Source organism: Chrysoperla carnea, chromosome 4, assembly GCF_905475395.1.
Source record: "Chrysoperla carnea chromosome 4, inChrCarn1.1, whole genome shotgun sequence".
Lineage (NCBI taxonomy): Eukaryota > Metazoa > Arthropoda > Insecta > Neuroptera > Chrysopidae > Chrysoperla > Chrysoperla carnea.
Window position 1 is genome coordinate 52,837,042 of NC_058340.1, and position 266,316 is coordinate 53,103,357.

The 266,316-nt window shown below is 28.8% G+C and overlaps 12 protein-coding genes and 2 non-coding genes across 17 annotated transcripts; 6 read left to right on the forward strand and 8 right to left on the reverse strand.

The window, feature by feature from the left end:
* Nucleotides 1-43,177: 43,177 nt before the first annotated feature.
* LOC123298396 (MIP18 family protein galla-1) lies at nt 43,178-44,026 on the reverse strand. The gene is made up of 4 exons (XM_044880386.1): nt 43,838-44,026; nt 43,691-43,770; nt 43,433-43,616; nt 43,178-43,360 (listed from the first exon to the last, which is right to left on the reverse strand). The coding sequence occupies exons 1-4, from the start codon at nt 43,944-43,946 to the stop codon at nt 43,263-43,265; spliced, it is 471 nt and encodes a 156-aa protein (XP_044736321.1). The 5' UTR covers nt 43,947-44,026; the 3' UTR covers nt 43,178-43,262.
* Nucleotides 44,027-44,932: 906 nt separating this feature from the next.
* Nucleotides 44,933-48,620, forward strand: LOC123297886 (protein misato). Its single transcript, XM_044879703.1, has 4 exons — nt 44,933-45,091; nt 45,932-46,687; nt 46,870-47,410; nt 48,389-48,620. The coding sequence occupies exons 1-4, from the start codon at nt 44,933-44,935 to the stop codon at nt 48,598-48,600; spliced, it is 1,668 nt and encodes a 555-aa protein (XP_044735638.1). The 3' UTR covers nt 48,601-48,620.
* Nucleotides 48,621-50,034: 1,414 nt separating this feature from the next.
* Nucleotides 50,035-50,552, reverse strand: LOC123298488 (cytochrome c oxidase assembly factor 1 homolog). Its single transcript, XM_044880503.1, has one exon. It carries the CDS (start codon nt 50,518-50,520, stop codon nt 50,113-50,115), a length of 408 nt encoding a protein of 135 aa, XP_044736438.1. The 5' UTR covers nt 50,521-50,552; the 3' UTR covers nt 50,035-50,112.
* Nucleotides 50,553-58,298: 7,746 nt separating this feature from the next.
* LOC123297844 (tyrosine-protein kinase hopscotch) lies at nt 58,299-67,511 on the reverse strand. Its single transcript, XM_044879648.1, has 17 exons — nt 66,721-67,511; nt 64,338-64,588; nt 64,109-64,228; nt 63,841-64,001; nt 63,446-63,574; nt 63,246-63,376; nt 62,800-63,030; nt 62,590-62,714; nt 62,343-62,493; nt 62,035-62,179; nt 61,750-61,970; nt 60,844-61,143; nt 60,177-60,344; nt 59,934-60,103; nt 59,681-59,863; nt 58,639-58,808; nt 58,299-58,437 (listed from the first exon to the last, which is right to left on the reverse strand). The coding sequence occupies exons 1-16, from the start codon at nt 67,441-67,443 to the stop codon at nt 58,667-58,669; spliced, it is 3,351 nt and encodes a 1,116-aa protein (XP_044735583.1). The 5' UTR covers nt 67,444-67,511; the 3' UTR covers nt 58,299-58,437; nt 58,639-58,666.
* A 1,763-nt stretch (nt 67,512-69,274) lies between these two features.
* LOC123298775 (venom acid phosphatase Acph-1-like) lies at nt 69,275-72,255 on the reverse strand. Its single transcript, XM_044880872.1, has 8 exons — nt 72,152-72,255; nt 71,816-72,012; nt 71,315-71,419; nt 70,976-71,215; nt 70,690-70,878; nt 70,447-70,570; nt 69,585-69,787; nt 69,275-69,391 (listed from the first exon to the last, which is right to left on the reverse strand). Exons 2-8 carry the CDS (start codon nt 71,852-71,854, stop codon nt 69,275-69,277), a joined length of 1,017 nt encoding a protein of 338 aa, XP_044736807.1. The 5' UTR covers nt 71,855-72,012; nt 72,152-72,255.
* An 800-nt stretch (nt 72,256-73,055) lies between these two features.
* LOC123298970 (ankyrin-3-like) lies at nt 73,056-157,397 on the reverse strand. 4 transcript variants are annotated; one of them, XM_044881075.1, is made up of 27 exons: nt 156,890-157,395; nt 99,050-99,157; nt 97,478-97,774; nt 95,273-95,599; nt 95,057-95,212; nt 94,699-94,975; nt 94,244-94,404; nt 93,683-93,886; nt 93,029-93,394; nt 92,578-92,733; nt 92,223-92,519; nt 91,376-91,562; nt 89,493-89,624; nt 88,765-88,882; nt 83,181-83,441; nt 82,949-83,109; nt 82,544-82,755; nt 82,272-82,482; nt 80,229-80,554; nt 79,934-80,071; nt 79,711-79,861; nt 79,429-79,632; nt 79,040-79,354; nt 78,399-78,761; nt 77,477-77,944; nt 73,760-73,823; nt 73,056-73,201 (listed from the first exon to the last, which is right to left on the reverse strand). In XM_044881075.1, the coding sequence occupies exons 1-27, from the start codon at nt 157,025-157,027 to the stop codon at nt 73,093-73,095; spliced, it is 5,907 nt and encodes a 1,968-aa protein (XP_044737010.1). In that variant the 5' UTR covers nt 157,028-157,395; the 3' UTR covers nt 73,056-73,092. The 4 variants fall into 4 exon arrangements, 3 of the variants coding, with proteins under 3 accessions (XP_044737010.1, XP_044737008.1, XP_044737007.1); XR_006535289.1 differs by adding an exon at nt 76,559-76,674 and having other exon boundaries at nt 73,132-73,201; nt 79,429-79,861; nt 156,890-157,397; XM_044881073.1 differs by having other exon boundaries at nt 79,429-79,861; nt 89,493-89,621; nt 156,890-157,396.
* A 6,155-nt stretch (nt 157,398-163,552) lies between these two features.
* Nucleotides 163,553-198,097, forward strand: LOC123297269 (glutamine--fructose-6-phosphate aminotransferase [isomerizing] 2-like). The gene is made up of 13 exons (XM_044878868.1): nt 163,553-163,633; nt 189,200-189,397; nt 189,464-189,657; nt 190,625-190,744; nt 190,822-190,963; nt 194,630-194,650; nt 194,885-195,039; nt 195,406-195,621; nt 195,695-195,917; nt 196,098-196,342; nt 196,729-196,884; nt 196,965-197,117; nt 197,404-198,097. Exons 1-13 carry the CDS (start codon nt 163,627-163,629, stop codon nt 197,623-197,625), a joined length of 2,052 nt encoding a protein of 683 aa, XP_044734803.1. The 5' UTR covers nt 163,553-163,626; the 3' UTR covers nt 197,626-198,097.
* Nucleotides 178,919-178,992, reverse strand: Trnai-aau. The gene has a single exon. It is a non-coding gene; the product is annotated as a tRNA-Ile (tRNA).
* Trnai-aau lies at nt 179,112-179,185 on the reverse strand. Its single transcript has one exon. It is a non-coding gene; the product is annotated as a tRNA-Ile (tRNA).
* Nucleotides 198,098-199,510: 1,413 nt separating the features above from the next.
* On the reverse strand, nt 199,511-209,780 carry LOC123298776 (GPI ethanolamine phosphate transferase 2). Its single transcript, XM_044880873.1, has 13 exons — nt 209,680-209,780; nt 209,444-209,618; nt 208,305-208,514; nt 207,701-207,889; nt 207,208-207,341; nt 206,355-206,548; nt 204,689-204,882; nt 203,212-203,226; nt 202,008-202,402; nt 201,076-201,352; nt 200,525-200,709; nt 199,797-199,901; nt 199,511-199,612 (listed from the first exon to the last, which is right to left on the reverse strand). Exons 1-13 carry the CDS (start codon nt 209,763-209,765, stop codon nt 199,588-199,590), a joined length of 2,184 nt encoding a protein of 727 aa, XP_044736808.1. The 5' UTR covers nt 209,766-209,780; the 3' UTR covers nt 199,511-199,587.
* Nucleotides 209,781-212,183: 2,403 nt separating this feature from the next.
* Nucleotides 212,184-216,166, forward strand: LOC123298777 (zinc finger protein 62 homolog). The gene is made up of 4 exons (XM_044880874.1): nt 212,184-212,502; nt 212,932-214,405; nt 214,562-214,944; nt 216,147-216,166. The coding sequence occupies exons 1-4, from the start codon at nt 212,184-212,186 to the stop codon at nt 216,164-216,166; spliced, it is 2,196 nt and encodes a 731-aa protein (XP_044736809.1).
* Nucleotides 216,167-218,320: 2,154 nt separating this feature from the next.
* On the forward strand, nt 218,321-219,118 carry LOC123297499 (Werner Syndrome-like exonuclease). The gene has a single exon (XM_044879173.1). It carries the CDS (start codon nt 218,366-218,368, stop codon nt 219,116-219,118), a length of 753 nt encoding a protein of 250 aa, XP_044735108.1. The 5' UTR covers nt 218,321-218,365.
* Nucleotide 219,119: 1 nt separating this feature from the next.
* Nucleotides 219,120-220,188, forward strand: LOC123297500 (putative lipoyltransferase 2, mitochondrial). The gene has a single exon (XM_044879174.1). It carries the CDS (start codon nt 219,120-219,122, stop codon nt 219,813-219,815), a length of 696 nt encoding a protein of 231 aa, XP_044735109.1. The 3' UTR covers nt 219,816-220,188.
* Nucleotides 220,189-221,168: 980 nt separating this feature from the next.
* On the forward strand, nt 221,169-235,148 carry LOC123298778 (endothelial lipase-like). Its single transcript, XM_044880875.1, has 7 exons — nt 221,169-221,370; nt 231,176-231,269; nt 232,049-232,212; nt 232,813-233,064; nt 233,420-233,608; nt 234,211-234,388; nt 235,076-235,148. The coding sequence occupies exons 1-7, from the start codon at nt 221,358-221,360 to the stop codon at nt 235,146-235,148; spliced, it is 963 nt and encodes a 320-aa protein (XP_044736810.1). The 5' UTR covers nt 221,169-221,357.
* Nucleotides 235,149-266,316: the final 31,168 nt, after the last annotated feature.

The window sequence follows — 266,316 nt, forward strand, 5'->3', positions numbered from 1 at the left end:
CGATTATTCATTTCCACTTTCTCGCCACACCTTTCCACCCCCCAAAGATTAAAAATATATCAAAACAAGCCTTGAAGCTGGTTGTATATCCTGTCAATATTTGAGCTTAATCAATGCACAACTTTTTAAGTTTTTGAAGCACATCCCTTTCAACCAATTAATCTACCGTATTATATCAAATATATGTTAGAAAAAACCGCATCAAAATCCATTGCGTAGTTTTAAAGATCTAAGCATACATAGGGAAATGATAGGTACAAGCAGCAGGAAGTGACTTTGTTTTATACTATGTATTGATGATATCAAAACAAATTCACAGAAGTCATCCGAATAGTTCAAGATAGAAAAAAATGGAAGCAAGTGGTCTCCAACGTCCTCTCGAGGATATGGAACTCATCATCATCATCATTGATGACATAGATTTTAATTGAATCGAATTTAGAAACGTGTTAGAAAAATCTATTTTAATTTAAGCGAATTAATTTCTTAGATAAAACTTATCAAAATGATATATTCAAAGAAATCAATGAACCAAATTATTTTCTAAATACAAACCATAAAATTCGATATTACATCATATTTGTCAAAACCATCAAAGACACTACCCGAATATAGTGCTGCCTGTATTGTACAATATTAATACATAGTAGATTATTATAAGATCTAATAGACGACATACCCAATCACAATAAATTTAGTGACAACACTAATAGTCCATTTATCAACAAAACTTTCAAAAATATTATATATTTTTATTGTTACTATTTTTATTAAACACTATATTCTATTTATATCAAGAGTATAAATAAAAATAGGTATATTCTATATACTTTAAATGATGATATCAAAAAATTATTTAAAAAATTGATCATATTATATAAGCGGTTTCACTGGACGATATCTATTTATGAGGTTTCCCATTTTAATGATAGAAATTGATGCGATTTATGATACCAAACAAATATAACTGGCTTCTGAAAGTACTTCTTTATAGTACTTTCAAAAATGTACAAAGTACTTTCTTCAAATAACATCCAATTTTTTAGTTATTTGACGTTAAATTATCCGAATTTCAATCGCCAATAACTCGGAAAGTATTAACTTCTCGAAATATAATTAAATGACGCTTTTTACTTAGATTTTATCGTTATTTCCACACCCTAGAAGAGATCAGCCAACTTCTGGGCAAAAACACCACTAGGTGCCATATAACTTTTGATCTAGAGGGTGAACAAAGCCTCTTCCCAAATTAGGTCAATCGGAGCTGTAGGACACATTTTGAGCTTTAACCCACGTTTACTGGAGTATAAATATTATACATACAAAAAGAAAATTATTCACACGATGTCTTACGAAAATATATTCTTTGGGAGTTTTCGTTTTTCATTGGAAAAGTTTTTTAAAACTATAAGTAACTTTCAAATTATTATGAAATAATAAAAAAATGAAAACAATTTTGTTATTAAACTTATATGCGATCTTTTCATTATTGACAAGAAAAAAATTTGTTAAACTCAATTACTATAGTAAAACAAGTGAAAACAAACAATTGACTGAGTTAATTCTTGAAATACCATGAATAGACAGTGTTGATTACACTGTCACATTACACATACATGTCACGCATAACTAATATTCCCATATAATACCTACATACTATACAATTTGCGCCCAATTTATGCCTTCACCGGTAAACAGTGATGTTTACGAAAAAATGTTTCAAAAAAAAGTTGTTAATTTTTTTATAAGGAACATTTTTTACATTTAAACTTTTGTTTTATCAATAACGGTTTACAATACGGACCCTAGACCCAATTGACCCTATGTTGCTTATTTACGAACTCGACCTCATTTTTTCATTTTTGAGATATCTTGTATCCAGACGGGCAGACGGACGGACAGACAACCGGAAATAGACTAATAAGTCTGATTTTATGAACACGTATATCAAAATTTTGTTCGTAACATCAATATTTTTAAGCGTTACAAACTTGGGACTAAACTTAGTATACCTTGATATTGTAGCGGACGCATCTTTCCGTTGACTATTAATTATTCAATTATAATTAATAGACGAGGAAGGCTGTGACGATGCATTTACCATAACGACATAAATTGTGTAAACATTATTCGATTAATAAATTCTTAACTTTGAGTTTGATTTATTATTTCTTGCGCGTCTTTCAGGAGAAGGTTCAAGTGAAGTCTTCATATTTTGGTTCCTGATACCGAAAGATACGTATCACTTCATTTATTATTCTTATTTGCTTTGCTATATTGATATTTCTACCTCAACACTTTTGAGAAAATTTTGACATTGAGTTTGATTTCATAATTAATTTTGCTTCAATAAGATTTATTTTCTGAAATTCGAATTCAATCAAAATGGATAGACGTAGAAATAACAATAACCGTAATTTGGAGTTACCACCGATGATAAGTAATTTTCCAAAATTACCAGAATTCGATACAAGAGATATTGAATTATGGTTAATCCAGGTGGATCGTATTTTTACGATTCATAATATCATCGATGATAACACCAAGTTTACCATAATGAGCTTAAGCATTCCACAAGAATGGGCCTCTTATGTAAGGGACATAATTGTTAATCCGCCACTAGAAAACAAATATTTGGCCTTAAAAAATTCACTTGAATTAAAATTCAGATTATCTTATCAAGATCGTCTGAATAAATTATTGACATTGAAACAATCTGATTTCGATTCGCCGGAATTACTACATAACACAATAATATCCCTTTCACATGGTCTCAATCTAGAAACAAAATTTCTTCGTGAAATTTTTGTAAGTAAGCTTGACAATCACATACAACGACAATTAATCACTCTCGGTGATAATGTCGAGTTGAAAGACATTGTCAAGATTGCTACAAGAATCCACGCATTAAAGCCTCCAGAATCTAATATTGCATTCTCAGTTTGAAACTGAATAATAACTCAAATGACAAATCAAGAAAGGATGATGGTACTGGGCTTTGTTGGTACCACCAGCGTAAATCGTGATCTACGTCATTTGAGTTATGTTTCACAATTCAACTGCACTATTAGATTCATAAAGGGTAATGAAAACATTTCGGCTGATTTCCTTTCCCGAATAAATTTAATATCATTACCCTCACAAATTGATGTCATTGACCTAGCAAAGATTGCGGATCATCAGAGGTCTAGTCTACAAATTCAAAATTTGATTAATAATAAGAAACTTCGTTTTGAACTTGTTACTGTTCCTGCTTGTAATTTGCAGGTTTTATGTGAATGTTCACGATTTCTTCCACGAATTGTCATTCCGGATGAAGACATCTCCGATGTTTGGAATGCCGTCCATGGTCTAGGTCATCCATCAGTGAAGTCAACTATTCAAAATGTATGCAAATATTTCTTTTCTCCAAAATTAAATTCAAAAATTAAAAATTTGACCCGGTCTTGTCGGATCTGTCAGTTAAATAAAATCACGCGCCACACCAAAAGTCAATTCATGCCGATAAAAGAACCAGATACCAAATTTTCCTTTTTACATTTGGATCTTGTGGGACCTCTTCCTTCCAGTGAGGGTTATCGATATATCCTCACTGTTGTCGATCGTTTTTCGCGTTGGGTTGAGGCGATTCCACTCAAAAATGCTACATCGGAAGAAATTATTGATACCTTGATCGCATCCTGGTTCTCGCGTTATGGTCTGCCTATGCGTATCACCACTGATCAAGGCTCACAATTTCGATCTCGTATGTGGAATGATTTTTTTTTTTTTTTTTTTTTCAATAATTAATAGTCAACGGAAAGATGCGTCCGCTACAATATATATTTTATATATACATAGTATAAAAAAGTATTCGAAAAGCTATATAAAGGTAAATAATTTCAAAATAATCGTAGGTGTATAATATTGCATATTGAAAACGTTTCAAAATTAATAATTTTTATCATTAATTTTCATAAGTTTTACCAATTATGTGAACTTTATTATATACAACAGACCTAATTTAAAGTTTTATAATCATGTATGAAACTAGTATTTAATAATAGCTTAGCTACTATTTATAATATCGCCTGCTGTGATATAAGCTAATAAAACTATTGGTTATTTGATCAAAGGTTTTCCCACACACCCTAAAAATATTAATGTTTTTGACAAGCCGTCATTAATCAATATAAATTGTTTTCATGTAAAATATTATTATTAAATAAAATACTATTATATAGTATGTCCCCGGATAGAGGTAACTATATTTGTAAATTTTCTTATTTTGCATTTTAAGAAAAAAAGTCATTCTTTATAAGAAATTTTGCTTACTATGAAAAGTATGTAGGTATAACTTAAAACTTCTAAATAATGTATAGGGTAGCCAAAAATTTGGTATTACTTTTTTTTTTGGGTCAACTACCCTTCGTTTTTAAAAGTTGACAAAATGTTACTAAAAAAAGTTACTCGAAATTCACAATTATGACTCTATACAAAATATCAAGAAGATCTTTCCAACTTTGACAATTCTTATTGAATGTTTATCCGAGAAAATAAATTTTATTTTTAATTTTCTAAACTAGTCCACAAAAAATTACACTCTCGGATAGTACATGTTAATTGATTTATTATTACATATATTCTTTCTTACGTTTTTTTATAATTAGAGCTTTTGTTCAAATAAAAACTGATGCTATAATTAAAGTACACGGATCTTCTTGATATTTTGTATAGAGTCATAATTTTTAATTGCGAGTAACTTTTCTTAGTAACATTTTGCCAACTAATAAAAAAAAGGGTAGTTTACCAAAAATAAAAATAATGATTCAAAATTTTTGGCTACCTTGTACATTATTTGGAAGTTTTAAATATACCTACATACTTTTCAGAATAAGCAAAACTTCTTATAAAGAATGACTTTTTTTCTAAAAATGCAAAATAAGAAAATTTACAAGTATAGTTACCTCTATCTGGGGACACACTGTATATATGTATAAAAACAATCTACAACTATATAATTCTATGTTGTCAAAAATATTATTTATTAATTAAACTTTAAGGGCGAGACTGTCCATTGGCACTTACTATGATTACTGATCAAATGAATATCGATCGCAGTTTGAATATAATCAACATATTGATTTTTATAAACAATTAAACAATCTTATAACTGAGGAAGTATTATTAACAATCTTTAAAAGATTGTAAACTTTCATTCACCTCTAATTATCGTGTCGATAAAATGAATTGCTTCAAATAGTTAGTCTATTGTTACTAATTTTTATACTAAACCCTCATCAGATAATTTTTTGGGGTAACATTTTTTTTATTTAAAAATTCGTTTCAAAGAAAAAATTGAAAAAAATCACTGCGAAATCGGTACAAGAGTACTTTGTGGAAATCAATTAACATACCCCTATTAGATTTCGTTATGAATGATTTGGGGCAAAGATTGTCTCCGGAGGTACTCGGCCAATTTCAATTGGGAGTTTTATTACCTGAATGAAATGTTGGTGTCAACGACTTGAATATCGATATCCAGGCAGTAAAAAAAGTGGTTCAGATGTACCGGTTATTCATTAATGATAGTGATTCAACTGTTATAAATGAATACCGACTCTGAAGGGCCAAATGGAAAACTTAACTTGAAAACAATTCCACCATACCAGAGTCGGTAGCTCATGTTATTGAACCATGCAAACAAGATTTTTATCCTAATATAAAAATGTTCTTAATGATACTGAAAACATCTGGATATCGATGACATTATCAATGCTTTCGCGAAAAAAAAATGAAAGCTTAAAGTAAGCACCTAAATAAAATTATTTAATATAAAATGTATATTAGCGTTTTATTTAATTTGAAGAAATTTCATCAAAATTTGTTCAGCAGTTTACAGTCAAGCTCTGACGACATTGTGTTGTGCAAGCATTCACTTTCGTTGTTTTTGTGGGCGAACAATATAACATCTAACAGGTTTTTTTAATTTACTAGTGTCTAGTCCACGCTTTGCCCACGAGAACAAATACACTGTACAAAATCTTGGTTAGAGTGTCACATATTTAGGGTGCCATATATCAGGACGCAGATTTCGATACAATTTTTCGCACGATCTTGTGAATATTTTACATTTTATTTGAAACGTCTTATCAAATATCCATTTAAACTTATCAAATATCCATTTTGTATTTATATTTTCGGTGTGAAAACAATATCTTTCAATCAGAAAATGAAAATAATATTTAAAAAAATGTTTTGCTAAGATTGATACTTGAACATAGAAATTATTCAAGGTAAATTTATTAGTAAAAAATCCATCCGTCAACCCTTATTTTGATATAAGGTCGAGGATTCAAAATAATATACTCATCGATCATTTTATTAAAATTATTTTTTCTTTATTAAGGTAACGTCACACAGGCTCAATATACCTTCGTATAACGCTTTCACTTAAATTTTTTTTAATCAAATTATTAAAAGAAATAATGTTAATCATTTTTCACTGAAGTTATTTTATTTACCAGTTGTAGTTTAGAATAGAGCACTACGACAGCCTTAAACTTGGTTTCAGAAGGCGTTGAATAAATGGATTGATATTAAAAAATCGTAGTAACTTCAAATTAATCTTTATTTATTTTCTACTTTTTAGGTCAGCTAACTGCCAAAGTAATTTTGTTTAGTTTTTGAAACTACTATTTATTAATATTATGAAATGTTATCTGCGCTTCCGCCATAAAAGATTTTTTAATTAATCGTTTATTCTCATTTTTCTTTTGAACCTTACTGAGAGGGTGCTCAGAACTATTTCAGGCAGATTAGCGGCTTCGTGGCTTCGTTTCACGACAAGAGGTGTCACAGTGGGAAGGAGCTCTTGTCATGAAAAGATGGACTCACTTGAGCCAACCTTTGTTTGACGACCTCACCGACCTAAAATTCATTACCGTCTAAGCACTCCTGCTGTTCCTTAACAGCTCCAAACTGTTCAGGGAGTAGTGGTCGGGAATAAGTTAACCGTTTTTCGTTGTCACAACGAACTCTGTGGTCCTACTCCAATACAGTCAATCTAACCTAGCATAACTTAACCTATCATATTACAAAGAAAACACTGATGCCGAACATCGAGTTAAGGAGACCATAATTCAAGGCAAGTGGGAGTATTGTGTAGTAATATTTATTTATAAATTTAAAATAGCACTGCAAAGCGAGTGAATAACGGCTACGGCTAGTATTGTATAAAAATCTTTCCTAAAATAGCAAACAGGCGACTAAACTGAACCTGAAATATAACAATTATTATGAACTCAGTGTAATGTTCATTTTCTATCTTATTTTAATATTAGATACGGTAGATAGAATACCTTCTTACAGTATAACTATAGAATGCTGATCAAGCTGAATATGTCATGATAACAAAGAACTAACTACTAGGATGAACAACGAACATTGATAATAGTAGGTCTAAGTATAGTTAGTTACTTTGGTTGGTTGGTATTGGTACATAGATGCCATACCAAGAAGTAAAATACATGGTTAGTAGTTTCTTCCTTCATATTCCAAATAAACCAACCGCATTTTCCTCAATTGTTAAAACCATATAAATGTTTATTGGATTTCGAATGAAAATGCAACTGCTTTCAATAATATGTTATTTGATTTTAACAGTTGGGGATCAAATATATCATTTTTATAAGATATAAAAGTATACAAAGTGAACCAACGAAAATATTACGCTCTATGCTTCGTTACCTCTGAACAAGGGTAATATTTTTCGAATGTGTGTCTGTTTATTTCATGTTAGGTGTCGGTGAATTCGTCTTATGGTAGTTTTTTACCCAAATCACATATCCTTAACCACATTTTTTTTATTCGGTATATTCTACTTAAGGTAGTACGACCGCCAAGGCAAGTTTAGATTTGTGGTTGAAATTATTTGCACCTTATTTTCAATTTTGATGATGAATTTTGTTATAACTTCATAAATGTAGACCAAAAATAAGAATTGGTTTTCTAAATATCGCAAAAATTAAACAAAATTTTCAAACAAATTTTTATACCCTGCATATATGTAATATGCAAGGTATACTAAGTTTAGTCCCAAGTTTGTAACGCTTAAAAATGTTGATGCTACCAACAAAATTTTGGTATAGGTGTTCATAGAATCACCTAATTAGTCCATTTCAGGCTGTCCGTCTGTGACAGCCTGATACACGATAACTCAAAAACGAAAAAAAGATATCGAGCTGAAATTTTCTCAGGACGTTTACTCAGGACATAAAAAGTGAGGTCGAGTTCGTAAATGAGCATCATAGGTCAATTGGGTCTTGGGTCCGTAGGACCCATCTTGTAAACCGTTAGAGATAGAACAAAAGTTCAGTGTGAAAATGTTCCTTATCAAAAAATAAACAACTTTTTTTTGAAACATTTTTTCGTAAACATCACTGTTTACCCGTGAGGGCGCCAATTAGGCGGAAATTTTATAATATGTACTATATCAGTTATATATGTATGTATGTGTTATGTGATAAAGAAATCAACACTGACTATGCATGGTATTTCAACAATTAACTGAGTCAATTGTTTGTTTTCACTTGTTTATTCTTATTTTTCATCTTATATTGTCAAGTTGCATACATAATTCACCATCAAAATTGAAAGTGCATATTTTTTAAACTTGTGTCCCTACTACTGTGCTCATACATCTTTAATTAGTCCGGGCACCACGTGCTTTTTTTCAATATTTTAATTTTAATTTAAATGAATTTTTTTAATTTGCACCGAGTTTTGGAGAAATCTATGAAAACATATGATCCATCTACCGTTTTCCTATAAGACCAATGTTAAATATGCCTACTTTTGAAATCATTTATATATTTAAATAATTGGGCCATCCCCCCTAAAATTTCCAGAATTGATTTAGATTTAGGCCAATTTCATATTCCATATTTCATTATCCAAAATTGCCCTAGCGCCCGTACATCCTTAAATGCATAGAAATATAATTGTATACCATTTGATTTTGAATATTATATTGACAAAATCGGCTGTGGCACCAAGTTAAAATTGATAAATATTTGCTTTTTTTCTTACTTTAATAGCTAGATTTCTCTTGAACCTTTTGTAAATTTCTAATGTCGTGTCGGAGGACAACTATAGCGCTTTGTTGAGTGTCAACCTAAAGTCCACAGTATCGGAGACTCAATCTGCTTAGTCAAATAAGAAAAAAAATTTAACTTTAAGTTGGCGGAATAGTTAAAATTTTGAGTGGCACGTAACTTAAAAAAGGTAACATATCTGACATAATTAACACTAAACTGTAACAAAATTTGGATATAAATAATTTTTGTCGTAATTTAAAACAGTTTTGGTAGACCACCTTGTATAGACTTCCCTTCTTTGTATAGAATTCCCTCTATTTTATCTATTTAATAGGGTTGTGATGTGTAAAAAAGTCACAAATCAAACTTCATAACTGAATTATCGAATATTAATAAGTTGATTTTCAGTGAATTTTATTAAAATCTCAAAAATCTCAACTTGTTAAGGAAGTGATATTTTTTAGAATATTCGCAATGTTAAGGATATATTCATACTGATGATGACTATTTGGTAGTCGAAATACATATTTATAAAATACAAAAAAATTGATCTTGGAAATTGGGGCAAAAATCGAAATTTATTTCGAAAAATCCTAGAGTTCTCATTTATTATCTTCGATAATATTTATAATATTATTAGTTGTCTATAGCAATCAGCCATGGAAATGCTTGAGAATTTGAATACTAGTAGCCTTGTTACACACTTTATTCCATGATATTTCTGCTCATATGCGGATGATTCAGATTAGTTGAGACACTATATATTAAAAAATATTTTCTGATTTCAAGACCTGATCCATACATTATTATTGTATGAAAGAAGTCTAGTTTTGGGACGGGCAGTAAGAAGTCTAACAGTTTAATGGTATTATTTTATAACTAATTTGTGTCTAGAGAATACTTTTATGTAAAAATGGAGTTTTATATTAAATTATGTCTGCAGCCGTTAACGTAGGTAGGCAACAAAAAATATCATAAGATAGGTTCATTTTTATTTCCAATTCTGATAGTATCATGATAAGTATTCAATAAAATGAACATAACATACAGTGTCTCTCTTTTTACTTTTACAAAATATATCGATAGAGTATAGTGATCGTGCAAAAAATAATTCTTGGAATTTTCTCAACATCATATTCATGTTTTAAGAACCCCAATATCCTTTTCATGTTTTCTGTTTTGTAATTCATTTTGTACAGACTAACTAATGTGATAATTAATGGTCAAGCCGATAACAACCGTATCGTAGCACCACTAAATTAAATAATTCGATCGATCGATGCTTTAATGGGATGAACTATTGTTAAAAAATACGCCACTATATATCCATTGGACCGGAACTATTTTTAAAAACTGTCAAAAACTCTTCTTTTTAATGCTTAGGAATTCAGTACTATGCTTTTTTAACATGGCAGTGCTAGTATAACGTTAAATTAAGCACCGCAAATTTTTTAAGTAGATTTCGGTGTCTTAATGGGCCTCTTACCTCTTTCTTTTCCCCTAAGAAACTGAAAACTCTCATCAAAGAACAACTTTAGTTCAACGTGGTTGATCCAATTTCACACACCCCTAAGACGTACGCAAATCAGCCTATCAGAGTTAGAATTTAATCTTCTCAATTGTCAAAACGTATGCTAGGTTAGGTTAGGTTATATTGGCTGCCCACAAGTGACACACAGGTTATAGGGCCCATTTTGATACCATATATATGTTTTACCACCTTTTCCGCTGATAATTTCATTTATCACCTCCTCAATTATTTTGAAAAGCAGAGTACACTTCCTTCATACATATACCATGCACTACTCAAGCCCATCAAAATTAATGATGAGCAAGACCAAGATCAAGAGCAAAACCAAGACTGTTTTTGACTATCTTTTTTTAACGAATTTAGTGTAAAAGGTTTATCACTTCGGTCTTACTCATTGGTTCTGGTCTTGCAAGCCTTGTTTCGTCTTACATATGGTCTTGTTGCTCATCAAAAATTACAACCATTAATTAAATTAATTTTTTGTTATGTCGGCGGGAATCGACGCCGCTACCCTGGGCATACCTCGTACTTATATGGTTACGCTTTAACCAACTGAGGTACTAAGATTAATGGTCAAAACGTAAGGATAAGACATATCAGTGACTTAATTTTCTTATGGCGCTCGCTTTACGTTTTTAACGTGTGATGACCATCAATATTGTGATAAAAATACCACATGAAAAGTTTACGCTTTAACCAACTGAGGTACTAAGATTAATGGTCAAAACGTAAGGATAAGACATATCAGTAACTCAATTTGTGTGATGACCATAGATATTGTGATAAAAATACCACATGAAAAGTCCCATGTCTCTCAGGAAAACATTATAATTATACACAACTAAAAATAGTGTATGTATGTATGTATATATTACACAGGTACGTAATAATAGTTGTTAATATTCTGTTGTCTACAGTCTACATTATCTACAATATATATATAGTGTAATTTTACCGTCTCACTGAATTTAAATGTTCAGGCAGACATGAATATTGTTGTATGGATTCTTTATTTTAATTACTCACAATCATTATTATTAGACTTACAATGCAATACACCACCTATAACTTACCTTTACTTGTACTTTATAATAAAATAATAACTATAAAATAAAAATAATTATAAATACATTTATATTGTAAAGTTGCATCGATCGACAATTAAAGAAAAAGCAATTAAAAAAAATCTGTTATACATGATACTCGTATATATACAAATACAAAATCAGGTCTAATCGATTCGTCTGTGGCATCGTAGTTCTTAACAGGATTAATCGATTTTGAATTTGTTTTTTGTTGAAAAGTAATTTGATCAAGATCATCGCCTCTTTTCTAGTTGTTTCTGGTATGGAAGCCTAAACTCGCACAACATTATCTGCCAAAGAAACAAAAATTCAAATCGGGTAATGAGAAATGAAAGATGCGCTACACTTGCTTACTCTAAAACTGGGGTGATATCATAGCAATCGGAAATCGTTCTTATCTTGACATTGGAAAAATCGTACGGCCATGAAATTCACATCAAATTTTAAGGGAAAATGACTTCTAGCTTGAATTTATTTTAACATTACCAGTAGTTTTAAGCTTAATAAAATCTTTAAAAAATAAATGACTGGCTGCTGGTAAAGTGTTGCTATAAGCTTTTTATAATAAAAATAGCTTAACTGAAATATTTTTTTTCCAACTAAGTACTTGAAATTCAGGTCGTTAACTTTTTTATGGTTATTCAATACTGCAATTCAAATTGGCTATTTAAATAAAAAGGGACCTTTTAATACATATTTATAGTCACAAAAATAATAGTTTTTTTGTAGTGCTTTTGTAACAAGCTGAACTATAAGGTAGAAAATAATTTCTTTATTTTTAAAAAAACCATTTTATCGTAAAAAAGCGTGGGTTGTTACATTTCATTTATTGTAAATATTTTATAGATTGGTAAAAGTAGTCATTTTAAAATATATTAAAAAGCTACCCACGTTTTTTTACGATTAAATCATTTTTTGTTATTATTGATATAAATTAATAAAATTTGAATCAAACAAAGTTCAAACTTAAATAACAAATCCTGACAAAAAGTTAAAGAAAAAAAAACAATTAAGAAAGCAATAATACTAGTAATCATAACAGAAATAATAATATAATAATCGTATAACTAAAAAGTTAGAAAAAATACAAAGATGCAAAGTAAACAGTTTACACAAGAAAATTTTTTCTTTTTTCCAAAAACCCACTTATAAATTTACAAACTTTCACACACATAGACGGATCTCTCACATTTAAAATATTGTCAACTGGTTTTAGGAAAGGATATGGAGTGCAGGACAATATTATTGTCCTTAAAGGCCTTATTGACAGAAGCATCCGTATGAAACGGAGTAAACTCTATTGTTGTTTTCTTGATTTTACCAAGGCTTTCGACTTGGTAAACAGAGACATGCTTTGGGAAAAATTATATAATATGGGCATACCAAACGATTTAATTGAAGCAGTTAAGTCGATTTACGTTAATGCATCATGGTGCATTAAATACGATAGTAATGCAGTAACTGAGACCTTAAGTAGTGATAGAGGTGTTCGTCAAGGATGCCAATTATCCGCTCTTCTTTTCATTCTATTTATAAATGATCTGCCCAAGTATTTGAATTCTTTGGACACTGTTGGACCTTGCTTTGGATCTCATGAGATAAAACTACTGATGTATGCAGATGACGTGGTTCTGCTTTCACAAAGTATAGGAGGAATGAGAAGAGCTTTGGCTAATGTAAATGAGTATTGCAATCGATGGCATTTAAATTTAAATACAGAAAAAACAAAAATGCTTATAATTAGTAAAGGCTCTAAGCATAGTATGAAGGAGCAGTGGTCTATTAGTGGAAAAATTATTGAGAATGTGAAAGTATTTAAATATTTGGGAACATACATCAACTATAATGGGCAGTGGAAGACACACCATGAAAATATGATAGTTAAAGCAAGGAGTGTGTGGATGTCCATTCGTAAACAAATGTATGGATACAATGAATTTCCTTTTAAGGTAATAATCCAAATGGTTAAAGCTTTGATAATTCCATTACTCACATTTGCTTGCCAAGTATGGGGTTTAGAGCATTCTGTGGAATTAACAAAATTCTTAAACTTAATCTATAAAGAAATTCTGGGCGTAGCTAAGTGTACGCCGAGCGATGCAGTATTGCTAGAAATTGGTGAATTTCCGCTGGAAGCATATTCAACTCTGCAATCTCTCTCTTACATGTTTAGAGTTTTGAACAATGAAGGTAGGCTGATACAAAAAGAAAGCGCTAAAAATTGTATTAATTACATACAAATGAATGACTGTGCTAGAAAGTTAGTGGATGAAGGCATACTTCACGTTGGGAGCAATGTGGATTATATCCAATGGAAAAAACGCGTAAAAGCTCGTGTGGAAGATTTTTATAGAGATAATATGCTGAAAAGTGTTGCAAGCAAAAGGTCTCTACAAACCTTTAATATAATAGGAAAATTTGATAATGGAGCCCCATATTTAAAAATGTTAGATGATAGGAGTTTGAGAAGAGTATTAACAAATTTTAGACTCGGAAGATTTGCTTGGGAAAACAAGGCGAAGAGAGATGGAGAACGTGTGTGTGTTTTGTGCAATGGGTGCGAGTCAGGTCATCATCTTCTCTTAGACTGTGCGGGAGTTGACTTAGTAATGCGAGACCATATTATACGTGTATTGGGTGATACAGTTGACAATATTTTAAATTTTTGTTATTAAAGAAAAATTTTTGTAAAATTAAGTTCAGCTTGTTACAAAAGCGTTTTTTAGTTTTTTTTAAACAATTATTTATTTTATTTTTTTAGACTATTATTTATTTATCAAAAATTCAGTATAAAATATGGTGGAAGCGCAAATAAATATATATATATTTTCAGATATGGAAGACGTTAATCTTGAAAATCCTGATCAGGATAATCAAATAAACTTATTAAATTATTGTATTGCCATCGGTTTAATAAGTTTCCAAAATTTCCAGTTAATCCATGAGTCAAAATCATGTTCAAAGTTTCGGTTACATACTAACATTAAAAACCTATATCAAGGCCTATAAATATACAAAGTAACTTTTAAGGACTAGTATAACATTCGACCAAATTGACTGCAACTATTATCCACTGTTCTTTGGCCCAACCCTCGTCGAATAGGGATTTTCACAATAATTATAGAGATAGAAAAGGGGTGATTGTTATTTTCATTTTGCGTAATTATAGTCCTTAATATGCCTTTTTTCTTGCTTAAATGATATGTTAAAAAGAGGCCATTTTTTAATTATAAAGTAAAGTTTCTCTCGTTTATACAGCCAAAAAATAGATTAATTTCAAGTGCTTGGAAAATTACAGGATCTATTTCAGTTGCCCTTTTCATAATTAGTGGCTACACTTTGCCATGCAGCCATTTTTTATTTAGATATTATATTAAAACATACTCTTAAAATACCTGCTCTTAAAAGTCGGAAAATAATAAAAATAAAAAAGGTGATTGTGTTTTGGTCCTTTCAAGGTATCAAAAGGCTACCATTTTATTATTCATATGAAAAATGAATACTATAATTCCAATACATAAAAATAACTGCAAGTTGGGATCCAATTTTTTTTCTAAGATTGACTCTTAGTCCATTTGTGATTGGTACAACAAATGATATGATTATCAAAAGGTGTTGTTAATATAATTAAAATAATTATTTAATTAATTTAATTAAATGTACCAAATAAATTTATATCAAAAGATGAGATCTGAATAAATAAATAATCTTTGTACTAAAATTAACTATCCAACCAACTACAAGAAGTTAGTCAGTATCAGTAGTTTAGTTGTCAGTCCTCAGTCCTCAGTCGTCTTAATACATTTTAAATAATGAAATAAAATAGGTTAAATGTTATTATATAGGTAGAGTATGTTTTAAAAGTCCTTACTCACTCTTAATGAAAAATACGTAGGTTGAGCTATATACAGTAAAATGTTTCAAACAAAAGTTTTTTGGTTTAAAGTGGGATATCTCAAAAAGACCTTAAGTTCGACTTTGACCTTCGTAATCATCTAAAAGTCAACTTGAGTTCGCAATGGATGAGAGATAGAAGGCCACAGTTCTGTTTTTTGCTTTGTAAGTTCATGTTAGACCTGCTACTTTTTTATTTCATCCTCCCATTCATAGTCTATCTACCTGAATAGAAATCTTGAGAGGAGGCTTTTGTTGGAAGACAAGCTGTAGAAGATGACCGTTTGCCGATATTTTACATTGGATATTTAAAAGTTTAAGACACATTTTAAATATTATAAGTTTTACTTGTATAATTAAGAAGGTCAATTAAGGCTTTATTTATAAACATTTACGAAGAAAATATATTATTTCGGTGCTTAAAATACTGAAAGCTAAAAATGTTACTAAAGAGGCATCATACTAAAGAATTTTTATGATCAAAAACAGTAACATTTTTTTTTCATTCATGGTACATTTTTTCATGGAATAACCCATCAATTTTTCACTTGATTGCGGACTTTCGGTTTATACAAAAATTTTAATAAAAATTACTTTTTAAGGGACAAGCTTTTATTGTACTAAAAAGTAGAAAATAATTTTATCTATGAGTCACTCATACCCGACTATTGTATAAGCTTGAGGCGCTCAATTTAAAATATCAAAAATGAGTCGGAACGCCTCATTTACTCTAATTGCCTAATTATTTTTCGATTCATTCTTTTTATTAAGCGCCTCAAGCTTTTACAAATAGTCGGGTATAAGTGACTCATAGATAAAATTATGTTCTACTTTTTAGTAGGTACAATAAAAGGTTGTCCCTTAAAAAGTATTTTTTATAAAAATTTTTAGTTAAAGACTAAAAAAATGTATATATATCAAATATGGTGGAAACGATGGGAAAATCAGGACGCCACAGCCTTACCATGCATTGTGGAAACCGGGAAGTGGATCAAATTTGACTTGCAAGATTTGATTACAGACAGACAACGGGACAGGTGAAACTAAATAAAAGTTTGTAAAAACACTTATTGATTATTACGTATGTCAATTATGGCCATTAAATATTGATCTTCTAAACATTTTTTAAATGATTTTTACTGTAATAACTAACCTTAGATATCTAATATAACAGAGATAAAAGATATATATTCTGTAATATAGGTAGTTACTATTCTGTATCAACTCAAGTCTCATGTCTTCCATGTCTATTAATTTTCTCATTTTCCACATGTTCACTATATAATGAAATATATGTTTAATAATATAATTAGTTAGAGAAGATAATTAAGAAATATGTTCTTAATAAGATATAGGTTTCAACGTCGGCTTTGACAATTAAGGATTTAATGGAAAAGCAATAATTCAATTTGTTAAATTGTGGTCGGAATATTTTAACTAACACATGCAAGTAGATATATTGTTGGTGTTAGAAATGGTAAATGTACCAGTATAGTATATGGAGTGGTCTTTGACACATCACAAGAAAATCTATTCAAAGTTGAAAATCTCTTATCCCATGATCCTAAAACACGCCAAAGTTTGTGTCGATATGATCTCTAAGTACCATAATAAGCATATTTTCCATCCCATCTGAGCGTCTGACACATTGAATCTCACAAAGAAAGATACAAAATAGTTCATATAAGTATTAGCTTCTTGGGCATTATATTTATCTGCATTTAAGTATTACGTAAATAAACTTTCAATAATTTTTGACCCCTTCAAAAAATAAGAAAATTATGAACTAGACCGCCGACAAATGATAATACGTTAGAATTTTTTCCAAACTTTTATTAAATATCAAAATTAACTATTTTCCGGGAATTGACTTTAGAAGGATCATTAACGATATATATAAAACATATTTATTTATAATTTTTGTATTGTTTTAAATAATCTAAAAATTACTTAAGATCTAAAAATACATAAGAATTTATCTATTTTTAGCTACTGACTTGGAGCTGAAATTTTGGCGAATGTACAAAGCTTATGAAAAAATATTTTATGCAAATTTTTTTAAAAGAAATATTTTGCTTTTAAGTCTTTTGTTCTTTTTCTTATAGTTTAAAAGATGGATTCATGAAAATTTATCGCAGTTTTGCTCGTACATGAACTCAAAGTCACTTTTAGGTCCCGAAAATATTGTAAATTAAGAGTCAGATCGAATCTTTGAAACAGAAATCACCATTTTGAATCCCAAAAAAGAAACTAGAGTGAAATTTTCCCATACTTTCCAATTACCCTGTATGTAAATAAAATTAAATAATATTAAATTGATTGTTAATTGTATTATCATTATTAAATAAGAATATCTAGGTAACTTGGTTCAATTATTTAGGTTGAAATAATTAATAATTTAATTATCAAATAATTTAGATAAATAGGTATTGGTATCTCGGATTGCACTTTGATGCAAGACAATTAAAAATATAAATGAATTCTTGAGATATATTAACTTCATTTACACATCACTGGGCTGTATAGTCCAGACGATAGTGTCTTATACTTAGCGTTAACGTCATACAAAATGAGTGGTAGTGTGTTATTTAAATTAGTTTACAGTGTTCATTTATTTATTTATTTATTTAAAAAACTACTTGCCCACAAAACAAGTATATATATAGAATTTCAATTCGAAAAAGCGTATGAATTTTTATTTGTAAACATTCAAGCGCAAGGTAATTTATTCATTCATTTTTTGCGTTAAAAGTACACAATATTTGCAAGCATATAACTTTGTTATCCTAAGCCATTGAAAATGATACCAAAAATTTGAAATTTTATTTATCTTTTATGAAAAATTCATATTGATTCCTCTGTACAGTTTATGAGAAATTAATTATCAAAGTCGGTGATTTTACCAAAAAAAGTTTTACATTTTTATGCACAATTCTTAATTTTAGTATGATTATAAAGCTTGAAGAATATTGATATAGGTTTTTATGTAAATGATATAACATTTCTAAAATCACTTATTGGCTAAAAAACTAACATTTATTACGACTTCTTCATATATCACCATGTACAGAGAATCGTCTTGAAATATATACAGATGGCGAGTTAAATACTCATTAATTGACACACCAAATTTCAGTTTTTGGTAACTTTGCTTGCAAAGTTGGTGCTTGCAAATATTGTGTAAAAAAGTTCCTTTTTATTTTTGCGCATTTATAATAGATATATTATTAAATACTTCATGCTTCTTCTTAGTAATTGTCTCAAAATAATTTATAATTATCAAAAGTAGCCAGTGTTTAAAGCATTTCTAGGCAAAATCATTTCCTTTTGTCACGTTTTTATTTTTAAGAAGTGTTTTTTTTTATTGTATAATTTAACTTCCTAACACTTCACTTTTCTTGAGTATGAAATTTAAATGTATGTAATTTCCTTTGCCTCCATTGATGAATTTCCTTCTAGAGCAATATCTATTAGTCTATCTAATGTAAAAACCTATTTATTTTTTCTTATTCTCTATAGTATAAAATCTAGCCATAAATGGATATATAATTTGCTCTACACATTTTAAGATGGCGGAAGATTCATCGCTCAGAGATAATAAAATACATAGAAAAAATATATACAAATGAGAAAAAAAACATGAGAAAATATTATAGAAAGAAAATAGAATTGACTGCAATAAAATGCACTAAATAGCAAAAAAATAAATTGTGTGTGTATACAGAAAAATTGAGTTGTATAAGATGTTAATCTTTAAAGAGGCTAAAATTTTTCTCTACACACAATTTCCATATTTACAAACAATTTTTTTAATATACAGCTTCGAAAAAGATTACGCAAAAGAATCTTTTAACATTTTTAACATGTTTCAAACAAGACTACTACGAAATAGTTCTATTAACTTGGCGTGAAACTACAGAAAAAAAACTACAATTTACATACAAAACACCAAAATAGCAAAAATATTAATTCTAGAAAAAAAAATACATTTAAGTATTTTTTTTAAATACTAAAATGCAAATCTTGCAAGTCAAATTTGATCCTCTTCCCAGTTTCCAATTGAGCTGAAATTTTGCATGCACATTTAGTTTGGATGACAATGCATGGTTGCAATGCAATGTTGTGGCATCCTGATTTTCCCATCGCTTCCACCATATTTGATATTTATATACATTTTTTTTTGTCTTAAATTAAGTAGAAAATAATTTTATCTATAAGTCACTCATACCCGACTATTTGTAAAAGCTTGAGGCGCATAATATCAGGAACTAACCGAAAAATAATTAGGCATGTGGAGTAGATAACTCATTCCGATTCATTTTTTATAAATAGTCCGGTATAAGTGACTCATAGATAAAATTATTCTCTACTTTTTAGTACAATAAAAGCTTGTTCCTTAAAAAGTAAGTAATTTTTATTTAATTTTTTAATAATTATTTTTTCAAAGTAACCAGTAATTAATTTGCTTTGAAAGATAGGCATTCTTTTTAACTTTGAAACACAGGCATTCTTTCATAGAGGACAAATTGAGAGCACCCATTTTTTGAAGTAGATTAAAAAATAAAATCAAGGAACATTTAGATAAATGCACAGATAGCATAATTATTTAAAAGCATAGACATTGCATCTAGAAAATTACCATTTACATTAAATTTATTTATACAGTATATGAAATCTGTCGATTGATCTAATGTCTGATATATAGCGGCTTGCAGATTGCGATGGAGTCAATTTGCGAATCAAGATTATTCTTATTAATTAACCTGACTTTGTAATACTCTTATTTGTCCACACAATCTTTAAACACAAATAAAAAATTTTCCAAATTTTCCAAATTATACTTCCATGGTCGGTAATTTTGCCGGTACATTCAAAATTATTATTCAAAATGCAAAAAAAGTTTGTCATACTATACATTTGATATTGTTTGCTGCTTCTAACGGAACTCAAACTGACGATTATAATTTACTGTTTTTTGGAATGTAGTACTGTAAAATTAAATGTAACTTGAAATAATTAATTAGTCTAGGATTAAGATTTTGAAACAAATAAATCATATGAAAATAATACTATATTCGCCTATGCATATTATAAAATGGAACGCGTACCTTGGTTGCTTATAATTAAGGTTCTAGATTGTAACAGAATTTACAGATTACAAACGTTATTTAGGAATAGTGTGCTATGTTCATGACGTAGAAATGATGTGCTACGAAAACTTTTTCTTTGGGTGTTTTCGTTTTGGAAAGTTTTTTAAAACTGTTTGTAACTTTCAAATTATTTTGAAAAATATTTAAAAAAATATATATTTTTTCTACCGTTTGGTTCAAAGAAATTTATTAATAACATAGGAAACACACAGAAAAATAGTTTTCTTGGTTCAATAATTTTAAAAAGAAAATAAAAAAAAAAAGCAATAAACAAATTTTTTTCTTAAAGAAAGTAAAAATTAACAATATTAATATTAACGCAAAGCTTTGTGCATTAAAACAACTTTTCCACACCAAAAGCATTTGAAAAAATCCAAATTTTGTGTATTTGAACTGATTTTGTTTTCTTATTTACTTATAAATTCGTGGAGATAGGGCTTTTTAAGTTATGAGGACAGAATATTTTGGCATTTTTTTTTCAATTCTTAGTTCAAGAGAAAATAATTTTGATAAAGAAATTTTTTTTAGGTGTTTTTTCATAAAATATAGTTTCAATCCTTTCAACACACAGTTTCCTTCAAAGTTTTTTCATATTATGTTGTCAATGATTTGCTTATTTCTGCTGTTAAACTACGTCTGCTTGCATAGGCATGATTATGAAATTTTTCTAAATAGCTTCCTTCAAATAGATTATTTTTATTGTACTAATAAAATTGCTACCATTATTTGTATACACAAACAAAAACGCTACAAATACAAAACGTAGTACAATAAGAAAATGAAAAAAAAAAAGAAAATCTTATGTCAATAAAATCTGACAAACTTCCGTAGATTTATATACGGAAGCAATATTAAATGATAACAAAAAAAAATAGAGAAAAATAAATATGTTACATTCAAAAAATAAATATGTTACATTTATCAATAAAATGACCAATTGTTATGTAATTACCAGTCCGTATTCAAGATATTTCGAGACAAAAATATGTCATCAAAAACTAAAATAACAAATCCAGATTAACTTATAATAATTTTGGGTCTTTTCTGGTTAAGTTTGGTCTTTCGTCTGGTTTCGTTTAGGCTTCTTTATTGCACCGTAGAGTGCAATCAATCAGATATTCATGCCAGCTTGCTCAACTTCCACAGATTTTTTTCCTCATTGAAAATAGGATTTTTGAAATTAACGAGTGATAACTTCCAAAATATTAATTTTAGAAAAAAAACAAGTGAAAACAAACAATTGACTGAGTAAATTGTTGAAATACCATGTTGATGACGCAATGGTTTGTTTTTTGACGTCACATAAATAAAAAAAATATATCCACTTTTAAATAGCCGCACACACATAACTGATATTCCTATATTAACACATACTACAAAATTTTCACCTAATTAGGGCCCCTCGTGAGTAAACAGTGATGTTTACAAACAAATGTTTTGAACAAAAGTTGTTTATTCTTTTATAAGGAACATTTTTTATATTTAAACTTTTGTCCTATCTCTAACGGTTTACAAGATGGGTCCTACGGAAAAACCCAATTGACCTATATTGCTTATTTACAAACTCGACCTCACTTTTTATGTCCTGAGTATGCTATAAAAATTTCATTTTGATACATCTTTTCGTTTTTGAGTTATCGTGTTGACAGACAGACGGAAATACAACCGAAAATGGACTAATTAGGTGATTCTATGAACACCAACACCAAATTTTTTTTCGTAGCATCAATATTTTTAAGCGTTACAAACTTGAGACTAAACTTAATATACCTACTATGTATATTTCATACATTGTATAAAAAGTAAAAAAATTGTATATTTAAAAATAAGGTTATTAGCATTTTATTGTTTAAACCAGGGCTTCTTAAACTATGGGTCGCGACCCCATTTGGGGTCGCGTAGCAAAATTCTGGGGTCGCGAGAGGTAAAAATACAATTTAACAGAAAATGTTTTTTAACTTGTAAAATTATTGTTATAAAGATAAAATAACAATTATCGTAGATAAATATATCATAAAATCTTCTAGTTCTGAAAGATTGTTTGTACCTGCATTTCTATTAAGAGTATTATAATAACTTGAATAACATTTACTATGAATTATGAAATGTTATTGGAATTAATAAAAAATATAAATTTATTTTTGTCAATCTCTAAAAGCCGAAATAATCCCGAGAAATAATTGTCAACAAAATTTCTAGGTATTAATATGCTGAAGAAACAGCTTTAACACACATTAAATCCCAATATCGTTCAGCGATAAAAAATGTTGAAGAAAAATGTTACGTCCAGCAGTTTCAAACATTGCACCAAGATTTGATTTGTTATGCAATAAAAAACAGGCACATCCATCTCATTAAATTTTTAACTTATACTTTAATTTAATACTTACCACGCAACTACCTGAATATATTCGAGAGAATTAAGACGGTCAGAATCCACTTTTATTTTTGAAACTATAATAAATACAATTTTATAATTTTTTGTGCAATTTTTAATTTTAGATTTTTGTATGTTTCAAAACGAATTCTAAACTTATATATTTTCATATGTATATGTATATTGTTCCTAATAAATAAATCATCAAAAAATATTAATTTATTTTTCTTTTATATTTGTATGGGGTCGTCAAGAAACTCGCAATCATAAATGGGGTCGTGACTTACAAAAGTTTAAGAAGCCCTGGTTTAAACAATTTATTTGAAGACAAATCGGTAAATAAATTTTGTAATATACTAGGGAAAAATTGTCTAGGTAAATCCGAGCCACTGCAAGTTTTTTGCTACTTTGCAGCTATATTTAGAGAAACTTTCGTTGAAATGTTAGGAATATGATGGAGTGCTTCTATTTATTTCATTTTTAGTAAATATTTGGTCAATTTTTAGCTATTCAAACGTATTAAAGACCTTGATAACCTTCTCATACTACATTTTCAATATTTTTAAATTTCGTTTTTAAACAAAATGCTTTTAATAAAAGTATTGATTGACAATTTAATAATTTTCAAAATGAAAACACCATCTTATCCTTTCCTACACTTTAGCATTATTATTTAAAATTGTTTTTCGTATTACTAATACTACCACCATGTCAATAGACAGCATAGTAAACTCTATACCAAAGGCAAGAAGAGGATTGCTGGTGCCTGTATATTCTATACAGTTATGGGAAAAAGTTCGACAATACTCAAATTACTTCCTAGCTGTTTAAGATAAAGGGCTCAAATTTTTATGAGTTTAAATTTATTAAGGTTTTAACTTTGATTAAAATAATTTTTTTTTTCTTTCCATCGGTTAGTTTTAGAGAAATCTATATGAAAACATATCATCCATCTACCGTTCTCCCATAACACCAATATTAAATATGCCTACTTTTGGAGTCATTTATTAATTTAAATAATGGACCGTTCCTAAAATTTTCAGAATTGATTCAGACTAAGTTCAAATTCATATAAAAAAAATAACTCCTTTTATCCAAAATTGTCTTGGCGCTCGTACATCCTTTACAACGGTAGTTCGAGCCGGAAAACTGTCCCGAAAAATCAACGCTATTTTACAGGTTCTAAGAAATAAAGAGCTTTAATCTAAAACCGCCTACGGACTCAAACTTATTTAATCCGCCTCTGCTTGAACCTTTTGGAAGCAATTTGAGGTTTGCCAAACTTTGTCCTAGAATATTCTCGTTATTTAGAAAATTTTTCTTTTGATGAAAGCATCTACGTTCTTATTTAACAACGATAGCTAGAGCTGGAAAACTGTCCCGAACAACCAACGCTATTTTACAGGTTCTAGGAAATAAAGAGCTTGAAACGAAAGAACTAAAATTCACTTACAGGCGCAAAATATGCTTAATCCGCCGGGGATCGGACTAAATTTTTTTATCACTTCAAATGGAGAATTCTCACTTCACGAATAGAAAAGTGAAGTTGGTTTTTAAAAATTTTTACTGGTATATATGAACATTTAAAATTACTAATTCCTAATAAAGATAAAGATACCCACTGGTGACGTCATACGTGGATATCGCCATAGAGAATACATATAAAACTTTGTTTTGCTAAAAAGAGATGGGCAACCTTTGACTTCAATCTTTGATTGTTTATAACTACTTCGTTTTTTAATCAATTTTAATTTCAATTTCAAATTTGATCATGGTATCAAGTCAAGTTTTACATTTTAATGGATAATATGGCTAATTCGACACCGGGATTATCGCCTATTTGAGGGTTGCAAAACTTTTTTCTAGAACTGTATATATGTAGGTAATATGTATGTATTATATTCACAAAATGTATTCGTATATTGTCATATTGAAAAAGACGCCACTCATTTCTGAACTGAAAGTCAATTCCGTTAATATCAATCATACAATACAATTCAAGCTATACATATACACACTACTACATATATATTATTCCCTTTCCGCATTTAAGAGTATCATAAAGAATCCCATTCATAGCTTGTTCACAAATCATACTTGAAATACTTAAAATAAATATTTATATCCTGCAGAATAAATGTATAATCGTTTTTTAACCTACAAACATGGAACCCGTTATACATATTCCTGTACGCGAGGGAGTTATGCCTTATATTGTAGATACGTCGGCCCGTAAAATTTTAGGTGTATGACCAGTGTTATTTTGCGGATTTGTTTTTATACCATGCATATATGAAATATACATAGTATATTAAGTTTAGTCCCAAGTTTGTAACGCTTAAAAATAATGATGCTAGGAAAAAAATTTTGTCATAGCTGTTCATAAAAACACCTAATTAGTCCATTTCCGGTTGTCCGTCCGTCCGTCCGGCCGTCCGTCCGTCTGTGGTCACGATAACTCAAAAACGAAAAAAGATATCGAGCTGAAATTTTTACAGCGTACTCAGGACGTAAAAAGTGAGGACAAGTTCGTAAATGAGCATCATAGGCCAATTGGGTCTTGGGTCCGTAGGACCCATCTTGTAAACCGTTAGAGATAGAACAAAAGTTTAAATGTAAAAAATGTTCCTTATAAAAAAATAAAAAACTTTTGTTTGAAACATTTTTTTGTAAACATCACTGTTTACCCACGAGGGCGTTAATTAGGTGCAAATTTTATAGTATTTGTATGTTGTATGTGTGTTTATTTAAAAGTGAGTATCTTTTGTTATTTACGTGACGTCAAAAAAACAAATGATTGCGCATCAACACTGTCTATACATTTTATACATACTGTCTATACATGTGTTATGTGATAAAGAAATCAACACTGTCTATGCATGGTATTTCAACAATTAACTCAGTCAATTGTTTGTTTTCACTTGTTATAGCTAAATATTTCGGTATGGATACGAAAAATAAACTCCTGTCAATCTGCCAACGAGACATGTCCGGGAGACATATATTCGAATATATGACAGTTTTCATAGTGATTTGATGAGACGAGTATCGCTGGAACTTTGCAGAATTGTTATTTAAGGTTGTTGAGGTGCTACAGAAAAAAAAGCATTAAAAACTAGATTTTAATAACGAATTTAAAATTTTGAGAAATTGTTCTTAAGCTTTTCAGAAACTATGTTAGCGTAAATTAATATTAGTTCTTATGGGAAAGTCGTTAAGTTTTAAAGATTTAGTATAGTTTTTCCTAAATATTAGTTGTAATTTTCAGTAAACATTTTTTTTAAATATAAAATTAAAGCTAAAATTTTTTATATAAATTCAAAAAAATATATATATATATTTTAAATTACTTTTTTCCCTGATCATAATACTTAACTAAAATAATACGAACAAATAATAAAGGCAATTTTAGATTTAGGATTGAAATTATTTGTACCTTATTTTTAACTTTAATGCTGAATTTTGTTATAACTTCATGAATGCAAACGAAAAATAATAATAAAATTTTTCGATATTTGCCTTGGTTTTCGAAATATCGAATGTTTTTATTTTAAATTGTCTTGATGCTCGTACATCCTTAATTACAAAAGTTAACTTTAGGGGTAGGAGCAATGACTAAATATATACATTCCTGAAATAGACATTAAGACTCCATTGTTCCGCTGATAAGGTACCAAACACAAAATTTTAATTAACGATACGCCCTTGATAAGAATCTTACAACGTTACAGCGATGTAACATAACTGTATGTATTTATATCTCCCCAAGATATAAATCCCGCTGGCAGTCCCGCTGGCAGGTCGGTAGAAATTTTCTTTCTCCCGCCATATATCTAAAATTTCACCGGCCGATGTACTATATATAAGATGTTTAGATGTTATAATATATAAGAACCTTACTATATATAAGAACCCAACAAGTTTGTAGCTTCCATATAATATAATACCTAATTATTATTATTAAATTCCCAATTATAACTAATTTATTTAATTATTCGTAGAATTATAAACACATAAATTTCTTAGAAGTTTGAGAATGGATTACCAACAGAATTATAATTTTTCACAACGCTGCTCCAAGATAAAAGAAGAAACATACAAAAACTTTTTATACCATATATATATATGAATTATACATAGTATATTAAGTTTAGTCCCAAGTTTTTATACCATGTGTATGAAATATACATAGTATATTAAGTTTAGTCCCAAGTTAGTATCGCTAAAAAATATTGATGCTATGAACAAAATTTTGGTAAAGGTGTTCATAAAATCACCTAATTAGTCCATTTTCGGTTGTCTGTCTGTCTGTCTGTCGTCTGTATGTCCGTCTGTCATCACGATTACTCAAAAACGAAAAGAAAAAACAAGCTGAAATTTTTATAGCGTGATGAGGACTTAAAAAGTGAGGTCAAGTTCGTAATTGAGCAATATAGATCAATTGGGTCTTGCGTCCGTAGGACCCATCTTGTAAACCGTTAGAGATAGATCAAAAGTTAAAATGTAAAAAATATTCCTTATAAAAAAATAAACAACTTTTGTTTGAAATGTTTTTTCGTAAACATCACTGTTTAACCGTGAGAGCTCATATTATGCGCAAATTGTAGTATTATGTGGGTATATCAGTTATATGTGTGTGACATGTATGTTTGTGTAATGTAAGAGTAATCTAAGAGTAATGAACACTGTCTATACATGGTATTTCAACAATTAACTCAGTCAATTGTTTGTTTTCACTTGTTTATATTAATATTCACCAAAAAAACTCACATCAATAATATAAAAGAATATGAGTTTAAACAAAGAATATTCAGGCTAAATTTTGAACAATTATATTATGTTTCTGAAGCTCATTTGAAAATTTATGCTGTCTAGTTTTAACAAAGCTAACAAATTTTACGACAAAAATTTTTTAAATCATGTTAAGAGGTCATGCCTCTATTACACACAAGTTAAGAAAGACAATCATAAGCATATATATAATAACTGCATAAAGTTATTAAAAATTGGTGGAAGTGGCGAGAAATGATGATTATGACCCGTAAGCTACGAATAAGTGAAAATTACGAAGGTTATTTTTCCCGTTGTCACTCCTATTCATTTTTTTGTCTTTGAAACATGAATTTTTCAACAAACCAAGTCAAGTCAAAGGGATTTCAAGAGGGAAATCAAAATGTTTTCCATGGAACAGTTTTGCAGTTAAAGAATATATCGTTCCAAAAGCATAATAAATATCAAATTCATCATAATTGGACTAAAATTGTAGCATCAACTTCAAAAAATTTGTTCAAAATTCAAATAAACTGTCAGGAAATTCAATGCTATAAAGATAAACAATTGTGTAGCAGTGTTTTGTGGGATCGTACTCAGCTAAAGACACTCGCGTACGTGATATCAGATATCATTATTCATATCATATAATATAAAATATTTAATACATGATGGTCTCAAGTATCTATTTTCAAACAACAGAAATATAATTTTTATAATATATTCAATGAGTGTAACAGATTTTTGCTTTTATGAATTAATTGAAATGATTCTTATCACTCTGTATTCATTATACATAGAAAATGTTTGAAAATTATTAACTTTCTGATAGAAAGTTATATTTTTATTGAAAAAATAAGTGAACTGGAAAAAATAAGACAATTCTCTAAATAAGACAACTTTATTCTCTATTCAGTTCTCGGAATTTTTTATTATATTTACAGATGTGTGTAGTTTATCTTAAACGGCACTTGCCGAATGGAAGATTTTTTTTCTTTTTAAATCAATTTTTAAAATACTTTTTTCTACGTACCAACACTATTAAACCTTGAACCATTAGCTTCAAAAACAATTAATAAGTTTACTTTCTTAAGTTTACTTACTTGCGCCTACACCAACAACAGAGATAATTCTAAAAGCCATGTAAGAAAGTTGTTTCTGAGTATTAAATTATTGGTCCGATTATTAAGGTGTAATATTAAGGTATGAGTACAAGGTGTTAAGGATATAAAGGATTGATAATTTTAATCTATAATGGATAATAGCTCATTTTGTAGTTAATCAATCAAAAAATAGCTTAGATAAAAGTTGCAGAGTTTGATGGAGGACATCATGTTCTGACATCAGATTGGACCTAGTTCTTCGGATTTCTTTAATTTAGATCTAAATGATAAAAAATAGAATAACACTTTAAATTAGAAAATTGATTCTCATTAAAACACTGGCATTTTTTGCTTAGAACATATTTTCGATAATCGTTAGCTTTTGGAAAAATATGTCATTATTACATTTAATCGAAAATAAACAATGTGGCTAAAGAAAAACGCTTTAACCAAAATATATCAAAGGCAACTTTAGAGAACATTCGCCTGTGTTCATGACTTAGTTCTGAAATTCTAGTTTCAAGTTCATTTGATCTTCAAATGATCTTGAAAATTTACCTGTGCTTCAAAGTAATTAAATAAATATAAATACAATAATATTTTTAAGGCGCATTTCCTTCGAAAGGTGACAATTGAATACAATAGTTTACTTAATTATAAAAAGATATTGGTCTGACTTTAAAAGTGTTATAACAAATAACTTATATAGAAAAGTTGTCGACAAAATTGAAAATATGAATATTTCTAATCTTTGATTTGCATCAAATTTTTAAACAATACATAATAATATGTTCACACACACACACACACACACACACAGCTTGAGTTTGAGTTTTTTTGTAGATAATAATGACGATGAAACGTACGGTGGTGCGTACAGTGATTATTATTAACATTCATCCCCTATATTTTATCACAGTTTTGTTTACTTCAAAAAGTTCATACATACTTAAGTAGAAGTTCGTGCTAGAACAGCAATATTGTATACTACTGGGTATAGAGATATGTACGTACGATATACGTACACTACTATATATAGTTTAGTATACTTATTATATACAACGTCTATCAAATTCTATACTACTTATACATATAAATTCAAAAAAATACAAATAAAATGTTGCTTGGAAATTACTCCCAATATAATAGATGATAAGACTAGTAGCCTATAATAGTTATTTACCATACTAGTGGGACCAGGGTTCGAGGATATATATCAATGGATATATATCATGATATATATCCGATATATATCACGTGAATTTTTATGATATATATCAATACAAGAATGATTTTAAAAAATTTAATATTATTTAGTAATTTTTGGCGTTTGTTACCGTTTTTCTACTTCCCAAATTTTGATGGCATTGGAGTAGAGATAAAACCTACTAATACTAAGCTCAAATCGTGCCGTATCAGAAAAAGTTCGTTACTAAAGAGTAAGTTTAAGTAAGATTCAGAATCGGAAAATGATCTAGCTTTATCTTCCTTGCAGTCAAACCAAGCACAATTATGAAACGACATTTTTTTTTTAATTTGATAATTAACAGTTTAATACGAATGACTGATGACTGATTTGATAATTAAAAGACTGATTATACTCTAGAGTTATTATTTGTAATGTTTATTGTTTTGTTGCCTAAATGTAGGTATGACCATTGACAGGTAACAATTTATAAAGTTGTTTTTTGTTTTAAAATTGATTTTTATTTATAAAAATTTAATTATTTTTAATTGATTTTGCCTGATCTAGAAGAATATTTTATGTTTTGGTTTCATTTGTCTCATTTGAAGTGCCTAAGTAAATAAAACCTCTAAAACATTTTAGTTGTTTTTTAAATATCAAAATTTTGATATATATCGGATATATATAAAAAATATCCGATATTTTGATATTTATAATAAATATCGGATATTTTCGAACCGTGAGTGGGACAACAGCATTATTAACGTACGTCTGCGAAATTTGTAAAAGGAGTGCTCGGTACAAGTTGGACAATCACAGAAGTACATTAATAATGCATTATCACACGTATATCGTACAAAACTTTTATCTACGCCTCTAAAATATGAAACTAAACGATAATTATTATTTAAAATTTTCGTGGCTTATTGGAGAAAAATAGAAAATTATAAAAGTTACTATGGTAGTGCAGGAATAAATTCATTATCACAATAGGGCGGTAATTTGTAACTATTTTTCCCACGCAAACTGAGTGAGAAAAGTACTTCTAATAGTATCACATTTTTGAACGCAAGGGCTAAAAACTTCAGAACCCAACCAACCTCCTCTCTAGTTGACAAACTCAACCCCACCAACCCGTAATTACAACAATACTCCGGATTTATAAAATGTTTGGTTTATTTTTTCAGTCTTTTTTTTCCGGGTCTATTTTTTCCGATTACCAGTATAATATTTTTGTTATTATTGTTAGTTTAAATTTCCCGTTCCCTCCACCATATAAATTTATTTAACACTGTCTCAAGATTGAAATGCCCTAATTTAAAAAACGTTTATTAACCATAATAAATAATCCAGACAATTATATCAGGTGTCAAATAAGTCTATCATGACCTATGAAAATTTATATTTAAAATAACATAAGTATGTAGATCAGTTTTATTGCATGCTGGAAAATGGAATGAAACCCAAAGAAATAAGAAATTTAAATAAAAATGCAAAATACGAAGGATAAAAAACATTCCTTCGTATTTTGCTAGCTGTATTGCTAAGATGTAGTATTAAACTCTTTAAAACTGCAGACACTCTCATAATTTGTTCGTTTTCAGCATTATTTTCAGCATTTTGAACATAATACAATCTAATACTTAACAAGTGAAAACAAACAATTAACTGAGTTAATTATTGAAATACCATGCATAGTCAGTGTTGATTTCTTTATCACATTACACATACAAACATGTGACACATACATAACTGATAATCAAGTATAGTACATATTATAAAATTTCCGCCTAATTGGCGCCCTCACGGGTAAACAGTGATGTTTACGAAAAAATGTTTCAAACAAAAGTTGTTTAATTTTTAATAAGAAACATTTTTTACATTTATACTTTTGTTCTATCTCTAACGGTTTACAAGATGGGTCCTACGGGCCCAAGACCCAATTGACCTATGATGCTCATTTACGAACTTGACCTTACTTTTTACGTCCTGAGTACGCTGTAAAAATTTCAGCTCGATATCTTTTTTCGTTTTTGAGTTATCGTGTCCACAGACGGACGGACGGACGGACAACCGGAAATGGGCTAATAAGTGTTTTATGAACACCTATGACAAAAATTTTTTCCTAGCATCATTATTTTTAAGCGTTACAAACTTGGGACTAAACTTAATATACTATGTATATTTCATATATACATGGTATAAAAGCTTGAATATTTATTATGTCCAGTATATGTGTTTTAAATAATCCTTTCAAACAAACAAACAGTTTCACTGATGAACTTCAGAAAATTTGTTCAATATGTTATTTGGATAGCATACTTCATTTAAGTTATATTCTATTTTTTTAATAAGAAACTTTTGAGTAGTTTTTGTTTAATCACTCTAAATAAAAATGTTTCCCAGAATGGCAAATCTACTCGGAAAAATTTTTGCTTACCCAGTCTTTCTTAAAGGCTTTTGTTTTTTAATCAGTCTATGTTCAAGGGTTTTCAGATTGATCAAACGGTTTGCCTGAACAAATTTTTGGTTAATTTACCTGCGTTCAATCTAAACTTGAAGGGTAGAGGCATTACACTCCAGCATACTAAGCAATATCTTTAATACCGTATATTGGAGGTAGATATGGTGGGTGATTTTCTGTCTTCTCTACTTCACATCTTTGCCCTCACTATATTTCACTCACTATACGTGTAGTATATGCGCGTCACTAACTTTGTTTCTATATTTTTTTTTTTTTTACTCTTTTTTCCAAAAGCCCTATTTATACTGTTGTGTCTCCTCTGCTTTTACATAAGAATATTATTGAAGTAGGTATGCTAATATTAATACGTCTGGTAATTTACATTCCACTTTGATTGCTAATGCTTATAAAATTAAATGTTTTTTAGAAAATTCATGATTTGTATGACAACAAATTTACAATAAATATTCCTTTTGTACTTTTATCTATTTAACATCTAAATCGAACAACCCTTTATGTAAATAAGATTTAATTGTTTGAAGAATAAATTTTTTATTTGTAATAGCGTATTCCACTATTTTTGAAAAAGTACTTCAAAATGTTGATTTTGCTAATAAAAAGCCACCAAAAATTTATTTCGGAAAAATACACACTTGGCTTTCTTGCCAAAAACTTAAATTAAATTTTAAACCTTTTTTAAACTGTCAAAAACGCGGGCATCCAATTTGATGTATATATTATACCCAACTGTCTACACTGAACTAACTGATGGTCTATGACTTATACCGCTATGACATCACAACAGGGCTTAACCGCGTTTTAGGTCACGTGATATACAGTTTAAAAATTACGATTTTTTATTTTAAAAGTTTAAAAGAAAAATATGTTTTTATGACTCGAAATCAGAATATTTAAGTATATTTTTACATAAATTTTAACTTTTTTCAAATTTCATGATTTATTTTTTACTAACGATAATAATATTGCAATTAGGCCAAAAATTTTTGCGGACTGTTGTTGGGTAAGCTTTATACTATAAATAATATTTTTTCATAGAGTTTTTAAGGGATGGAAATCGTAAAAATCGCGTTTTTAAAATTTTACGAATTTTGTACTCGAAAACTGAAGGGTTTAGAGAAAAATGTATAAGAATATTATTTGTTAATTTGACCTCAATTTTATGATCAAATTTTTTCCGAAGCGATTCGGTTAACATTACTTAGTACCTGGATTACCAAACTTTGCTCGATATTTTTTTAGCTAAAAAGACACAAATTTTATCACTAATATAAGAACCGTTTAAAATTTCTCCAAACAAATAGCAATTTGAATGTCCCGGTAATGTACTTTATTTCGTTAACTACGATAAACACCAATAGATGTCAGGAAGAGTCATATTTTGCAGTTTATTTCAGTTTTTCCTGAAAACATGGATAAAACGAAATTTTCTAAAAATGAAACCTATAAGCTAGATCCATTTTTCGTCCCAAAAAAAAAATGCATTTCCGATTGCTGATCCACCTGAAACCTACACTTTTACGTTCAGGAGCATGTTTTAAACGGGATCATGCAAAAATTTTCCTTGCGAAAATTAAGCATGCTCAGTGACAGATTTTGCCGGGTCGTTACACAAATAAATTAGTATGAATTTTTCATGATGTTTTAGAGAACCTACATTATTGAATAGATTTATGATAACAAATCGATCAAAAAAAGGCAGTCAGAAACATAATATTTCATCAAGGTAGATTATATCCGGGTAATTCTATTTCTAGATTCCGTGTTCCATATTATGATTTTTTTTTTAAATCACATCAATATAATAGGATTATTAGATTGAATGGACAGGACATATAGGTGGTAGGTACTACAATATTTATAATACTATTATCAAAATAATCCTAGAAATGCACTAAAATTATTCATACATATTTAAGTATACTAAATATCGTCATGTTTATCCACAAACAAGAGAGACACAGGTGGTCTGAAAGTTTAATATGCTTTAAGAACGATCATTGTTATATTATTTACGTTTATAATACCATATATAGTACCCAGTTATTATTATTCTACAATATAAACTTTGAACAACTTTTTTTTTACATATATAACATTAACCTAAATAATATCGGAAAAAAAATATTATATCAACTCTGAATATGTTTTATTAGTTTTATTTAAATTATTCCCAATAGCAACTGAGGAAATATATTATAAATTTAGAAAACCTCCAATGCAAAACAGACACAGTATTTGCAGGCATTTAGCTTAGAAAAAAACAAAATGTTTTAAGTTTTCATAAAAAAACAATATTGTACATTTTCATAAAACAAATTAACAGAGACATTTCACATGTATAATAGTTTTCGATTATTTGTCAAACACTTAACATTTACGTCATACAAGTTGCCTATACTATTTATTTAAGTGAACTTTAACATTGATCGTTTTATTGAATTAAAAATTTATTGTTTATTAACAAATAGAAACATTTGCAACATTAACTAATGCCTTAATTATGATATTTGACATCTTAGAAACACATTCTTTTAGATTTTCGCAAAATGAATTATTATTCATGGTTCTTTTGGACTAAGGTAAAACTTTTAGCTTGTAGATGCGCTACTAAAACTGTTAGTACAATAAAAGATGTTAAAAAAATCAGCTAATAAAGAAAAATGAAAAAAACCGCTTGCATTTTGCGAATTAGTTAATGTTGTAAATGTTTCTATTTGTTAATAAACAATAAATTTTTAATTCAATAAAACGATCAATGTTTTTTTTTTTTTTTTTATTAAAATTGGCTTCAGCTAATTTGCTATACAGCCATTATCCAAATAAAGTATACAATTATATTACAATAAATAATTAAATAATAAATAGATCAGAAAAACAAAAATTTAACATTCAGGAGAAAAAAAAAGTGTAATTTAGAAATTAAAAAATAAAAGTAAATTGTTTTCTAGTATCCAAAAATAAAAAGATGAATCTCAAACAAACAAAAAATCATATAAATACAATATGTAAATTGCAAATAAAGAAAAAATAAATAAATTCAGTTAAAAAAAAAGAGTAGGAGAAGACAGAGAAAAAAAAAATAAATAAATAAATAAATAAATAAAAATACAAATATATGAAACGTACTTTCTATTTTACGAACACAAGGACACATGGAATTAGACAGGAAGTTCGTCGTCGGGACCCGTCGAGACTGTATACAAAGGAAATATCACGAAAAAACACATAGGTTGGGGGCCGCGGAAGGGTTGACAGTAGAGGGGGCTACACACAAATTTTTTTTTTTTTTTTTTTTTTTTTTTTTTTATTATAAAACAAAAAATAGATAAGAAGGGGGGGGGGGGTTATATTTATATTTGAAATTTGGATTTGTTGAGGAAATTGCAAATTGCAGAGAGGATTTCAAGCTTATTTAGAGATAGGAGATGGGGAATATAATACGGACCAAAAACGCCCATACGGGCTAGGGAACTTAGAAGAATATTTCTATGCTGATTAAGGAGTGGGCAGGCGAACGTTATGTGATTTATGTCACAATAATAATATCCACATCTACATCTGGTGTCTGGAACAATATGTATTCGATGTAGATGGGCAGGTAACGAATTGTGGCCTGTTCTCAAGCGACCAATCATTGTTATGTTTTTCCTGCCCACTTCCCATTTGTGGAACCATGTTTTAAGTGATGGAGTTGGTTGTATGTCATGTAGCTTACGCCCTTTAGGCGATGTATTCCACATTTGAGTCCAATCACTCAGCATAGAACTTTTGCAGATAGCCCACAGATCTTGTGCGGGTGGAGGTGAATTATCTTCTGGTCCAATATGAACTGCGTCCCTAGCCAACATATCAACAAATTCGTTCCCACGTATACCAATGTGTGATGGACACCACACAAAAGCAACGCAGAAACGTTTTTTAATTAGTTTCAGTACGGTGTTTTTGATTAGTACTATGAGGGAGGGAGTTTTAGAGGTGATGCAATTTTGTTTTATAAGCGAGAGAGAACTCAGCGAGTCGGATATTATAGCTGTTTTTCTAATACTGTTTGAGTCCACGTATGCTAGTGCCTCCAAAATGGCAACGCATTCCGCAGAGAAAATTGAAAAATGTTCTGATATACTAAGTGTGGCAGAATGCGCACCACAATGAAAAGCAACGCCCACTCGTGAATCTACACTCAACTTAGAAGCATCTGTATAGATGTGGGTATAGTTGGGGAGAATTGAGGAAAGGTAATCATTGAAAGTGGAATTGACGAAGGGCGAGCCATAGTTTGCATGTCCGCTGTCAAGTCCACAATCAATAAATACCGGGATTTCCGTATATCGGGATGGAAAGTCAAAGGTGAAGAAGGGAGATAAAAGAGATTGATAAATGGGGATTACTGCAAATACACGATAAGCCACCAAGAGAAGAGGGAGATTTTTATTTCTCCAGTAGGCCGAATTTGTACAAAGCTGGTTGAGTTGGGCAAGTTTTGGAATTAACGGGTGGGATAAAGAGGAATATTGGTTGAGGAAAAATTTTTTTGCCAAATACAGACGACGGACTATCAATGGAGGATCCGCTGCTTCAATCAATAGGGCGTTAGTAGGACAGGAGCGCATTTGTCCTAGGGCAATACGCAAGGATTGAAACTGGATTTTATCTAACTTTGAGGATCGTTGGTTTGATATTGGGCATAGGAGGAATGAGCCATAATCGATGAAACTTCGAATGATTTGTCTGTATATCATAAGTAAAGTACTTTGATCAGCTCCCCACCAAACTTTGGTGAGGCCACGGAGGATGTTAATTCGAGGAGTACACTTACTTACGATATATTCGACATGGGAGTTCCATTGCAACTTTCCATCAAAAAGGACTCCTAAGAATTTTGCGGATGGGTGGCAAGGGATGGATGTGTTGAGAAACGGAATTGATTCGATATTGTATCTGTGCCTAGTGAAAACAAGAGCTGAGCTTTTTGTAGCAGAAATTTCCAGATTGATAGATCTTAAATGGTTATGTAGTAAAACTAGAGCGTTTGAAACATTATCTATAGCCGTTTGTAAGGATTTGGACGACGAGTATAGGACAAGATCATCTGCGTATTGCAGGAGTTGAGAGGGAGGCTGAATTACATTCTGTAAGCCAGAGGTATAGATATTGAAGAGAAGGGGACTCAAGACTGCACCTTGGGGTAAGCCCATTGATGCAGTTCTAGGACCGGATAAATGATTTTGGTAGTTGACGGTGAGATGACGAATTTTTAAAAATTCGTAGATGAAAGAAGTTAGTCCAGGGGGAGCCGACAGAGACGTGAGAATGTTAATGAGAATATTAATGTCAACATTATCGAAGGCTCCTTTCACGTCAATCAAGCAGCAAACCAGGTATCCATTCTCGGAGAGAGAAATCTGGATATCAGTCAAGAGTACAGAAAGGTTATCTAGGGTAGAGGCATTTTTACGGAAGCCTCGTGAGTATGGTGGAACGATGTTATTGTATTCACACCACCATTCCAACCTGTTTTTTACTAGATGTTCCATAACCTTTGATACGCACGAGGCTAGCGCAATGGGACGGTAAGATTGGTGTATATTAGGGTCTTTATTGGGTTTAAGGATTGGAATGATCATCGTATGTCTCCATTCGTCGGGGATAGATGAGCTACTAAGTAGTTGATTTAATATTGACAGAAAAGATGATATTGTACTGTCCGACAAGTTTTTCAACATACTATAGGATATGTTATCCGGGCCAGGAGACGAATCCACTAGACCGGACAACACACCCCTTAGCTCACATATTCCGAACGGACGATCCATAGGATGATCATTTTGGGCGGGCAGGGTTTGAATAGGTATAAGGGCAAAGTCTGGAGTCAGATTTTGTAAGAAATCTAAGATCCAACCCTGGTTTGATGGAAAAGGAGGATATGGGTTGATAGCCCCCCTATACATCTTAACCTTATTCCAGATCTCTTTAATAGGCGTACTCCTGGAAAGACCTTCGCAAAAAATCTTCCAGGAATTCCGCTTTTTTTCCTTAAATAGACGCCTGGTTTGTGCCTGGGTTCTTCTAAAATTACAAAAATTATCCTGTGTAAAATTGGCCTTGAGAGACCTCAAGGCCTCCTTCCTGGTTTGAATTTGCAATTTACATTCGTCATCCCACCAAGGTGTTGGGGAAAACGGTTTTTTAGGACATTTGGAATTTGGAATGGCTATATCCCCAGCAGAGACCAAACTTTGATGAAAACTGGAATACCATTCCAAGGGATTATTATCGGATGTGGGGGGTGGAAGAAAGTCGTCTACAGTACGAGAAAACAGAGGCCAATCTGCTCTCTCGAACTGTCTACGGGGGGTATGTCTGGGGAGGAATAAATTATGACGATGATTTAAAGTTATTAAAATGGGAAAATGATCGCTACCATAGCTATCATTTAATGTATGCCAGAACGAAATTAAGCTTAGGTGAGGAGAACAAAAAGAGATATCGATAGCAGATGATCTTTGTTGAGGTGAAGGAATAGTTGTCGGTGATCCGTCATTCATGCAAACCAAGTTATTGGAATCCATGAATTCCATTAGAATATCACCTCCTCTATCGGACGCAGTGCAACCCCATAGAGGATGATGATAATTTAAGTCACCGGCAATTATTACAGGTTCGGGAACATTCTGAAACATTAGGTTAAGTTCTTCGGAAGATAAAATATTTTGAGAAGAATTGTTGTAGATGGAAACTATAGATATGCCAGCAACTCTCACCGCGATTACCTGGAAAAAAGGGTTATTCGACTCAATCGGAATAAGTTGAGCCGAAACACCCCTCCTTACAAGAATCGCAGTGCCACCATAGCCATCATATCTATCATTCCGGAAAATTTGATATCCGCGAATTTTTGATGTTGAGGTTGGTTTTAGCCAAGTTTCACTAAGCAATACAACATCAATGGGATAGGTAAATAAAATGAGAGCCAGGTTGGATTTATTTTGATTGATGCTTCGGATGTTCCATTGAAGCAGTTTGAGTTCTTGGGACACCTGATCCATTAGTGATTTTATTTATAATAGTTTGTACAATGTTTGTTTTAATAGTCGGGTCTAATTCAAAAGAGTTCAAAACTGAGATTAGTGTAGAAAAAAATGGGTCGTTGGGGGAGGGTAAGGTAGTAGAAGTAGATGGAAAACTATAAAATATGGGAGAATTCGACCTACCGTTGGGGTTAATCAACAAATTATCAATTTGGGCCGCAATAGGGTTTGTAAGGGGAGTGGAGTCTTTTCGTTTCTTAGGAACAGGGGCGGTAGTTGGTGAAGTAGTAGCCTTAGAGTACGTCCGTCGAATTGTTTGTCTAGTCGTTGTGGCGATTGGAGAAGAATTATACGACAGCAAAGGAAATTGTTGCGGGGTAGACGACACATTAATAGGATTAGGAAGGGTTACATTGCTTAAGATTTTAGGTACTTTACCACTGGCTTCAAAATATGTTAAGCCATCTGAGGCCATAATTTTTTTGATGGCAACTTGCCTTTTATACTCTGGGCAGTTCTTATAGGTAGCAGAGTGGTCACCATTGCAACTAATGCATATTTTAGGTAAGCTGTCATCTTTAGTGCAATTCAATGATTGGTGGTCTTCGGAACATTTGGCACATCGTGGAGAGCTTTTACAATTTTTGGTAATGTGCCCAAATCTACAGCAATTGTAACATTGGGTCACGGGAAATGTGTACATTTCTACGGGACGGGAACAATAAAATAGGGTAATATAATCGGGAAGATTTCTTCCTTCAAAGGTTACTTGTATGGTAGAGGAAGGTTTATAGGATGGTGTGCCATCGGGGGATGTTGTTCTTCTTGACATTCGATGAACTTTTAGGATGTTTATGTTTTTGTTGTTTTTCATATTATCAAGAATAATTTGTTCATCAATATTTTCATCGATGTCTTTAACAACACCCACTCGAGTGACACAGTGGGTAGGAACATAGGCGCGAAGGTTTTCAGTTTTTAGTACGGGATTGTCCAAGAAAGAGTTAGCGGCAGTACGGGAGTTAAATTGGATACAAATCCTATTGCGTCCCAAGTTTTCTATTTTCACAATGTTGGGTACATTATTATTAAACAATATGCGCCCAATTGCCAACGGATGCAATCTTCCTATATTTTTTTCGTTTGACTCTACAAATACTTTGAAAGGTCCAAGTGAGTTTATCGAATATTTGTAGACAGGTTTTTCTTTTGTAGAGATATTGGGTAGATCGGGTTTATTATTAACATTTACTGGAGTATCAGGATTGGGAGGAGGGTCATCCAGACCCCTCCGAGAAGGGTCTGGCGGAGGATCATCCTCAGCCACCTCTAAGAAGTTGGTTTTATTTTTAAATATACGCAATAAAAATTTTAATTTAATTTAAATGTACTAAAAGACACGAGTTTTTAGAAAAAATATAGTAAAAACCAGTGGCGGATTTACCAGCAGGCTGAGTAGGCTGGAGCCTAGGGCGGCAAATTTTAAGGAGCGGCAAATTTAGTTCATAAATTTTTTATTTCGATTGACAAAATTTAGAAAAAATTATAATACACACACAAAATACGAATTTCAAAAATTATAGAGGAATTAAAATATTCAACAAAAACCGAAATATAGTCCTGTAACCATACGGGAAAAGTTGATGTAATGAGGATAATGGAGCACAAATCATACAGTTGCAATTTTATTGATAGATAATTGATATGATTGTGAACTAAGATATCAAAATTTAGAGGCGGCAAAAATTGAATAGCCTACGGGCGGCAAATCTCTAAATCCGCCACTGGTAAAAACAAATTTAGTATTACAAAAACAGATATATGTATATAAAGTATCCGACTCACCTCAGTTAGTTGTAAACAAAATGGTATATCACAAACAAACAAACAAAAAATTTTAACTATTATGCAATAATATTAATATTGGATTAATCAATTTATTTTATTTTTAATAAAAATATTAATTCTTGTTATTGTTGGCGACAATTAAATATTTATGTCTTCTCTCTATAAGAGTTGTAACAAGAATCCGATCAATGTTGAAGTTCACTTAAAAAAAATTGTATAGGCAACTTGTATGGCGTAAATGTTAAGTGTTTGTCAAATAATCGAAAACTATTATACATGTGAAATGTCTCTGTTAATTTGTTTTATGAAAATGTAATATATTGTTTTTTTTATGAAAACTTAAAACATTTTTTTTTTTTTTTTTCGTTATAAATAAATAAAAATTGTTATATATATTTTAAATCTTGTTTTATTTTTTAAATTTTCTATCCTATTTTTTCTTTCAGAACAAAACTATCAATTAATTCATTATTTAGTAAAGGTAAGTATTAAGATAATTATATTGTTATAAATAAGCCACTTGGCAGAATGGATATAGCACTGGACTATGAAACCAAGGTACGCTAGTTCGTATCCTGGTGTGGATAATATTTTTACTTTTAAAATAAATTAATTTTTACTTCTTTAAATTTTCCACTCTTTTTAGAATTAAAATTATAACCCACCCTCTTGCCATAATTAATGTCAATTATACATATGTCATAAATCACTATTCTGTCAGGGGGTGGGAATTTAAATAATCATAAATATATCTTTAATTCATCCTCCCCCCCCCCCTGAGAGAAGAATGATTTATGACAAAAGCAGGAAAGCGGGATAAGTAATTTTTTGTTTGTTTTGAAATAACATGTTCTCCTATTACAAAATCTTATAAAATTTCATTTAACAAGAATAAATTTTAGCATGTACAGCAAAAAAGCAAGCAAAATAAGTAATTTTTAATATTTTGTAATAGGCGAATATGTAATGAAAAAGTGGGATAAAGTTATAACATGTTCTTCTGTTACAAAATTTCAAATTTTAGTCTTAATGAGCGATTTTTTAATTTTATTAATACAAATTTTAATATTTTGTAATAGGAGAATATGAGTGAAATAAACTAAATGACATGTTCTCCTACTAAAAAGTTTCTTATTTTAGTATAACCAAGCCATTTTTGTACATATTTTTAATATTTTGTAACAGAAGAACATGCTTTTAAAGAGTGAGATATAATTATGATTATTTAAATTCCCACCCCCTGACAGAATAGTGATTTATGACCTATGTATAACCAACATTATTTATGGCAAGAGGGCGGGTTATATAGATAATCTTAACTATAAAAAGAGTAGGTAATTTAAACAACAGTAAAAATTCATTTATTTTAAAAGTAAAAATATTATCCACACTAAGATACGAACCAGCATACCTTGCTTTCAAAGTCAAGTGCTATATCCACCCTGCCACCCAGCTTTTTAATAACAATATAATTAACTTAATACTTTCTCTAATAACTTTATCATTTATGCTTGTTTAATAGATCCTCAAACGCCTCAAAGTAATCGTGCTTTAATAATTGATGCTACCTCATAAACATTTTCGGTACATTTCCATATTAATAAACGAAATCATATAATTGTAATAACATTTTTATTGCCAAATTTATCTACAATAACAATAATTAAAATTTATGTCACATTTACAAAAGGACGCATATCAAATCCTTATTCGGATATGGATATTTAATTAGTCTTCTTCTTTTATACAATTTGCCACTAATTCTTTCAAATTAGGGTTTTCCATAGCTGCCGCTATTCTTTCTTTATCATTTATTTGTTTATTAACTGAAAAAAATAAAATTTTATAAAAATATACATTTAAATTTTAAATTATTCATTTTTAAACTTTGTACTTACTTTCATCTTCCGTATCATGAGTTCCTTTTTTTATATAAATATCTAATTTTAAGTATTGTGGAATATTTTTCTCTAATTTTACTCGAATACAAAGTCCTATTAAAGTTGCTAATGAACAATGTGGAACAGTTGGATTAAATTCAACACGTACTACACTAACATTTCCCGTTGTTGGAGGCTGAATCTTTATCGAAAAAGGCTTAACATTAATTTCAAAAAACATAGGTACAAAATCGCGTTTCAAAAATTTAAACTTACGGTGATACCATCTTCATAAACAACATTTAAATCTTCTAACGTTTGTGGTTTTTCCGGATCTTTAATTGTTCTTATAAAATCTGAAAGCAAACCGTGAAATTAAAATTACAAATACATAATAAATATTATATTAATATTAATATGTACCATAAACACTATTTTTTAAATCTATTTCATTTTCGAAGTAATTTTCATTTGGCACAATAGGATTACTCTTCAGTTCATCCGATTTTCTTCTTTGAAAAAATTGCAACATTATTTCTAAGTTACTAATTAAAATTACAATTAACCTTTCTAAAAATTCATTTGCATATCAAAATTATTTTATTTGACAAGAAAATTGGAATGACAGATAAAAATAAATAAAAACATTGCAACACTGTTTTATTTACCGATAATGTACGGAAGCCTGAATGTCTCAATATTTTTTTTTGAAAGTGTCTACACTGTCTACCCGCAAATATAAAACCAACTGATTCATTTTCAACAAGTGCACTTGTGACTTGTGGAACATTATGGAAACAAACCTTTTTGAAAATGTCAGTCGGTAATGACTATTCTTTAATTAGCTACTACCGAAACTGTCTGGAATTATTAATAATTGTATGTCCGGATTTAATGATAATAATTAAATTTAATGATAATGTTTATAATTTGTCTTACGTAGTTAATTAAAAAATTTTTTTAATAGTATTTAAAAAATATAATGCTTTAATTAGCCTTTTTCCTCAGAAGATCCAATAGATGACAGAACTAGGGTAGGTAAGAATATTTTGATTTCCTATATTTTTATTTCCTGCCATCTATCGGATCTTTTTTTAATCTTCTGAGGAAAAAGGCTTTTTTTAAATAATATTAATAAAAATTTTTAACTAACTACGTAAGACAAATTATAAACATTACCATTAAATTTAATTATAATCATTAAATCCAGACATACAATAATTAACAATTCCAGACAATTTCGGTAGTGGCTAATTAAAGAATAGTCATTACCGACTGACATTTTCAAAAAGGTTTATTTTCATAATGTCCCACAAGTCACAAGTGCACTTGTTGAAAGTGAACTATATTTGTGGGTAGACACTTTAAAAAAAAACACTATTGAGACATTCAGGCTTCCGTAATAATGGTGCCATCTGTGCTTTAAATGAAGATTCTAGAAGTTCTATACGTTTAAATGTAAAAGGGGTCACTAGCATCGCACGGACTGAGTGATTAAAAAGTTTTAAAAATATCAAAATGTCAAATACACGTGAGATTATCAGTCTCCAGTTTGGACATTATTCGAATTTCGTTGGGACCCATTTTTGGAATTTACAAGAAAAAAGTTTTAGTTATACAACTCCTGAATTAGAAATTAATCACGATGTACTCTATCGAGAAGGGCTTAATCATCGGGTAAGTACCTTCATTTGGCTTTGTTTTACTATTGTTTTATATTATAAAAATATAAATACACCTGCTACTGTCGTCTGAAATTTTGTTAAAAACAAAAATTTTAAACTGTTTTTTTAGATAGAGTATAATTCCAATTATTCGGATTTGATGTTAGAATAAAAATGTTTCGCACCCGTGGAACAAATCGCTCCAGTTGCGAGAAAGAATTTTTGTAAGGGAGAAAGTTGTTAGGCTAAGAATCGTTAGAATTGATACCTGGGGACAGATGTCTATTCATTCATTTACGTTTAAACTATTCTAAATCCATATTTCAATTCAAAACACGGTAGGGCTATTCGGACTGTGATTGCGTTCATTCATTGTTCCGCGGGTTGGTCAAGCCTTTGTTTGGGGCCGAGTTAACATGAGCCTGTGGGTTTTTTGAATTTTTTTGTTAACCCTGTGATTGTATTCATTCGATGATTCTCAGAAAATCTGAGAAAAGCTCAAAAACCTTAGATAATATTCTGTTCACGCCAATCATCTATTCCAAATTATCTTAACGTGAAACTCACGCTAAACACACGATAGTGTCCAAATAGCCTCGTCCTTTAAAATATTATTAAAGTTCTCGTTTAATAATATCTCGTTTTATCCTCACATTTCATTGTTAAGCAAAAGTGATCATTTTTCTAAATCTTTTTAATACCTGATCTTAAATATCTGAAATGGGTCAATAAAAACATCCAAACTTGTCCACCACAATCGGGATCCAGGATAAAAAGTTCAACGAACGCCGCTATACACGAAGAAAATAAAATTTTAAAATATACTTATCCTCAACTAAACTTTTACTTACAGAATGAAGTTACTTATACTCCACGTCTTTTATTGGTCGATTTGAAAGGAAGTTTAAAACATTTATCACAATTAGGTGGTTTATATAACGATGATGTAGAAGATAACCCAGAATCAATTGTCACGTGGGATTCTTCAAAAACAGAAGTGAAAAAAGAAGAAAAAATACCTAAAAATAAATTCCAAGAATCGTTGGATAAAAATACAGACTCTGAATCTTCACATATACTTACTGACGAAGAAGTTGATGTATGGTCCGATTACTTGTATGGTAGATTCCACCAGTCCACAATTAATTTGATAGAAGAATACCAGCATAAAAATGAACATGCCTCTCAATTTGATACATTCACATGTGGTTCAGAGCTCTGGAAAACTGACCGTTATTCAGAAGATTTTACAGATAAAATTCGATTATATGCTGAGGATTGTGATAATATGCAAGGATTTCAAATATTTTTAGATTCCACTGATGGTTTTAGTGGATTTGGATCAAATTGCATTGATTATTTACGTGATGAATATGAAAATAAATCGATTTTAACAATACCATTAATTGGTTCGTTTGAAAAAGAAGATGATTTTTTGGATTTTAAAGAAAAGAATACAGTTAATCAAAAAAATTTAACAAGACAAATTAATACAGCATTAACAATTAGTAGTATATGTGAGCCAAGCTCATTAGTCATACCGATGTCAATGTGTAAAAATGGTTGGCGCACCAAATTACCTCGTTCATTCTCATATCTAAATTACAATGTGAGTATAATTAGTCCTATCTACTGTCGACTCTCGATAATTTTAATCCCAATAACTCGAATTTATTGGTAACTAGAATTTTTTTCAAAATAAGAAATTTGGCTGGACAATTTTACCTTGTTTTAAGAATCCAATTATTAAACATTAGGCGGAGTAAGCAACTTATTTGTTTTGTTTTTCAGATTGACTCAAATTATCATACCAGTGCAATCATAGCTTCATGTATAGATACTTTTTCTTTACGATACCGTACACGTAATACAAGTAATCCATCATATTTATATCATTTATGTAATGATTTAAACGGTGTAGGACGTAAAGTAGCTGCAGCCAGTATTAATTTTCCATTTGGTATTAAAGAAAATGAACATTTTATCGATTGCTTAGATACTTGGGAAGGACCATTATGGAATTCATTAACACCACGATATGAGATAGATGTAGATCGTTGTTTACAAAGTATTAGTTTACGAGGCATTCCAGAATCTAGATTAAAAGGGCCACGAATTGAGAGTAATAAACAAGTTATTATGCCTAGTTATAGATGTAGTGATATACGTGAAATGTTACTATTTTATTTGTCGTGTACATCATATGCGACGGCTAGTACTGTTACGAATATATTGAAACCTGTCAATGTAAAACAACCGTATCCTGATATATTCACAGAGAATGTTTCTATATATGGAGATATATCGGAACAAAAACGAGAAAAAAATCAGCGTAAGTGTTTTTATTCTGTAAATAATTAAATCTACCAAATAAAGAAAAACAAAATTACTCAAAAATTACATGTTAACTTAAGATAGCTGAATTATTAGAAGGCATGTTCAGCTTGTTAGAGCTCATGGATTCGATTTCCCTTCGGGAATATATTAATATTTATTTAAAAAAATTTTAAGTCTCAGATATACAGATTGGGCCATTTTAATCTATAAATAACTTGGGACATCATGTTCTGACATCAGATTGGACCTAGTTCTTCGAATTTCTTTAATAACCAATTTAGATCCTAAATGTTAAGAGATATAAAAACACTTTCAATTAGAAAGTTGATCCTCATAAAAAACTAACATTTTTCATCAATTCCATTTTAACGAAAATCGTCAAATTTTGAAGGAAATGCGACTTAAAAATATGTCATTATTGCATTTAATCGAAAGAAAACACGCTAACTACGGAAAAATGGCTTAGCCAGAAGTTGTCAAGGGCAATAGAGGACATTCCGCCTTTGTCCATGACATTGGCCTAGAATTATCAATAAACTTAAAGCGTATTTTCTTTCGATTTAATGCATTTCCTCCGAAAGCTAACGTTTTTGGAAAATATTTAAACAAAAATTGTTTGTTTTTTTATGTGCATCAAATTTTCAATTTAAAATGTTATTATCTCTTACCGTTTAGAATCTAAATTGGCTATTAAAGCAATCCGAAGAACTAGATCCAATCTGATTTCAGAACCTCCACCAAACTACAATTTTTTCTAAAATGGCTCACTCTGTATAACTTAATGTTAAAGTAAACGCTAATCACTTTCCGTTTATGGGTAAAAATAAAAGCTTGTAGGAACCTGTAATCAACAATAAATGAAAAGGCGTAAGATAGACAATAGCTCAGCTGACCAGGGTACTGCTCCAAAATGTGTATATTTTGTCTAACGCATACATGATAAAATTTCTAAATTTGATATTTAATTTTATAGATGTTGAAAGTGCTCCTGTAATAGCAGGTGTCCATTCCAGCACTAACTTAGGCACTATGTTGGAAACATTACATCGAGAAACTGATCGATTGAAAATATCACGCATTGATAAATTCTTCTCATCTGGAGGTTTAGAAATTGATGAATACAAAGAAAAAATTAATGGAATTATGGACTTGCGAGAAAACTATGTCGATGAACATTTTTTATAATTATAATTCTTTAAAATATATTTTTAATTTTGTTTTAATTATTTATTTAAAAACATTTCAAAAAATCCTACTCTATATAAAATATTTTCGGAAATTATGGCTCACAGTATTCTCTACGACTCCAAATAAGAATTTCGTATAATATCGTTCTCAGGTATTAACTATATAAACAATTAACCTAATATAAATAATTTTTACAATTATTAACTATTTATTTATAACACAGGTCTGCAAAAAAAAATTGTTTGTCCGCTGCATGATGTATTTTTACTAAATTATATGTTTTAGAATGCGCTGATTTCAGAAGTGATGGCCATTTTTTTCTATCACGTAAGATTTTTTTGCAAATTCAAACACAAAAAATAGCTAAAAGCACTCGTTTATTAAAAGTTATACAGTAGCCTGCAAGCATAGTGAAATCCCATCTTCCTTGGTACCGTCTCTCGATATCGCTGACATCCTGGTGAAACCGCTCCCCCTGTTCTTCACTGTACGCTCCCAGGTTTTCAGGAAAATATTCTATGTGGGAGTGTAAAATATGGACCTTTAAGCTTATCTTGCAGCCTTGAGCTTCGTATGCTGCTAGTTGAACTATGGTTTTGTAGTCAGGATTCTTAGTATTTCCCAAAAACTTTCGCACTACATCCTTGAACGATACCCAAGCTTCTTTTTCCTTCTTATTCATACTTTCCACAAAGAGGGTGTCGATTGAAAGCCTTCTTATGTCGGGGCCAGTGAAAACTCCCTCTTTCAACTTTGCTTCTGACAGCTTCGGGAATTTTGTACATAGATATTTAAAACTACTCTCCACCCTTTTGCAGTGATTTTACAAATTGTTTCATCAACCCCAATTTGATATGGAGAGATGGCATCAAAACTTTTTCTGGCGGCACCAAAGTAGTATTGATAACATTTTTCTCCTCAGGTTTTAAAGTTTCTCGGGGTGGCCCATCACTTTTAGTCCAGTGCTGTTTTCTGGCCTTACTATCCCATAAGCATAAGCATGGATATTTAGTATAGCCTGCCTGCTCACCCAAAAGCATCGTGAGTATTTTGAAGTCCACACAAACCATCCATTGAGAGTCCTGATACTTGATTCTTTCCAGGGTAATGACCAAATTGTTATAGTTAGTTTTCTTCCATATGCAGAGAATAACCTATTGGAAGCGAAGCTAATTTATTTTTATTGTGCAATAATAATACTTTAAGACTAGTTTATGTTGTTACTTATTTCTATGAAAACCTATGTAAAAAAATCTTATGCAGTTTTTTAGTCGCAGACCTGTGTAATTATTGAACATTGTTTTCAAAAATCTGAAGCTGAAGAATTTTGTATGTGGTAGGTATGAATATTTGAAGCTGTTTCAGAAAGCGAGCGTGGGGAAACGAACCAGTTTCCTCACGCTCTTTTAAGAAAAAATAAATACAGTTATATTAAAAGCTCCAAGCGAATTTATTTTTATAAATTAGTACAAAATAGGGACTACAGAATTATTTTGTTACTATAATTATTCATTCAACAATCTCATCTTTTATTAATAATCTTTTAGTAGAATCACTTTTCAATTCTAATTCCATTCGATGTACATTCCATTTTTCATACGTAGATGGTTTTTGTGCCCAAAAATAAAGAGTTCCCCTTTCTTTGGGACCTTTTACGGGTATTTGAAATTGTGCTTTTTTATCACTATATGCATTAATTCTTGAATCTAATTTGAAATTTCCATCACGAATAGGTTCTCCTAATAATATTTTAGCTTGTTCTGAATTTCTTAAAATGTTTAAGGCTTCTTGATAGAATTCAGATTTTTTAATGTTCTCTTTTGTTTTCCATTGTAAAACCATACCAGTTGTAGACAAACCGATAGCTCCATAAACAGCTATTTTTGCTAAAGTTTTTGTGCTAACATTTTTCAACATAATTAATAAAATGTATATTTAATTTATTTATTGAAAAAATTGAGGTTAAATAAAATTTGACAAATAAACTCTAGAATTTCATTTATAAAATAAAATTAATTATACAATAACTTAATTATTGTATATGTTATTTATATTATTTAAATATTTATCAAAATCTCAGTAGTTGAAAACAATACAGGGATCTGTCAGTAATTATTAAGATGTTCAATGCAACAATTACATATTTACATTTGTAATCAATGGTCAAAATTTAAAATCAGAACGAAATCGATATTTATAAAGGACTCTGAAGCTCCCAATCCAAAATATATCACTTTAAAAAAAACAAGTTTGATAAAATCTTCAATCTAACATAGACTTAAAAATTTTCAAAACAAATCGCATCTCGTTTAAGAGCTCAAGTCGATGAACACAATGGTTTATGGAAATTCGAGGAAAATAAAAAAAACTGATTTAGATCATGGATGATTTTTATTTGGATTGGTCTAGGAATTCAAAAATAAGGACTAGATTTTTATTCTACATCTTCAATTTATTTATATTGTTACATTTTTTTTTTAATTATAAATTATCCATCATAAACAATGTTGCTTCGATATTTCTACATTTGTTGATAAGCGGACAAATAAAATGACTAGCCATCATCATGGAAGTTGATTTAGGGGTTCCCATCAATCGGTCTCCGTGGTTATTGACATTAATCTGATTTTGATTGACATATTGGTTAAATTAGTAAAAAAGACTAATTTGTAACCAAAAATTGTGTCCTTGAGTGAAGATCCTTATCATTATTTCAATTTATATACAAATGCATTTTTATATCAAAATAAATTACTTCTTTTAAGATCTGGAACATCAAATAACAGCGATTTTATTTTATTTAGAAATTTGTTTCTGCTTTTTATCGACTGTGAATACCCGATTAAATGTTTTATTACAAATATCGGATGAAAATGGTTTTTCTCTAGTGTGAATACGTTTATGTACAACTAAACTATATCCATTAGTATATCTTTTATTACAAATATCACATACAAATGGTTTTTCTCCAGTATGAATACGTTTGTGTGCAACTAAATGACCTCGTTGAGTAAATGTTTTATTGCAAATATCACATGAAAATGGTTTCTCTCCACTATGAATTAGTTTATGTTTAACTACATAATTTTGTCTAGTAAATGTTTTATTACAAATTTCACATGAAAATGGTTTCTCTCCTGTGTGAATTCGTTTATGTGAAACTAAATCACCTTTCCGAATACATCTTTTATTACAAACATCACATGAAAATGGTTTTTCTCCGATGTGAATACGTTTATGTACAACTAAATTATATCGATTAGTAAATCTTTTATTACAAATATCACATACAAATGGTTTTTCTTCTAAAACAGTTTCATCTAATATTTCACTTTTAATAATTAGTTCTGTATGTAATTCTTTTTCAAGTTTAATATTTTCATAATTAATTGTGTACAATTTTTTATCATTTTCATCACTCACAGGTTCGTGTTTTATACTCACAACACTATCACTATCATTGCTGCCTTCTTCTTCATTTGTAATTTGTTCACCTTCCATTAAAATAGTTTCATCTAATATTTCATTTTTAATAATTAGTTCAGTATGTAATTCTTTTTCAACTGAATTATTTGCCATTGTCTTTTAATATTTAATATTATTTCTATCAATTTATTTATCCAACATTTAAGTATCAATTCACGCTGGTGAACAAATTCAGAACAAAGATGTTGTAATAGTAATCTATGATATAGAGAATATATCGGTTTGATGATTATAGTCTCTGAATATATCTTAGATCATAGATATATAAAATATAATGTGTTATATTTTATACATCTATGATATATCATCGATATGTTATATATATCTATGATCTATCATCGATATGTTATATGTATCTATGATCTTAGATTAGATTCTAATAATAATAATCTATTACTAGATATAAAAATTTAACGATAAAATTGTTGAAAGTTTAGAAAAAATGAAAACGTTATCCCGAAAAATAATTTTATACTCCATTATTATTCATTTATATTTATTTTAATTGAAATATGTACAAATATATATGATAAAATATCGTTTTTATCAATTTTCATGGTTTAATTATTATTCAATATTATACCTACCTTTATATTTTATTCTTTACATCGAAATAAGGAATGGGTATGTTTAATAAAAAAAGTCATTAAAAGTAAAATAAATACTAAGTTTATTGAAAAAAGACAAGTACAAAGATTTATTATAAATAAAGTTTATTATCAATTTTCGGGATAACGTTTTCACTTTTTCAAAATTAATAAAAATCGTTATATATTTTAAATTTTGTTTTATTTTTTTCTATCCAATTTTTCGTTTCAGAATAAAATTATTAACTAGTTAATTATTTAGTGAAGGTAAGTATTAACATAATTTAAAGGTTATTAACAATCCGAATAGCTGTGTGGTTACAGCACTTGCCTGTGAAACCCATGTACGATGGTTCGTATCCTGAGGTTGGGGATAACATTTTTATTTTTAGATTAACTGAATTTTTCAGATTTTCAAAATTTACCACTCTTTTTGTAGTTTAAATTATCTACATACCCCGCCCTCTTATTATAAATCATGTCAGTTATGCATATGTCATAAATCACTATTCTTTCAGGGGGTAGCAGTTTAAATTATCATAAATACATCCCACTCTTTAAAATCATGACCTCATGATAATTTAAATTCCCACCCCCCTGACAGGAGAGTGATTTATGACATAAGTAGGAAAGTGGGACTAATTCAAAATTTAGCATAACAAGCTATTTTATACAAATTTTTTAACATTTTGTAATAGGAGAATATGAGGGAGGTTACCTATATGACATGTTCTCCTATTAAAATGATTCAAATTGTAGCATCATAACAAGCTATTTTATAAAAATTTTTTAACATTTTGTAATAGGAGAATATGAAGGAGGTTAGCTATATGACATGTTCTCCTATTAAAAAGTTACAAATTTTAACGCAACCAAGCTATTTTTTAATTTAAGAACATCAAAATTTAATATTTTGTAATAGGGGAATATGAGTGAGATCAACTATAGGACATGTTCTCCTATTAAAAAGTTTCAAATTTTAGCGTAAGCAAGCTATTTTTTAATTTTAGTACTACAATTTTAATATTTTGTAATAGGAGAATATGAGTGAGATAAATAAACCTTATTACATGTTTTCCTATTCAAAAATGATTTATGATTTTAAAGAATATTTATGATTCCCACCTCCTGAAAGAATAGTGATTTATGACATATGTATAATTGACATGATTTATGACAAGAGGGTGGGTTTAACTATAAAAAGAGCGGCAAATTTTTAACATCAAGAAAAATTCATTTAATCTAAAAGTAAAAATGTTAACCACACCAGGATACGAACCTGCGTATCTTAGTTTCAGACGTAAGTGATATAACCACACAGCCACACAGCTTATATGATAAGTTAATTAACTTAATGCTTACTAACCTTTACTAAATAATTAATTAATTGATAATTTTTTTCTGAAATAATAAATAGGATAGAAAATTTTAAAAATAAAACAAAATTTAAAATATATAACGATTTTCAGGAATAATTCATTTAATCTAAAAGTAAAAAAGTTAAAACCACCAGGGTACGAACCAGCATACCTCATAGACAAGTGCTATACCCACTCAGCTACCCGGCTTATTGATACCAATACTTACCTTCATGAATAATTAATTAGTTAATAATTTTGTTCTGAAAGGAAAACTGGTATAGAAAAAAAAAACTAAATTTAAAATATAAAACGTTTTTTATTTATTTATATTAATTATTATTAATTAAAAAAAATTGAAAAAATTGTTATCGCGAAAGTTGATATGGATATAAAATGAATATATTTATTTTGTTAATAATAATAAATGAAATTACAAATATTATAAATCAATAAATCAATATACAATGCTTTAAATGTTTATTGCATTTGTTTATTAATTTCATCCCCAAAACTATTTCACTGAACTCAAGTACACAAAAAGCAATTATTTAAACATATAATAATGTAATATATTGTTTTGAATAGAAACTTTTAAAATTTTTAACTTAAAAAAAATCGAGGAAAAATGTTAGTTTAAGTAATTAACGACAGGTGGTACCCCCATCGAAATTAATGTTAGTTCAACAGGTTTACCATAGATGGCACCATCGTCGAAATTAACAGTTAGTTCAACAGGTTTACTATAGATGGCATTACAGGCTAAATTAATAATTAGTTCAACAGTTTTGCCATAGATGACACCACTGTAGAAATTGATGTTAGTTCAACAGGTTTGCCATAGATGGCAACACCGTCGAAATTAATAGCTCAGCAGGTTTACAATAGATGACACGAACGTCGAAATTGATGTTAGTTCAACGAGTTTCTCATAGATGGCAACACCGTCTAAATTAATTGGGACTAAACTCAGTATACCTTGCATATTACATATATACATGGTTTAAAAATGGTATTAAAAATAAAAAACAAAAGCATTTCATTATATTTTTATATTTATTGCACATTAATGACATAACATTAATAATATGGCACAGATTAAAAAAAAAATTAATTAATAAAACAAAAAATAAAGTATATAGTAAGTAACAAATATAGATATTTTTCTTAATATTTATATACATCTGATTTTAATTACAAACTACATAATAAATTTTATAATATTCAAAAAATAAAATTTGTATTTTATAAGTACATGAAAAATGTATTTTAAAAAGAATCTTAACTTCAAAAGATTGCAACTATTAGGTAATTTTTTTAAATTATGGCTTATTGCAAATAAATGAACCGATTTTATTTAGGATAGTTGCCTACTTTTAAAAGTTATATACACATACATATTTAAAAAAACTAGAGATAAATTTATTTATTTTTGATCAGATCATAACTTTTGATTTTATGGAAAATTACAGATTTTTCTTTATACACCCTAAAGATAATAACAATTTAACAAACAAATTACAACTGGATTATTAATTAATTATTTTGAGCAGTGTATTTAGAATAAAAAGTTACATTAGGCCGTGTTTCAAATATTATTTTATATCACTTTCTTTATAAATTGAAATTTCAGTTGGTGTATATTTGAAGATATTAAAGAATTACTCCCATTTTATATAAAATAAAAATTAGCAACTACCCTATTAATAACGGAATATTTTTTAAATACGAGCAAAGATTCATTAGAAAAAGACATTCTTAAAACGCACCCATAGATTTCCTTTCATTTTCACTACTAGGTGTCGTAAGTGATAACTTATATTGATGAATAATTTAAATGTAAAACTTCAAAAGCAATTTTCTCTAAATACTTGGTTTGAGAATGAAAGACAAAGTTGAATTGTCTTTGTAAAAGTCTACAAATATAAGTTGATCACTTACTATATTTAGTACTAAAATAAAACTAAATCTATGGGTGCATTTTAAGAATAATAGTAACTTGGATTATTGACTTAATTCAGAATAGATCATTAAAACATATCTAGTATAAAGTAAACTAAAAATAGAATTATGAAAGCCCCGATAAGATAAATTTGTAGCATATCATTACGTTTGATTAATTTCATTCATATAAAATTTCAAGCAAAAGTTATTTTCTCAAAGTTAAAAATCAATAAAAAATATTTATTTGTTAATTATGAATTAATAATTGTACTCTCAAAAAATATTTACATAAGAAATATTATTTAAAAAAAATCTTTTAACAACAAAAACAATATTAAAAATGATTAGAAATTAACATCATTTGACATAAAAGTAAAGTAACATTCAACAATGATGCCATCATAGACTTATAAAAACAAATGATCTCAAAATACCTGTTACAAATTGCAAAAGAAAAGGATAGAAGACTGTGTATCAAAATGTGGACCTTAAATAGACGTTTTCATTTTAAAAAGTGATTACCTTTTGTTTCGGACAGTTTGTTAAAAAACTAATGTGATAAAATGAATAACAAATATCTTGTATCTTTGTCGAATTTATTACTGTCTGTACCGAAACAATAATGAATCGTAATTGAAATGGAAAGGTCTATAGATCCACATGGAATCAAGACCTACTTCTCTATCTCAATATAACATTTTTTAAGCTTCTAAATCATTTTCGAACATTTTAAATAATGTAAATCATGGTGAACGTTCTAGAACATTCGCTAATCTTTATGAATATTTTAGATGATTCTCGAAAAATCTAGAACCAATGTAAGGGCTTTTGATTTGCTTGTGAACTTACGATCATGTAAAAAGCGTAAAAATAACGTATTAGTATAAAACATGGAACATAATACGAGTTTCCATTGCTCGCCTGTCGCTCAGCGTCTATTCCATTCTACATTAGTTATAGATACGAAAAGCGACAAAATGTCAGATCGTGTTAGACATGCTGAATACTCCTACTCAATCCTACGAGACAAGTCTATAAAAGTAAATACGCTGATTTTGTTTTCTTTTAAATCGATAGAAATAGGTATTCATATTACGGGGTTAAGTTGATCTCCCGGGTGCAGAACTGCCCTGTAGAACCAGACCCTCCCCTAACGCAGGCAACGTATATTAATTCTATATAAGATATTAGATATAATACAATTTCTATTGTAAATTAAAAAAACTGCAAAGTACTATGTATATATAATTTTTGTTCTTTGAAATTTCTCAAAATCAACTTGTGCTACCCTCCTTCAAAATCAATGTTATTATAGGTCTATGGATGCCATTGACAAACACCTTTCAAGTAAATAGAATAAAAGATTATAAAATAAATTCGTTATAAAATATTGATTGTTCAATTTTTATTATAGAAATAAGGGAGACCAAGAGAGGATTTGTGTAGTAACTCGAGCGCGACAGATTAACATATGAGGAAATCCTTAGAATTCTTTCGAACCTCCTCCAAATATTTGCCCTAAATATGGTGGGACGTGCGTAGTGCAGATGATCAGATTAGTAAAAAAAAAAAATTGCAATAGGTGAATTAACTTGAGCGCGTCAGATTAAGATATGGGTTAATTACATGCTAAAAAATGATCATTTCAATAATCTTATGTTTTAAGCGAGACGCAAAGAAATGGGAAGCTTGCAAAGTTGCGTTATCCGTAGTAACTCGGGCGCGATCTAAATCTTTTTAGATTATTGAAATTACATTTTTTAGCATGTAGTTAAAGCATGTAGTTAACCCACCATATCTTACACCTATCGAAATTTCTTTTTTTCTAATCTGATCGATCGCCTGCTCTACGCGCGCCCCCCCCTATTTAAAAATAATATTTAGTCGAGGTCCTAAGTATGGTCCAAGGAACCCCTAAGTTACTACACAAATCTCCTCTTGGACTCCCTTATTATAGTCACAGTATTCAATAATCTTTTTCATATTGTAATTCACGTAAATTACTCTTTTAGCGACGTAAATTGTCTTCTACAAGATTGTACACAATCGTGACCATAATTAAAATTTATTAACCTTGATTTAATAAGATTTATCTATAGCAAATGCCATCGTCTTTAGTTAATTGAGATCAAAGCCAAATCAGCATACATTTATCTAAACAAAAACTTGTGAAACAACACTGAAAAGGTTTTTCCCACATCATATTAAATTGAAAAACATGAAATACATTTATAAATATAAAAAGCATATCATTTTAATTCAATTAATCTTGTTGAACATTTCTGATTTCCTGGATTATTTCTCAAATTTCATCAATATAATCCGTCTCTTTACCGCTTCCAAAAGTGAGTTACATTCAATTAATTGATAGTTTAGATACAACAAACATTCAAAAGTGACTGTAAATACGAAGTCGCGATTCGATGTCCATGAAATTTAGTGTGCGTTCATTTTTTACTCTGTTTAAAAAAAAATTAAAAATTTGAAATTTCATATTATATTAATTATAAAAATATTAAAGACTTAAATGTCTTTAATTCCAGGAAATAGTTGAAATAGTTTTTTTCATAAAAAATTCGAGGTCAATTTGTCTTTTTCATTAAGCATGTCTATTTTAGAGTGATCAAAATAAAGTTTTTTAATAAAATTTAATTACAAACCCAAAACATCTTCAAATTCTTCAAATATTTATTCACCCATTGTATTTAATAAATCTTGTATACCAGCCGATAATTCAGAAAAAGTAGGCCTTTCATTGGGTACAATATTCCAACATGAATACATTATTCTAGCATACACTGATTGAGGACAATTTGCAGGACACGGCAATCTAAAATTGAAAAATTTATTACATTTTTTGTTTTTGAGCAAAATATTGTGTTCAATGAAGCTTTTCACACCGCAGGCGGCAATTTTAACACATTACACGTTAAAATTCCATTTAACGTGTGTTAAAATTGAAAATGATAAAAAAATTCCATTTAACGTGTTTTGTAATCCTAACTAACGTTCATTTAAATTGTTATCGTTAATTCGTTAAAAAAATGCGTTAAAATCGATGCTCGTGTAACATTAATCTTAATTGTTGGTTTTCAATAGTGGCTGCCCATAAAGTACGACAAGAGAAATAAGGTATCTAAGAGCTATAGCCTAGCATGACAAAAACAGAGGAAATTTTGGATAAATGTGACGTAAAATTGATTTAAAGAATGCATTTAATTTTTTCTGTTTCGAGATATAAGAAACAGAACAGAAATAAAAGATGCGACCTTACAAATTAAAAAGTTGAAGTGGCAGTAGGCCGAACATGAATCGAGAAAGGGAGGAGGATTTCAAGACCACAGTATGGGCACCGTATAATTGTAAAAGAAGAAGAGGGTTGCCAGGTTAAACGATGAAGGGATGAGATTGTGGAATTCGAATTCGGACGCCTTTGCTCAACCACTGGGCTGATTACAACTCTTATTATTATTTTATTTTTTTAAACACCCGTAATTTGATTTATAAGTATGTGAACATCGATACTAAAACTGAATATACTTTCATAACTCTCGAAACTTTGCAATATTGCTTAATTTCAATACTCCTTATAATTACTGAATTTATTTTATTTTTATTGCTGTAGAAAGGGCAAATCCGTAAAAACTGACAAAATGTGAAAAAAGTGCTATATCAAGTTAATTAATATTAAAATAATTTTACCTTAATCCTCTTTCTAAAGCATCCAAAATATTCTGTTGCAACTGCTGTCCTTGTTCATCTTCTTTTAAATTACGTAAATTAGGTTCTTCTCCAAATGAAAACATTTCAAATAACGTAACACCATACGACCAAACATCCGAACGGATAGAAAATTTACCATCACGTAAACTTTCTGGAGCATACCTAAAAAACATACACCAAACACAACGGGTGAAATTAAATTACGTACACAAATTTATTTTAAATAAATTACCATTTAATAGGTAAATCACGATTGGTTCTTAAAATGTAATATTCATTTTTTCCAACAAATTGAGCTAATCCAAAATCTGATATTTTAACATGATTTTCATCAACTACTAAAACATTTCTTGCTGCTAAATCTCTATGTACAATATGTTGTTGAGCTAAATATGCCATTCCCTATAATTATTACAAATAAATTTTAATAAAAGTCATATTTTTAATTATAAAACAAAACAAAAATGAAACAAACCCTAGCTATTCCTAATGCATAATGCATCAATTGTTTATTTGTTATACTTTCACGGTAAATTTTCAAATATGATTGTAAAGATCCGTGTGGTAGATACTCCATAATAATTAAGTAATTCTCTGCTTCCAAAGATGTTAATATTTGCACGATATTAGGGTGTTGTAATTTCTATAAAAAAGAAGGATTTTTTAGGAAAAGTTACTAGCGTATTTTTCTTAGGACATAAAGGACATATGAGTCCAAAAGTAATAGATACTTTAACCATAAAAACAAGGATGATTTTTGGATATTATTTTGTGTTTGAAATTAGATAGGAATCAGTGACGTATTTTTAACATAGAGCAATTGCTCAAGATTGTCGGAATATGCTTTCAAGAATAATAAATACTTTAACAATCGAAACAAATTATGCTATGGGCCCTGATGTAGTGAATACAAAAAAATTGTAAAAATGAAGCCACGCATATCCACATTTTTCAATTATCTTAGTCTAAAGGTTAATTATGCTAAATCACACAATATTACAGAATTATCATTTTTTTAATAATAGGAATATAAATTGATAATTAAATAGAAGAAATTAAAATTAAAAGAAGAACAATTCGCTTATGAATTAAAATTTGATTCTGATAATGATTGAAAGATTTTAGTTTTCTTAATAAATTACCTTCATAATTGATATCTCCCGTTCAAAATCTGCTATTGTACTTAGTGACAGATGCTCTGCTTTTAATTGTTTAACAGCTACTGGTCGTAATTCACCACCATTTGTACCTAAATCACCTAAAAATACTTCTCCGTAAAAGCCACTACCAATTTTTCGTTGTTTAATCAATTGTAAATTAGAATCTAATTCAAAAATTGTTTGAATTGTGCCAATACCATCATTTGACGCTGAATTTGTGCATACCAAATTTGAAAATAATGTTTCACAAGAACTACTCACTAATTCATTATTTCCCAAATCCTAAAATTTAAAATTAGCTAAATAAGTTACTGGTTATTTTGTATTTTTTTTACTGAATTATAAAAAAAAAAACATGTACAACGAAGTACGCAAATAAAAAGTGAAACTTCTTTGATTATATAATTTATAACTTCCAATAATTGAGTGGCTTTTCAACATCGCTTCTATAACCCAATCAGTTACGTGGTAGATCGTAATCCAGAAAGTTATAGTTCAATGCTGCCTCTTGGGTAATATATATAAATTCATTTTTTTAAAGTGTAAATTATACATTGAACTGTCACCAATTGAACGATCACGTACTTATACGTCATCAACAGAGAGCGCCAAAAAACTGCGTTTAAATGTCTCAAAATTATAATATATTTTAAATATTTTTTTACACTTAAATACAACATTTATAAGCAGTATTTATATTTTTTACTTTGTTATAACGGTGTAAACAATGAATTAAAAATATAAAAAAATACATGAATATTCCATATTGAACACACTTGCGTTACATTTGGTGACTTCGTGTTCTAGGAATTTTACCCACGATGAAAGAAGTTTCACTTCAAAAATTTTAAAATTGTTATATATACATATAAAATAAAAAATAATTACTTGTAAATTAGACCACTGTGACGACGATGCAAAACTACTATCACTCAATTCAGAACCAATCGATAATTTATTCTCCATGTCACTAACTTCATCGAAACTCAAAAGTTCATCACGTTGACTTAACACAGTATTCTCTGTATATACGCTTGCCAAACTTGATGTTTCTGAGAAATTTTTCGTAAATAAGGTTGCGTATGGACGTTTACGGCGTGAATTAAATACTAAAAAAATTTTGAAAAATTTGTAAATAATCATTTTCTATCACTAATCATATTAAATATTTACCAAGCAATAATTGATTTATATCTCGCATGATAGCTTGTGGTTTCTTTCTATGATGTGGATCTTTATGCCAGCATTCTAATAATATTTTAAAAATAAAATCTGGACATTTTGTTGGCTGTCGTAAGCGAACTCCTGATACATATAACTGCAAATGTATAAGAATAAATTTAATTTTTTTAAATATTTAATTTCAAGAATCTTAAAAATATGATTTGTTTCGATATGAGGTAGTTTTTGACAGTATAGAAGTTTGTGTTAAAAATTTTGTAGGAAGATTTTTATTTAACTTTAAAATTGGGAATGCTTACTTCCATAGCATCGACGTTATCATTGAAGAATTTTTGTTCACCTAACATATATATTTCCCAAACAGTTGTTGCAAAAGCCCAAACATCCGCCATATGTGATTTACATGCTAATTCAAAATTTGAATAACATTCAATAGGTAACCAATGAATACTAAAAAATAAAATTATTTCGATTATAGAATAACTATCGACTTTGTTTATAAAAATTGAATTCGATGAAAATAATAACTAAATTTATAATACGTACTCTTCACGGACGTAAGGTGTATGTATTCCAGAATCTGCTAATTTAACAACAAATGAATTTTCATCATGAGAAAATACTAATAATTTACTGCAACGAATTTTTCCATGTACTAAATGATGTTCCTCCTGCAAAAAAAATTTTTTTATCAATTCATGTACTCAGTTATTGATTTATTCAATATGTTTTTAAAAAATATTAAGTTTTTCTTACCAAATGATAAAGCGCAGATGCTAAATGCGAAGCAGCTTCCAATAAATCTCCTGGATCTAATGGTTCACGATCACCATTTCGACATTCAGTTAAATATTGTGATAACGGTCCTAATTTTGCATATTCTAAAACTAAAGCTGTTGGTAAACTTAGCGATATACCCCATAAACGTACAATCCCTTTTGCACCTTCTCGTAAACCAGCCCACTGTCCAGCACGTTGCATAAACTCCTAAAAAAAAAAAAATTAATTAATAATAATTCAGTGATTGTATTCAATTTAGGCGTATATCACTGGAGAAGTTTTTTTCTACGTATTGAATAGCGATTATAAACTTCCACGCACGTTACAATTATATTTAACACCATGTTTTTCTAATAAACGTTCGTAAAACGTACGTTTAAATTGACGCTCGCAGAATCGAAGACATTGAATATAGCTTTTACCTTCAGATAACTGCCTTCATTTTCTTTTGCCCTTAAAACTTTTAAAGCAACTTCGATTTTTTTCCCTTTAGCTAGCCGCCACATACTACGATAAACAACTATTACTCCATTAGCACTCTCCTTCATTTGACCTGATAAAATATAAAAAAAAGACAGCATGAGTGAATAACTTAGATTGTTAAAGTCTAAAGAAAATTTACCTTTATATATTTGTAAATTTGAAGGTTGAATTACAATTGGATAAGCACTTATTGCTGTAACTGCATCGCTATCAGTTAACGCTTCAGTATACATATTTTCAGGTAAACATAGTAAAAGTGGTGACTTATCTAAAAATATATTAATCATTATGAGTTTACGCTTGAAAAGTATTGGTGTTATACTTATTTATGCGACAATTAAATGAATATCATCTCAAAAAAATTTAACTAAGCAAAATCATGAAATAAAATAACATGAATCGTGTCTTAGCTAATAATTTCCCAGTTATAACACGGCTGATTTCGAAGAGGCAGGTAGTAAATTCTTCTGGATTCAAACTCTTTCCGTAGCCTAGTGTAAAAAAGTATCAGACAAATGTAAATTGAAATCTTACCATATTCTGATGGAGGTAAACATTCATTTAAATAAATGGGTGAATCTGGTTTATTGTAGGCCTTTCGTAACTCTGATATACTTTTGTATCTTGTTACATCGTCATTGAAAATATATTCTTCATCATTCATTTTTTCCAATTTGTACGTTTTTGGTTTGACTCTAAATCAATTTTAAGAATAATGAATTAATTGCTTAGGGTTCGTATATGTATCTAAATCTAAATATCCTCAAATAAATTTAGTTAAATAATTTGTTTGTATATTTACCCAGTTTTTGTGCAGACATCAATATAGTATACATTATATTTAATTTCACTTTCTCTTAAAATATAGCATCCACGTCGATTTTGTTTCTTTTCTTCCAATTTTGCATAAGAAAATTCACCCCTAAAACAAATTTTAAGATAATCTTTTAATCTTAAATTATTTTAAATTATGATTCGTTTTTAATTTCTAATTTAAAATGAAAAGATCTACTTGTAGAATTTTAACATACCCAACAGGTCCATGACATTTTAATTCATGTAATCGTTTTAATGTTGGCGTTAGCATTTCCTTGCATAAATTAAATGTCCATTTAACCATCAGTCTATAGTAACCATCCAACAGACTAATAAACGATTGCATTATTTGAAACGATTCAAATTTTAAATATGTTGGAATTCCATTTTTACGTGATATTTGTACAGTACCATCTTGACTTATTGAAATAAAACATAAATCTTCAATAGCGGATATTTGTTCCCACTGAAAAGAGTAATTCGAAAATATTACAAGATGATCGATCATCTCAAGAAATAAGAGCGCTGAGTCAGAAAATGTGTTCATGAGCATTTTCTGAGTAAAAGATTTTACTTTTTATGTTCACGGAAAGCAGCATCATTTGGCAGATGGCGCTACAAGTTTTGAATAATAAATTTGGGAAAATCTTAGAAATTCTATTTCAATTGTCAAATGGATTGATTAAATTTTTTTTTTAAACAAAATTACTCTATTATGTTAAGGGAGTAAGAAGTACTTTTTCTGATTACTCTAAATAATTCATAGACGCGAAAAGCTGGCAGATTTTGTAATTGTAACAAAAGAAGTTGGCCCGGAAACTGATTCTCAGAAATTACTCTTCCAATCGTTACAGACACCAGATTTTTTTCTGGGCTCTCTGAGATTTCTTTCAAAATTGAATATTATGCAAATCGGCATTGCCCTTTTCTCGTTAATGGTAAAATAGAATGCAAAAACTGCAAACGAAGTTTCTGTTTAAAATTTCATATTCTATGTTGCCCTGCTCTTCTGATACAATAGTTTTGGGACATTTGAACCGTTTGCAGGAAAAAAAACGTTATGTACTTCATATAGAGTTTAGAGTAGCGTTCATAATTTTTTCCCTATTACACTTTTAATTATTTAAAGTTTGATCCTAATTTGATATTAATTAATTTTTATCTACTAATTAATTTCGAGAATTTTATTTTGCGGTTTATATTATGTAACTGGTTTGATAACTATGAGGTTTTATAGTTCTTCCAAGTAAAATGAAACAAATTATACATTAATTTATTAAAAAAAAATGTACCTAATTATAATCATTAAATTCTTAAGGTTCTCGCCTTCAGTGGTCAGAAATACCTTTATTTTAAATAATTGGATCTTGTAAATTTTTACGACACTGTCTTGTGAAGTTTTCTTATTTCTCTTACGGTTTAAAGTAAATTTGATTGAATTTCGGCGTCTTATAAAACGAATTATATCATTATGTTACATAGCTTGAAATATAGCGAAAAACAGTTTTTTTCGCTTTAATGATAAAATATCTCGAGAGTCTCGCCTGAAAAACCAATTCTGAGGAAAATGCGAATTCAATGCATCAGCGTCTAAGTTATTTCATATGTAGGGAGGGATTTTCTTATAATAGGACTAATTTCAGTCTGAAAAGATTATCTCCAAACTAAAGCGTTATATAATGTAATTGAGTCTCAGTTATACGCATCGTGTGTGAGTTTTATTGGAGGCGTTTCCATGGTAACGATACACTAATTTAATTATAGAATTGTATGGATGCTTATATAATTGTATGGTTTGCATTAATGACTTAAATTGAAAATTTAATATTATTGTCTCACAAATTTAAATAAATAATTATGATAATTTACATTTAAAAAATAAAATTTATGCAATTTGATTTCTTATTTTCACAATTTTTAATGCATTAAGTTTAATTAATTAGTGTTTTTCATTAATTTTAATTTAACATTTTCTATAACATTAACATGTAAACAATTGCAGACTAGTCATAACAGCCTCCTTTAACGCCAAAATCACTGGAAGCGCTGGCATCGATTTTATTGTCCCTACCATGACTACGCACACAACGAATATAATAATTCATAGTTTCACAGGCGAAAGATCGCCTGAATGGAAAAAATTAAAAAAGATGTGTAAAATAAATTACCTCTAATGCCGGTTTTCTACAAAACGGGCAGTTGAGTTTTAATTAAAAAACAAAACTGAATAATGGCCATTACATTGCCAGTCTTCAAAAAGTTTGTAAAAGGTTGTTTTTTTCGAAACGAGTTTCTGTTTTTGTTTGTAACTGTCCGTTTAGTGGAAAATCGGCTTTATAGAGGTTTCTGTTACTTACAGAGGATTTTAAGGGTTCAAATGACGAAATTTGGCAATTATTTTTTAGTTTTCTCGCTAGCTCATTTTCGTTTTAATATAAGTAGTATATAAGTAGTTAAAATTTAGGATGAGAATATTCGTATACAAGCGATTACATCCAGATTAATTCGAGCCAACTAACTTAATCTGAGACACGCTAAACGATATACGAATATTATTGTTGTAAAATTTATTTACAATTAAAATGAAAAAAATATTACCTCTTTCCTATGCGAATCATAGCAAACACGTATACCAGAAAAATCTTTGTTGTACGGTGATACGCGTAAAATAACTCGACATGGAGCTCCATCTCGATCCATTAACGCACTATATTCTTCAGTTAAATATTCGGGTGCCATCAAATCAAATTGTTTCAGATATTCACCCTTAACAAACCAAGCATCATGTCCCCGCTTAATAATTTCGGTCAAAGAATCACGTACAGGCTTCTTGATGAAAAACTTATGATGTTTAATCACTTCTTTTGATATAAACTTTTTATAATCATTTAAAACAGCATCAACTGATAAATCCTTTTCAATCATCACCCTATACATATCAGCCACTCCCAAACCAAGTAATTCCCGTTTAACATTATCGTAAATAATATCCTCAATCATGTAATTACGTACATCGTAACGAGCTTGTTGAAAATAATAATCGTAAGCTTTTATATCATTTTTCTTCAATCGCTGTAAACTGGCTACCTTATATCGTATACGAAATTCATATTTTGCGTCTGTTATTATTTCACCATTTAATGGCAGCCAAATTTTTGTATTAAATATTCGTAATGAAAATAAATGACGTGCCAATGGACCAATTCCTAATTGTTTACATACATGAAGAACAATTTGCTCACAATTTATTTTGTCTGTGTATGGTATATTTGCAGTTTTTGAGTCGATACATAAAAATATAGTCACTTGTTTACTTTCCATAATTTTTTATTTATGTGTTATTGAAATTGTATATTAATTAAGTAATTTGCATACATTTAATATGCATTAACATTGATACTAGTGATAATTGTTTACTTTTGAGTTATACATTTTATTAAAATAATTGTTATTTAAATTGGAGATATACTTTTTATCCAATTTTTTTTATATTTATGTCCTATAATGACATTATTTAAATAAAATTTTATTTAATTTTATAGATTTAGTATGATTTATTTAGATTATCACATAATTTATTATGATTTTTTAACACAACATCACTTCAATACTGAATGAAGCTGGTTACAAATTAATCTGAATAAAAAAATTTAGTTAGAAATAATGAAATTCCCTAGAATTGTACGCAAATGACATCCATATTTGACATTTCAATTCAAAAATATTAAAAAAAGAAGAAAGTTCTTTATCATTCATTTTTTTTTAAATTTATCATCATTTATTTATATGTTCTTCTTTATATAGAAAGACCTTGGTGAGAATTCAATAGACTAATTTTTCTATTATTTATGTATGTAAACAAAATTAATATGATATAAGGTGTCCTCTAATGACCACATAATTCCGACTGCAAAACTAAAGCTTAAAATTCTAAACAGAAAAGTCCTTAAAAGTTTTTTCGAACCTCTCTATATAGTTAGATAAGACGTAATATGTGCCCCTTTTCCGTTAAAAAATTTTCCGGTTTAAAACCTGACCACATCATCCAAGTTAACTTATTAGAGCAACTAGCTGTGAAGGCAAACTTCGCCTGACCTAACAATCTATGAATGTCGGGTTCGCTGAGCAATTTCAACTTTGAAAACAAAAATTATCGCGTTGTAATCTTCACTTCGCATGCCATCACTTGTCTCGCCTTTTGTTTCATGAGTTTTAATTTTTTGATGCGGAATCCTAAGAATTTTCAAAGATATCGTTTTCAAGCATTGATAATATAAAAAACGAAAATTTGGAATATTCAAATTATATAAATTATATAGGGCGTTAGATAATTAAAGGGCCAGATTCCGTATTCATAAGTGACAGAAGTAATAGGATCCATCAAGACAATCATTTTCATGTAATAAATATATGTCTGAAAACATATTTCTAACAAAAATTGTTAGTATTTTATGAGAAACATTTTTTGTAATTTAAAGTTTTGTTACTGTTTTTGTAGGCCCAAACGGTATCCGCCGTATTAGTCAAATCCAAATTTTAACACTTTTATCACTCTTATGCATATTGTTTTCCCATTTTGTCATAGAATTCATTTAGTAAACGTGGAAAAGCCGACTGAGTGGCGCGATGTTTTAGCCACTCGATAACGTCAGTAATTTATTCCCAATCTTTCGAAAATTGATTTTTACGAGATGAGTATGAAAACGGGACTGTTAACCTGTCTAATTTTATATATAATAGTCTACAATGTAAACGGAATGAACGATGAGCTCGTAAAATTGCACTAATTATGTCTTAGATTATTAATTCTAACCGTTACAAATTCAAAACTTGAATGTTACTTGGACAAAAAGGAGAATGTTTAGAAAATGGACTTATAAATTGGACTTTGAAAATGGACTTATAAATTGTTATTTTTTCCAAGGAATTCAGTACTCTAATCAGAACTTTTCATGAGGTGCAAACGTAACACGCTCATCAGTCTGGTCTCTCTAGGAGATACACGGTTTATAAGTAGCTCAGTTTTTTCTTAATTAAAGAAGCTCAGACTTTTGGAGTATTAAAAAAAACGAACATTTTATAAGAAGTTTCAAAATTAATTTATTATAAATATCACATCAAGTTATATTTTCAGTAGCCAAAATATTTTTGACTAGTCAATAATAATTTTCCACGTTGGAATATATGGTTTCATTTTACTTAAAAAATCTTCATACGGCATATTTAAACATTGTACTGGATCATCTTCATAAAAATTTTGATAAAAAATCTACGGTTATAAAATATAAAACTGAATATATATTGTTTTCAATGTTGTTGTTAAGCTTATAATATGTAAAACAGGTGTGTGCGAGATTTTAATGGAATTTTTTTGAGGAAACTTTAATGGGACGTTTTATGGTTACATGAGAGCATACTAAGGCACCTATTCTTAGTCAAAATCAAAGCAAAGCAGAACTCACCTTAACTTCATAGTTATTTTCTGTTTTATGTAATTCCCATATAAGATGTGATGAAAATTTAGGCACGCGACGATCTTCAATACCTAAAAGTCTTAATTGAAATCCAATTGTGCATTCATGACCAGATATTATTAAACATTTTAGTTGTGTTTTGTTATTAATTTTGTCTGTAAATAGATCTGTTACAACTTTTGCTAATCCACCTACGAAAATTACAGTCTTAAATAAATCAAATTTTTAACATTACAGTTTTATCTTTTATTCTTATTTTTAACCGACTTCCAATTTATTGCAAAAATGATAGAATAGAAGCGGCCTCAAACATTGATTTGATAGATAGGAAACGTAGCAATTGCATAATTATTAATTTAATTATTATGTTATTATTTTTAAAAATGATTTCCGTGACTTTTGGGGTTGAATATCTTAAGACACTTCCAATTCATTAGATAGGTATTATAAACAAATTTTTTTTATCACTTCAAGTGAAGAATTCTCACTGCACAGACAGAAAAGTAGTTTTTGAAAATCTTTAGAAGTACCCAAAATATGAACGTTTAATACTCCTTACTAAACAAAGAGGAAGATATAGGTTAGTGACGTCATTGTTGGGTATAGCCATAAAGATTGCATATAAAACTCTGTTTTGCAAAAAATAGGTGGGCAAAATCTGTGAATGCTTATAACAATTCTTCCGCGGTTTTTAATAAATTTTAATTTAACTTTCAAATTTTGTTATGGTATCAAAAATATAGTTTTACATTTTTATGGGTTATGTGGAGGAAGGAAGGTTGCCTCTTAGAGGCAAGGAAGGTTGCCTCTTATTAAGAGGTTGAATCCGTATTTGATTGCATTGTTTTACCTGCCGCATATTGTTTCAATGGTGTTGTTAATGTTGACAAATCGTATTCAAACACCGCTATTTCTTCCAGTTTCTCTGGAAATATATCCTTTGCCCAATCAGGTAGTGGCAAACCCATATTTCTCTACAAAAAATTAACCTTTGGGGTCAACAGTTTTAAGATTTTTAAGAACATCTTCATTTGTCTGCTAATATATCATTTTGAATCGTTTATAAATAGAATATAAATCCAATAAAACAAACCTCAGCTTCTAGTGAAAAATACAAAAAATATGCATCTCGTATTGTTGGGTTTTCGTAGCCTGCATGTTTTTTAATAAAATCCAATTCTTTCCTGTAACGTTTTAATAACTGTTGATTAAAGTCTGATTCTAAAATTTCATCATACAGCTTGACAAAAATTGGAAACGCACCCCCAGGATTTCGAATTACCTGAGAACAAGTAAGTTTTATACAAAAGTAGCGGATTATATATGTTTGCTTGTCAAACATTTATTATAAAACTTAAGTAATTGTTTATAAAACTTACACAATCATTTCTTTCTTTAATTTCCGTGTACGGTATAGGTTGCCACATTAAATCTTTATTCCAAATTTGTTTATCACATGGTGGAAATAATCCTGCACACAATGTTAAGGCACTAGTTTGCGTTCTTTCCAATGTACTTGTAAGGACTTTAAGTTCGTTTCCAATAAAATAAGGACCCAGTAATGAATCATATCTTTGCCGTAATTTTTTACCAACTTCATACAGTTGCTTTTTTCCAACCTCGATTAATTAAATATTATAATATCTATTGTAATAAGAGGAAAGAAAGGGGAATCTTTCCAGGACACTCTAATTTATTATAATCAACATAAAACTTACATTTGTTAAATTACTTTCTCCAACGGGATAGAAATCGTTGCCTTTACTTGGGCTGTTTGGATATAGATATTTGTTAATTGGTGCTCGATCTCCATGCCTATGTAGCTGTTTGCATACAAAATTTTATTCTCAATAAATTATTTCGTTAGATTGAAATTACTAAATTAAATTAATAGAAAAAATTTATTTTAAGTAGTTCGCAAAAAATAAATAATAAAAAAGTTTGGGTACATTTAAGGAGTACTCACACTCAAACTTTGATTCTATTATTGTTCACAAATTTGTAAATAAAATATTGTTCAATCTGAACTATAAATATTATTTATTCGTACACTATCTTCAGCAAAATTAAGACCCAAGGCACTTAATCTTTGAGGCCTCTTATAAAAACCAAAATTATGTAGTTTTTTGTTTATTTAAATCTAGTTTATCGTGTATGAACATAAAGAAGAGAAAATTTTTGTGAACTTTTAATTTTGAACAGGAAGTATGTATACTTACAATAGCTACCATTACTAACTCAGTACTGTCTTTTTCCATAGTTTTTGTCTTTTTGGCTAGCCGTCTTTTTACATTTTCTTTTGAGTTACTATTTTTGGTAAATAAATTAGTTACTAAAATTTAATTTAAAAAACTAGAACATTGATAAATTATCTTGATAAACTTTGCTGAATGTCATGATTCTTGACCCATTCTTGCTGAAAATAAAATTAGAGTGGTCAGTGACAGATTTTTATCAATAACAAACTTGCGTGTTGTCATTTTGAGCTGTCATGTAAACCAGTATCAAAAGCATATATTAACGCTCAACCTAATTTAATTATGCTTTATACTGACCGAGAACAATACAGCATTCATACTTTTCGAATCGATTGAAAAAAGTAAACAATTTTTGTAAATGTAATCTTTAGGAACAATATAAGCTTTAAACTGATATCGACAACAGCCTTAGATAGACTAATTTAGATATATTGGAATTGATTGCAACAAGTTTAAACTTGGAAGTATGATAATACTTAGCTCTATCCGTGCGGAATTCTCCAGTGCGGTACCCGTGGCTAAAAGCAGGCTAGATAAGTGATACAAAATATCAATAATAATTTACTTTCTTTTATTTATAGGCAATTTTAATACAGATATAATATACAAATTGCATAATGAACACTACGCGGTAAATTTTTAGTACAAGAGTCTATTTTTCGTCATTATGCAGCACGATAAGCTTTAAAACGAGTATTAAATCTTGGAATTTGATAAAGGAATAAGGAAGCTGGTGCAGACAGGAAAAAACAGGCTAGAGATATAATATATAAGACACTTAATATATTCCCTCTAGGCAACTTTTCACCTGTATTTTTTAACTTTAACTTTATTTTACAAGCAGGTAAAGTTACATTTAATTTCACATTGACCCTTAGGGAATGGAAGTGGAAAGTTGTTTCTTTTGTAAAAGGTATCATTTTTTGTTAGAAACTTTTTTCCAAAATATGAATAATAATAGACTCTGCTACGAGCCTTGGTATTTCACCTTTTTTTAGTGCCCATGTTAAAAAAAAAAATTTTTTTTAATATGGAAATAAAACCAATTGAAATATTTGGAATAATTAAATTATTTATTAAATTAAAATTTTCGTTCAATATAACAATTTTTAAATTTAATCTTTAAGTGCAAAGCATGCAATTAGAAAATAAATCTATTTTAATATTAACCATAACCATGCAAATAATAATAATAAATTTATATATATTTTTTAAAATTAAATATTAAAATAGCATTTTTAATATTTCCTTTCTTCAGCTAAAAACGATTCAATACTGCCACCTTTTAAACCATCCGATGACCCAGGTGATGTAATTAAATCCGAACTGCCTTGATTACTTCTCGACCTGTTTAATACAAATGTTTTATTTTTATTTTTGCGGACTATTATTGTGATAGATTTTTTATTAGTTCGTATCAATTTACACGTGAATGTATGCATGATCTGTATTATTGCCGTAGTAAATAGAAAATACCTTATAATATTTTTGATTCGACGTAAACTAAATCAACCCGAAAAAAAAAAAAACTACAAAAACGCTCACGCATAAATAGACACTTAAATTTTTATTAACATGATTGATATATTTCTACTCAAACTCATTAACTCTTTTTTTCTGATTTTAATTAAAAAGATAAGTTAGAAAAAATTTCTATTGTTAAATTTATTCTATTATTTCTATAATAAAACTTCTATTCTAAGATAATAACCACCAATTTAACAAATTTTTCTTAAAAATATAAAAATATTGTTGCTTAACTATGTAAATTTGTCTCAAATTACAATTTTTCCAATCTATCTAAAAACAAGAATATTAAACCAAACTTGCAAGCTAGATTGGAGTTGAAGAAACAACAATATTTTTATTTTAAAAGATATTCCAAAACCAATAACAATCACTTACTTTTTATCACCAGATATATGGATTTCTTCATAGCTTTCTGCAAATGTTTGTTGATCTACTTGATCTAAAATAACAGTTTTGAAAATTAAAAACTAAATCTAATTTAAAACACTAAGTGTATAAACATGAAAAATGATTAATCGTGTTAACATTAAAGGATTACAATATACAGGGTACTCTTTAGCCACATAAATTAAGAAGGCACGAATCGGTAGCGAACTAGTGACACTTTTTTACATCGTGTAAAAAAGTTCAATCATTTTTTTTTTTGTATTTGAAGCCTGTACCAGCAATCATCATAAATCGTTTGACTATTAACTAAGAGGTTGCGGGTTCGAATCCAGGCAGTGGCAATCTTAACAATTATAATTAATGGAGCAGTAAATTGATCACACTGTCATCGCTTGGATAAGAACGAAGAAACCTACTCCACTCACATTATATATTCGAATGTAGTTAAAATAAATAGAGATTAAAAATAATGGTGTGGGTAGCTTCTGTTATAGACGTGTATATCAAGAAAACGGAGGTTAAATCCCATTATTATTTATTATTTGAAGCCTATCATTTTAAAAAAAAGCTCACTAAAACTTTTTTTATTATTTAAATACAAAATCAAAGGTCTATTGTTCACCTGAAGGTGTAAAACAAATAATTTGAATTCGAAATATTTTATGAATACACATTTTAAGAAATGAAGGCTGTTTTCTTCTTATTTGTAATATTAGGCAGATCGAGTTTGAAAAATTGTGTTTACGGTCAGTCATATCCTCGGAATAATTTGCGTGGATAAAATAAAGTACCATGTGTAAAAAAAAAATTGTAAAAATATTTGTTTATCCTTAATTCCCTCTAACACATAGAATTTTCGGGTTATAAATACGTAATCATTATGAATTAACTATAATCATAAAATTATTATCCAGAGAGATATCTTACTCGTCGCTAATCTGGCGACATTTTTATCAATTTTGAAAGTGAAAGTGTCCGCAAATAGATGACTAGTAATATATATCTCCGAAAAATAATTACGATTGGCCAATCCATACTGATGATGCCTACGTTGTAATCGAAATTGCTTTAGTCATTGAAATGGAAAATTTGAGAGATCCTATTTTTAAGAAAATAAATAAAAAGTACAATTTTCTTTAATTTTACGTAATCCCTTAATTGATTTACTAAGTACTTGTTTTTTGTTAAAAATAGAAACAACTAATAGCAATTAATAAAATCACCTCTAATAGTTTAATCAATTAATTTAATTATGTTAATGACTATATTTTTTAGACATTGTTCTTAATTAACAGCCTAAAATTTAAACAATGCCATTTTTATTATTAAACTCTACTGTTAATAAAACTAATAACAAATCTAAATCTAAACGCATACTGTACAAATGAAATATATAAAAAAGCTAGAAATAAAATTAGATAAATCAGAAGTATAATAAAATTTGAGAAAATAAATTTTATTATTTAGAATATTAATACTGAATGAGGTTTGTACACGATAATTAAATGATGATAATTTTGAATTTCCAAATATTAAAAACATGGTTTTCATATTAATTAAAATACATGGTTGCCAAAACTTTTCTGAATACCTTTATATCACTAAATAAATCTTAGACTTGCAATTTTTTAAAAGAACTACGTGGTAGGCATTTATCTTGCAAAATCCAAGTTTTTAACTGAGGAGTTTCTTTAATTTTATAGCTTTCTTTTTCTTTTTTACGTATAAATAGTAGGCCTATTTGCTTCAATGGTTGTCGTTTGAGTACCCAATTTGTAAGGCTCCAAGTTTTTTGTTGTTTATGTGTATTCGTCGAGTTTTTGTTGCATATGATTCAGCGGATAGCGTTTTTGATCGATTTTATCAAATTTTTCCTTTTTTTTTTCTTCAAATTTTGTTATTTACTTTTTCTAATTATAAGTTTTATTTGTTAATTAATCATTAGTTTTATTTGTTAGTTTATTATTAGTTCCATTTTTAGTTTATTTATTAAAATGGTTACATAATGATCGCAATAATTTTGAACATTTATTCGTTTTTGTCTTGTGGCAAAAAAAAGTTGCGCTGTAAATTTTTTTTAATCTTACATTAATTTCTTTTGTCCTTTTCTTTGTTCTAATATGTAAATTTTTAAAATTATAGAAGAGTTAAGAGAAGGTTTACAATGCCAAACTTATTAAACCAAAGTTATCTCTTTACCCTCAAAATGTTGGCGCCAGCTATATACATAAATTTATATAAAAAATAGCTGTGAACTACCTGTTTCGCTGGGTAACTTCAATTTTAAATACAAAGATTATTGTGTTATAACCTTCACTTCATATGCCGTCACTTACCCTCCTTTTGTTCGCAATTTCGTTTAACCTCTAAAATTATCAGTGTTTCTCTACTATATTATGAATGTATTATATATAAAAACCTTCCTTCTGAATCACTCTATCTATTAGATAAAACCACATCAAAATCCGTTTCGCAGTTTTTTAGATCTAAGCGTACATATAGGCATAGGGACAGACAGCGGGAAGCGACTTTGTTTTATACTATGTCATTGATAAAAATTGTAAGTCTAAGATTTCTTGAGTGATATTTTACAAATTTTTTAAGCGATTTAACTTGATAAAACGACATATTTAACAATCAAGCTGCTAATTTCGGAACAATATCCATTGTGTATAACGTTTATGCTTGAGTGTGCCACAAAAAAAATTTAATTGAAATAAATTGCTGATCAACAAATTTTTTAAATGAAAAAAATGGTGATATTTTCTAGAATTTTTTTTAGCATACCCTTGTTTGGGTGTTTCATATAATAAGTGAACGTAGAACGGGAAAAAGAGCGAACATCAGCACACACAGTGAGATGGCCAACCATGCTGTATAGGGCCCATGCTTCTGCACAATCACTGTTTACAACAATAACAAAAGGCAAAATAAAGTGCACAAAACATGCGTTAAAATGAAAATTATTTCAATATTTTTAATGCATACTGCAAACTAAATAACATCTTTCGAAAAAAAAAAATATAAAGCAAACATTTCTCTAGCATTTGAATCAATAATAATTATCAAGAATACTTTTTAGGAAATTATTTTGTCATTAAATTTTACTTTCTTTGTTATTTTAATAATGTCTGTTATTGAGATGGACAAAAATCATATAATTATAAATAAAGCATTAAATAAAATTTAAAAAATAAAGAAAAATTATACGTATTTAGAAAAATAGTAATATTACAAATAAAATCAGTAGATCTTAATTTTAATAAGTGTTTTAAAAAACAGGTCCAATATTATTGAAAAAACTATTTAATTAATATTGTTAATTAGCTCCTTAATTCCTCATTTTGTTCGAAATTTCTAATAGATATTTATTTCGAAACTTCAGGCTACCGAGTGAGTGTCAATACTGCTGTTGGCTTACATGTAAAATTTTGAATAATAAATAAAATTAAGGGGTAAAGTTAGTTAATATTTCCTTATTTATAACAATAATGATTTATTTATAATTATTTTATTTATGATTTTTGTTGTTAAAAATTTGATATTATAAGAGATAAATATATAATTAGTACAATAATTGTGTATTAAATGAGAAAATAGACATTTGTTTAAAAAAAATAAAATAAATAAAATAGCACATGCACGACTATATTAAATAAAATTTGTTGGATAAAACTAATTAAAAATCGTCAATTTCATACAAACCATCATCATCACTTTGACCTTCATGTAAAGCAACATCAGATTCACTAGATGATCCTAACATTTGTTGTTCATTTTGATCTTGATACCTCAACGGTGATTGTTGACTGTCCGTATCAGAGTTATATTCCACAACTACTTCTTTTTCCGTTGTCGTTTTTATTGTATTTATAGAAACTGGTATTTTACTATTTTGTTTTTTTGATTCTTTTTTATCAACTGTCTTTTTATTTACAATTACTTTTACATTATTTGCATCTCTTTTTAAAGCTTCTTCTAAATTTGGATCGATTTCTTTTGCATTCGAAAATATTTCTTCAACAGTTGGTCGTGCACCAGCAGTTTTTTGGAATTCTTTTGATAATTTTGTGTGTTTTTTAATTGTTTTTATTTTGTGAGGTGATGCTGGATGACTAGTAGATGATGTTTTTGAAGATATTTTTTCTGCGTCTATTAAATTCGATGATAAATCTACAAAAATTAATATAAATTCGTATTTTGTACAATTGAAAATGATTTTTACTATTTAAAAAGGATTAAACATTTGAAAAACTTTTAATTTTTTTCTTGTTGCAATGAGTAGAGAATATAGACCCCCACAAATTTTAAAGAGTACAAATTTCGCAACTTTATTACATATTTAAACGACAGCCAATTTTATTTTATTTATTTCTTTAATACTGTATTTGGTCTGAGGTTCCCGTAGGTTGTTTCTGATAAGAAAAAGTGGAAGAAAACAGAGGAAATACTCATTGATATAGAAATATTGTCTTAATATTGTCCAAAATACATTGGATTATAAAGCAAAAGACAAGATGAAACTGAGAAAGAGCTGAGCTCCTTGTCAAATAATTGAGTTCGCAGGCGAATGTTCATGAATAACTTTTTCTTTGAAATTTTGGTTAAATAAAACAATCATATATACCTCCTAATGTTGTTTCACCCATGTCCCACGTAATATCATAACTTTGATTTTCTAAATTATTTTCACTTTCTTTATTATCGGCAGCAGGACTAGGTGGCGGGGTTTGTAAATTCATTGAATTTGAAGTATCTAAATTATTAAACTGTTCAGCTAAAAAATCTAAGGCTTCTTTATGAGTAATATTGTCTTTAATAATAATTTTAGTTGTATCTTTTACGTTATCGCTATTTTTTAATATTGATTTTAATGGTTTTTCGTTATTATTCGTTACATCTAACACAGTATTACTACTGTTACTGATATCTAGTTGAGCATCATCTTTTTCAGAATGATCTTTATCGGTATTGGAAATTTTCGAAGAAACTAAAACAAAAATTAAAATATAACTCATATAAACAATTTTATCAATATTATTTGATTTATTTAACGAGTAATGCCACTCTAGAGGTCCAATTTTCGGATTGAATAGAATAAGTTCCTATCAGGAAAGTTGTCTGCTAAAAAATCGATCAAACCAAATGTTATTTTTTCTGACATTATTGTTATTATACAGAATTATTTAAGCAGAACCAAAAAAAATTCGTTTGTTTGGAAATTTCTAGAGTAGTTTTAGGTCTCAATTAATAAAAATAATATAATACCTGTATCTACATCTAGAATATTTTTTTCGTCGTCTTTTATTGCTAAACTACCTGAAGAACCTATATCATCTTTTAATGCATCAAAACCTGATTTGTCTAATGTATGGTCCCATATTTTGCTATCGTGAGTATTTGTATGTTCAGATATTGATTGATCTTTATCAGTTGTTAAAGATTCATCTAAATTTGTTTTTTCCAAAACATTTTGTGCGGCAACAATTTCTTTGTTATCGGTCACAAGTTCTACTTTATCGATACACTGTTCCACAATATCGGATCTACCAATTTTATGTAGAGCTGATGCCAAAACATTTCCTGAAACAATAATCATTTGGATAAATCGAATAATAATTTATGAATTTCTTTTCTAAATATATTTTAATTTTTACCTGTTCCTAATGGTCCAACTTGCTTAAGCCATAATTTCAACATGATTAAAGCTTGCTGCACTGAATCTGAATATTCGGATTTGATTAATTCAATATCGACAGGAGAAATTGGATGATCTATTTCAGTAGCTAACTTAGGCCAATCTGCCTGTAATAATCGGCTCATTGATTCCAAATTTATGTAACCACGATGAATCATATCACCTAATAAATAATTTAAAGAATTAAAGTTTTTTAGAAATAGAAAATTAAAAAATTTTTTTTTAGAATTAACGAAATTACCTATTTCTCCTTTCTGGCTACCATAATCACTACCATCCTCGTATGTATTTGGCAGCGTAACATTTAAAGTGCATAATGGAGGTTGTGGTTGTTCCCCTTTTGGCACTTTTGGATTGTTCATAAAAATAATACGACCAACAGGATCTTCATCCTAAATATATACGAAAATTATCATACAATATTAATTTAAAAAAATTTCATTAAATACATCGAGAATACTTACTGGATTACGAATTCTCATTTCGAAAGCCAGTCGATTTTCTTGGAAACCATTAAAGTTCATACATAATTGTTCGCCGGATTTAATAATTGGAATTAAATTTCCAGCACATTCAATATAAATGGCTTTACCTTCTAAAACCTAAAACAAATTCGTTGAAATAAATTATCATAATACTTAAACAAAAATTTCAAACCTAATAAAAAATTAATCAAATCAATTGGACAGGCTTGAGGTCTATCCGACTCGAGTTGAATTTAAAATATTTCAAATATAACTAACTGCGAACAATACTTACTTCCACATCTTTACTTTTCGCTACTTCAATAAAATGCTCTTGAGATTCTAAAGTTTTATCTTCTTTATCATCTGTCATACAAAAGACCCTTAAACTTGCTTCAAGTAATCCCGTTCGTTTAGCAAATACAACAAATTTCGCCATAAATGGTGGTCTACAAACTTCATTATATAATTCAGTTGCTAGTTGTGTTGTTTCAGATGCATTTCTACAATCCATTAACCAAAATCGTGCCGACACTGTTGTTGTAAATGTAACACAATCTTTTACGAATGATAAAGGTGTGGAACCAGTTACGTCTTCCCAAACAGCCCGACTTTGTCCTCCTAATTAAATAAATTTATAGTTTTGATTTAAATAGAAATTAAACGTTTTCAAAGGATAAAATTTGTAATTTTTTGGACTCTTGAAAAATTCTTGTGACAAAAGCATTGGCAACTTTAATAATAAGCTTGCTGAATTTTTATTAATTGAATTGATAAGCAATATTAAAATATTTTAGAAGATAATTCTAAAACTATCTAAATCCTTAAGAGGACAAACATTTTGAGCAAATATATTTTATCGAATGTTACTTATCGAATTGTTAATTTTTTTGTAAATTATTCAAAATAAAAATAATTTATAGCTTTAAATAATATTGAGACTGCCGAATAAAGTTTTTTAAACTCTTTTAAATTTTTCTTTAATCATATTAAAGCTTTACGAAGTTATAAATAATGATAAACGAATAATTAATTCACTTTTTTGCAATCCATCATGGAATTTCAAAATTTAAAAGAATACTAACTATTTAGTCAATCAGTTGTTGAATTACGAGAGTGATTAATTCTTTGTCCACAAAATAACATATACAACCAAAATATTAAACGAACAAAATTTTACCTAAATTTCAAACAGCTGCATCTCTGCTAAAAATAATCGCATTTGGAATCTTACTTTCTAGCTTTGGAATCTATCGCTCAAAATTTTGTATCGCCCTTTGCCGCTTGCACGGAGGGTTGAAAAGGTGAGAAATGTCAACTTTTTCCAAGTACAAAGTGTAACATAATCAAACAAAAGAGCTCGTTATGAGATTGGTTTGAAATTTATAATTTGAAAGATATTAAGGAAAAGTAAATGATTCTATAATTACCACGCTGGTATCATCTTGTTGCTATTTTAATAAAGTTATATAAGATCTTTATCCTTGATCAAATGAATTAAAAGACATATTCCGACACATGGCGAACTGAATAAAATTCCCCACTTACATTGAGGATAATATCATTTTGCTGTCAATATCAAATTTTATCTTTGATAAAGTGAATTCGAACTTGAGAGATATTCAATAAGTTCTACATTGCAGACTGGCTAAACTGTCTCAATTGAAGACAATTTCAAATCTAAAAATAATTGTACAGTTGAGGACACGATCATAAGAACAACCTCCCAAATTTTCCGTCCTCGATAAAATGAGTTACCAAAATACACGCTGGTCGTAAACGTAATTTTTATTTACTTTGATTCCAAGATATTTACATGCCAAATATAAAATAATTAGAAAGCTACTATAAATTACAAAAAAAATCATTGGCAAGTCATTGGTTATTTGTGAATGGTCTATAAAATGTGAAATAAACTAAATTAAGCTTAAGAAAATTAAGGTGTATATTTTTTGAGTTCTATTTCGAATCTAATTTGGAATACAAATTTATAGAAAAATTTGAACTATTAAAAAAATAATTATTAAGATTTAAAAACTTTTTTTTTGAATTTTAAAAACTCATGCATATTAATTATTTATGCATATAGTAAACGATTCTACATGGATTATTATGAAAAATTCACGCTTAAATATGGGAAAAATCACATTTGTCCGACATATTAAAATAACAATTTGTTCATAAATAAAATATAATCGATAATGAGTATAATATCGTCAAAATTACCTGTCTTTTTCCCTAAGTGATGCGAATAATTACATAAAACATCAATAATTATAAGAATTACCCACAGACAACATAATTACTTACAAAAAATATATACACAATTATTGCATACCTGTAATTGAACATAAAAGCCTTAGTGTAGGGGCACCGCTAGATTGATATTGATTAATCATGCCCATTGATTGTGCTTTAGGTGCAGGTAAACCGAGTGTAATAGCACGATGGAATTTTCTACGCCTTGGTTCAATTGTTAAAATGGGTGAAACTGCAATACCACTACGTCCTAATACTTTATGAACTAATGTAGGATCCATTGGTTGTGCCTATTAAAAAAAAGCATGCATATAATTTTTATGTATTAATAGTTTTTTTGTTTAATCTTACCTGAAGCGCAACACGAATACGTTTTGTTAAAGCATTTGGTGGGAATACTGCTTGCGCTTGTGGTACAGCTCTACAGGATAAAATACCACCTTCAGGACCAATAATACCCCCGTCTTGTCGACAACGTTGAACTACAGCTAAGTATCGTGGTAATTCGTTTGTTAATATTCGTACTATTCGTGATGTGTGTAAATCTTCAATTTGTAATAATTCTGTAAATTTCATTTTCTAATTAATAACTGAATTTCATGGAATAAAAAACTAATCTCTATTCGTAAAATAATTTTTTTGTATACTAAATAAAATTAATTCTGTTTTTAATGACTAAATGGATTTGTTATTGGAACATAAAAGTTAATTTGTTGGGGATAGTGAATACTAAACAAATTTAAATAAAATACCTACCTTCTCCTTGGAAACTATCTTGTAAAACATCTTGTACTGCTTCATTACTTGCATCAAGAGAATGTTCACGCCAAGATTCTCCAGTATCCGATCTCCAAACTACTATTTCTCGTTCATCACCACGTAATGAGGCGAAATGGGGCACTTCTAATATAACAGGCCTGAATAAAAAGAAATTAAATAAAAATAATGTATAATATTATTCAATATCTACTATAAATTGAATGCTTACCCGAGGAATTTAACACCAACTGGTCCCAATTCTAAAATTCTGCTAGCTAATGCTTCTCCCTCTCCTAATGGTAAAGTAGGTGGCGCAGAATTAGTAATAGTATTTGAACTTAGAACATTTGGCCTATGTATACGAACATATCTACAAGTAATTCGAATTGGACTTGATGCAGCTCTAGGAGGAACTATTACACGTACTCCACTATGTCTACATCCACGCATAGCTCCGCCTCGTGCATCAACAAGAAATGATACGAGAAAACTGTAAATTAAATTATAATATTAACATTTAATATTAGCAATATCAATTACAATATATTCAAATTGTGTAGTTATTTTACAGTGCAATTGAGCAATATTATTAAAATATTGCGCATGTTACAATATTGTGATATCTGCCTTCTAAGTAAAATAGCTTTATGCTGAAAAAATTTTATAAGAAAAAACTACATCGACCGTTTTTGTAATAAAAAACTGAATGATAATATTTAAAGGTCAAATATGGTGGCCAATTATTTTTTACGTAAATTAGTTTATAAATCCAAATTTTATGTCTAAAAATAGGTACTAATTATTACACGAAAAGTATTAGTCGTTTCTAAACACGATAACCTAAATAAATTAGTCTCTTTAACAGATCGTGCGTAACGATCCAAAAAATGCGGTATCAAAATTTCAATCATTTCATTTCCAGATTTTTCCTCAAAGTGACCACCATATAAAGCTATATTATGTTATGAATTAAATAAAACCATTGCTTTTAGTAATATTAAAAAACCATTATTCTTTAGAAGCCAGATTTATTGTAAAAGAAAAACAACAGAAGCGCCTGTAAAATATGTTTACAATTTCTTTAAATAAATTAATAAATGCGATATCAGTATTTACATTACAGATTTTGTACCGGATGTTTATAAAATACTTGAATAAATTTTGTGGTCGTATGTTTCGTAGCAAAAAAAGAAAAATAAGATAGGAATCGGTGTCGAAAGTATGAAACGAAATAAGAAAAAAATTTCTAGAGTTAAGTAGGGAGAGATAATTTTATTTTCTTACAAATAATGCTAGATTAAAAAGCGAGTACAAGAAATTGTTCAATTCCTTGTAAAATGTTGTGTAGAATTTAAAAAATTGGAACGGTTAAAATTAAATTGGATCCGAAAGGTGACGCTGCGATCGGGTTCCAGAAAATTTGGGAATAATTCAAATATTGAAGAAAAGTTTGTTGAATCTGCTAAAACCAGTTAAACTAACGATCGGACAGGGCATTTTTAATCGAGCCCGATTGTTTCATATATTTTATTCTAATAAATACTATCGAATTGAGCGCCTAATGCACTATGATTTACAAAAAGATAAATTTTCCGTTCCCAATTCCAGAACTTTTCCTGTTTTAGTACAATGAATTCGTTTTCTTAGTTTCGAAAAGTATTATAAACATCCTTGTATATCATTACATTATTTTTAAAATTTCATATTTAGTAAATATTAGTTTTCGTTTCGATTAGGATTCATTAAATTTTTTATTTTAGTTTTTAATAACGAATATGTTATAGATTTAGATGCGATTTAATTGTAAAATTAACATTTCTTATTTGTAAATTATAGTTTATTAGTAATAAATAATTAATTCGGCTTTTAATAATAGTATTGTAAGTTTTAACCCTTTATTACTGTAACTCGATAAACATGTTATCCCAATGTTACTTTTAAAAACAAATTAGACAAATATTTTAATTTATGTAAATAATATCCAAAAATATAATAAATAAAGATAAAAAATATATAGAGTTAATGAATTGCCGAAAAGACAACTGTCTTCAAATTATATATTTTAGTTGAATGCAATTATTTTAGCTCTCCCGAAAACAATAATCATAATCTGTGTGAATTTAGAAGTTAGTTATTTGGCATTTTAACCACATAACAAACAAATCTGAGAATTACTAGAACAATTTAAACCAAACAAAGCAAAAATATATATAGCTATAGGAATTCGAACAAATTATCTAGATGTAAAAAGCTTAAACATTGAAATTTGATATTTTAATTTTATACTAATACAGAATATAAAATTAAGTTGATTAAAATCTTATCATTAATACAGACACATTTAAAAATTTGATATTTGTGAAACAATTAAGAAATTTCGAAAAATTACTGAATGTCTCAACTTCAATGAAGCGATTTGAGCCAAAATAATATAGTCTCATAAAATATCCATAAAGATTTTTATTTAAAAAATATATTGTTTTTGCATAACTTTAATTATTATAACTCAAATGATGGATTTCCACCAGAGCGATGGGCATCAAGCGATGAAGGGATGAAAGAATCACAGAGTTAATTCATTAGAATAGTGTTCTTCCATCGCGTTGTCGCTCTGATGTGAATTCAGCATTTCGAATCATTATTTCTAACAATTAATGCTTTAAATAATTTAAATTAATGCAAAATTAAATAATTCATTGTTGAAATTTTAGATTTATTTTTTAAAAGCTGAAAAGTTTAATAAAATTAAATAATGATAATTGAAGTAGGTATATGCTATAATAATCATAGTCAGTCGATGAATAATGTAGAAGCATTATGCTTCTCCATATTTTGAAATTCTTGCAACTCTCAAAATAAATGCATATTACCATATGACACCTCCACCTTTAGAGCCTCATAGCTTCGAAAAGTTTAAAACGTATCTAATTTAGTATTTTAAGAGAACACGCTGATACGTAGTGTGAAAAATTGGAAATTAGAAATTTTAGAATATTGACTCAAAACATTTAAATGGTTGCATGGAGACTTTGATGAGTGCGAATTGTTGATTACGATTGCGAAGAATATTGAAGTTGTTTGTAGAGTTGAACTGAATGTATTTTATTCCAATTGCTAATTAGATTGTTAATGTTCTTCAGGACCTTAAATAACTTGAGTTTGTAAATTTATTCACCGATATCTATTTTTATTATTTATAGATTTACTATTTTAGTTTTTTATAGTTTTTTAATGAGATACAATAAATTACAAATAAAATATTTCATAGAAACCATAGAATAGTCTTTAATTTCCACAATATCAATCATTTGTATCTCAAAAACGGTAAGATTGTACCGGGGCCCGTAAACAATCATATTGTTCCATAGAATTGCAACCTTTTGGCCTTTATCCGTAACGTATGTACCTCATAGAAAATAGTTATTTAACATCGTGAATAATTTGATATATTTACATTGACAAATAACACAATATATGTACAAGTTATTATGACAACATTATTATATACATTATATGCAATTTTTATATATCACAATGGAGTACTATAAAATTAAAGTCATTCCTTAGAAAATGCAAGTTAGTATAGTAATATATAAATATAATTAAAACAATAAATAAATGTTATTTATAATACAATAAATAAATTTTAATTAATTAATTAATTGAACCATTAATTTATAAATGTGCCACTTGATAATATTTGATTACAAAATACCTCTCACGGGTTAAGCCATGTCCTTTGAGTTGTGGCCATTGATGCATCAAATACTCGACAATGCTGCAGAAAATTAATTAATCAATTTTAACATTTTTCTAAGCAGATAATTAATAAACCTATCACAACATAATATTATTGTGGTTATTATTGAATTCAGCCTGAAGCACGGTCTTAAGCAGTTTTAATCACTTATAAATAGCTTGAAATTTATGATATCTTTTTATGCGATTGATGCTTGAACAGAACACAAAATCATTCATTTAAAGTACATTTTTATTGAATTGTAGCTTTTTATTTACATTATCCTATAAGATTTTCTTTTAATTAAGAAAAAAAATCAATTATTTGATGAATATTTTAGCAGCTTTCTCGTAGTCGAAAACTTAGTTAATTTCTGTCGGCATGATAAAATCTTAAAGAAGGATCAAAGGAAGCATTTAAGACGGTAGTACATCGGAAATAATTGAAGAAATTTGTGTGCTTTCTTCCTGAGAGTTTTTTTCTCTCAATATCAAAGGGTTAATAATAAGTTAGGAGATTGGAAAAAAATCAAATCTATGTGTCTAATGACTTTTGTGCGCTCATATGCAGAGTATTGTTTATTGGAAAGTACTGAATTAACTCGTAATACATAAATTAAATATTAATCCGGAAGGTAAAAACTTCTTTACATTATTCTAAGTATCGTGTATATCAGCAAAATATTTCGTCAGGGAAAATGATGAGTCTTGGCTTCTTGAACGTGGGTGTTGTTTATCGTAACCCAGTGTATGGAGAAGTTACGATAAGCAATCAACACAATGTTGTACATGAAAATTCATTTATAATATACAGATTTGATTTTTTTCGAATATTGACTTCGTGATTTCTCCAACTCAAATGAAGTCGGATATAGGTCTATTGTCACTTGAAGAGCTGCTATTTTTACTCGAATACACGAATCGAAATATTTATTCCATTCGTAGCTCATAATTTCGGTGTATACAATATATTTTGATAGTATATTTATGAAAAAATATTAATTAATGAATTTTCAATACATAAAGTATCATTTTTTATTTATTATCATTTATTTATTTCATTAAAAAACTTATTATATTGACCGAAATTGTGTGTTAATATGAGTTGACTCTCGATCAAGTAAATATTCTATGTAAAATTTATTTCTAAACTCACGATTGGTCGAAGATGAAATGTTAGTAGATCAATATTTGTACAGACTATCACAAAATTAAAAAATTTCATTTAGAAAGAATGAAGGAATATTTTATTCTTTTCGAATTTTACAGTAAAATTAAATCATAATCCCCTTATTTTAAAAACGACAGCAAAGAATACAGGCATAAACATCTGTATTCTTTGACAACAGTCTATGAGATTTTAACACTATGATATCAGTGCTATGAGTAAAAAAATGTAAACCATACCTGTTAGATTCAGCTGATTTTTTCATTGAATGAAAATACAAAAGATCCTACTTTATTCTACATTTTAATGTGCTGTGCCATATTTACCCACCTAGTCTTTTATAATCTATAAATTTCGTAGTTTGTATTCTTATATAAATATTGTACGTTTAATTTTATATACTTAAATCACGATATACTTTTTTTTTTAAATTGAACATTGGCACACTACAACGTCACTTAAATGATATAATGACCCAAATTAAAATAAATACAATTATTTTAATGTTTTATATATGTATGTATGTAGGGTATGCAATATACAATTTGTAAACAACATTTCCGTTAAATATTATATATCTATGCGGACTAACCACCGCCTACAGTTCTTTTTTCTATCGCTAGATAGAGCCTTTCATAGCATTAAAATCCCATAAAACTTAAATTTGAAAAGCCAAATATACACAAATATTTGACAACTAATAATACTTCAGCGACATAACACTACATACTTTTAATACTATATACTTTTCAATAATTCAGTTATTAGTTATCAACAATAATCTATAAGAAATTCTAAAAAGATGGAAAAGTTATAAGTCCTTGTTATTTTATTCCTAAATATTAAGACACAAAATAACTAATTTATTAATAAATTTACGTTAAAATAAATTTAATAGATAACTTACCCAGCATGAATAGGTGGTCGAGTAATGTTTACATTATCGACTTGTGTAGGGGGTACTCCACTTGTAAGAACAGATTCTCGAATAGAATGAATAACAATGTCACCATTCATAGGACCACCTAGAAATTATGAACATACGCGATATATAAAGATTTTCAAGAGTAGTTTAGAAAATTTAAAAAAAAAATGCTTTCAAATTAGATTTTACAAGTTTATATGAACATTTTGTGGAAAAAAAGCCATACAGTTTCAAAAAAACCGGATATTTGAGCATATAAATAATGATATGGGAAAAATGTTTTTTAAACCCATATATATTTTATGCTTTTGCGATAAATTGTATCATTTTTTTTTACATTTTGGTTGTAAGCGTAAGCAGAAATTCTGGAATGCTTATATTATTTGGTCTTGAAAATCCCAAAAATTTTTCGATGTGAAAATGTAATCGAACTCGTCTGTATATTTGTACCTTAATAATACGAAAAGCAAAAGCGAAACGAGACCCATTTGTCATATTTCTGAGTTTATTTTGTCTATCAGCAAAAATTACTTGAGAAAAATAAATCATAAATACAAAAATGATTCAAAAAAAGGAACATTTAATTGGGTACTACTAAATTATTAAAAAAAACAAATATTATTTCGATTTAAACATTTTAATAATCTGAACATATTAAAATGAATAAATGAAAATAATGAGTAAAGGTATATTGCAGTAAATTTTTGTACCTGAAAACAATTTGTTCTCATGTCTTTCATCGTTTGTAACATCAATGGGCATTGAATCATCTCCTAACGATTTCATGTTATCTACTGTCATATACCGATATTGTTGAGTGTCACTCAACATTGGATCTTCTACTAAAAAAATAAAATCAAAATTAATAACTACCAAGTTCAGTCTAAAGATCATAAATTTAATATTTATATACTTTTTGTCAATAAAAACTGATTACACCACCTCTTAATAAAAAGTTTATTTTAACTAAATTAGAATGAAGCTAATCATAGTCAGAATTTAGGATGGATGATATGCAAAATTTGTAGGTGTATTTCCCTTAATTTATTTATATATTTGGTATATAAATAATAAACATTTTCTTCAAAAAATTGCTCTTTTAAACGGTTTTATTAGCCATTAGCGAAATGAACATAACCTTAAAATATAACAACTGAAAAATAATTTCGGTAAATTAGAAATAATTTACGATGACCATAATATTAAAGATCATCGAAAATTTTATATAAAATGCAATTCGTTGTGTGCGTAGTCATGGTAGGGATAATAAAATCGATGCCAGCGCTTTAAGTGAAAAATTTTGGAGATAAAGTGGGCTGTTATGACTAATTTGCAATTATTTACATGTTAATGATATAGAAACTGTCAAATTAAAATGATTGAAAAACACTAATTAATTAAACTTAATGCATTAAAAATTGTGAAAATAAGAAATCAAATTGTACAAATATTATTTTTCAAATGTTAATTATCGTAATTATTTATTTAAATTTGTGAAACAAGAATATTAAATTTTAAATGTAAGTTTTCAATGCAATCCACACAATTATATATGCATCCATTAATTCTATAATTAAAGTAGTGTATCGTTGTCATGGAAACGAAATTCACGCTCGGAGCGAATAGCTGTTTATTTATTTACGGAACTCGTCTGATCTATCTGACATCATCAATTTAATCACTAATTAACATGAAGTGAACTAATTTAAATAGTTCGATACGTAAGAACTCAGCAGTTTTGGCGAATTTTTTGAGTTGAAGCGAAAAATTTCCCCAATACTAGCCATAGTGACAAGAATTATAGCAATATTATGAGTTGCCAATATAGGAGTAGGTTATTAATATAGCAAATATTTCTGTAAATATTAAGGTATTTTGATGCCTAGTACATTCTTTTAGACGCCTTTTGTTAAAAATTTATATCAATTTTATTAATTGCCAAATTCAATGGTTTTACCAAAAAAGAGTATTTATACCAAAAAACACGACTTCGATAGTTAATTTCTCATAAACCATACAGAATCGATATGAATTTTTCACAAAAGGCGTATAAATGGGTGGTTAATTGATTAATAAACTTTTTGGTATCATTTTCATTTCACTCTTTATCACAAAAAACGCACGTGTATTACCAATCTAAGTGTTATAACTATAACATTATATATGAATAACATATAATGTTAATAATACTTAGAATGGTGGGTGGTTCCTAATCCCATTGAGTGTTATATTGTTATCGAAATACTTTAAACGTACAGGTAAAAAAAGATTAGATAACAAATTATAGTAAAATTTATCTTGTAAAACTTCAAATTTTTCCATTTTGCTAATATTATTGTGTTTTATTAAGGTTTTGTTTTATTAGGATAACGTGCAGAGGCGGATTTAGGCTTAATCGACAATTTAATTGATGTGGTGGAATCAGTTGTAAAAATTTAAATCTTTTTTCATTTTTCTTAAAAAAAAATGATTGAAATCTTTAGCATAAACTTATAAATTAATAAAATTATAGATAAAAGAAAAACAATATTCAATTAGAATACAAGATACTTGATTAATTAATAATAATAAATATTGTTTAATATATATTTACCCCCTTCATCCTCTGAATCTGATAAAAATGTATCATGCATTGCTTCAGGTGCAACCACTCTATATTTCTCTTCAAATGTTGAACTTATTGTTGTCGTTATAATCGTTTCTGTTGTTACAACTTTAAGTGTTTCCACAACAGTTACATAACCTAATTTGTTTGCAATACTTAATGCTGTTTGTCCATTCTGAAATAAGAAAAAATTTTTTTTATTCTTCTATTGTTATTTTTGGGAAGTGGAGAAGATATACATTTACGCACTAGACTACATTCAGGGTCGAAAGTAGAAATGAAAAGACCCCGGGACAAATTTTGGGGGTTCACGTCCAAAAATCACTCGTTATAATAATATAAACAGTCATGATACTCATGATATACTCGCACGTAATGGTTTACAAGCCCTTTCAAAACATTTCGCTACATAAAAACGCAAGAACTTATAACTAAAACCTGTTTCTACTAAATTTTACGGTAGCAAATTCAATTATTATTTTATTGAAGTTAATTTTGCGCACTCTTTGATTTTCGATGGACAGGCTCGCTAAATTACTGAGTCTATCTTGTCCCATTGAGCTAGGCCAAAAGTTTTTAATCAACTTTAATTAAGAGAAAGTCCTCTCAGCTTTCGCAATAGTGATAGGAACAGTTAGAAATTTCAAAAGTGCTGTGTACACATCCGGATGAAAACAATGACGAATTCTGAATGATCCTCCACCCCTTGTCAGGAGGCACCCGAGTTACCCTATTGTAGTTTCGGCTCTGACTATATTACTAGTTATTTTTGGTTAAACGATCGCTTTAAATCAAGAAAGGAGAATTATTTGGTATAATTTTTTTTTGCACTTACTTTGGTTTGAGCATTAGGATCTGCTTTACTTTTAAGGAGAATATTTATGATAAGAGTGTGCCCTTGTTGTGCGGCTTGATGCAATGGAGTATAACCTAATTCAGTCGCTGATCCCACATTTGCTCCATTTTCAAGGAGTAATTTAACAATATTAGCGTTGCCATAATGACTGGCCACATGCAATGGTGTATAACCAGTTTTCGTTGTTGAATTTGAATTGGCACCATGATCAAGTAGAATTTTTGCAACTTGATATCGATCGTATTGTGCAGCCAAATGTAATGGAGTTAAACCATTCTAGAATAAAAAATCAATTTTAATCACTGTTTTTATGAGTAAATTAAATTTAACTTACCTTAGCTGCGTGATCAATATTCGCGGAATTTTCAATTAATAGTTGTGTCATTTCAGTATGACCTTCTTGTGCACTTAAATGCAATGGTGTAAAGCCGGCTTTAGATTCTGCATTTGCGGCTGTTTTGTGTTCTAACAGAAGAGCAGCAATATCCATCTAATAAAAAAACGATTAATTGAAAATAACTTTAATATAAAGTACAACATGCAATTTTAACATCTCAATAAGTGTAAGCCTTGACTGTTGATTTTAGAAATTTTATAACAATAATGTGAATAATATCAGATTTTATGAATAAAATTGACGCTAACGTCTTCAGAGTCTAATCTCAAGAAACTCAGATAATATTTTAATCATTTCCTTTATATTTCCTGAATATACAAAACTTTTTCAAAGCCAATAGCAACAAATTAACTTTTTTTTATAATTGAAAGCAGAACAAATTACTTACTTGATTCTTTTTGGCTGCGATGTGCAATGGAGTATGTCCATTTCGAGCAACAGCTTGTGGCGATGCCCCATTTTCAAGTAAAAGTTGTGCTATTGGTTGACTATTATAATGTGCGGCAACATGAAGTGGAGTAACACCATTTCTTGCAGCTGCATCTATTATTTCCTTTGATTTTAGTTGATTTTCGATTAAACTTTTTTCCGAAATTTCATCATTTTTATTATTATTATTTCTTGCTGTACAACTATCAATAATACGTTTGGCAATATTTAATTGACCATATTTGGCTGCAATATGTAACGGTGTGAAACCTTTTTTTGTGGTGGCAGTGATTGATGCACCATTTTCCAAAAGTAATTGAGAAACCTAGAAAATATTTTTTGTTTAATTTACATTATAATTTAATTAACATTCAATTTTCGTTTCTCTTAAACAAATCAGTTTATACATAAAAGTTGTCTTAAAATTAATTAGTAATTTTGATAGAAAACATAGTTTTTTAATTAGTATAGAATAGCATATCTCTTAAAATTTATTTAGTTAATTTTGAGGCACCTTTTTATACATATAATTAGCTGATTTCTCATTCTAATATATATATGCCTAACGTAATAATTGAGGGTATATTCGGAAAACAATAAATTATGAACTTACTTCTTCCTTTCCTTCTTTTGCTGCAATATGTAATGGTGTATACATATCTGACGTAACTGCATCATGTTGGGCACCATGTTGTAACAGTAAAAGAACGATGTCAGCATTTCCTAATCTACATGCGACATGAAGAGGTGTTTGTTGTTCACGAGCTTTAGCATCCACAGAAGCACCGTTTCGTAATAAAATTCTAATAATATCAGTCTGTAAAAAAATATCATTTAATTGTTAGTGTTGAATTACAAAATTGTATTCCTATTTTTTCTGTTGTTTCTGTTTTCGTAAGCAGTGTTTCACTTGAAGTAATAAAAATTTTAGTCATCATCTCAATTGTCATTTACTTCAAATTGAAAATATCCAATCGAGAAAATAAGTTTAATTATAAAGTGGAAAAGTTTAAAAGCGAAGTGTTGAACACAGTCTGTTAGGTTTTTAATATAAGACTGCCTAATGGCTTTTAGGGCTTAGCCAATTGATAATATTCAAGGTAAGTTAGCCAACTGTTGAATACTTAAAAATTTGCATTAATAATAAATTCATGTTTATGTTGAATTGAATTACCTGGTTGGCACGAGCAGCAAGGTGTAAGGGCGTTTCACCACGAACTGTATGAACATCTGGACTAGCATCATGTTGTAATAAATAAATAACAATGTTCATGCAACCCATAAAACTTGCAACATGTAATGGAGTTAAACCGCTTTCTGTTGTAGCACTGATACCTATTTAAGATAAATCATATTTTTTATTACACATTCAAAAAGGTAAGTTGTAAAATTAGAAGTTAGAAATATATTTTCTGCGTTACTTTGAAGCTGTACACACAACTTTTACGTATATAAAACCAGCTTTTTTAAAAATTATTTGCAGGTCAAAAATTTATGTAGGCGTAATCCGCAGGTAGTTTGATATTATAATGAGCAACTGGGATATGAAAAAAGCTTTGAAAATAATGTGCTCGTAAAATTTTTTTGGGCCCGAAAAATTGGACGATGTTTAAATACAATTATACTCACTTGCACCATATTTCAATAATAATTCTACAATTTTAATTCGATTCTTTTTGCATGCAATATGCAAAGGCGTAAAACCATTTAAAGCACGCGCATCAGCATGGGCTTTCTTATCCAATAATAGTCTTGCAACACGGACATGACCACAATGTGATGCGACATGAAGCGGAGTTAAATAATCCACCGTAACATCATCCACGGGCGCACCACGTCGTAAAAGACTACGGGCTGCTTCCGCATGATCTCCTTGGGCTGCCATATGTAACGGAGCTAAACCATTCTGTAAATAAATATCCGTATTAGAAGACAACAGCGATAAAATGTAATATTTATGAAATTTGGACTGCATTTCCGTATTTACCTTTGTTTTAGAATTTAGAGACGCTCCTTTATCAGCAAGAATATCACAGACTTGTTCATGACCCGATCTTGCAGCACAATGCAACGGCGTTAACCCATCTCGTGTTTGTGCTTCAATATTTGCTCCTTTTTCAATAAGTAACATTACCATACTGACCTAAAAATGATAAAAATGACTATTTTCTGAATCTTTTGTATAAATTGTACTTCAACATACTTTTCCCCATTTTGACGCAACATGTAAAGGTGTAATATTATGTTTTGCAGCAAAATTAACATCAGCACCTTTCTCATGAAGTAATTTTGCGACATTATCATTGCCATAATGAGCAGCAATATGTAATGGTGTAAAACCACTTTTTGATGTTACATCTGGATTTTGATTATTTTGCAATAATAAAGCTGCAGCTTTGATATCATCCTTTTTTGCAGCAATATGTAGAGCTGGTAATCGAACTTTGCCACGAGTATCATGTTCTAATAGTACAGCAACGACTTTTTCATGTCCTTGTTGCATTGCTACCGCCAATGGAGTAAATCCATCCTGAAAATAAATAATAAATATCGAAATAAGTAATTGGTATACTATGAAGTTTTATCAAAATCAGTGCAGTAGTTTTTTAGTGAAAGCGAAACAAAGAAACAAACAAAGTAATTGGTATGTACACCAGTGAGTAAAATATGGTTTCTGCAGAGTGCTTAGGAAATGATTTCCTATCAAAATTTTTATAAAAAGTATGCTGACCAGAATATATAAGTAATAAAAAATTTTGTTTGTGGATTTTCCGGGGATTGCGTTGTGGAGAATGAAATTTTTCGAACTTTTCTGTAAATTTGACTTTATTTCGAGTCGATTGGTGAAAATTCCATCTTTCTAGGATGCACAGAACAATAAATCTTTATTTTTGGGTGCTTTTTCGCGCGTAAGCTTTACACTACAATATATTAAAAATTTTAAATATAATAAAGTCTGATTTTTTCATACACTTTTTGAGGGAAAAATCGTAAAACTAGCGCAACCTGGCCTTTTACGTTGCGTAAGAGAATTTTATAAACGGGATCCTGCAAAAATTTTCCATCCTAAAATTAGCTCAATGGCGGATTTTAATGGATCTATATATTCAGTTTGAAAACATGGAAAATATAGTCTTATTCAAATTGCCATTGATTTAAATTTTATTTCTAATTCTATGGACAAATTATGCATAAAAATCGTGCTGTTATTTACTGACAGAAAAATAATTTTACATGGTCTATTTTCGTTACATAATAATACTTTATTTTTTGGATGTATACAAATAAATAATAAACGGTTTATTATTATTAATGTTCACAAATCGGTACGCTAATACAATAACTTTTTACTGTTCTTTTGATCTACACGCTTCTTAATTGTGTTTAAAGAAATTGTTTTGTGTGTGCAAAAGAAATTTCAAGACAAAAAATTTTAAACAGTTAAATATTTTGTCTGACATGCCTAGTCACACGCTAATGTGAACAACGGAGTGGATACTTTTTTTTGCCCAATAGACAAGAAAGAAGTCACCTGCAAGCATGGGTTTATCGAGAGGGATTCAAAGGTGGATAGCTGCCTCTTTCTAGACCTGATTCCCCCATTTACTGTGCTGTTTAATCGGTAATCGGAAACAATAGTAATTACGAGTTTTGTTGGGTTTGTCGACTATAGAGGAGTTGGTTGGTTCAGCAATTTTTAGCCTTTGCGTTCAAAAATGGGACACTATTACAGAAATTTGATTCAGTCTATCAGTTTCGGGCTTTTTTCCCTAAATCTGATTATATGCCATTATCTAAATACTGTTGTATTTATGAGCTTTTGCATTCCCACCTACTTTTTAAGACCAAAAATATCTGATTTGCCTTTCCGTTGACTAAAAGTTTGGTTCCCATATGTTGGTGAGTATAGATATATAGAACTTTGAAGATTGCTTCAGCCAATCATTGAAGCTAGAGTTCAATGGCTCAAATATTTTCCATGATTTTTCGGAACTCTTAATTTTAGTGTTTCCCAACGAAATTTTAGCGTTAGGGGTTATAGCTCAAGTATCACTAATTCCAATAATTCTTTTTATTTCGCTTAAAACTAACAGAGTAAAATTCAATTTACAAATAATCAGTAATATATGCTAGCTTGTGAATAGACTTGTAATACTTTTTTAAACAATTGTAAGAAATCTAAGCATTTAAAATGTATTGTGGTTTACAGATGGATAATTATAGGTACTTAATTTATAATTGGTATTAAAAGAGATAAAAAATACGTTAGATTTATTTCCTTTTTCTCCAAATTCTAATGATCTAAGTTTTTTATGAGATCTTTAATCTTTTTCTTTTGGAAAGGTTAGCTCAATGCGCAAAATATTATTGTTTTAATGACAATAAAACAACAATAATAATTACTTACTTCTGTTGCAAGAGTTTGATTAGCACCTTTCGATAATAAATATTTAACACAGCCGTCATGATTTTCTTGAGCTGCCATATATAATGGTGAAAAACCATTTTGTGATTGTACATTAATAGCAGCACCATTTTGAACTAATATTCGTACAATTTCTTCTTGTCCAGCTAAGCATGCAATGTGTAAAGCTGTGTTGCCTTTCTTAGTAGCTGCATCTACAACTGCACCCCGTCGAATTAATTCTAGCACCACATCAGTATGACCCTCTTTTGCTGCTAAATGAAGAGCATTTAAACCATTCTGTAAAATGAAATAGTTTACAGAAATATTTTTAATTTTTAAGTTGCTTACATAAAATTATAAAATTTGGGCGATTCTACGTTAATAGTTTTGACTGTGGTAGCAGAAAAGGACAGGTATAATAATCTGTTTTTAACCCCCGAACTAAAAAAGGCGTATTATGCGCTATGCGTGTGGGTCTGTCTGTCTATCTATCTGTGGCATCGTAGCGTCTAAACGGATGAACCGATTTTGATTTTTTTACTTTTGTTTGAAAGGTAATTTAATGGAGAGTATTCTTAGCTATGTTTCAAGTGCAAGTTTAGGGTCTCGTACTTGAAAAAACTAAAAATGGCAATGACCTTCAAAATCGGTTCAGTTTCGAAAAGGCTTAAAGGAAAACGGTAATTTAATGGAGAGTATTCTTAGATATGTTTCAAGTGCAAGTTTAGGGTTCCGTACTCGAAAAATTTGTGGGTTTTTTTTTAAATTTTGTAAACTTCAGTTGTATTATTTATGTGGGAAAAGATTTTTTCTTCTTTGCTACAAGACTTGCCCATTGCGTGTGCCAAATTCACTTTTCGTATGCAAATGATGAATCGTATGATACATTTAATTAGCCGTTATTCACGGAAAATTGAAAGGGATAACTCAATTAAAAAAGTATGAGCAAATTATTCGGATTTTCTAATGGCCGTAAATGCCGGTCGTGAGAGTAATTGACAACTTTCTTGCTGCTCAATATGAATTTCATTATTTCCAATTAACTTTGTCGCTAACAGAATTAATAATGTTTATGTTACGGACACGAGAAAGTACCTGCTATTATTTAATTTTTCAATATTTTTTCCTTAAATCGTTTTTTCCCTATGAAAAATATTTTAAAATTCACTATTTGATTTTTTTCTAATTCAATATGAAATTTATTATAAAAAATAATAAAATAATATTTTGCATTTGTTAAACTAAATAATATAAAAAATTTCATAGATTGAATAAAAGGAAAGTAATTGTTGGTAAAACCACAAAATGAAGTAATCCTGAACTTTCTACGAAAAGTTAACTCATAAAAATAATTTATTTTTATTACCATGTATGTACCCTATAACAATAATTTTATATATAGTTAATTATGCAAATTGCAAATTTGTAATTTCTTATAAATCAATTTAGGTCACAAAATTTCCTGACGCTTTAACGAATTGAATGCAGAAAATCGCAGAAAGCTTCAGTTCTTCGGTTCCACGACTAATGGGAATGATCATTATAAATATAACATTTATTTTTAGTACTTACAGCATTTGAAACATTAATATCCTTGATTGTTCCTAAATCTAAAAATTCTTGTATTGTTTCTAGTTGTCCAGATCTTGCTGCTCGTAGAAATGATGTGCTTGGATCTGTCTGTAACAAAAAAATAAAACTAAATTACACATCAATTTTATACAATAATTTATTGTATTTTATTAATGGAAAATGTAAATGAGGTATTTCCTCTTATTTGAAACATCAATTAATTTTTTTACGCTAGTTAATTTTAATAAAATCAAACTGAAATTCTTATCAATCATCAATGAATATTAATTAATCAAGACGGAAATCAGAGTAAAAATATTTTTAGTTTACGTTTTTGATGTTTATTAATGTTGTAAGTATTTATTCGTTTCCCAAAAAAAAAAAAAATATTATAATTATTCCAAATCAAATTTTATTTTCAACACGACCTGGTTTACTTCCGCGGTTCTTAATCTGAAAACATTTCATATTTTGTCTTCAACTCGTGTTTGTTTGTTCTTTGCATTTAAATACCTAAGATCTCCAATCTTATTCCAGTCGCCAACAAAAATTTTGTAGCCATGTTGAGATTGGCCAGAGATTTAGCCAATCCTTCATGAACTTTTTGAACATTTTTAAGGTCAGGTATATACATTTTTGCCCAGAATGTGCACGAATTATATTTATAAGTCATAGTTCACCAAATCAATAAACCGGCTTGTTTTTCTTGAACTTTTAAGGCAAAGCCTAATTTTTTAATCGACTTAAAAAAAGTTTTCATCAGTATGAATGTTTGATTGTGTGCGCGATTTTTATAAAAACTGCTATTCCAAGCACTTATAGCAAGGTTTTAGTATAGCGGCTTCAAAATTGAAATTCTACTTTATTTAATTAATTTAAAAATTTATAAACTACAAAAAATCCCTATATATTATAAATGTGAAAGTAAGGATGTTTGTTTGTTTGTTACGCTTTCATGCCAAAACTAGCGAATGGTTTTTAATGAAACTGTACAGCAATATAGCTCATACATCTGAATAACACATGAGCTATAAATTATAAAGATAAATTAAATTTAATCTGCCATTTACTATTTAAAATTTTTGATCACAGATGGAGCAGAATGAAAAAAATTTTGAATCATAAATTAAAGATTTCTGTAAAAATTTAAAACAGTAAATGTCAAACAATCATGGCCACCTTTTATGATATACTCAATCAATTAAGACTATTTAAAAATTTAAAAAATTGAAAACTATGCATATCTCTTAGCTTCGATTATATCACTTTATTAAGTACATATTCATAAAACTTTTAGTTGGACTACCTAAATACTTTTGACTTGTTGCAGCAAATAATTCCAAAAATCGTTTTCGAAAAAATTAGTTGAAAACTTTAAAAAAAATCACTCTATATATAAAAAATAATATTTGTTTTTTGTATGAAGATAAATAAATTCGTTGTCTACCCAAAGAAGCCGTAGTTGAATACAGACGTAGTCTCGTCGTTACGCATGATTTAACCTAGGATATTAGAAATATCAAACAATTACCCTAAAATTTGTAAATGTAATTTAATATCGAATATAATCAACTTTCAAATTAATGTTATTTTTAAGTATTCTTTTATTGATGTCTTTAAATTTTGTAATACATGACTTTAAGTGTTGATTTTAATTGTTTTAACGTGATAATTTTTAATTTAAAACATATATCTGTCTACAAAAATGATCAAAAGGTCGGAAATTAAAACTTAAATTACAATTTTGATGGGACCGTGCCCAAACTGTACATATGAGGGAGAAAAAAGTCGATTTGACCAAAAAGTGTGAAAAGTGTAATATCCAATGGTGCTGAAAAATCATGAAAATGGAAAAAAATAGATGTTATATTTTGAACTATTCTAAGCATTTTTTGTTCTTCGACATTTTTGTCTAAATTTCGCCGTTTTATAGATACAAAACGTATATTGATTTCAAAATTGACGATTATTGTGTGATTTTGATCAAATATTTGATTCAGAAACAATTGAATCATATATTTTGGACATTTCTTAACAATTTTTGTCTTATGAATTTTTCACCTAGCCTCGTCGTTTTCAAAATGTCAGCGTTTTAAAAAAAATATCGCCTTTTTACGCTAAAATTTTGTTACCAACATATTTGACGATTATCGAATAGATTTGATCAAATATTTGAAACTATATTTAATTAATTTTAATCAATTTTTCACAACGGTTTTTTGCAGACACACTTGTTCATACCGTAAGTCAATGTAGGTAACTACTCCGTTAACCAATCCAAATTGGTATCAGAAGAAAGACAATTTAATTCCGAAAATAATGGTATAGGCTTCCCTGCAAATACAGTTACAAAAAATGATTAAAATTAAAAATAGCCATGAACATTTTTCGATAGATCAGTTACCATAGGCGTGTTTATCAATCAATAAAATTTTATAAAAATACTAGCTGTGAACTACCCGCTTTGCTGGGCAACATCCCCACTTGCACCCCTCCCTCCACATTTCCTTGCGTGGGATAACAGTTTTGTAATGTACACGTCATGCTCTTTTATTTGATACCCCACTTATTTTTGAAAATATCCGATAATTCCTTCCCACTTTCTCGCTACACCTTTCTACCCTCCGAAGGTTAAAATTAGATAAAAACAATAGATCTTTGAAGTGGTTGTATATCGTGTCATATCCATTTCAACCCCTATTTCAACCCCTTACTCTACTATAATATGGATGTATTATACATAAAAACCTTCCTCTTGAATCACTCTATCTATTAAAAAAAACCGCATCCAAATCCGTTGCGTAGTTTCATAGATTTAAGCGTACAAAGGGACATAGGGACAGAAAAAGCGACTTTGTTTTATACTATGTAGTGATGTTTCATCTGGTGATCAAATAGATAAAGGCCGATCTTATACCGTCTCTTAGACTATAATTAAATTATACTTTTGTAATATATTTTGCATTAATCGTAATTTTGGTACAGATAATAAATATCTATGGAATTTAACGTACAAATAATTTATAAAACAGAATACAATCAATGTTTTATGTAAATATGTCAGTTTTATTATAAACACATAATTTTCAAAACTTTTTTATGCGAATAATATTTTTTATTACGTGTGATAAGATATGACCTGTCAATATTAGACATAACTGTATTGAAAGCTCTAATATTTTCGCAAAGAAATAAACATGAGATTAAATTTGAAAAAAAAATTGTATTTAAGTAATATAAGACAATTGATTTAAAAAAAAAAAAGATTTTTTTATTCACGAATATATAACAAACTAAATTTTCGATTTAAATACTTAAAACCTCTTCTTCTTTCTCTTCTTAAAATTGTAACAAAAATTATAAAAGTCAGTCTTTCATTAAAATTATAATATTAAGAAGAAGAATAAACATACAATTTTTTTTAAATTATAACAATAATAATAAAAATATCTGCCCATCTTAATGTAAATCAATTCTTCTAATATGCATAGCAAATTTTGCGACCAACATATCGAGTACTACATCTGACATCAACTCAGCTGTCTTTTGTCTATCAGCGGCCATCAAAGCCAATTCAGCTAGCCTCTCCTGTCCCATTTTACTCCTTAGATAGGTTGTCAGACGTCTGAATGACGAAAATGACCTTTCAACCGTTGCTGTGGTAATTAGCCAGGAAATACTAATATCAAAAAAATGTTACGGTTTTTCGATGGTATCTTGAGAGTTCCTAAAGTTAGTAATTGCAAAGCGTCTTAATATTGTCGCATCCATTTAATTTGTATAAAGCACATGATTCATTTGAATGTGTATGCTATTTGTTTTTGTGGTGTTAGATATTTTAAGACGTTTATTTATGATGTTAATGAATATGTATAATTTCACATAATATGTAGTAAATAAGTTATTGAGGGAGCACGTGCCCCCCGTAAGGACGCCTATGATTTCTTATGACCTAAAGTCTGAAAATTTTTTAAAGCCATATTCAAATATCAGTTTTTACTACACAGACAGTATTACTAAATCATAGTATTTAACTCAAATTTGTTTAGGAAAACATTGATATTTGAGATTAAAAAAGGGTATTGACATTTCACAAGTAAAGGTGTGTTTATTTAATGATAATTCTATATATTTACATAATACACAATAGAACTATGTGATTTAGTAAAATTTATTTAATTTTTTTAGATTTAAGTAGACTAGATGTATATTTTCCATTAAAAATGTAATTTGCAAATTGCTGATTTAAAATATTATATCATGAAAAGACAAAAATTCAAAATTCTGATCTTTCACTTTTCCCAGCGCTCCCACAAAGTGATAATCCGAGAACTGGTTGTATAATAATATTTTTTAAAAGATTTTTCTCAAAGAGATATAATAAAGGGACCCTCTTCAATCAATTGATATATTCCGTCCGATTGTAATATATTTCAATTTCACTCACAGAAAATATCGAAAAGGAATCGTGATTAATTCTGAAATCCTCTTTGGTGTATTTTATTTTCTAATACCTATATACTACGGTTCAAACAAAAATATGAAAGTTCTTTGTAATGCATTGATAGTTGTTATAGGTCACAAGTTCCATATAGGAAATACCAAGCTTTGAACATATCTGTGATCTGTTCTTTGACATCTTTGCTCAAATCTGACCTTATTTGTAGTCATCATGTCGCATTTTCATCATATTTTTTGGGATAATGACTAACAAATCATATTTTATCAAATAATATTTTAATCAAAACAAAATTGTTTAACTGCCATAATATGTGTTGAAAAATATAAATTTTTTTTAAATTTAGTGATAATTTAAATGATGGCTTTTAGTATGCCTTTAGTTAATTTTATAAATATGATAAATAAGAACATAAATTCCATTAAATTTGTACCCGCATATGTTTAACACACCATCCTCCAGCCGTGTTTATTAAATAAATATATTTTAATTATATCTTTCTTATATATGTCATTATCTCATTATTAAAACATATTCTTTGTATAATATAATATTATTATAAGTTTTAAGATTTTTATTTCTTTCAAAAATATTTCGCTTTCTTTGACGCTTTTTTTATAGAGTAATTATTTAAAATAATTGTGCGATAACTTAAGAGCAAATTATTTTATGTAACAAGTACAAAAAGAAGTTCAATCTATAAAAAAAAAACTCGATTTCAATAGTGTATGTAGAAATTTTGATATAGCTAATAATCTATAATATAAAAATGAATCGCTGAATGTGTTGCTAAGCGAAAATCTCGAGAGCAGCTGAACTGATTTCGCTAATTCTTTTTTTATAATCTTCCTTGAAGTAAGAGGATGGTTCTTACGGAAAGAAAAATTTAAAAAATTGCCTGAAAGGTCTAAAAACAACACTTTTTTATATTCCCATACAGAGAAGATTCGTAATAATAATTAAAAGTCAATTTGAACTTTAATACCATACCATAAAGTCTAAGTGTTAGTAGAGGGGTTCCGGGAAAGCAAAACAATTGAGTGACGTTAGTATCGTATAAATATTAATGTCAATATTTATTAACATTTATACTATTGTAACATTACTCAAAAACAAATTGTCTATGGTAAAATGTAAATTGTCTGTGGTAAAATGTCAATTGAAATGTAAACGTCTCGACTGTTAGGCGGTACGAAGTTCGCCGGGCCAGCTAATTATTTTAATAAAGGAGCTTTAGTTTTTGTCCACTAAAAATAAATCGGTTGGATAAAAGTTTCCAATATTAATCATGATATGTAGATAAAAAAACACAAAATTAATTTTTATAAAATATAAGGATTGTTATTATTTAAAAAAAATAAATTCTTTAAAATCATATTATTACTTCATCAATATCCGGCGTTGGGAAAAATATTATTTAAATGTTATACAATTTCATAAAATCAATTATCGTTAAAATTTCTGTAAATATTATTTTTGCAGCAAAAATGATAAGCATATAATAGATTTTCTACAACCTTATTATTTATGAAAATTCTAATTTCCAAGTTTATAAAACCAATGTAAGAGGATCTAATTTAATAACATTATTTACCTAATATAACATTTCATAAATTTTCTTATTGCGCGTGTATCCAAGAAAAGAAAATCTAAGTATAAGAAAAAATAAAAGTACTTATATATCCGACTGACGCCTATCATTAATGATTTTTTTACGACAGTCGATGACCAATATTAAAAATACAATTATTATTTATTATTACAAAGAATAAAATGTATGTCAATTGAATTCATTCATAAAAAAATGTAAAGTCGACTGACTGACTAGCCATCGTACATTTGCACACATAGCAGTACAGTTTCGATCAGTAAATTAGAATCAATATGAATAAAAAAAAATGCATGGATTATATATAGTCATATGCATCATTTATGGGGTAATAGAAACTATAAATTTTAATAACAAAAAATAGAGATATGAAAATTATACCCAACAGTTAGTAATAAAAGTACAAAATTTAAACATGATGTATTTTGGACATTGAATAGTAAAATCTCAGGGTAATCGGAAAAGTTTTTAGCCCTTGCGTTCAAAAATGTAACGCTATTACAGAAATTGTTTCCGGTCTATTATTTCCTAATTCTTAGTAAGCATGTTTATTAACCAGAAAAATTTTTCATTCAAAAATAGATTAAAAATTTAAATAACAAATATTTTTTTAGGGGCAAGCTTTTATTGTACTAAAAAGTAGAAAATAATTATTTTCATGAGTTATTCATACATGACTATAAAAGCTAAAGATGTAAAGCTAATATCAAAGATGATTTGGAGCGTCTCAAGCTTTTACAAATAGTCATGTATGAGTGACTCATAGGAAATATTACTTTCTACTTTTTAATACAAAAAAAGCTTGTTTTTGAAAAAGTATTTTTTATTTGTTTTTAGGTTAGTCGTGGTAAATTGTCTTCAAATTTTAACAAAGTGTGCGTATTAGGCTTTTAATTGCCTATATTTAAAGTTTTGAAAATTTTTTAATTCAAGTAAAAAATACAGAAATACTCAAAATTTAATCAAGTCCTTTACTAGAGTAAATCGATTCTAAAATTAAGATTTTCTGATTAAATTTGATATTAAATGAATATAAATTGCAAGAAAACGAAAAATAATAACTCCTTTAAAGTCTACTCTTAGAAGCTTAGAAAATATTTTTATCATTTTCCCTAATCGAAACATAAAGTCCCAAGTTATTCCCTGATATTCCAGAATTTCAAAATTTCTTAACATTTCAAAGTGGTCTAATGTCTTCCTATGTTATGTACAAAGGTTTTTTGTTGGTATATTTGGTTATCATTTGCGGCGGAAAAGCAGAAACAGCATATCAACACACCGAAAGTTTCAATAAAGTGATTGTTTTGAATTTGAGTGTACCATATTGGGTAAATAAAATGACTGAAAAAGTAATTTTAATAATTTAAAATAATTGAAGTCTTTGACTACATGGATGGTATTTTCATATGCGTAATTGTTGTATAATAAAATTGATCAGACAATGTGTCTACTGTAAAACTTGAGTTGAGTATGATTCACTTTAAAATACACATTCAATTTGAAAAATACTTTTATTCACATTTAATTCATGACTAATACATATTATTAGTTTTTATTATTTTTTATTGAATTCGATTCGAATTTATTTTTATGATACACTTTTTCACATTCATTTTATGTCAATTTTATGTGTTTTTCATCGTGTCATATATATAACAAAGTTAATAATTTATACTTTTAAAATTTTTTTTTATTTATATCTATGTTACTCATAGTTTAAAAATAATATTTATACCATGTAAATATGAAATATACATAGTATATTGAGTTTAGCCCCAAGTTTGTAACGCTTAAAAATATTGATGCTACGAAAAAAACTTTGGTATGGGTGTTCATAGATTCATCTAATTAGTCCATTTTCGGTTGTCCGTTCTTCCGTCCGTCATGGCAATCGAAAATGTAAGATGACGAATTATGAGCCTTATGTAATATCAAACGGAATTATTGAAGTTCAACCGTTGACGTTAGTATAATGCCAGTGAATTTGAGGACATTTAAAAGAAACTGACGGAACTTTTGATTCTTTCAAACAGGAGAATTCTGAACTAGAAACTTATTTACCATTCATTAACGTGGGTACAAGGATTACACCGATTATTTTGGTGTAAAAAATTATTTTCAAATTTAATTTTGTTTTGCTTATGCCTTCGTATATTTCTTACGCCACGACCCAGTAGTGTCAGTTTGCAATAGAGAGTAATTACGTGGCCTACATGTTAAATTGAAAACTATAAAAATAATTCAATCAATTGATTAAGTCAAGGTGATTTATTAAATAAAATTTTATATAATTAGTTTTGTTTTATATATTTTGAGAAACCATTATTGTCCATGTAGATACAGACAAACCACAATGATTCTCAAAAAAAAAAAAATCAGAGCTCCGTAATTAAGGCCATATTTTCCCCTCATTAATTTTAAAAATCGTTAAAATCCATGATATTTCAAATCAAAAATGAAATGATTGAAATGGGAGCTGTTACTTGACACCTGTAAAAGGCACTTTCGTAAAACTCAACATAGAATGAAAATTTTATCCCTATAGATCAATTTAGAGTGGTTGTGCAAGTGAATATAGCCTGAAAAATCGCGAAAATCAATGATATTTCGGTATAAGAAAGTACCCCAAAAGGCACTTTCTTTACACTCAATTCACATATTTTCAAACATCTAGTTCAGTTTGAAGAGGCTGTGAAAGTGCGCAAAATTTTAAAAACCACGAAATTTTTAAATGAATGAAAGGTAAAGAGGGCTGGGAAGTTGACACTTTTAAAAGGAACTTTTTTGAAACTAATTCAACCTACATACAGATTTTAAACCTTCTTGTTCAATTTGGAGAGGCTGTGGAAGTGCCCAAAACTATAAAAACCACGAAAATCCATGAAATTTTGAAATAAAAGAAAGGTAAGGAGGGCTGGGAAGTTCACACTCCTAAAAGGTATTGCCCAGAAAGTAGCTAGTTTAATTTTGAGAGGCTGTAAAAGTGTGCAAAGGTATAAAAACCGCGAAAATCCATGATATTTTGAAATGAAAGAAAGGTAAGGGGGTTGGGAAATTGACACTCCTAGAAGGTACCTACTGCCTTGAAACAAACTCAACTTTAATACAAATTTTCAACCTCCAAATTTAAAGGGCTGTGCAAGTGCACAAAGACAAAAATGTCAGAAAATCTAGATACCGAAAATCAACTAATTTAAACTAAAGAGGGTGGTACGATTTGCTCAAAAGTAGCGGGAAAATATATATTTTCAGTCATTCCCAAAGGATTAAAAAACGAAATTGTAATACACCACCACTATACCCGTTTACCTTCAATACAGTACATAAGTCTGTATTTTCGTAGAAAATATGACTAAAAAGACAAAAAAATATTGTGTGTATTTATTGTTATAAATAATAATTAAGTTTAATATTATATAATTAAATTTTGTGAATATATGAAATTATATGAAAATGACCTTGTTAGCTTGGTAGGTACCTACTTTAACTATTATTACTATTATTATTGATCATTATTATTATGGGAGTCAGATAATAATAATAATTTAATTAATAGAAGTATATTTTAATTAATGAGGAAATACACCCAAATCAAATTAAGAATGATTAAAACTGAAAAAATAATTAATTAAGTATAATAATAAATGGCTACTACTTGCGAAAATATCATAGCGTCTTAAAAAGCATAATTTTTTTGTTTTCCTTTGGTTAATTTAACATTTATATTTTTTTCAGATCTTTAAGGGCTTTTATGTGCCGCTGTGTTCCCCTATGTATATGTGTTCGTAGGGAAACCGTATGTAAATTTTAAAAGAACAAAAACTAATATTTTGTGAAATTCTAGAAATTTAGGCAATAATTATTAACTTGTAAAAGTTTCAAGTATAGTCATCGATATTATTTTTGAGAAATATCCAGGTCCATGCGCACAGGAGTGGTTTTGGGGTTCAAAACTTCTCCCATTGAGAAATTTCTCCGCATAAATTTGAATTAACACTATTTTTAAACGCGTTTCCACTGACTAATCAGATACCCTTACATATTTTGAGCTCGGTACATTCACTGACTTTGTCTTTGAGTCGATTACTTCAAACAAAAACCTGGTTCATGGCGAGGCTATAGAACTGGCTGATGCTGCTAAACAAATTTTGATTGAAAGAAGAGAAAACGCTTGATAAAAGTTTTCAAAATTCTGAGCGACATCTGCGATGAATACGATATAGAATTGCGGAAGCAAATGTTTCCATCATAACATACTCAACACTCGAATATACAGACTGATTGATTTTTGATCATTGGAAGTATGCCAATACGACGCTACGAAAGATTATTATGGTGGAAGCGCGAAAATTTTGTAAAATAGGGTATTTCACTATTTTTGAAAAAGTAATTCAAAATGTTGATTTTGCTAATAAAAAGCTACAAAAAATTTATTTCGGAAAAATACACACGCTTTCTTGCCAAAAACTTAAATTAAATTTTAAACCTTTTTTAAACTGTCAAAAACGCGGGCATCCAATTTGATGACGTAATATGGGTATCACTATACGAAATAACACAAATAAGTTTGACAGATATATTCATAGACATCTGATTATAATAAATATAAATACTTTTTATCTATGTATATATTATACCCAGCTGTCTACACTGAACTAACTGATGGTCTATGACTCATACCGCTATGACATCACAGCAGGGCTTACCCGCGTTTAAGTCACGTGATATACAGTTTAAAAATTACGATTTTTAATTTTAAAATTTTAAAAGAAAATTTTGTTTTTATGACTCGAAATCAGAATATGTAAGTATATTTTTACATAAATTTTAACTTTTTAAAATTTCATGATTTATTTTTGACTAACGATAATACTCAATTATAAAATACCTACTAAAATAACTATCCCGAAATTGATGGTATGTAATATGATAATTTTAATAAACTCTTGATGCCTGTCTGTAGCTACACTTTACAAACCTTAAAAAAATAAATAATAAATTAAACAAAATAATTAATATACCGTACCATACTCTATTTATCGTTAGTGATATTCAATGTACACAAAAAATTCTTTTTATTACTTCTTATTCAACCGTTCAGTTTTAATTTACAGTTATTAAATGAATTCTTATAAAATTTTTATATCATTTTTCTATTTTATGATACCACATACATTTGTGCGGAGTATATGCAAGTGATATTATCTTGAAATGTTCTTTGATGTTTAAACCATGCATACATAGGTACTTCAAATTTCAACTGTGGAAATATTTGTACAAAGAACATAAACAACAAGAGAAAACAAACAATTGACTGAGTTAACTGTTGAAATACCCTGTATAGAAAAAGTTTAATGCATTATTTTTCATAAATTAGAAAAGTAAAAATCCAACACAGTTATGGCGGCCTTTCGATCATCATTTGTTTTGATTTACGAAAAATTCGAAAGTATTTTCTGGAATTTTTTCATTCACAAGACTACTACCTAGTTGAAGTTACCTGTAAATTTTCTATCTTATATAGTCTTGGAGAAAATGGACATCAAAGTTTTGTCCTAATTTGCGCCCGCACGGGTAAACTGTGATGTTTATGAAAAAAATTTCAAACAAAAGTTGTTTTATTTTTTTTAAAGAACATTTTTTACATTTAAACTTTTATTCTTTCTCTAACTTTTTAACATTTTACCAACTTGATATCTCTTTTCGCTTTTGAGTTATCATCATGACGGACGGACAGACTGACAGACAGACGACATCAGGAAATGGAATAATATAAGCTGATTATATGAACATCTATACCAAAATTTTGTTTGTATTATCAATATTTTTAAGCCTTACTAACTTGCGACTAAATTTAATATACCTTGATATATATTTCATATATACAGGGTATAAAAATAACAAACAACAAACAGGATAAAAAAGCACACAAAATTTTGTAATAAATATGAATTTTCAAATGCTTGAAACTTGCAGAAGCTAGCTTTTTTAAGCAAAACAGAATGTAGAGAAACTTAGAAAAAACAAGTGAAAACAAACAATTGACTGAGTTAATTGTTGAAATACCATGTATAGGCAGTGTTGATAACTCTGTCACATTTCACATACATACATATCTGACATATTTAACTGATATTCTCATATAATGCGCAAGTGTTGATGCGCACTCGTTTGTTTTTTTGACGTCACGTAAATAACAAAAGATACTCACTTTGATATTAATACATACTATAAAATTTGTACTTAATTAACGCCCTCGTGGGTAAACAGTGATGTTTACAAAAAAATGTTTCAAACAAAAGTTGTTTATTTTTTTGTAAGGAACATTTTTTACATTTAAACTTTTATTCTATCTCTAACGGTTTACAAGATGGGTACTACGGACCCATGACCCAATTGACCCATGTTGCTCATTTACGAACTTGACCTCACTTTTTACGTCCTAAACACGCTGTAAAAATTTCAGCTTAATATCTCTTTTCGTTTTTGAGTAATCGTGACCACAGACGGACGGACGGACGGCCGGACGGACGGACAACCGGAAATGGATTAATTAGGTGATTTTATGAACACCTATACCAATTTTTTTTTTGTAGCATCAATATTTTTAGGCGTTACAAACTTGGGACTAAACTTATAATACTATGTATATTTCATATATACATGGTATAAAAATACTTTGATTCAGAAGCTTGCAAGAGTAAGCTGAATGTATATTCTGGTATTATTAATGGTTATTCAGGTGTACAATATTACATCTTGTGATGCAACACAGTATTTGATGCAATTTAATGCGGATAATGAATTTCTTTATTTCTTTAGAAGTATGCAAAATATGAACGATTAAAACTCCTAGTTAAACCAAGAGTTAAAAACTCGGTTTAACTTCCATGTGTAGGGAGAATCAGATAGACGCCCTTTCTGTGGATAGATAATTATGGCGTTAAAGGAAGCTGTTATGACCAATTTTCAATTGTTTACATGTAAATGGTATAAAGTAGTAAATAACAAACTTGATACTTTGGAAATTGTGAAAATATGAGACGAAATTGCATAAGTAATATTTTTTAAATGTAAATTAACATAATTTCATATTGAAATAATATTAAATTTTCAATGTAAACCATAATAAAAACCATTAACTTATATACCCATCCATAAATTATATTAATAAAGTAGTGTACCATTACTATGAAAACGCCTGAAATAACACTCATACACGGTACAAAACTGCAAATAAGTACTATTCGTTGTGTGCGTAGTCATGGTAGGGACAATAAAATCGATTCCAGCGCTTCCAGTGAAAAGAAGATTTTGGCAATAAAAGAGGCTGTTATGACTAAATTTCAATTCTTTACATGTTAATGTTATAGAAAATGTCAAATTAAAATTATTGAAAAACACTAATTAATTAAACTTAATGCATTAAAAATTGTGAAAATAAGAAATCAAATTGTACAAATATTATTTTTCAAATGTAAATTATCATAATTATTTATTTAAATTTGTGAGACAATAATATTAAATTTTCAATGTAAGTATATAATTAAAGTAGTGTATCGTTACCATGGAAATGCCTACAATAAAACTCGCGCACGGTGCGAATATTAACATTGCTATCATGGAATTTTCTAAACACTTTCTAAACTAATAAATACATTTTCAAATTGAAAACAATTCAAATTAAATTTCCATAGAATAAAACTACATAAAATATCTCTCCCATATGTAGAAATTAATTATCAACAACTCAACAAAGACAAACAACATACATAATAATTCTATTTTTATAAATTATTTAAATATGTTTTTTATTATTATTTATTTATTTATTAATATTTAAAAAAAAGAAACATGATGGCGTCAAAATAAAATAATTGTTTAGTATTTGTATATATGGCAAATAGCCTTGAACACAACATTTTTTTTAATTTCATGAACATCATCAATTTATTGATAGATATAACTACTATAGATAAATAAATTACATGAAAGTAACATATTATGTTATTATATTATTTAATATAATTTAACAAATACATTTAGATAATATTATGTTTGAAAATTTACAAAAATTTTCTGCATTAAATTACAGGAGTTATTTTTTTATTTAAATATGTTCAGTATCACCTACTGAATGTAAATGCACAAAATCCTTACAAAAATAGACAGGGAAGTGCCTCCATTTTAAGGAAAACCGTTTTAGGCTATATCTCCATAATCATGCACTTTAGACCAAAAATGGTAATAAGCTTTATTGTATATAATTAAATTACCTATCTTTTTTGTAAACTAATTTTTTTTTGTATCACTAACCGTTTATGACTTATACGACTATAACGATTTACTTGTTGATTATTTGATCGATCTTCTAATATTTGTTTAAACAAGAAAATGATAATGACTTTTAAATTTATAAAATTCATAAACTTTAAACTTTTTTTCCTAAAATTAATATTTATGAGGTTATAACGCGTTTAATGTTGTAACCACCGCGACCGGGTGCAAGATTCATAAAAAAGAAGTATACATAGTGTAATGATAAAAATTCATTAAACATATGAAAAATGTTAATATTAGTGACATAATTAGCAATAAATAATTTGCCTTCTTTCCTGCAAAAGCAGCGACCACCCCTTGAAATTTTTTTTATGATAAATTTACCATTTTTGACTGAAAGTGCACGGTTGCGGGGTTATAGTCCGTAACGGGTTTTCTCCAAATGGCTGCACTTCCTTCCAAGGGTTTTCCGTTTCTTATACGCCTATGACGATTTACTTCTTGACTATTTGACCGATATGTTTTCTAATATTTGTTTAAACAAGAAAATGATAATAACATATCTTTTAAATCTACAAATTTCCTAAATGCTATTTGAAAAATCAAAAATTATAAATCGGAAATCAAGATATTCCAAAAAAACAGTCAATTATATTTTCAGTGAATAGGAGGAAGGTTGATTTAAATTTTTCCGATTAATTACACACTTCATTAATAATAATAATTCAACACTTGTGTCAAATAAATGAATATGACAACAAGTGTTCATTGTTTCTACATATTTAATGTTCATAATAAATAATTAATTATTTTAGTAAATAGTTATAAATACAAGCGCATTATTTTAATTAATTACAGTATTGTCTTCATACATAACATTATTACTTTAATGTTATGTTATGTATTGTAGGGAGGAGTGTTGTACCTTGAAGGTGGATTAAGCTTATATTTTGTCACATCTTGACAATATCAAAATTTTTAATTACTTAATTTAATAGAAAAATTTCAAATATAATTTTTTTCTCCATTTCCTCTCTATAAAATTCAATGCGCCGTTTTTTTCAGTTTTTCAACACATATTGATGTTATTACATAACGATTGACGCTTATCTGAGATTTCAATTACTCCTTTCGTTCAAGAAAAATCTGTTGACGATGGCCATAAAACGTAAGGATATGTTGAAGTGTTAATATGAATGATGAAATGAAATATATGTTGAAAATTTCGATATGGATTTCCGGATCGGTTACAAGAACTTCCCTTTATTGGGAAGATAGGAAAGTTTGAAAAATCTTAACGTTAGAATCAAAACAATATATGTATCTAAGGTACAACACTCTTTCATATTATTATATAATAATTATAAAATTTAATAGCACTATATAGGATACGTGGTCATTATTTATTGGTTTTTAAATATGTTTAATATGAATAGTGAATGTTTTATATTTTTAAGCATCACAATTAAACATTTTAAGTTAACTCGAGCGCTAATATCACGATTTTATAATAAAAAATTAATTTATGTATTGATAGAAATGGGACCTGTGGAGTCCAATCTCTCTCAACATGATTTTTTAGTATTTCTTGTGTCCAATTATTCCACATAAGGCTTAACTATCAACTCAAATGTTCATTTACTAAGGTCTTATTACTAGTACACTTAATCTAAGCCGGAAAATGTGGATAAGTGGTAGAACAGCATCGGTTTCAAAAATTCTTATTTGTAAGTCTTCCTTAGACCTTCAGGAATATTCAGCAGCGCAAGCTCCTGCATTACTATGAAAAATGAGAAAATTAGGATAGTTTTCCCACCCTCATAGCACTCAAAATAGTATGAGTGAAACAATTTTTTTAAGAATAAAAATTTCACCTCGACAATCGTCTCCAGAGGGATTCCGATGTCGTTGATCATGAATTCGAGGTTAAAAAGCCTCTTAATGTGGTTGCAACCTCATTAAAGTTACCTCTAGAAGTGACCAAAGATAAAAAATTTATCAAATTCAAAATTTCATCTCGGAAATCGTCCTTTGAGAGGTTTTTGAGATTGCTATTTGAAACTCCATTAAAGGGGTAGTTTAAATATTGCCACTTTTAGGGGTAGTTTTAATAGGGTTGCAACAATCTTCAGTTACTTTTTGACCTCCGATTCGTGATCAGTGACCCCAATAACCCCCGAGAGGCGATATCCGAGAAGAAATTTTGAATTTAAAACTTTTTTATCTTTATCCCTTCTAGGGGTGGTATAATGGGATTGCAACCATTTTTAGTTGCTTTTTAACCTCAATTCATGGTCAGCGACTTCAAAAATCAACGAAAGATGATTTTTGAGGTGAAAATTTATTTTTACTGTTACTATTTGGAGTAGGTACTATGGGATTGGGAAATGTACCCTAATTTTCTCATTATTAATAGTAATGTTCCTGAAGGTCTGAGGAACACGTACAAGCAACATTTCGAGTGTTTAGAGCTGTTCCATAACTCTACTTCATTTAATGATATTTTCCGGCTTATTTATTGTATTATACATATCGAAAAAGGCGATGAAAAATTTCATTTAGGTATTTAGACTTCGAATTTGGGAAAAATGAAAAAATTTTATCAAAATATTTTTCAAATTAAATCATAATATACTAATAATAATATTTCATTTTAAACTAGTATTATTCCTAGCTGAAACCCGTTGGAAAAAGTATAATACATATCCTTATATATATTTGTTTAAAGATATTGAGGCGCTACAGAAAAAAACTACATTAACTTAAAATTTTGAAAAAATTGCAGCATGTTAAGAAGACACCATTGAATTTTTAAAAAGATTGTATGAAAATTATGTAATTTCTTTACATTTAAGACACAATCTCTTTATATTTAAGACAGCGAAGATCGGACAGAGTGTAAACCATAAAATTATTTATGCGATTATTATTATTATTGTTATTAATCGGTATAATGTATAAAATAAATGTTGTCAGCTATATTAAGTCAAGGACTATCCAATTTTCGCTACATAAACAAACTGAATCAACTTTAAATATGATCACGTAATATAAATGACATCAGCGCAGCGGACACCCGCTTTATACATAATAGCCTAGGAATGATGTCATTTTTACATTTTTATTAGTATTTAGCTACTTATACTTACTGGTTTAATAAAATGAAGTATGCATATTGTACCCATTATACACAGTTATGTAGTTATTAAGGTTATCCTATTTATTAATTTGATGAGCATTATTTTATGATTTCTTTACCTAAAACCAGAGTACATTTTTTGAGTTTTTTTGAAGTGAAAACTTCTTTAGGCTCCATGAGCACTTTTTGGGGTGAAAATCATGGAACTCGCGTCATACCACCTTTAAAACAGCGGTTCTCACCCAATCACTGAATTTAAGCAACAGTGAGCATATTTAATTCTAGGATGAGTGACTGCTTGAAAACACTGTGTGTTGTTAATAATTTCAATTTAAAAATTATGAAATTTTAAATATTAATACTACAATTAATAAAAAATGAAAGTTTTCAATTCCGTTGACAGTTCCCATGACAGACTATCTTTTTTTAAAAAGGGACATAATCGAAGCTATTGTCAAGGTTGGGCCCGAAAAATTAACACTTCCGTGGTTAGCCTCTAACCGTCCTCAAAGAATTTTTAATAATTTTCAGCTTGTCACACAGTTAAATTTTTCATGCACCTTAAAAGGGAAAGCTCGAGCTATGCAAATTTTCTTAAAGAAAAACCAAATATTCCTCTACAAGGACATAAATTGTATATTGATATCTTTTAAAAGGTTATTTTTTATCATAATATAAGAATCAATCATGAAAAATTCAAAAATTTTAATCTGTTTTAACGCTAATACTCATATCCTTAATCAGGATATTCGACATTGGTTTTCGATATTGAAAAAAAAAAACTGTTTATTGTATTTTATGTTCGTTACATAATATATTCACAGGGAATTCAATCACAAAATTTAATAAAAAAATTTTACGAATAAATATTTTCTATCAAATTATTCTTTTTCATTTTTCCTTCGGTACACATCCTACATATTTTGATTCCATATTTTTCGTGAATAAATCTTGAAAACTTTTAAAGACATTATTTCGAAATATTTTGATTAATAACTTGCTTTTGCTTTTATTTCGCAAAAAGTTAAAACAAGTCTTTTATTTTGAGTGTACTTTTTTCCAAGAAACAAATTGAAATTTCAAATTAATCAAATTAATCTTGAGTTTAATTTTTTTTTAAATAAAAATCCCAACACAGGTAGGGTTTGTGGATACATTTTTTTGGTTATTAAGTTTTAGATTTAGATAGCATTACCAAATTATGTTATTTATCAGAATAAAAAAATATACGGAATAAAATAATTGAAAATAAGGACTAATATGTTTTATTTAACACAATGGACTGTAAAAAAATTTCAATGAACTTAAAAGTAGAACAAATATTTCCTTTTGAGTGGCCCACTTGAAATAAATGAAAGCTGAAGTATTCATTTTTAAATATTCAAGAAATTTGTATATAGATATTTCTTACACTTTTCTTAACTATTTCCCCTTAGCCGTCCTGTGTCTCTACCTTTGACATGATGGCGTCCAGATCAAATTCCCAACCTATTTTTCGGTTTAAATACCGACCTATATATTTTTTTTAAAGTAAATGTGTAATGTCATTGTTCGTTTCCGATGGACAATTATATTTTTCTCAAGAACACTCCTATTATTCTAAACGCACACGCCACATTATTCTTATTTAAACATAAAAAACGTATTATTGTCGTTGTCATTCCCATATTCTAGAAGATATAAATGAGGTCAACCTAGTATTCTTCTATTTAATATAATACTCCAAATAAAGTTGACTTCTTTTAAGATTTTATTATGTGTAATAAATTTATTTTAAAATGAAAAATGTTTTATTTCCGGTAAGAAAAAACTACTTACGCGAGTGACTGAGAGTATATTAAAATCAATTGTAGTAAGTAGGTGTATGTATAAGTCGTATTAAATGACATTGGATGCTTTGAATCATTTGAATGTACACACAAATGCTATAAAAACAAGTGAAAAAAAGACAATTGAATGAGTTAATTGATGAAATACTCTGTATAGAAAATGTTGAATGTCAGTGTTTACAAAAATTTTTAATAAATCAGACAAGTGAAAACAAACAATTGATTGAGTTAATTGTTGAAATAGCCGTACAGAAAGTGTTGATTACTCTATCACATTACACAAACATACATGTCACACATATATAACTGATATTCCCATATAATACATACTACAATTTGCGCATAATTTACGCTCTCACGGGTAAACAGGGATGTTTACGAAAATATGTTTCAAAAATAAGTATATTTATATATTTATATATATGTATATTTTTTTATAAGGAATATTTTTTACATTTAAACTTTTGTTCTATCTCTAACGGTTTACAAGATAGGCCCTACGGACTCAAGACCCAATAGACCTATGTTGCTAATTTACGAACTCGACCTCACTTTTTACGCCCTGAGCACGCTGTAAAATTTCAACTTGATATCTTTTTTCGTTTTTGAGTAATCGTGATGACAGACGGACAGACAGACAACCGGAAATGGATTAATTAGGTGATTTTATGAACACCTATACCAAAATTTTGTTCATAGCATCAATATTTCTAAGCGTTACAAACCTTAATATATTTCATATACATGGTATAAAAAGTTTAAAAAACCAACACAATTATGGAGGCCCTTTGTTTTGGTTTTCGAGAAGTTCGAACATTTTCGAAAGGATTTTCTAGAATTTGTTTTCGTTTTTCGTGAATCTCTCACAAGATCACTTGTTGAACTTACCGGCAAATTTCAACTCCATATCTTTTACAGTTTAGACGAAAATGGACAACAAAGTCTTGGCCTAGTTTGCACCCTCACGGGTAAACAATGGAATTTACGAAAAAGTCTTTAAAACAAAAGTTGTTTATCGTTTTATAAGGAACATTCGATTTTTTTGATAACACGCTTAATTCCGGAACCAGGACTCCGCATTCTTGAAACCTATTAGAGCTAGGTTAATTTTGATCAGCAATTTGGAAAGTATGGCCCAAATTTAGTAGGATTACATACTTAGTTTATCAAAATTGGATAAAATTTGGATGCGATAGAGCAAAATTAAATTTTTTGGATTCTGATGACGTCATAAAGTTAAAAAATTTGATTTTTTTGATAACAGAGGCAAATTTGATCCGATCTTATTGGATTTTTTTTAAAACCCACTAACTTTGGGTCATTCTTTTCAGCTACGATTCTAGTTTTACGCTAGCTATCACTGATCTGCTTAATTCCGGAACCAGGACTCCGCATTCTTGAAACCTATCAGAGCTAGGTTAATTTTGATCACAAATTTGAAAAATATGACCCAAATTTTGTAGGATTACATACTTGGTTTATCAAAATTGCCAATATGGTACTTTTTGATACCTTTTAATGAACAGCGAATATATTAATAATAAATACCCCAGTATCAGTAGGGGAGTAATGTTTTCCTTGTTTTGCTCGGAAATGTAGAGATAAATCAATACTTTGTTGTGCATAAATGTTCAGACCCTTTAAAATGACACGAATATGGCGACTCTCCCCCTTTTTCCTTTACTCTTATGTTAAATACTATCAGTATACGAATTTTTAACAAAGTCTGGTCTGCTACCGGCGCTATGTATCCTCGTTACGGTCCTGTTTCTCAATCAGAAGAAGAGTTTGTACTTGATAAACTATTGAATATGTAAATTATTTTTACAACTACAACATTGCTATTAAAAGAACTATGATTCACACTCTTGTATACAATTTTTATTTTTTTTGATACACATTCTTTATTGTACACATTGTCTATTTAAAAAAAAATTGTTTTCGTATTGTGTTTGTTAATTGCACAATGCTAATTAATTTATTCCAAAAAAGCAATGACGCATATATTTAAATAGCTGAAAATTATTTACCCGTGCATACATGTCATTACAGATTAAAATTAGGATTTACAAAATACAGAAGCTTAAGCTTTTGAAGTATCCAGCCTTGAAAATTTTTAGTTTTAATAATAAAAAAAATGAAAAAATTATTTTGTCAAATAAACGACAAAACAAATTTCCGCTGTCTGAAAGCTTAATTCAGACAAAAAATCTTGAGCAAATTGCCGCAAAGCCGTAATTTTACAATTTTCGGAGTGTCATATAACGAATATCCACTTTGTCAAATGTCTACAAAATTATTAAAATATTTAATAATTATTAATATAAAATTATTAAATATTAAATTTAATTTTGTAAGTGTGAATTTTAGTTGTCGGGTGTAATTAAAAATGAGACGGAGCTCGTTCGTAACATGAGTGGCTTAAGCGACCTTAGACCTAAGTCTGCATGTTTTGACTTTCTGCAATTCCTAGCTTTATACGCAATTAAAAGTTTAGGGAATTGTGTTTTGAATTTATTTAGGTCAAGATAGATTAAAATATTTTTCCTATCTGAATTTAAAATAAAATTCATTTTAAAATAGGTAAGTGCATATTTTGATCATTTTCATATCTTACCAAAAAAGCGTGAGATATTTTGTACATATAATATTGTAACATCTCGCAGGAGTAGTTTGTTAAATTACGGAAATAATGTTCAGAGGTTAATTTACAGTTACACGAACCATGTTCTAGTAAATTATGAGCAAACTCAGAATTCTTTGTTTACGTTTTACATTTTGATTGAGTACATTTTTTATTCATCAAGTAGATTCGGTAAAAAGCTGTGACTGACATCCAGTCAAACATACAGGTGATCCCAGTACAGATTCCGATTTTTCTTCGTATGACGGAGCTCTAAAAGCATTATTTTTTTTCTTTTAGTGTATGCAATAAATTTATTTTTTAATTATTATTCTTATTAACAAAAAACATAAAAATAATATTATTTTATATCAATATAAATTTTTCTAAAATAAAATGAAACTGTGTCACTTACTTATTAATATTATTATAATAAACTGCAGCCATGAAGTATGAATTTGATTATAAAAGGAGAGATATTTTTAATTAGAAATATTTTATTGACATCGTAATTGAATTTGAAAGTTCTATGATGCATTTTCAGTTCTCTGATGCATTTTATAAAATTATTTATTTATCACTTAATACCTTACATACATTTTTTTAAATTTAGCTTTTATTTATCTTTTTAAAATGAACTGTAGTTGCATCCATAAGAGATGGATGACCTAGATAGCCTTCAGAGAGGCCTTCAATTATGAGAAGAGCGATAATGTGGTGCTAGGCAGCGTAAGGACTTTTTGCACCAAATCTTTAATTACATTTGAGTTACCAATATAAAAATTTTTAATTAATAAAATATTAAACTACTTCACTCAACAGTGACTTTACATTATTGGTTAACCCGTCAACAATCGCGTCAACCATTCGGTAATCTTTAGTCGGGTGATGAGAGATTTGCTCACAATACGTATTTCGACTATCATGTATAGTGATTATAATGGTAAATTAGCAACGAGTATCATATACTTTTAATAAGAGTATTACGATTAGCTTATTCATATACGGTAAGAAATGCATGGCGTTAATTATGATGCTGATATGATATATGGCGTTATTTACAATACACTAGGCCATATTATGTAAATAACGCCATACATTTCTTATACTTTACTGATAATGACTACATGGTAGGCTAAATACCAATTTATAGAGGTAATTGGGGATAAATCGAAATTAAATACGAAAAATCCTAAAGTTCTTTCTTAATTATCTTGGATAATACTTTTTCTTTTAGGTATTTAATTATTTTATTTTATATCGATATTTGATCAAATATTGGTACATCCTGTATTCGGAATTCGATAAAGGTATATGTAATGTATTACTTTTTAATTTATAACAATTATATTTTTGTAATTGACAAGATAGGTATATGAAATAACAATTGAAAACAAACAGTTGACTGAGTTAACCGTTGAAATACCATGTATAGACAGTGTTGATAACGGAATGTTTGTTTTTTCATGTCATGTAAGTAAAGAGAGATAGCCAGCCATACATACATATCACACACACATGACTGATATTTCCATATAATACATACGATACAATGTTCGAACCTAATTTGCGCCCTAGTGGGTAAACAGTGATGTTTCCAAAAAAAATGTCTCAAACAAAAGTTGCTTATTTAAGGAACATTTCTTTTGTTCTATCTCTAACGACTTACAAAATGGGTCCCCCCAAGATCCAATTGTCCTATGTTGCTCATTTATTTAACACAACTTCACTTTTTGCGTCCGGAACAGGCTGTAAATATTTCCGCTTGATTTCTTATTTTGTTTTTGAGTTATCGTGTTGTCAGACGGACAGACAGATTAATTAGGTGATTTTATGAACACCTATACCAAAATTTTGTTCATAGCATCAATATTTTTTGGGACAAAACTTAGTATACCTTGATATATTTCATATACATGGTACACAAATAAATATTACGCAATTTGATATTTAATATAAAATAAAAAACAAGATAAATTTGAATGATGGCATGCCGTTGGCTCTTTTGCACTTGCCTGTTAATTTGAATGAAAGTTATCATTATTTTAAATATATGTTAATGTTACTAGTACTAGGTAGATTACTCTTGTTTTTATTTTATTTTATAATAATTATTATCAATTTTACTTTCCGTTAATGCTTTAGGGATGGATTATGTTATTTTAATCATGTTTTAGTAGAATTAATTAGTTTTTATCTTAATTTATTCATGAAAAATAATTGTATAAATTTTATGAGAGAGTTATTCATTTATAGTTACAAGGCAAATACGAAGTTGTAAGTTCAACTTTATGGTTTTGTTAAACTTTCATTCAAATATGTTGCATTTTTAATAAATCTAACAAGTTTTTGTTTAATTTACAATAGGGTATTATCGTTAGTCAAAAATAAATTATGAAATTTGAAAAAAGTTAAAATTTATGTATAAATATACTTAAATATTCTGATTTCGAGTCATAAAAGCATATTTTTCTTTTAAAATATTAAAATTAAAAATCGTAATTTTTAAACTGTATATCACCTGACCTAAAAAGCGAGTAAGTCCTGCTGTGATGTCATAGCGGTATGAGTCATAGACCATCAGTTAGTTCAGTGTAGACAGCTGGGTATAATATACACATAGATAATAAGTATTTATATTTATTATAATCAGATGTCTATGAATATATCTATCAAACTTATTTGTGATATTTCGTATAGTGATAACCATATTAAGTCATCAAATTGAATGCCCGCATTTTTGACAGTTTAAAAAAGCTTTTGAAATTTAATTTAAGTTTTTGGCAAGAAAGCGTGTGTATTTTTCCGAAATAAATTTTTGGTGGCTTTTTATTAGCAAAATCAAGATTTTGAAGTACTTTTTCAAAAATAGTGGAATACCTTATTAATTTCAACTCGTACTACCTTAATACTGTTGCTGTATAATCGTGACCTTATTGTTATAGAATAAAATATTACAAGCTTTGGAATGTTTCAATGCATGCGTGCATTTGGTCATGTCTAAGAATAGAACTTCAAAAAATTGGTTTTATGAAAACATATGCTTTTTGTTTTGTTTATTTATTACGTTATTTGTCTACAAGCATGTTTACTTAGACTTGACATTAAATATTAATATATAAATATAATATCTATTTATGTTTTTAGTATCGAATTAACGGAATTGATAATCTGACCTTCGTTGTATACAAATTTCCGGGTAGCTTTCAATGTGTGTGACATTTACCTGTAACAAGAAAACATAAAATTAAGAAAAATAAAAGAAACATATTCAAATCTTTATATAACAACAACAAATCCTTAATTTCCATAATTTATTACTAAGTATTATAGCCAACTACTTAACTCCACCAATTATTTATGAACACACTTTTTCTAATAGATGCTGAATTGAAGAATAAATTGCAGCTTTAACTCCAAAAAGGCCATTTTAAAAGCTGAAAAACGGGTCTTAACATTATATTTTAGAGCTTATCAAAATTCTAAAATAATGTTTGAACATCCTTTATGAAGTTCTGAAGAGAAATTACAGATTCTTTAATTCTAAAGCCTCAACGTTTAATTCTTTAAAGATGTTATAATTCTTATTAATAACAGTGTGTAAGACTGAAATATTAAGTATCTATGTCTGTATCTCATTGTTAATAATGGGAATTAAATATCTTCTTAAGAATTGAAAAATGAGCCTCTAGAATGGAGTAACCTGTATTAGTCTTCAGATCTTTATTAAAGGATGTTCAAACATTATTTTAGAATTTTGATAAACTCAAACATCTAATTTTATGCCCTGTTTTTTTTTAGCTTTTAAAATGGCCTTTTTGGAGTTTTTCCAAACATTAAACTGTTTAATATCTTTGGATTGGTTAAATATCTTTGGATTCAATATTAATCTATAAGCTTTTCTGATCAAGAATCAATTGAAAAAATGCGATACTCATATTTAGCACACTCAAATCCACCCGGAGCCTGTTCTGACATACATTATCTGTATATATAAAAATAAATTGCTGTGCGTTAGTCTCGCTAAAACTCAAAAACGGCTGGACCGATTTTGATGATATTTTGTGTGTGTGTTCAAGGGGATTCGAGGATGGTTTAGATTCACCATTAGGTCCGCTACAATTGTTTTTGAGGGTTCCACACCAAAGAAACTAAATTTCATTAAATGGTGGAAGCGCATATAAATAATATATTTCATTATTATTGCGACTTACTGTATACTATGCATTTTTATTAGTATTGAGGTGTTGTTTAATATTAAGGTAGTACCAGCATGAAATCACTTTTCGACAGATTTGGCCGAATTTTTTTTCTCGGGTTTATAATAGCTTTATTTATGAATTCCTAAAATTTCATAATTTTTGACCGTTTAGATCGCGAGATATTTAAAGACAAAGTTCGCGATTTTGAGGGTCATGTCCCATTTAAAGCATGTAAAATGTCCGGTCTCTCTCCTATTTTTTATGATATTATTATATATTGAAGAAAAAGTAGAAAAAAATGTTTATACAATACAATTCTAAAAAAAAAATTTAGAAATTAATTTTCACTTTCGAGATATTAATTTTGACGTAAATTGACCGAAATTGGGACGTTGGCATAATTATTTCCCATTTTAAACGGTCAAAATTTCTGAAACTTTGGGAATTAATAGTAAGCATTATTAAATTCTTAAATTTAATTTTTCGTTAAATTCTGTCGAAAAAAAAATTGTACCATTGCTTTAACATAGAAACTGCAAATACCATGCTGGAACATCCTTAAAATTACTTTTTTATTACAACTAACTATGTACTATGCATTTTTAGCAGCGAGCTCCACTACTAAAGGCTCCAGCTAGGCCGAAGGCTGATGGGTTGGGGTTTAGCGGGATAGAAAAGAGGTAATAGATAAGAGTAAAATTTGGGTTTAGTTGGCCTGTTGGGATGAGCTAACGGGTGGGCTTAGCGGGCATAGCGGGCAGCTAAACATAGTATAGATATTAATGAATTGAAGCTACGTTTCTACAGGACAACGTCTGTCGGGTCCGCTAGTGAATAATATAAAAAGGAATCATCAACTTAAATTACTTAAGTTTTTAGATATTTAATAAAATTTTCTATTAATCAATTTTCGCTGCTATAGTTCGTTTTTGATTCTAGCATCTTATGAAATTTTTAAAATATTACTCTTACACATCCTGTACAAGGCAACAAACTCATTATTTATAAACGCCTAACTTCTATAGCCTTAATAAAAATATTTTATCAACTAAGTACTAAGTCAATTTGCACAGAAAATCGATACTCTTCTAGGATTAACAATGTTCTCGTGATTCACTCACAATGTACATCAGATAGCTAGGTTGTAACCGTTTGTAGGTGTGACTTCTTTGTGTATTCGTGTGTTATTGATATGTAGACAGTGAATGTATGTAATAGGTTTTTACAACGCCGCACCTGACCCTCGACGATAATGTTTGTGCCCTATTCGACATTATTTCTATGACCTACTTTATGTAACTTATATCAAACAGGGTGATAATATTTTCTTATGTTCGATTTACTACTGATGATGATTACCAACCATAAATCAAAATACATTCGATTTACGCCGGGAATATTTGAACCTTTTATTCAACATGAACATCTTATACATATATAAAAATTCAACTTTTGCATATTTGTGTCCGCAACACTCGAAAAGTAATCGATGTATTGATTTGAAATTTTACACAACGTTGAATTTTAATAGAAGAGTGTTTTATACCGAATTTTCTACGAAAAGGGGAAATTCCATGCGTTTTGTGAGGTTAAGATAAAAAGCATAACTAATAATATCACTGGATTTTCCTTTTGAAATTTTCAGACTTTTTTTATAGTCAGGAACCAGGTCCCTTCAGTCCTACAGGTTTTTTTTATCAAACTTCGATTAAAACTTAGAAATATTGTGAGAGTTTTGCTGTTCTATTTGTAACAATACTGACTAACTTGTAGACAGCGGTCTAGCTGTTCGAAAATTGTTAAAGATGCGCAAATCAAACAAATATAAACTTTTTTTCAAACCTTCAACAGATTTAGTACAAATCCGAAATGGTGCCGTGAAGTTTTTACCCGTTCGTATGACCCAAGTTCATACGAGCTTTTTTTAATGTTCTGTGGTCAAGAATAAATCTCCAAAGCTTTTTTGTTTAAAGTTGTGTTACACATGACTTCCCAGAGTAAGTTAATGTATTCGGGCCGATTTTGAAAATCTCCAGTTTTACATATTTCCGCGGTTTTAAGGCCGCAATATCCGAATCAAACCATTTGAATGTGATGTCTGTGTGTGTATTTTCGTATATGCGTATGTTCGTTCGGATTCTTTCGCTTCGATTATCTCGCGAACCAGTTATGATATTAACACGTGACTGGGATTATTCGACGCGTAATCGCGTATTTAAGAACTGGAAGGGTTTTCAGCAGAATAAGTTGAGCCGTTTTTTAATGGTAATAAAAAAACTGGAAGAAACTGAATTAACAGAATCTGAAATGTGGATAAAACACATCATTTATCTCTATGGAGATAATGATAGTTCCAGCATAAGCTGCAGCACATGTTCGAATAATAATCTATAAAGGTTAACAATACCTATTTTTAAATGTTTTTCCCCCCTCTGGGAGTTAGTCGTGTGGACTACAGGGGTCACACTCACACAACGTCAGTACCACACCGACTATGTACTGCCAATTTATAATATAGCTTCGATTTAACATCAAATAGCTTCAAATTAGTCTTATTTGTAGCGTAATTTCATGGCAGTCTTATTCGATAACTTTTAGATAAGAAGAAAAGGAGTTTATTTCTCCAAACATGATCCAATCGCAACGGAGAGAGGAATTGGGGAATTTATCGAAAAATATTATTTTTCAATATTTAAGAGATTTCCAGGAGATTTTTTCGAAAGAAAAAATTTAAGTTAAATATGTATAAAAATAAATAAATTTATAAATTACTTCTGAGAACAATGTATTGTAAATGATATGAAGAAGGAACTTCAATACACGGTATTTCCACTTTAAACACTTTTATACGACCGTGAATTAAAATTTCAATCACATCTGCTTCACAAATATATGTTATTATAAGACTATTAAAAATTATTATTTATGATTAAAAATTGACTTATTGAGTTTTTACATTAATAGTTTCTTCGCCTGTATAAAAAGATTCATATTACACGTACAATACATTAATTTCATAACTACTTAGAAAACAATGTTAATTGTGAAAAGAATTTATTTAAACACGAAATATGATCATCGAATGGGTGGGTTTGCCATTTTTAGTCATCTTTTCTCTTTTTACGAAAATAAAGACTTATGCACTGCAGTATTAAAGTTCAACAATAAATCCACAATAAAATCGATGCCAGCGCTTCCAGTGAAAAATTTTGGCGATAAAGGAGGCTGTTATGACTAATTTGCAGTTCTTTACATGTTAATTTTATAGAAAATGTCAAATTAAAATTATTGAAAAACTCTAATTAATTAAACTTAATGCATTAAAAATTATGAAAATAAGAAATCAAATTGCACAAATATTATTTTTCAAATGTAAATTATCATAATTATTTATTTAAATTTGTGAGACAATAATATTAAATTTTTAATGTGAGTCATAAATGCAATCCGTACAATTATATATGCATCCATACAATTCTATAATTAAAGTAGTGTATCGTTACCATGGAAACGCCTCCTATAAAGCTCACGCACGGTGAGAATATATATTTGTTTCTCGAACGTTTAAGTTTCTCCAACGGCCCCCTTTATAGTTCAAACCAGTTGCAATTCAAATGAGAATGCATATGGTTGTATCTAAGACGGATTGATGTTATGGAAGCGATCTAGATTTACACAGTTATGAGAATTCCCAGGGGAAAAACCAGATTTTTCGACATCTTCGTGAACTTGAACATCTGTACAGCCTCTTAAACTAGAAGATTGTGAATAAGCAAATTCAAGTAATGTTGTGGATGTACCTTTTGGGGGTTCCAACTTCCCAGCCCCTCTAACCTCTTTTTTATTATACTACAAAGGCACTTTTATTTTTTATGTTTTTTCGCATTTTTTATTTCAATAAAAATTATTTAATAGTAAGAAGCATTTAATGAGAAATAAATATGACCTTAGTGATGGAGATCTGCTTTTCACGAGCTTTTTTTTTATTGATCGTTTTTTGTTAATGTTTGAAAAGTTTTTTGTTTCTTTTTGTAAACAATACAATTTATCTTTTTTGTAAAAAAATAAGATAACACGTTTTTTGAAAATTACATGTGATTTGTTTTTTGTTCATTAATAAATTAGACATAATTTGTAAAAATAAATCATCGCCATAATTTATTAATTGTTAATTTTTTACAGGATACCTTAGATTTTATTCCAAAAGATTGAATAAGCGATTAGATCTCCCAGAACTGCAAATTAGTCATAACATTTCACTGGAAGCGCTGGCATTGATTTTATTATCCCTAACATGACTACACACACAACGAATAAATAAAATACAGCAAGCAAGATAGAAAGCAAGTTCACAAAAGCAACTCACAGATCGTAATTGCTGCTATTTCAACTCCTGTAATTGGAGTGAAAAATATCAGTGACAAACCCCCTGGAAAAGGGTTAGAATTGATAGGCTGAGTTATCAGCGGTATGTATTCATTTGATTGTATTTTTAACAAACTGGTAACCATTTTTATGAATTTTTTAGTACCGGAAGCATAATAGATATAGTATAGGTATTAAGTTTTCAAAGTTTCAGATACAGTTGGCAAAGTTCCAAGTTGTGGTCAGTCAACTGGACTAAGGTGTATATAGAATAAAATTCAAGAGATCAAATTTATCATGTAATAGATAAATGAATATGTAAGGCGAGATAGATTACCGTTTAGTCAAATCTATAATTTGCATGTCTTAAACTATCAATTTTTACATAACCACATTATACAATATCAATATCATCTCTTTAAGTAGGTACATCCATCCATACATAATAACATAGAGAAGTAAAAGAGAATCGTTTGGATTAGTCATGGTCCATCGATTTAATGTCAATGAACGGAAAGAAAAAGTTGTAGTCAAGAAATAAAATGCCACTTCACTTTACCATACATAATATTATAATTATATATCTTTGATCAATTTAAATGTTCATTTTCTGATACATTTTTTAGAGAGTGCTTTATGATTAATAGAAAAAAATTTAAATAAAAAATACTTTTTAAAGGACAAGTAGATACTAAAAAGTAAAAAATAATTTTGTATGAGTTATTCATACATGAATATTCGTAAAAGGTTGAGGTGTTCCGAATCATTGTTGATATTTAATATTTAGTGTCTCAAGCTTTTAGACCAAGCTCAAGGACAAGCTTTTATTGTAGATACTAAAAAGTAATTTTGTAGGAATTATTCATACATGACTATTCGTAAAAGGTTTAGGTGTTCCAAATCATTGTTGACATTTTATAATTAGTCCCTGGAGCGTTTAAGAATAGTCATGTATGAGTATTTTTTATTTAAAATTTTAATTAAAAACTATAAATTGAGTTGCAATATTCAACTCGAATAAACATACATGCATTAAGAAAACCTTGTAAAAAGTTGCATTTTATCTTTCTTCGGTTTTCTTTAATAGAAAATTTAGATCCTAAGCGGTAAGGGATGGAATAACACTTGAAATTAGAAAGTTATTCTTCAAAACTAAAAATTTTTGTTCAAAAGATTTTTTTCGAAAAACGTTAGTTTTCGAAGGAAATGCGACTTAAAAGTATGTCATTATTGCATTTAATTGAAAGAAATCACGCTGACTTCTTTGGAAAATGTTTAAGCCAAAAGTTGCCAAGAGCAATAGAGGATATTCGTCCGTTTCCATGACTTTAACCTACAATTATTGATAAATTTTAAGTGTGTTTTCTTCCGATTAAATGGATTAATGGCATATTTTTAAGTCACATTTTCTGCGAAAGCTAACGTTTTTCGAAAAAATAAACAAAAACTGTAAATGTTTTTATGATAATTTCTAATTTAAAGAAACCCGAAGAACTAGGTCCAATCTGATGTCCCCCATCAAACTCTGTAACTTTTGTTTAAGTTATTTTTTGATTGATTAAGTAATAATAATATGCACAATGACGGCAGACCATGTTTCATGTTTCCCTTCACGTGATTTAGATATCATATTGGATCACTTTTATATTTTTTTATTTAAATTTTAATTAAATTTTCATTTGTTAAAAATTAAATTTTTAATCTTATTTAGTATTTTATGTATATCAAAGAATTTATTAAATTAATTTTATGTGCAAAATCATTTTCAAGAAATACCTAATTACATTAAGCAGCAAAACTCATGCACGCTGCGAACATGAAATCAAATTCGATAAATAAAATTGGTAAGAATAAAAAGACAGAGCGTGTTAACATAGTTTAAATAATAATTAATCTCTTTCCAAAATAAATAATGCAATTTATTGATGTAGTTTAGATTAGACATTGTACCAATACTGACTGAACTCCTGCTTATAAGTCACAGTGCACTTCATATAAAATGTTTTATTAATATCATTTTAAAACGAAGTATACTTTTATAATTGAAATATTACTTCTTTGTATAAATTGACTCATATTTTCAATCTACTTATAGTGTTCTTGTTACTTTATAGTAAATGTTCTTTAATTGTATTACATATCCATGTAAGTTATATGAATAATAAAATATCAAAAGGTCACGCAAAGTGCATATTTGAAAAAAAAAATTATGTAATAATAATCAAGTTGATTTTATCTGATAATAAAATAGTTATATGTCATATCTAAAGTTGAAGGCTGTAATCTGAAACAATTGAAAGAGGATATATAACAACGGTCTTCAAGGTCGGATACATTTTTTACATCTACATAATTTAAAGTCAACCACAACATTAGACAAAATTTAATTACTTTTAATTAACATATTTTTAGTACACTTAAACAATTACTATGTGTGCTATCTTAAGGGATTTTATCCAGTTAAAATTTTCAAAGAAACGATTTTTTTTTTTGCATTTTCGGAATGTATCTCAGTGTCACAAAAAAATGCAAGGATTACATACAGTACTATATGTAATCAGTGCATTTTTTTTGACCCTGAGATAGGTGTATATACTCTGAAAATTTCAAGACATACACATTAAAAAAATCAAAGTCCGTGAACAAAATTTCTCCGAAACGGCTCGACCAATCGGTTTGGAATTTTTACACAATCTTTTTAGATATTTTCATTTAGATATTAATCGAAGGAATAAGATTTCTAAAAATTATTTAGATATTTTAGGCTACTTTGACTACTGCCATGAGGAGATGGACTTACTTGAGCCAGCCTATTTTTGACGACCTCTCCGATCTAAAGTCCGTCGACGTCAAAGCTCTCCTGCTGTTCTTAAATAGCTCCAAATGGTTCATGGAGTAGTGGCCGGGGATAGGCCAACTCATTTACGGTATCACAACGGACCCTATGGTCTAAATGTGTCCCACCCCAGGACAGCCACTCTAACCTAACCAAACCTAACCTAGGCTACTTTGAAGTCTTTTTGAAGAATTTTGAATTTTTTTGACTATTCCTTCGATTAATACCTGTATTCATATATCGACTAAAGAAATTTTAGGATTTTTTCATTTGAAATAATTTAAACCACAGATGTGGTGCTCCCACCGCCGAACATCTTTTTTTAGATCGCCTACAGGAGCAATACCATACAATTTTTGAAATCGGGTAATAGGATCTTAAAATTTAAGAAATGTCCTCATATACGTATATGTTTTTTATATTTATGTAAAACAAATGGTCTTTCGAAAAAAAAACGTTTTTTTTGCGCTCGCAACTGGATATTACCCCTTAATATTAAACTAGTATAAATACTTTGATAAAATTTTTGTGCCGGCTTCATAGATCACTACTTTTACACTCACCTCGTACATTCTAGAAATTGCATGTTCACGTAAATAATAGACAATTGCAAAAAATGTCATGGTTATTAATGCGAGAATGACTGACTATTCAAGTAAGTACGTTTTGGTTGCTTGCATTCTTTATTGCATCGTTTCTTACACCAGGTGTAAGAAACAAAAGTGATTAAAAGTCAACGATACATAACCGTTAAGTTATGATAGCTTGGAACTCCTTAATAAACATCATATATTAACTAAATAAACATAATTTATTTCAATTATTGACTTTAATCGCATAAAATCTTTGTGTTTGCATTAATGTGTATGGTATATTAATTATGATTTAAAATCATTAGTTATTAAAATATATAATGTGTGTTGATTTACGAGCTCTTGCCCCACCCTTGAAAAAAATTCCTATATTGGGGCTTGCAAACTGTATTTGCTATGGGTACTGTATTTGCTGGCTGAATACTGCCTTTAAGGACAAACACGCGTCAACGATATTAGTTTAAAATAGTACAAAAGTTATAGTCAAGTCCATAAAAACATGTTCTTATATTCGTGCAGTATCTGTGACAGCAGTTTACAATACTAAGACATTGTATCTATACAAATAATCAATACGCGCACACAACTGCGAATTTATAGATATAAGAACAACTTTAACAAGTCTGTCAAGAATCGCATTCTTGGTACCAAAAAATTATTAATAAATTAATATTTCAATATGTTGTTTTTGAAAAAAATTGTAAGAGCGGTTTTCGAGATATAAAGAAAAATATCTAAGCAGAATTTAATTTTTAACACGCTTTTATTAGCTGCATAGGTATTTTAGTATGTTAGTATGTAATGGAAACTTTGAAAATGATTTTGACCCCCTTCAAAACGTCGATGCGAATTTGGCATACTTATCAAGTTACATAGTTAATATCCACGAGGGCTTAGTTAGTCTTTTTATCGATATATGTCGCAGATACGACGTTATTTTTTCATAAGCTCTAAACTAGAGTAATTAAGAGTAGATTGAGTTGTAGTCAGTCTCAATTTATGCAATTCCTCCCTTTCTTGTCCAGTAGTTTCTGAACAGTACTCCATCAGATTCTATTCTATTCTATTAATTCTTATCTAAATTTTCACAAAATTTTTCAATTTTATTGCCATTTAAAATTTACAGTTTCCTCTAAGAGATCACCTAGGAAAACGGTGTCACATAAACGTTCTTAAGATTAATAAATATTATACGGCGGGCGAAAAGTCTGGGTTACTGAACGTGATGGGATACTAAGAATTCGGGTTACTGAAATCTCTATACTGTATTAAGGCAATTTGATCGAGATTTCTTATACACTCAATAAAAATTGCACTTGAAAAATGATAAGAATTAAAATGTTAAAAACTAAATGCATTTACAATAAAGTAATTATAATATAATAACTACTAATTAATACCATCCTCTAAATATATTCTTAAGTGCTTTTCCCATGTCGTTTTTTCTTTACATAAAATTATGCAATGTTAATTAATGTAAGTTAAATTAAATTGAACTTGTGTAATTAAAATTACTCGTCTATATTCATTTTTAATTTTTAATGAATGCATTCCATAAAATATGTAAGAATTATAATAAATACTAGAGTGATACCCTCCCGCTTCGCTGAATTTAAAAGTAAAGATTGATAAAAATTGCTCTCGCTTAGCACTCGAAAAAATGGTAAGGATTGTTTAACACAGGTAAATATATGTATGGTTTTCTATTTTTTAAAATGTATAATAGTCGTAATTATTCATTGAGTACATCAGAAAAGATGGCCGTCAAATATTTTATATTGACTATTTTTACAGAAATCTGTAATTTATAGTAATGTCAAATGACTACTTTTACAGGAATCTGTAATTTATGGTAATGTCAAATGTCAAATTAAATTAATAAAGTTTTTTTTTTATTTTTTATTAATATATCTTTATAAATTATATCTCATGGGTTATTCTGAAATATGAGCTATATTGCTGTACAGTTTCATTAACAAACAAACATGCTTACTTTCGCATTTATAATATATAGAGAATTATTGTTGATTTTGATGGAGCCAATATTAATTAAAAACTAACAAATGTGTATTATATAAATTCTTTTATATATTTATTTGGCCACACGGAGCAATGAATTATTTATTAAAATATAATAGAAAAGCGTACCCAATCCAAGTCTGTTACTAAAAATTGATCGAAAATAGTGATGGGCAAAATTAGTCTCGGTCTTGCATATTTTTTAAGTTCAAGACCAATACCTAGACCCTATCTATATGAATTAAGATCAAGATCAAGATCTACATCTGCGAAACCAAGACTTAGTTGCGCACGATCACAAAGATTCATAACAAAACTTGAACCAAACTTATTTTTGAAAAAAAATGAATGAATCCCCTAGAATTTTTCGGTGTGCCATAGGCCAAGACCCAATTGACCTATGTTGCTCATTTACGAACTTGATCTCACTTTTTCTCTTCTTGAGTGCGCTGTAAAAATTTCAGCTTGTTTTTTTTTTTCGTTTTTGAGTTATCATGTTGGTAGACAGACGTACAGTCGGGCAAACAACCGAAAATGAACTAGTTAGGTGATTTTATAAACACCTATACCAAAATTTTTTTCATAGCATCAGTATTTTTCAGCGTTACAAACTTGGGACTAAACTTAGTATACCTTTGTACATTTCAAATACATGGTATAAAAAACTTGCCAAGCAAAACTACAACAAAAGTTGGATAAGCTCGTAAAAAATTTAGAATAGATAATAATAGTACAATAACCAGTTTTTTTTTTACAAAGTATAAACAAATTTTATACTTTGAAGGCACCTACCTATATATCAAGGAAGTGAGATTAGAATGAGTAATTGATTTGAATTTACCCTAAATATCGATACAGCATAACTTGCTAAAAGGGTGAATCATATAACTAGGGCAAATAACAATGATAAGTTATACCCCTAAAATCATCACTATACCTAACTGTTATGTAATAATCAAATCAACCTTTTCTCTACTCACTTATATTAAGATTTCTTTCCCTCTTTTGTATGTCATTTCCCTTAGTTCTCGAGTGATTTATTTTATAACAAACTAACAGAAGATATAATGTATAATATTTTAATTTAATTTATGTGATACTTCTTTAAAAAACATATTATATTGCATATTTAAAAAGACAAAATGTATTGAAAAAGGACTATATCGAAAATATATTTAATTAATTTAATTTAAACAAGTGAAAACAAACAATTGACTGAATTAATTGTTGAAATAGTCGGGTATGAGTGACTCATATACCACGTACAGTGTTGATCACGGAATCGTTTGTTTTTTCACGTCATGTAAGTAAAGAGAGATAGAAGGCCATACATACATGGCTGATATTCCAATATAATACATACTATACAATATGAACCTAATTTGCGCCCTCAAGGGTAAACAGTGATGTTTACGAAAAAAAGAACAAAAGTTGTTTAATCTCTAACGGTTTACAAAATGGGTCTTACGGACCCAAAACCCAATTGACCTATGTTGCTCATTTACGAACTTGACCTCACTTTTTACGACCTAAACACACTGTAAAAATTTTAACTTGATATATTTTTTCGTTTTTGAGTTATCGTGATAACAGACGGACGAACAACCGGAAATGGACTAATTAGATGATTTTATGTAAACATATACCAAAATTTTGTCAGCATTTTGAAGCATCAATATTTCTAAGCGTTACAAACTTGGGACTAAACTTAGTGTACCTTGATTTATTTCATATACATGGTATAAAAGGTTCATTTTTGTACGAGAAGATCAATATTAAAGGCAGTATTCTGGTCTAGAAATATGAAGAACTCGGTATTTTTTATGCATATTTTTAATGATAAGACCCTTAAGAATATGTTTTTAAACGGATTTTTCAAAATTCGAATTATTTTCTGTGGGGTAGCATCCCCCTTTTCAAATTTAAATTTATTTTTGACCATCCTAACAGTATTCAAAAGTCGGGCTTCCCCCCAAAAATGCGATTTACTTATTCGCTCCGTGCGTGAGTTTCGTTTCCATGGTAACGATACACTACTTTAATTATAGAATTGTATGGATGCATATATAATTGTATGGATTGCATTTAAGACTTACATTTAAAATTTAATATTCTTGTCTCACAAATTTAAATAAATAATTATGATAATTTACATTTGAAAAATAATATTTGTGCAATTTGATTTCTTATTTCCACAATTTTTAATGCATTAAGTTTAATTAATTCGTGTTTTTCAATAATTTTAATTTGACATTTCTATTACATTAACATGTAAAGAATTGCAAATTAGTCATAACAGCCCCCTTTAACACCAAAATTTTTCACTTAAAGCGCTGGCATCGATTTTATTGTCCCCTACCATGACTACGCACACAACGATATACTGTTATAATATCCACTGAACTAATCAGAGCTTTATTTTCAACCAATTTTGTGTTGATATAAAAGTCAAAAATACTATGACGGCCATATAACATATAATCTTATATATTTAAACGAGCAATTCTTGTATATATATATATATATATATATACAAGAATTGCTCGTTTATATATATATATATATATATATATATATATATATATATATATATATATAATATATATATATATATATATATATATATATATCAACGATCTTGGAAATGGCTCCAACGATTTTCATGAAAATGAGTATGTAGGGGTTTTTTGGGGCGATAAGTCGATCTAGCTAGGTTTCATTTATCAGAAATTTCGTTTTATCCGTCTTTTCATGAAAAATTGAAACATACAATGTAAAATAGGACTGTGCCTGACATCTATTGGTGTATAACGTAGTTAATGAAATACAATGCAAATTATAACATAACAAAAAGGAGGCGTTTGAGTAGTCTAAAGTGAAAAATATGACTCTTGCTGACATCTATTGGCGAATAACCGAGCAAAGCTCGGTCATCCAGATATTGTATAGTATTATGGCAATCACAAATTATAATTTACTTTTAAATTAAGAACTATAATCTGTAATTGCAATATATTTCGGGTTTTGTATCAAAAAAAATGAATAAACCCAAAATGAATATTAAAAAAAAAAATGAATAGAATTATTACAATGGTTTAGTATCTAACAACGTAGTCAAAACAAAAGTAAGTATAGACATACCCTTTTTTAAACGTTACTTTAATATGTCCTATTCCTTTAAATTTACATAACATCAAATATAATTAAATTTAGTCACGAAATAGATTCATATAAATGATTTCATTAGTAAATAACTAAATACATTTGCTTATATGGCGTTACTTGTAAATTCTAATCATATTCGTATCATATCGTATATGAGCGACAATAATCATAATTTTTTAGTCATATTTTTCCCGAAAATCTTGACTTATTCACTGTATCGAAGGTCAACGGGGTAAGTTAGAAGTATGTTATAGATCCGTTTTATTACTTCCAGAACAAAATTTATGGGTTTTTGGAGATATCAGTAATATGCGAGGATTTTCAAGGGAAACTATAAACTTCAGTATAACGACCTCAAATTGGACTGCTGTGTGGTCTGTCTGTGGCATCGTAGCACCTAAACGGATGAACCGATTTTATTTTTTTTTGTTTCCCGAAAAGAGGTGTTATATAAGTTTGACCGCTATGTGTGTCTGTCTGTGGCATCGTAGCACCTTAACGGATGAACCAATTTTTATTTTTTGTTTCTTTTGAAACGTAATTTAATGGGGAGTGTTTTGGATATGTTTCAAGTATGAGCTTAGGATTCCTTACCCGAAAAATTTCTAGGGTTTTTTTAAATTTTATAAATTTCACTTGTTATAGCTTTGAAAATTTGTGCAGCCTCTCCCAATAAAGCTAGAGTGAAAATCGGTATGTATATTGGGTCAGTAACTAAGCAAGTTTCATTTTTTTTTTCAAATCATCTCTTAACAAGAAATATATAATGAAGAGGAAATATAGCTTAAGTAGTGGAGCTTTGCAGCTCGCGAATTTTACTTTCCGTGTAACAGTCACGTTTATGATTACGTTCCAAGATAACAATTTTGTACACTTAAAAATTTATAAAAGTTCCTTGTCCTTTTCATAGACAAGCTTTTATTTTTCATAAATATTTTTCTTCATTATCCACGCCAAAATTTTTTGAACTATATTCACATTCAAGTTAATTTTCTACGTTGTTGTTCATTGGAACAAAGCTTTTCTTTTAAATATCTAAGACATTTTCGTTCTAAAATTAAAAAAAACCAAAAACAGCAATTGTGTATAATTTTCCATAAAATTTTAGGAATGAAAATATAAATATCAAGTTTTCTCAAAATAGCCGTACAAGGTTGTTTAAAATAAAAACGTAGCGGATTTCGGATTGCTTAATAAAGAATCTGTTATTTTTGCTTATAGTTTTTTGCGTTGCATATATAATATACATTACCCATTTAACATTAAAAATCAGATACGATAAGAGTCAATATACTTCAGTCATTTAAAACAACAGTCATTTGTTAACTGAACTTTAAAAAACTGTATTATTAAGGAACGTTAAACTCCCAATACATCTTACAAAAAAACTCACCATTCAACTTGGAGAAAAAAATTTTTTTTTAAATTTGTGTCCCCACTATCATGCTTATACATCCTTAATTAGTCAGGGACAAAGTTTTTTTGTGCCTCAATAATTTATTAAGGTTTTTACTTTAATTTAAGTTTTAGTTTTTTTTGATTTAGTTCCATCGACTAGTTTTGGAAAAATCTATGACAACACATCATCCATCTACCGTTTTTTCATAAGACGAATGTTAAATATGTCTACTTTTGAAGTAATTTATTTATTTAATCGGGCAACTCTAACTAAAATTTTCGGAATTGATTTAGACTTAGTATAACTTCATATAAACAAAAATCATCAAGCCTTTTATCCAAAGTTGCCCCTGCGCTTGTACATCCTTAATATAATTGTTTCCGTGACTTTTGCTTTTTCAATAATAAAAAATTTAGCTGTTCTCCAATTATTTCTTTCGTGAAAAAAAATATTCATAAAAACAAGATAATTGAAAGAGCAAATTATTGTGAAACACTATTATTTAGGCTTTCAATTTTTATAAAAGACTATATTCTGAAAACTTCAAAATTTAATGTTTCAAAATTTAACAAGTCCTACAGGGCTCCAAGCCCCTATACAATAAGAATTATATTAATTACCTGGACCACCTTGCAGATCAACATCTGCGTACAATAAAAAAAACTATTGATTATACCATTCTAATATACAATAGTGAAAGTTAAAAAAATAAATAAAAAATATTAGTTTATAAAATCTGATAAAATTAAGAACTCTAAAATTACTATGAAAACAAGTGAAACAAACAATTGACTGAGTTAATTGTTGAAATACCATGCATAGTCAGTGTTGATTTCTTTATCACATAACACATACAAACATGTGACACATACATAACTGATAATCAAGTATAGTACATATTATAAAATTTCCGCCTAATTGGCGCCCTCACGGGTAAACAGTGATGTTTACGAAAAAATGTTTCAAACAAAAGTTGTTTAATTTTTGATAAGAAACATTTTTTACATTTAAACTTTTGTTCTATCTCTAACGGTTTACAAGATGGGTCCTACGGACCCAAGACCCAATTGACCTATGATGCTCATTTACGAACTTGACCTCACTTTTTACGTCCTGAGTATGCTGTAAAAATTTCAGTTCGATATCTTTTTTCATTTTTGAGTTATCGTGTCCACAGACGGACGGACGGACGGACAACCGGAAATGGACTAATTAGGTGATTATATGAACACCTATGACAAAATTTTTTTCCTAGCATCATTATTTTTAAGCGTTACAAACTTGGGACTAAACTTAATATACTATGTATATTTCATATATGCATGGTATAATTAATTTAATAGCAATATAAAGATATTAAAAAATCATATTTTTTTTTTATTTTGCATCATTATAAAGATTATTATTTATTTTTTTTTAAATTATATGAATATTAAAGTGGGCGGACGTGTGTATGGCCTTAAGACAACTATTATACAATTCAACTGTACAAATACTTATAAGTAAAGCTATAAAATTTATTATATTATGGTTATGTGATGTGTGTAGACTTAAAGTAGACTCGAATATCGACTTGACCTTCTTTTTATAAAACTTTCATCAGAATATGATCAAGAGATGAGAAAATGACAATCTTATAATATCTTCGACAATGGACAGCAATCAAAGTTAATTTATCGAGAAATAATTATAATAATACAGAAAAATCGTTTTACTACCAGAAAATTCGTTGTTTTTTTTTCTCTTTGGAATGCAATATTTCGAAAACAACTTTCAATTTTGGCAAACAACACACAGAGAATTTTAGAGTTCGACTTGAGATTACACAACTTTACAAAATTTCAGCAACTCACTAAAAATAAAGCTGAGAGAAGGTCTATTACTAACAAAATTAGATAAAATTAAACACTAACAAAATAATATGTACTAGCTCGACCCGAGAAGAATTCCGCAGTGCGGAACCTGTAACTAAAAACAAGCTGGAGAAGTAATATACAGGGTAGACCATTTAAATCTATACACCTATATTTCGTTTTGTAGTTAACCAATAAAAATACCGTAAACAAAAATCGCAGAGTTTGATGAGGGGCAGGTAGGTTCCTAGTGCGCGGGGTATCCCGAGCACTAGTGTATAATTTTGTCGCGGTATTCGTGTTCAGCGCCCCCAAAAAACCCCAAGTAACGAGTTTGGATTGACTATATAACGAATTTCCCGAAATCTCCAAGATACGGCAGAGATACCGTTCACCCTGGACACCAGATACCTCGAAAACCAATTCTGTCGCGATATTTGTGTTCAGCAACCCCGAAAACACCCGAGTGGCAAGTTTCGAATCATATTAACCGAATTGTGATTTTAGTATATTTACGGTTAATTTAAAATGCAATTATAAAATGGTCAATTTAGGTCACAAAATTTCCTGGCGCTCTAGCGAATCGAATGCAGAAAACCGCATTCAAATCCGTCTCAATGTTCAAATTTTAGAACTTTAGTGGTTCGTTTCCGCAACTAAAAAGTCATTCACTAAAGCTTGAGTTATTTACGATATTTAAATTTCGATAACAGGAAAAGTGAATTTTTTTTTTGTAAGTTTTAATGAGCTTCTTTTAAACAAAGTATAATGATAGTGTGAAGCGTGTGAATGTCCCTGATGATGTGGATGTCAAATTAACATAATGGAATTTAAATGTCATAACTTCCGTAGTCTGCAATCAGTGAGGCGATTATACATATAATACTTACTACTCATCATACAGAGTCACCCTTCAGTTCTAAAGCATTATTCACTTTAAATAAAACAGATCACTATTTTTTTATTTATAACAAGTGAAAACAAACAATTGACTGAGTTAACTGTTGAAATACCATGCACAGACAGTGTTGATTACTCTATTACATTACACATACATATATGTCACACATATATAACTGATATTCCCATAATGCATACATACTATACAATTTTCGCCTTATTTGCGCATTCAGGGGTAAACAGTCATATTTACGAAAAAAAGTTTCAAACAAAAGTTAGTTATTTTTTTATAAGGAATATTTTTTATATTTAAACTTCTGTTCTATCTCTAACGGTTTAAATTCATTTTGATATCTCTTTTCGTTTTTGAGTAATCGTGATGACAGACGGACAAACAGACGACAGACAACCAGAAATGGACTAATAAGGTGATTTTATGAACACCTATACCAAAATTTTTTGCTTAGCATCAATATTTTTAAGCGTTACAAACTTGGCACTAAACTTAATATACCTTTTAAATAAAACTGAGAATCTAATAATGCCTCATTTTAATGTTTTTTTGTGACGAATAAAAATAATTTTGAAAAAAAATCGTTAAGACTTTTTTTCGCGGACTTAAGATGATTTAAAAAGTAGTCGATTTTAGTAATTTTTTTGTTACAGTTAGCGCAAAAAAAACACAGGAACGCAGATTAAAGGTGGCTTAGAATAGGAAAGATGTCACTCCTTGATCTTGAACTGTTTGAAAGTAATTTGAGGGTTTGCCAAAATTTTTCCCATCAGTGTTTAAAAATTTATGATGGGTAGCACACTTTTACGACTCTCGGTACTGTATTATTACTTTATTTAATCCTGTTGCAATTAAAAATTTAAAAAAAGATAATAAAACATCATCAACATTAAAAATAATTAAAAAAAAAAAAAAAATCCTACCAAGTGAAAGATTCGAAATGAAGAATATTTGAAAAGAGGTCAAGGTTTTTTATCTCTCTATCAAGTTTATGTTGAGGGCATCAGCTAATCAAACATTTACAATGCTATAATTATTATATGAACAAATATATTGTATTTAACACATTACTATTTATTTTGTAGTAATACATCATGTAACTACCATTGTTTTTTTTGTTTTTTGTTTTTTTTGTTTTTGTTTTTTTAGAATGTTCCGAAAGCTGAATATGGTTTCACAACCTCCTATAAATAATTTTCAGGAGGTTAAAATGAGATTTTTAGGAGTTGATTATGAGAAAAACTTAAAACTGATATTACACAGAACCAAAAACACCCAAAATATCGTTTTTCAGCAATAGGGTTAACTCAATACTAAATATGCCCAGTCCGAAAAAGGAAGGTTAGTTTAGAGTGGCTGTCCTGGGTTGGGACACACTTAGACCATAGGGTCCGTTGTGATACCGAAAAAGGGTTGGTCCATTCTCGGCCACTACTGCATGAACCATTTGGAGCTGTTTAAGAACAGCAGGAGTGCTTTGATGTTGACGGACTTTAGGTCGGAGAGATCGTCAAGGGGAGGCTGGCTCACCCCCTAACGCTTGACATAATTAATGGATGGTCCTTAATTTGAAGGGACAATCTCCATTTCTAAAAACACGACGTTAAAAATTTTTTGTTTAGCTTAAAAATTACCACACATTTGTCGATAGTATAAAGTAATAAGTGCAGGTCGAGTAGAATAGAATAAGTTGGGCAGAGTTTGGTATTCTGACGGTTTACTAATCGTGGAGATATCTTTTAGATCAATTTTTTTTTTTTCTATAAATAAAATTCTGTTTTATAATTAGTTATACACAAAACAATTAAATTCATTCATTAATAGATTGATCCTTATAACAATATTTATTCACACAGAAAAATAAGACTAGAATTCATCTCATTTTATCAGAACACTTAAAGCTGTTTTTATTATCTTTAATATAAAATATTATATTTTTTCAGTGTATTGTGAAACAAGATATTGATTAAAAAATAAAATTAATTAATAAGAACAACATTTATTATTCTGATAAACAATGACAGACTTATAACGAAATTATTATGGTTGTAATTTTTCCTCTTTTTTTATTAATCAACAATTATACATTTGTGTATTGTTATAAATTCGAATGTTATCTGTACAACATACCAAAATAATTTATAACAATATAAAAAATTGTTTTGTTAAGAATATTAGATTACCTTGTTAGCTAATATTGTTACCTACGTCATGCGAAAATCTTAAATTATATTGATATAAAAATGTATTTATTTATTTGAGAAACATGTCGTAAAGGCAAAATATGCATGAGTGGAAATTATTAAATCGATCAAAACATTTCAGGTCATATGGCGCTATAAATATTGCTGCAAATTGCAGTTTGCAGATGATGAAAATAACTTTAAGTGCCTTTATATTAATTTTTAAGTTCTAAGAACAACCGGTATCAGCAAAATTTCTTGAAATACTTATATAAGTTTACCTCGCTTCTCTTCTGCTTTCAAAGCTAATATGAAGCTATTGGCCATGTTTCATCCAAATGGGAGTTAAATTCGTTCATGTAGAATCACAAAAAACAAAAAAGACATGGGCTGGGCATGATTTTAAAAAAATCAATTATAAATTAAAAACAAAAGTTCTAATCACATCTGGCAGAAAGCAAGACGAAAATTGAACAAGTACTTATGGATCAAACATTGACTTTGAATAAGCAGTTCACCTACAAGGTGATCCGATCAATATTTTCTCAACAGTTACTTACTAACCGGGAAAGTTCTATTTTCAAGATATATGGTTGAAATTTTGGGGGAAATAACATTTTTGGGAGTATTTCCAAATCATTTTCCAGATATATGGTTGAAAATTTGAGATAAATAACATTTTTGGCAGTATTTCCAAATCATTTCAACACTCACAAAACTATATTATTTTTTTCCAAAATTATAACACTCTCTATCTGGAAATAGAAGGTTTACCGATTATAAATCCATTGAGAAATTATCATTATTTATAAACGTTACCTACCATTTACTGAAGTCCTGCTATTATAACTTGGATCACCCTATAGATATGCTGCACATACATACAAAACGAAGTAAACCTTAAAAAATTAGATCTTAAATTCTAGGAACGTATATGTAAGGACTAAATATATTATTAACAGTTTCATTATATGAAAAATTTATCCTTTATTTTCACAAATCCGTTTTTCCGAAACAGAATCCAGATCTTTATAGTAAATTTTTTCGAACTATTTCTATGAAGTTGTGTTAATAAAGAATTTTTTTCCACTTAATTTTATCAACAATTGGTGGCCTATTTTACTTTCAAAAATCATTGTTGTTAGAGTGCCTTTAAAGCAATCCTACGCGCTTTAATGCATATTTTTATCTTCATGAAGACATATTGCCCCATCTTTAAAGTCTGTATCATCATTGAAAACAGTTTGATAAATTTTTGTTATTATAAATTATAACTGTCTACTTAAATATTCACCTCATTTCTGTTATCATTAAAAATTAATTTGAAAAGGATAAGATGAGTAATTAAATTATGAAAAATTAAGTATATCAAAGTTTAATTATTTCAAAACAGACACATTTTTTACTTATTTTGAAAAACATTTTATTCTCATTTTGAAAAACTTTTCATTCGCCATCATTAATCAACCCCTGTATATGTTATATTTATTTAACATGTGAAAAGGAAGGATATCCTGGATGAAAATTTGTTTTTGGTTTCTAAAATGTTACCAATCCAATTCTACGAAAAAGGCTTGTACATTGATATAGTTTTTCAAAAAATATGAAATATAAGAAAAAGTTTATATATACAAATCGATCGGATTTTACGCCCGATAACTTTGTACTGCACAATTTTTTTTCTAAAATGCATAGTTTTCGAGTAAATTGCAAAACATTGTGGAAAAACGTAAAAAATCGTTGATTATTCCGAAATCGCACTTTCTTTTCTACGCATATGAAATTTTTATTCTACAAGTAAAAGGCTTAAAATTGGAATAGGTAATATCACTGCACCAAACACTTCAGTAAATTTCAACTAACTTGATGGGACTAATCAGGATTACAAGCCCTTGTGCAACTTTTTAAGCTATTTAGATAGATTTATGATTTCCATCAAAACAAATCAAGTAATAATTGATTTTAATTGATTCCTCAATTGATAAGAAAGCAAAAGAAATTTTCACATTAACAATATTAGCTACGTTTAACCCGAATTATTTAACTATTTTATTCAACGGCTACGACTACAATTAATCATCTGTAATAGAATACGCACACAAGTTTTGTAGCAACTCAGGTGAAACATCATACTTCATTATTTCAGATTTATTAGTCAGTCACATGCTATCAAAAAATGTAGCAACTTGATACAATTCTGGGGCCATGTTAAAACCATGCAGGAGAGTAAGATGAACATTTATCAATAGAAATATAGTAGTGGATGTGTTTTTCAGTATTTATTTAGCCAAAATCTCATTTTTCAAGAAAAAAATAGTTAAAAAAATACATAAATTTTGATCGCAGCGTTATTGGCTTAAGTCATTTAAAGAAAAAAAAAGAGTGGGTTATAAGCCCAGCAGCGAAATAAAAAGGTAATAATAATAAATAATTTGTTTACTAATGAATGTTTTTATTTAAATTTTATTTTGTTTCATGCATCACGGCAGATTAATGTAATGAAATTGATAAATTTTTTTTTGAAAATTAGGTCGGTCTGTATAATCTGCAATATTTTGCACAATAAGCTGAATTTTTTTGTCCGATCCTTTTGAATGGAGTCTGCCAAAACGTTTCAGAAGTTCAATGTTCTCATATCTCTAAAATTTGGCCTCCAAAGCTATAGCGGTTGCTGTTGGGGGAGCTCACGAAGTCCATTCATGTAGACACGTCGAGTGGAAATTACTGACCAACAGTTTTTAACGATAGACACATCCATCATCCAACTTCCCGGCTAGAAATGTGGTGAGGAAAGCCAAAAAGTCACTAATGGGCAAGTTTGACTTACGCAATTTGCCTAACTTACACAAGCCTAGTTTTCCTCTTATTAGATCCACAGAAAGCAAAACGAACTTTGGCATGCCGAAGAAATTTCAAACTTGGTAGTGATTCCGAAATTCTGTGGCATTGCCGCAGGCTGGCAGTTCGGCTTGCCAAAATTTAGATGTAACTAGAGAAATCTATACCATTGCCGAACTTCAGCATACAGTTGGAAAGCCTAACTGGTATAAAGTAACGGTAAGCGGAGGTTTATCGAAGTTCGGCTTGCCAAATTTGGGACTAACTAGGGAAATCTATACTTTTGCCGAAGTTCGGTATACAATTGGAAAGCCTGGCTGGTAAAAACACATCCAATGCAACAGTTCTATAAATAGTATGGTTTTTGGAATAAGTGTATCAAGTCGGTACATTTTTTGATGGCATACAACGGACTATATATTTTATAAAAAGATATAAAAAAAATTACATCAACCATGTTTGTTTGCACTTGTCAGCAAGCAACAACAAACAAACAAACAAACAAACAAACAACACACAACAAACGAATAAACCAAAGGAACTAAACTAAACGAATGTGTATGGCGGATGCATCGCATCGGTTCACAACACATTTTATATACAGGTCATGTACTTTTTTATATATATTTAGTACCTATCTCGTACTGTACTATAGTACTATAACTTTTTATAATAAGGCATCTTTTTATGAAACTAAAGCAACAACTCTACGATACGAATACGAAGTAGATCTAGCGTTCAATGTTCAAGCGTTGAGCGTGTTTAGTTATGTGTGGGGATAGATAGGCGAATCATTATTAACTATTTACAGTGTATGAATCTAGAAAATAAAAATGTGTATGTATTTCAATTAAATATTGTTACTTGAGGTTTGTTTTGTCTTTTAATACACAAAATGAAAATATAATCGCATGGATCGCGATGAAATAGCCCCCGGTTCGGATAATAGACGTTTATATTTTAAGATGATCACATCCTAATATGCATTTTAAGAGCGTAGGACATGCGTCTTCATGTGAAAACTAAACGAGTATTTAAAGATTGTCTTGTTGACATAGTATTAAGGAACGTTCAAGGGAGCGTTTTGTTAAAGTGCGTTTATAACTACATGAGTGTTTGTTGTAAGAGTTCACAAGCTAAATCGCAATTACGCCTTACGAAGAATTAACAACTTAGGTTTAGCATGTGGACACATACAGGGTGGTCCATTTTAATCTACACACCTAGATATCTCGTTTTGTAATTAGCCAATCCCAAAATAACTTGTAGGGTTTGATGAGGGACATCATGTTCTGACATTAGGTTGGATCTAGTTCTGCGGGTTTCTTTAATAGCCAATTTAGATCTTAAACGGTAAGAAATAGAATAACACTTTAAATTAGAAATCGGAAGAAATGCAATTTCAAAATATGTCATTATTGCATTTAATCGAAAGAAAATACGCTTAAAGTTTATCGATAATTGTTGATCGAAATCATGGACAATGGCGAAAAATTTAAAAAATTTAAATTGTTATCCTATCTCTTACCGTTTAAGATCTAAGTTAGCTATTAAAGAAACATGGAGAACTAGGTCCAATCTGATATCAGAACATTATGTTCCCAAACAAACTCTGAAACTTTTGTTTCAATTATTTTTTGCTTGGCTATACTTTTAATAATTGATTATTAGTTTTCCAAATTAATCTTAGGCTTGTTACATAACACGCTTGATACACGCTACAGTGATCAGGCAGCCGAAGTGATAGACGCAGATCGAGATTTTCAGAGAAGATCTCACAACCCCCCCTCTTCTCTAACTTATATCCGTCAGAGTAAAATACGACGTCCTTTGGTTTAACCAGGTCCTCATCTCAATCCTGTCTGGAGGGAATCTTTCCTGAGAACCTGTTCCCGAAGTTAGGAGAAGGTAAAACGTAGTCAACGGATCTTGGAAGTAAGTATCTTCATAATATCCGTGCATGACCATAATGAGCCTCAGCCCAGGGTGAGACCAGATTTAGCCTGAGAGCTGCACCTGCTTCGCATTTCTCTCCAAAGAGTTCAATTGGCAGGAGGTGCAGAATTACTTCAAGTGCTTTAGAAAGATGATCCTAAGAAAACGTGATTTTTTGGGAACGTTCTTAACACTGTTTTGATGTGTGAGTTTTATTCTAGCCACAAATTAATTCTAGTCTAAAAATCCATCTTGTATGATTTTTAAAATACAAAATGAATGTTAAAACAACCAGTTTTCATTTAACATTCATAATAAATATTATTATGAATTGAACATAATAAAAATAATATATTTTACAAATAAATAATGTAATATGTAAGACAAACACCGGTTTTATTACAAGTATAAAATATATTCATAAAGTTGAACCAAACCGAACCGATATAAGATGGATATGGATGAGTCATAATTACAAATATAAACTATATTATTTTTAATAAAAATATTAAAAATACATCAAACACAATCATATATATATAATAATATAATCCACTTTACTTGTACATAGGTTTTGTTTTTTATTATTAAAAAGTATTATTAATCTCCTTGACTTTTGGCTTAATTATACAACCATAATCTACTTTATTTCTCAAGGTTACATTTATCAATTCAAAAATACATATATTTCATATTAAGTCACTTTTGACGGTATATTATATACTACATTATTTATAAATTCAAACAATTGAAATTTTAGAAGTTGCTTTGAAGGTATCTTATTTATAAATTCAAACAATAGGGTATTCCACTATTTTTGAAAAAGTACTTGAAAATGTTGATTTTGCTAATAAAAAGCCACCAAAACTTTATTTCGGAAAAATACACACGCTTTCTTGCCAAAAACTTAAATTAAATTTTAAACCTTTTTAAACTGTCAAAAACGCGGGCATCCAATTTGACGACGTAATATGGGTATTACTATACCAAATAACACAAATAAGTTGGACAGATATATTCATAGACATCTGATTATAATAAATATAAATACTTATTATCTATGTATATATTATACCCAGCTGTCTACATTGAACTAACTAATAGTCTATGACTCATACCGCTATGACATCACAGCAGGGTTTTCCCGCGTTTTAGGTCACGTGATATACAGTTTAAAAATTACGATTTTTAATTTAAATATTTTAAAAGAAAAAAGTGCTTTTATGACTCGAAATCAGAATATTTAAGTAAATTTTTACATAAATTTTAACTTTTTTCAAATTTCATGAGTTATTTTTGACTAACGATAATACTCTATTAAAGTTTTGGATCCAAGTTTAATGTGAATATTGGTATTTGCATTTTTTTTAAATCTTTTATAGTTTTGGAGAAAATAGACACCAAATGTTTGTCCTAATTTACTACCTCACGGGAAAACAATGATGTTTACGAAAAAATGTTTCAAGACCCAATTGACCTATGTTGCTCATTAACGAACTCAACCTCACTTTTGTTCGTCCTGAGTATGATATAAAAATTTTCCGTTCCGTTCCGCATACCGCGGACGGTATTGGTTACGCGTCTAGATTTCGCAGAAACAATTGCACGAAATAACAATTTTAGGTACAAATTTTCAGTCCGTTTTTGCACAAACTGTATGGGGTACGAAAAAATGTTTCGAACAAAAAATGTTACTTTTTTAATCAAGAACAACTTTCTAATATAAAGTGTTAATCTATCGATTATCAGTTATGGAGTAGTTTCCATGGTAACGATACACTTCTTCAATTATAGAATTGTATGGGTGCATATATAATTGTGTGAATTGCATTTATGGCTAACATTGAAAATTTAATATTATTGTCTCACAAATTTTAATAAATAAATATGATAATTTACATTTGAAAAATAATATTTGTGCAATTTGATTTCTTATTTTCACATTTTTTAATGCATTAAGTTTAATTAATTAGTGTTTTTCAATAATTTTAATTAGACATTTTCTATAAAATTAACATGTAAAGAACTGCAAATTAGTCATAACAGCCTCCTTTATCGCCAAAATTTTTCTCTGGAAGCGCTGGCATCGATTTTATTGTCCCTACCATGACTACGCACACAACGAATACGGGGTAATAAAATTGTATTTGTAAGTGCTAACTTTATACTGCTAAAGTAATCAAGTAATCAAGCAATCATTATTTTCTAAAGTATTCTTTTGATCCTGATGTATTCTGTGTAGGTTCCAATTGAACGGATAAAAACAAATTATCTACATTTGGTTCTTGTCAAGCAGTTTAGTACGCCTTCGTATTCATTATTGTATTTTTTGTTGTAAATTTGAAGATATATAGACAGCTTAGCTTGAAGCATTTTAACATAAATCAAGTATTAAAAATCGATAATGAACTCCAAAAAAATTGAATTTGGTATTGATTGAACTGTCATATACATTGTTCAATTTTTTACGGGTTGATCGATTAAATATGAAACAAAATTCATCATGGGTTGTGGTTTCTATAATAAGCTTTAACTGAATGTAATATATTATTTTTCTAGAGTCAGGTATAGTATTTTACAATCTTTTCAGAACGACTGGAAATTTGAGAGTCAGTTGTTAAAGGTCGTGACTAACAGTGGTCGGATATACCTTCAGTGCACTCAAGCGCTGAACTATAAGATTTTAATAAGTTTAGAAGAAACAGAAAATATTTATTACATCTGATTATCTAGCAATTAAATATTAACGAAATGGCGGGCCAATTTAAGGTCTTTGTTAAACTGTTAAGACTTACTTTGTTTGTAAATAAAAGCAGGGCGAGTGCTTTTACAACTTTTATGGGATAGAAGCAAGAACGTCCGGAGCGTGAAACAAAGCTAGATAATACCAAAATTATGTGATTTAAAAACATTCTCGTACTTCGCACGATGCCGACAGTGCTCGAGGCTTGCCGAAGCCGAAGTCAATTATTGTTTTGTTTACAGTACTTAATACTATAAATCTTCTTGTTTGAAAGCCGCTTCTTTGTCATCGCTGCCTTTCAAATTTCGCCCGTCTTTCTGAAAGAATTTTCAAATACTACACTTGGCCCTAAACCTATTATTTGTCTTTATTAAACACACGGATAATCAACAGGTTTGAATATCGTTATAGAAATTTCATTTCTTTAAAAAACCGGTGTTCATTTTTTTAACCATATTTGGCTGTAAATATTAGTTTAATAATATACTCATTCAAAGCAAAGTATTAAAGAAAAATTTTAAAAACACAACCCACTGCGACTTTGTACAGAAGGTTAAAAGGGTGTGAAATGTTGTGCCTAAAATTATTAAGTTATGAGAAGTATATTTAAAAATTTATTTTACATAAAATTTAAAGATCACTCGAAAGATTGTTTATTTTGCTTGAAAATGAGCTATAAAAACTCCCGTCAGAGTTTTTTCGACCAAGGTATATTCGCTTTCGACAAAATTGACACTTCTGGATTTAAAATCATGTATATAAATATGAAATTGGCAGCTGAGACTATATACAATCATAGAATAATAGTTGATTGTCTATATGGCTGAAATTATTAAGAAAAAAAAAAGAGGCACAGAAACCTACAATTTTGCATAGCTTTTGGGGATATAACTGAGAAAAATCATGAGATTTTAGATATCACCTTTTTTAACAAAATGGCGACAAGATGAAATTCCTAAAATATGGACACCTAAAAACCCCTAGAATATGGTTTTTGACTGTAAAAACAAAATTGAGACTGACAAAATTTACTTAAAAAAACAACATGCAAAGGCTTAAAAGATAAAAGGAGACAGTTTCAGTTTTCGGATGACATGAGACAAATGTCAATCCGATAATTATTTTACGGGAACTTTTTATAGTTTATTTTCAAGAAAAATGAACAAACTTTCGAGTGGTCTCAACATATTTGTTGTACAATAATTTTTAAAAAATATTTGAACAATTCTAAACTTTATATAAAATTTAGATTCCATTCGCAGGGCGAAACTGTACGATTGAATACGTCGAAAATAGAAAGTATTGAATGAACTTTTGACTTTTCTCATCATCACTATTGACTTTTCTCATCATATATTTGTTTTAAAACTTTTTTCCCTATATATCAAAAAAAATTGTTAGGCCATAATTCTGTTTAGGTCATAATTTTTTCTTAATGTAAGGAATTAATTCCTAAAGTTTGCCAAAGTATTTTTGAATCACCCAGTATACACCTCTGATTACAAAAACGTAATGTATTTATATGCATAGATATATGCACTATTCGTTCATTTCATATATAATTCATAGATAATACAAAATAAAAACCGTTATGTGAATATAAAAGAAGTCATGTTCTAACGTTAATTTTTACACCGTGTTTAATATGACATTACATTAAATTGTTTTGACCATTTCTTTTCTTTTCCCTGTCCATATTTCAAAGGAAATAAAAGAGTATCTTTTAACCAAACATCATTAACAATATGATTTGCATAACCAAATTTAGCATTGTATTCTTAAACAATTTAAAACAAAATTAACTGTGAAACACACTGCAATCAATGCCTTCATATACAGGGTGTCTCGTGACTCGATGGTCATAGCTTAGGAGTGTATTCTCTGGACAATTTTAAGTCGAAAGTGTCTTTTGGACTTTTGTCCAAAACCCAATAGTTAAGGAGTTATGGGCACTATTGAATGTAACCAATAAAGTATAGGCATTGTTGTGTAGAATAGTTTAAGGTTTTATTAATTAAAAATTTTCATACAAAAGTCATGGCTGATACCAAAAATTTGAATAGAAAAACCAAAATAGCTTGCAGAATAGCTTCTGTATGAAAGTTTATAATTAATAAAAAAAATTTCAACTCCCTATCTTTTATAGTTTAAGAGAAAATAGACATCAAAGTTTTGTCCTAAATTACTCTATCACAAAAAAATGTTTCGAACAAAAGTTGTTTTTTTTAGTGGGGGGGGGGGTGGGCATTTTTTGCATTTCATTTTTTGTTTTATCTCTAACGGTTTCCAAGATGGTTCTTAACGATATAAAAATTTCAACTTGATATCTCTTTTCGTTTTTGAGTTATCGTGTTCACGGACGGACAGACGAACAGAAAGAAACGAAAATGAACTTATTAGGTGATTTTATGAACATCTATAGCAAAATTTTGTTTATATCATCAATATTCTTAAGCGATATAAACTTGGCACTAAAATTAGTATACCTTAATATATATTTCATATATACAGGGTATAATAATTTTCTGATGCATGAAAAGTTAAAATGAAACGAACACCAGCGATTAATTACATATAGTAATTACAAAATAGTTATATTATTTAAGTCGTGTAATCGAACTGATAAGAAGTAAGTATTTACAGAGTATTTATTTATAGTTAAATAAGTATAAATAACAATAACGTATGTTTGTATATGATTAAAATAAAAATAGTCGTTGAAATGTAAAATTCCCTTGTTTTTTTTTTTGTCAAAAGAACAATATAGTAAGTAATTTTTTCAAAAAAATTAAAATTAATATACTAAAGTCACGAAACTTCTTAAAACACTTTCAATTAATGTAAATACATCTGGAGTAATTAATGAACTGTATAAGTATTATTAGCATGCATTCTCACGATACTAACTTGCATGATGCACCAGTTAATGAAAGATATATTTAACATAAATACATATTAGAATAGAAAAATCATAGTTAGTATGTATATAAAAAAATAAGCGAAAACAAACAATTGACTGAGTTAATTGTTGAAATACCATGTATAAACAGTGTTGATTACACTGTAACATTATACATACATACATGTCACACATACATAACTGATATTCCAATATAATACATATTAAAAACTTTGCACCTAATTTGCGTCCTCGCAGGTAAACAGTGATGTTTACAAAAAAAAATGTTTCAATCAAAAAATGCTTATTTTTTTATAAGGGACATTTTTTACATTTAAACTTTTGTTCTATCTCTAACGGTTTACAAGATCTATGGACTCAAGACCCAATTGATTTATGTTGCTCATATACGAACTCGACCTCACTTTTTACGTCCTGAGTGCGCTTTAATTTCAGCTTGATATCTTTTTTCGTTTTTGAGCTATCGTGCTTACGAACAGACAGACGGGCAGACAACCGGAAATGGATTAATTAGGGGGTTTTATGAACACCTATAGCAAAATTTTGTTCGTAGCATCAATATTTTCTAGAGTTAGAAACTTGGGACTAAATTTAATATACCTTGTATATATGTCATATACATGATATAAAATTAATGTAAATGCCACATAACTTCAATATACTCCAGATGCTAACTGGAGTTCTGGGAACAGGAAGATTTCCTGAATCAGTACGGCCAAACGCCATAAAAAGAACAAATAATTGCATTTTATTGAAAAGGTTTTATATTCTTCTCAAAGAAATGTACGTAACCAAAAAACACTTCACGCGTTTACAATTAGCCATTTATAATTATTTTATGTTTTTTAGTGCATTACTAATAAAAGTGTCTCTGCTTATTACACAGTTACTATAAATAATTCAATATTATAAAATAAATAATTAAGAATTAAAAAAACCGACTGCGTTAAATAAAATCAGACAAGAAAGAAACAAGCCCAATAGTTTACATAGCAACTTTAACAGTCGAGATCCATTATGGGAAATTTTGAGCCGGTTTAGATTTTAATGGGCCCTCCCGGACTGTTAAAGTCGCTATGTAAACTATAACTGGACTTGTTTCTTTCTTTTCAGATATAAATTAACGCAGTCGGATTTTTTATTTTTTTTATTTGCCCCCTTTAGATTTATGAAAGATTTTAGGTCTCTTGGAAAAACTGTCTATTTCCACTTGAATTCAATATAAGATACCTTTTCGACGGGTTAGGATAGTCCGGCTTCTTTATAATAATCGGAGGCTTCTGACAGTTTTTCTTATTGGGTTCAAAACTAACTTAACTTTCTTTTTATATCCATTTATTTAGATTGAAATTAAAACAATAAAAAAGATGCATAAAAAATGAGTCATTTTTTCGCATCTTATTTTTGGTGAATTTTTTATCAAACTAACGCACAGGGCGCTATCACGCACAGGGCGCCATCAACCACCCTCATGCCGGTATTATCCTAGACTATAAACCAACATTTTAAGAATTTTAGTTTTTAAAAAATACAAGAATCATTCAAAAAAAATACACACACAAGTAAAAATTATAAATTTTAAGATTAAATAAACTAACTTTTACATTTTCATCAGAAAAACAATCCTCAGAAACTATAAAAATTAATTAACATGCATTATATAGAGATCCCTTAAAAAGTACTTAATACAAATTAATATCATTATCATGTAATGGGATATAAATGTAACTGTTATTTGCGGATACAACCAAGTGGCGTTAATATTGTGTAAAATGATACAATCACAAACCACACAAATACAACATTACAAAATACATCTCTTTTTTATAATCGAAACATACACATTAAAAAGTTGACATCAAAAATGTAATCAATATATATTTTATTATTTTATATTTTTAAAGCTATAAATTTATTTGGGAAAAGCGCGTGTTTACCTGTCTTGAAGTTTTATAAGCTTGTTCAACTTCCGCGGTAGTTCCTGTATTATTAATCAAAGTCTTTTCATTCACTGTAGTATTTTTGATATCACCATTTACCGCTGATGTTGCACCATTTCCATTACCCAATGCCATTATTATTGTAATGTGCTGAATTTATTTGAACTGTTTCACTTTCGAAGAAGATACAATATTTTCAATTGCATAATAAATCTATTTCAATGTCATGATTATTAATATTATTTGATTAATCAACAGAAAAAACACAATCAATATTAATTATCACAATATATCACTAAACACACATAACAATAATATCTGGTTTTTCAATCAAAATTATTAATTTTTTTAATTTTTATTTCACTTTTTATATAAATAACACGACTTAAAAACATATACAACTTCAAATCAAGATTATTATTATAACACTAAAATAAAGATCCTCTCTCTCACGGTACCTCGCTAGTCACTTCAAAAATGTTCCATAATCTTTGTGGTATACATACAGCCAAGTATACACTACACTGGTATTGCTGTTTATGTGGGTTTGGGAGGGGTTAAATTGATAATCTCCAGTGAACTTGCGCAGTATGCTTTTATATTAAAAGTATACGGTTTTTTACCTCTATATACAGAATATTACTTTCTATGTATTTTTACGTCTATATACGGGCAATAATAAGAACTCTATGTAATTTACAATTTACAAGGTGGTGCAAAATCATCTATAAGGTTTAAATTCCGTAGAGTAAGAATAAGCCTGAAGTGATTAGACACTAGGTCACTAAATGCTCTATTTTATGAAAATTTTTATACCATGCATATATGTAATATGCAAGGTATACTAAGTTTAGTCCCAAGTTTGTAACGCTTAAAAATATTAATGCAATGAACAAAATTTTGGTATAGGTGTTTATAAAATCATCTAATTAGTTCATTTTCGGTTGTCTGTCCGTCTGTCCGTCTGCCTGCCAACACGATAACTCAAGAACGAAAAAAGATATCGAGCTTAAATTTTTACAGCGTACTCAGGACGTAAAAAGAGAGGTCAAGTTCGTAAATGAGCAACATAGGTCAATTGGGTCTTGACCTATGGGTCCGTAGGACCCATCTTGTAAACCGTTAGAGATAGAACAAAAGTTTAAATGCAAAAAATCTTCCTTATTAAAAAATAAACAACTTTTGTTTGAAACATTTTTTCGTAAACATCACTGTTTACCCGTGAGGCGAAAATTAGGCGTGAATTGTATAGTATGTATTATATGGAGATATCAGCTACGGTTGTGTGGCATGTATGTATGTGTAACGTGATAGAGTAATCAACACTGTCTATGCTTGGTATTTCAACAATTAACTCAGTCAATTATTTGTTTTCACTTGTTTTATTTGTAGCTAGTATCCTTCGGTATGTTTTAAGCCTGATACATTTGGTATCAGCTTTTGTAAAAAATAGTTAAGGAATTAACAATACGCTTGGATTCAATAAAAATCGGCTTTTTGATTCGATTGTTAAAAAGAACGAATTATTTTCGATTAAAATTAATAAATAAAAATCAATATCCACAACTGACTTGTCTTGTAGCCATAAAATCTAAAATTTGAGAAATCTTCTGGAAAATGGATTAGAGCTCAAGATTTATTTCCTACATCTTTAAATAATACGTCCATATATTAACTGCAACCCACTCTCTAGCACCCACAAAAATAGAACCGTAATCATAACTCATTATGTGTGATCATGACCCAAATTTCTCATCTCACGTAATCCAAATGAAACACGATAATATTCCACTTTTTTTCTTTTTTCTTGTTTAGAGTGTAGAACCGCTTTAATAATGATACCAGTGAAGCCAATGGTCTTAGGACCACACCACTTTGGGGCATTCACCAGCCACGTCATAAATTAAATCCAGCGGTCACCAAAAAATAAATTGCAAGTTGAAGCTTTTCTTCCAGTTGAAAGCAAAATCAGAAAAACTTTGCTGATTACCAGTCTTACCAGCCTCATGGTTCTGCGCACTGAAATTGTCGTTTTTCGTGATTTGTCTTTTGTAAATGTTATCGATGTGTTTGCTTCAATTGAATCCCGTAAATTTGCTGTATCCTAAACATAAGTATGATTCTGATGATTGACGATATTACAAACAACATTCTGTGAATAGCCGAGTAAGATTAATCATCAAACTATATCAGTCCGCTTCCACAGTCTCGGTTGGTAGTCTCTATTTCAACCTTTGTTCTTATAGGTTTACGATGCTAGGGTTTAGCATAGAACTTCTTTAGAGAACTACAATTTTTAAAGATACATATTACTTGAAACATATGTAGAATGCATAAGATAGATTCAACTCAGCGCTATGTACTTCTACGCCTATGATAGGTGAAAGAAAGCGATAGTTTACCAACTCCGTTTTGAAAACTGATGGCTCGATTCCATTATTTTAAATGTAGTTTAAAACATCTGAAGTAAACTTTTAGCCTGTATATAGAGGTTGTGTGGCGTTTATACCATACATTTTTTATGCGTTGGTAGAGAAACTAAAGTAATAAATTACTGATACAATACTACAATCATAATATGTAATGTAGAAAAAGTTACGTCTCTTCTCTTGAATTTTATTCCATACCTTAATATGAATTATTTACCTCAGTAAAAACGTACAAAATTCATATGAATAATTCAGATGAGTACACAATTGTGTTTATTTTAATCCAAAAAAATATTGTTGTATTTGGTACCTCTACCATATTTATATTATCTCTTGTGTGAGAGTCACTTTCATATTACAGTATCAAAATGAAGCTAAAGATAATACAATAAATGTAACAACATTCGATATTAGGTATTATTATATGTATACCTACCTAGAAGTTTTAAGATAATCACTACATGTACTGACCTACATATAAAAAGTATGTTATGTATATAGAAGTTTCGTATTGAGTTCGAATTTCTAACAATGAATTTATAAGTTTAAAATATTGATTATAATAAATTGTGTATCTTGACTTCCTCAAAGGTTTAGCAAGATCAGTCTCTCGTTAAAGACCACCATCATACTACCTTAGCCCGACAGCATTCGCGTTATGAGCATTTGGTTCACGCTCGATTTAAAACATAAATTATTTTTATTTTTCAAACGGTATATGTGTTCGAATTATGAATTTTTCAGATTTTTTCACCTATTTACAATTTTTGTCAAGTATATTGTGAGAATTTCTCGCATCACGAGGTTAAAAGTGTAAGCAAAAAAATATTAACTTTGAAAATTTTCGGGACTGTTCGTGTAATTTTGATAGTTTAATATAAGTCGTACTCAGTTAAGGATGTACGAGCGCCAGGGCAATTTTGGATAAAAAGCTTGATTTTTTTTATGAAGTTGGATTAAGTCTAAATCAATTAGTGATAATTATTTTAGTATCACTATACGAAATAACTAAATAAGTTTGACACATATATTCATAGACATCTGATTATAATAAATATAAATACATATTATCTATGTATATATTATACTCAGCTGTCTACACTGAACTAACTGATGGTCTATGACTCATACCGCTATGACATCACAGCAGGGCTTACTCGCGTTTTAGGTCACGTGATATACAGTTTAAAAATTACGATTTTTAATTTTTTAAAAGATAAATGTGCTTTTATGACTCGAAATCTGAATATTTAAGTATATTTTAACATAAATTTTAACTTTTTTCAAATTTCATGATTTATTTTTGACTAACGATAATAATATTGTATAAAATACTTTTTGTCTATATTTGTAAAATTACATTATCGAAAAAATTCTAAATTTTTCTTAAATTAGGTATAAATTAAAATCTAAAACACCAAAGCAACTTTGTACTTAGAATTTTTTCTATTTATATGTGTGTGGACAAATTATTAAATAAGAGTTCAAGCTTCTCATCTTATTTGGCGGTAGATATTAGGAAAATATAAATTTTCTAAAACTTATATTTGACCAGTTTTGTATTAGTCTAATATTTACGAAGAACTCTTGGATTTTGGATGGAAAAACAAATCGTTATCATGTTATAGTAATATCAAAATCAAGCCAATACAATAAATTTAATAAACAATGTACGATATTAGATAACATCGAAAAGTTTTAAGATGATCTCTACATGTACTGACCTATATACAACAAAAAGTGGGTATGTTTGTTATATCTATTATATATATTTTGTGTAGGTATGTTGAATGTAGATTTTAGTCACTGAACTTCTCCTAAGTCACAGATGGACCGATTTTGATGACATTTTTTTGTGTGTTCAAGTGGATCCAAACATTTTGGAGAGTTCCGCAATCTAAAAATTAAATTTCATTAAATGGTGGGAGCGCATATAAATCATATATGTATTACATTATATCATATATTACATATATATTACATACAACTTGCTACGTATTTTTAATAGTATTGAGGTGTTATTATTATTACAACAAAATTCATATATTATAAGGCTCTCTAACATTCTCTAACAAGATTGTTGACGAATATAAAGGCAAGTTACGAGAAAGTGATGAAAGCAAACTAAACTCATCGTCATATAGTTGGATTTATCGATATATTATCATCAGGACTAATTTTAATAGGATAAGTCTCATTGCTCTGTTTCGAGTTTCAGCGAAAACTAATTTCCGTATAATTTTTAACGGTAACTTAATTAAATTTGATGAAAACGAGCACTGCAACTCATTAATTTAAAACATGGCCAATATTTTCCTTTAAAGAAAATTATAACAATCGGAAATAAAATACAGTTAAAGTGATGAAATAATATGTGTTATTTCTTTTAAAAGTGATTTCCTATAAATCTTTACTCACAATTTTCGTCTAATTTTCTCAAGTTCTAACAGAATCCATTATGAAAATTTTAAACAGAAGTCTTAAATAATTTCATCACTTTAGCGAGGAACGTCCTTAAATAAATTCATTTACTTTGTACATTCTTCCGCTGCCTACGATTGTAATTACATAATAATAAAATTCGTTAATAATATATCATAACATAACATGTTGTTTAAACATCATTTATAAAATGGTCTTGTAATGAGTTCGTTTATTTTACTAATGGTCATAAAATTTATAATTTTATTTATCCTTCTTTTATAAAAACAAACAAACGGCTACACTCTTTAAAAAAAAAAGTAATCAATATACACGATACACCAATATTATTGTGTTTACAAATCGGAAATTATGTCACCGACAATGAGTATTTCTTGTTTATATACAGGTGATCAATTGGGTTTATACATTTTATACCATGTATATGAAATATATTAAGGTATACTAAGTTTAGTCCCAAGTTTGTAACGCTTAAAAATATTAATGCTACCAACAAAATTTTGGTATAGGTGTTCATAAAATCACCAATTAGTCCATTTCCGGTTGTTCGTCTGGCTGTCTGTCTGTCATCACGATAACTCAAAAACGAAAAAAAATATCAAGTTGAAATTTTTACAGCGTGTTCTGCACATAAAAATGAGGTCGAATTCGTAAATGAGCAACATAGGTCAATTGGATCTTGGGCCCATCTTGTAAAGTGTTAGAGATAGAACATAAGTTTAAATGTAAGAAATGTTCTTTATAAAAAAATAAACTTGTTTGAAGCATTTTTTCGAAAACATCACTGTTTACCCGTGAGGGAGCAAATTAGGTTCGAACATTGTATACTACGAATTATATGTAAATATCGGTCATGTGTGTGATATGTATATATTGCTGCCTATCTCTCTTTACTTACATGGCGTAAAAAAAAAAACTATTCCGTAATCAACAGTGTCTATACATGGTATTTCAACAATTAACTCAGTTAATTGTTTGTATTCAGTTGTTTTATATTTAAAAACGATTTCATATAAATAAACGCTTCTTACTCTTAAATGTAACAACAAGGATAGGTATTTTCTTTTCCAAAAATTGTAGTTCATTTACAGTTCCATGGCAAAAAACCACACAAAACTATTAATTTTGTGGATATAAACATGATTAATGAACAATATTCTTAACCAGTGCCGGTGCATGCCAACACAAGGCCCTGGACCGTTTGTTTTTTGTAACGCCTTCGAGGTTGTCATTGAATTTCAGCCAAAGAACACTAGTCAGTACTCAGTGATCACTAAGGAATGAGTATCGATATATTATTATCGAAAATAATTTTTTTTTTTGGAATTTGACGAAACTTAAAGAGAGTTTTGAGATATCGCCTAAAATTCTGAATGAAAATAATAAAAAAAAAAATCAAAAATCTTGTTGAATGTACGATTGGACTACAAGCTTCTGAGGTATCGTCTGATTCCGAGTTTATTATATTCAATTTTATTTTTTGGAAGAAGCCTTCGCCTCTTCATTTCTCCTCTCTTTTGAGTGGTGATTGTTGCTTAATATTTTATAAATTATAAGTACCGCGTATTTTAGGTTTCGTTAAATTTCATATAGATGACAGTACGTCATATAGTCAGTAATTAAATCCGATACACATTTGATGAACACATACAACAAGTTACACAATATACTAATAGATGGTGTTGAATATGACACGTTGATAGTTCAAAAACATGTTTTAATAAATGTCAAAAATTCCACCACCGGGATTCGACTTTTTATTACATATATATATAGTAGCAAATAATTGTAAGTAAAATCATTTGTGAAAGGTGTGTGTTTGTAAATTATCTCCTTGATTTTGTTTTGAAATTTCTAATAACAATGTGTGGTGAGTTTATTTTTTATCAATAATATTTCTAATAATAATAACTTAGCATTTAAGATATTAGTAAATACGTATAATAATTAACCAATTGTTTTGTCAAAATTTTGTTTTCAATTGTTGTCTGGGTAGATTGTTTTTATGAAGGATTGTGTGAAATTGTTTATTTTACTTTCCTTAAATTCCATATGTTTATTAATTGATTGGTTAATTAATGTAAAGAGAAATTAATTAATCAATCACTATAAATTGCAGTATCCATCAAATATATTTCGTGCAAATTTTTTATGATATATCTTCTAATTTTGATAAGAAGTGTGTATTAGTACATATTTTAATTATAGTTTCATTTAAAAATCTTTTTAATTTTATTATTTCTAGAATATATGACAATTAACTATTTATTTACAATAATGAACATATCTTCGGTCTTTAAATAATAAAATTGCCTTTTTTTTCGTGCTTATATTGCTACTATCTCATAAGGTAGCAATTATTTGGCGCCATACTAACAAAGAAATTGTATCTAGTTGGTTTAATTGGATTGGACAGACAATTTTTAGATTGAAAATTATTTGATATTTCATATTTCATATTGCATCAGATTTTATTATTCCATTTTATATGAAATAGAATTTTTGTATTAATTATATTATTGCAATATTGTTTTGTATAATGAGATTCTACGTTTAAGGAAACTTATTCTGAAAGTATTTCTGAATTGGGTGTTATAATTAACGGTATTCATTTCAAAGTAAAATCATTCATGAAAAGTGTAGTTCATTTTTTATCTGTAAAAGGATGGATTTTTAATGTATAAATTGAATATTGGAATTTCTCTTTCAAAAGTAAATATTATTTAAGTGTTTAAAAAATTTGGACTATGTTTCCACTTTTATACTTGAGTTTTATGATCATCAAGACAAACTGCCAAAACATTTAATATTAGCAGGAGGTGTTAGCTAATGGATAAGAAAATTGGAAACTTCATTTTCCAAGTGCATTATTATGTCAACTTATATCGTAGCTACCATATTGTCTTTTTTCTGTAAACGGCGTGTTTGACCTTTTTCTGTTTCTTTAAAGATTTCTAATTTTACAGACAATTTTGGTAGTGGCAACAATACATAATTCTAATAGCTCCATGGTTTTCGAAAATACAATACGAATCATCGTAATGAGTTTATAATAACAAGTGGAAGCGTTGGAAAAATTGCTTAACTTCTAATCTTTAACAAATTTAAATAACCATTATTTAAAAACAAGTTTTTATTCAACAAAAGAAATAGAAAGCAACTTTTAATCAACTAAAAAGTAGAAAATAAATTTTTTCCTTAAGTCAACTAAATGTGACCATAAAGAAACGTTTCAGGCACTTGCTGTTATCACTTGATAATAATGTATAGCGCCTCGAGGTTTTATTGTCATATAAAAGTAATTCAGAGGAATTTATTTTCTACATTTTACATCATTATTTACTTTCTTAGCTATTAAGTTAAATAAAATTTTTCTTTTCAAAATTATAAGGTTTTTCTAAATCCTTTTTTCGGAAGTAAAAAGGGCGTTTGGAATAACGAATGCCACATTAAGTAGAATCTTATCTTAGAACTTAGAACTATTTTCACCTCTTGTTTTAAAATTTGCTACTCTAAGTAACATTCGGCGATCGTCCCCAAGTTTTTGTGAGCTCACACGAGTTGGGTTACTAGGAGAAATAGATAGCGAATTTCGAATTGATTTCAATTTTTTTTATGGGTTATTTATTTATTTTCACAAAAGGAAATTGAAAATTTTTAAGAATTTATAAAATAAAAATAGTAAATGCTTTTCGTGTTGTGACTACTTAATGATAGAAATAGATAGTTTTCATATAAATATACAGGGTGAATCAATAGAAACTGGTTAAACTCCAGGGGACGATTGAATACAACATTAAATCACTGCCCTGTTGTGTACTGTTTTTCTAATAATGGGCCAGTGAATTAGGGGTAGTGATTCCATGCTCATTTTTGAGTTTGTAGTATACCTTCTACCAAACAGTTATTAAAAATGAAAACAAATGAAAGTCAGATAAGAACATATTAGGGTTCCCAAAAAAATTTTTGAAACTTATGTTTCTTTTGAGGGCAGATTCTGTTAGAACTAGGGAAAATTAGTCGAAAATTAATTGCAATAATTTTCGATATATACCATAGTTTTAGAAATATTGATGCCTAAAAATTTATAGGAAATCACTTTTAAAAGAAATAACACACAAATGCCATTGCTTTCATCACTTTAAATGTATTTTATGGAAAAACAAATGCCGCTTGTTATATAATTTTCTTTATAGGAAAATATTTGTCTTGAAACGCAAACTTCAATAGTTCAAATCTATAAACAACGTAAGGGGTATTGAAAAATTAATCTGCTTATAAAGGGCATTCATGAAAATGCCCGATTTATATACACGATTTAAAGATGATCCTAAGAAAACGGAATTTTCTGGGAACGACTTTAATATATTTCATATTAATTTCCTGTGTAAAATACATTTCTATATGTGATATCTTGGTCAAATTCTCGACAATACCGATAAAAATTTATGTTCTTTACATATGAAACTTGTCGGAACAAAATTAAATTCCTAACAACACGAATAGAAGATAGATATATACGTTTGTTTCGTTTTGCGGTAGTTTTTTTGTCCTTTTCAATGTGATAATGCATTTTATTTTACGTTGGCTTTCTCATGTACATATTTTTTTGAAAGTACGGACATCAAATCCAAGGTTCTTACCTTTCTAATGTCTATGTCAAGTTTGTTCCTTTCAAAAATATATTTTTGGAAATGAAAAATTGCATTTTACAATGACTTCCTTATAATTTTTTTTTGTTGATAAAATTGATTTTGTTTTTTTGCATAAATCTTTTTGGACCTTTCATAAGTAGTTCAAGTGTTAACAAATTAAATTTTGGAAATATGACAGATATATTTTGACTTCCGTATCAATTTTTAGTAGAGTATTGCGGAAGTAATAAATTATTCATATTTAAAAAAACATTACGTTTTGAATAAGAGATTACATACATTATTGCAGTTACAAAAATTTGCCTAATTAAATTCGTCCTTCAAAAATTAAACAATATAAATTTATTTGAACGTTATTATTTATAAAACAACTTTCACTGAATTTTTTTTTCAAAAAAAGCAATTTAAACTTATTTAAGTTAATTAAAATGTTTTGATAGTATTTAGAAGAAAGTGTGATAATGTGGTGGTTAAGGACATTGGATAACCTTGGCTTGACTATACGCTTCTTCCTGAACAAGTAAAATTAATTATTTTAACAGTATATGTTAATTTAAGTCAGTTAATTTTTTGTTTTGAATCTAAAAGCTGAATATTTTAAGTAATTTAAAATATTGAAAACCTGTCGGACAGCATCGATTTCAAAAATTATTTTTTCTATGTGTTCCTTATAGAGTTTTAGGAACTTTAATCATCACTAACTTTGGAAACTGTTTGTTTTTAGTTCATTTTTGTTAAAAATAAACATTACTCAGTTGAATTAAGTCAGTAAAAGTGTTCAATTTCATGATTTTTTTATAAGTTGTTCAATTTCAAAATATTTTCTTCGTATATTTATAAAATTTTTCTTTTGAAAATTGTAAAGTTTTTCTAAATCCTTATTTCCTTTAAATACCATATAAGTTTTTTTTGGGAAGACCATTTATTTTCCATAAATATAAAAAACGCATACCTACATATAGGACATTTTTTTAATTTTAAGATCCCCTTGCCTGACTTCAAAAATTTGATATGGTATTGTTACTGTAGGCTATCTATTGGAGATCGTCCAAAAAAGGTGTCCGGCGCGGTGAACACCATATCTCTGGTTTAGATTATATAAAATTTAAAAAAAAATCCAAAAAATTAATTAAGTCGATAAATGAATACAGGTATTAATCGAAGGAATAGTCAAAATTTTGATTTTTGACAGCTTCCAAAAAAAAAAATCAAAATTTTCAATTTCAAAGTGGTCTAAAATATTGAAATAATTTTCAGAAATTTTATTCCTTCCTTTGATTAATACCTGGTGAAAATATCTAAGAAGGTTAAGTAAAAATACGAAACAGATCGGTCGTGCCGTTTTGGAGAAATCTTACTCATCGAATTTGAAAACGCTGTTTCAAGAAAAACGCGTTTAAAGTTTCAAAAGACGTTTACACTCAGTTAAAATTTTTTGTTGTTGATACGTTTATCTTTGCGAATATTTCTTGTATCAATTTGAAATTTTGAGAGAATATACTAAATTATGTACATTCCGAAAATTAAATTCCATAGTGCGATACCTGTGGCTAGAGAAATAATAAATAAGATTTTTTTTGCCAAAAAATGAGAATGACAAAATAAAAACAAAAGATTCAATTATCATTATATTTATTTACAAATATAAATTCATACCATAAAGTTAATTTTACTTATGAGAAAGTACTTATGAAATTAAGTAATAATATTTTTAATAAAACAATATTTTTAATAATAGTAATTTTACCTACAATTTATAAACTTTCTTTATAAATTTTTATTTTGATATTGAATTCTTTAAGTACAGTCTTCAATTTTTATACAATTGGTAAATTACTTGTAATTGCACATATGTGGGGTGTCTCAAATAACTAGAGACAGAAGAATACCAGCAATTCTTCATCGGGATATAAAAATAGTGGCTTTAAAGTTTTTGGATCCGATATTACATTAACGAAATACGACTTTGTTAAATATCGTTTGTAATTTTGAAAATATAGTACCTAAATTTTAGACAAATAAAAATTGTGTACCAAGCATAGTTGCATTGTTATGTATTAACTAAATGCATATAATTCTTTATTAACGTAAAAGAATCCATCCAAACCAAAGTCCATTAAAAACAATCCGTATAAGTCCATTAAAATCGCAAAAAATTGAACAAAATCTATAAATAGAGATTTTTTTTAGTCTTTGTTAATGAACTTAGTGCCCTCATGTGGTTCTTTTATACAAATTTGTTTTTTTCTCTTTTTTTTAGTCTTCGTAAATGCACTTCGGGTCCGCTAATGGTGCCCTATTTCGGGAACCCGATAGGTAACTGCTCCTTTGCCCATCTGTTATATCCACCACTGCGTAAAACATACGCATCGTTTTTTGCAAATACGAATGTTAACAAATATGCAAATATTCGCGAATGTAAATGCGAATAATCGGCACATCACTAGTATGAACCGAAAAATCTCAAATTTTGGATTTTGCATTGAGCGTAAACAGCTTTCTAAATGTAAATATAACGAAAAAGTCAGATGATAAATTATAGTAAATTTTACTTTTTCCAACTTTTCTTATTTCTTATTTTGGGTTAATAATTAATGAAATCCTATTTCGTTAACAGTGCGTTAGATCGAAAAAAGCCAAATAACTTTTCCTTTAATAATTGCATCCCTTATTCATTTATTTTATACTGCACTCTGCACATGACTTTTCAAACATCCTGTATAATATATAATTGGTGTTATGAAATAAATAAAGATGTAATTTTATCGCACGCATATTCATTGATGGACAAGTGGAAGTTAATTATTGAAACAAGTGATTCGATTAGACGTTAAAGCTATTTACTATACGAATTACATTTTTATGAATGAATTGCATTTGCAGTTTAATGTTTTTTTATTTTAATTCAATGTCTTAAAAAATTAATTTTCATTAACAATCTTAAGCATTTCCGTTTGATTTCAAGTGTAATATAAACTAGATACTGATAAAGTTTATTCTTTTTATTATTTATTAAAATTTTTTTTTTTATTGATTGCACACCTTAGCATATCTAATAAATTGTATATTAAGGACGTTCTCAAAAAAATGACTTGAGACTTACATTTCAAATTTTGAGGATTGATTCTGTAAACATGGGAAAATCAGGCAAAAATTAATAGTAAAATTTTTCAATATAAACCATCGTTTTTGAAATATTATAATAACAATGGAGTTTAACCTCCGTTTTCTGACATATGCCTATAACAAAGGCCACCCACATCAATATTTAATTTTAATTTATTTAACTACATCCGTATATATACAATTACATTTTATGATGTGGGTGGAATCGGTTACTTCGTTCTTATCCAAGCGACGACAATGTGATCAATTCTACCGCCCTCATTAATTTTAATTGTTCACACTTATCAACAAAAATCACTTATAAAAGAAATAACACACAAATGTCATTCATTTCATCACTTTAAATGAATTTTATAGATATAAAAAAATTTATGTGCTTATAAAGGGCATTAATGAGAATGTCTGATTTATATACACGATTTAAAGATGATCCTAATAAAACGTGATTTTTTTTTTTTGGAAACGTCCTTAAGGTGATTCCTGTAGGTGATATAAAATTAAATTATTGTATTAACTATAGTAAAGTTTCATGGAATGCTGCCAATAGATAAATTCCAATTTTTAATGATTATATTACATGAATACCTTTCGTCAGAGTTTAAAAAAAAAATTCTTTGTATACGTATGAGTTAGTAATCAATAACATATCAAAAATTCAGATTTTTATCAATAGATTTCTTTCATGTCCAATCAACCTTAAATGTATACGTTATTTATTTATATTTGCTAAAAATAAAAAAATGTGTTTTTACTAATAATTTCCACATACAAGTAATTATTTTATGCGAGTATGTATCTCCGTTCAAAACAAACGCACTAATCTAAAAAAATTTCGCTAGGTTGGGTAGGAATTTTCATATAGACTATTCGCACCGTGCGTGAGTTTTATTGGAGACGTTACCATGGTAACGATACACTACTTTAATTATAGAATTGTATGGATGCATATATAATTGTATGGATTGCATTTATGGCTTACATTGAAAATTTAATATTCTTGTCTCACAAATTTAAATAAATAATTATGATAATTTACATTTGAAAAATAATATTTGTGCAATTTGATTTCTTATTTTCACAATTTTTAATGCATTCAGTTTAATTGATTCGTGTTTTTCAATAATTTTAATTTGACATTTTCTATAACATTAACATGTAAAGAATTGCAAATTAGTCATAACAGCCTCATTTATCACCAAAATTTTTCACTGGAAGCGCTGGCACTGTTTTTATTGTCCCTACCATGACTACGCACATAACGAATAGGTACAGATTGATTACTTTATATAACGTTACTCTTTTTTTAGGGTGCATTTTTGAAAACATTTTTATTGTTGATCCATCCTCTTAGCTAATAAAGCTTTCAAAAAATTAATTTTATTAATGTTTGTGATGGGCTGGTGTAGTGCGTGGAATATGCATGAAGGAGGTGCACTCAGCCTCGAAAAATAACTCGTGGGCAGCCAATATAATCTAACCTAAACTAACCTACATAGTAACTCCTTTAAATAATACTCATGCACGTAGCGAATAGCTAATTATATTAATTTAGATTTGTGTGTCTGTTTTGAAACAAAGTATATTTTAGATAATGAATAAACTTTTTCTAAGTACTATATCCTTGTTAATTGCAGATAAACATAAAAAAGCAATTATTTTATCAAAATTACATTTAAAACTACAAAATCACATTAAATACGTCACTTTTGTTAGATAGGTATAATAACATAATGTACGTATTATTGTTATTGATTAATTATCATTAGTAAATCTGCTTCACTTGTTTCAATAATTTTTCCATACAATACTAACAGAAGTGCTAATTAATCGCAATTATGATAAATTCAATACTATGAAATTTGATATAAAAATTTTTAAAGACTTTAGTACCTAAAAAACGAATACATCATAATAAAATTTAGTTGTGAAATTTAATTATAATTTTATCTTTAAATGATTGGTATCTTAAGCTTGAATTCCGTCCAAAGGAAATTTATTTTTTTTCGTAGGAAACATAAATCTCAAGTGGATTAGGAATTACGGAATTTTAAACATTTTACCGTCTTAAATTTTTCAATTTTCAGTTTTTATATTATAATAACTATTAAAATAAACGATCCGAAACATAGGACAAGACTTTATTATGTTATATTCAGTAAAAGAACAGGCTTAGGTATTTATTGGATTTAATATAATTTTTAGAAGGATGTAGTTTGGTAAGAGTGAGGTTAAGCATAGATTACCAAGTTACAAAAGTTACTTAAAAAGACATTTTAATTACCAATTTTGGGTAGGGTTGATTTGATCAATTTTGACGATTTCATCCCCTCCAGCTCCACGGCTCCAAGGGGAGTTATATCAAACCTATAAGGACCTTGTTGATATAAACCCTGATACGAAGTTTCACTGCTGTCCCCTCAGCCTCTCCCTATAAAATCCCATTTTCCTGTATTTGGAAAGGTTTACCCTAGAGTGTGGGCCTTCTTGAATTTTTACTTTACAATACTTTATTATATATTTATAATATAATAAAACAAAAACTCGATTTTGCATGAGGTATAATAGTTTTTTAATAGGAAATGATATTTTGATAAAATATTTAAAATTAAAAATAGTTTTTATTACATTTTATCATATTGATAATGCTTACGAAATTTTAAAATAGCAAAAATATTAATTCAAATTGACAATTTAATTTTACATACCAACCATGTTTTGGTAATAACGTTATCTCGTAACCTCTCCACTAGTAAGGTGTGGAAAATTTTAATTATTACTCTGACGCATTGAATCAAGTTGGAAAAATCTGTAAACTTTGTGAAAACTAAAAATTTTTACTCCAGAGGGATAAACATAGAATCAACCATAAAATTATACTAAAACTAAAACCGTTAACAGAATAGTATTCGTAATATGTCAATAAAATGCATTCTAAGTCAAGTATAGTGTCAGTCAAGTATGGAATCACCCATAAAATTCCCATTATCTCCGCAGTAGGCTATTATTTTTAACCTCCGAACTAAGAAAGGGGGTGTTATAAGTTTGACCGTTATGTGTGTGTGTCTGTGTGTTTGTCTGTCTGTGGCATCGTAGCGCCTGAACGGATGAACCGATTTTATTTTTTTTGGTTTCATAGGAAAGGTAATTTAACGGAGAGTGTTCTTAGCTATGTTTCAAGTGCGAACTTAGGTTTACGTATTTGAAAAAAAAGTTGGCGATGATCTTCAAAATCGATTTAGTTTGGAAAAGGCATGACATAAATAATTACTATGGAAATGAATGGCCAAATAAACCTGGTTTATTTCATTTCAAAAAGTAAAATGGTAAAATAATTAAGTAATTTAAAACAATAATTCAAAAGAACAAAGTCAACTCAAATATTTCAATTTCAATTATAATATTTCCAAAAATTTGTCCCAAAAAATGATAGCTCTCTAAGTACCCTTTTCATCTCATCTGATGTCCTTGACCATCACTTCGATATTGATTTAAGAAGGAGTGTTATAAGTTTAAAGTGTTTATCTGTGCGTCTGTGTGTTTCTCAGTGGCATCGTAGCCCCTAAACGGTCGAACCGACTCGATCGAGAACATTTTGTAGCAAAGTTTCCATAAATCGGTTTACAAGGAATTAAACGCATTTGTCGGGAGTTTTTTAAATTTTGAAAATTTCACTTGTGTAAATAAACAATGTTTGATTAAGAAATAAATTTAGGCCATTTATTCTCAAGCTATAAACATTTACACACCATGAAATGAATGAATGGCCACTATAAATTTAAAAAGAGGGACAAACAAAAAGACATTCTAAATAAAAATTAGATATTTGCGAATAATAATAAATAAATGTAAAACATTTTAATTCGCAAATTCAATCACTTATAAACAAAAAAACATTCGATTACTTCATATTTTAACAATATTTATTATAATACATATTTCTTGCATCACATTCTTAAATTCCATAACTTCACCTCATAAAATGTGAATAGAGGGATTGGAATGGAACACAGTGATACAGCATAAATTTAACCTAATAATTATATCAGGACCGAATTTAGATATATCTCTTATAACATTATAATGAAACTTTATTTCAAGATTTTATATTTATGACAAAAAAAGAGACAAGGTAATCAAAATTATTTTCTCCATATAAAAAAAAAAATAAGAACGCTTCTTAGTTATTATTTTATTTTAAGCTTTATTGTTGTAAAATACTTTAAATTTGAACATCAACATTTCCGGATTAAGAAGAAGGGTAGCATTTTACGAGTCGAGGAGTGTCTCTCACAAATTTTATGTTATTTTATGTCCCTCACAAGAGACATAAAATGACATACATTTTAATTGTTAAAACATCAAAGAGTACAGTCTTATTCAAGTGCTGAAAACGGAACGAATTTTCAAATTTTGGCGTGAAAATTTCTATAGGCGCGTTAGACGATATATAATATATGTATAATAAATAATATTTGGTAGGGTAAAATCTCATTGTTTCGCGTCATCAACATGCTATGAATATAGCTACAGATATAACACTATGATCTAGGAAACTAAAAACTTTTTTCAATCGAAAAAAAACGACGACTTTGTAATAATAATTAAAGCTGTATACTTTACTATTAACTAAGTGATTCTGATCTTTGGTAACTTTTGATTACTTTTCATAGATGGAGTTTGATTTAAAATTTGAAAAAAATGATTAATTTTATGATTTGTTTATATTGTTATAATAATAATTTTTAATCCTCAAACCAAAAAAGGGGTGTTTAAAGTTTAGCCGCTATGTGTGTCTGTCTGTGGCATCTTAGCGCCTGAACGGATTTTTTTGTTTCGTTTGAAAGGTAATTTAGCGGAGAGTGTTCTTAGCTATGTTTCAAGTGCGAGTTTAGGGTTCCGAACCCGAAAAATTAGCTGGGGGTTTTTTAAATTTTATAAATTTCATTTGTATATCATTAATATGAGCCGATTATTCATCGTTTGGTAAATAATTTTAAATCAACTAATGATAATAATCAGATACGTATTTTATCGAAATGTCGAAGTCCAATCAAGTGCCTTTAAAAGTAATCATAAACAATGATCGATGATATAGAACACGATCTATGTGGCCGAGTTTTCGCAGAATTGTATTTGGATAGTATTTACAGCACACAATTTACTATAAAATATAACTTTTTAAAAAAATCAAGGATATCTCAAATACAACCTGTTCAATTTAAGTTCGGACATTCTTAATGAAAAACCTTTTAGAATGAATGGAAGTAAGTTTGAATTTATTCATATATTTTTTTTTTACAACGAATGAAGTTGTATTCTTCGGATATGCGCATTGCTGCAACATTATTCATTGGTTTGCAATAAGTAATGCAAACTTTTTTCTTTCATAAAACATCATTATTTCTGTTCATTCATAAAATAGCTAAATTCTGTTACATTTTATTAATTGATAAAAAAAAAAGTATACTGGTTATTCACTTTTTTCGAAGTGCACTAGCTAGATAATATTCCACAGTTTTCCATTAAGAGAGATAGAAATTTAAACTTAAATTTTGTGTTTGAGAAAATTTATTAGTAAGTGTATTTTATGGAAATTTATGTGATATTTTGATAACAGTTAAAAAGCAATCGCAACTTCGCGTGCAACGCGATGAAAATAATGTTTGAAAATCATCATGCAGCATCAGATACAATATTGAACAACGTATGCAAATTATTGAACTTTTTTTAACAAAATGAGGATTTAGTTTGTGCTACTTACTGTGTACTACATAATTTTTAGTGGCTCCCTCATATTAGTATATTCTATGTTTAGTAACAACGCCTAGCAGTGAAGCTGCGTATTACATTTGGCTTTTATGATACATCACACTCTCTCTGTCTCTCAAATAAATAATAAATTTGGTGTTATCTCATATCCATGTGCTATCACTCTCTTAAATTTTAAACCGGCGAGTAGCCGAGTTTGTTAAGGCGCCTTAACTTGCTTTGACTACAGTCTTGGAGGTTGCGGGCTCCACCCACATCATAAAATTAATTGTATATATATATATATATATATATATATATATATATATATATATATATATATATATATATATATATATATATATATACATATATAATTAACTGTTATTGACGTGATTTGAGAAACGGAGGTTAAACCTCATTATTATTATTATTATTATTATTAATCCAAATTCTTAAAAAGAGATTTTCTTACTTAAAAATTACTCAATGAGTATTTTTAAAGATTACTATACAGTTACTTATTGAATCGAATAAGTTTCGCTTTCCATTTCTGATTAGGCTAAATACGGATTAAATTTTTATTTTTGAGTTTTATAATTTCCAATGTGATTGTTGACTTATTTATTTAAAATTTTGTGGTAACAATTAAGTACATGAAAATAACATCGCCGATATCATTGATATTATCTAATTTTTTCGGAAACAATCATATCAGAAATTATAATAGGCAGCTGTATCGAAAATTGTTTTTAACGTCATTATTATTGATTACCTGTTGATGAAACTAGAGGATGGTAGAACCATAGTGATCCAAGTAACATTTCATTTTTATATTTGATGAGAAAATAATAATATAATATTTTTAAAATATAAATTAACTGTTGGAATAATGCCAAAACATCATTGTATTAAATTATTTTTAAAAATCAATTCTCATGAAATTTGAGGTTGAGATTTCTCCAGGAAAATGATGCCAAATGATACTTGGATGATCGTCGCATGGAAGAATTATGAAGAATTATGTTTTTTCGTGTCTATACGCTAAAATCTATATTTTAAGAAAAATGGTACTTGGATCACTATGGTTCTACCATTCTTATTTGTGAACTTTTTCTTTAAATTGAAATTAAATAAGACCATAAACTGTTTAACATTTCTGAAATCGATGTCAGGTATAAAGCAAAATATCCTTGAGTTGAGCTTACACTCACAACTTTTGCTGAATAGATCTTAGTTTACGAATTAAAAACTGAAACGATAATGTAAATCCAATCCTGTATGAAATACTAACCTGTGAGTAAAATACCATTGATTTTCTTGAGTGGGAATCATTCCCGCAATTTCTGACTGGAGGACAGTCGTCAAATTACAAATAACAAACTATAACGACAATCTTTGTTTCAAATAAATTTAAATCCAATCCTGTATGATATACTTGTAAATAAAGTACACAATAATTTTAGATATAGATAACTTTTACTTGGTTAACTTAACATAAATTGAACAACTCAAGCTAACAAGTAAGTAAGTAAGCAGCAATCAATGATTTACTTTCTCCTCTATAAGTACTATGCAAAAAAACTTACATAACAAGTTAAATTGAGGATTTAATCATATAATATGCATATTATTATTATTATTATATTTAAATATTACAACACTCAAATTCCTGTTTTTATATTTAAAAAAAATTGTTAAAGGAATTTTGTTGACAAACAAAATGTTGGGATATAGTGTGGAAATTTTAATTAAAACGAATAATAATTTCATTATAAAATAAATTATTTTAATTTATTATTCAACACGATAGATCAATGCTTATAAAGTTTTCTCAAAAGAATTAGTTTATAAAATAAAATTGGGGCTCAATTATTATTAAAGGGCCTTGCACGATTAGATAGGAAAATGACTTTTATATGAAACTTTTTCAAAGCGCCCCCAAAATGTTCTTCGTATCTTCGTAGTTTTCGAGTTACAGGCGGATCAAAGCTACAAATATGTTATAGTTAATAGTATATAACTAGGCTAAAATATTTTGTGACCGTGAGAGCTTTTGATCAAAACGATCCAAAGAACATAATGTGTGCGGTTTGAAAAAGTTTCACAGAAAGCCATTTTCCTATCTAATAGTGCGGGGTCCTTTATACAAGCGAAATATACTACTTTATGACACATTAATAACACCCGAACCAAAAGGAGGTGTGCTATAAGTTTGACCGCTATGTGTATCTGTCTACCTGTCTGTGGCATCGTAGCTCCTAAACGGATAAACCGATTTTGAATTTTTTTTTGTTTGAAAGGTAGTTTAATGAAGAGTGTTCTTAGCTATGCTTCAAGTGCTAGATTTGGATTCTGTACTCAAAACAATTAAAAAAAGATGCGATGATCTTCAAAATCGGTTTAGTTTGGAGATGACTATAAGGAAAATGGTTATTTAATAGAGAATGTTCCTATCTATGTTTCAAAGCGAGCTTAGGCTTCCGTGTTCGAACTCTAAGCTCGTTATTATAACATCTAAACTCTAAATCGGGATCGGAAGGGGTTGATTCTTAGGCGCAATGATTCTACGCCTCGAAATCTAAAATTGGAGGCTACTGAAAAGAAAGTTGGGGGCCCACAATTTAAAATCACTGCTAAAATATCGTAAACGATAATTTTAAATTAGGTGAAGCAAAAAAAAAAAATTCACAGCGGTTCTTTTCTTGATCCCTCTTGTGGTAACTGTAGCTACTTGGTTGGTTAAGGAGAGTCTATCTAAACAACAATCTCCTTAAATACCTCTATTATTGGGCTCATGAAAACGAATTTTTCTGAAAGCGACCTTTATAGTAGTATTTTAGTTATAAATTATGACATTGAAATTTATCTGTATATAAGTAAAATACTACTAATTCGCAAATTCAAAAGTAGTTTTTATAGCCATCAACTTTTTTCAAAATTATATTCCATGTATTTCTCTTATCCTTTACTTACTGATTGAATAAACACAATATAAACAATGATGACACGAAGATACCAATTTAGGAGTTTTTTTTTTTTAATTTAATAATCAATTAAATTATTTATTTAAAAAAAAAAAAAAAAGCTACACGTTTCTTTCCAGTGTACACACTTTTTTTTTATAAATAATAAAATTGGAATGAAAATAAACGAAAATCAACTGTTATATTACCTTGATCGAACCGGTTAGGCTTTATTATTTGCACATATTTTATAACTGTGTGTTTATGATAATGCATAAGTCTGTTAAAACTACTTATTATTAAATATATATCTAAAAAAATATTTTACAAAATTTAAAAAATAAAAATCCAAAATACAAATGTTTTTCACTTCAAGCTATAAAAAACTATTGGTAAAAACTAAATTTATGGTGGAAGCGCACGGAAATCATCAAATTTTGAAAATTACCAATACGGAAAGACATTTTTTCTTCACTTTCTAATAGAAAATCTAGCAAACGTTCTGCAAGGTGATGTCTAATGATCGAATTTATCAGATTATAGAGTACATCCACCAACCCCTTGTAGTCAGAAATTTTTTAGAGCGGGCAGCTTGGCAATCTTTTAAAAGTACATTTCATTTTTGTAATATAAATGTTTCTTACAGATTTGAAAAAAATTTGGCCCATGGGAGGATCGAACTCACGACCTTCGCGTTATTAGCACGACGCTCTAACCAACTGAGCTAATGGGCCACTTATGATAATAGTGCTTTAAAATATAGAAATCTTTGTAGAGCTGGCAGTTTTTCAAAAGTAAATTTCATTTTTGTAATATAAATGTTTCTTACATATACAGATTTAAAAAAAAAACTTGGCCCATGGGAGGATCGAACTCACGACCTTCGCGTTATTAGCACGACGCTCTAACCAACTGAGCTAATGGGCCACTTGTGATTATTATCAAAGACTTAAAATTTTATTTATAAATTAATCATCCATTTATACGTCTTTTGTGAAAAATTCATATCGATCCTCTGTACAATTTGTAGGAAAAATTAACTATTTAAGTCAGTGTTTTAACCGAAAATAGTTTTTCATTTTTATGCACAGTTCTTAATTTTGGTATGAATTTAAAGCTTAAAACTTGAGGAATATTGATAAAAAATTTTTATGTAAATGGTAAAACATTTTTAAAAGCACTTTTTGACTAAAAAACTAACATTAATCACGACTTCTTCATGTATCACCATGTAAAAAGGCTGTTTTTAATAATTAATTTATCGTTAACCGTACAGAGAATCGACTTGAAATTTATAGAAAAGGCGTAAATACTCATTAATTGTTAAGTATTATGGGAAAGAGTTATCTTCAGTCGACTTATATACCATAAATAAAATTATTTAAAAATTGATTGTAAAATGAAATAAATGGTAAAGACCTTCACAACACAATAATGAACAATAACCATAATGGTAATAAGAATATGTAATTGTATGTAGGTTCAACTTCAAATATATGTAATGTACACAACTCAACATGTAACATGTACCAGTACCTAGATATGTAACGTAATCTGAAGATAAATGTAATCCAGGTCACCGATTCTAAATCCATTGAACTGACTATCTAATGGTTATTGAACTTTTACTTTTAATAAAATATTTTATATTCAATAATGTGCAGCAAAATACAATTCTAAGTCAAATTGGTTTCAACAAATTTATATAAATTATTGATCAGAAGGGAATAATATTCCATAAGTCGTCACAAATATGCACAGAACTGATGACGTTGGTATCTTCGCTCCCACCGAAAAAAAGCTAATTGAAATCTTTAGACAAATAAGAGAGAACGCTGCAGAATTGGGACTGACAATTAATGTAGAAAAGACTGTATTCATGAAGATCTCAGTCTCACAAGACCGGAGGATAATGGAAGATCTAGTCATAGATGATGTAGTTTATAAGGCGATAGCGCAATTCAAATATCTTGGAAAACAGGTTAACAACGCGGGGAGAATGAATGAGTGTCGCCATAAGAGAAAAGTTGCACAGTGGAAAAAGGGCATACTTTGCAAGGCTACTAACTAAGTGGTTTTCTGTGATATATTGCCAGCCTTTGTAACATAAGGTAGTGCAAACAAATTCAAGCTATAATAATTGATGACATGCAATTCAAGATAGATGGATGGGCTCAAAGGGTTACGTAAAATTGAGGGGAAAAATACTACATTTCCGTGTTTTCAAAATGAATGCCGATGTGAAACATTAAAGTTTCCATCACAAAAACACTGAAAATTGGCATGCGCCCTTTATATTTCATATTTTAGGGTTAATTATTAATTCTTAGCAATGCAGGTAGTAGAAAATGGGAGAACGTTTTCTGCCATCATCTCCTAATCTAAATGTAAAGTTATTGAATGTAAAACATTATTTTATTTAACCAAAATGAGAATTTCTCCGGCAAGGTAAATAATTCCTTGGTTGTATCGAAATGATATTGGCGGAAGTTGTTTAGTAGATATTTGTAAGCATCGAGTCTTGGTGTAAAATTACTTGGGATAAAGTAAATGAAATTTCAAATTACTCAAATTCATAATTAGTTTAATTTAATTTTTTATTTTGTGTAATAAATAAATTCTTGTTTCAAGAAAATGAAATTTGAGAAAAATTTTTAAGCTGTCAAATAATAATTTTTTTTGTATTGAGATTTTTAACTCAATAAAGAAAATATTTACTTATTATAAGAATCAGCTAAGCAAAAACGTTTACTTCAATCCAGTAATTTGTTTTATTGTGTAGGGATCTTTTAATCTAGGCGAAGAATATTTATAATAGTTGTTTACGCTGAAAACTTTAAAGACCAAATATTAACAGTCCAAATATTAACATTAACCATAGCATATGCAAGGTCATCAACACTTACTATCAAATTGTCACCTAGGATAGGTTATCTAATTCAAAAATAATTATAATACAAGGAACAAATTAGCCTTGTCAAGGTAATAAGGCTTGGTACTTACTTTCATTGTAAAAATGTAAAATATAACCAGCTTTTCAAAATTTCTTCATTATTTCGTATTAGCATACGGAAGGAAATATATGTACCTGTAAATCATATTGATCTCAAATATATTGATTAATATCTATGTTATCAATATTTCCTACATCATTAGAATTAATAATTGATATATTAAATAAGCAATTATATATTATCATACAAAGTGATCAAAAAATTGAGGTATTATGTATGATAGTTCAACCAAAAGAAAAAATCATATACCTATATGTGTGATGAATGAGTGTAAATCATACCATCACTAGTCAGATAGTAAGCGAGATCAGATCATTTCATGAATACTTCTACAAAAAAATAATTTTTATTTTCATTAGGAATTTAACATTTATGCGGTTGCAATCGGATTTTTATTTGACTATTATACGCTGAATTAGATCTGAACTTCGTACAAAAAAGTACAATCAATAATATATAAGTAAGTGCAAGCCATATAGGCACAACAACCTAATTTCGAACAGGCAAAAAGTAAGACGTTTCAACCTTACATTCTCGTCATTCGATCGGAACTGTTGAGAAATTTTCATAGCACATTTCCAGTATTTATGCTAAACACTGCATCTAGTTTTTCAAACTATAGTGCATGGGTGTATCGAGGGGGTACAAGTTAAGAAAACCTCCCATGGACCTGAACATACCATTAATTTATTTGTCTAAGTATGTGTTTTTGCCAAAATAATGTTGTTTGCCAAATTTGTTATGCAATTATCAACAGATTTTCATTGATTTTATCTTATTCTTATATCATTCATAATGGTAGGAACTGTCCGTAAGAAGGCGGGAGTTTTAGGACAACCTGTATAAAATAATTTACCGTTATTTATTATAAAAATACAGAAGGTGAAAGAATTATTGATATTTTTAAATGTACTGACTAATTGACACTGTACACTGTATAAAACAATTATTTTACATTAAATTAAAGTTTTCTTTGTAAAAAATAATTTTTTCAAGGTTTTTATCATAATATTAAAATTAAAAAAAACTCGTGAGCAGCACAGCCCCATCACTTAAGTCATATTTCTTCTTCATTTAATGTTTCTTACTGTTAGAAGATTTTTATTGAAATGGAATTTTTTTTTTTAATCAAAAACTTGAAATGTCATAAAACAAAACTGAATAAATTAGCAAAGGTATCGCTGAATAATTCTTAATTAGTGAAGATGTCGCTGGACCTTAGTAAAAAAAAATTTCCCCATTTTTTTAATAACAGAAGTCACCCACATCATTATTTCTTAATCTTTTATGATGTGGGTGGAATCGGTTACTTCGTTCTTATCCAAGTGACGACTAGATAATCAATTCTACCGCCCCCATTAATTATAATTGTTCACACTGCCGCTGCCTGCATTCGAACCCGCAACCTAAGTCTAAGTGGTCAAACGGCCAAAGTTTGACGCTTCGACCGCTCGGAAATTGAGCCTTTAGTCTTTAAAAATATGCAATATATGTTTTTTTTCAAATTTCTCGACAAGAATATTGCCTTAACACAAGCCATCTCTCCCCGTTGACCTTCGATACAGTGTTTAAGTTTATATTTTCGGGAGAAATATGATTAAAAAAACGGTAAGTGTATTCTAGTTGTTTGAATTTATACAACAATATACACCTTAACTATATATACTTACAACTACAACAAACAGTTTTGAGAAGTTTACCTTGGCATTCTCCAAAGTATCTCTCTCTTCCATCCTATGTGTGAGTGCTTGGTGTTATTTATAAATATTAAAATACTTTCATTATAATAATATAATTGAAAGTTGTTAAACTTGTGCAGAAGATTAATTTTTAACTTTGAATTTAACACCTTATTTTTTGGAAAAAATCTAAAATTTTAGAAATATATATGTCAACGTGGCATTATTATATATATAGTATTAGAGTGATACCCACCCGCTTCGATTACTCCCGCTTATCCCGTTTCTATAACACTCGAAATAATGGTAGGGATTGTTTAACACAAGTAAAATATATGTATGGTTTTCTATTTTTTTAAATGTATAATAGTCGTAATTATTCATGGAGTATTTCAGAAAAGATGGCCGTGAAATATTTGATATTGAATATTTTTACAGAAATCTGTAATTTATGGTAATGTCAAATTAAATTAATTTTTAATTTTTTTTTTTTTAAATAATATATCTTTATAAATTATATCGCATGTGTTATTCTGAAGTATGAGCTATATTGCTGTACAGTTTTATTAAAAACGATTCGCTAGTTTTAGCGTAAAAGCGTAACAAATAGTATAAAACAAAGTCGCTTTCTCTGTCCCTATGTCCCTTTGTATGCTTAAATCTTTGAAACTACGCAACGGATTTTTATGCGGTTTTTTTTAATAGATAGAGTGATTCAAGAGGAAGGATTATATGTATAATAACATCCATTAAATAGTGGAGAAGTACTGCTATTTTTGAGGTTTCTAATGTGATGTAGTAAATAATGTTTTTATATACAACGTTCACAGTTTTTCTGTAGTGTATTTAGTATCAGCATTGCACCCGTGCGAAGCCGGGGCGGGTCGCTAGTTAATTATAAATAGGAAATATTTGATTTTTTATTTGTTTATAATGGACTAGCGAACCCGTCGAAATCGGTTCAGCTGCTCTCGAGATTTGTTTATATGTGTTTATATTATAGATTAGCTCAAAAATCTTCTTGGCCAATTTTATTGATTGACTAACTGGCTGACGGACCAAAGCACAGTCTAATCCCGCTGAGCGTAAAGACATGAAACTTGGAAGCTGCGTTCTTTATAAATCCTACCCGCATGGACGTGTAACTGCTAATATAATATAAAGCTACATTATCAACGAGTACTGTATTTTATTTTCAAAAAAATTAGGGCTCTGTCTTTATCAAAAAAATTAAACCTGTGACATGATAAAAAAAAACCTTTTAGGGTCACCCCTGTATAATTACAAACATGGCACGCGTATCACCATCATTTCTTTTTTTTTTTTTTTTTTTGAAAATTACTTAATTTTGTTAATAAATTACCATATTTGTATTTATATTTCATTCTATAATAGAACCTACTCAAAATTCAGATTTAGTACCTATTAAACAGTTTTAACATAAAAATCATAAATTTCTTGACATGTGAGCGACAAGTTATTGTTAATTGACATACAATTAAGTAATATGAAATAAAACTAAGATTTTATTACACTAATCAACTGAAATTTTACACGTTAAAAATATATGTGCAATTTGATTTCTTATTTTCATAATTTTTAATGCATTATGTTTAATTAATTAGTGTTTTTCAATAATTTTAATTTGTCATTTTCTATAACAATAACATGTAAAAAATTGCAAATTAGTCATAACAGCCTCCTTTAACGCCAAAATTTTTCACTGGAAGCGCTGGCATCGATTTTATTGTCCCCACCATGGCTACGCACACAACGAATAGGTATATTATCTAGCCAGCGTATGTAGCATATGCACAATATGAACATTACCTATTATTAATGCACCGTTATAATTATTTTATGTATAATAAACACATATTTTACATGAAAACAACTTATGCATTTTAATTAGTTATGTGAAACTTTATGCATAGTAGGTATTATTCGATTATTTTACCTGGCTTAAGGATGTACGAGAATTGCGGCTATTTTTTATTTGTAAATATTTTTTTTTTTATATAGGCACTACTATATAAACCCTGTTCAATTTTTTAAGCCCTTATTACAGCTTATAAAAATTTATAAAAATAGGAGAAACTTTGAAAATATAAAACTTTTTGGATGAAAATAATTCTCTGTATATACAAAATTTATAGGTCTTTTTGAGGGTTTAACTGGCATTTTGTGATTAAAGTAATACTTAAATTACATATTTATATTTTCTTTCCCCATAATTTCAATTTTATATTCGACAAGTGAAAACAAACAATAGACTGAGTTAATTGTTGAAATACCACGTATAGACAGTGTTGATTTAGCATCATTTATTGATTATGCAATCATTTAAACTGTTCTATCTCTAACGATTTACAAGATGGGTCCTACCCAAGACCCAATTGAACTAGGTTGCTCATTTACGAACTTGACCTTACTTTTTACGCCATAAAAATTCCAGCTTGATATCTCTTTTCGTTTTTGAGTTATCGTGTTAACAGACAGTCGGGCAGACAACCGAAAACGGTGATAAACTAACCGACTAATTAGGTGATTTTATGAACACCTAAACCAAAATTTTGTTAGTAGCATCAATATTTTCAAGCGTTACAAACTTGGGACTGAACTTAATATACTATGATATATTTCATGGTATAAAAATATAAAATTGGAGTTGTCTGGCTTTTGCATTGAATTCTTCGGTTATACGCAAAATTAAATTTATTTAAAAAGAATAAATAAACATTTTTGGTTAAAAAAAATTATAAAAGATCTTCAACAATTGTTCTGTAAATAGGTTGACCAAACGCATGATTTACCTAGGCTAGCGATGTGCAAACTGTGGGTTGGGAGCCATTTTTTGATCGCAGAATAAACTGGTTTAGTAAAGTTACAAATAATTCAGTTATCAATAAAAAATATAAGATTTTTCAAGAAAATTTTATATAAAATAAATGGGTTGCAGAAGAAAACAAATAGTTTGATTCACAGATTATAGTTTTAAATTATAATATGTGTTTGTTATTCTAAAATGTATTTAGGAAAGGTACCGAAGTAAATAAATATTAAATCATGGCACACTTTAAGGAAAGACACCAAAGTAAATAAACATTGATTCATGAATTTTCCTAGCCGGCAGGTAAAAAATATTTATAATTTATGATTTTAGAAGTATTTTTAGAATGTTATCATGTTTTTAGAGTTAAATAATTTTTTTTAATAGGTACATAATTAAATTATTAGCAAAAAATTTTGTGAGATAAGAGAAATATTGATTAAGTGTGAAACAATATGAGCTAGTAGGATTTATAAAACAACACGAATAAGCATTTAAAAAATTTCTTTTTTTTCACGCAACTTATGCCAATAATACATACTGTTCAAATGTATCTAAAAATAGACCAGTCCTTTAATGGTTTAGTCATTTCATAGAGCACTGCTGTTTTTTTAAGATTTAAGCTTACTTATAACTGCTATATTGACTCATTAATAATTTTACAAAGAAGAACGATGATAAAATTCGAATTCAAACCTATATGTCTTCCAGCAAACACGAATGATTGATGACAGATAATTCACGAATCGCCTTCAAAAATATTAGCCAGTGGACAAGTCGATCTCGTAAGCACTTCGGCTAAATCAACCATTGTACCTAATAAAATAAAATTTTGATGAATTTTTTTGCTTAATAAGTTTTACTATATTTACCGTGTGCGATTATCCTGCAACACTCTGCAAAAAGAACAAAATTATATTCACCAAAAAAATAAATTCAAAACACGTAAGTTTTTTTAGAATAAAATGTTAAAAACGTTTTATTGAACCGTAAATATTTATTTTTATTTATCCTTGAAAGATCACAAAAAATGTATTAAGATTAACTACCAGTTATCCACCCGCTTCGCTAGGCAATTACGTCTTTAAAATCAAATACAACCCCGTTATAGCCTTCACTTCCCTTGCTCTAATTAACCACCTCAATTTTGTTCAAAATTTCATAAGTTTCAATTTTTTGATATGGAACCCTAATTTTTTGAAAATAAAATTCTCGCTGATAATATTGTAGCTTTTGCTGGTCTAAAGTTTCCTAATATTAGTTTAGATTTATAACGTGCAAAAATGAATCTTATTTGAAATAAAAACTGGAAAAAATTGCATTTTATAAATTTTTTGTGTAATTAGTAATTTTAGAAAAATTTTCAAATAAAAGTTGTTTGTCTTTTGATTTTTTGATTTGATACCACTAGGCATTTTGTTTCCACTAACTCATTGCTAAATGTAATATTCACACGCTTTAATTCTGTAAAATACGAGAATCCTGTAAAGCAGGCATGGGCAAATAAGACTCAGAGAAGTCACTCAGACTTCTTTAACTAAATAACGAGCAAGACAGCGACAACCTTACCAGTGTCAACCAATAATACGAGTAGGACAGAGAAACAACATTTTTTTCTACCTATCTCATTACTATTAGAGAAACTGAGATAGGTAGAAGAGTCGTATACCCGTCTCGCTTTCTCCTCTATGAGCAATGCGGACTTGGATAATGGGACACACAATTAAGTTTATGACACACAATAAAGTTATAAAAATGGATACTTCGACTTAAAATAACTCGCTCATGTCTGCTGTAAAGTAAATAATTACGGACATTGTCCCTACGACAATGCATAGAAAAGTTCTATGATGAATTTATTCAACTTATACACGTATGTAAATATTTTCATATTAGCTCAGTTAATACAGCATAAAAATGGACTTTTACTTGCAAAAATTAAAACTTGATTAAAATGTACCTTCTTACGAGAAATTGCGTGCTAATCACACTGAGTCAATGATTGCCATAAAAAGTTTTTTTTATTGCAAACAAACGTTTTGTAAAATAAACAAGTGAAACAATTGACTGAGTTAATTGTTGAAATACCATGTATAGACAGTGTTGATTACTCGATCACATTACACATATAGCTAAACATGTCACACATACATAACTGATAATCCCATATTAATACATACCTACTATAAAATTTGTATCTAATGTGTTGTCCTACGGACCCAAGATCCAATTGACCTATGTTGCTCATTTACGAACTCGACCTCATTTTTATGTCCAGAACACGCTGTAAAAATTTCAGCATATCTTTTTTCGTTTTTGAGTTATCGTGTTGACAGACAGACCAACAAAATTTTATTTTAAAACCTTCAAGAAATCAAAAACCGAATATTTCGAACTCAAAAAACAAATGTTAGCCATTATAAGCTGTTAAGAATCGCGTCACTATTAATTATCTCCATAAAAACACATTTTTTTTTTTTTTTAAATTACAAATATGTAATTGCAATTTTTCTCAAATTGAGTAGAATTATAAATGTAAATTGCTTTAGTGCAAAAGAGGCTTTATGAAACCCAATGTAAAAAAAAACCAAACCCCAGACGGTTATTATTATGTATACTTATGGGTCTTGGTATGGCATTCTTGAAATAACTAAAAATCATGTATAAGAAAGAACTTAACAACTTTAATATCACTATAATATTTGCATATAATAATAATAATAACAATATTATTTAGACGGTTTATAACATGAATACGATATGAGCATTACAAATAAAATGAAAGCTACTGACCCCAACAATATTTAGCTATTCGTTATATTCTACACTAATAGGTACCCGTCAGCTTCGTTGGATCATTTTAACTTTAAAAACAAAGACTATTGCGTTATACCCTCCACTTCCCTTGCCTCCTTTACAGGGCGAAAACTTTATTTTTTTGAAAATGAAGTCTAGCCCATGTTACTCGTTGATAATGTAATGCTTGCTTATAAGTGAAAGAATTTTTAAAATCGATTAAGCAGTTCCTGAGTTTATCCATTATACAATTATTCTGACATCTGAAAATGATTTTTCGAATCCGACTGGTTCTTCTGGAGATTAACGCGTTTAAACAAAGAAAATAACTCTTCAGCTTTATTATAGTGATTTGTACACTATTTATAAAATCTGGTGTGAACGCCACTCAACCTCTTTTGGAAACAAAATTTAAACATGTGTCACTTTTCGGACCAAAATTTAAATTACTGTTTTCGAATAATTTATTATAACTCTTAAAAAATTCTAGATTTAAAACAAAAATGCTCTATTTTTAACAATCCTACCTCTACCTACCCCTCTTTTTTGAATACTCTGCATAAACTCTTTTCAAGAAAACAATTCCTAGTTTTAATATTAATGAATTTTTTTTTTGTTACAGGAATTTTTGCATATTTAAATTACTTAACACCAAAAACACGACTCGAAATTTTAGAACTATTGGTTAATGGATTAAAACGATTAGAATACCGTGGATATGACTCTGCCGGCGTTGCTATTGATACACCCGATGGCAAAGACATGGCATTGGTTAAGAAAAATGGAAAAGTTAAAATTTTGGAAGATGAGATTGCATCAAGTAAATATATTTTAAAGAAAGTGGGTTTTTTATTTTTGTGGAAAAATTAAAAATTATCCATTTTAGGGAGAGATGAGTTAGGTGCCAACGAAACAGTTAACATTCATGTTGGTATTGCACACACTCGATGGGCCACACATGGTGTTCCAAATGTGGCAAATTCACACCCACAAAGATCTGATGCTGGACATTCATTTGTTGTGGTACATAATGGTATTGTCACAAATTACAAAGAAGTTAAAACATTCCTAGAAAAACAGGTAAATTTTGTTTTCCGGATATGCATCCAGCAAACGATTTTAATAAACTCAATAAGTAAAACCTATTAGCCTTAATTATGATACTAGAGCTGCCAAATTGCAAATTGATCGCAATTCCAAATTTCGATTAAGTGAAGATTTTCTTGCCTTGACCTAGAACTCTATTAAAATTAATGGATAGGAGATTAATAAATCACCCGGAATACAATTTCCTAATTAATAATACACCCAATCATTCTCAAGGGAAAAAAATTAAAATATGCAAACCGTCAATGTTTCAACCCTGTGATCGTATTTTCGTTGTTGAAGAGTTCTTCTTAGGCCGAATATGAACAAAGTTTTAAGCTTAACTTTTTTTAACAAAAACGTGTCTGAATTTTTTTAGCTGGTCTATTTAGACTGCAAAAAAGGACCGAAATTTATAATAGTGTCCCATTTTTGTACGCAGGGGCTTAAAATTTCTCTAACCGAACGGAACCAACTCCTCTACAGTCGACAAACTCAATCCAATCAACTCGTAATTACAATAATACTCCGATTCCGATTGCCATTTTAACGCCTCTTAATAGTTTAGTCAATAATTTTGGTATTCATTAATTCTACCATTCTACCATTTTTAATAAACTCTTAGGCCTTTTCTTCATCGATGCAAAGCAATTGCAAATTCAACCTAATTTATTTGGAATAGTTGGGCCAAAATACTAATTGAGTTTGGTCAGACTCGGGTGGAACTAAAGTTAAGTTTCAGCCGGACCAGTTGACGAGGCTCACTGCTCAGTACCTACAATAACATAAGGGACGATATGTGCCCAATGCTTATTTTTCTTTTTTAAATCAAATTGCAGCCGCGCCGCGTATGTGTCTTCTTCAAAAAGTCAAATGAATAATTAAAATCAATAAGACCTTAAAGAATGGCTAATATAATATTTTAATTTGAGTCTCAAGGTTAACTTCATTAATTTTACAGGGTCACAAATTTGAAAGTGATACTGATACTGAAATCATTGCCAAATTGATTCATCATTTATACGAAAAACATCCAACTTATTCATTCCGAGAGCTTGTTGAACAAGTCATTCAACAATTGGTAATTTTTAATAATTTATTAACACTAATTTATTAATTTAATTTTAAAATATTCAAATTTTTATAATAACGTTTTAGGAAGGAGCCTTTGCGTTATGTTTCAAATCAAAACATTTTCCTGGTGAATGTGTTGCTACCAGACGTGGATCTCCTTTACTCGTTGGAATTAAAACTAAAAATCGCTTAGAAACTGATCACATTCCAATTTTGTATGGAAAAGGTAATATACTAAATTGAAGTAAAAATTGTATTATCCTTCATTTTAGCCAAACGAAGAAAAAATAGGATATTAAAATTCTTCATTTTTAGAAATTTTCAAAATATGAGCATAAATTTCTAAGGAGGGAGGGTGGTTTATTCAATGTTTTCATGAAACATTAGATTCCAATTTTTATTTATATTTAAGTTAACTTTTTTGGCTGTCCTGCCGTTAAAATAACCGATACGTTAGTGCTGAATATATGGTTCTCACAGGTGACCAGGTCACTCGCTTTTCGTTCTCACAAAAATCGGCACACCTCTTAGATCTGCTTTCACTTTTTAAAATTATTTATGCCACTATAATAGTAGTCCGTAGTTTGATTCCGAAACAATGTTTGAGTTTTTGCAATTTAAGATTTTTTTCTATGAAGTTAAGCGTTCCATTGAAGATGCTTAAGGAAGCAGTACAAGATGTTCAAATTTTGTCCTTTAATTTGATATAACCTTTCAATCAATTATAGCCTATCTATTATTTTAAAAATTGCGATAGCTTCGATTAGTTTTGGGTTTTTCTTTTGATATATCGTAAGCGGTGACATTTCGAATATTTAAATTTTTCTAGAAATATCCTTTATAGTTAAAAATTTTATGTTTTCTTTTAAATGTATGTTTTTAAATTATTTATTTTGAAATTTTAATCACTTATTTTATGGTGTTTTATTTTTTTTAATGTAAAGGGGCCATTGTGGCCGGGTATAAATTAACCGCGCGCTCTTCACAGACATGAAAATTCCACCATAGCCGCAGCAACTAACTAAATTAGCTATACTTGAGTTATTTTACCGAAGCCAACTTTTTGAACTTTAAAGTGTGTTTTCATGCCTCAAAGTAGAATTTAATTGATTCGAACTTATATTTTTGCTAAATATAAGTTATTTTAAGGGGTTATATCCAGTTAGAATTTCAAAGAACTCGATTTTTTTTTTCATTTCCGGAATTCCGGAATGTACATGCATACATATGTTTAATTATATTCTCTGAAAATTTCAAGTTAATCCGAGAAATCTTCACGAAGATAAACGTATCAAAAGAAAAAAATTTAACTGAGTGTAAATGTCTTTTGAAACTTTGTTTGTCTCGAAACAGCGTTTTCAAAGTTGGTAAGTGAGATTTTTCCGAAACGCGGTTTCGCATTTCAACACAATCTTCTTAGATATTTTCCCCAGGTAATAATCGAAGGAATAAGATTTCTGAAAATTATTTCGATAATTTAAACCACTTTAAAGTTTAAAATTTTATGAAGAATGTTCAATTTTTCTTTTGAAGCTGCAATTTTGTTAAAAATCATAATTTTGACTATTAACAATGAAGCCGCGTTAAATATCATTATTTTAAATTCGAATATCCAATTAAATAAGTGATTAGCGAATAAATTTCAAAATAATATCAAATTTGTTTATCTATTTATTATGTGTTTATGTTTATATACAAATTAACAATATTTTTTTAAGCTAAATAATATGGATTCAACTTTTTCTATACCAAATCACAAGTTAATAAATATTTTCAGAAAGATGCATCAAATATACACAATAAAACGGTGTATATTGCATCAAATTCTTGTCTTTTGAATAAAATGTAGATGAATATTTTTTTACGATTCAAACAGGAATATTTTTATTTCTAAATTTTCATTTGAAAATAATGAAATAAGAATTTGCTATACATTTTTTTTAATTGAAAGTTTTGGTGGCTGTTACAAAAATTATAATAATTATATTTAAAAAGATTTGCAATGAAAATGCATTTTCTCTTTTCTGATATTAATATTTTTAACTTTTTAATAGATGAATCTTTTGGATTTAAGGTATTCTATAATTCATAGCATGCTGTACAAATATTGCCACAGAAAGAAAGTTTGATAATAAATTTACGGAGATCTAAAAACTGCATGTGTTTTTGTATACTAATAACTATTCGTAACTAAAAGATTTTTGGTGCTGGAATCCGAAATTCATTCTATGTAGAATTTATGAAAATGTATCTTATAACCATCATTTAATTTTTCTTATTCCCATTCGTTTACATTCGGTTTCAATTGCGAATAATAAATTTTCTTTACGTAAACTAACTTATTCAAGTACACGTATATGAGCGAGTGACTGAGCTCAAACACGGATCTACCGATGTGGGCAGAATGGACTTGCCCTCAACTCTAATAAACTTGTAACGTCATGCCTTCCAGGTCTATTGGGGCCTATAGACTGTTTATATTATATTCAATACCTTAATAAAATGATTCGTGCGTGATTCGGAACGCAGCGAAGTACTTAGTCATCATAGTCGACATGCTGACACGTTATGTCAAATTTTTGACAACATATTACTTGTTTCTTTGTATACTTGTGGAAAAAAATTGATGGCTATTCGCTGGGTGCGCAGAAATCTAGTAATTTAAAAGTAATACAGTATTTACCTGATCTTGAATTTGCCATATTACGCATAAAAACATAAAACTAGACTTGATATAATACTTGATATAAAGTGAAATTAAAATTGATTAAAAAACGATGAAGTTATAGGCATTCAAAGATTGTTGCCCATCTCCTTTTTGCAAAACAAAGTTTTATATGTATATATGTCTTCCTCTTTGTTTAATTACGAATTTTAAACGTTCATATTTTACATACTTCTAAAGATTTTCAAAAACCAGTTTCACTTTTATGCCCGTGCAGTGAGAATTTCATACATTTTGCAAACATCTCCTTTCTAGGAATGTACTATGTTGATCATGAGCGACTTCATACTCCAACTCGCACTTGGTCGATTTACGGGTGGCTATGACCACAACCTTTTTTGACGACTGGATCCGCCACTGATTGACATTGAAAGCAGCCTGTATTGCGTTTTCGGCATGCGTGTTACGTGGAATCACAATATTACTTTTAATATAAAATTACAATGCTTGTTTAATGGTTTAATTCTTTAATTACTCACTGGCTGGATAGTTCTACATTCCTCTTGCATACGATCTCAATTAATTCTTATGTATTAAGAAAGATTTTAATAATCAAATTAGAATTGATAACCTTCATTCAAAAAGCTATGAATATCAAAATACTTCAATTTCAAAAGATTCTGGTTATAAAGTATAGTCAAATAATGGTAATGCATAAATGGAAATGAATCATGTTCCTCTTCAAAATAGTAATATAAAACGGGATAATCAATTGAAACATAAAAATAGTTTCATCTTACAAAAGATACATGAAAATTAATACTTGGCGGAGGATCCTTTAAATTAATATTTGAATATTGAACTCATGAATAAGTGATTTTCAATCATTATTTTCTGATATGGCAATGGAAATAACAACTCTGAATCTCAAACTCAAGTTTCATACATTTGTTGAATTCGGCTAAGTAGAAAATTGTTGTCCCGTTTTCAAGAAAAACTGTTTGTTGATTAGACCTTAAAATTATTTTTTTATAATTATTATAATTTTTATGAGTAAAAGACATCAAAAAAAAATTCAAATTGGGATGTTTGATATTGTTTTTTTATTTTTTTATTTTTATTAACAAAAAATATTTTCTTCAGTATTTATGTATGTGATTTATTAATAATTCTATTAAGTAATATGTTATATGTTTCTTGTTTTATCTTCTTGGGTGAACAAAAAAGATGGCGACAACAACCATCAAGGTATAATTATGTTTATATTCTAAATCAAAATGCTTTTTTTTCGCTTCAAAAATGCTTTTTATTTTTAGTATTAACTTTATCTTAACAGATTTACTACAACATTTTGCGGATAAAGGGCATCAGTATGTCTATATGGTGGCGGGCATATATGCTACGTATATTTTCCTGGTTTATTTTGTTTTATGTATTTTTTTTATATGTTATAAATAATGGAAAATGATTTTTTGATTCTAGAACATAGGCCTCATGGACGTGGAGAATTACCAACTTTACCACGTTCTGAATCCACTTCAGAATTTCAACCTTTGGAAGATAAAGAAGTTGAATATTTCTTTGCTTCTGATGCTAGTGCAGTTATTGAGCATACAAATCGTGTAATATACTTTGAAGTAGGTTCATTTTTCGGTATAGATTTCCGAAATTTTTCTAGTTCTAAACAACTTTAGACTCTTATAAAATCTAAGATAAAAATAAGAAATTCTACAATGCTCCACAAAATAGAGCTTCAAATGAACTATATTAACTATAGCGTTCTAAATATTTGTTAAAGATGAAATGTAAAAATATAGGCAATATTATTACGTTAATGATGAAATCATTGTGTAAAAACTTATGTTAATAATATAAATCAATTTTTAACAACTTATAATAGTTGAAATAAAATTATAAGAATTTGAAGTCGCCAGAAATAGAACATTTTTTAATATTACGTTTTTTTCTTCAATTTATTGAATGTGTGCATTAATTGTTTAAAGGATTATGATGTTGCTGCCGTCAAAGATGGTGTCCTCTCTATTCATAGATTAAAACGTTTAACAGATGATCCACATGCAAGAGAAATTACCACTTTGAAATTGCAACTTCAAGAAATTATGAAAGGCAGCTACTCATATTTCATGCAAAAAGAAATTTTCGAACAACCAGAATCAGTTGTTAATACAATGCGTGGTCGATTAAATTTCGAAGACGGGGTAATTAATAAAAAAATCAATTTTTCACTTGTTAATAATCAATTAATTTAATAAAAATCTTTTGATTTTGTAGACTATTACACTTGGTGGTATCAAAGAATATATTCCAGAAATAAAACGTTGTCGTAGATTAATGTTAATTGCATGTGGTACAAGTTATCATAGCGCTGTTGCTACTAGACAATTATTGGAAGAATTAACAGAACTTCCTGTAATGGTAGAATTGGCCTCCGATTTCTTGGATAGAACAACTCCTGTTTTCAGAGATGATGTTTGCTTCTTTATATCACAATCAGGTAAAATATTTAAGATTTTGTTTCTTAATCTAAAAACGGAACAAACAAGGTTTAAGAAAACGAGGCAGGTCCAAACAAACTATACTTGAAAGCTTTATTCGTCTTTTCAAAATGATTCCGTAAGAGATATTTTAAATAAATATTACCTTATAACTAATAAGAAAAAATTTTTGTTTTCAGGTGAAACCGCTGATACCTTAATGGCATTACGGTATTGTAAACTACGTGGAGCATTAATTGTTGGAATTACAAACACAGTTGGTAGTTCTATTTGTAGAGAATCTCACTGTGGTGTACATGTAAATGCAGGTCCTGAAATTGGTGTTGCTTCAACAAAAGCTTACACATCTCAATTTATATCGCTTGTAATGTTTGCTCTTGTTATGAGTGAAGATAGAATATCATTACGGCAAAGACGTCATGAGGTAGGCATTATTTGTATACGTGGATTTGAATATAAGAATATTGAGCATGAATTCTCAAGACAATTAAGGAGTCAAAATTTCATTGCGTTACTATTTCTTGAAGGAGTGAGATATGAAAAAAGACAGATTAAGATTATCATTATTTAAGCTAAAGGTACTTTATGCGTAGTGAACTGAAGAAAATTTGAGTGAGTCACTCTTCAATTTCGCTCACGTTTCTCTCTCATCATTAAAGTGATTGATTATCAGATAAATGTGTCTGTAATTTTTTCTAAATAATTTATATTTTTTATAAAAATTGCTATTTTAATTTACCAGACAACAACCCTGATTAAATATTGAAATGGAATCTACTAGTTTTAAAATAAATCATGAATTTTTTTTAGATAATAAATGGATTGAAACAATTAGAAAGTCAAATTAAACAAGTATTAAAATTGGACCAGAAAGTTCTTGAACTTGCTAAAGAATTATACAATCAAAAATCATTACTTATCATGGGTCGTGGATACAATTTTGCAACATGTTTAGAAGGAGCATTGGTAATATTGACGTTTTAGTAATAAATTAACTAAAATGGTTTTAAAAAATTTAATCATAATTTCTTTTATTATGTTTTTAGAAAGTAAAAGAATTAACATACATGCACAGTGAAGGTATAATGGCTGGAGAATTAAAACATGGCCCATTAGCTTTAATCGATGATTCCATGCCCGTTATGATGATAGTCATGAGAGATCCCGTTTATATCAAGTGTATGAATGCTTTACAACAGGTACATTTTTTTATAATCGAATCTTTTACGTTTTGATCTGAAACTTCAATTTGTTCAACTTGCCACATATTTGTTAGGTGGCTTAATATTAAAAATTATTACTTGACCTAATTTATCACAAAAAATGAACGTCAAGCGTTCTTCTAAGCCTGCACCTTTCGATCGATTGTTTAGAGCAAGGAAATCTGCAGGATACTGGTAACCGACATCCACCACTGAACCAAACTTGCGAAATTAGATATTTTCTCCATAAATATGCGTACTAAACAATGATTGTTTTTCTCAGGTAACTGCTCGAGAAGGTCGTCCAATTGTAATATGCGAAGAAGGTGACAAAGAAACAATGTCATTTACTGATAGAGCACTAGAAGTTCCACGCACAGTCGATTGTCTACAAGGCATTTTAACAGTCATTCCAATGCAATTATTATCATATCATATTGCTGTATTAAGAGGATGCAATGTCGATTGTCCCAGAAATTTGGCGAAGAGTGTAACCGTTGAATAAGAATGCATATTTGAAAAAAAATGTAAGCCAACATTCTTTTATACGAATTTAATGAAATAAATACCTTTTATACAAAATATTCCACGGATATTGTTAGAAATTCGAATACTTAAAATATTAAAATATATATTGATCGTATTATATGGTGTAAATTTCAAGTACTTAAATCGAACATGACTATAAAGCGCACATGGCTGTTAAGTTTAATTTCATTCTTCGTTGGAACATTAAAATTGTTAAATACGTAGCACATTCAATGGAAGTAAAGGTGATTTTACGTATTTGTATACATCACAAAACTTTTTAAAATCAAAACAAACGATATAAGCGCATTCTTTAAGCGATCGAATAAACGTTATTGTTATTGTTTCCACTTAAACTTTAATTTTAACTTTTAGCAGCATATTGTACTTAACTTACTATTAGATCGAATATATAGTGTGTCCCCGGATAGAGGTAACTATACTTGTAAATTTCCTTATTTTGCATTTTAAGAAAAAAAGTCATTCTTTATAAAAAGTTTTGTTTAATATAAAAAGCATGTAGGAATATTTAAAACTTCTTAATAATGTACAGGGTAGCCAAAAATTTGGAATCACTATTTTTATTTTTGGTAAACTACCCTTCTTTTTTATAAGTTGGCGAAATGTTACTAAGAAAAGTTACTCGCGCAATTAAAAATTATGACTCTATACATAATATCAAGAAGATCCGTGTACTTTAATTATAGCATCATTTTTTATTTGAACAAAAGCTCTAATTATAAAAAAACGTAAGAAAGAAAATAATAATAAATCAATTTAATTTCGAGTAACTTTTTTTTAGTAACATTTTGCCAACTTTTAAAAACCCAAAAAAAAAACAACTAGTGATACCAAATTTTTGGCTACCCTATACATTATTTAGAAGTTTTAAATATTCCTACATACTTTTCAGAATAAGCAAAACTTCTTATAAAGAATGACTTTTTTTCTTAAAATGCAAAATAAGAAAATTTACAAGTATAGCTACTTCTATCCGAGGACACACTGTATATTTGACTTCTTATTATTCTGTTACCTTTTACCTGACATATGATAGAGCAAAATTAAAACGGCACATCAAGAAGCAACAATACGATACGATAAAGGTTAAAACTAGAATATTTTACGCACTTTTAAGTGCCTTGTGAATAAGAATTTATTTAAAATAAATTAAAAGTCTGACTTACTCTGAAATTAGCACCATACTTAGTAACGAACTAAAATATTTTTGTTTTAAAAATAAAATTTATAAAATATATATAAATGTATTTCAAGAAAATGTTATTTTTTAGAAAGTTGCACCTTAAATTTTTTTTAATTTATGAGATAATTTGTGCAATATGTATTATAAAATTTGTATTATATATAAAAAAAAATATATATATATATATAAACCAATTATGTTAATTTCAACATTTTGTGACACACATTTGTTAAATGACTATTTTTTTATAATTTACAAATACTGCCTTTTATTTTTATTTCTCATCTTTCAATACTTAATAAGTCATTGTATGGGGTGGTATTTTTTTAAATAAATATGTTGAAAAATAATTTTATTTTTATTTGTATCCTAACTTTTATTAATATATGCAGCGTCGCCCTACCCCCAAATCAAGGTAGAGCAAGATCGTCTTTCGGTGCCTTTTTTTTCAAAAAATTAACTTGTATATCAATAATCAATACTTAAAATGCGAAATTGTTTTTCGCATTTGGCTTTTTGGTGCCCCTTGCTATCTGGCGCCTGCTCTACTGTCTCTACCCTTGGGCAAGATTTGAATTTTAGAGTTTTTAAAAAAACAACCAAAGTCGATGCTTAACCCAAAATAGTAACATCATCAGCATACTTAATTATTTTTGCCGCTGCTATGATCTGAAAGATTCATTCTCTACCACTTCACTGATTGAAATGTTACCATCTAGTTCCACATAAAAGTTTCTATTTCTGAAGAATATTTTGCCTGCTTTTGTTAAAAAAATTAGATTAATATAAGAAAATATATAAAATTTATTTCAGATCTTTACTTTTTTAATTTAACATTTGAAAAATATTCAATTCTACACATTTCTGTTTCTGACACTAAATTACACAATATTATGACTAGGCAATACACAGATTCAAAAAAAAATTTTGGTGAAAATACTGACCAAATAAACAAATGATTTCTATGTAAAATCATAGCGACACAATAAAAAGATAACGTTGAAAATGTTAATAGCAGGTTTATGGAATGTAATTGATCCACGTAATACCTGCAATAAAAACATAAATAATTAACTAGAAAAAAGAGTAAAAGCACAGATTATAATTTTTAAAAAATTAAAAACTATAATCTGTGGGTAAAAGAGTTGATTGGCTTTAGGGGGTATTAGTCGTTTGCTGCCGTCAGCCGATGGAATTGTAAACTACAAAACAACTTCAACAAGTTTTCTTTAGAAATTAAAAACTATTTTTAAGTTTTGTTTCATTGCTTATTTGAGAACCTCAAATAACAACCGGGCCATATTAAAATTAAGTAATGAAATGTGTTCGTACGCATAAATAGTCTATTACACACCTAGGGAGCAAAAGTAAAGAATGTCTCAGATCTCATGTTCATTGTCACAGAGATGAAATCTGAGACATTCTTTACTTGCTACCATGGTGTGTATACTATTTTGCTTCCCGACAGAGGCGGAAAGTTTTGCACAGTGGTCTGAAAGTCCACATTTTCTGCACGGAGGTGAGAAAACATATTTTTTTCATCCAATGATCCCTCACAGCATCTAATTCATAAATGTGTTACCTTCAGTAACGTATCTTGAATTGATTATGGCTACGGTAACTAATTTCCGCGAAGCATTCGTTTAGTAAAAATTATTAAAAAAAGATTTACCTCAATTTTGTAATTGATTGAAATTTGAAATGTTCTATGGAATTGATTGTCAATAAAACATGACTAAGTACTGGCATAGAATAAGTATGCACAAATATTAAAATTCCAACAAATAATGGATTGTATGATGTTTGTCCTATATACCCGGACGCCACATCGACAGTAGCAATATTATTTGTTGTCCCCTAGAATTAATTTTTGTTAAATTAAATTATTAATTAGGGCTAGTATACATTTTGGCAATTGATTTTATCGAGGACAGAAATTTGAAAGGCAATTGTGAAGATCAATTTTTTTGTGGTATAATAAAAATATTTTCTTTTTTTTTCTCTCCTAAACTCCAACGGTGAACACACTACATTTAGTAATATAAATTATTTAATGTGATCCCTGCTTTTGGGGCACGATAACTCGCTTTTAAATCAGTTTTCTAACGGTTAAGCACGCGGTATTGATAAAATAAACTGTCCTTGATAAAATTAATTGTCAAAAAGCCTCAGGGCTACAAATAATTTGTTTTAGCTACAAAAATTTTAAGTGAATACACATACTTGATAAAAATAAAAAGCTTTTCCCAACCAATAATGAAGTATTATACGAATATTAAATGAAATATTTGTTTGATTAATCTCATAGCTGATCAAAATTAATCCAGATATCAGCAATACATTATGTGGCCGTAATAATAACGTACATAACAAAATCCAAAAAAGTAAAAATGTATGTAGATACGAATATTTGGCATTATTTTTAACTTGATTTGAATATAGATCGATAATGACATTTAAAAATATCAAAATGAATAATGTCCATGATTCGAAATATTCCCTTAAAAAATTTAATTCATAATAGATTATAATTTTATGAAATATTAAATTTTATTTTCTCTGATAAAATTAAGGGTATAAATTAAGGATGATGTTCGTGAAGTTCTTTATGGCACAGTAGCCTACAATAATTTTTTTTAAACCAAAGCCAAATCAAGCAAGGTTAGATTAAACATAAAGCTATAAATAGTAAATTAATTCTTAATTTATACTCTTTTCATTAATTTAATACCTGTAGATCTTAATTGGAAGAACGGCTAAAACTATACCAGAAATACTTCGATACGAATAAATTATTATTAAATTAATGTTTATTAAAACATAAACAGACATATTGGGTTTAAATAAATATTTACAAACTATTGAAATCAATACAAGACCTGAAATAAATTTATTCACAAAGATATTTATTTATTTATCTTCAGTAAAAAAATGCCCTTAAATTGCGTTCCGAAATAAGTTCCCATTTCCTTGTAATGTGAGTATACTTTTAAGCGTTTTGAAATTACTTATAGAATAGAATTCATTCAATTTCTACAAACTTTCTTTACTATTTACTAATGTTTTAACATTTTACTCCAATGAATAGATTTTAACCATAATTTTAATACTGGATTTATATACTAACTAAAGTAAGTTTAGCTAAATCGACTTACTTTGATCCTTTTGTTGAGATACCCATATGAACATAAATCGGAACACAATTTTTGAAATAAATTCGATATTTACCTCCTATGAACATAATTGACAACTCAATTACAGAATCTTTTCTATATAACCAAGTAGCTAAATTACTATCATACGTTACATTTAATTCTCGTATGAATCGATGTAATATTAATAGTACACTGTAACGTGATAATTGTTTCGTACGAGCCTTTTTGCTCATTAATAATTTATAAAGAATCAATACTAAAAATGTTGAATTATAAAAATGCCAAATATGATGTTCTTCTTCAACGTAACTACTCGATAAAGTTGATATTATTTGTAAAATTTGCATACATCCGATTATAATTAGAAATTCATACTTTTCTAAGTCAAAATTAATCTAAAATATCAAATAAACAGTTTGTACACGATTGGTTAAAAAAAGGAGTGCAATATTTTCAGGGTTCATGTATGTGAGTTTTTTTAAGGGATACATGGGCTATCGTTTCTAGTACATGGACTATTTTTAGAATCCTTATATAATTCCAAATGACACTGGCTACAAATACAAATTACATTAATCGATAATTATTTAAAAAATTATAAAAATTAAAAAATTAAAAAACACGATTGTACTGCCAAAAAAAACGAACTATAAAGTAAAAACAAGATGTATTAGTTAAAGCAAAGTACAAAGCGGAACGTCCCTCATTTAATCGCTGAATTAAAATATAAAAAAAAAATTTTATTTTAAGTATACCTACATACTTTTCAGAATAAGCAAAACTTCTTATACAAAATGACTTTTTTTATAAAATGCAAAATAAGGAAATTTACAAGTATAGTTACCTCTATCCGGGAACACACTATATGTAGTATATATGAAGGTATACTAAGCTTAGTCCCAAGCTTGTAGGGCTTAAAAATATTGCTGCTACGAACAAAATTTTGATATAGGTGTTCATAAAATCACCATAGTTCATAATTTTTTTGTCAGATTACGGTAAATTGATTTTTAAACTCATAATCTATGCAAATATCACTAATTTAATGGCAATAATTTTATACTATAAAAAAGCCTATTCAAAAAAAAAAAAAAAAAAACTACAACGCCCAGCCTATAGAATAAAAACTTAACCCTTATTCCTTAAAAACCAGATTCGACTGTAACTTAAAATATCGAATGTTAATAAATCAATTATTACGTACCTTTTTATTAGTTAAAATTAGCTTATGAATATTGAATATAATGGATGAATAAAGTATCAATACACAAATCCATTTAAGCACGTTACCCGGTTCGATACAATTATTCGAAAAGTAACAAAAACACGTATGAAACGTAAAGCAAGAAAGACTTATAATTGAAATCGACCAAATAGATACAGATGATTTTTGTCCAAATTGTTCAAAGAACATTACCTAAAAATATTTAAATTTTAAATTATAGGTATTTAATTTTATTTAAATGATTAATGAAAAATTATGGTTTTAATTTATTACTTATGTTATAATTAGAGATTAAATTCCATAACTTACGTAACGGTCATTACAGGAGAAAGGAAATTGTTTGAAAAAAAGAGAATGTTTTTTATTCAGTGAATGGAAATGAACTTGTTATTCTGTGTTGGGATACGAATGGGGAAGGAAAGAGGATCATTTAAAAAATTATAGAATACAGCGTTAAGTAATTGGGATGACTAAATTTTTTTAAACAGTTCTGATGAAGAATTCTCACTGAACGGACAGAAAAGTGAAGTTAATTTTTCAAAATCTTTAGATGTACCCAAAATATTAACGCTTAAAACACCTAATTAAAGTAGTTCGACTGTTTGAGCAAGTACGGTGAATGTTCTTTTTTTTTGCGATAAATGATAGTTCAGTCCCTTGATCGCAATAAACAACATTTACGTGATACAAATATTATTTTTATTCATAATTTTATTCATAACTTAGATTTAAATTCAATGAATGTAATTTAGTTGCTAACTTGACTAGTCATGTGACGGGTGAACTATTTTAAACAAAGAAGAAGATACTTTAAAAGTGGCGTTATTGGTGAGTATCGCCCTAGATATTACGTATAGAACTCTGTTTTGCAAGAAAGACGCGGACAAAAATCCTTGAATGCTTATTACTTCCTCGTTTTTTAATAAATTTTAATTTAACTTTCAAATTTTTTTATGATATCAAGTAATACTTTTATACTTTTATTATGGATAATATGGCAAATTCGATATCAATCATTTACCTAATTGAAGGATGGCTCACAATGAGTTATGCGATAGGCTCGTAATCTTATTAGTTTCAAGTTCGCGCTAATCAATGGATTAGACACCTACTAAACAAGACCATAATAACAAAATATTTTCAGATTCCAAATTCGTGCTTATATGAACTTTTTCATCAATTTAATGAGTTTGGCATTTCAAAGTTAAAACTTTTTTAACGAAGAGTCTGTCTGAAATTTTACTCTATGAAAACATCTTACATTTCGTTAAATACTCTCATTGTATAAGCAGGAGTAAAATATAAACTATCTTTGCTCGGTATACTACGCACAATTCGCTACAAAAAATAAAAATACCTGTAAGCGTATTTACACATTAATTTTCACTCTGAGCTTTTGAAAATGAGGCACACTATTTTATTCTAACCAGCCAGGATGGTCAACATATTTACTTACCAATGATGTTGTCCATAATACTAGTGTAGAAATCCAAAGTACAGATACATCAAATGTATCGTGTCTAATTGAAGTAAGATAATCGCTAATTCGTTCTATTTCTGATTTGTAAAATAAATATAATTGATCAAAAGTTTTATCGAGTGTAGCATTATCAATGTTGGTTTGTGCATTACTTTTTCTTATATTCATGTCTAAAAACAAAAAAACGTACAATTTATATATTGCCAAATCTTTCAAAAATAGTTTAACGTTCTTGAGATTTTAAAAAATTGGAAAATGCATATTCAAAGATAAAGCAACCAAATCATAAAAGCAGATCCAAATAAGCATACACTTTAAGCTTTTTAGTGGAACGAAATTTCTTAACGCAGCTTGCGGGAGTGAACAAACTAGGTATCGTCACGTATACGAGTGTGTGTGAGTGCGATACCAGCAGACTAAAAACGAGTGCGTTATGGCCGTTGTGTCGGGTGTTCGTGTGAGAGAGTATCAAAATTAAAGCTGATTATCAATCGAGATGGCGAATGCGCAGCCGGATGCGCAATTCTTTCTTTCAACTAACATGAAAACGTTAAAACTTAAATGTTATTTATGTTTTTGTTTTAAATTATACCTGGGATATTGTTTTTATTTCATTTTTCAAGTTACAATTGGGAAATGGAAACTGCAACAAATGTGTCTGCAACAGTTTTCATAAGAGACAGAAAAAAAAAATTGTAAAAATTCGAATTTTTACACACTAAACATTTAGAAAAAAGTGGTTGATGGAAGTTTATGAGGTCGAGGGTGGTGTCTTAATTTCGAACTAATTTAGAGCTATTTATTTTAATAACTATGTCTCAACTCGAAGTCAACAAGAATTCATCCTTATAATTTAGAGCTGTGTTTTTCTATATTTAACATTTTCTAAAAATCAATCGTTGTTCCACAAATTCAAGAATTCGAAATTTTCAACAACGAATAAATTATGTTCAGTTAGAGAGTTACAAGCTGGCAGTAAAACGTTTTGAAAAAAAACATAAAACCCAAAAAAAAAAAACATAAAAAAAGTCCCACGACCGTACTGTTTTTTTATATTATGTACTTTAATTTATATAATTTTTACTTCTTACAACAATCTCAGGCGTGTATTTTCAACTTTTTAAAAGAAAGTAATAAAATAACAGCCACTTATTTAGGACTAACACTTCAAAACAGAATTCAGAGATTAGCGAACACTTTTGAAAATTATTTAAGAATTATTCAAGATGCAAAACAGTTATAACATCTAAATATAGAAGTAAAAATGAGGAATTGACTGAAATATTTTACTTTTGATATAACACCTTGTTCTAAAATGTGACAGAAGTCGGTTTTTTATTAAAAATCATTATCTCTTACACTAGATTAGCTATAAAATTTGACAGATAATTTTCTGATTTTCTGAACTGATTTATATTCATGCAGAACCTTACATTTGATATATTAGAAATAGGGTATTCCACTATTTTTGACAAAGTACTTCAAAATGTTGATTTTGCTAATAAAAAGACTCAAAATGTAGTACAAGGTGGCTCGCAGCCATTGTATTTCTATTTGTAATGTTTATTACTGATATGTCACAAACAAATTCCGACGATGTTTACTTCTATATTCAAAGCTCATAATAAAATAGTAATCAAACCATTAATGAATTCATGATGCGAATCTGGTATTATATTTATTAGATGATTGTAATAAGTTTCAAATGCACTCAGGGTTTCAACTTGATTTAAATTTAATAAATTTGATATTAATTTTCCAATACTAGACTTCGGAAATGGAACACCAAATAAAACAGATAGTGTTGGTGCAACATCAATTTGAGCAATGGAAGAACTAAAAATAAATAAGTAACATGAAATCACATAAAAAATAGGTATCAAAAGCTAGGATTAAAAGCTTCATTAAATTTTTTTTAGTACCGCACCCCAAGATACATCGTATACCCATTATTACAAAAAAAAAAAACAAAAAATGTAAGAGGTAGTCGGAATATATGTTGCCGATTCAAAATGTGATCAGTTTACTTCTGACACTTTTTTGGTGAGTTCCCACGCTTTTCATTTCCGCAACTTTGTGTACTCGTAATCTTTCTTACTAAAATTTAAAACAGCAGAATATCGCGCTACAAAATTTTAAATTATTATTACTCTATTAAAAATTTTAAATTATTGTGAAAATGGGCCAGCTTGAATTTTATCTAAGACAGTAGAAACTAGAAATATTACCTAGATCTAGAATATCGGTTACTTTTGTAAAATTAACACACTGGAAAAAAATATTTTAGATGTAGGTAAAGAAAACGTAAAAATATCAACAATTTAGAAGAGATAGTAAGATTCTCTTCTTAGTTAGCCTAGTTCGACTTTTTCTATGTGAACTGAACCCATTTTTATGCCAACCACCTGTATATATAGGAAATATGCATTATATTTTAGATATTATGTATGCATTAAACTTACAAGGAACTCCCTGTATAAGGTTTTAAAACTTACCCTTTACAAGGAACTCCAATTGCAACTAATGGAACCATTATTTCTGGATGAGTAGAACCACCATGACCTCCACTATCTTTCATTCCATGATCACTAGTTATTATGAAAAGTGATTGCTTATTTACAGTAGTTTCCTAAAGAGTACATAAATTTTCATTCAATATTTCGTCACCGCTATGCAAAGTAACATTTCTAATAGATTTTAATATGAAAAAGCTAAATAGGACTTCAGAATTGTTACACGATGTCTGGTTTTTAGCTTAGATTAGTTATTTTAGCTATTAGATATATTCCGCGTAGCTTTGAATGTTTCGATAACTTTTTTTCTTTTTGAGGAGGCTAGAAGTATCTTTATCTCTTAAAAACTTGACTTGATGAAACGATTTTGACTTTGGGTTCAAATTATTAAAAAACTTAGAAAAATATAATCTAGTTTCTGGGTAAAATTTTTACCATCCGCATATAACTATAATAAATATTAATTTTAAATTACCCATTGTTTTAGTTGATAGTGTATAGTCGAAATTATATTATCCATTTCGAGTAATTTAGGTGCCATTAAAGAGCTAGTAGGACCTTCTAAATGCCCAATATGATCTAAGCCCAAATAATGGAGAATCATAATATCCCAATCTTGTTTTTCTAATTCAGTATTTAAATTCCTAGTTACATTATTATCAACCTTTAAAATAAAGAAAACTAATTAATAATTTAACTTAAATTAACGATTAAAGCCAGGTTATAATAAAGAAAGCTCTAAACCTATAAAGATTTTTACTAAAACTATTTTTTTTTTAAAATCATGAACAATTTCGGGAGGGGTTGAAAATTTTTTTAATATTTCTTTAAATTTTCATTAAAAAAATTAAATTAGAAGTCGAAACTTCTTGGTAATTCTTCTGTATTCGTGTTGTGGCATGTTTTATTTACATTCCGAAGGCGGGACAATTTTTAACTAGTTCAATCCGAGATTCCGAGAAACCTTGTAAAGTACATTTCTACATACAAATTATCAAAGAAAAATCTTAACAAAATCGAGATTTTGAAATATCATAGAATAAAACCTGGCTTTAATGAATCTTTAATATTTCATTAACCTCCGTATAATCATTTACATAAAACGATGTTGTTCCTTCACTTCGTAAAAATATGTTAGGGAACAATTTAATCCAAGTTTCATCGCCATAAAATATTATCTTTTGTCCATCTTCAACTGCACGTAAAAGTATGTTATCATCGTGAAGTTTGGTACTCTCGAAATTTAATAATACATCAATAAAATTGGGAATGGTACCAGTAGTCAGTGCCTGAAATAATTACCCGTTAAAAAATGATCCTAACATTTAGATGTTACAATTATTTAAAGTTTTATTTATCGAGGGCTATCGATGGGTGATGCTAAAATATTTACTGAAACATAGAATGTTGATCTTGGGTTGTTTGACTTTTATGAAACGTTTACCTTGTGCCAATAGAAGTGGCATATACGCACAGATACAGGTCATAAATCTATATTTACGGAGAAAATATGACTAAAAAATTAGACAGGGATTAGATGTAATTTAAATACCATACATCTAAAATAAAAAAAATTAATTTAAAGTCTTATTAAAAACACGGGTGTTTTAAACTAGAACAATTTAACCATTGGAAAAAAACGTAAAATCGATTTTGTTTAAAACTTGTCTCTTTGCGGATACTCTCATCTGGCATGAGGTCCCCAATAATATTTGTTAGCCATTTTATTCATTTAAAATAAAGCATATACCGCAAAATTAAACGCCAAGTGGACCTTGCCTTATTTGTAACAATTCATACTTCAGCTTAAAATAAATGAATGGCCACCTAAAAATAAATTCTCCCAACATCAGGATTAGTTCACATTCAAACTTAGCTTCATAGGTAATCAAATATGAGACATTCCTAAGAAAATTCTAAACAAACGGGGAAAGTACGATAACCTGGGAGGATACGATCGGATAATCTCTGTCTCACCTTGCCTGTGATATTGAGCATTTTCAATCACACTGGAAGTCTGATTCAGGAGCGCAATAATTAAAATAAAACACCTCTGACACAAATGATCGTACAGAGGTGAGCAATCGTAACTCAAATTAAAATCAAGTAGAACGTAACTCAAATTAAAATCAAGCCGTTTAATAATGTGAATAGAAAGGTTTGTGTAAAAAGATACATTAAAGATGATAAATTTCTAATAATTTCTATATTCACGTACTTTTATCCGTGGCATAGTAACAGTGGGCAACTCCACTTTAGTAGAATATAAACAACCTTGTTTATTATTTAGCTGTTTATTCAAAAATGGCATACTTATCGAATCATTTAATAAATCTTCTCGTAAAGCATCTATAACCATAATTACACTTCTATGTACTTTACGTGGCACATTCCTATTAAAAATATAATTATTTATTATTTAATAAATTTACTTTTGATACATTTCTTACTTACGGTTTTGAATGATGATGACTTGAATTATTTTGTATAGTTGTAGAAAAATAGGCAGTAAAAAACACATATAGGCCGAATAAAAACATAAATATATTAATAAATTTTGTTTTCATCATTATTGTTAATGTATTATCAATTTAAAATATATTTGATTTTATTTACATTTGTATGTAATTTTATAATGCAATAATTCAAATTCATAATCATAGCGGGAATCAATCACCTACTTCAAAAATATTTTTTAGAATCATAAATTTAAATATTCTAATAATTCTTTAAATTTAATTTTTAATCAGTTATATCTAACTTTCGTAACTTTTATCGCGTTTTATTGCATCTTAAGCTATGAAACTAGAAAAATTATTAAAATGAAAAACTCATCTGACATTTCTTTGACATTTGAAAAAAAAACAGTGAATAATGATGAGATTGATGAGCATAGATCACACATAAATACAGATGACTGAACATGGTGCATCTATATGATCTACATATATCTCTATGGTGTCTTCTAATGTCAACTTCGAAAATGAGAAAAATCCCTCGAAACTAATTTACTAAAAAGATGGGATTCTTATGAATCGACCCGAAATGAAGCCAAATTAACATAATACTTCGAAAATTTCCCCTCCCTATATTACTACCCTTCGAAAAAAACAAAGAAAAATCACCCCTAAAACTACCCTCTTTTCTTCTTTTATAGCTTAAATGATGCGGTTTTTTTTTTTTTTTTTTCATGTAATGATTATTTCTCTGGCGCAGAGCCAAGAGAACCCCTCTGCGAGCAAAGCGAGTAGGTACTTAAAAGTATAGTGATAACACTACATTGGATCATGATAAGTGATAGCCACAGTATAGTGCGTCACGCACGGTTTACAACTTCAGTAATGCTATTATTTAACCATTTTGGTTATATGTTCGTGGCATAGATTCGTAGAAAAAAGGCACATTCAGCAGAGTTAGTTATATATCGTGGCATACATATAAATGATAGAACATTTGTTTTTTTTTTTTTTTTTAAACAGCTGTTAAAATTGTGATAAAGTGCATTAAATTTGATAAAAATATGTATGCAAATCTGTTAAAATAGAAGCAAACATTTAAATAGTTCACGAATTTAAAAAAATACTTATTTACTCGTTAATATTGAATTACCCTTCAGTACCAGGGCTGCCAGTAGAGTCAACTTATTTTATAACGCTCGGTCACTGAAATTATACAGAATCAAATCTCATTATACAAAGCGACAAAATTGTTAAAAAACAGTTCCAGTAGCAAGTGGCGTTGGGTTAAAAAGTCACTTTTACGTTTACTTGTAATGCTAAAGAATATTACTCAGAGAGCGCCAATTTTGATTATAATAGTTTTCGAAAGAGCGACAAGCGCATCATGTCATCTACGATTAAGAAATGTTCGATCTCTCGTTATCTCAAATAATCGGTATTTTAACTCTCACAAAAATTACTTCACGTTTCAATTTTTATTTTTGTATTCAATTATACGAGGCAATCTGCTATACAAACTGGATACATAAAATAACCATATTATACACTTTTTGTATCCGATTATACAATCTGGCAGCCCTGTTCAGTATTCAAATTACCCGATAAACGGGTATCTATCCGCACGTTGGCAACACTACGCTAGAGAGTAAAGGCTGGCGTCTCATGGCAGTATGACTTGAGGCTGCCAAAAGCACAACGTATGCATAATATGACACAATACCATGACATATATTTATTAATCATTACTTTGAACGTAGAGATAGCTCAGTCATAGAAGCGTGGCTATATAATTTGTTATTTTAGTGATTAATTAATTCGAATCCAGCAGCTGTTCCATAAAAATAATTTTTAATCTAGTATCAAATGTATTTTTCATTTCTTTATTTTATTTAAGATCGCTATATTGCATCTTTGTTGTCTTGAACATTTCTTATTTTATTTTTTAATAATTCTGTATTGTTTTAATTACGAGTTGATTGGGTTGAGCTTGTCGACAATAGAGGAGTTGGTTGGGTTATGAAGTTTTTAGAAAATATTATAACAGAAAACGGATATATTATCGTAAACGATATCCACAATCCACCCGATATTTTCTTTGTACAAAGATATTACATATAAATATAGTTAATTGAGTAATTTGCAGTAATTATAGTATTATATGAGTATAGTACTGTACTATATAGTTTACTTACTGTTTCGGCAGCTAAAAAATTATACTGTCGCGAGATCTATCGGATCTTCTGAGGAAAAAGGCTAATAATTAAAGCATTATATTTTTTAAATAATATTAATAAAAATTTTTAACTAACTACGTAAGACAAATTATAAACATTATCATTAAATTTAATTATTTTATTCATTAAAGGTTTGTTTCCATAATGTCCCACAAGTCACAAGTGCACTTGTTGAAAGTGAACTATATTGGTTTTATATTTGTGGGTAGACATTAAAAAAAAAAAGCTATTGAAACATTCAGGCTTCCGTAAATTACCGGTTGAAATGGCAAATAAAAATCATTCAAATATTGGTAAAATGGCGCAAATCGTTGAAACTTCAAAGGAAATTTTAATCCAACATAAACGAGTACATACCGGAGAAAAATCATATTCATGTAATGTGTGTGATAAAAAATTTACCACCAAAGGTCGTTTGATGAGACATAAACGTAATAGTTCTTGTAAACGAATTCATGCAAGTGAAAAATCGTATTCGAGTTGTGTTCGAGATACAAAATTTATCGCTCGAGATTGCTTAATTAAACATTTAATATTAGAAGAAAAAAAACGAATTAATCTGAAAGAAAATAATGCCTTTGGAAGTAAGCAGGAAATCAGGAATAACGAAAATAAAAATGTACAAACTGAATTAATAGTTATAGATGAGGACAGTGACGAAGTCGAAGAAATTGAACGAGTACATTTGGAATTAGTTATTGAAGATGAGGACCATGAAAATACTTTAGATGAAATTTATTCAAATACTGATCGAATTTTACAAGAAAATTTTTCAATTAAAAATGAAAATACTGAAGAAGTTATAGAAAATATCCAGACAATAAGAAATGAAGAAATTGGAAGAAAATTAATTATTGAAGATGTAGACTGCGAAAATACCTTAGAAGTTTCTTCAAATACTGACCAAATTTTAAAAGAAAATTATTCCATTAAAAATGAAATAACAAGTAATGAAACACAGACAATAGAAAACTTGAAAATTGAACAATTACATTCGGAATTAATAATAAAAGATGAACACAGTGATGAAATATCAAAAGAAAATTATTGTTATAACGACGACATATTAGAAAAGATTTCAGACGAGAACAAATCATACTTATGTGAAATATGTAAGAAAAAATTTACTTCAAAGACAATTTTGATCCGGCATAAGCGAATTCATACTAAACGATTTTCTTGTAGTGTTTGTGATAAAAAATTTATTGACCAATCAATGTTAAGTGTACATAAACGAGTCCATACCGGGGAGAAACCATACTCTTGTGATGTTTGTGATCAAAAATTTAGAGCCCAATACACGTTAAGTAAACATAAACGAGTCCATACTGGAGAGAAACGATACTCTTGTGATGTTTGTGATAAAAAATTTAGAGCCCAATCCACGTTAAGTAAACATAAACGAATCCATACTGGAGAGAAACCATACTCTTGTGATGTTTGTGATAAAAAATTTAGAGCCCAATACACGTTAAGTATACATAAACGAATCCATACTGGAGAGAAATCATACTCTTGTGATGTGTGTGATAAAAAATTTAGAGTCCAATCAATGTTAAGTGATCATAAACGAGTCCATACCGGAGAGAAACCATACTCTTGTGATGTGTGTGATCAAAAATTTAGAGTCCAATCAATGTTAAGTGAACATAAGCGAGTCCATACCGGAGAGAAACCATACTCTTCTGATGTGTGTGATAAAAAATTTAGAGCCCAATCCACGTTAAGTATACATAAACGAATCCATACTGGAGAAAAACCATACTCTTGTGATGTTTGTGATAAAAAATTTAGACTCCATTACTATTTAACTATCCATAAAAGAATCCATACTGGAGAGAAACCATACTCTTGTGATGTTTGTGATAAAAAATTTAGAGTCCAATCAATGTTAAGTGATCATAAACGAGTCCATACCGGAGAGAAACCATACTCTTGTCATGTGTGTGAAAAAAAATTTAGAACCCAATACGGGTTAAGTAAACATAAACGAATCCATACTGGAGAGAAACCATACTCTTGTGATGTTTGTGATAAAAAATTTAGAGCTCAATTCACGTTAAGTATACATAAACGAATCCATACTGGAGAGAAACCATACTCTTGTGATGTTTGTGATAAAAAATTTCAAAGAAAATACTATTTAACTATGCATAAAAATATTCATACTGGAGCAAAACCATATTCTTGTAAGATTTGCGATAAAAAATTTCGGTTAAAACCCACGTTAATTATACATACACGAACACATACTGGTGAGAAACCATATTCTTGTAAAATTTGTAATAAACCATATGCTTCAAAGGCTGGTTTAAATGGACACAAACAAGCAATTCATGTCGGAGAGAAACCATATTCATGCGATATTTGTAATAAATCATTTAAATATAGCCAAAGTTTAGCGATCCATAAAAAGGCATTTATTCATACACGCGAAAAATCATATTCATGTGTTATTTGTAATGAAAATTTTTACACACTAAGAATGTTAAATACACATAAAAAAAACATTCATAATGAAAAACCATTTTCTTGTGGTGTTTGTGATAAAAAATTTAGATTACTAAACCAAGTAATTCTACATGAACGAATTCATACAGGAGAGAAACCATTTTCTTGTGGTGTTTGTGATAAAAAATTTAGATTACTAAGCTCTTTAATTCTACATAAACGAATTCATACCGGAGAGAAACCATATTCTTGTGATGTTTGTGATAAAAAATTTTTACGAAAAGACCATTTTACTACCCATAAAAATATTCATACTGGAGCGAAACCATATTCTTGCGCTACTTGTAATAAAAAATTTGGAGATTCAAGGGGGCTAAGTGCACATAAAAAAAGAATCCACACCAAAGAAAAGCCATATTCATGTGATGTTTGTGGTAAAAAATTTATGCTTCCATGTTTGTTAAAACGACATCATTTGAAAGGAATCCATTTTCCTACTAGAGAAAAAACAGTTAAATGTGATACATGTGGTAAAAAAATTCCCAAACAAAGAGTGATTTCACATGTACGATTATGTAATAAAAGAAATCCATTTTCATGCGATTTTTGTAAAAAAAGATTTGCTCATCAATGCTACTTAAATCGACATAAAATGAAGGTTCATATTCAAAATGAAGAGGAACAATGGTGGTGTGATAATTGTGATAAAACATTTACTAAACAAATCAATTTTATTAAACATAAACGAAATCATTTTTCAACGAAACTATTTTCATGTGAAATGTGTGATGAAATATTTACAGAGAAAAGTTATTTAGAGAATCATATACACAAAAATTTAATTGTCATAATACAAAAATTGGTCTAGAAATTATAGTAGCTTTGAGCAGAAAGGAGTTGTGCCCACAGATTTATCTTCTTTTTTTTTTTAATTTTTTTGTATTTTTATACCATGTATATATGAAATATACATAGTATTATAAGTTTAGTCCCAAGTTTGTAACGCTTAAAAATAATGATGCTAGGAAAAAAATTTTGTCATAGGTGTTCATAGAATCACCTAATTAGTCCATTTCCGGTTGTCCGTCCGTCCGTCTGTGGACACGATAACTCAAGAACGAAAAAAGATATTCATCTGTAATTTTTACAGCGTACTCAGGACGTAAAAAGTCAGGTCAAGTTCGTAAATGAGCATCACAGGTCAATTCGGTCTTGGGTCCGTAGGACCCATCTTGTAAACCGTTAGAGATAGAACAAAAGTTTAAATGTAAAAAATCTTGCTTATAAAAAAATAAAAAACTTTTGTTTGAAACATTTTTTTGTAAACATCACTGTTTACCCACGAGGGCGTTAATTAGGTGCAAATTTTATAGTATGTATTAATATAGGAATATCAAAGTGAATATCTTTTGTTATTTACGTGACGTCAAAAAAAAAAAAACGATTGCGCATCAACACTTGCGCATTATATGAGAATATCAGTTAAATATGTCAGATATGTATGTATGTGAAATGTGACAGAGTTATCAACACTGCCTATACATGGTATTTCAACAATTAACTCAGTCAATTGTTTGTTTTCACTTGTTTTGACTTCTAATAAATAAAATAAAGTGAAGTTTTTTTAAATAAAATAACAAATATTAATAAAATAATAATTTATTGCAATATTTGAAATCAAATAGCATTTATTTTAATATGAACATTATTAATAACAATTAATTAGTAGTTTGATGTAAGTTAAATGCAATGTTAAACCATTTTATTTCGTTATTAGTCAATTATAATCACAAATAAACACTACCTAACTGTAATCAACACGATTAACAAGACCTAAGCGTACCCGCTAAAATAAACTCAGTACATATCATAAAAAAATCGGAAAATAATATAAACACACTTAAAACGACTAAATTACACTAATTAGTTAATGAACACGGGCACAATGAAAACGACCAAAATACTTATATAATGTCACTATACAAATAATTCACAAAATGTTAATAAAGACAATCAATTGAGAATACACATAAAGAAATTTAACGAATTTTAATGACATGCAAACGAATTTTGAAAGACGTATTGTTTATTTATTTAAAAATATATAAAATATTGTTTCCCCAACAACCATTGAAATGGATAAATTATTATCAAAACTAATAGTTGGTCCTACACGAATATAACGTGTAGAGCCACCTGGAGAAAGGCACCTTCAGAGAACCAAAATAGTACAAATTTTACAGGAAGTTGCAAATCTTTTTTAAAATAAAAACTATAATCTGTGGATGACATCATTATCGGGAAATTAAACAGTGTTGCAATGTTTTTATTTATTTTTATCTGTCATTCTATTTTCATGTCAAATAAAATAATTTTTATATGCAAATGAATTTTTAAAAAGATTAATTGTAATTTTAATTAGTAAGTTAGAAATAATGTTGCGATTTTTTCAAAGAAGAAAATCGGATGAATTATCGCCAAAGATGAAAGGAGTTTATTATTTATATGTAAGTACAACGCCATAAAATTAAGTAAAAAGAATTCCGTATAAACGATTCTGTTAGGGATAATAAATTTTTAGCATAATCATTCTTACTAGGCCCGTGTGCTGGAATCATCCATGGGGGAAGATGTTCAAATTTGTGTTCATCTTGTTAGGTCATAAAGTAAATAAAAATAAGAAACTCTTTTTTCGAGTAAGGGAATATTTTATTAAGCCAAATTTTTCAACAAGCTACTATTTTTTAATAAGTTAATTCTGGGCGCAATCGACCACTGTACTGCGATGTATAATGAGCGAGGCTAAACACCGTTTAATCGATCTTCAGATATTGTGGATTTAAGGTATGTTTTGAGACGACGCAAAGTTAAAAAGTAGCGTTCATTTGCAGCTATTGTCACAGATAAAACCGCATTACATCACTAATCGTGCCAGAATGCGAAGCATTTCATAAACATTTGAAAAAAGCATCTTCATTGCAAATAACGAGTGCTTTGAGTGATTTATTGACGTCCTGTCCGGCAAATCTGTTTTTGACAAAGTTTTACTTCGTCGATCCATATGTCACCGAAATTATCGAGAAGAGTAAAGTGTTGTGTGAAAAATTACCCAAGTCGTTCCAAAACGAATACAGATGTCTTAAAATTATGGTAGAAAACACTGCAGTTAAAAAATATCTTACAAATCAAAAAGTGTGCTCACTTCATTTAAAAAAAAAAGATTATATCTTATCAACTAATATGTTTAAATCTAAAAAGATTACTGTGTTTTGACATCAAGAATACTTGAAGAGATATTTATTTATCTAGATCGATTTGATGAGGCTTTTCTTTTAAATTAGTTGTTTGTAAACAGTATGACGTTAAACTGAGCACATTCTCATCATTTTCGACTTGATTTTTTCCACATTTAATCACATGACCTGCTTTCTAAAGTCTTTCACCTTCAATAAAATTACGATTACTCGGTTTTGTTTACCCCCAACAACAAATTTCATTAATATTAATCATTCTCTTCTTGAAAAATTGCACAAAGAGTATCTATTGCTATGTTATTTTTAAAATTTGTCACTTTATGTCAACCATGTTGTTTTAGCCCCGCCCATATGTCAGATACCAATATTGTCTCTCGACCAAACTATAATTTATTTCATTGTAAAGATGAATTATTCTATTTCTTGCATTGTTCTCCATCAATCTGAAATTTGATCTTTCACATAGGCACAGCTTAATTAAGCTATTCCTAGTATTATATTTGTTGCATATGTATTTATTTTTTTCAAAAGTATATTGACCATTACAAAAAAAAAAATCTTCAATTGTCCTAAAATTTACGCAACATACCTATAAATTTAATATAAGTCTGTGATACTAGTAGTAATAATAACCAATCCAGTATAGTGTATAGAGATCAGTGATTTATTATTTTATTAAACGTTCATTTGGCGGGAAAACAATTTATCAAGTGAATAATAAGTTTATTAAAAATTTGTTAAAATGGAAAATAAGGAAGGTATGAGAACTAGAAGATGGTATAAAGAAAATGGATTAGTTGATGAAGAACCTAAACCAAAAGTTACAAAAATTGATATTGAAAAATACCCGGTAGTGAAGTTTTATGGAAAAATCGAATATTACACAACATTTGACGATATAGCTTTAGCATCTGATAAACTATTAAATGAAGTCAAAGAATCAAAAGATGATATATTTCCACTTGGATTTGATATGGAATGGCCATTTAGTTTTAAAACTGGTCCTGGGAAAACAGCTTTAATACAAATATGTCCAAATAAACGGATTTGTTATTTATTTCAGGTTAGTTTATTGACAAAATTACCTGCTGCTTTAACAGCATTATTAGGACACGAACGTGTAAAATTGTGTGGTGTAAATATACGAAACGATATTCATAAACTAGGAAGAGATTTTCCAAATATACCAAAAGAAACACTGCTAGACAATTGTATTGATTCAAGAAGTCAAGCTAAAGAAATATCTAAGCTACGATCATGGAGTATGGAAAAATTAGTGAATTACTTTCTGAAAATGCAAATTGATAAAAATAAAAAAATTCGTATGAGTCAATGGCATGTAATTCCATTATCTGATGATCAACAAAAATATGCAGCAATTGATGCTTTTATTTCACTTTCACTTTATAAGCATCTCAAGTCTTTGATAAAGCGAGCTGTTTTAGAAGAAAAACAATTCAACGAACAAGATAGTATAACTCCACCAATCTGTTAAGATGGAACGAATCGTTCGTGTTTTAAATGTTGGACGTTTAAGCTACGGCGAGGCACTGAAAGTACAACAATATTTAGCGAATAATCATTTTAATAAAATTCATCACGATATTTCGGATATTTTAGTAATCGTAGAACATAATCCCGTTTATACAATTGGAATTCGTACTAAAGGATATACGAGTGAAGATGAAAAACGTTTAACTAATTTAGGTGCTGAATTTTTTAAGACAAATCGTGGTGGTTTAATTACGTTTCATGGACCTGGTCAATTAGTTGCTTATCCGATAGTAAATTTAAAAAATTTTAAACCCAGCATGCGATGGTATGTGTCGACAATTGAACAAACTATTATCGATATGTGTAGTGAATTAAATTTACGTGCAAATACATCACCACATACGGGTGTTTGGATTGGTGATAATAAAGTATGTGCAATTGGTGTACATGGTCGTAAATATGTAACTACGCATGGATTAGCTTTAAATTGTAATGTTGATTTGAAATGGTATGATCATATTGTACCATGTGGTATTGAAGATAAAGGTGTTACATCACTTTCAAAAGAATTAAACACGGAATATACTGTACAAGATGCGTTGCCATTGTTTTTAAATAGTTTTAAAAAATTGTTTAATTGCAATTTATTATATTTAAATAATGACGTGCATACAAAAATTATGGAAAATATAAATTAAATAACGTACTTGTTTAAAATCCAATAAATTTTGAATTAAAATCACGGATCTAGTAATTATAGTAGGGATGTAGTATAAAGTCCTACTTTAGGCGAGAGGGGGGGGGTGTATCACTCAGGGGAGAAGCAATGTGCCTACTTTTGATTGGTTGCGGCTTTCATTTGCGGGAAATTCAAATAGAACGATAATATTTCGTGTGTTTTAGATTTTAATATTTCTATAACTATGGTTTTAGATTACCTCAAGCAATATGCCTGCTTTTGATTGGATGCGGCTGTTCGCACTCTCAATTGCGGGAAAATTTAAATGGGTAGCGAATTCTGCGTGTGTTGTAGATTGGTCCGAGCATAAAATATTTCTATTTAAAGTAAAATCTTTTACCCTAAAGAAAAAAATGTATTTGTTTTTTTAAATACAATTTAGAAATTAATTACAAATATAATATTTTTAACTAATTACCCTTGGATGAAGGAATATACTTTTAATATTCCTATGACCGACTAATTACCTAAAGAATATATCGCAAATACGTAAAATAACAAAAATAAAAGTTCACTTATTGAAAATTAATTGACGTATTTTCGAGACATTCTTAAGCCTTCTTTTGAATTTCATTAGTTAACTTATAATAGTTGTAACCCTAGGATTGACGATTGAATATTAACAAAAGTGAATAGAATATTGTTGCGTTTAGGTTACTTATATCGTTGAAAAAATTGTTTTAAAACAAGCATAAATACTTCACGTATTTATTTTTCTTTACAAATTTTACTTTTGAATATAAGATTATTTATTTATGTTGTCCACACACGTCAACCATATATCAAACATGTTTCCATGCTTACAAACGAATCAAAAACATTTAAAGAAGGCTTTGAGCATAGTTTGAGCTTTAAGCATGCGCCTAGTTAACAGCCAATAGAAAGTAGGCACAATGATACCCTGCCTCTTCCCCCTGAGTGAGACTCACCCCACTCGGTTATACTCCATCCCTTTTAAAATATTCCTATATCCATGATTTTTTTTGTAGTTAATTAAAAATTGTAAATTAAACGATTTTAATTTAGGTTAATTATTTTAAATTTTCCGGACATTAATAATGTATTTGAATAATTTTGTGCCTTATATTTACTACAATAAACTATATATTTAACATGATCTTAAAAAGTTTGTTATTTTTTTTTTTGTTTAAATTATACAATTACAATGAGGTATTTGCTGTTTTAAATTCAAACATATAATCTTTAAAAGGTTAAAACTTTCTTAAAATTACACTACATTTTCATCATTTTAATTTTATATTCTCGTTATAATTAAATTCATAAATATAATTCATATTTTGTAGGTATAATAATAATAAGACGTTATTATTTCTATTGAATACACTTAGAATTAATGCTGAATATGATTTCTGAAAATATTATACATATAATAATGATACAAGCATATACTGAATCGAAAACCATTTTTGGAGAATGAATAATCCAATTAAATTCATGAGACTGGAAAACAATCATCACAATACAATAAGCAGCTGAAGACATGGATATTAGAAGTAAGTGTGTTGTCGAAATTTTATTTACGTAATGCCTAAAATCAAAATAATAACAAAAACTTATTTTTATTTATTATCATTTAGCACACGCTAGAATGATAATAATTTTTATCGGTTATCCTATGATGATCCCTTTTATACCCTGCACTTTGAAAAAATTATACACACTGACGCGACGCATTTTATTCGCTTTTGCTCAAAATATATTATTATGTTATCTTTGAAAAAACGAATTACCTGATATTATTCTGCCCCAAATTTTTACATGCATACATTAACAATAATAAATATACCAATATAGGCATACAATAGGTGTGCATCAATATTAAAAGTCCTGCAATGTAAGGATTATACGATGTTTGTCCAATATAACCTGGTGTTAAATCTAAGCTAGATAAACTGTTCGTTATTCCCTTAAACATAACAAAAATTATATTTTAAAATAATACGTATAATAATTCGACGCTGAACAGAGTAAGATATTTCCAATGCTTACTTGATTAAAATAAAATGTTTTTCCCATCCAATAATGGAACATTATGATACAAGTTCGAAATTCTGGTAAATCATGTATTTGGTAACTGGTCCACAATATAACAAACAATAATATCACATTATGAGGGCGTAATAACAGCGCATTTATTAAGATCCAGAATAAAGTAAAGCCTTTTATATATGTAAATATTTTCCCGTGAATCTGTTGTTGATTTTCATCTTTCGAAATAATTATAGAAATGAAAATAATTATTGAAATAATAAATGACAAATACGCTTCCAATATACCACTGAAATAAAATTCTAAATTTACTAATAATTCTGCAAGGGTTTACTATTTTTCATAATAAAAATTTAAGAAAATTGAATGCGCTTTTCAGACACTTTGTATAATGAAACCAATTTTATTTGGATTAACTGCGTGGTTTTTGCTAAAAAGGGATATACACATACAAAAGCACAAATCCTAAATATTTAGGTATCAATATTTATATAAACTGAATAGATTAAACAGGGTGGATTTATTGTTTATAAAACTTTTAAGGGGTTGTGTAGCCTATTGTAATACTACAGTAGATGTTTTTAATTCTCCATAGGTTCATTTTTTTCCTTACTTTCAATGATTTCATCATATAACATACCTGTGTTCATTTTTTTGTAAAATGGATATAACTGTGCCATTCGATGCTCGATATAAATATACAATAAACAAATTAATATTAATTAAAACATACACAAATTTGTTTGGCTTAAATAAATGTTTACACACCAAAGATATCAAAATTAAACCTGCAAAGTTAAAATTTATTTATTTCTCGGATATACAGCAGTTTGAAATTTCGAAAAAATTTGGATTGTTGTAAAAGATTCGATTTTTTTAAGGCGAGACGCGAGAGTATATTTAAAAAAAAGATCGATCCTATTGGATATATTTAAAACAATATTGTGATATTATTAAAGTAATCTAAACAGAAAAAATGTTTAAAATTAAAATATAAAAATGGCAACAAAAAATACTTACTTGATACAAATTGAGTTGTTAGCATTGTAATATTTGATTCATTTTTATAAAATGTTGAAATATTATCTGGAACTTCATAATTATATGTTATATTCAATTCACGTATTAAACGATGAATAATTAATAATAGTAACCAATTAACAATTGTTCTAATAGTACAATTAATAGAAAATAATCGTATAAATATTATTATTAATATTGTAGAATAACAATAATTCCACACATATTGTTCATCTTGAATATAGCTAGTTGAAAACGGTAATATAATTTGTACAAAATACGCAATTATGAATAGATTTTCGTAGGAATTTTTTGATGGCGATACCTGGAATTCATTGTAAAAACTTCAAAACTTTAAAAGTACGCGTTTTTCTTTAATAATGAAATAATTCGTATAGACGTGGAACTTATTTTCCATGGTTCCTTGTCTTCAAGAAACCACCCGTCCTGAATCATTTTGAAAACCTGATCGTGTTACTATACCTTAGGTTCGTAGAATGATGTAATTAACTTTTTAAGAATATCTGTTGAGACATTGATGAAATTCATGATAATTGAGAGATATAAAAAATTCATAATTGGTAAACTTTTCAAATTGCATAATTGACAATTTTCCAAATGAAAAAAGCATATAATTATTTGCAACAGATTACATAAAACTATGATTGGTAACATCATATACAAATTGAAACTATAATCTTCTTTGGATTGAAATAAATATAAAGCCTAAAAAATTAAATTAAATCTTTTAAGGAATGCTTATATATCTAGGCTTAAAGGCTATTTTGAAAAAGCCAAAAATTACCACAAAATAAAAAAAAAACAATTCTTATAGGAAATGTCTTTTAATATTTAATATTTTGGGAAAAAATATATTGTTAGTCTTATTAACTACCTTACTCAATTAATTCTTGCTCCAAAATTATATTTCAATTGCTTGAAGAGTAATGGCAGTGGCGGATCCAGGATTTCGTTCAGGGGTGGGGTTATTTTATCATCTTCCTCTTTTTTTAGATTTTTGGGATTTTTTACCATTTATAATGATATATTAATAATCCGTACCGGGAGAGGGATAGTTGAACCAGAATCCCCGATGGATCCGCCTTTCGATTGAAATATTTAAAAAAAAAACTACAATTAAAAAAAGTATTTTTCAAAACAATTTATCTTTTCAGAACGAATTGACTCTGTTAACATCCATTTTGGAATACCGAAAAAATTTTTGTGATAAACTATATGTACTTACTATCGTATTCAAGATGATTGAAACCGTACAAACTAAAATTGTGTACAGGTCAGATGCTATAGTTCTATTTCCAACCAATTGATCACTTATAATTTTAATTTCATTGCGATAAAATGAATAAAGGATTTCAAAATCATTATCGTTTATTTTGTCATAGCTCTTGCTCTTGTTCATTTTAAAATCTTCACTAAGTAATGATTGTAAATTATTATATTTGTCATTTGTTTCTGAAAAAAACATTACTTTTATTTTGATTTAACTAAAATTTGATCGGACTCTTGAGAACTTATTTGAGTTTTCGAAATCTGGAAAGGGTTTATTCTTCTGCAAGTCATAAAAACTTTAACTTGGCACAGGATGGTATTGCAGCTTTTTTTACTTCTGAAATCGAGTTCGAATCATCTTAAATATATCGTTTTACACTCACCTTTGTATAACGTATGCAACGATGATGCATTTGATAAATTAACTAAATGTTGATAGTAGGATTCAAATACAAACAATGTTTCAGTCTTTGATAGATCAGATAATAATCCAGGTATTAAATTCCCAATACTAAATAATGGGTATGGTATACCAAATAATACTGATAATGTTGGCGCAATATCAATCTGTGAAATTGAAGTGCTGTGAATACAATTTTAACAAAAAAAAAAGTAAAATATAATGTATGTAATAGACAGCTAGTAAAATATAACATGAAAAATGACTGAATGTTGCATAATCACATAATACGTATACTTATTAAAAACACACTAGTAAAAACATTCTAAGTATTATTAACATGTTGCATGTGATGGGTACAGCAAGAAAGTGACTTACTGTTGCAAATATAGTGACGAGAAAATACGTGATGAATATTCTACGTGGAAAACATTGGACACATGATTTGCAAACATTACACGGGCTGTTTAGTGTTTTACATTATGACCAATTGCTTGTTTTGTATAGTTAACCAATCAAAAAATTACTTAAGCAAAAGTTGCAGGGTTTGAAGGGGGACATCATGTTCTGACATCAGATTGGAACTAGTTAAGTCCTACAATGGGACTTAATAGAGATGGCTGGTAGGTATTTTACATTGTCAGATTCCGAACATAATTAATTTCAAATTTGATATTATATTCGATTTGTGTCAAACAACCATTCTGATAGTTGATTTTGAATTTAATTAGTTTCTTAGTTCAGATTATAAGTTTTTTTTGTTATTCCAAAATACTTTTAGGGTTTCTGACCCCACTCTTGTTTAAGAACATTATGTCATCGTCTAAAATTAATGTATGGTACGTCGTGTCGGCCATTGTTAGACAGATAATGCAATTGAGTCATGATTCTCGTCAGTGCTATATTAATTTAAGCCCAGTTGATAGATTTTAGCTTTGCCTTTGTAATATTATGCAACATTAAATCTCTTCCTAAGGGGTTATTCTGTACCTTGCACAAGGATATCCAATTGAAATGAGCGGAATATTAATTTCGAGTGGTGAACCTCCAGCATGATTTCCATCATCTTTCATGCCATGATCAGTAGTTACAATGAAAAGTGTTTTTTGTTCTGTAATATTTTCCTAAAATTAAAAAAAAAGGATTAATTTTAAAAATATACTTTAGGATAATCTAATTATAATACAAATTTTACCCATATTTTTAATTGTTGATGTATTTTTTTAATTATACCATCCATTTCCAATAGTTTTGGTCTGATGAATCGATTGCTGTGCCCTTTAGAATGTCCTATGTGATCCAAACCAAGATAATGTAAGATCATGATATCCCAATCATGTTTTTCTAATTCAGAATTCAAATGGCGTGTTACATTATCATCTACCTAAAAACAATTTTGTTAATTGAAAACATGAAAAGAGCTATTAAACAAAAAGAAAACTTATTTTAAAGTAGTATTTTAGCCGACGTGCCAATAGTATTTGGACAATACAAGTGCCATTTCAATTAAGAAACAAAATCCATCACGTAGGAGCTGCTTAAACCAAGCGAATTTTATTTAAGAATAATTTAAGTAGAAATAATAATTAACTTAAATAAAATTTAAAAAAGGAGGAGAAATTTGTTTTTAAGTATTGATAAATATTTTGTAACTCATACAAAGAACTTTTGTAACTCACAATAAAAATTAGTTTAATTAATAATCGTGATGGGGTGGTGTATGCATGGTATATGCATGGAAGAGGTGTATTCAGTTTCTCCAAAGAAATGAGTAGTTGAAATAATTAGGGAAAAAGTAAATACACAGGATAACATAATGGACCCTAGACTTCAAAGTGAGAGTTGGCATTGCTGAAACAGTCTTTCAACCTGCCTACCTACAAAGAAAGTGTATGTGGGAAAGAGTTTTGAAATAAGGATCTGAGTGTTGAAATAAGAATCTGATCTGATTATTAAGGTAACATGGAAATATTTTGTGTTTGAGAAGTGTTCTGCCAATCGAAATTATGAAAGTCAATTATTACCGAAAATTGACAAAAGATATTGTAATAATGGTAAGTAAAATAAAGAGCATGGTAAATATATAACGAACTTTTCGATATGTTAACACTGAAAAAGTGAGGTCAAAGGAAGTGAAGGTTATAGCGCGGTAGTCTTTGTTTTTAAAGTTGAAATTTCCCAGCAAACACGACATTCATTGACGAAGTTCGTCGGGGCAGTTAGTAATCTCTATATATATTGAATTTTAATTATTTCGCATTGAACAAATCAATGAAATATTTTCATCCATTCAAATATTCTAAATATTAACTATTACCTATACTCTATTAATACCTCCGTAAAATCTGTGATAAAAAGAGAAGCTGTACCATCACTGCGAGTGAATATTTTTGAAAATAAATCTATCCATAAATTATCTCCAAAAAATATTATTTTTTGATTATCATTGTGAGCAAGTTTAAGTATATTATCTATTTGCAGTTCATTACTTCCAAAATTTGCTATAACATCTATTAAATTTGGCACTAAACCTGTCGTTAAAGCCTGAAACAATATAAAATTATCTTCTGTAAAATTAAATCCATTTAGGTAGTTTACTTATTGTATACATATTATCCCAAACTTTTGAGAACATTTAAAACGAATGCTTACTTTTATTCGAGGTAAAGTGACGGTTGGAACTTCGGTTCGTGTAGGAAAATAACAACAGTTTTTAGTCTTATATAAGCTGTTTAAATATGGCATATTTTTTGTTGAATTCACAAAATCTTCACGTAAGGCATCTATGATCATAATTACAGTTCTATGCACTTTTCGTTCAATATTTCTGAAAGAAAATTTCTTTTTTTTAATATATCATCTCATTTTTATTCTTAATACCTATCTTATTTATTGATTGTCATATATGCATTATTTATAAATAATTTGTAACATGCCACGAAAAAACAATTTTTTAATATAAATAGGAATAAAATATTAGTAAATAAATAAAATAAGTAAATAAATAAACAATAAAAAGGAATACAGTGGACTCGCGGTAATTCAACAAACGTTTTGCAAGGTGGTGTCGAATTATCGAATTTGTCGGACTTCCTGTAGTCCAGATTTTTGAAAAGGAACTTGTAATCCGACAAATTACATGTCAAAGTGATAAGTTTTCAATCATTTTCTAATTTTAGCCACGAAAAATTCATATATTTATAATAAATCTGCACTGTAATATAGTTACGTCAAATTACAAGGGGTGTCGGATTTTTGTCGAAAAACTAGTTCAGTACTGCGAACGGCCCTACACATACGATTAAGATTTAGGTTGCAAACCAGTTTGAAACTAGATTGCTTTGACACGGAAATCAGTCGGTTTCCGTGGTTACTTGCTAATAAATTTCGCTGTATTCATTTTGATTAGCAAATTAATTTGATTCAATCTGCATCTGTGGACTGGGTGGTTAAAAAGTTCCATCCGTGGACTGGGTTTTTTTTACCAATTTTCAACAAAATTTGTTTTTATCATGGAAACTTGCTGGTTGCAAACTAGTTTCCAATTGTTTTGCAAACTAAAGCCCACTTCCCAAGATTTTAATTTAATATTACAAACAAGAAGACGAATTTGTAAACAGTCGATTTACGTGATTTTTTTCACAATTTTTATTGGCATTCTGATGGTCAAAAATTGATTTGCAACCAGTTACAAACTAGTTGCATTAACTAGGGGAGACCCTAAAATCTTTTAGAATCTTTTAGTATTCTATAAACATGCGATTAGAAGTAAAATAATTAAACTTACGATTTAAAAGGCACACCATTTGATTTAAAATTACTATTTGGAAAATAAACTTGTAAAAAAATTAAAAGACTGAAAAAATAAATAATTATATTTAAAAATAAAAAATGTTGTTTTTTCATTTTAACTCTAAAAAACTAAAATTATACTAAATTATAATCGAACACGTGAAATATTCATATAATATTTTTACAATATCTTATCTTTTATTTATTTACTGAACCTATGTCCGATATTGATAGACAATTTACCAAGGAAATCAATATTTACTTAGAAGCAAGTTTTAGTTATTTTAAAATGGTAATAGGTAATATTTTATTTGTTAATATTAATGTCATGGTTTTTTATTTAAATCAAGAATAAAAAAAAAAGTTAAACATTAGAATAGGTATTGTTAACTCATTTTATAAACCTATTCGAGCTATAGCAATCGAAGTAGGAAATACCAAGTTTGGCGATAGAATCGAGTTTGGGCATATTATACAGAAAATCAAGCCTTGGCTAAGATAAATAAATCAATTTTGGTTGGCTAATGGCTAGCCCTTACCGAAGCCTTAACAAAATTTTACAAATCAAGCTTGTTATTATATTCTTTTTTAGTAATCTTACAATAAATATTTATAAAAATCTTCGATCGATTTCAATGAAATTTTGTAAGGAATTTTTTTATCTCGGTTAGAGAACACCAAATTTTTTTATTGACAATTTTAGGTTTTTATAGAGAAAAGATTGAATTTACTTCTAGCTTCTATAAATTTTCAATAGATGGCGGTGAGAGTTATACAATTTCTCTCAAGCAAACAAAAGAATTTTTTATTTTATGTAAGTATTCAATAGATAGCCCTGTGTTTCAATTTCTAATATTTATTTGATGCTTCAATTTCAAACAGGTGCCTCGCAATAAATTCAATATAAACAACGTGCGTGTTCAGTTATTTGTGTAAAAATATCTTATTTTCATTGAGCTGCATATTATTTTGTATTTTTTTATACAATTATAATACGCGAAATTCTGTGTTATATTTTCGTTGTTGATTTTAAAAGTCACAGCAACGAGTGGCCGAGTCGGCTAGTAAATAAATCTGGTTCGATCATGTATTGTCAACTCTCATATGCCGGGGTACAGGCTCGGATTAGAGTTCGAAGGTGAATAGGATATTTAAGATATTCGCTATAATGTTTTAAAATTAAAAATTTGAAATTTTTCGAAATATTAATTTTATAATTAAGTTTAATTAATTACTATAATTACGGTAGGCTTTCAAGGTTTATTAGACGAATTAGCTGCATAGAATTCTATCTATTCTCTATATCACTTTATAAATTCGTTCAGTGTCAGATGTATGCATGGGCGTACCCATCGCTATTGACCCAATTGGGGTGTAGCAAAACAAGAATTTTTCACAGAGCTTCATAAAAAAACGCCTTTTGTTTTTTCTAGAATGGCCTCTATAAGATGATTTTGTTTTATTGCATTGCTTAGTCACTAGACTTGAGTGTAATGAAAATTTAATGACGACAACCTGACGCCATATTATGAAAAAGAAAAAAAATGAAAATCGACGAACTATGTTATGCGGGGTTTCATTGAAGAGGTATAAAATGTACAAATTGCTTGTCGTAAGAATAATTAAAATCGGGCCACGCGTTTGGTATTTAGAGAGCTACAAATGAAAGTCGGATACTAACTATTGTTAATGTGAGATATATTTGAAAATCCTAACTAAAAATGGGAATTTAAAAAATAAATAAACCCGACTCGCACGACCATTAGTTTACATAACTGTTTTAACAGTAGGAAAACATTAAAAATCTAGACCGGCTCAAATTTTTCCTTAATAGATCTCGACTGCTCAAGTCCGCGCTATGTAAACTACTGGTCTTGTTTTTTTATTTTCAGTATTAACTGTACGTAGTCGGGCTTTTTGACTTTTAATATTAATTTTTTTATTTTACTCACATTTTTAAAATATTTATTACTCATTAAAAGGAAAATTATTTAAAACACCGCCATTTTTATGTCATTTCATTAACAATGTTTTTAGTAAATAATTTCGAATAATTTTAGATTTTTAAAATAGTTCGATAAAATAGTTTAGAAATTATAAGTTTTTAAAGCTATATACTTAGTACTTACATATAAATTATGATTACTCATTAAAAGGAAAATTTTTTAAAATATCGCATAAATACAGTAATTTTTGTAAAATTTTTTTATTACGCAAACAAAATATGGAAGCAGTTAATAATAATTTAATAATAATAATTTTTCAAATATTGAGTGTTGGTGAGTTTAGTGTATACCTATCTAAGAAAATTATGTTTTTTTTTACGTTGCGAAATACCGAAAAAAGAAAATAACATTTGAGAAAGCACAAAAGAAAAACGCACCAATCTAGTATAAAGCTCAATCTCAATAAAATCCGAAATTGATTGTTGATGGTTACTGTTACAGAATAAAAAGTCTGTTGTTTTCTCGTTTTACCTTTACTTTTACTAGCAAATTTAAACAAAAATAGATAAAATGGTGTAAAAGCAAATTTAAAATCAGAAAACATGAAAATCCAAAAAGTCTCCGGAGCTATCTGTGAAGTAAAAATCAAATAAATAAACAACGGTTTTTTAAATATTTTAAATCTATCTTAGGGGAAAACAATTAATTTTATGTTTTCCGTTTCTCTGAACTTTACTTTTATGTGGCCCTTTAAGCTTCAACTTATGGGGATGATCGAATAATTTCTTTTTCGGGAAAATTTGGTTAAAACAGGAGTCCTTTTTAACTACAGTAATAATTTCTAATCGCTTTGTTTTATAGTGACTGCAAGTTATATGAAGAAAGATTTACTGGATTGCATTGTGCCTGAATCCACATGTCCTAACTCAAATATATCATTTTGGATTTACACAAGGTAGGTTCCATTACCTATATTTAATTAAATGAGATCATTTTATGGAAAACGGTAAATTGACAATCCCATAATGTTTCTATTTCAATTCCTACCACTAATATAACGCGCTTTCATAAGCTTGGTATGTATCTATATAACGGAATCTTTGAACGTGTTTTTCACCCACTTCAAAACGTCGGATTGAATGAAAACTTCGCACACTTATCACGGAGTAATTTGTCTGATTGTCTTGATAAAGATTTTGTAGGATTTCTTTAGGATTAACGATTAACTAAAATATTTGATAGTGGAAGCGCAGATAACATTCCATAAATAATATTAATAAATATTAGTTTAAAAAAACTAAAATACACACTTTTGCAGCTAGCTGAACTAAAAAGTAGAAAATAAATACTAGTAAGAGATATCAAGCTGAAATTTTTATAGCGTGCTTAGGACGTAAAAAGTGAGGTCGAGTTCGTAAATGAGCGACATAGGTCAATTTTCGGTCTTGGATCCGTAGGACCCATCTTATAAACCGTTAGAGATAAAACAAAAATTTAAATGTAAAAAATGTTCCTTATAAAAAAAAAAAAAAACTTTTGCTTAAAACTTTTGCTTTTTTCATGCGACACAATAATCAACACTGTCTATACATGGTATTTCAACAATTAACTCAGTCAATTGTTTGTTTTATCGTAATAACAAAGACAAATATGTTTTTAAATATTGACCATATCATATGTTTCTATCTTAATAACAATGTTCAATATAACAATATTTAAAAAAAAATTTTTTAGTAATGATGCTGATAATCCGACACGTTTCTATATTAATGACATTAACCATCTATCTACCTTAATAACATCGTCTCGTTTAATGTATTTCGATAATACGCTTAAAATACTAATCCATGGGTATGGTCAGAATAGAAACGATACTAATTTCAAAATGTTACGCACAGGTACCTACTTTGTATTTAACTCTTAATAATTGTATTTTAATATCCTTTTTTCTACCATGTATAAATTATAGAACAGAAAAACGCAGTTTCCAGGAGTTTTCCCATTTTCGGAAGAAGGGGGTTCCAATGAAAAAAGTAGAAAATTTCCCCTTATGTTTCAAAGAATTTTGCGTTGAATGTCGAAAACCACATCTTTCTATCATGTCTAGAAGGCCTTTTGAATTTTAGATTCTGAAAAACTCAAAAATTTGAATGTTCCAGTTAGACCTTAAAGCTTATATCTCTTTGTACCACGTAAAAGTATAAAAAAAGACGCTAGTGTTTGCGAAGCACCAAGGTTTCTATACTTCATAAATTCAAAACTTTAACTTTGTACAGAATGAGCTACGGAGTTACGGACAAAAATCTACGGCTTTCGGGTCTCGAAAATTAATTTTCACTTAAAAACTATTGCAAACTTATATAATTATTATTCGAGATGTCCAAAATAGATTCAAACCGATTCCAACTTGGTGTCTTCAGGAGGCAGAGTATTTTTAAAAAAAATTAATGAATCTCTGTATAATTTATCAAAAAAATTAAGGTCTACTTTTTCGACAGGTTTCTTTAAAAAAAGTAATTGCAGTATAATTATGGTTGATTATGGTCCATTAGCAGAATTGCCATGTTATCAAACGGCTGTTATAAATTCTGAATTAGTTGCTAATTGTACAGCTAAAATGATTGATTATTTAGTAGAAAATGCATCAATACCAATAAACTCAATCCATGTAATTGCCCATAGTTTAGGTGCACAAGTTTCTGGTAAAATTGCGAATTATTTAAAATCTGGTAAAATAGGTCGAATATCAGGTACAAAACATTCATTGGTATTAAATTTCGATTTTGTTCCAGTTTCTTAGAACAACTTTTCTATTATATAAATGCACGTATTTCGACTATCATATAGTGTCATACACAGGTGTGACCGTAATCAAATTAGCATCGAGTAACATACACTATAAAAGTAATTACGATTAACTAATTCATACTGATGATGACTATATGGTAGCCGAATTACGTGTTCGTATATAAATACATAGAATATAAAAATTGATCTAGGAAATTGGAGCAAAATCCAAATTTTATTCGAAATATTCTACACTTCTCATTTACCTATTATCTTTGATAATATTTATTTGTTCTTTGGTATAATTAAATTTATTAGGCTTAGATCCAGCATTACCGTTATTTGAGACAGACGATTTAACCAAAATATTAGACAAAGAAGATGCACAATTTGTGGATATTATACATACAAACGCTTTAGTTTATGGACAAATAAAAGATACCGGACATATTGATTTTTATGTAAATGGTGGTACAATTCAACCAGGATGTGATACAAGTTTATCAGGTGTGTATAATCAGGTGTGGGAGAAATCTGCTTCTTCCCCCAGATAAGGTAGTATACTTTTTGCAATTTCAGCCCTTCTCCGCAAAATTTGCTCTTTTTAAAGGATAAATTCTGTTAATAGGCTTGGGGTCACTCTCAAAAAATTCTAGAATCATTTATTACATTATGGAGACCCTTTCATACATTGCAGAATTTACGTAATTATCGAAATGAAAATGTGATCATAGCGCCGGTCGCGGGGCAAATAGCCTTACACCATCGTATAGGCGAAATATTTGCGGTGGTATGGTGGCTATTTGGAACTGACCGAAAATTGTGGCATGGTGATTTTCGTAAATGACAGAAGTAAAATGAATAGTTTAAAAAAATTTTGCCTGTAGCAAATATAGCCCAGAGAAATAAGACAATAAAAATGTCGATCGGCTCAAAAAATCCAAGTGAAGTTTTTTCACCGAGATTATCTTTATTCGGATGCAATAAATGACCAATGAAAAGTCCATTGCAAAATCATGTGCACAACGGAAATTTAACAAACTTTTAACGACGCGGCAACATAATAAATCCGACATTGAAGAAAATAGTCATTAAATTAAATTTTACAGTTACAGAAAATACCAGTTGTAATCATGTGAGGAGTGTCGTTCTGTATGCTGAAAGTATTGACAATACAATACCTTTCGTTGGCAGGAAATGTGGTAGTTTGTTTTTACATAACTTAGGAGTATGTCGATTTTTAATTTTAAATCCTTTGGCAACAATGGGCGAATATGTGTCACGGGAGTAAGTAAAACATTTTTTTTATGGGTTTAATAAGTTCAAGTTCAAAATGAATTTATTAAATCGTCAGTTTACAGTGAGTAATTACAAAAGATCTTAAAATTATAGTATCTAGCCTAGACTTAACTTATATTACATCGTCTTATAAATAAAATACTATAAAAATTGAATACATCGTTAAAAATTAATGGAAAACTATAGAGCAGAAGTGGCGAAGTTTGTTACAGTGCCTTAAAAAAGTTACTAATAAAGGTAAAAATCATGATTTGGGTGGGGGAAACAGATTAATGTGGACTAAAATTTGGTAGTAAGTGCGTCTCTGCAATTGCTTTTGAGGGGAACTAGACTGGCATATTTTAAGAGTTTGTGAATGGAAACTGTATAAATCACTTTCAAGAATAGCGAGTTACTAACGACTTTTTAATCAATTAAACTTCCATTAATTTTATTCAACAAATATCCGCCATCGGGATTTGAACCCGTAACATTTCAGAAGATCAATTCGAAAGAATTGATCTTCCGTCCTAATTTTTGATGCTTGAAGGCTGGCTTTAAAATTGGTTACCAATCCAGAACACATTACGAAAAAACTGCACTAATTTTATAATCAAATATTTATAAAAAATTGCATTTCTTTCTGAAAATTTTAAAATGACGTAAACTTTTAAGATAATGTATTAATTTTTTTAGTAAAACTGGAAAATATTATTTAAGTACAAATAAGGAGCCACCGTATGCCCTGGGGAAGGATGGAGCTGATTAAATTATGAAAATAGAAATAATTTTTATTTCTTTTTTTATTTTGATAAAATAAATTTGAGAATTCTATATTTGATTTTTTTAAATACTTCATATTGATCAACTTTTAACTCACAAAACATTTTTTGTTTAAATCTCAAAACAATGAAGAGGTTTTAAAAGTTTCCAGGTGTTATGATAATACCCTGCAGATGATGGCCGGAGATTGAAAACCTACTTCTATGACATAATTTCACTCTTATACTACTGTGATCGTGTTCTTTGTGGTAAACGCTAAACATTGACTGCTTTTGTGGCCAGATTGAATTTTTGATACTTGCAGAAAACATTATCACCCTTTTTATTATGCCCTTGATTTGATAAAAGCAGTCGGAGTAAAACGATGCCTTGTATAAATTAGCAACCAAGGCCATCTGGAAGGGGTAGTCTCGTGACACCACTTATTAAAAGTAACCTTAGAGGCGTTCATTTCATGTCAGTAATAAAATGCAACTTTGGTTCAGCTACATTTTCGCCAAACGTTTTCGGTGAGTAGAATGTTATGTTCAATTATTCCGTATTATTCCATAGTATTCTTAAGGACGTTCCCAAAAAATGAATTAAATTTTATGCAAAATTTAACAGCTTAAATCTAAAAATTGACCTTTTTATAAATGGCAATAATGAGAATTCATATACACGATTAAAACATGATCCCAAGGAAATGCGATTCTTTGGGAACGTGTCCTTAAATTTGTTTCTTTTTTTATACCATGCATATATGTTATATGCAAGGTATATTAAGTTTAGTCCCAAGTTTGTAACGCTTCAAAATATTGATACTAAGCAAAAAATTTTGGCATAGGTGTTCATAAAATCATCCAATTAGTCCATTTACGGTTGTCTGTCTGTCGTCTGTCTGTCCGTCTGTCATCATGATTACTCAAAAACGAAAAGAGATATCAAGCTGGAATTTTTATAGCGTACTGAGGACGTAAAAAGTGAGGTCAAGTTCGTAAATTAGCAATATATGGCAATTGGGTCTTAGGTCCGTAGACTCATCTTGTAAACCGTTAGAGATAGAACAAAAGTTTAAATGTAAAAAATATTCCTTATAAAAAAATAACCAACTTTTATTTGAAACATTTTTTCGTAAATATCACTGTTTACCCGCGAGGGCGAAAATTAGGCGTAAATTGTATAGTATGTAATTATGGGAATATCAGTTACGTATGTGTGACATGTATGTATGTGTAATGTGATAGAGTCATCAACACAGTCTATGCATGGTATTTCAACAATTAACTCAGTCAATTGTGTGTTTTTACTTGTTTTTAACAAAGACTATAGGATAGACAAGAAGCAGAAGTATAATTATAAGTGACATCTGGAGTCTGAGGCGATCAACTATTAAGTTTGTAGGCCTTTGCGGGTATGACTATTAAGTTTAACTACTTTGCGGGGGTGACTATTAACTATTAAGTTTGAAAGCCTGACTCGGTAGAGGCGCTGAAACTCGTATACTACGATTTTACATTAGCTCATATGGGCTGCTTCTCCTCTATCCTATGCTCTTTGGTTTTTAATTAAATTCGTTTCTTTTATTCGTTATATTGTTGTGCCATCTGTAAGAAGCTTGATAAACTAAATATTAAACAGTAAAGATATCAACCAATACAGAATTCTATTATGTAGATAAACCAGATAAAAATATCATGACAATACACTACTAAACTGTCATCCAGTTTCGTAAGTCATACATAATACCCAACTGTCAATTATATATTTTAGTTTCTGTTTAATCAATAAGTTGAAACACAATTTAATATAATCATCCGATTCATGGTTTATAACTTGCCATTATGGCGTTACATTTTTCAAGAAATTAGTGTAATTTGTGCAAAATAATTATTAATTTTAAAGTGATACATTCAATAGGTAAGTTAATAAAAATTAGTTTTATTACTATGCAAATGCTTAATTTTATTAACATTAAAACTAATAAATAACAATAAAAATATCATTTAAATAATTTATTTTAGTTATTAATTATTGTCATTATTTTATAAACTGTTTTTTTAATCATTTTCTAATGAAATATGGATTAAAAATTATTTCATTGTTTAGTACCTTTCACTAGTTTATTGTAGGAAATTTTATTGATTGGAAGGGGTATTTTTAAACAAGCTGCTTAATTTTATAAGAAGTTTAATTGAGTTTTAAAAATTAATTTATAAATCTGAATACAATTTTCTTAAATTAATTCTGGAAAACAATAGAAATGAATTGTATTGATCTTTTATTGTTATCCCACTCTAAGCACAATATGGGGATACATTATTATATTGAAAATTTAAAATTTACTATTTAGTTAAAACTGATAACCTTGCTGCAAAAGCTAATTGAATTTTTTATTTTCTATTTTTGTATCATTTTTTATAGATTAAATTGGTAATTTTTTGATATAAATTTAGTCCCTAGTAATGTTTAAATAATTGAGTTTTAAATTGCTTACAAAGCTATCAATCTTGCATTAAATCAATATTTGCAATTACTTAAATGCAATTTATAGATGTTTTATTGTCATGTGATTGTAACCGGCACCAGTTAGTATTGATTTAATTAAATGCCGGTTATTTTTTATTATACTCTAACTCTCTAAGTAAGATTACAGACAATGTTTTACACCGTTAGCTTTGCTTTTTAGCAATCGAATAAATTTTGTGATGTTAATCAACTGATTACCAATTTCAATGGTAATGCTTATAGAGTGAACTTTGACCTTGAACTTCCATGATGAATGCGTCTCACCACCTTTTTATACCCCATACCAAGAATTAGAATTATTCATATGGACATTGTTGGTATCTTAGGGCTATTGACAAAGAAAAATAAAAAAACCCAGATCATACTTTACCCTTGAGTGTATTATTTGAGTGGTTGGAGGTATATTGCGCAAATTTGAAAGATTTTTTTTTACTGTTTTATTGGCTACAACTATGCGCAAAGTTACTAACAAAAAATTACTAACAGTAGAGCTGTTTAGTCTTAGGGAATACGTAGCAGAAAGTATGTACAATTAAATATAATTACTCAATATTTTTTATGATTTTCATGGCAACGGTAATAGGGAATATTCTTGAAAAAATATGGTTCAAATATTTTTCTTCCGTATCTTTAATGACTGGGCATTTCAACTAAACGATTATTTTAGTAATTAATATCATTTTAATTACTTAAAATTAATTAATAAAAGTACAAATTCAGTGAGGGCATTTGAAAATTTCTAAAATGGAAATTCAAATTTTAATATGGACGTAACATCATAGTACAGGCTTGTCAAATTTGTTGACATACTGTATGGTATTAATTACTTACATTTTATATGGTATTACATTGAGTTATATTATTCTACGGCTTTTTATTAGAAAACTTAATAATAACGAGTGTAAATTCTGTGTTGTAAATTAATTTTTCTAAAGGGTAATAGTGTACCGTTAGCACTTTTTCTTATAAAACATCCTAGAACATCAGGAAAAAAACCATTTTCAAGCATTTTTTACGTAGATTACGAATCCATATGCGACAATACCTAAAAACTTATAGTTTTTCTTTAATTCAGGAAAATATACTCAATTTTCTTGGTTAATATTTTCAAGCCTAAAAATTAATAACTGTATTAAATTAATTAAAAATAGGTCGTTATTTACCTTATTTATTATTAAATATGTTAAAATTATACAAAAATTATAAAAATATATTCAATAAAATAATATTTTTAAATATTTAAGTATTAAGTTTCAAAATGAATATGGCGTCAACATATAACATCTATCTTGTTTGTGTAAACATGCAAAAATAGGGTTGACGACACAATTAATGGATAGTATGAAAGCCTAAAAACAACTATTAATCTACGATACTCATGCTAACTCGATCCCGTTAAAAGTATGGTTGACATCAAATCAAAGAGTGAACGCAAGGGCCAAAAACCCGCAGACCCGTCCTAACTCGACCCCATTAAAGGCATGGCCAACCTGTTGATCACAGGGTGAATTCAATCACAGAGTGAACGCAAGGGTCAAAAACCCGCAGACTCGTCCTAACTCGACCCCATTAAAGGCATGGCCAACCTGTTGATCACAGGGTGAATTCAATCACAGAGTGAACGCAAGGGCCAAAAAACCCGCAGACCTGTCCTAACTCGACCCCATTAAAGGCATGGCCAACCCGTAGATCACATGGTGAACGCATGAGGCAAACAACTCGCAAATGGCTGCGTTCATCTTGTGTACCACAGGTTGGTCATGCTTTTAAGGTCTAGTTAGCACGAGCTCGCAAAATTTTTGGCTTTTGCTTTCACCATATGATTGAATTCACCCTGCGATCTACGGGTTGGCCATGCCTTTAATGGGGTCGAGTTAGGACGGGTCTGCGGGTTTTTGGCCCTTGCGTTCATTCTGTGATTGAATTCACCCTGCGATCTACGGGTTGGCCATGCCTTTAATGGGGTCGAGTTAGAACGGGTCTGCGGGTTTTTTGGCCCTTGCGTTCACTCTGTGATTTGATGTCAATCGTACTTTTAACGGGATCGAGTTAGCATGAGTATCGTAGATTAATAGTTGTTTTTAGGCTTTCATACTATCCATCAATGGTGTCGTCAACCCTATTTTCTAAATGTATACACAAACAAGGTAAATGTCACTTGTTGACGCCATATTTGTTTTGATACCTACTAAATACTTAAATATTTAAAAATATTATTTTATTGAATATATTTTTATAATTTTTGTATAATTTTAACATATTTAATAATAAATAAGGTAAATAAAATATCATAAAAACATATGTTTAATTAACTTAACCCATATATTCCATTTTAGGCTTATAATATAACTTGTATTAACCAAGAAAATTCATATTTTCAAAAAGCATATTTTCCTGAATTAAAGAATTTTTCGGTATTGTCGCACATGGATTCGTAATCTACGTAAAAAATGCTTGAAAATGGTTTTTTTCCTGATGTTCTAGGATGTTTTATAAGAAAAAGTGCTAACGGTACACTATTACCTTTTAAAGTGTAAATTATACATTGAGCTGTCACCAATTGACAGATCACGTACTTATACGTCATCAACAGAGAGCGCCAAAAAACTGCGTTTAAATATCTCAAAATTATAATGTATTTTAAATATTTTTTTAACACTTAATTACAGCATTTTTAAGCAGTATTTATACTTTTTACTACAAATGAATTAAAAAATATAAAAAAAATACATGAATATTCTCTATTGATATTAACCATAAAACGGTGCACCCTGTATGTATAAACAATTTAATCACATTATTTCCTATTATCTACATTAAATATTTATATTTATTTCCCATTAAATATTTGTACTGTTGAGTAATATTCAAATATTTGTAACTTATTGCATATTATTTAAAAAATATAATCATTTCAAAATATTTATGATGTATCAAATAAATATCCCAGCAATAAAAAGAAGTTGTAATACCGCAAGCGAAAATTTTTTAAACATTTCAAAAACTTTGAGGTTGTTAATTAAACTTATAAACCGGACCTTTGCTCGAAAAATGGGTAGGGATTCTCATCTTGTCGAAACTCACATCAATTGTTGGGATTCCTTAAAAACACATTTTTAGCCTTCGATAACTCTCGTTGAAGTTGAATTCGAAAATTAACGATTTAACGATTGTGAAAGGGTAACCAAAATTTTGTCCGCCAAACTTATCTGACAATATCCAGGAGATGGATGAAAAACTCATTAGCCTTTTTTCACCCCTTTCATATTATTAAATCGGGTTTATATGACATTAAGCACAATCAACCAATAATTTAAATTTCTCTGCCAAATTGGAACCGTCTATTTCTTACAGTTTCGAAGAATAGCTATGCAAATCTAAGAGCAATAAATTGTGTAATAAAGATAGAAGGTTGCCAATCGGTATGTAGCTTTGAGTTGTTAGTCCGCAGGACAGCACCATTTTTGTTAAATGATTGATATATAGTTAAAAATTCGTGAGTGGCTTCCTTTTGGCGAATCTACCAAACCACTACTACTTTCTCTTTATTACTTTTTTCGAAAAAGCGTTTTCAAATAAGCATGATAACTTTTAAGCTATCAGTCTGATAAAACGCAGCAGGGAATTTGTCGGGCTCTATGACCACTTGATAACATTAAAAATTATTAAAGAAATATAGCAAAAGTGAGCTATGTATGTATTGAAAAACAACTAAGTGAAAAATACTTAAGTATTAGTAAACAAGCTCATCGGGGCATTATTTTTGTCGTACAAAATATTATCAAGTGGTCATAGTGTCTGACAAATTCCTTGCTGGGTTTTTTCAGTCCGATAGCTTAAATATGACGTTATCATGCTCATTTGAAAACGCAGCACTGTCGTAAAAAGTTGTCGAGAGACAGTTTGGTAGGCTCGTCAAAAGAAAGTCAATCACGAAGTTTCAAGAATGTATTAATCATTTAACAAAAAAGATGCTGTCCGGCGGACTACGGATCTATAGAGCCTAATGTCGTACCAACCTTTTCTGATTATTTTAAGAAGATGAAAGTGGCTATTTCCCCAAGTTTAGTTTCCAGAGGTTTCCAGGTAGGTTTTTCACAAATCTACAAAAGATAGAAGGTTGCAAATTTGCAGGTAACTTCGAATAGCAGGTTTATTAATCCTAATATTATTTCAACCTCATGTTGAAAATGGTTTATTATAACAATAGCCAATTTTTGTTTATTAAAATTAATTTCAGATTCCGCAGAATAAATACAATTTTTTTCTTAGCGCAAACAAAGTAAACTTGGCGATATGTTTTTTAGATGTGTGTATGTATACTCAATGTCACAAAAAATGCTCGTTTTAAAACATTCTAAGTGTTACTATTATAACATAACATATGATGCGTACGCTTAGAATGTTTTAACTGTGGCACTTTTTCTGACAGTGAGTGTACATGCTTTGAAACAAACTTTGGGATATACATATTTTGGTCGAAAACCGAGATCGGACCTAAGTTCGAAAATTTATTCAGCAAAAAACGGAAAAAAGGTTAATTTGTCGATGTGCAAAACGGTTGTTGTATTCAGAGCACTAAAAATTAATTATATCTGTTTAAAATATAATAATCTAAGTAAACATGCTTAAAATAATAACAAGTATGACAAGGTACAAATACATACATAATAAAGTATTAATTAAATATATTGAACTTTGATTGATATTATGACTAAATAATTATTATTAGTACCTCTATTAGTACAAGAAATACAGTACATTTTATTAACTCGCTCTCGTGTATGCCTGTTCGGGTCTTTTGTATTTAATTTCAAACTAACTTCCCGTAGTGGTAGAAACTTGAAATTTTGAACATAGATAAGATAATAAATGACAATGCATGGAAATTCAATGCTAACAAGTGAAACTTACATTATTTTAAAAACCCCTGACAAATATTTCAGGTACGGAACTCTTAACTCGCACTTGAAACATAGCTAAAAATATTCTCCATTAAACTTCTTTTTATACTATGTATATATGAAATATACATAGTATATTAAGTTTAGTAACAAGTTTGTAACGCTTAAAAATAATGATGCTAGGAAAAAAATTTTGTCATAGGTGTTCATAAAATCACCTAATTAGTCCATTTCCGGTTGTCCGTCCGTCTGTGGACACGATAACTCAAAAACGAAAAAAGATATCGAGCTGAAATTTTTACAGCGTACTCAGGACGTAAAAAGTGAGGTCAAGTTCGTAAATGAGCATCATAGGTCAATTGGGTCTTGGGTCCGTAGGACCCATCTTGTAAACCGTTAGAGATAGAACAAATGTTTAAATGTAAAAAATGTTCCTTATCAAAAATTAAACAACTTTTGTTTGAAACATTTTTTCGTAAACATCACTGTTTATCCGTGAGGGCGCCAATTAGGCGGAAATTTTATAATATGTACTATACTTGATTATCAGTTATGTATGTGTCACATGTTTGTATGTGTAATGTGATAATGAAATCAACACTGACTATGCATGGTATTTCAACAATTAACTCAGTCAATTGTTTGTTTTCACTTGTTTTCTCATAGTCTTCTCCAATTTGAGTTGATTTTGAAGATCATCTATTCTGTTTTAGTTGTTTCGGGTAAGGAACGATAAATTCGAACTTGAAACATAAGTAAAAACACTTTCCATTAAATTATCTTTCAAAATAATCAAAATTGGTTCATCCGTTCAGGAGCTACGATGCTATAGACATCGAGACAAACATACATAGCGGTCAAACTTATAACAACCCATTTTTGGTTCGACGGTTAAAAATAAAAATTTAAATAAATAAAATAGACTATTCATTATACCACGTTTTCATAACGGTCTAAAAACTAGAGAATAATTAAATTATTATAATTTTAATATAAAATTTTATGTTATGAAGAGTGGGGTGCCAGTTATTGCAATAATAATGCAAGAAGAGCATCCCACGCTTTTTAACATTAAATTTTATATTACAATTATAATAAATATATTATACTTTTTAGTCCGTTTTAAAAACGTTAATGAAAAGTATTTTTCATGAAAATTGGATAAATCTAAAACTGTACATTTTTTAATCGAAAAAACTATAAAGCTCATAAAATAACAAAAAAATTTGATTGCCTTTCGTTCCTGTAAAAGAATACTTTTCGATTTACAGTCTATATATTCCTTTCCTATTTTATGTGCTTTATAGTGATAAAACATTTTTTTTATTGAATGAACGTTTTTTGAGTTATTTGCGAAAAACTGATATATTTGGAGCTGGGCGCATATCGGCTTATATAACATGCAAAAAGTGTAGTACCTATCGTAAAAAGTAGCATGTCTCAGCCAAATTTATTGCTAGAATAGTAGAATAAAAAATGAAATTGTGTAGAATTATGTCAGATAATGTTTTTCAGCTAATGTATATATCAGAAAATGTTTATTTTCATTTTCCATTGACTAATTTTTTAAATCTTCACTTGATAGCTATTTTAACATGTTATTTTACCATCGTTTCAAGTACCTATAAACAAATTTTCAGCCTTTTGGAGTTGCTAAAATTTTTGAGCTCAGAATTAAATAATTTCTCTATTGCTTGTTCTATATCTAGCCGTCTGTCCGCCAGCCAGATACAATGTTACCATTCAAGTGTGCAAACATTTTAACTTAAAAAAAATTTATCTTTATTGTTTCGTTAAAATGTGTAATTTGGTATTAGAAAATGAAAATCGATAGAACAAATGTTTCAATTTTTGATGCTTTTCAAGGTCAACCTACGTTTTATAAAAGCGTTACCCGTTTTCGTCGCTGGCAAATTCGCTTTTGGAAAAGGCTTTAAGAAAAAAGTAATTTTTTTAGAATGTTCTTAGACATGTTTCAAGCTCGTGTTTAGGGTCCCCTACCTGAAATATTTGTCGGGGGTTTTTTAAATTTTGTAAATAACACTTGTGGTTCTTCGTGTTTTTTATGTATTTAAATCATTTATAATTGTTTGGGTTAAAAAATTAATTAATTAAGTTTAAATATGAATTTTTTTATTTTTGTTTTTGTCTCGCTTAATAATAGGGTATTTCACTATTTTTGAAAAAGTACTCCAAAATGTTGATTTTGCTAATAAAAAGCCACAAAAAATTTATTTTGGAAAAATACACACGCTTTCTTGCCAAAAAATTAAATTAAATTTTAAACCTTTTTTAAACTGTCAAAAAGGCGGGCATCCAATTTGATGACGTAATATGGGTATCACTATACGAAATAACACAAATAAGTTTGACAGATATATTCATAGACATCTGATTATAATAAATATAAATACTTATTATCTATGGATATATTATACCCAGCTGTGTACACTGAACTAACTGATGGTCTATGACTCATACCGCTATGACATGACAGCAGTCCTTACCCGCTTTTTAGATCACGTGATATACAGTTTAAAAATTACGATTTTTAATTTTAATTTAAAAGAAAAAAGTGCTTTTATGACTCGAAATCAGAATATTTAAGTATATTTTTACATAAATTTTAACTTTTTTCGAATTTCATGATTTATTTTTGACTAACCCTAATACATGTCCCGCATTATGTATAAATATTTAATTATTGTTTATTTTTCAAAATGTTCAATTTGAAGTTTCATTACACGATTGGCTAGTCTTGATAGTAACAGTCTGTATAATTGATTTGAAAAGATAATAAAATTGTATCTTCTGGCTGTATGGTCTATTAAACTTTTTGTTTGAAACTAATTTGAAATTGAATATATGATGAAGCACCTGCTGGCCTGGCTTCTGGTTGGCAACTAGTAAATAAATAAAATTTTATACATAGATTAGTTTATATTGTGTCCTTGATTTCAAACAATTCAATCACTGAAAATTCGTAGCATATTAAAATTAAAAACGTTTTTTGTTTGAATTTCATTTGAAAGTTTTATATTGGATTGAAAATAAATAATATTAAACGATTGAAAAACTATCGCTCTCTATATTATTTATCTAGAAGTTAATTTTATTTTGTCAGGGTTAATTTTATTTTCGCATTTTCCTTAATACTTGATCAATATTAATGGATGTGGTTTCATTTTGAATATCATGTTTACTTTGTCATTAGTATATACAGTCAAACCTGGATAAGCGAGAGTTCAAGGGAGCACAATCTCATTCTTGATTATAGAGGTTTCTCACAAACTCCAGTTTCTCGCTAATGCAGGTATATAGGTAGCGTTTGTCTCTTATAGAGGTACGCAGCAATAACAAGTCACAGCAAGTACGAATGTATTTTTATTGTAGCTATAGTACCTCCTAAATAATATAAATAAATAAAGCTCGAATGTCGCTTATAGAGATATAGATAAGTAGCAGTCTCACTTACGGAGGTCCATGAGGGAAAAACGACTCTCTCACACAGGTTTTTGTTTCTCGCTAATAGAGGTTTTGGGAGCTTAAAATGACGAGTCTTGGCTATCACTCTCACTTATAGAGTTTTCTTACCTATCCAGTTCTCACTTACACAGGTTTGACTGTAATAATCAAATAGTCCAAAAATTTTGTTATCCTTGGTTCATTGAGATCTACCAGGATTTGGATGGAGGGAAGACTAAGTGAAGGCAAGGTAAATAAAAGCTTTAACGCGATAGTCTTTGTTTTTAAAATTGAAATTTTCCAGCGAAAAGAGCGGATAACTGCTAATCAATACATACACTGAAAAAAATTCTTAATACCAACCGATATGAGGTTGTGTCAACCTCATCGCGAAATCATATATGGCGAATGGTGCCACGAATGTGATAGAACTACCATACGGGGTTGAGTGGTGAAGTTGATACAAACGCATGAGTTGTTTGTGTCAATCAATAAAATGCATGACTTTAAACTAAAATAAATTTCTTCCATAGAAGTAAAGATTTTGATTGTTCATCTTTCAATCAATTGTTTGAAAGTATTATTACTTTATTTCAATATGAAACGGCCAACTTCGGAATGAAGTTGTCATTATTTTAATTTTTTGTTCAGTGTAGTATAAAACAAAGTCGTTTCAATCCGCCTGTCTGTTCATAATCCCTATGCATGCTTTAATCTTTAAAACTACGCAACGGATTTTCTAATAGATAGAGTGATTCAAGAGGAAGTTTTTTTTATGTATAATACATGCATAATATAGTAGAGTAAGGGGTTGAAAGAGATGTGCTTCAAAAACTTAAAAAGTTGTGCATCGATTAAGCTCAAATATTGACAATATATACAACTAGCTTCAAGGATTGTTTTTATCTATTTTAATAACTAATCAACTAATATTTTTATTTAGTTGAATAATCGAATTTTTTCAAATATATCCAAGTGGGGTATCAAATAAAAAAGCATGGCGTGTCCCCTACCCAAGGATGTATGGGAGGGGGGGGGGTGAAAGTGGGATTGTTGTCCAGCAAAGCGGGTAATTCATAGCTAGTTCAATATATACTTCGATTATGGCTTTATATAATATTCTATGTTTTAATCGTGACTCTTTTACATAATTATTACTATTCATTTATCTAACCTAGCTTAATTCTTTCAAAATTCCTTACTCACGTTACTTTTACATAAGTATTAAAATGTGTAAATAAGGGATATTTCCGTTGAAAACTCGACTGACTTTTTACACGATTACAATACTTTCCTTACTTGTATGTACAAGGTAGTAAATGAACAAAATTTATGAATATTAAAATTAAATAATAATATAAATTATAAATAACACATAAAAAATAAAATGTCTTTGTAATCATCTTGCTGTTATCTGGTTATCATGATACAACAATGATATTAAAATATAAAAATAAATTATTATAATAAAATCTATTATCGTACTAAAATAATAAAAATATTACTTGCGTAATAATACATTACATTCTAATATTATAAAAAACACTAGCTGCTACCCGCCTGGTTTAATGGTCGATTCCAAATTTCGTTCACTTTTTAAAATGAATTTCGAAACATATCAAAGAATGATTACTATGTGACAACCGAAGGATTAAAATAGAACTATAATAACCTGTTTAAGTTCAAACTGGGTTTCAGCCGGTGGTGATTAAATAGGGGGATGTTAGGAACCATAGTAATTTGAAATAATAGTGTTCAAATGTACGAATGAAATTAGCTGGCATTCATAGCTCATTTCTTTAAAGGTTTAGTTTTTCCACCTTTCCCTCTTACACCCATCAATCCACACCTTTGACCTCTCATAAAACCTAAAGAAGTTTGAAAACGTTTTCGGCTTCAGATATTATTTTGCTCGTTAGTCTTAGAGGACTGATTAGACAGAAATATAGACAGACAAATTCATTTCAATTCAATAATCTCAAGTTTTTAAATGTAAGTGTTATACCCACAGTTAAATAACCCATGTTCATCTCTAGGGGTCAAGGTCAAGGTATAATGTATCTTCATAGCAAATTTCAAGCTGACAAACAAACATAGTTACTTTTGCATTTATTATATTAGTAACGATTATAAAAAGTATCGTGATTAAATATAAATATAAAATATTTGTTTTAAAATAGCACATAAAATAATAACAAATATTAAAAAGCTATTGCAATTTACTGGTATATTACAAGAGATAAACGTTCAAAAAAGCCAGTAGGGCATTAAGAGTGACGCAAATAAAACAAATGTTTTTTGTTCATCTAAAAGTCAAAGAAGTAAAAGTCAAAGTGGAAAAGTGGAGCGTCTTCATCCAATTTTCTGTTTTTAAATTGTATCGAGTCTTTCATGTTGATATTAAATTTGCTAAATTTGGCAATCTAAAAGGCCTAGGGGCTTAGAAAATGATTTATAATCGTTATATTTTATTCCAAGTACGTATAAATGAATCAAATTGTTAACGACTGCATTACGATACATTCTTTATACGGCCTTCCTTCGGAAGTTGTTTCACAAATTCAATTTAAATACATTTGTAAACATGGTTGTAATGGGAGAGTCAGGCCAAAAAAAAAATCGTTGAGTTTACTAAAGCTGATCAATTGAGGATTGGTTATGGTAGTTGCGTACACACGCATACTGCGGTCAGTCAAGCGAATGATAGAACAGGGGTTAGATATATGCTATCGAAACGGTTATGATTTCCGTGGTATTTAAATGAATTTACTAAAGCTAAAAATTGTTATACAGATTGTATATTGCAAATAAATAACAGTTATGATTGTCAGTCATTTAAGTGTTATAACAGAGCTGGTCAGTCAGCCCGTATGTATGTAAAATAAATAAATAAGATTCAGTTATGATTGCCGTGGTATTTAAATGAATTTATTAAAGCTGATAGTTGTTATACAGATTGTATATTGCATATAAATAACAGTTATTTCTTATCGGAAGCTTACGTCATACAAAGAACACACCCTGTAAGTTTCAGGTCTCTCCGATCAGCTGTTTAGGCTGTGCGTTGATCAGTCAGTCAGTCAATCAATAGTTCTGGACAAAGCATTTTATATGTATAGAAGATAAAATTTCAATACATTTTATGAAACGTGCTTAGAAAATTAAAGTGATTTTAATATTTAAAGGTTCTTTTCAAATAATGAAACTGTCCGTAATGTTAATATAACTGCCTGGTTATTTGAATATTGTGTAGGTGACCCTGTATCTTGAATAAATTATCAAGTTTGAATAAAATTTGAAAATATGTAAATATTCCAGTAAGTGACGTCTTAAAACATTATATTAGGAAGTGTTTTTGTTAAATTTTATCATTTTTGTTATCACTTGTGTAACGTAATGATAATTATTTGGAGCTCATTAAATTAAATAAAAACAATTTTTTATCCAATGCAAACGTTGTATAGCAATAAATTGTAAAAATTCTTAGTGAATATAATACCAGACCAATAACTTTCTGCTTCTATAAATTACTACATTCATTAACAGAGTAGGTAAATTAGAGTTTTGCCTGAATAAGCTTAGATCAGTTTGTGAGAGTTTCTGAGTGAAGTTAAATTTTTGGAAGCTTAAAATTCGCGAAATTTTGAAACTTTTTTCAATTTTTTTACACTAAAATAGCATTTTGTAGAAAGTTAAAGAATTCGTTAGAAATTTTTTAAATTTAGTGTCAACGGAGCTTGAGCAAAGTGAAAATTGACGAAATTTAATAATTTTTCTATGATTAATGAAAACAGTAGTTTCATGAATGTGAAAGTTATTGTTCTAAGCATGATGTCAATGGCATATTTCCGTGCAGTATAATGTTTTTTCTTACGCATTTTGGTGATGAGACCTGATTGTTTTATGAAACCGCGTGACATAGTAAAAACTAAAGAAAATAACTGTTTTTAAAAATTAAATTCAAATATAATGTAGGCATTTTATTACTATTTCTTATTTTATTACAATTATCAACAATAAGTAATTAAAATTTTTTAATTAATAATTTTATTGCTTTGATAATTATTGACTAAATTATTTTTCAAAAACTTTTAATTTTCATGTGACAAAATTTTCTAACAATCAGTCTTGCTGAAAAATCATTAAAATCGAAAACGAACTATTGGATCTCATATTTTGAATTATTCTAAGCATTTTTTGTGTTCTAACATTTTTTCCTAAATCTCGCCTTTTCCAAAAAATTAGTTATTTTGCTGAAAATTTGAGTATGACAAAAATTAATTGTGTGGTTTTGATCAAATATTGTATTCAAAACCAATTGGATATTATATTTTGGACATTAATGAATCATTTTTTTTATATGACTCTTTGCTTCTAACCTCTCCGTTTTCGAGATGCCGACGTTTTAAACTTTTTTGGCTAAAATTTTGATAATTATCGAGTGGTTTATCATATATTTGATTAGAAAACCCACTGATTTAAAATTTTTGACTGTTCAAAACACTTTCTATATCTTGACATTTTTTACATAACCTCCCCGTTTTCGAGATATAGGTGTTTAAAAAAATGTAAAAAAATCGATTTCGATGAAAATGTAAAAAAATTCGATTTTTTAGTTTCTTAGTTTAGTTCTTAATTTTTTAGATGTGATAAGAATAGTCAAAAATATAAAACCAGTTGGTTTTCTAATCAAATATTTTATATATTATATCAAAATCACTCGATAATCCCCAAACTTGTTGATAACAAAATTTTAGCCGAAAAAAGTTTAAAACGTCGACATCTCGAAAACAGCGAGGGTAGGTGAAAAAATTCATAGCAAAAAATTATTTAGAAATGTCCAAAATGTAAGATCCAACTGGTTTTAAATCAAAAATTAATATAAAGTATGATCAGAAAAAATATCACATAAAACACGATTGGCTATTACGAACTTTTAAGCGCTCTCACGGGCTTAAGTTTATAGACCACACTTTCTTACTTAACTTTTTTCTAAACCCTCATACGAATTTAAATATAGAAATTAATTTTAATTAAAATTGTGTTTATTATGTTTGAAAAATGATATGTTAGATTAGAATTTTGTTTTTAAAATTATCCATTCATTACGACTTGTTCCATTATCAAGTATAATATTAATTTGTCCTTCAAACATTCAAAACAACTTGAAAAACATCCCAGAGATAATTATCGCGGTATTTAGTTATACGTAAACAAACTTCAAAACAAACTTTTTTTTTTTAAATGTTTAATGACGAATGTAAATAAATAATAAAATATTTATTATGAATTGTATTTTTGCAAAAATAAAATTCTTGTGTTTTGAAGGTTAAATGTGTAAAATAATATAATTTGCAAATATAGTGTAGGAGATATTGGCCGCACGTGAATTAAAAAATTATTCACATTCCTGAAAGGATAAAAAGTTTTTAAAAATAATTTGGCCGTAATTAGATGGATCAATGATATGTTAGCAATTATTATGTACCCATTTGGGAATATTGTACTTTTATTCTAACCTTTTTATAAAGGCGAAAACATTCTCAAATTTATCTAGATTTAGCGGTTGATAGGTTAAACTGATTCAATGAGCTAAAAAATCCGTTTATGCTTAGCCTATACATGCATCTACACGGATACCAAACTGGGGGTGTTACAAATATGTGCTAGCTTACTTGATTACTTATTTCTTATACGTTTTTAACGGTTATTTTCTCTTTTTCGAAATTCACTACTGGAGTGATGGCAAACCAATTTATACAATATTTTGGACACGCCACCGATCACAAAGTTCACTATGAAGTATTCTATTACGAACGAACGCGAGTGATCTTACAAACGTGCGCTCGTTTGTTATTGTAGTTACATCAATTGGACTACTAATTAGTCAAAAAACGAAGCAGTGCAAAAGGAATTAATTGAAAGGGAGAGAAATAAACAATCGACGATAATTAAATATGTTGGCAAAAACTGTCATACGAACGCGGCTAGTTTTTGGCTGCAAATTTCATTGGTCGTCATACTAAATCTTTTCAAGAGGGCTTTTCGAAGGAAGGGTTTTAAAAGAAGCCTGGTTAGTATGCACACCCTCAATTTTAATAATTTCGATAATAAAGATAAGATAATTCAGCGCATCAAAGATACTCCTCTATCGAGAAACACAATAAAAGAAAGTATCTTAAACTGCAAATATAACAGATCAACTAAAAATAGACATTATCTCTATTCGCCTCCCCTGCACTAGGAGGATTATTAGTAACCATTTCTCTTGGCCGTTAGGCTCTCTTTTTAAGAATCGATAGCGTGCCATTTTTCCGATCCAAATCCATTTATCAAAACACTAAGTTGAATAAAAGTTATATTATCTCTTTTTGATTTAACTTCTTAAATTCGCAAAGTGTGCACTTTCCTAAAGCTAAAAAAAAAGATTAGCCCGATAAGTCGAGGTACAAAAAAATTCTCTCCGAAATGCTAAAATGACCCAACAAAAAATATGTATAAATTTTTGATTTTTGACTCAAGGGAGTCATTCGGTATTCACATCAGATTTCTAATACAGTGTACTAAAACTATTAATAATACATTTCGCACAATTTAATACATGCTGTCTTTTCTTATACTGCAGAAACAACATATTATTTGAGGGTCATATTTTCCGGTTGAAAGAGGAGGCTTGTTTGTTTGTTTACAAAGAATCTTGCAAAAAAAATTCTTTTTTGCAAATTATATAAGAAAAAAAAAACAAGAGAAAAATAGTAGGTATTTGTTTATAAAATCATGTTATTATAGTAAAACGTAAACAACTCAAACTACAACGCATTTATTTGACACACCTCCAAAATAATCCAATAACAAATAGCTGAATAAAATTGTACAAACAAACAACTGTTTTTATTAGTATAACTTTTATAATTAAAATACTATACTACTTTAGTGTGGGACTAGAGCCTAGCTAACTAGTATGGTTTGGCTTGTATTACCATAAATAATAAATTAAGAACAATAACAAGAAAAACTAGAAGTGAATTAATTCATTGTAAAATATAGTCAAACAGGATGTTCAAAAATCTATTAATAATTGTTCAAGTTGTTGTGGCTACTTTTATTACACACATTACACAATTTTTACACAATATATTAAAAGGTCCCTGCAATATTAGATAGGAAAATGGTATTCTGTGAAACTTTTCTAACCCATCCTTAAATGATATTTGAATCATTCTGGGTTAAAGGTCTCCCGAAAACTACGAATTTATTATAGTTTTAGTATGTTACTAGGAAAATGGTTTTCTGTGAAACTTTGTCAAACTGCCCCCAAAATGTTCTTCAGATCGTTCTGATCAAAAGCTTTCATGATCACAAAATTATTTAATGGATAGTTTTCAGGCTATGGGCGATCTAAGCGATACATATACTCTTCGCCACAAAATCTGTATTGGTTTGATGTTTCAAAGGTTTAAAATTTCTAAAAATTGTTAAAATTAGTTATGACATGTATATCACCAAATATATTTTAGAGAAGAAAGTATGGCACCTTTTTTATATTTGCTCTGTGCAGATTTTGTGACACAGAGATACATTAAAGGTTATACACATAGCCCGTAGCTGAAAACTACCCGTCAAAAATTTTTTTGGCCGTTAGAGATTTGATTATAACGATTTGAAGAACATTTTGGTGGCGGTTTTGACAAAATTTTACAGAAATTCATTTTTCTAGTCATATAGGTACTGGAAACGGTTAATTAGACGATTGAACTAAATCTGTACTTATTAAAGATCTCCAACGTTCTACTTGTAAACAACACTATTAAATTATTATTTACCATTTTGATTGAAAAATAAAAATGAGAATGTTGATTTTGCTCTCAAAGTTTGCTTTGTAATGACAAAGTCATTGTAAGTCATCGGCATTGGCTTGAGACAAAATTGCATACCTCAAGATCAATTTTTGAGCTTCACCAAGGATCTGATTATCGTGATTCATATGGGAATAAGCTTAATTCGAAGGATAATACAGGCGTCTACAAACAGGTGCTAGCTGACTTGATTTTACTTATTTCATTATTTCTTCTTTTTTCGAAATCAACGAGGTCCTTTTTATCTCTTGATAAAATTTCAAAATATTGCATAATTGCCTGCATACATTATCCTTTGTGGAATGGCGCCGAAAATATAATCAATTAATTTAAATTTTATGTTATTAAAAAAATTATAATAAGTAAACACACTTTTTTATGATTCTGTAAAATACCATAACAAAAAACAATAACAAATTCCCACTATACAGGTGTATTGTTTACTCTGCTTACCAGCACTACTTACAGTCATCATACTTACCTGATAATCACCTCATTACAACCAGCCAATCAATGGCTTGAAAAAATTATCGCGCGTTGCAAACCCTCTCGGGTCGTCTATTCAACAAAAAAAAAATATATATATATATATTTATATTGATTTAAAATTTTTCTCTCCATACTGCAAAACGTGTAATCTTACAGCCTATTATACTCGATACATATGAAATATATATCAAGGTGTACTAATTTTAGTCCCAAGTTTGTAACGCTTAGAAATATTGATAATTTTAGTACAGGTGCTCCTAAAATCACTGTTTGTCCACCCGTCATCACAATAACTCTAAAACGAAAAGATTTAACAAGCTGTACTTGTTATAGCGAGCTCAAGACACAAAAAGTGAGTTTGAGTTCGTAAATGAGCAATATATAAATTGGGTATTGAACCCATCTTGTAAATCGTTAGAAATAGAACAAAAGTTTGATGGTAAATGTTACACAACTTTTGTTAGAGACATTTTTTGTTCATATCTTTGATCTTTCCTGAGGGTCCAAATTAGGGCAAAATTTGAGCCTCATATACTTATGTCAATACAATATTTAACTTATATAATTAAGACTAATTCGAAAAAGTTAGTTAATTTTTTTGGTTAATAGCCTGTAAACGTGAAAATTATCGGAGTAGGCTATAAATATTTTTTGAAGGAATTCTAACAATTAATGTGAGTGGCATCCAGATTATACTCCTCTTTTCCAGACTAGAGGATGGTCTATAAGAAATCCTTAATTCATTGCTACTTTAATTTAACATCGCTGCTTAAATAGTTGCCAGAGGGTATGCACCAAGTATTCTCTATCTAACACCCTGTAAACTTCACAGGGGCAAATAATTTAAATAGAGATTTTTTCATCTTTCGTACGTAGATCATCCTCCAAAAGACTTTCTGTCCTTCTCAACTCTATGTGAAAGTAAAATTTCAAAAATCGATGTGTGCATGTGACACTAAATTCGATAATCGCAGGCTCAATCGTCAAGTATGCTTAGATCGACTACTTCTATGACAGCAAGCCCGTTTCCTTGTTCATCTTCATGCCATAAGTCGTATCCAAAACTGTGTGGTTCAGTCGATTCACTCCCTAGAATCACTCATAGGCAATCTTTGATTAAAATATGAAAGTCTCAAGCTAGGATTCTGTGTAAACGCACTTTTTATGAAAACTAAGCGCAGTAGTTGAATAGCCTATTTGTTATTGTGCGCGGCTTAGCCTATCGCACAGCGTTCGTTTAAGTACAATCCCAATAAGAAGCGTGAGATTGTCGTAGCTTCTACTTTATTCGGGAATGAAAAGGTCAACCAAGAGGGTCGCTTGGATTACCCTTTCTATGGCAGCCAGTCCGCTGTCTTGTTTCCCTTCATGCCTTAAGGTGCGACCAGATACCCAGATCAGGCGATTAACTCCCTCGAAACATTTATAGGCGACATTCCTTGATTGAAATCTTGAAGCCTGCAATCGGACTATCAGAGAACAAACGCATCAAACAAAGAGAGTTCGTGAACTTTCCCGCATGAGTAATAAAACAATTATTAAAATAAGCAAAAGAACATTTTAATGTTTCTCGTAAAGTACTACAAAAAACAATGACAACTTGTTCCTACTATATAGGTACCACTTCTGCTTACCATCACTACGCAATCATCAGATTTACGCGATAATCACGTCATTGTTAGGCAACCTATCAGCGACTTAGTATGAATATCGCGCGTTCAATAAAATATCATATTATTTGACTTTCATATGTTTGTGGTATATTCAAACACGTGGTACAACATATCAAAATTTCATACTAGAATGAAACAAACTAATTGATTTCATATAATTGTTATATATATTTGTCTTTATCATTGATATGAAGTTTTTTTGAAATGAATTTATTTTGTTTTAATAACATAAGGTGATGTTTGATGTTATAAAAGCAAGTTTTATATCAAATTGAACGGTTATTTCAGTATTATTATATCTGCGATTTAACTCACAGTGACAACATATTATACTGAGTGTTGTCTTTTGTGACAACAATTTTTTTTTTTTATTGTTTGATAAAAACGAATTTGAATGACTGTTGTACTCTCTACCAGAGATAAAATAATGGCTGGTACATTGTGTTTTTGTTATTAGACATTGTGGCATTTTCACATTGTTTGATATACATATAATAAGACGATATCAATTTTAATTGTGTAATTATTTTATAATATTTGTTGTCTAAAGTAGAATTTTTTTTATGATGTGTTTGTTTAATAAATTATTTAAGTGAATAATTTCTCCTTTGTGTATTGTTTAAAGTGTGTAGAGTTTATATTAATACTTCTTTTTTTTTAACAATGGTATGTTATTTAAATTTAATTTGAATGATATTGATATATTGTTTATTCCACATTAGTCAGATTTCCCTTACAAACATTTGTCTGACATTTCAGTTTCAGATCATATACATATTCATACCACAGGTGTCAAGGAGGCAAATATTATCTCTTAGAACTAGTCTATGTACCTGTACCATAACCACTGTTTACATATGTTTATTATGAAACCAAATTTTTACATTTGTTTCAAGTTTTTGTGGACTTGATACAAGTCAAAGTTCCTCGCTTTTGTCATCTCAACACATTATACCAGTTAACATACGAAAGTGAGACTGTACACGATAATGGATTAACGCACATTACGTATTTTCATCTGAATAAATAAACAAACGAAAAAATTAAACCGAAGCAAGTGTTCGAAACCGGTTCCCCTAGATATCCGGTCAAGGACGTAACCAACTCCGTTACTCTTGTTCTATGTAAGTGACTCAAATAATATGTACATTTTTTTAACTAATTCGGTATACCTCTTGGATTTGGGAGTGTGACCGAGGGACTACTCCCCTCCCTCTCAAGGTTGCTACACACACCTTCTTAAGGTTAAATAGTTTATAAGATCGCAAATGGAGAATTGGGGATTTTGAGATAACAATCAATAGTTTATCCAAAAATATTTTTTTACCAATTAGGTATACCTCTTCTTGGATTTTGGAATGTGACCGAGAGGCCACTCACTCTCAAGGTTGCTACACACACCTCCTTTAGGTTATATAGTTTATAATATCGCAAATGAAGATTTGGGGGTTTGGATAACAAAAAATATTTTATCCAAAAATTTTTTTTCTAAATTAGGTATTCCCTCTTCTTGGATTTCAGAGTGTGACCAAGGAACCATCACACTCCCTTAGCTTGCTAAACACACCTCCTTAATGTTTATCGTTTATAATAACGCCGAATGACAATTAAATTTAAATGAAATTAATAGTCAACCCAAAAAATTAAAATTCGTCAAATTTTTCAAATAATTTTTATAAATTTTAAAAATATGTTTATAAATTTTAATATTTTATTAGGTATTAATAAATTTGTTTTTCGAATTTAATTAATATCAAAAATTTTATCTTATTTTGAGTGACAATTTCAAAAGATAGTTAATCTTTTTAATATTTTAATGATAAATTGGTATTCTATAATTGTAAATCAATTAAGCTTTATTTTCCAGCGGAATTTTTAGGGCTACGGCTTAAATTTTCAATTTATTACTATATGTAAATAAACGAAATCAATCAATATAGAAATATCTGCTGATTTTGTAGTTTTTATCATTAAATTTCTTATGTATCCTCCTCAAAAATTCCTTATGTGCCCAAGGCCTCTTAAAAGTTAAAGGCGATCCTTCATGATCTTACAAAGGCTCTTTATAAGACCTATCTACCTTATAATAAATATCGTCAAAAATACTTCTCTTTTTAGAAGTGGCTTAGTAAGGTTCCAAGGTCCCCACTGTCTAATTTTACTGCAAGTATATTACTCATTGATACTGGAGTTTCCATTGAGCATAATAGTTTTGTAGACGTACTAAAATTTGAACACAGTTGAGATGATTAACGCTCATATGATTATTACTTTTACTTCAATGAAAATTGGCAGTTTTAACTATTAATTCATAAATTCTAAGAAATGGTATCTAAATGTATTTATTAATTGGCAAACCGGCAAGTTGGCAGTGTTATTTCTAAAAATTGTTTTAAAAAATGGATAATGACATACTATACAATTAAAAATTCTATAAGAATATAGGGTGACCCAGAATTTAAAAAAAATTCAAACTCAGCAAATTTTTTTCTTGGAAAAGAGGTGAAGAGCATAAAATTACCAAAAGGCAATACTTTTAGGATTGTTTTTCAAAGCTATATTGCTTAAAATAATGAAATTATTTGTTTTTCCAAAATCTAAAAACCGGAAACGGAAATTAAAGTCCAAATATTTAGAAATAAGTCCCCAAAGGTAAAAAAAAAGGCTAAAAAAATCTGTCAAATATCATAAAATGTGGATTTTTATCTACGTTGAGGCGATTAATTAAATGTTTAAAAAAAATTTCACTTTTCATGATCTTCAATTTTCCCATTTAATGTTTGTACTTTTACGACCAATACTTTTCTAGCCATATTCAAAAACCGATTTATTAAATTTCGCTAAGAGTGTACCGTAAAAAACGTTTAAATATAAATAGAGGGACTGGCCTATTTAAGGTGTTGTCATTCTTTTTATATCCTATATGTTTCTGTAAAGCAGGCATGGGCAAACGTGGCTTAGAGAAGTCACTCAGACTTCTGTAACTAACATACGAGTAAGACAGTGATATCTCATTACTATTAGAGAAACTGAGGTAGATAGAAGAGTCGTATACCCGTCTCGCTTCCTCCTCTATGACCAATGAGGACTTGCATATAGAGACACACAATAAAGTTATAACAATGGTGACTACGACTTAAAATAACTCGCTCATGTCTGCTGTAAAGCGAATAAATCAAAGTATCTATAATCAGTAATCATACTAATAAAAATTATACGTACACATACATCAAAGACAAAGCAAGTAGTTTAAAGTGGTTAAATTTTGTAGAAATTCGTATTGTTTTGGTATTTTGCCCAGTTTTGAAAATAGAAAAATTATGTAGGTGCCGGTAATGATTTCATTGTAGATCTATATATACCAATAATTCTACAACATTGTTGTTATAATCTTTGAAATAGTTTACGGCCGGATAAATACAACATGGTTTTGAAATTAATGGTACTTTTATTTAAAATAAGACTAACAAATTTTGACACGAAGGTTGTTGTGTTGAATTTTTGAGACCTGACATTGCAAAAGCATACACGATTAAATTCGTGCAATACATGCAATATTAAAATGTAATTCATTTATGCATTTTATGATTGCTGGAAAAAAAGGGTTTTTTTATGCCTTAGTCATATTATTGTAAAAAATTAAAGCCTATCGGATAAAACTCCAAGGCTGAACACATGATGCATCAAACTTTTTGCTGAACTTTTCTTTAAGCATTATTCATAAATATAGCTTAATTTCTTTGATAAAGCTTTAAGTATCGTCCTTTAAGGTATAAGTGATTGTGGACTGATTGGCATAAGCTTTAGATTTCGAAAAACTCTAAGGTAAAAAATCTTACGGTGTTATAAATCACATGGTTTTGGCGGTCAATCACTCTTTCAACCAAATTTTGCACGTAAATGCGTACTCTAGGTGCCTCATCTTCATTATTTTTAAACCCATGCTCAAGAATGAATATGCATTGTTTTTTTTGTTCATTTTTAAAAACCCTAAAGTGAACTGTGACGCTAGTACAACTTCAAACGCCAGTGACGTCAATAAATTCCTTTAGTAACGCCATCTCGCGGAGTAATGATAAAATAACAGGCAGAATGATAAATGATTTGTTTCTCAACTTGCTTTCACTATATTATAACGTGCTTTTCATAGAAACAAGCCGAAAAATGTGAATTTAGCGTGAGTCTGATTGGCTCACAGCCTCAACGAGAGTAAATACGTCACAACTCATGAAAAGTCGTTTTTTTTATTAATAATTAATAAAATATTGGAATTATTAATTTTAATTATTCTTATTATTATTTCATTAATATAATAAATTTGTAGAAAAATAATTAATGCAAATACCTTCTCTATTATGAAATTTGTTTCTTTATAAAGTGTAATAAGTGTAGTTTCTGTGTTTTGTAACATTGGACCCTTTGTTTCAAGTGATTATCGCAGAAGTGGAATATGCACAAATGGAAAATTTATTTAAAAAAATATTTATGTAAATGAAAATTAAAAGAAATCGCGGAATTCCTCGATAGTATTAAACTGAATCATAATTTAAAGGGTTTTTTTTCTTCTGCATAAGATATTATTTAAATAAGTTCATTACTCGACTACCAAAAAAAAAGTATCATCATTATGTATAATTATGAAGGTCAAATAACTTATGTTATTCGTACTATTCATACCACATTACAACTATTGTAAACGACTTTTCTTCTTTTCCTGAAATAACTCGTCGCCAATGTCACATAAGAATATTGTACTCTCTTACAATACACTTACTGGTAAAAATATCGAATCACTTTGTATAATTTTACTTATTCAAAAATATAGAACAAATTAATATTCCCTTCTCCTATCAGTGGAGAGTGCTGTAGTTGTACCTACTTGAAATCTTTGGATAAAAGTAATGAATATAAATTGAAAACCATTACTTGTTTAAAAAAAATTAAAACATCTAATCAAATTTAATTTTAAGATTAACTGTTTTTAAATAATTATAATTTAAAAAAACAGGTTTCTCCTTCTAATATCAGTAAATTTTGTTTTGCATACTTTATAAAATAGTTTTATAGCTTGAAAATAATTAATTATAGCTGAAGTTTAAACTACCTATTACACGTTCATTATTATTTATTCATGTTAGATGCTCTAGGAATTTGATTACAAATCAGGCTTCATGTTAAACAAAATAAATCTACACTGCCAAAAAGTTGAGCCTAATTAAAAAATTTAATGTTTATTCTTAAAGGGTCTAATGTTGCGCAGAAACTACATTAAAAGTAAAAAAATGAAAATAGAGAAAAGAAAAAAATTTCATAACTAAGGGATACCCCAAATTTAACGCAATATTTGTATGCCATGCAAATAGCGTCACAGTTGACAGTTTAGAATTTTTTAAATGAAAGGCTATACGAAAAAACAACGCATTTTTACTCTTGAGCTTCGGTTTTGAACAATAAGAAAGGTTAGGCACTTCCAGCACGCATTTTCTTTAAAAATTTGATTGAAATACTAAGATATCGAATGAAAAATGTAAATAAAAATAAAAATTATAGAACAGAGATATTAACCATCGAGATATTATAAAAATAGAACGCTCGAGAGATCTGTGAGAGTGTCCGCAATTAAGATGAATAATAACTCTGTTCTTGATGAAACCATTTAACAAAAAATTACCAAATCGAAAAATTCCTGCTTTTGAAAATAGAAAAACTCAAATGCCTCTATAATAAACCAACATGTTCATGAATGGCGTTAACATGACGCCTTACTTTTACCTCGAAGGGGTGTTCCTTTACATGAAATCACTTTAAAATAAAAAGAAAATGATTCAATGTCTAAAATTTAAAAAAAAATCATAATGATATCTCATACCGTTTTGTTTTTTCCAATTTTAAAATTCATAATTTTTATCTCGTTACTTTTTAAGAATTTGCAAATACAAACAAAAACATATACACCTTTACAATTCTAGATTCATGTAAAAAATTAAATTTTTATGTAACCTTTTGAAGAAAATTTAACGTTGCTTTAAAGAAATTGCTTATAATTTTTATCGTAAGAGTGTTGAAACAACAAACACGTTACGTTGTGTTACTATGGAGGAATACCTACCTAAATTAACAAAATGCTAAAATAACAACGTTTAAAATTCCAACCATCCTTAATTAGGAATATAACATAAAGTGACCTATTTTTTTATGTTCACAAGTATATATAGGTATATAAAAATGTTTTGTTTGCATTATTAAGGCCATTCACTTTATACATGATCGTGAGTTTTTAATAGAATATCACATGCTATTGCTCATTTATAATTTGTTCACTATTTCACTAAAAATATTTATGTACGTACCATCATAGAATTATCAAATTTAAATTACCATAATTATATAAAAATTATAGGTACATTACCAAAAAATTAGCGAAAAAAATATAAATTAATTAAAAAGTTTAATAAAAAAAATCTATATCCTATATACAGGGTGGGTCATTTTATAATGGTTAATACCTTGTTTAATAGTTAAGCAATCAAAAAAAAAAATTTTAAAAAGTTGCTGTGTTTGATGGGGGCATAATGTTTTGGCATTAGATTGGACCAAGTTCTTTGGGTTTCTTTAATAGTCAATTTAGATTCTAAACGGTAAGAGATAGAGTAACACTTTAAATTCGAAAAACAGCTTTCGGAGGAAACGCAACTCAAAAATATAACATTATTGGCTTTAATCGAAAGAAAATACGCTTAAAGTTTATAGATAATTGCAGGTCAAAGTCATGGACACAGGTAAATGTCCATTATTACCTTGATAACTTTTGGATAAAGCATTTTTCTGTAGTTAGCGTTTTTTCTTTCTATTAAATGCAATAAGGGGTCATTCATTAATTACGTAAGCATAATTTTGACGATTTTTGACCTTTAGTTATTAAAAAGTATTTTTAATTTAAATGATATTATTTGTACGAGTTTAATTTCGTACTTTTATAAAAAAGCGTTATCGGTAAATTGAAACCTACATTTTTACATTATATCAAAAAAATTTGTCGAAAGTAATAACTATTGTTCTTAAGAAAAACCATGCGTAATAAGAATAAAAGCTCTTGTGGAATCCATGACAGTTGTTTTATTATCATTTTAATGAATCGTGTCTGAGTGATCTTTGTAAACTACTGACACAATCACAAACCAGTATTGTTTTTAAAAGGACATAAACAGCATTTTAATCGACTAATTTTTCTTGTAAAATACAAGTTATATTATTCATGAGAATAAGAATAATCTTTTTACTTAATTTCAACTGTACTTATAGTCCAGAAGATATTGAAGCATAAGCAAACGTCCATTAGAATGATTATAAAATACGTATATCTCGATAAATAGCAATTACTCATAAATTTGGGAAATGACAAAAAAATTAAGGAAGTTAGCAGTGTTATTTATAAATTTTTCAACATGCTTTTACTGAAAGTTGCTATTAACATGCTCGTACTTAAAATGTGTAAATTCTTGCTCCAATACCTCTTAGACTAGACTACGCAATTTCAACTGTACTTATGTATACTGTACTTATTTTTATTTTTATTATTTAATTTCTTGTGAAAATCGGTCGCTAACTTTTACAGTAGGTACATATTTAAAATGTGTAACATATGGAATTCTATAATTAAAATATCTATCTAACAGACTATAAAATATTTATTAACTGTTTTACAAATTAATGAAACTTAAAAGAATGGTATTTATTAAGTCTGAACATTTTGTCAAGGTACAAGAAATATACTTCAAAGATCTTGTTTTAGGACATATGAGTTGGTTCCCTATCGAAAAATTTTATTTCAGCGGAACCTCGGTAACTCTAACCTCGCCAAGTCTCAACCCTCAGCAAGTCGTGTTCTAGGGGTTATGAAACCTCTCTCCGTTGACCTTCGATAAAGTGCATAAGTCTATATTTTCATGGAAAACATGTTTAACAAGTGAAAATAAACAATTGACTGAGTTAATTGTTGAAATACCACGTATAGACAGTGTTGATGACTATCATCCCTGATAAAAAAGTCCGATTAATGAATCGGAAATTTCCAATTCAACCAATCGGAATAATAAAATTCAAATGGAAATAAATTCCCAATTCATTCCAATTCATTAATTGAAATGATTCGGATTTAATTAGGAACAAATTTTCACTTCATTCTATTGGATTCCGACTCAATCCAATAGAATTATCTGGAAATTTCCGATTCATTAATCGGACTTTTTTATCAGGGATCACATTCATAACTGTCACACATACATAACTGATATTCCCTGAATTTGAGCCTAATTTGCACCCTCACGTGTAAACAGTGATGTTTACGAAAAAATGTTTCAAACAAAAGTTGTTTATTTTTGTATAAGGAACATTTAAACTTGTTCTATCAGTAACGGTTTACAAATGTTGCTCATTTACGAACTCGATCTCATTTTTTACGTCCTGAGTGCGCTGTAAAAATTTCAACTTGATATCTTTTGTCGTTTTTGAGTTATCGTGTTGACATACAGGCGGACGGACAACCGAAAATGAACAAATTAGATGATTCTATGAACACCCATACCAAAATTTTTTTCGTAGCATCAATATTTTTAAGCGTTACAAACTTGGGACTAAACTTAATATACTATGATATATTTCATATTTACATGGTATAAAAATAATTATTTGATCACATGATGTATAATGATTGTGTAAGCCTGTATGGTATGTTGACGAGTGGTATGCAGATTAAAGAGTTCATCACTTTAATATAATAAGTTAATAACAAACACGGAAATGATATAAAAAATATTTTTCTCTTCTCATTATTAAAATTCATAGTCTAGTATGTATGTATACGCAATTTATTAATTATTATTATTATTATTTACATTAAATGGTAATTTAATATAAATAATTTAATAATAATTAACTCTTTTGTTTTGACTTGATTTTAATTAATTATAATCTAATTAAAATTATTTTCTATTTACAATGACTTTCTCTAATAATAAGTTCAAGTATAGGTCTTTACCTCATAATAATTGTTAGGTAGGATGCGCGTAACTTCTGGGAAGTTGGTAAAAAAAAAAACATTACTGTTAAAATTAATTGTAATCGTTAATCAGTTTATGCAGCGGGGATGTTCAGAGCAATAAAGTTCTTGGCAACAGAATTTAAATATTTAGAATATCAATTTCAAAAATGTTTGCCCTGGGAAAAGGGATTGCAAGGCTTTCAAACTAATTTAAAGAACTTTTACAAAATGCAATTAAACACAAAACGAGATTTTAAACATCAAAATCGGTTAGTGATCAAAAAATTTTCTCAAAATGCAAAAAACCTGAATGGATTGAAAGTTTTATTTTCTCAGGTAACCTAGATGTCGATTTTTGGTGTCTGTTGCAGTTATTTTGGTTTTAACTCCCAACTAGTTCCAATAGCAAATAAAATAAATGTACAAAAATATAATTTGATTATTTAATAATTAGCAAAATTGTTTAATAAATGACAAATAATATTTCAGGGCAAAATACTCAACCAATAACAAATTATTTTTAATATGCATTATGAATGCAATGCACGTTGTCGAGCTATTAAAACAACGTGCGTGCGTACATCAAAACAATATAGGCATCGTTTATTATTCCACCTTCCACTATACGCATTTTAGTGAGCGACGTAACACGACCTGACGCGACGCCCCGTCAAATAGTATATATAATAAAGTTTTATTCGTTTTTAACTGTGATAAATAATTACAACTATAAGAATTATTATATTTGTTGATTCAAGGTTGAAAAACAAATTGTTGTTTTGTTTATTTGTAAATAACATTATTAATATACATATTTGTCATTTTAATTATCATTTATATTATTAGTACAGTTAAAGATGTTAGAAATAAAGGAAAATGAAAGAAACCGCTCGCATTTTCCTAAAACCTGATGGAATTTATTTCTTATAGGTGTCAAATATCATTAGTAAGGCATGAGTTAGTGGTGTAAGTGTTTCAATTTGTTAATAAACAATTAATTGTTAAGTCAATGAAACGATCAATGTTAAAGTTGACTTACAAAATTAATAAATAGGCAACTTAAATTACGTATACGTTATACATGTATAATAGTTTTCGATTATTTGACAAACACTTAACATTTTCGTCATACAAGTTACCTATTCTCTAATTTTTTTTTAAGTCAAATTTAACTTTGATCGTTTTCATTGAATTAAAAATTTATTGTTTATTAACAAAT

Bases quoted from the DNA above. Each gene is read 5' to 3' on its own strand.
- LOC123297269 (XM_044878868.1), top strand. The intron at 190,745-190,821 runs GTAATTTTTAAT...ATAACGTTTTAG, and splicing joins AACAAGTCATTCAACAATTG to GAAGGAGCCTTTGCGTTATG. The intron at 190,964-194,629 runs GTAATATACTAA...TGAACAAAAAAG, and splicing joins TCCAATTTTGTATGGAAAAG to ATGGCGACAACAACCATCAA.
- LOC123298778 (XM_044880875.1), top strand. The intron at 231,270-232,048 runs GTAGGTTCCATT...AAAATTTTTTAG, and splicing joins TCATTTTGGATTTACACAAG to TAATGATGCTGATAATCCGA. The intron at 233,065-233,419 runs GTACAAAACATT...TAAATTTATTAG, and splicing joins TAAAATAGGTCGAATATCAG to GCTTAGATCCAGCATTACCG.
- LOC123297844 (XM_044879648.1), bottom strand. From the start codon at position 67,443: ATGGAAAGTAAACAAGTGACTATATTTTTATGTATCGACTCAAAAACT. The intron at 64,229-64,337 runs GTATGTTAAAAT...AATTTGTTTTAG, and splicing joins AAATGTCATGGACCTGTTGG to GGGTGAATTTTCTTATGCAA. The intron at 63,031-63,245 runs GTAAAAGCTATA...TTTTTTTTTTAG, and splicing joins ATGAAGGCAGTTATCTGAAG to GAGTTTATGCAACGTGCTGG.
- LOC123298396 (XM_044880386.1), bottom strand. From the start codon at position 43,946: ATGTTGCAATTTTTTCAAAGAAGAAAATCGGATGAACTGAAGAGTAAT. The intron at 43,617-43,690 runs GTAAGTTTAAAT...TTTTCGATAAAG, and splicing joins TTTATGAAGATGGTATCACC to ATTCAGCCTCCAACAACGGG. The intron at 43,361-43,432 runs GTAAGTACAAAG...TATTTTTTTCAG, and splicing joins TCATGATACGGAAGATGAAA to TTAATAAACAAATAAATGAT.
- LOC123298776 (XM_044880873.1), bottom strand. From the start codon at position 209,765: ATGTTTTTATTCGGCCTATATGTGTTTTTTACTGCCTATTTTTCTACA. The intron at 207,342-207,700 runs GTAATTTAAAAT...TGTACTCTTTAG, and splicing joins ACTATCAACTAAAACAATGG to GAAACTACTGTAAATAAGCA. The intron at 206,549-207,207 runs GTAAGTTTTAAA...ATTTATTTTTAG, and splicing joins ATTGGAGTTCCTTGTAAAGG to TTCTTCCATTGCTCAAATTG.
- LOC123297886 (XM_044879703.1), top strand. From the start codon at position 44,933: ATGTCAAATACACGTGAGATTATCAGTCTCCAGTTTGGACATTATTCG. The intron at 45,092-45,931 runs GTAAGTACCTTC...TTTTACTTACAG, and splicing joins GAGAAGGGCTTAATCATCGG to AATGAAGTTACTTATACTCC. The intron at 47,411-48,388 runs GTAAGTGTTTTT...TTAATTTTATAG, and splicing joins AAAACGAGAAAAAAATCAGC to ATGTTGAAAGTGCTCCTGTA.
- LOC123297499 (XM_044879173.1), top strand. From the start codon at position 218,366: ATGGAAAATAAGGAAGGTATGAGAACTAGAAGATGGTATAAAGAAAAT.
- LOC123298970 (XM_044881072.1), bottom strand. From the start codon at position 157,027: ATGGCATTGGGTAATGGAAATGGTGCAACATCAGCGGTAAATGGTGAT. The intron at 83,442-88,764 runs GTAAGTTATCTA...TTTAATTTACAG, and splicing joins CGACCACCTATTCATGCTGG to TTTTCTCGTATCATTTCTTG. The intron at 83,110-83,180 runs GTAAGCATTCAA...CTTTTTATTCAG, and splicing joins GTTGGTGTTAAATTCCTCGG to GCCTGTTATATTAGAAGTGC.
- LOC123298777 (XM_044880874.1), top strand. From the start codon at position 212,184: ATGGCAAATAAAAATCATTCAAATATTGGTAAAATGGCGCAAATCGTT. The intron at 214,406-214,561 runs GTTAAATACACA...TAAAAAATTTAG, and splicing joins AATTTTTACACACTAAGAAT to ATTACTAAGCTCTTTAATTC. The intron at 214,945-216,146 runs GTAATAAAAGAA...TTTCGTTATTAG, and splicing joins GATTTCACATGTACGATTAT to TCAATTATAATCACAAATAA.
- LOC123298488 (XM_044880503.1), bottom strand. From the start codon at position 50,520: ATGTTGAAAAATGTTAGCACAAAAACTTTAGCAAAAATAGCTGTTTAT.
- LOC123297500 (XM_044879174.1), top strand. From the start codon at position 219,120: ATGGAACGAATCGTTCGTGTTTTAAATGTTGGACGTTTAAGCTACGGC.
- LOC123298775 (XM_044880872.1), bottom strand. From the start codon at position 71,854: ATGGAAAAAGACAGTACTGAGTTAGTAATGGTAGCTATT. The intron at 70,879-70,975 runs GTAAGTTTTATA...ACTTGTTCTCAG, and splicing joins TTAAAGAAAGAAATGATTGT to GTAATTCGAAATCCTGGGGG. The intron at 69,788-70,446 runs GTAAAACAATGC...TAATTTTCGTAG, and splicing joins ATTGAAACAATATGCGGCAG to GTGGATTAGCAAAAGTTGTA.